Raw genomic sequence first — 226,258 nt, 5'->3', positions numbered from 1 at the left:
ACTCCGCCCTTATGGTGGATGTGTGTTTTAACAACTCTCTGAGGCAGAGCTTATTAGTGTGATAAAGGAGTAAATAATGAATAATTTAGAACCAAGAAGATTCAATGCTTGAAGTGAGACTATTTAACTTTTGCCTCGCCTTGTTCCGAATCCAGATAGAGAGGATAAATGCTAATGTTGGCCTTTCAAAACATCCAACTATGTGTATTGTCTAAATATGGGGGGGAGGAATTGGAGAAGGAGAAGCTTTATTTTTTAACTCTGTATCGCAAAGTGCATTGCCCTGAGAACATGGTGGGACTTATGATGCCTTATTCTAATATCAGAGTACAGTGATCTCAGTTCCTTCCCCAGGGACTGATTCGGTCTTTGGGACCACATGGTTTCTGAGATGAAGTTGTTGGTCTCATCTTTCCTCTCCTATACGTAAAACTTTCCCTCTCACCCCCTCTGACTTCTTTCCAGATTTTTCCTTTATTTTTGGCTTTCTGCAGCTTGAATTTGAAATACCCAGGTGTAGGGGTATTTTTTGTTTGTTTTCCTGTTTGATGCTCTCCGAGTTTCCTGGATCTGTGATTTGACATTAATTTAGGGAAATTTGTTGTCATTGTTGCTTCTAATATTTCTTTTCGCTTTCTGATATTCCCATTGTACCTATGTAACACCTTTTCAGTTCAGTTCACTTAGTCATGTCTGACTCTTTGTGACCCCATGGACTGCAGCACACCAGGCCTCCCTGTCCATCACCCATTCCCGGAGCTTACTCAAACTCATGTCCATCGAGTCAGTGATGCCATCCAACCATCTCATCCTCTGTCGTCCCCTTCTCCTCCTGCCTTCAATCTTTCCCAGCATCAGGGTCTTTTATGGAGTAGGAAATGGCAACCCACTCCAGTATTCTTGCCTGGAAAGTCCCATGAACAGAGGAGCCTGGCAGGCTACAGTCCATGGGGTTGCAAAGAGTCAGACACGACTGAGCACGCACACACCACCACCTTTTATGGTTGTCTCACAACTCTTGTCTATTCTGTTTTGCTTTTTTTTTTTTTCCAGTTTTTTGTTTCTCTTTGCTTTTCCCTTTTGAAATTTTCTATTAACATGTCCATAAACTTAGATTCCTTCCTCAACTGTGTCCAGTCTGCTGATAAGCTCATCAAAAGCATTCTTCATTTCTGTGACAGTGTTTTTGGTTTCTAGCATTTCTTTTTGGTTCTTTCTTAGAATTTCTGTCTCTCTGCAGACATTGCCCTTCTGTTCTTGTTGTCTATGTTTTCCATTAGAGCTCTTTGCATATTAATCATATTTATTTTACATTCCTGGTCTGATAATTCCAACAACATTCCTGCCATCTCTGGATCTGTTTCTGATGCTTGCTCTGTTAATTCAAATTGTGTTTTGCGCCTCTTAGTATACCTTACAATTCTTTCTTGAAGGGTAAACTCAATGTCCTAGGCAAAAAGAACTGCAGTAAACAGGCCTTTAATTACGTGGTGGTCGGTAGTTAGATGTGGGGGAAGGGAAAATGTTTTATAGTTTTATGATTAGGTCTCAGTCTTTTAGTGAGCCTATGCCACTGGGCTGTGAACTTCAGAAGTGTTTCTCTTGCTGTTTTTTCTTTTCTCCCCTTTATTAGAACAAGCTAGTTGGGTATTTACCCACCTGCAGTGTAAGGCTAGAATCAGCTGGGACTGCAAATTCCCCGCCCCCTCCCAGGTGAGTTAGGTTCTGATAAAACCCGAGCAGGTTAGGCCCTGGAGAAGTAGTTTTCCTGAGGGCAGACTTTGTTACAAAGACAGAACGTACTAGCAGGTTTCGGGATGGTTCCTCTTCCTCTCCTTCTGTTGGAAGCACAATAAGGTGTTTTTTTTTTTCTCAGAACTCCACTGTGAAAATCTGGTAGGGCTCCTAGAGGCAAAATTCACAGAGTGTGGGCCCCTCTGGAGTGTTCAGTTTTCGGATTTGCTTACTCTGAGGCTCCAACAGACCTTCAATTGCAGTTCAGCTTTCCCCGACTCTGGCCCAGTTTCCTGAGGAGGTTTCTATGTGCGGGTTTCTGCTCAAGGTAAGTTGTGATTTTCTGTATCCGTCTCTCTCTAGTTTGGGGGCCAGTGGTTTGGCCTGTGACCACAGTTCACCGAATTTAAGAGGAGCTGTTGATTTTTCAGTTGTTGGGCTTTTTGTTGTTGTTATGATGGAGAACCGACTTTCAAGCTCCTTTCATGCCAGACCAGACACTGGACTCCTTTTCCTATGGAGAAAATGATGCCTTAGTGATATTTTCTGATCCAGTGTAGAGTTTAGTGAAAATGTCTACATTCTGGTCACTGTTACTATTATACTACCTCTTTTTTAAAAAAACAAAAAACAACTTATTTGGCTGTGCTGGATCTTAGTTGCGGCCTTGAGGGTTTTTAGTTGTGGTATGTGGGATCTAGTTCCCTGACTAGGGAGAGAACCCAGGCCCCCTGCATTGGAAGCGTGGAGTCTTAACCCCTGCGCTGCCAGGGAGGTTGCCTCCCTCCGATTCTTAATCTTTCCTGGCTACAGTTATTGCTTCCCCAAATACTTTTTAGCTGTTAAAATCTAGTTCTTTCATCCCTGGATTTCTATCAATTCCACTCTCTGGCTTGGAGTGCAAACAGCTAGTACTACCCGTGCATGCCAGTTGTGTCAACATTTAAAAAAGGATGCACTCTTTACATGATTGTTTCTAATATTCTGCTTGCAAATCCTGCTTTGTAAGTTGAATTGGTGGCAGATGCACTTTACGCTGATGGCTTCAGGGAAGTGTTTACAGAGAATGTTGGGTTGTAAATGATGCCCCAAAGCTAGATTTACAGACTTATTTTCTCCAAACATGGTACCTTACACCTGGGTAGAAGCTCACCTGTATTTTGTATCCACCCACATTACCTAGAAAATGACTTGCCTTTGTATTAGAATCTCTGGCTCTATTTCTGTTTAATTGGTCTATATGGGTCCTGATATCAGTATTTCTAAAAATTCCTCGAGCAATTCTACCATGCACTAGGGTTGAAGTCCACTGGTGTGTAGCAAGTGTCAGCAAACCTTTACAGAACTGGGCAGTAAGTATTTGGGGCCTTGAAGATCAAATAGTCTCTGCTATAACTACTCAACTCTTGATGTAGGAAGAGTCATAGGCAAGTGGGCCTGGCTGGGTTCCAATAATTTTATTTCTAGCCACTAAAATTCTAATTCATATAGCTTTCATGTGTCATGAAATATATATATATTTTTTACTTATTAAAAATGTAAAAATCAGTCTGTCTCACAGGATGTACCATAACAGGTTGCAAGTAGAATTTGGCCTGGGGGCTGTAGTTTATTTTCTTACAGATTGATTTGGTTCCACAAAAGAAAACGTTTCCTTAACTACATCACTGATAAAGTCTTCAATGAGTCCTAGCATTGACTACTTATTTTAAGTAAGTCTACCTAAACACATTTATTGTTTGCTTATTTTGGGCTGTGCTGGGTCTTGGCTTTTCTCTACTTGTGGCGAGTGGGGGCTACTCCCTAGTTGTGATGCATGGTAATCTCACTGTGGTGGCGTCTCTTGTGGAGGCTCCGTTGTTGTGGAGCTCGGCCTCTGGGTTACTCAGGCTTCAGGAGCTGCCGCACGTGGGCTCAATAGTTGGCACTCAGTCTCAGTTGCCCTGCAGCATGTGAGATCTTCCCAGACCAGGGATTGAGTCTGTGTCTCCTACATTAGCAGGCTGATTCTTTACCACTGAGCCACCAGGGAAACCCTATCAGAATATTGTTAAACATGACAATGCATTTCCATATTGGCTTTTGAAATGGCAGTATTTGGGATGCATTTGTCTACAAATACCAAGCGTGGCTTAAATGGTTAAGTAGTCGGAAAGGTATTCTCTCATGAAAATATAGACATTTTCAGGGTTATTAGGCAGCATGACAATCATCAACCCAGGTATTGTCCATCTTTCTACTCTACTATCTTCAGTACTAGTCCTGGCCAATGTCTTGCTCCTGGTTGCAAGGAATAGCCCTAGGCACTGCATGCAGACATGTAACATCCAGCTGAAAGGAAGAGTGTTTCCTTCCATGCATTTATTTTGAATGTGAGGCAGTCTTTTTTAGGGCAAGCCTCTCCTCCTGTGTACATCTCCCCCATCAGCCCCAAAGACCAAATCAGTCCCTGGCAAAGGAATTGAGATCACCATGATTAACTCTCATTGTGCATTCCCTGGTGTGGGCAGGGGGAAGGGAAATCTGTCTGCCTCTCACAGGTGGTCCCAGGATTTCAGAACCAAATCCGGGTTCTGTTAGCAAGGGAAGAAAAAGAAATGGCAGTTGGGAAATCAACAGTCTCACAGAAAACTAGATTCCTAGGATTAAATAAAGAAGGTTGTCTGCTGAGCTTCTCACTGCCATTTGTTTATTTACTTCCCTTAAAGACCATTAGAGAATTGTTCAGTACAATTTTCCTAAAATAAATTGTATTGATTTTTCACTCAGATTATATTTTGCTTCAGTCTTGAAAGAAATTGCTATGATTTCTATCAGATTACATTTGAAAAGTAATGCATTGTACTTTGTTATTTTTCTATAACTCTACCATGTTGTGTATCTAGTATAAAAATGTTCATGTCAAAAATTTTGAAGAGTCATCATTTTTTGTTCATTTTGAACCATCAGAAGGTTGTTTAGTTTATACTGTGAAAACACAAAAAAGTTTTACCCCTGAAATTATAGCACTAAATACAAATTTAAGGACCTTGTGTGGCACCTTGCCACCCCCATGGGTATCCTGATACAGCCCCCAAGTGTAAATGACCGACCTCTTCCTCCCCATTTGAAAATCAGAGGGAGATTTGTATCCATTCCAAATTCAGCTATGTCCATCTTATTTTGAGCCCTGACCCTCAGTCTGGAGTGGGCACTGAAATTCCACATTTGCAGTTTTCTTGGGAGATCAGCTGGCACTGGGGAAGATGCTCTGATCCGAGGCAGAGAGGCCAGGCTTCTGGTCCCAGCTCTGCCTCTTAGGAGGTGTTTAACCTCTCTCAGCTCTAGTTTTGACATCTGCAAAGCAAGAGCTTGAACAGTGTGATTTATAAGACCCTGTTAGAGCTTATCTGTGTTTCTCTTTAAGATTTTGACCTTGTACACATTGCTACGTTTAAAATGGATAACCAACAAAGACCTACTGTATAGCAAAAATAAAAAATAAAACAACGCTGCAATGCTATATGAGGTAAAAAAAGATTTGACCTTTCCTTTCCAATGTTAAACTGATTTCTACTCTTATTACTGCTTCTTGACGAACATATGTTGTCACCAGGTCCCCCCAAGATAGTGTGTGGGAACAACCACTTTTTGTCCTGCCATGGCACAGTTGGACAGCCCATGATATTCTAGTGTGAGACATTCCCACATAACCAAGCCAAATCCTTACAGTCCAGGAAGCAAGTCAGAAGGCAAACAAGAGCAACACTACTCAGGAGAGAATTTTGTAGCACTTTCTTTTTTTTAGCTAAAACGCTTGCAAATGTCAGTTCTTTCCTCATTAATATTGAAATATACTTGACCATTATTTACAACAGCCTTGAAAATGTGCTGGGTCCACTGACCCCTGCAGCTCTAGAGCTGTTTTTTCTCTCTTTCTAGAACTCTCCAAGCCTCTTCACACAGAAGTGAAACAATGAGGCCCTGGACAACTTGTGTAGAAAGAAAAGTTTTATTTGGTGGTCAAAGCAGTTATCTTTGGCTTATCAACATTTTCCTGTTTTCTTTCTCTACAGAGTTAGTTCTTATGTTCCCTAGTAATTCTTTTTTCCCTTTAACTCATACAGAACTGTTTGTTTTTCTCAGGAGTATATGTTATAGAAGAGCCCAGTCATCTTTGGAACAACCTGGGGAAAGTTTCCCCTAAGGAACTTGAAAATGAGTTAACAAGATTGACGTTTGTCAAGCTCCATGCCCTTGCGCCCCAACCCATTCATCCCGGGGTCCACCATGACTGACAGCTTCTTAGGTCCAGAGGCCCTTGTCCCCCTGCCCAAGTGGGCTCTTGGAAGGGCGTAGGGCCATGTTCTGTGCGGTTTTCAGGAGAAGTTTACATTTGCTTATCCAGTCCAGGTGAACCCTGTCCACACTGAATGCCCGCATCCGGAGCCTGTTCCCCAGGGGCATCCTTGGTGGCCTCCTCATAGGAGGGCGGTGAACATGCGTCGGAGAGAAGGGCGGCCTCCGGGGGCAGTGGGGAGTAAGGGTAGGTCCGCTCGCTGCCCCAGGGTGAGCCGGGCAGGAAGTCGGTCACCTCCCCCGCAGGCGGCTGCTCCGGGAGGTCCAGGCCGGAAACCTGGCCCCGGGCCCGCGGGGCCTGACAGTGGCGATACAGGAAGAGCAGTAGAAAGGCCAGGAAGAGCAGGACGGTGGCTGGAAGAAGGATGAACAGGAAGGGCTCCACATCTTCCCGGGTGGAACTTCTCTTCTGGGTGCCCTGGAGTTGAGGAACCGGAATAAGGTTAGAAGACGGGGAAAGACGACCCCTGGAGTTCTAAGGTTGGCCTCTGTCTTCCTCTTGTATTCTACCATCATTTGGGCTTGCCTGATGCTCAGCTGCTGAAGAATCTGCCTGCAATGCAGGAGACCTCGGTTCGATTCCTGGGTCTGGAAGATCCCCTGGAGAAGGGAAAGGCTACCCACTCCAGTATTCTGGCCTGAAGAATTGCATGGACTGTGTGGTCCATGGGGTCCCAAAGAGTCGGACACAACTGAGCGACTTTCACTTTCACCATCATTTACTCACTCTAAAAATCACTCTAATCATTCATTGATGCCAATGATTAAAGTGTAGTTATAAAGTATGAATTCAGAATGTCAAAAGTACACGAGGATACCATACAATATTTCCACTGAAGTAAAAATATTAGAATAAGGTTTAGTTGGTAGGTCCATCACACATTCATTGAGTGAGAACTCTTACTATTTATGTACTTACTTTATTTAGAATTAGACCAATAATGTTTTATGCTGCACAAGGGTCATTTGGAACTTCTTTGATTCTGGAGTAAAATCTGACATTGTTACATGCTCCTATGGCATATAAATAACATTTGAAATCTGATTGGATAGCCAATGCTTATGATGATTGAGATTGTGAAACTCCTTCAATTTGTTTTTGCAATATTTGTAGGATAAATATAGAAATTTGGAACTCAAGAAAAAGAATTGCAGGTAAATTTTTAAGTAACCTAAAAGGTATTGATTTTATAATATCAGTTTATGAGAATAATGATGGTTCTTGATGGAGTAAATAATATAATAGGCACAGAATGATACTTCAACAGCAAGGTATGAAAAAAGAAGTCCTGTTCCAAATTGTGTAGACATCGCTTTACATAAAGCTGCTAAGAAATAAGTGTTAAAATGCTTCCCCATTCACAATGCATGTGAATGTTAGTATCTACTACTACAGAGGGAAAGAAAACAGTGTAAAACCTTATAATTGTGTCTAAAAAACAATATACTAAGATCTACTGATTTAAAATAAAACTTAACACTAGTAAAATTACGAGAGCTGGGTTTTTTGCCTTGATTTTGGTGGAAAGAACAAATGTTTTGCTGGTCTTGAAGTTTTAAGAGAATGACTTATCTAGTGGTTTCTTTTTGTTGTTGTTGTTATCTTTAATTCCTAAAGAATTTACAACTATGTATGTTATTTTGACTTGAAATTAGATGGTCTATTTAATATTTACACTGTTAGATATTTTGTTTTGGTAAGATATGAGTTATGATATTTTAGCTTAAAATCCTTACAATTTTTTAAGGTTTTCTTGAGCAGCAGAGCATCGTCTTTGGGCTTTGACAGCTGTGGTCTTGAATTCCAATATGAGCTTCTGATTCCTGTGTGACCATGGACTATTCACTTACCCCCTCTGATTCTAGTTTTTCTTCAGTATGAAATGAGAGTAAAATCATCTTTTCTGGAGGGTTGGCTTGAGAATATAATGAATCAATGAGCTATGAATTTGTTCTGTTTTCTCACACATAATCTAGTTTATCAGAACTCTTAAAACCTGTTATGATAAAACAAGGACTTTGATTATATAAGCTTTAAGAATAGATGAACTCAAAAATAAATTTACTACAATTATTAAAAAAAATCAAGTTGGACTGAAAAAGCAATTTAAACTGTTTATTTTCTCCCACTAGATAAATCATTTAAAATATTAAAGCTATTATCTCTTAATACTTAATCACTCTTCAACCTTGATAACCATGGACCATTTTGCATAATTGATTTTTCTTCTTTCTCCTTCAATAAATGTGGGTAATAATAGTTTCTAAACCATTGTGGGCATCAAATTTTAAACACTGTTATACACTCTAAGTTCCATATGCATTGAATATGAAGATACTTAATATTCTGTTTAAAAGTTTTTTATGTAATCCTCTTACTTTATACCACAAATGGTGTTAGTTGCAAAAATTTGAGAAAGATGCTACTGTCCCCTTCTGTAATCAATACTTCCATTGGGTGAGTTATCTTGTTCAGATATTGACACTTATACAGCAGATTAGGACAATTTCTTGAGATAAAGAACTCTTTTTTTTTTTCCCCTAATTAAGAGACCATGGAGCTCTAGAACAAATTTACAGTGGTATCTTTGTTTTTTAAATGATTCATAGTATATTGGTTCAAATTGTTTTGGATTTTTTTTTAATGCAGAAAGAATGTCTTTAGTCAAATATTCTAAATGGTTCATTACCCTCAAAGTGGCTTTTTAATATTTCTCAAGGACTTTGTAGTACAGGGATTACTTTAAAGAAAAAGGCAATAGAAAGTGTAGCTGCTGAAGGATATATCATATATGTATATAATTTATTTCTGTAAAAAGTGGTTTTAGAGAAATACCAATTTCACCCCTCAGATTTCTAGAAAACAAGAAAATAGGTTTCTTTTCCTCTTTCTTGTGGGACAGTGGTATCACTCACTTTCCTGTTGACCATAAATTAATTCTGAGTTTTTAGGTTGCTATAAATATTTTTCCTTAATGAATCCTCAGACTGGGACTCCTTTGGGGATTTCCCAGAGAAAGCAAAGCAGCTGCTGCATTTCTTAGAGGCAAAACTCCTTAACTCTTTGCTGCCCTTCCTGAAGTAAGATCCTTGGCTTCTTAGAAACAGTTGGAGGGCCAAAGGGAATATCTTTCATTCTTTCTTTCTTTTTTTTTTTTTTAAATGTAGACACTGCTTACTGAGCAAAAATGCAACCTTGTCATACCAAGGCAAGAATTTGCTGACTTCTGCCTTCAGGTGATCTTTAATATATTTGTTATCTCAGGTGTTCTTAGAATATTCTGTGACAAGTTTTACTTGAATTTATCATTGTCAAAAGAATCCAGCTTTCAAGTTACCTCCTTACACCAGGTCAGTCAGCAACTTCATATTTTTGTCACACCTGTAATGCAAAAGGTTGCCACTAAGTTTTCCTAACAATATAGGCGATGTTGGTTTTAAAGCTAACAAGGGTATTTTGGGGGAAGAAAGGGCATAAGTGGTAGGTACAGACCTGCAGCTGAGTTTCCAGAAGAGGGAGGCTGGGTTCGCTGGTTAGCCACCCGTAGGTTCCCCGGCCAGCGTGGCCAAACTTCCTCCAGCTGCTGCCCAGCAATGCCCGCATGCCTTCACCCGACTGCTGCCCTGGTCACCCTCCCGCCTCGCTGCCCAGACCTCAGCAGAGCTGCTGCTCTCGGCCCACATCCAGCGTGGGTGTGTTCGGCTGATGGCCCTTGGTAAATTTGTCCTCTGATGAGGATCAGCAAGGGAAAAGAAACCAACCAGAGAGACCTCTGAGGGCTGGGTTTAAATTCTGTGCCTCTGGGTTTGCTTCCGTGGCCTTCATCATATAAGCATGGCATCAGACACCAGACACGGAATAGATTTCAGACAGATGGTCTTTGCATTCATGTTATTACAGTGCCGCAAATGGTCTCAGTGAGTAAAGAGCTATTTATATTTGATGCAAATAAGACCCTCTCCCTTCCCTTACCACACCCCTCTCCAGAGATACAGCTGAGCAAGAAAAACTACCCAACCTGAATTTCCTTTAATTATTTCTGGATTCTGTGGTATGGAGAGAAGCGGGTATTTGGTAGAGAAGCAAGACTCATTAATTACATTTTGGTGAATTATTTAGATGAAAGATGCTAAATGATAAAATTGTACAGAAGCCAGAGAGACAATAGCTCAGATTGTTTGGATGGAATGTTTGCTGTTTGCAGTTTTTTTAAAAAAAGTCAAATTACCAGTACCTACACAGTCTTCCTTATGATTACCTTATGAACTTTATAAAATTATACCAAACAGTAAGAAATTTTCAATTTACACATTCACTGAGGTGACTTGGGGATGTTTAATTCTACATACATATTGAGAACTTAACATTTAAGACATGGCTGTTGGATTCTTCCTTTTAGTAAACTTTAGCTTCAAATGTTTACTCAGAATATTACAACTCAATATTGCAACTACAAATATTCCTATCCAGGCATCATTCAAGTGATTGTTATGATGCTGAAGTCATATTTTTAAGTGGGATATTAAGTGGGATTTTTTTTTTCTTAATTAAGATTCTTAACATTTGGCCCATGGTGGCCTATGGATAGGTTTGGCGGAGGGTGGTGAACCTTCTGAACTTTTAGATACATTTAATTTTTGTGGAAAGATCCATAGTTTTCATTGCATTTTCAAAGACAAGTGTCCTCCCCAATACACTTTGGCACTTTGTCAAACTTATTGGTGATAAGGGCTTTCACTAAGATCCCAGTACCTCAGTCAGTATCCTACTGTGGAACACCTTTGGCATTTCATGCTTTCCTTTCTTACTGTGGAATTAGTTGATTTTGTGCTTTTGGTTGACACGTTACCTTGTTCCATGAATGTATTCCTGTTTTAAGTCAATCCTGTATCCCCACATTGAAACGTGAGGAGCACCCTGGAGCATCTAGGGACCACTGCACTGCTTTACTTCTTTGCGTGTCAATGGCCTTGCCAATACTATGCCCTTGACCTCTTGTCCATCTTATCTACTTATTTAAAAACCTTCCTTTCTTGAGGAGGAGATTGGAAATCTGGACCAAACGCATTAAATGTAAATCTGTAATGTTGACCCTCCTCCAGCATTGAATGAATCAGACAAAACTACCTGCTTTTATGGCTACATTTTGGGGGGACCATGAGAAACAAATATGATTACATAAATAACATGTACTACATCAAAAGGTGATAAAGTCTATGGAGAAAAAGCAGAGGGAGCAGAGTAAATGCTGAAAGTGGGGAGGCATTTTAAAAGTAGGAAGTCAGTTAGGATCTCACAGCGTAAGTGATATTTGTGTAAAAAGCTGAAGGGTTCAAGGGACTGAGTCATGAAGATTTCAGAAGGAAGAGCGTTGCAGACAAAGGGAATAGCCATGCAAAGGCCCTGAGACAGTCACATGCATGCTAAGTTCTCAGAATGGCTGGTAGGTCAGCGTGGCTGGAGCAGTGGGCCGGGAAGAAAGTAGAAGATAGAAGAGAAGAGCGGGGAGGATACGTGGAAGGTAGAGCACAGAGTGCAGGGTTTATAGATCGTTTTAGGAACTTCAGCTTTTATTCTGAGTAAGATGGAGAAGCCGTGCAGTTTTGAGCAGAGGAGTGGCAAGATCTGACTTCCATTTTAAAAGGATCACTCAGGCCTCTGTGTGGGAAATTGATATAACAATTAAGGGCAAAAGCAGGGACTCTTGAGAGATAGCAGACCAGATTAGTATTATAGAAGTGAAGGTGGTGAGATTCTAGATATATTTTAGAGTCAGCAAGATTTGTTTGTTCTACCACTAAAGGTGGTAGAAGATTGAAAAATGATCAAGAAGAATTCTGATTTAGACATGAGTGATAGGAAGGATGACCATTGGAGGGGAAAGACTGGATAGGGCAGGTTGTGTTGCTTTTTAAGCAAGACAAGTAAAGATCAGGAGTTGAGTTTTGGGACATGGTAAGTTTGCAATATATGTGAGTTTGGGTATTTGGAGTTGAGGAGTGAGGACTGGACCACAGATAATAGTTAGAACCCATTGTCAGGGTTGTTGTTATTCAGTTGCTAAGTCATGTCCGACTCTTTGCAATCCCATGGGTTGCATCCCTGTCCTCCACTATCTCCTGGAGTTTGCTTGAACTCATGTCCATTGAGTTGGTGAAGCTATCTAACCACCTCCTCCTCTGCCGTCCCCCTTCTCCTTTTGCCTTCAATCTTTCCCAGCATCAGGGTCTAGCATAAAATTTTGTGAGATTTGAATAAAATCTGTACTTTAGTTAATAATAGTATATCACATGTAATTTCCTGTTTTTTCATACCATCATATTTCTTTATATTCTCAGAATTGGATTAGAAGTTTAGTGTTACTGCTAAAGTCTAGAAAATTTATTATCTTAGTGATTTTTAAAAATTTGAATGAGGTTTGAAACGTCTAATGAAATAATGTTATCTCTGGTGTGACTTCCAATTTATTAATATATGCTTAGCCTACAAGGCCAATAGCCTGAATTTGCTGTGACTGCTTACAGAAATGCTATAGTGTTTCACTCTAGAAAGTTATACCTGTGTAGATTTTAGCAATTAAAGTCTTTTTTATTTTTTAGGCCTCTAGAGTACATGATCTTTTTCTTTTTCTCTACACTATAAGACAGAACACTTCCTGTTTCAGTGGGCTTTTCACCAAGACTTTTCTGCTTAGGACTTGTATAGCTTGATATTAATTATAAACACTGACTATAATAATTCTGCAAGTTTGATTAGCTACCTCTGAAACTTCTCTAAGTGTTTTAGAACTGAGGAGAGAAGAGTTTTTCCATGTTGTACTTAATTCTTTTGCTTCTCTCCCTCTTTTTTAACATTGACTTGTTTTTACCCATTTCATTTGATCTGTTTTTTCTTAATTTCCTTAAACTCAGCATTGTCAATTTCCTATTTTTATTTTCAACAACTACCAAGATTTGTTGTTTTACTTCTGGTTTGTGGAATTTATGGGAGTTTGTGTTACATATTTCATCTTCTGAGCCAGTGATGGAGAAAAAGCCCTTGAAAACTCAAGATGAGGGAAGATTGAAATAAATGAGATATGCCTGTAAAATGGTAGGATTTTTTTTTTACATTTAATTTCTAAGCCAGTGAATACATTTGAATTTTAGCAAACTTGTCAGTGTACTTTCTCAAGATACAATTATAGGAATTAAATAAACTTATATTTGATTAGGATGACTGAAAAACTAATCAGCAGATGGCAGGCAGCAGAGTCCATGGAGGCCCTGGGGTTCAGCTAAGGGTCAGCAGATTTGGCCTTGGTTTTTGTTCAACTTTGGCCCTGATAATATGGAAGGAAAGACATAAACAGTTTGACTAAGTCCTTAGCAATATGGATTGAAAAAAAACAAAAACTGTCTGAGAATGATGTTTTAAAACCAACCAGGTATGACAATAAAAAAGAAATTATTGATACAAGTTTACTTTGGAAGAATATGAGCGCTTATGGGAAGGGAGGTTTGAGCAAAAGGTTTTAAAAAAACGTTATGAGGGAATAATATCAAACAGAACAAAGATCTCATGTGTTCAGTTTGAATTTTGACAGTTTTATTCACTCCTATAATCACCATGTGAAACAAGATATAAAACATTTCCATCATCCTAGAAATTTCCCTCCTTCTGTCAATTATTTAAAGTTTTCTATCTACAAAGTATTTTTTAACATTTCAATTCTCCAGGAAAATCAGGGAGCAGGATATATGAAATTTATAAGCTTACTGTGTTTTCTGGTTATGAATTTGAGTATTTTCAATCATTTGGCCTTTGGTTTTCTGAACCAGGAATCAAGAAAAACCTCGGCATGTTTAAAATAGAATAATGATCACAAATGTGTAGAAATCAAACTGATGAATCTAAAACAGGAACTAGTGGGTGGATTTCAGATTAAAATTTCTTATGTAATTTGTCTATCCATGGTTTATTTTTTAAAAAATTTTAATTTTATATTGGAATATAGCTGATGAACAATGTTATAATAGTTTCAGTTCAGTTCAGTCGCTCAGTCATGTCTGACTGTGACCCCATGCAGCATGCCAGGCCTCCCTGTCCCTCACCAACTCCTAGAGCTTGCTCAGACTCATAACCATCGAGTCAGTGATGCCATCCAACCACCTCATCCTCTTTCATCCCCTTCTCCTGCCTTCAGTCTTTCCCAGCATCAGGGTCTTTTCCAATGAATCAGTTCTTCACATCAGGTGGCCAAAGTATTGGAGCTTCAGTTTCAGCATCAGTCGTTCCAATGAACATTCAGGACTGATTTCCTTTAGGATGGACTGGTTAAATTTCCTTGCTGTCCAAGAAACTCAAGAGTCTTCTCCAACACCACAGTTCAAAAGCATCAATTCTTCGGTGCTCAGCTTTCTTTATAGTCCAACTCTCACATCCATACATGACTACTGGAGAAACCATAGCTTTGACCAGATGGACCTTTGTTGGCAAAGTAATGTCTCTGTTTTTTAATATGCTGTCTAGGTTGGTCATAGCTTTTCTTCTAAGGAGCAAGCGTCTTTTAAAATTTCATGGCTGCAGTTACTATCTGCAGTGATTTTGGAGCCCAGGAAAATAAAGGCTGTCATTGTTTCCACTGTTTCCCCATCTATTTGTCATGAAGTGATGGGATCAGTTGCCATGATCTTTGTTTTTTGAATGTTGAGTTTTAAGCCAGCTTTTTCACTCTCCTCTTTCACTTTCATCAGGAGGCTCTTTAGTTTCTTTTCATGTTCTGCCATAAGGGTGGTGTCACCTGCATATCTGAGGTTATTGGTATTTCTCCCGGCAATCTTGATTCGAGCTTGTGCTTCATCCAGCCTGGCATTTCACATGCTGATAATAGTTTCAGGTGAACAGCCATAGGACTCAGCCACACGTGTACATGTATCCATTCTCCCCCAAGCCCTCTTCCATCCAGGCTGCCACATAATATTGAGCAGAATTCCCTGTGCTATACAGTAGGTCCCTGTTGGTTCCATTTTAATTATAGCAGCGAGTGCATGCTGATCCCAAACTCCCTAACTATCCCTTCCTCCACCCTTCACCCTGGTATCTGTAAGTTCATTCTCCAAGTCTGTGAGTCTGATTCTGTTTTGTAATTAAGTTCATTTGTATCATTTCTTTTTAGATCCTGCACATAAAGTATGTCATATTTCTCCTTCTCTGTCCAACTTACTTTACTCAGTGTGACAATCTCTGCTGCTGCTGCTAAGTTGCTTCAGCCGTGTCCAACTCCATGTGACCCCATAGACGGCAGCCCACCAGGCTCCCCTGTCTCAGGGATTCTCCAGGCAAGAGCACTGGAGTGGGTTGCCATTTCCTTCTCCAATGTATGAAAGTGAAAAGTGAAAATGAATCTGCTCAGTCGAGTCTGACTCTTAGCGACCCCATGTACTGCAGCCTACCAGGCTCCTCCCATGGAATTTTCCAGGCAAGAGTACTGGAGTGGGGTGCCATTGCCTTCTCCCGTGACAATCTCTAGCTCCATCCATGTTACTTATGCATAGCTCTTTATTCACATATATAACAGAGAGAGTGGGTTAGATGGGATGGAAGAACCTCATGACTTATTTGATACTTAAACTGTCATTATTATCATCTATTTTTCTTACAGTAACTCTTATAAGAATTGTTACTAATTTTGTAGATTAGGAAGTTAAGGCTTGAATTAAACAATCTTGGGGAAAGGTTGTCCAAGGTTTTCCAAGAGGATACAATTCCTGGAGCCAGGTCTGAATGTACCAAATGCCTCATTTTTTGTGAAGCAAAGGAAGTTTAGATGACAGAAGACCGTCCCTCTTTTAACAGGTGTAGCAGTCTTATACTTGGTGCACAGTCCTAGAGATGGCAGATGTGTTATGACCATAAATAAAAAGCCTCATAGGAAAAATTAGAACTCATATTCTTTTTTTAGCATCACTTCTTTTTTGATACCTCCCTTGATTTCCCTCCATCACTGGATGCAGTCAACTACCACCTCCTCTGAACTGCTTCTGTACCACATGTTGGGTTGGCCAAAACTTTTGTTTGGGCTTTCCTGTAACATTTTGTGGAAAAATCCAAAAGAACGTTTTGGCCAACCCAATATATGCTTTCATTAGCTCACATGCTATATTTTGTGTTGAAACTATATGAAGGTCTTTCTTTACTTCACTAGTAGAAGACAAAGAATTATCTTTTAAGTTACATTCTTCTAAAGCTCAGTCAAATACTGACATCTTGTAGGCACTTGAATGCTTTGAGTAGAATAAAGTGCTGTTTTTTTTCATCTTATGGGGCTTCCCAGGTGGCTCAGTGGTAAAGAATCTGCCTGCCAAGGAGGGAGATGCTGGTCCGATCCCTGGGTTGGCCAGATCCCCTGGAGGAGGGCATGGCAACCCACTCCAATATTCTTGCCTGGAGAACCCTATGGACGGAGGAGCTGGGTGAGCTACAGTCCATAGGTCACAAAGAGTCGGACACGACTGAGCACGTGTGCATGCCCGTGTACACACACACACACACCCCTCTCAGTCTTTTAATTCCGTAGTGATAGGGGCAAGTCTACCTTGCTGTTCTTTTCTTTAGTTTTATTTTCATGTTACCCTGCCTGCCAGATTCTTGAGTATCCTGTTGCACATTGCTATAGGATAGAGCATTTGTTTTTTTTAAAATTCTTTTCTAAACTTTTAAATTGAAGTATAGTTGATTTACAATGTTGTGTTCATTTCTGCTATACAACAGAGTGACTCATTTTACACATACATACATTCTTTCTAACACATTTTTTCCATTATGGTTTATCACAGGATATTGAATGTACTTCCCCATGCTCTACAGTAGGACCTGTTGCTTATCCACTTTATGTGTAATAGTTGGCATCTGCTAACCCCACACTCCCAGTTCATCCCTCTTCCACCCCACATCCCCTTGGCAACCACAAGTTTGTTCTCTTTATCTGTGAGTCTGTTTATGTTTCATTGATAGGATCATTTGTTCCATATTTTAGATTCCATGTGTAAGTGGTACACTATTTCTGTTTATTTTTCTGGACTCACTTCACTTAGTATGGTAATCTCCAGATCCATTCATGTTGCTACAAATGGCATTGTTTTGATTTTTTCTAGTTGAGTAGTATTCCATTGTACGTATGTACCACATCTTCTTCATCCATTCATCTGTTGATGGACACTTAGGTGGGTTCCATGTCTTAGCGATTGTGAACAGTGCTGCTATGAACATAGGCGTGCATTTATCTTTTTGAATTACAGTTTTTTTTCTGGATATATGCACAGGAGTAGAATTGCTGGATCATATGGTAATTCTATTTTTAGTTTCCTGAGGAACCTCCATGCTGTTTTTTATAGCAGCTGCACCAACTTATATTCTCACCAACAGTGTAAGAAGCTTCCCTTTTCTCCACATCCTCTCCAGCATTTGCTATTTGTAGACTTATTAAATGATGGCCATTCTGACTGGTGTGAGATGGTACTTCACTGTAGTTTGAGTTTGCATTTCTCTTATAATAGTGAGATGTATTTAAGCCCAAGAATACTGGAGAGGGTAGCCTATCCCTCCTCCAGTGGATCTTCCTGACCCAGGAATCGAACTGGGGTTTCCTGCACTGCAGGTGGATTCTTTACCAGCTGAGCTATCAGGGGAGCCCATAATAATTAGTGATGCTTAGCATCTTTTCATGAGCTTTTTGGTCATCTGTGTGTTTTCTTTGGAGAGACATCTCTTTAGGTCTTCACCCATTTTTCAATTGGGTTGTTTGTTTTTCTGTTGTTGAGGATAGAGCATTTCTTAATCTTATTTGATCATGGGGCTTTTATCAGGGGTGGAAGGGCTGATTCAGATCTAGTTTTCCAATGAACTTTCCTTGAGAAATGCTGTTCTAGTTCAACAACGTCATTTCATAGGTGAGGAATCTGAAGCTATGTGACTTGTCCAGTATTTCACAAAGAATTAGCATTAGAATGAGGGGAAAATCCTTTATACCATAAATCCAGTGTGGTTTCTAACCCTGGAAAGTTCCATAAGTAGACTGTATGTGACATGTTTCACCATGAGACATATTTCTAAGAATGACTTGGGGCAGATATTTATGAAAAATATCTAAGATTTTACTTATATATTTTTTTGGAGAGATAATTTTTTTTGGAGGGGGTTGATGTTATAATAGGTATTGTGCTTGATTGGAGTATATGCTGTGTAGTTTCCCAATAATTAGGCTAGGTGATTTAGAAAGGTATTCATATACTCTAGGGTATTGCTGTTGAAATACAGAGGGGCAAGGCATTAATAAGTAAGTTCATGACCCATTTATCCAGATGAAAGCCTTTGAATTGAAATGTGCATTATTTAACAGAGCTATTTTTTGACATACAATTGGGATACTGGTAATTTAATTTGGGGACATCAGGTTTGAAATGCCAGCTTTAATCTGTGTTCTCATTTTAAGCCTCATGCCTTAAAAATAGTAATTGTAACTAAAAAGTTTGCTGAATCTATTTCTGTTTCTTACTTTTATATATTTTGCTTATACTTTGCACATATATTTAGTGCCCCAGCTAGTAGTTCTTCCTGCATGTAGGTAATTTTTTTTTTTTTTTACCATTTTTGATAAGCAGTTAGTATTGAATTGAAATTTGAAGCTCTTTCTCCCTCACTCACTGAATTACAGGATACTGGATTTAAGGGTCCTTAGTTCACTGCCTCAGATTTTGAAGTAACCACCAAGCACACGGTATAGATCTTTTACGACTTGGCAATATTTTTGTCAATATTTATTGAGCAAGCAATTGGGTATTTATCTATTAAATTCTAGGCTTTATGATGTGTACATATAAAACAGTCTCTGTCCAGAGAAACTTGTGACTGTGTGTGAGACAAGAAAATGATGAGTTAGAGGTCATTGTGAAGCAGTTGGGCATCTCTGTATCCAATGATGCAACTGGAATCCTGGAAGAGGACATCTAGACCAATAGGAATGTGAGGACCCGTCTTCTGGATTATATATGCAATCAGCTCTTTTATCATTCCTTCCAAACATTCACTACTCTCTTTAAACCCTATGCCAATTCCTCCTCTTTTCTCCTGGTCTCACTTTCTTCCCTCTGAAATAACTACTAAGCCAGACTCTGTCCATCTCACTTTTTTCAGTTTTTCTCCTCTTTTCTCATCCATCGTGGTGGGGGTTTGCTGTGGAAGAGCTGTTCTTTTTGTCCGAAGCAGGTTCTGTCTGCCCAGTTCCACCTCCACTCTATCGTCCAATCCAGCGTCTTCCCTCCTGGGATCCTGTTCTTTCTCCATCTCTCTCTCTCTCCTGCCGCCTTCTCTCACACCACAGGATACCACATCCACCCCACCCCTCATCCCTAGCACACAGTGACGAACCTCTCTTTCAAACGGTTTCCTCTCAGTCCATGAGCATTACATTATCTTCCATCTTGAAATAAAACAAAAACTTTGTTTCCTTGATCGTTGTCCTTTCTTGCGCTGCTTATCTCCACAATGTAAAATGGTCATTGTTCTGTCTTCCTCTCTCCACATGCTCTTCTCCCTGCAGTGTGGCTTCTGCCCTCACCTTTGCCCTGAGGTTGGTCTAATGAAAGTTATCACAACCTTCAAATCAGCTATGGACTACTTCCAGCCTTCATTTCACTGGATGTCCTTGCTGAAAACTCTGTTCTTGAAGTGCTCACCAACTTGACTTTGTAACATTCTATTCTCCACTAGTCAAACTGGTGGTTCACAGTCTTCTCTGTGAGCCCCCTCTTCTACAGGCTTGTTTTTGCCCAATTGATTGACCCCGATGGTAAGCCTTCTCCAAAAAATAAACTTTAAATATGAAGGTCCAAGTAGATTGGGTGGAAAAGAATAGAAAAGAATATATCATGTTATCATTAACCAAATGATTAATATCAATATATTGGTCAGATAAATTGATATCAACACAAGGAATATTAACAGGAGTCAATTTGTTAAGATGATATAACAAACTGAAATGTATGTACCTAATAACAGAGGTTTGCTATATGAAGCAAAACAGAAGAAATTAAAAGAAATAGACAAATGGACAATGGGAAATTTTGACATTCCTTTTCAGTACAATTGACTTAGTTAATATTTAGAGAACATTCCACCCAACAACAGTAGAATATGCGTTCTTTAGGTATATATAGAGCACATGACCATGTTATGGTCAATAAGACAAACCATATTTTTGGCCATAAAGTTCTCAATAAATTGAAAAGAGTTGAAATCATATTCTGTGGGATTTAAATTGGAAATCAATGGAACAATAACCAAATATTTAGAAGTTAAACAGGTCACTTTTCAGTAAAACAAGACTAAATAAAAAAATCGCAAGGTAAATTAAATATTTTGAACTGAATACCACCTTAAGAAACTTCAAAAGAAGTAGTAAATTAAACACAAAGTAAGCAGTAGGAAGAAAAATAGTAAATAGTGGAAATTTTAAAAATGGACATAGTTAGGGAAAATTGATTTAAAAGGTAATTAGTTGAAACTAATAAAACCAATTTACTTTTAACCAGACTGATCAAGAAACAAACAAAAGGCAAAATTACTAATTTCAGGAGTGATTGGAGTGTTACAATAGGTATTAAATAAGGAAATATGAACACTTTCAGGCCAGTAAATTTGACAACTTAAATGAAATTAATAAATTCCTACCAAAGCTCACTCAAGAAGAAATATATACCATGCAATCTAGCTATTACATTCCTAGGTATCTATGCAAGAGAAAAGAAAATTTATATACAAATGTTTATAGCAGCAGCACTATTCATGATAATCAAGAGGTTGAAACAACCCAAATGTCCATCAATGTCCATCAACTGATGAATGATAAACAAAATTTGATAAAACCATACTATGTATTGTTATTCAGTTATAAAAAATAAAGTACTGATACATGCTGTAATACAGATCAATCTTGAAAACATAATGATACATGAAAGAAACCTGTTATAAAAGATCACATGTCGGATGTATTTCATTATTTGAAATGTTCAAAACAGGCAATTCTAGAAAGAAAATAGGCTGCTTAGGGTAAGTGGAGGGCAATGACAGCTAAAGGTTATAGAGTGTCTTTTTGAAGTGATGAAATGCTTTGAAAGTTACTGTAGTGATAGTTATACCACTCTCTGAATCTAAAAAGTCCATTTAGATGGGTGAATGTTAGGGTATGTGAATCTCAATAAAACTATTATATAAAAGAAGAAAAAGATAACCTGAATAACCAATATTGCTTAAACTAAATTCGTAGTTTAAAACTTAACCCAAAAGAAAACCCCAGTTCCAGATGTATTCATTAGTGAATTCTACTAAGCATCTAAGGAAACCAAAACACCAATGCCAAATCTACAAAAACCCTTACAGAAAATGGAAGTGGAAGAAACACTTCATAATTCATTCTTTGTGCTATCACCCTGATAGCAAAATCAAAGGCATTAAAAAAAACTGCATACTAATTTGCTTATGAATATAGATGTAATGATCCTTTAAAAATTAGCAAATTATACAGTGGTATATGACAGAGGATGAGATGGTTGGATGGCATCACCGACTCAATGGACATGAGTTTGGGTAAGCTCTGGGAGTTGGTGATGGAGAGGGAGGCCTGGTGTGCTGCAGTCCATGGGGTCACAAAGAGTCGGACATGACTGAGTGAACTGAACTGAATTGACATGATAATAATACATTATGACTTACATGGACTGCATTTCCTCCCACCCCAAATTCATAGGTTGAAGCCCTAACCCCCCAATGTAACTAAAGTTGGAGATAAGGCTTTTAAAGAGATAACTAAGGTTAAATGAGGTCATAAAGGTGAGACTCTAATCTTATAGGACTGATATCCTATTAGTAGAGGGAGAGGTTACCAGAGATCTCTCTCTCTGCATATGTACAGAAGAAAGACCATGTGAGGACTCAGCAAGAAGGGCCACCTGCAAACCAGGAAGAGACATCTCACCAGAAACCAACCCCTCCACCACCTCGATCTTGAATTATAGACTCCAAAAAATGAGAAAATGAAATTCTGTTGTTCAACCATCCAATCTGTGGTATTTTGCTATGGCAGTCCTAGAAGACTAATACAATAACCAAATAGTTTCTCCCAGAAATGTAAGGTTGGATTAACATTAGAAAACTGACTAAAGAAAAGTCATATAACCTCAACAGATGCAGAAAAGCGATTTGACAATCTTCAAAAACAACTCAGCAAATTGGAAAGTAGAAAGTTTCAGCAAATTGGAAGTAGAAGAGAACTTTCTCAACCTGATAAAGAACAGCTAACATTATACTTAGAAGGAAAGCAGTCAGTCTTTTACCATTAAGGAAAGAAATGAGGCAAAGATGTTCATGCTCATCACTCCCATTTAATGTCTTCAGTTCAGTTCAGTCGCTCAGTCATGTCCGACTCTGTGACCCCATGAACTGCAGCACGCCAGGCCTCCCTATCCATCACCAACTCCTGGAGTCCACCCAAACCCATGTCCATTGTGTCAGTGAGGCCATCCAACCATCTCATCCTCTATTGTCCCCTTCTCCTCCTGCCCTCAATCTTTCCCAGCATCAGGGTCTTTTCAAATGAGTCAGCTTCGCACCAGGTGGCCATAGTATTGGAGTTTCAGCTTCAGCATCAGTCCTTCCAATGAACACCCAGGACTGATCTCCTTTAGGATGGACTGGTTGGATCTCCTTGCAGTCCACGGGACTCTCAAGAGTCTTCACCAACACCACAGTTCAAAAGCATCAGTTCTTTGGCGCTCAGCTTTCTTTATAGTCCAACTCTCACATCCATTCATGACTACTGGGAAAACCATAGCCTTGACTAGACGGACCTTGTTGACAAAGTAATGTCTCTGCTTTTTAATATGCTATCTAGGTTGGTCATAACTTTCCTTACAAGGAGTAAGCATCTTTTAATTTCATGGCTGCAATCACCATCTGTAGTGATTTTGGAGCCCAGAAAAATAAAGTCAGCCACTGTTTCCAGTGTTTCCCTATCTATTTGCCATGAAGTGATGGGGCCAGGTGCCATGATCTTAGTTTTCTGAATGTTGAGCTGTAAGCCAACTTTTTCACTCTCCTCTATCACTTTCATCAAGAGGCTCTTTAGTTCTCCTTCACTTTCTGCCAGAAGGGTGGTGTCATCTGCATATCTGAGGTTATTGATATTTCTCCCAGCAATCTTGATTCCAACTTGTGCTTCTTCCAGCCCAACGTTTCTCATGATGTTCTCTGCATAGAAGTTAAATAAGCAGGGTGACAATATACAGCCTTGACGTACTCCTTTTCCTATTTGGAACCAGTCTGTTGTTCCATGTCCAGTTCTAACTGTTGCTTCCTGACCTGCATACAGGTTTCTCAAGAGGCAGGTCAGGTGGTCTGGTATTCCCATCTCTTTCAGAATGTTCCACAGTTTATTGTGATCCACACAGTCAAAGGTTTTGGCACAGTCAATAAAGCAGAAATGGATGTTTTTCTGGAACTCTCTTGCTTTTTCAGTGATCCAGCGGATGTTGGCAATTTGATCTCTGGTTCGTCTGCCTTTTCTAAAACCAGCTTGAACATCTGGAAGTTCACGGTTCATGTATTGCTGAAGCCTGGCTTGGAGAATTTTGAGCATTACTTTATTAGTGTGTGAGATGAGTGCAATTGTGCGGTATTTAATTTAATTTAATGTCTTACTGGAAGCTAAATCCAGTACAGTAAGGCCGTAAAGGAATAAAAGTTGTGTAGACTGGCAGAGAGGAATAAAATTATTTTAATTCTCAGATGACAAGATTGTCCACACAGAATATGATACTATTCTTACTAGTAGAAATAGTGACTTAAGCAAGGTCACAGTATATAAAGCCAATATTAGCAATATTAGTTGTAATATTAGCCAATATTAGTTGTAATATTAGCAAAAGCTGTTGAAGATTGAAAAACAATACAGATAATAATATCATAAAAATAAAATACTTGTGGATACATTTACCAAAATATGTGCAAGAATTGTACACAAACTGCAAAATGTTGTGGAAAATTAAAGATAATTCAGAGTGATGCTATATTTGTGTAAAAGAACAGTAAGTATTCATAAGATGCCATTTATCCCCCAACTAATCTACAAATTCAATGTAATCTCAATTCATATTCCAGCAGATTTTTTGAGGAAATTGATAGGATTTTCTAAAATTTGTATGGAAATTGAAGTCTTCCAATAGCCAAAGCAATTTTGAGGGGATAAATTTTGGATAATTTACTCACAAGTCTTGCTTACTCTATAGTCTCTCTAAGACCTACTCTAAAAGTAGAGTAACTGTGTTGATGGGGTACAGTGTAAGTGTATAGATCACTTGAAAAAAAACTTGAAACAAACCCACAATATATGATTTAGTGATTTTTTTTTTTATTGAAATGGCACAAAGTAGAAAAATGATAATCTTTTCAACCAATAGTGCTGGAATATTTTGATAGCCATATGCAATAAAATAAAGTCAATGCTTGCTGCTGCTGCTGCTGCTAAGTCGCTTCAGTCGTGTCCGACTCTGTGTGAACCCATGGACAGCAGCCCACCAGGCTTCCCTGTCCCTGGGATTCTCCAGGCAAGAACACTGGAGTGGGTTGCCATTTCCTTCTCCAATGCATGAAAGTGAAAAGTGAAAGTGAAGTCGCTCAGTTGTGTCCGACTCTTAGCGACCCCATGGACTGCAGCCTACCAGGCTCCTCCATCCATGGAATTTTCCAGGCAAGAGTACTGGAGTGGGGTGCCATTGCCTTCTCTGAAAGTCAATGCTTACTTTATACTATAAAGAAGAACTTGATAACTGAAAATGGATCACTGACTTAAACTAAATAAGAGTGACAACAACAGAAAAACCTACTAGATGAAAACACAGGACAAATTTTTAAATTTTTTTTTTTTTTTTTGCTGTGAAGGAACTGGTTTATTTAACTGTATCAGTGTCATGGAAATTTATGGACATGCAAACTGTACAAACAGAGGACTGCCTATACACTACTTCTTTACATTGACCCAGACAGGCTTGAAGAGCTGACTGCTGAGTAATAAACAGTCCATCTAAATTTACATCAAATAACTTAAGGTACCCAAAAGGCAGTGTTAGTGCACTGAGTACATATGCGTCAATTGGCAAAACCAACTTTAACATGTATCTTAGAATTACAAAACTTTAGAAATACAGAAAGGGTCACAAGCGGACACCACAAATTATCCAGCATGTTTGTTATGAATTATTTCTCCTCCTTCGATTTCAATTTGCTCATACAGCCACTTTCGATCACAGCGGCATTCGACACCACATTTGGTAGACCCGCAGGAAGGACAGGCATAGAAGCAGCCCAAGCAGTCTTCATCAAGGCAGTCACAGAGGTCCATTCCGCTGAAAATCAGGAGGCCCTGGCTATCGTAGACCTTACTCTTAGCCGGGATCACTTGTCTGTCTGAACCAGCTGTTGCATTTTTGGTAAGCCTTCTTTTTTCTCTTTTACCAGTTTAAATTTGTTTTTAATTGGAGGATAATTGCTTTACAATGTTGTGTTGGTTTCTGTCATACAACAACATGAAATTAATGATAAGTATCCCCTCCTTCTTCAGCCTCACTCCCACTCGCTACCCCTCGGACGAATTTCTTTATAGACTTAAGTTAGGCAAAGATTTCTTTGAGATATAAAAATCATGACCTACCAAAACTTAAAACTTTTATCAAAATTAAAACTTTTGCTTTTCAAACTTAACTGTTAAGAAAATGAAAAGACAAGACAGTGATTTACAAAACCTATGTCTGATAAAACTGAACATTCAGAAAACTAAGATCATGGCATCTGATCCCGTCACCTCATGGGAAATAGATGGGAAGACAGTGGAAACAGTGTCAGACTTTATTTTTTTGGGCTCCAAAATCACTGCGGATGGTGACTGCAGCCATGAAATTAAAAGATGCTTACTCCTTGGAAGGAAAGTTATGACCAACCTAGATAGCATACTAAAAAGCCGAGACATTACTTTGCCAACAAAGGTCCATCTGGTCAAGGCTATGGTTTTTCCAGTGGTCATGTATGGATGTGAGAGTTGGACTGTGAAGAAAGCTGAGCGCCAAAAAATTGATGCTTTTGAACTGTGGTGTTGAAGAAGTCCCTTGGACAGCAAGGAGATCCAACCAGTCCATCCTAAAGGAGATCAGTCCTGGGTGTTCATTGGAAGGACTGATGCTGAAGCTGAAAATCCAATACTTTGACCACCTCATGTGAAGAGTTGACTCATTGGAAAAGACCCTGATGCTGGGAGGGACTGGGGGCAGGAGGAGAAGGGGATGACAGAGGATGAGATGGCTGGATGGCATCACCAACTTGATGGGCATGAGTTTGAGTAATCTCCGGGAGTTGGTGACGGACAGGGAGGCCTGGCGTGCTGCGATTCATGGGGTCGCAAAGAGTTGGACACGACTGAGCGACTGAACTGACTGAACTGAACTGACTGATGTCTGATAAAGGACTGTATCCATAATACAAAAGAACACTTACAACACAGTAAGAAGATAAATAATTTTTAAGTGAGTAAAACAAACATGACTTCACCAAAATAGAGGTAAAAGTGGAAAATAGGCACATGAAAGGATCTTCCACATCATAGGCAATAGGGAAATGCAAATTAGAACTACAATAAGCTGTCACTACATATCTCCCTAGAATGGATAAGATTAACAAGATTTTAATCTTCCTAACAATACAAATGTTGACACACATTCAGAGCAACTAGAGCTCTCATACTAGCTACTAGGCATGCAGAACAGTATCACCACTTTGGGGGAAAAATAAGCTTTACATGTTTTTAAAAAAGTAAAATCTACATATACCTTAAGAGCCAGCAATGCCGCTAATACTAGGCATTTGTCCAAGCAATATGAAAACATGTTCACACAAAGACATTTGTCTGAATGCTGGGATAGAAAATGGAATAAACACAGAAGAGAAAGATGACTACAATGTGTGAAACAAAGTGGATCAACAGTTTAAAAGGACAGGATTGATAAGAAGCAGAACAGTGGTGTGGAAGCAGATGGTGGGGAGTCTAGAGTTGTCCTGAACTTCTTCCCACCTGACTTTTAGAAACATGGCATTATCAAAGAAAAACTATAAGGGAGTTTGTCTAGAAAAGAACTGGCATGGAAAATGAGTTTAATGATAAGAGAGCAATTATAGATCAGTACCATAACTGGATCAGAGCAATATAAGTACAACTTTAGAAGATAACTGGCTTAATTCATTCAAGCAGCTATAACAAAATACCATATGCTGGTTGGCCAACCCTAATTTTTTTTTTATTGCTCACAGCTCCAAATAACAGATTTGAAAGACAAGACCAGAAGGATAACCTACACTGGAATTTGGGCCATTACATGATGAGCTCAGTTCAGTTCAGTTCAGTCGCTCAGTCGTGTCCGACTCGTTGCGACCCCATGAATCACAGCACGCCAGGCCTCCCTGTCCATCACAAACTCCCAGAGTTTACTCAAACTCATGCCCATCGAGTCGGTGATGCCATCCAGCCATCTCATCCTCTGTCATCCCCTCTCCTCCTGCCCCCAGTCCCTCCCAGCATCAGGGTCTTTTCCAATGAGTCAACTCTTCACATGAGGTGGCCAAAGTATTGGATTTTCAGCTTCAGCATCAGTCCTTCCAATGAACACCCAGGACTGATCTCCTTTAGGATGGACTGGTTGGATCTCCTTGCAGCCCAAGGGACTCTCAAGAGTCTTCTCCAACACCACAGTTCAAAAGCATCAATTTTTGGCGCTCAGCTTTCTTCACAGTCCAACTCTCACATCCATACATGACCACTGGAAAAACCATAGCCTTGACCAGACAGACCTTTGTTGGCAAAGTAATGTCTCTGCTTTTTAGTATGCTATCTAGGTTGGTCATAACTTTCCTTCCAAGGAGTAAGTGTCTTTTAATTTCATGGCTGTAGTCACCATCCACAGTGATTTTGGAGCCCCCCAAAATAAAGTCTGACACTGTTTCTAGTGTCTCCCCATTTATTTCCCGTGAGGTGATAGGACCAGATGCTATGATCTTAGTTTTCTGAATGTTAAGCTTTAAGCCAAGTTTTCCACTCTCCTCTTTCACTTTTATCAAGAGGCTTTTCAGTTCCTCTTCACTCTCATGATGAGCTCTGCCCATAGTAAATGACCCTTTCTGTAGATCTCTGCTTATGTGTGTGTGTGTGATAAAAGTTTTATTTATTTACAATACAGTATGTCCTTTTAAAAAATATTTTTAATTTTGTATTGGGGTACAGTTGATTTACAATGTTGTGTTAGTTTCAGGTGTATAGCAAAATGATTCACTTACACATAATACCTATTTGTTTTCATATTCTTTTCCCAAATAGGTTATTATAGAATGTTGAGTAGATTTCTCTGTGCTCTACAATAGTTTGATGTTGATTTTCTATTTTATATATAGTAGTGTGTATATGTTAATCCCAAAATTTAATTTACCACCACTACCACTCCTGCCCCCCACGCACCACCTTTCCACTTTGGTAACCAGAATTTACTTTCAGAGTCTATGAGTCTGTTTGTATTTTCTAAATAAGTTCATTTTCAACATTTTTTAAAGGTTCTGAATATAAGCAACATCATTTGATATTTATCTTTGTCTGATTTACTTCACTTAGTGTGATAATCTCTAGGCCCATCCATGTTGCTGCAAACAGCATTGTTTCTTTCTATGGCTCAGTAATATTCCATTCCACATCTTCTTTATCCATTCATCTGTCAGTGAACACTTATGTTTTTTTCAAATGTTGTTTACAGTACATAGTGTCACTGCAAACACTGGGGTGCATGTATCATTTCAAATTAGAGTTTTCTCTGGATATATGCCCATGAGTGGGACTGCAGGATCATATGATAACTGTATGTTTAGTTTTTTAAGGAAACTCCATACTGTTCTCCATAGTGACTGTACCAATTTACATTCCCACCAACAGTGTAGGAGGGTTCCCTTTTCTCCACACCCTCTGCAGCACTTATTATTTGTAGACTTCTTGATGTTAGTTGTTCTGACCACTGTGAGGTGATACCTTGTAGTTTTGATTTGCATTTCTCAAATAATTAGCAATGTTGAGCACCTTCTCGTGGGCCTTTAGTCTATCTGTATATCTTTTTTGGAGAAATGTCTTTTTAGATCTTCCCATTTTTTTATTTTTTTTAATTGAGCCGTATGAGTTGCTTTTATATTTAGAAGATTAATTCCTTGTTAATTGCATTGTTTGCAAACATTTTTTCCCATTCTGTGGGTTGTCTTTTCATTTTGTTTAAGGTTTCTCTGCTGTGCAAAAGCTTTTAAGTGTAATTCAGTCCCATTTTTTTAATTTACATTTTATTTTCATTACTCTAAGAGATGGATCCAAAAAGATATTTCTGCAGTTTATGTCAGAGAGTGTTCTGCCTGTGTTTTCCTCTAGGAGTTTACAGGACACAGTTTTATATTTTGGAGAGGAAATGGCAACCCACTCCAGTATTCTTGCCTGGAAAATCCCGTGGACAGAGGAGCCTGGCAGCTGCAGTCCATAGGATCACGCAGAATTGGACATGACTGAAGTGACTAAGCAGTCTTATATTTAGGTTTTTAATCCATTTTGAGTTTATTTTTATGTATCATGTTAGAAAATATTATGATTTTATTCTTTTATATGTCATTGTCCAGTTTGCCCAGCATCACTTATTGAAGAGACTTTTTTTTTCTTCTTACCATCTTTTTTGTGGACTAATTGACCACTGATGTATGGGTTTATTTCTGGGCTTTCTATCCTCTTCCACTGTTCTGTTTTTGCACCAGTGCCAAAATGTTTTGGTGACTGTAGCTTTGTAGTATAGCCTGAAGTCAGGGAGCCTGATTCCCCCAACTCCAGTTTTCTTTCTCAAGATTAGTTTGGCTATTCAGGATCTTTTGTGTTTCCATACAAATTTTAAATGTTTTTGTTCTAGTTCTGTGAAAAATGTCTTTGGTAATTCGATAGAAATTGCATTGAATCTGTAGATTGCCTTGGGTGGCATAGTCAGTTTGACACTATTGATTCTTCCAATCCAAGAACACAATATATGTTTCCATTTGTTTATGTCATCTTCAATTTGTTTCATCAGCATTATATAGTTTTAGGAGTACAGGCTTTTTGCATCCTTAAGTAGGTTTATTTCTGGTTATTTTATTCTTTTTGATGCAATGATAAATGGGATTGTTTCTTTAATTTTTCTTTCTGACCTTTTGTTAGTGTATAGAAATGCAACAATGCATTAATGTATAAAATATGTTAATTTGTTCCTGCAACTTTATCAAATTCATTTAATTAGTTAGTAGTGTCTTTAAAAGTTTATATGTGTAGTATCATGTCATCTGCAAACAGTGATAGTTTTACTTCTATTCCAATTTGGATTCATTTTATTTCTTTTTCTTCTGTAATTGTTATGGCTAGGAATTCCAAAACTATGTTGAATAAAAGTGGTGAGAATAGACATCCTTGTCTAATTCCTGATCTTAGAGGTAATACTTTTAGCTTTTCACTGCTGAGAATGATGTTAGCTATGGCCTTTATTATGTTGCGGTAGCTTCCCTCTATGCCCAGAATCCCCAACCTCCAGGCCACAGACTGGTACCTTTTGTCAGATCAGTGGCTGCATTAGTTTAGAAATAAAGTCCACAATAAATGTAATGCACTTAAATCATCCTGAAACCATCCTCCCTCCCTGGTCCATGGAAAAATTGTTTCCCACAAAATGAGTACCTGGTGCTAAAAAGGTTGGGGACCACTGCTCTATACCCATTTTCTAGAGAGTTTTTAAAAATCATAAATAGATATCGAATTTTATCAAAAGTTTTTCTGCAACTGTTGAGATGATCATATGGTTTTTATTCTTCAATTGCTTGATGTGATGTATCACATTGATTGATTTGTGGATACTGAAAAATCTTTGGATCCCTGGAATAAATTCCACTTGATTATGGTGTATAATTTTTTTAATGTCTTGTTGGATTTAGTTTGCTAGTATTTTGTTGAGGATTTTTGTGTCCATATTCATCAGTGATAGTGGTCCATACTTTTCTTTTTTGTGGTCTCTTTGGTTATGGTATCAGGATGATGGTGGCCTCATAGGATAAGTTTAAGAGTGTTCCTCCCTCTGCAATTTTTTGGAACAGTTTCAGAAGGATAGGTGTTAAATCTTCTCTAAATATTTGACAGAATTTGCCTCTGAAGTCATCGTTCTGGACTTTGTTGGGAGTTTTTAAATCACATTTTCAATTTCAGTACTTGTGATTGGTCTATTCATATTTTCTGTTTCTTCCTGGTTCAGTTTTGGGAGATTGTATCTTTCTAAGTTTTGTTCATTTCTTCTAGGTTGTCTATTTCACTGGCATATAATTGCTCATAGTAATCTATAATAGTCCTTTGTATTTTTGTGGTGTCAGTTGTAACTTTTTTACTTCAAATTTTATTGATTTGGGCCCTCTCCCTTTTTTTCTTGATGACTCTGACTAAAGGTTTATCAATTTTGTTTATTTTTTCAAAGAAACCAGCTTTTAGTGTCATTAATATTTTCTATTGCTTTTTAGTTTCTGTTTCACTTATTTTTACTGATTTTTATTATTTATTTCCTCCTACTAACTTTATGTTTTGTTTTTTCTTTTTTCTCTTGTTACTTTAGGCCTAAGGTGAGGTTATTTGAGAGTTTTCTTCTTTCCTGAGGTAAGGTTGTATTGCTATCAATTTCTCTTTTTCGAACTATTTTCTGTATCCCATAGGCTTTGGATCACTGTGTTCTGGTTTTCACTTGTCTCTAGGAATATTCTGATTTCCTCTTTGATTTCTTCAGTGATCTGTTGGTTGTTTAGTAGTGTATTGTTTAGCCTCCATATGTTTGTGTTTTTTGCAGTTTTTCCCTTGTGGTTGATTTCTAATCTTACAGCATTGTGATTAGAAAAAATGCCTGATGCAATTTCGATTTTCTTAAATTTACTGAGGCTTGCTCCAGCATGCGATGTTTCCTGGAGAATGTTCCTTATTGAGAAGAATATGTATTCTGCTGTTTTTGGATGGAATGATCTGTTTTTTCTGGTCCAATGTTTCATTTAAGGCCTGTGTTTCCTTATTGATTTTCCTGTCTGGATGATCTGTCCACTGATGTAAGTAGGGTGTTAAAAGTCTCCCACTATATTGCATTACTGTTGATTTCTCCTTTTATAGCTGTTAGTATTTGCCTTATATATTGAGGTGCTCCTATGTTGGGTGTCTATATATTTACATTGCTATATCTTCTTATTGAATTATCCTTTGATTATTATGTAGTGTCCTTTGTCTCTTGTAACAGTCTTTAAAGTCTACTTTGTCTTATATGTCTTATTGCTGCTGCAGCTTTTGATTTTCATCTGCATGGAATACCTTTTTCTATTCCTTCACGTTCAGTCTGTATGTGTCTCTAGATTTGAAGCGGGTCTCTTGTAGACAGCATCTATATGGGTTCTGTTTTTGTATCCATTCAGCCAGTTTGTCTTTTAGTTGGAGCATTTGTTTACATTTGAGGTAATTATAATATGTATTCTCTTATTGTCATTTTGTTAATTGTTCTGCATTTGTTTTAGTGGATCTTTTATCTTCCTTTCCTCTCTTGTTCTCTTGTCAGTTGATGACTCATATTTAGTGTTGTGTCTGGATTCCTTTTTCTTTTTTTCTATTACAGATTTTTGGTTTGCAGCTACTATGTGGTTTTGATATAGCAGTCTCTACGTATACACAATCATTTTAAGTTGCTGGTCTCTTGTTTTTAAATGCATTTCAAATGTCCTTCATTCGTACTCTCCTCCTCTCGTGATTACTCATTTAGATATCAAATTTGTGTGTTGATGATTCCCAACATTTACTGTATGTCTACCTTTACCAGTGAGCTTTCCCGTTTTGTAATTTTCTTGTTTCTCGTTGTGGCCTTTTCTTTCCCACCTAGAGAAGTTCCTTTAGCATTTGTTGTAAAGCTGGTTTGATGCTGCTGAATTCTCTTAGCTTTGCTTGTCTGTAAAGCTGTTGATATCTCTCCTGAATCTGAATGAGAGCCTTGCTGGACAGAGTAATTTTGGTTGTAAGTTCTTCCCTTTAATCACCTTAGATATATTATGTCACTCCCTTCTGACCTGCAGTTGAAAGAGTTTTTAACAAACTGCTCCATTACTGACTGTTCTGAGACAAGCTCAAGTATTTCAGTTACTTACCACTTTCCGTTAAGCCTATGGGACACAGTTTCATAGCAGGCTTTTTAGCCCTGTGGGACATGGTTTCAGTTATTACAGAGTTAGCTAGATCACATATTTCTTGGGAAAATATTGGGTTGACCAAAAAGTTTGTTTGGGTTTTTCCATAAGATGTAATGGAAAAACCTGAATGAACTTTTTGGCCAGCCCAATATTTTATTTACATGTGATTTATATATCACTTGCTTACAAGAAGGTTTTCAAGGTTGCTCATAAATAAAAACAATACAAAACTAGAGAGCAGGGTGATGAGTGCTACCAGAGGATAAGAGTGAAACGATTCTTTCCACATGGCTGGAAGAGTTGAACTTTGAATCAGACCTGGGCTTGGATTCCATTTTCTTAGCTTGGCAGCCTTAGGAAAGTTACCTCAGTACATTTTTCTTGCCGTAACATGACATGAATTGAATGTACTTTGTTGAGTTATTGTAAAGAGTAAATAAATTGAGCTAAGATATGCAGTAAGTAACATGGGGCCAGTTAGGTTGTTATTCCTTTGCTCCTCAACACTGTTCTCCATATAAGCCTGAATTTAGCTCTGAGTTTCCTGAAAGTTAAAGTAAAAACTAGAGCAAGCAATTGCCTACTTTTTGAAAAGTCAATAGTTAGTATAAGATCAAATAATTATTATCAAAGACTCTGGTTTTCAATTCTGGAAAAACAGGCCTTGTGGTTCCTTATATAAGAAAACAAACGAGTAATGTAATGGGCACCTGCTATTAATATAGATTTATGAAGGACAAGCTTGGCGATTTCTCATATCGACCCTCTTTAAAAGCTGTGGGTATAACATTAAATCTTAATTCAGTGGAGGCATTTCTAGAGGAAGCTGAGATAATTTGGTCTAAATACACTGCTTCTCAGCAGCATAGCCTAATGCAGGAATAAAATTAGAAATTCTATAAGTTGTGGATATTTAAAATGACCTTTATGTTTGTCTGGAATATTACCTCTCTCAAATCATCCTTTTGCAAGTGCTAGATTGTTGGGTTGAATACAACCATCAGTTGAATTTTGTGCTGCTTATTTTTGTAGCAGATGGATTTATTTGGTATTTTTCATGGTCATAGGGGCTTCCTTGGTAGTTCAGATGGTCAAGAATCTGCCTGCAATGCAAAAGACTCAGGTTCAATCCCTGGGGAAGAGCCCCTGGAGTAGGAAATGGCAACCCACTCCAGTGTTCTTACCTAGAGAATTGCATGGACAGAGGCGCCTGGTGGGCTACAGTCTATGGGTCACAAAGGGTCAGACATGACGGAGCCACTAACACTTTCACTTTTCATGATTGTGACACCAGGCTGTCTCTCATCCTGAGGACTACTGTAACACAATTATTTTGAGAATACAGATTTTTTAAAAAGGTCTGACGTTTAAGTTTGTGGGTGATTTCAACAGATTGAGATTGGAGATGCTGCACTGGAAAGGGGTTTATCCAGGTTGTTAATTTCATTTTCACCCCAGGGCATCATGTTGTGATGGAGAGAGCATGGCTTTGTGGTCAGACTGATTTGGGTTTGATTCTGGCTCTGTCAGTTGCTAGTCATGTGACCTTCAGCAACTTATGCTCCCTTCCACTTTCTGGAGCCTTAACTTTCCACCTGTAAAATGTGACCTGAGACACTTACCTTGCAGTGTTTTGGTGAGAATAAGAGGAAATATTGCAAGTACATTGTCTAGTACAGTCTGAGTATTGAGATAGTGAGGATATGGTTTTGGGAGCTTGATTAGATTCCCTACCATCTCATGCTCCATTTAAGCAGGAAATAGTCTATCAGAAATTTAAACATGGAACAGCAGACTCCCATTCCTCTGGAAAGTTCTGTCCTCTTGGTCTCACCTTTCTTAAGCAGCTTACTTCAGTGGTGTATAAATTCATTTTTAAAATGAAAATAAGGAAAAAATATAATGAAGAAACGATTAGTCAACACTGGTTGCTTCAGTATTGATGTCATAGGTGAAGTTCTCCTAGATTTATTTCATAGTCCATTGACTAATAGCATGAGATTGTGATGATAAATGAGTTTGATCATTTATCTCTCAGGTTTTCCTAGTAAAGTTATTGCCAGAATTAGGTACTGAATATCTTACAATGACTATTAGCCTAGTAATTAGTGGTCAAATTGTTTCCAAACCTGTAATGTTTGGTATATTCACTTATAGGGAGCTGAATCTGGATAAGAATTTAAAATTCAATCTTTTGATTAACACTTTACCCATGTCATCTTTAAACATTGTTAGCTCTATTTTTATTTTTGAAATATTCCTAATTCAAAGCAGTTTTAAAAATTTACATCAGACTAGTATTTTTTTAGTTTATTTACTTATTCATTTATTTTTTATTTTTTTAGTTTAAAGGGTCAATCCTGACATTAAAGCACTGAATTTTTCTACTGTTAAATTCTTTTTTCTTACAGAACTTTAAAACCCAGACCAAGTGAAATTTTTAAAAAAATGTGTGAAATTCATGGCTATGTACAGAGTTATATTTTTAGTAAACTTTTGAGCAGGGAGATACTTTGGAGTAGGAACAAAATCTGAGTACTGTTCCTCATTTGAATCTCTCCAAAGCAGGAGCATTTGTGAGACTTTACAGGAGCTGCCTTGCCATCAGAATTTTGGTTAGGAAACTGAGTTGTTCGTATTTTAATGGATGTTGGCAATCACTTCAGGAGCTGTGTCACATGGAGATGAGAGAATGAAACTCCAAGGTAATTTGCTTGCAAACACCCTGTGTTGGTCTGGCACTGGGAGTTAGGACTTCTGATTCCCTGGTGATCACAACAGAATATAAGGTGACCTGAGAGGAAATGCACATGCCCCAAACAGCTTGATGAGTTTACCCTAGATTTATAGCCATCCTTCCTTACAATCACCCTAGAACAGAATTTCTGTTACTGACACTGTGCCACAGATTCCTTTGCTGTTTGAGGAGGTCTGTAAATCTCTTTTCAGAGTAATTTTTAGTGTTTTAAATATCTTTAAACACATAGAGTAGAATATTTTATTACAAATGAAACCAATGTATCTATCAAAATACTCAACTTTTGAAACAGTACTGTGTACAAATTCTTTCCCATTAACACATTAAATGACAAGATTTAGCAGTGGTTCTGATAGTGACTCAAGTGCTTCCCAAATATGAAAATTTTGAGGGATTTGCAATAGGAAAAGATCTGTGATTTTGTGGTAACAAGTCGCTTGGCCTGCCATCATCACAGGTTTGCTGCCTACATTTCAAAATAATGACATGTTAAATTTCAGAAGTCAGTAAAAATAAGGCTATATTTTTCTCTTTCTTGTTTGTGAATTGCTTAATTATATGCATACCCAAGTAACGGATCTCTGCTGTAAAGTAGAGTTACCTGGGGGTTTAAATTCTTGAACAACTGCAACCCATTTCTGGGCCTCTATCTACACAATTTCTTTGAGGGACCAAGCTTACAGTCTTTTAATTTTAGGACATACTATACATCAGATATACAACTAGATTCTTAGAATAAGACCAAACATAGGATAATTTTTTAAGAGTGATCCCATAGGCTATCAATCTTTTTGAAAGCTTGTCAATATGTAGATTCCTGAGCCCCATGCCATTCTTACTGTGAGAATTCCTGAGGTAAACCTCGACACCTGCAAGTTCAACAGTCAATCAAATGATTCTTATGTACATTACAACTGGAGACTGTCCATGGTAGCTGAGCTAGTTCAGGGTGGAAGTAGGTGGGGTCGTAGGTGAGGGGAGGCATGCTTTTGATGGAGACTGAGCCACTCAGTAAGCTTTTGTCCAGTTATGTTCTTTATGAAGGCTTCCCTTGTGGCTCAGATGGTAAAGTGTCTGCCTACAATGCGGGAGACCCGGGTTCGATCCCTGGGTGAAGATCCTCTGGAGAAGGAAATGGCAACCCACTCCAGTACTCTTGCCTGGAAAATCCCATGGATGGAGGAGTGTGGTAGGCTACAGTCTATGGGGTTGCAAAGAGTCGGAAACGACTGAGCAACTTCACTTTATGAAGATTATATAGAGGAATAATTTACAGTTCTAAAATTGAATTTATGTGATCTACGTGGTTTTGTTTGAGCACTCTGAACATCTCTGGTGGGTATGCGGTTTGATTCTAAACGTGATTTTGCCCCTCCTACTGTCTTGATGGGGCTTCTCCTTTGCCTTTGGTCGTGGGGTATCTTTTTTTGGTGGGATTCAACATTTTCCTGTCGATGGTTGTTCAGCAGTGAGTTGTAATTTTGGAGTTCTCATAGGAGAAGATGAGTGTACATCCTTCTACTCTGCCGTCTTGAGGGAACACACACTAGCAAAGTGATGTTCAAAATTCTCCAAGGCAGGCTTCAGCAGTACATGAACCATGAACTTCCAGATGTTCAAGCTGGATTTAGAAGAGGCAGAGGAACCAGAGATCGAATTGCCAACATCTGCTGGATCATCAAAAAAGCGAGAGAATTCCAGAAAAACATCTACTTCAGCTTTATTGACTACGCCAAAGCCTTTGACTGTGTGGATCACAACAAACTGTGGAAAATTCTTAAAGAGATGGAATACCAGACCACCTCACCTGCCTCCTGAGAAATTTGTATGCAGGTCAAAAAGCAACAGTTAGAACTGGACATGGAACAACAGACTGGTTCCAAATCAGGAAAGGAGTACATCAAGGCTATATATTGTCACCCTGCTTATTTAACTTACATGCAGAGTACCTCACGAGAAATGCTGGGCTGGATGAAGCACAAGTTGGAATCAAGATTGCTGGGGGAAATATCAATAACCTCATATACGCAGATGATACCACACTTATGGCAGAAAGCAAAGAACTAAAGAGCCTCTTGTTGAAAGTGAAAGAGGAGAGTGAAAAAGTTGGCTTAAAACTCAACATTCAGACATGGCATCCAGTCCCATCACTTCATGGCAAATAGATGGGGAAACAATGGAAACAGTGAGAGACTTTATTTTTGGGGGACTCCAAAATCACTGCAGATGGTGACTGCATCCATGAAATTAAAAGATGCTTGCTCCTTGGAAGAAAAGCTATGACCAACCTAGACAGCATATTAAAAAGCCAGAGACATTACTTTGCCAGCAAAGGTCTATCTGGTCAAAGCCATGGTTTTTCCAGTGGTCATGTATGGATGTGAGAGTTGGACTATAAAGAAAGCTGAGCACCAAAGAATTGATGCTTTTGAACTGTGGTGTTGGAGAAGACTCTTGAGAGTCCCTTGGACTGCAAGGAGATCCAACCAGTCCATCCTAAAGGAAATCAGTCCTGAATATTCATTGGAAGGACTTATGCTGAAGCTGAAACTCCAATATTTAGGCCGCCTGATATGAAGAACTGACTCATTGGAAAAGACCCCGATGCTGGGAAAGATTGAAGACAGGAGGAGAAGCAGGTGACAGAGGATGAGATGGTTGGATGGTATCACTGACTCAATGGAAATGAATCTGAGCAAGCTCTGGGAGTTGGTGAAGGACAAGGAAGCCTGGCATGCTGCAGTCCATGGGGTCGCAAAGAGTTGGACATGACTGAGCAACTGAACTGAACTGATAGTCCTCATGGGCTTCCCTGGCGGCTCAGTGATAAAGAATCTGCCTGCAATGCAGGAAAGCCAGGTTAGATCCCTGGATCAGGAAGATGCCCTGGAAAAGGGAATGGCCGCTCACTCCAGTATTCTTGCTTCAAGAATTCCATGGACAGAGAAACCCCGTGGACTTTGTAGAGTTGGACATGACTGAGTAACTATGAGTTATAAAAAAAAATTCACATAAAGTGGGGGATGTCTTCCTGGTTAGCTAAAATATAAAGTGGGACTAAAGCAGCCATTGGCAGAAGGGAGGTGAGATGCCCAAGTATACCCATAAGCAAGTAGAAGGGAGGCTATGGAATCAGGTGGAGGATACATTTGGTTTACATGCAGCATCTGAGGCCCTCAGATGGGAGGAACTGAGCTCTGCTCTGTCATAAACAGCTCATACATCCCAGGGGAGAGAATTTGGGGCCTTAGAGGAAGAGGACCTGATGAGCCAGCCCTTGCTTCCTAAGTGGGCAGCAACCTTTCTGATACTGCCAAGGGCTAACGACATTGGACTTGGAGAGCTTTTCAAGCACCAACTCTCTGGGCATTTCCTTGGAAATGAATTTGCATTAGTAGGACTATCTCTGCCTACCCCCACCCACTGCTGATTCCAATTGCCTTGTAAACCCAACCAGATCATGATTTTAGGTAATTCACTACAAAAGCTGATGTAAATCTCGGTCCACAAGTTCATGTATCAAATTTCAATTTTAGTTTTTTATTTTTCTTGTAACTTAAAAAAATGTACTGAGCCTCATTCTGCCAGGATGGCTGATCACTCTGCTACTTCTATACCATCTTTCTGCTGCTCTGGGCCACACATGGGGTTTGGGACTTTTTCTCCATGCTATCTGGCCTGACTGCAGCCAAGGAATGCCTTGCAGGCCTGCCTTTTCTTATAGCTTGGCCAATGCAGAGGCCCTCCCTGACCTGCAGCCTGTCTGCTGCTAAACCCCTTCTTCCTCTTTCTTCTAGCCCAGGGAATTCAGCTCTAGTCAAAGAGGAAGGAATTCTTTTCCCTCATGGTTTTCCCTTAGAGAATTTGTCTACCCTCTTCCTTTCCATGACACCCTTCCCTCACAACCCAAATGAAATGTCATCTCTCCCTTCCTCCTCCTCCAAGAATCTCACAGGCAGTTTGGTCATTCAGCCCCATCATTGCCTCGCCCTCCCCTGAAACACTGACCTCTGAACCAACTATCTACTTGAATAGATTCTGAACAGATGTCAGCTATGCCCAGTTTCCCAAGAAATCTATTTCTAAATAACTTTGATATGAGACATTTGTAATGATATATTTCTTCTACTTAGAAAATAAATCTATGTAGGGTTTGAGAAGAATGCTATTTTTATAATTCATTGTTACATTAGAAAATCCATTAGTATTTACTGATTCGATAGCCATCTCAGGAGCTGATTAAAACAAACCTTAGACTATTAAACTGTTAACTCCAGTATATCCAATAGTATCTGTTCCTTTATAATTGGTAAATTAACTTCAATACCTACTTTTTCAAGTTGAGTTATACTGGAGGCTTCTGTATTACAATATTTAACATCTAATTTATTTTCTTTAAGATTATTCTCTGCTGGAGAGAACGGCAAAAGGATGTTGTTTTACTTCGTTATGTCATTTGCACTAGTTACAAGAATAGCTCAATATAGCAAATAATGTATTGGTAAAACCATATTAAAATCAATTAAAGTTTCCTCAGTGTGTATGCCCAGAAGTGGGATTGCTGGGTCATGTAAATCCATGGCTGATTCATGTCAATGTATGACAAAAACCACTACAATGTTGTAAAGTAATTAGCCTCCAACTAATAAAAATAAATGAAAAAAAATCAATTAAAGTTTAATATTTGAATTCTCTGCTCTAAACTGTTATAAATCTGATCTCTTCATGTTGAAATAGTACTTTTTTGTGATTTAGAAAATGCTCTAAATTTCTCTGGAATTTAATTATGCCAGTACCATCTCTGAGTTTGGATGAGATCATTAAATTGGATAGTTTGTTTCTCTGACAACCAAACATTTTGTGCAACCAGATTAAGTTAGCAGGGCAGACTCAGGGCACAAATGATTGGATGTTGTAACTAGGAATCTTGAAATATGGTAAAAACAAAGTAGAGATAAAAGGCATGTTTAGAGTGCTCTTCCAAAGGCTTGAGAGAATAGGAATGTTGGTCAATATTTAAAAGGCACAATATTGCATTAGACTTCAATTTTATTTTCACTTCTGTACTGAATCTATCTTTAGGCTGGATGGGAAAGTGAATTTTCTGATGAGTGAAATGAAATATTTATCAAAGTTAAATCATAACAGAAGTTTTGATTATAAGCCACATAGTTGAAGCATATCCAGTCTCTAAAGAAATACATATAGATTTATGCACATATTGTATTTATTGCTGGATATTAATAACAGAAAAATTGGTTTTGACCTCGAATTTATTTCTAAAATGTTCAGTTAAAGGGATCTGCGTATGAGCTGCTGACCTCATTTAAGACTGGCACAAGACATTAAGTCTTCTGTGTTGTAGTACACTCATGGATGTGAATGTCAAGAATATGTACACACTAGATCTCAAGTATAAAATCATCTTGCAAAATAGTGGGGTTAGTTATGAAACGGGTTATTCTCTAACACATAATAGTTAGCATTTATTAGGCATTAGCATTTATAAAGCACTGCAACACTGGAGTTTTTATCTTGAAACAGCCTGTTGAGATTTATATTCCTTTTATGGAGTAGGAACCTTGAGCTCTGTACAAAAGTGTTGTCTGGTCTTCCTACTCCCAGGAAGGGGCAAAGCTTAGCATGTGACCTCAGCTTTTCTGGCTGAGTCCCAGGAGCTGCTCTATGCTGCCGCAGCTCTCTATGAACATGGCTGGTCCCTTGTTGGTGTTGTCCTTATGTAAAGTATGTTACTGTCTATTTTAGTTTTATTTTGTTCATACAATGGAAGGGACTGAGTACAACTGAGTTTACCAGAGTGTGTGACAGAATGATAGAATCATGACTTAATAAGGTCATATACACAGATTCCATCCATTTTGTATGGCTTTGATCCCTCTAGTGGCCAAATTGCTGTTTTCTACAATTTGGGTATGATGATTCCTAGACTTATGCTCTTAATAGGCTTTTGAAAGAGTCATTTTAAAAACTGCAATCCAATAAGATAATGAAGTTAAAAGTGGCTATTAAAAGTTAAAAAGGAAAAAAAAAAAAAGTTAAAAAGGCCTTGTTCTTTTTAATATTATATTTTAATGATGATATCCTATTAATTTAGGGATTTGGTTGTTTATGAACAAACAAGGTAGCATTCATTTAGTTTTTTAAAATAAACTACATCAATATCTACTCATTTGAATTTGATATCCATTCTCAGGAAAATAAGCATCAAAATAACATTGCAAAATAAGCCCTCATTGTTAAAAAGGAACCAATGGTGTATATGAAGTACATATAGACAGTATTATATATAACTACATACTCTATTATATATAGTATTGTATATTATATATAATACTATGTTATATACATTTTTTTTCTTCAGATGTATTTTCTAGGTGTTCACCAAATTATCAACAGTGACTATCTCCAAATTATAGTTGGAGGGGAGAGTTTCTTCAGAATAATCAAACACCAAAGAAAGGAACCTAGTTCATTTAGCAGAATTCTGTAAACAGGATATTTACATAGATTGTTTTGATATATTTATTCGGTGAAAAACATGGTTTCACATACCAGATTTTTTAATGCATCTGAGTCTTTATTCTACAACACAAGCAACATAAATACAGTATCTTTTAAAATATTTTCTCTTTAGAATTTTCATTTTCACCTCAGATAAAATGTACACAAAATACACTTGCAAGCTTGCTTACAGGAACCTGTTAAACAACAGACAGATTATATCAAATCAAATAGTTATACCAACATATAAAGGACAGTAGTTTTCATTTTTTAAAAAATAAATGTGACCAACTGACTGAATAAGAAGGCAAAACAAAAGCTGTACTTCCTTGACAAGTCCTTTGGGGTAAACAAAATGCTTCAAGGCTCCTGGTGCAGGGGATTGCAAAGATGAGTTTTGCATTCTATGGATAAAATGGTATACTGACTCAAATCATTATGGCTATACCAAGCTTCAGTAATTTATAATTTTCAAAGAAAACAAGTCTAGTCTTTGGCATAATACAAGAAAGAATAAAAGGACCCTTACCACCCATTGGCTTTACATTTAAGAGTGGGAAATGGTAGTAGGGGAACCGATTATAACATAATTTATCTAAGTCTATTCCTCTTAGAACAGCAGGAAAATCATCTCTCGGCACGATTAGGGCAAGAAACTTCTTATTATTGGCTCTCCCCTCCCACTAAAAACAAGTCAAGAAACAAAACCAGACAAAACCAGCCTTCCCCTCTGGGCACTTGTTCCCGCCCCGATCATGCCATGCCTGGGAATTCTACCACATGGTTTCAAAGTGAAACCCAAAATACCAAAAGCGTTAACCTTTGTCCAATTTTACCTATTTTGTGGGAAACCAATTTTTATTAGAGTGAACTTCTTCCAACAAAAATCGGATGAAAGACGTCAGAGGGAGGGACAGAGTTGCCTGCGCTTGATCATGAGGCAGCCATGGCGGCCACTGGCGGCTGGTGGAGTCAGGGCCATGCACTTCTGATGTGAAGAGAAAATAATGCTTCACATGTTAGTTCAAAAGACTGGCCTTTAGATTCCTCCCTCCCCTTTTTGGCACCAGTTGGTAAGACAAAAATTATTTCTAGAGATTAACTTTTAAAATTTAATTCAATATCAGTTATTATTAAAATAACTAAATGCACACATAATTTCCAAAAATTATCATGGGAAATGCAACTGCAATAGGAAAGCTTCAAATTATTTCCATCTACCGAGGCAAAAACTTCAATCCTCGACAACATTGACACTGATACGCTTTCTCATCTAATTCTAGTAAATATAGTCATTATTTTCCTCTTATATAACAGTTTAAATAATGTCAGGATACTTAAAAAGAAGTCTTTAAAGAAACTTACTGAACCAATAAAAATTATGTGTAATTAATATGTTTATAAAAGGGAGATTATTTTAAGGTACTTAATTTTTTTTCTTATTTTTTTTTAATAGAAAAAGAATTTCCAAAGTGAATAAAGAGTTAGGAGATAAACTAAGGCCCCATTTATATGTAACATGATTAAGATTTCACTGTACTCCCAAAACATACTGATGCACTTGGACATTTTTCTCATCATTTGGAAGATGAGATAATAGATATGGTCTCGATTGGGTAGATATGTGCACGAACATAACATATTTACCATAAAGTCCTTAAAACAGGTACATATGCTACTCAGAAGGGAGTTGGTTCAGTTTGCAAATTCCCATGAAGCCATTTGGTAGACTCTTTACAGATACATAGGAAATTAAAATATTAATTTACACCAGACAGTTAAGTGAAAGATGAAGGCACACCAAGTAGTATGATACCATCTTGATGTGCTGATATTCTGGTGACTGATGAGGGATATAAAACTACTGGCAAGGGAGCAACGACTCAAACATTTCTAGAGCCAGGAGCCAAGGTTATGATGGAATCAGCATGGAAACATCTCATCAAAACTGTGTGGACAGAAGAAATTAAAACACTACATACTTTAAAATCACCTTCAGTACAAGTCAAAAAGTCAACATGATACAAAAGGTTGTCCATAGAGTTAATGTTTCTAAATACAAAGACGAGAAGCTCACACTGATCTCACTGTTCCATAGAATGTATACATTCATTGTCTTCTAGCTTGTAAAAATCCATTGTTGGCATGATAAACCTGGAAACTGGGAAGATTGAACAGGAATGCTGTAGAGAATCCAAGTTGTCTGCCCAAGGGGAAGTTCAGTTTTTCTCTAGTGCTTGATATGTCAGGCTGATCTTAAAGGGAGTAGTTAGAAACTTTTTCCAGGCATTGGTTCTCAAAGTGTGGTCCCCAGGTCAGCAGCACTGGCGTCAACTGGAAACTGTTAGAAAATCAATGCAAAATGCAAATCCGTAGGCCTACTGAATTGGCTACTCTGGGCATGGGCCCAGGAATCTGTGTCTTAACCCTCCAGGTGATTCTGATGTGTGCTAAAGTTTGACAACTACTGTTGTAAAGTCATAAGATACTAGACAACCACTGCTTGAACCTTTAGGACAGGAATTAATAGTATAAGTAACTCCTGGTAGTTAAAAACGGCTGGAATGACCAGAGTTGGATGGAATTCAGCAGAAGCTGACTGCAGTTTTATCAGTAAGATATGGCCAGCTAGTCTCTCCTTTCTGGACCCCGGCCCCACCCAACCCCCACTTTGCATTATTATACAAAGATAGAGGGGAAAGGTTTTGTATGGTGCGAGTGGTGTGTTTTTCTTCAGTTAATAAGTAGTGCCCCTCTTTACAAGGAAATTAGGCATTGTTCTCAAGTAAGTTTCTCTTACATTATCCCAGGGGATGAATTTTTTTTTTTTGTCTATCTTCCCTGAAGTAATCATTGTATTTTGGAAATCTAGATGGTGTTTTAATCAAAAATCTTGATTAAGTTATTAGTTACTTCCACATAAAACACATATATTACAATATAGCCAGAGGAAAGGGATCTCACAGAAAGACAGAGACAAAGTTTTCTAGATTGCTCTACTCGTGAACAAGGAGAACACATTTTTGTTTTTTGGATGAGGCATAATTATAAATGAGTTCTTTACCCAGTTTCATACATCTAACCACATAATAAGCTCATATATCCAATTAAAAAGTGCTTAAAAATAGTCGTTTGCTTTTTAAGGCCACACTAAATTTCCCTAAATGGTACCCAAGCAGATGTAAATTCTGTCATCCACTTAATGCAATATGTTGGGTTTTCCTTTTGCCTGTTTCCTTATCTACGAAGCAAGTAGAATATTTAGGTGTTACAGTGTATGTTACTATGGATAGTGACCTGATGCCCACAGTACCTGAATCTTTAAGCTATGGTGTCTGACTAGTTGTTTCCTCCTCAGAGAACGCGCATTTTGAAAAATGGTCATTTTTTGTGCATATTCCCAAAGTTTGACGATGACCTACCGTTTAGTCCCACATACTTCCTGGGAAGTAGAGAGGCACTGTGGCTACAGGGCACTTTATTCGGAGTGATTAAATGGTAACTGAAAAAGGTCAACAGATCCTTTCATTCCAGACACAGACTGTCATGCTTTTCTGTATAACATCTGGCCATGGACAATATTATTCCATCATTTCCACCTAATTTGGTGAGTTTTTAAAATTTCCACTGAGGATCTGTTTTAAAAGTTTAGATTTGGTTTCTTTATATTATATATGACCTTACTATGCCTAAACACTATTTTATTCTTTTTTAAATTCTATTTGAAAAATCTCTATAACATTGTAGATAGGGACATCAGTGAAGTATCTTCACCTTATTTTAACTGGTTAATTTCCTGAAACACTGAAGTGTTTGTGGCACGTAGACATGGTGTTGTAGAGAGACCTTGGCCTTTGAATTCAGAAACATCTCTTTTGCAACCAACTTTACCCTTTATGAGTTATCTTGGACAAGTTTTCTGAACCTCTCTGGGTTTGCATCCTCACCTGAAAAAAGGAGGACAACAATACTGATTTCACAGTGTTATTGTGGGAGTTAAATATGGTAATCTAGGTTAAGGTCCACAGTCTCAGAAGTACTCAGTGATGTCTCCCCAACCCCTGCTGTTGGTAACCTCTTGCTACTATTATCAATTCCAAACAAAGGTCTTCATGTGCTTAGTCTGATGGGACTGATGACATGAATGCATTTTTCTTTCTGAGAAAACTTTCCTACATGAGCAATACTGTGATGTATTTGGGGAAGTCAAAAGTGTCTATTAACATAATTGCATTACCTTCTTATAGTTAAGGCTATGTGATTTTCTCAGCTGACTTTGTATAAGCCCTCTCCTTAGAACAATAAGAACGATAGCAAAGCCTAGTGATCACTGTACCAAGAAGTTTCAATTTAAAGGTACTATGGAATTATGTTAACATTTTGTCATGTTGGATTTAGTCTGAGCTGATATATGTTAATATCTGCGTCGGTCAGTCAAATAGCCTCAAAGTGGTAAAAAGGTGTCCTAGTTTTGTATTGATGGAGAAGGCAGAAAAATAATCATAAGGGGAGAGATGACAGGAGGGTGTAAAGAGGTAGCCTAAGCATCTGTAAAAGCTGATCAGGGGATGTACAAAGTAGGAGAGATGCCGTGAGCAATTTATTGGCCCTCCCTCAAATCTCCCACGGCAAGGAGAAATCTGTTGTAGAGTGTGGTGTAACTGGCTGGGCTGTTCAGTCAGGAATTCTTTTGCACTTGAGTTTTACAAGTGCTTCTTCATTTTGGAAAAGATGAACACTTTTCTTCACTGAGTGAAGTCGCTCAATCGTGTCTGACTCTTTGCGACCCCATGGACTGTAGCCTACCAGGCTTCTCCATCCATGGGATTTTCCAGGCAGGAATACTGGAGTGGGTTACCATTTCCTTCTCCAGGAGATCTTCCCGACCCAGAGATTGAACCCGGGTCTCCTGCATTGTAGGAAGACGCTTTACCATCTGAGCCACCAGGGAAGTCCCTTCATTTTGGAAAAGATGAACACTTTACTGAAATATTATAAAAAGAATAAATCTCAACCATAGGGTAACACACTTTTGGCAGTAAATACAGGCAATTAAAAGCAAGGTGCAAAATTTATTCTGCTTAGATCTGAAAATATATGGTAATAGCTACTGAAACTACAAAGGCTTTTCTTGACCTTGGTCTTTCAGAGACCATGGGAGAGGATGAAAGAGATGGGGAAAGGCAGAAACACCAGGAAGAGGGATGGACTGAGGGGGCACTCTGGGGAGAGACCACTCAACTACGGGTTTTTAATTATCTCTTTTTCTTCTCCACCCCTGTGAAGATTTGAGTGACTTCACTATGACCTGAAGTACTATTCTTTGGAGATTATTTGCATCAAGCAATGTCCTTTTTGAAAACTGCTGATACCTCTGAAAAGCATTACTGTGGCTTAGCTAACTTTCCAGCTGAAATCTGACATGGATGTGGTGCACAGTGCATGCTGGGAATGGAGATGGGCTGAAGACCACTGTAGGCCTAGGGGTGGTCTAGAGAAAAGATGATGCGAAGGGACTGAGACCCTCTGACAAAATTGTAGGTAGAGAATGGATGTACATTCTCGCATCTTTTATTCTTGGGACCTGTAATTAAGCTGGTACTAGAGCAGAGTTTGAACATAGTGTGGGGTAAACTTGTTTTCATAACTGTGCCATGGATCCCGTGATAGAGAATAAATTCTGATTTCTAAGCAGTTAACAACTTCTAGGACATGACATTCATAAATTGAGACTGGCTTCCTTAGAACTTTTATATTTTATAAAAAGTGCTAGGTATAAATGTTTTGTAATTAATTTGCTAATACTCTGCTTTGCTGAAGCTCCTCTCTCACTCCCATAGCTTGTGGAATACTCACAGGTTCACCGGGAAATGAACCTTAGCTAAGCTATAAAAAGAAACAAAACAACCATGGTGTATGGCTTTTGTTTAAAAAAAAAAAAAAAAGTACCCATCTTTGAATTCCACTTAAAAAATACACAAAGTCAAAAGTACAGAACACCACTCACTGCTATCCCAACAAGTCATTGCCTGTTAAGATCAAATTGTTCATCTGTCACTAAACCTGCATTATTGTCTAATGAGCAAAAACTGAAGGCAAGGAGTGTTTTGTGGAACTGGAAACATATCTTCTGAATTCTGTGGTGATCTCTAGATGGCATAGCGAATGATAAGGTTTTCTACTTCAGAATGCCTAAATAAATCAGGGAGCCCTGTCTTCCTCTTAACCTGTATAGAGTTATATATTCCCATGGAAGACAAAGTTTAAAATACTAGCACTGAATAAAGCTGTCGGTTTTAAATCCTTACTTCCATACTGGAGAACTAATGCTTTAGGGATGAGATGTTCAGTTTTCAATAATTATTAGGAGCTGGGAAAATTATGACATATATCTTAGCAACTAACTCTTTAGAATGTGTATGAGTGGGCTTGATTGAGGAATTGCAATCACTTGTATAATTTAATATTAAATATACTATAAATAATAAGACAAAGATTCCAAACTTTTAATTTAGTGATAATTAGGAAAATAAATATCCACTTAAAATAATGGCCTGAGTAAAAAGGTCTCAAACAGATGGCCAATCTATTTGCCAGAGAGGAGAAATATTTTAAATTGAAAAACTTTATTTTCTAAACTTCATTCTATGACCTTTTCTCCTGTAATTTTGTTATTTTGAGACTATAGCATATATGAATGCCACTATAATTTTATATGATTGTTGTCTAATATTTTCAGACTTTAAATGGTTTCATCATCTTTTTCCCCACCCCTTCCAACTGTCCCCCTACCCCATACTTCCTGCCCCCTTCCCTGAGAAGTCTGCTTACTGGATGGAGAATTCTTGAGTTCCTTTCTTCCAAACATGTTGATATAAAACGAGTTGTTTTGTTTTCTTAAAAACCAAATGTTAGACCTTATATTCAGATTATTGTGGAGCATAGAAATGTCTGTGCAACAAGGAACTAAGGCACCATTTTTGCTTTCCCTTTTCATTTCTTGCCTTGGGAGCAAAAGCAAAGACTAGTGGGACCGTTAGGGTGGCCGGTCAAGTCATTTGGCACTGTATCAGCCAATACCACTGGGTACTATGCATCGAAGGTTTCCATGCCACAGACTTAAAACCCTGCCAGGAAAGAACTTTCTTCCTTTAGAAGCAGGGACATGAAGGCACAACAGTACCTTACATGAAGTTGGCAAATACCAACCAGAAAACCTTGACAACTTAGGAACAATTTTGAAATATTCTGGAATATTTTACAGAGAAAGTGAATCTTCCCTTTCTTGATTCAGACACCCAAGAATACATTTTTTCCAACTGTTTCTTCCCTGCCGAACTCATAATCATAATACAGTTCTTCCTCCAATTAATCATGTCTGATACGAGATGTCTGCATGTACATCAGCTTGCCTTACCACCAGATATTTCTTTAGCTATTGCATTTTTAAAAATAATGGATCAATGTAGTGTTTTCATAGGAGTGGTCCTTGAAAGTGACCCATCTGGGGATAACAGTACAGGCAAATGCATTGGGAAATAAGATTTAGAAATGTGTCAAGGAATGTAGACTCTTCAGAAATGCTCTGCAAAATTAGAGTATCACTCGTGTCATCCATGTATAACCTTAATATCCGGATTAGCCCCAGTGCTGATTAGTTAGGGACGGACTGGGTGTTCTCTGAGACACTGGGGCTGGTGGTGGGGAAAATGCTATCAGTTGGGTTGGCAGACATACTCTAAACCCTCCTAGTGTTTGTCCTTGAGCCTGGAAGGTGGATCTTCTACATAATGATGTCATAGACACGGCCCACTCTACCAAGCCATTCTCTCACAGCCTGGCGAACTCTGATGTCAGTCACGTGGCAGGTGAGCTGGCTGATGCAGGGAAACACTGCTGGCTGGAGGGCTGTGAAGGTCTGGTCTGGGAGGATCTGAATCTGATTGAGGACTGTTAGCACCATGTTGGTCCACGCCTAAGAGAAATGAATTAAAGAAAGTGAGCAGTTTTCTCCAGTGGTTTCATTTGTACACTTGCATGTGGCTAATCTGTGAATGAGTTTTCTCAGGCTTCCAGCTTCAGTAAGTTAGTCTTCACTTTAATGTGCTTATGATAAAATGTCAGCTTAAGTTAATATAGATAAAGGGTAGCAGAGACTCATTTAACATTAGGGATATCTTATTTTCAGTTTTTACAAAGTACAAAATTCTTATTCTTCAGATGTTTAAAAAATCTCTTGCCTTCTCATAATGAGTTTGATTGGCCACAAGACACTTAATCGATAGCTTCTATAATACCTAGAAAACTTGGAAGAGGTCTTCCCTGGTAGCTCAGATGGTAAAGAATTTGCCTGCAGTGCAGGAGACCCAGGTTTGACCCCTGAGTTGGGAATATTTTTTGGAGAAGGGAATGGCAACCCACTCCAGTATTCTGGCCAGGAGAATTCCATGGACAGAGGAGACTGGTGGGCTACAGTCCATGGGGTTGCAAAGAATCAGACAGGACTAAGTGATTAACACTTTCACTTTTTGCCTTAATTTAGGATAACTTCTAAAATTATGGGGCTTCCACAATGGCTCAGCAGATAAAGAATCCCCCTACACAGGAGACACAGGAAATGCGGGTTCAATCCCTGGGTCAGGAAGGTCCCCTGGAGAAAGAAATTGGCAACCCACTCCAGCATTCTTGCCCATGGACAGAGAAGCCTGGTGGGCTACAGTCCAAAATGTCACAGAGTCAGACACGACTAAGCGTGCAGGCATAGCATAGCATCTAACATTATAAGCAAATCTCCAAGACATGAAAAAGCAACTAAGATTTATTTGTCAAAAATGTCATCTGTTAAAGAATAACCTTACATCTCAATCTGGATACTTTTTCAAATCTAGTTTAAGATAATTTTTGTGGATTCTGAATTATGAAGTTTAGTTCTATGTCCAAAATACGTGAGTGCAAACAAGTAGCTTGCAAGATGCATACTAATTTCAAATTTATGTTCATTGTAAGAAAACACTCCTGTATAGGCTTACAGAATCCTGCCCAATTGCTCCTAACTTACTGTGCCTGCAACATAAACCTACAATTTAAGATAAACATCCAGATTATTTCTAAAGGGCCCTCGATAAGTCTAGATCCTTCTATTTCTCTTTTCCCATCTCCTCTTTTCTTAAACTGATCAAAATGGTGCCACTATTCTTTACTTCTCAAGCTCATTTTTGGGATATACCATAGAATTACAATTTTTAAATATATAAAGGAATAGAAACACTCTGAAGAACGAGAATTTTGTGCTCAGGATGGGCTAGAAAAACAATTCATTGGAATAACCACATAATATGCACTTTGCCTTTTCCATTATATAATTTTTCATAACTAGAGAATTGCTTCAGTGCTAACTTCAAAGGAGAAACTCAGGACTCGATGCCAGTTAAAGTCCATTCATTTTCTAAGCTTTGGAGTCATCTTATTTACACGGGGGCGGATGTCCTAATTCTCGATAGTATCTGTTATAACCCATAAAAAGAATTTCTGAAATTATCTGAGAATAAGATTTCAGTTTCATAAGGATATACTGGAGGCTCAGGACGTGTCTGAGTGCTCCCTGAGGGGGGACAGGTGGATCCCTGGTACCTAGCCACCTTCCTGCATGGCCGGGCGCAGCCCTTTGCATCCTCCGGTGAGCGGGGACCCACCTGGATCTGGGCTTCCGCGTCCCTTGCGGAGACACTCCGCGAGCTGCCGGTGGAGCCGGAGCGGGGCCTCTTCTCCTGGCGCAGCAGCTCCGGGCCGGCGCTGAAGGAGTGCCGCATCTGGCCCTGGTCCATCAGGTGCTGGGGCCGCTGGAGCAGCGGGGAGCCTTGGCCCCTGGCGCCCAGCGCCTCTCCCTTCTTCTCCACCTTGCCCTCTTTGGGGAAGACGGGCAGGTTGTGCTGCTGTTTCCTCTTCTTGTACTCGGTCATCAGCTTCGAGATGGTCTTGTCGGCCGCCATGGTGTAGATTTTGTTGCCCGCGTTCTCCCACCACTCCTTCTTGCGGCTGGGGTCCTTCTTCTCCACCTTGGGGCTCGGGGGCAGCAGCAGCAGCTCCCCGCTGGTCCCCCTCAGGCTCAGCGGCTCGCCCGCGTGATCCCGGGTCTGACTGCGGTCGTCCTCGGAAGGCGTGTCTTTCCCCGAGAAGCCCCCGGCGGACGGGGTGGAGGACTCGGACTGGAAGGAGGGGAGGATGAAGAAAGGGTCGCTCTTGAAGAGCGGGGCCTCCTCCATACAGTTCTCCAGGTCCAGGTGCATCTGGATGTAGTTGTTACACAGCTCCATGCACAGCTTGTGAAGCCGCTTGACCAGCCACACCCAGTCGGCGTTGCTGACGGGCTGCACGCTGAGCGAGGGCATCCGCGCCCTCCACTGCCGCTTCTCTTTGCCTCTCGGGGGGCTCACCTGGGCGGTCTCCTCAAAAATGTCTTCATCTTCTGATGAACACTGCTGGGACGAGTCTGTGCTCCTCTCGTCGTCCTCAAAAAGGACCGCCTTCACCTGCTCAGCCGTGATGGTTTCTTGGTTGCTGAGGACGGCACAGACCAGCGCGTGGAAATAAATGTTGAAACTCATGGCGGACTGGCGGTAGAGGTTGGCAGCGCCCCCGATGCCAGACACTTTCTTCAGCAGGCACTTCAGCCCCGGGCTGGTGTCAAACTCTCTGGCCGTCCTGTAGGAATCCAGCAGGAGGTCGAAGATGACGGCCAGGTTCTGCATGGAGATGTACCTGAGGAAGCCAGCCAGCTTGGCTTCTGGCCCTTGGATCTTCTCCTCCCCAGGAGAGGGGCCTTTGACAAACTCTTCTAATAAGATATCATATAAGTTCTGGAGTAACACTTGATGGGATAGTAAACTCACCACAATTTCCCTGAAAGAAACACTTCAAATGAAAGAAAGAAAAAAAAAAAAAGGCATTGGTTAACAGCCTGCTGCCTCATATGAGTTACCGTAAAGCAAAACCAGAATGACTAGACAAAGTTATAAACTACTTGTATTTTAATGTCTTTCTTCAAAAAGGACACATTTTTTGGACGACATTACAGGATGACAGCTTTAATCATAAATAATGGAATTCCTGACCCCCCCCCCCAAAAAAAAATCTAGGAGCTATAGAATTAATGTTATGATACTGAGTTAACAATTGTCAGCAAGCCTTGGGAAACAGAGCAATTTTATGAAAACTTTTTAACATAGGCACAATTACAGTATGTAACCTGTTTTCTTTTGTAGTTGTTAGTAGTAAATAAATCAAGAAAACGACAATTTCTGTTGAGTTATATTAATTTCAGGCTTCCCAGGTGGTGCCAGTGGTAAAGAATCTGCCTGCCAATTCAGGAGATGCAAGAGACGTGGGTTTGATCCCTGGGTCCAGAAGATCCCCTGAAGGAGGAAATGGCAACTCACTCTAGTATTCTTGCCCGAAAAATTCCATAGACAGGTGGGCTACAGTACATGGGGTTGCAAAGAGTTGGACATGACTGAGCAACTAGGTGCACAGATACATACTAATTTTAATTGGCCTTTAGCCTACCCTTTGGCATTTTTCCTTAAACCTAAGGCTTTTATTATTTTTAAAGTATTGGCTGAGGAATTTTTAATAAATAGAAAAATTATAGTTAACATTATGCTTGGGCCTTTGAGTTCACTACTTTTCCTCAGTTTCACTTCTTCCTGCCTATCTATGAATGAAGTCTTTATTTCACTAAGATATGCTTAAGAGCTAACAACCTCTATTATCCTACATATGTAGGGAATTCCAAGAAGTAGCTAATTGCAAGATTCCACAGTATTCTTTTCTCCAAAAGCATAATTTTATTTTGTTCAGGGATAGCCTCTGAAAGTAAAGTCAGAATGTGATAGTGTATTGTATAGCTCCTATGTTGGGTGCATATATATTTACAATTGTTAGATCTTTTTCATTGACCTGCTGATATTATGTAGTATCCTTGTCTCTTGTAATAGTCTTTATTTTAAAGTCTTTTTTGTTTGATATGAGTATTGCTACCCCAGCTTTGACTTGCATCTGCATGGAATACTTTGTTCTATCCCTTCACTTTCTGTGTGTGTCTCTAGATCTAAAATGGGTCTCCTGTAGACAGCATGTATACAAGCCTTGTTTTTGTATCCATTCAACTAGACTATGTCTTTTGGCTGGAACATTTAATCCTTTTACATTTAAGGTAATTATATGTATGTTCTTGGGCTTCCCAGTGGCTCAGTGGTAAAGAATCCTCCTGTGATACAGGAGACGTGGGTTTGATCCCTGGGTTGGGGAGATCCCCTGGAGGAGGGCATGGCAACCCACTCCAGTATTCTCACCTGTCGAATCCTATGGACAGAGGAGCCTGGCAGGCTACAGTCCATGGGGTCACACAGAGTCGGACATGACTGAAGTGACTTAGCACTCACGCACGTGTGTATGTTCTTATTGCCATTTGGTTAATTGTTTCGGATTTCTTTTTGTAGATCCTTTTTCTTCCTCTTTTCTCCTCTGGTGATTTGATCACTAAATTTAGTATTGTGTTTGGATTCCTTTTACTTTTTTTGTGTGTGTATCTATTATAGATTCTCAGTTTGTAGTTATCATGAGGTTTTGATACTGTAACAGTCTATACATACATAGGATTGCTTTAAATTGCTGGGTTGTTTTTTAATGTTAGTTAATTTACTTCTACGTTGGGTCTTTCTCGAGTTTCAGTGATTTTTTGGCTTCTCTTGTTGCACAGCACAGGATCTAGGTGGGCAGATTTAGCTGTGGAACATGAGTCCAGTATCTCCACGGCATGTGGCATCTTCCCACATCAGGGATTGAACCCGTGTCCCCTGCACTGGCAGGCGGATTCATCAGGGAAGTCCCTGCTGGTGTTTTAATTCTGAATGCATTTCCAGTTATCGTGCATTTGTGCTCTCCTGTTCTCGGGACTGCTGACTTTGATATCATATTTGTGTGTGGATGATTTCCTACCTTTATTGCATGTTTGCCTTTACCAGTGAGCTTTTCCATTCGTAATTTTCTTAATTCTAGTTGTGGCCTTTTCTGCCTACAGAAGTTCCTTCAACATTTGCTGCTAAGCTGGCGTCTTCCTCAAGGGCTCACACCAGTGAGTACTCCCCCAGAATGACTGACAGAAGTGTGCACATCCCCGCCGTGAGCCACACCTGCCCCCTCGACCGCCTCCACAGGAGAGGCTCCAATACTAGCAGGTAAGTCTGGCCCTCTCTCCTATATGAGGTCATTGCTTTTTTTCTCTGGTTGCTGTGCACTTGAGGCCCCGTGTGCGCCCTCCGAGTGGAGTTTCTGTTTTCCTCAGTCTGGTGGAATTCCTGCGATCAAATCCCACTTGTCTTCAAGGCCAGATTTTCTGGGGGCTCATCAGCTCATCTTCCTGTTGCCAGACCCCCAGGCTGGGGAGTCTCAGTTCTGGGGCTCAGAACTTTTACTCCTGTGGGAGAACTTCTATGGTATAACTGGTTTCCATTCCGGCTTCCGGGTCGCCCACCTGGTGTGTATGGGATTTGACTTTATCATGATTGTGCCCCTCCTACTGTCTTCTTGTGGCTTATTTGTCTTTGCACACAGGGTATCTTTCTTGGCAGGTTCCAGTGTTTTTTTGGTCCATGGTTGTTCAGCAGTTAGTTGTGATTTGGGTTTCTGGAGGAAGAGGTGAGCTGACGTCCTTCTACTCTGCCATCTTTAAACCCAGAGTTTTAGAATCTTATTGAAATTGGTTTGTAGGCACCAAACCAGTTTTCCAGGACTAAAAATGTTCATACTTTAGATGCATATGTATAAAAGCTTTATTTCTTCCAGTGTGTGATAGAAGAGATCCAAACATTGAAAAGGTTTAACTTTAGAGGTATTATAGGCTAACATTTTCAAAGAAAGAAATTGATAATTTAATTTGCAGCATTCTAAAGCAAACCTAGAGGAGAAAGCATTCGCTCAGAACAGGCTAATTCCTTCCTTGCATCAGTTTCTGTCAGCAATGACGTGGGACTTGTTTGTGGGCCTTGGATGTGCACTTGGGGGAAGTGGGAGAGAGAGAATACTCTCTAGACATCTGACCAGATCTCCTGGTTGAAAAAGCAGATGCAACTCACCAGTCATGACAACTTCCTAATCAGGGCAAAGACCTGATAAGGTGACATTACAAGTGAATACTCAAATACTTGGTGATTCAGCCCCTTTTGTTTGGTTGGAATCCTGTACTAAGAAAATATTTTAATCTATCAATGTGGCTTTGGGTTTATGGTTTCTCCTTCTTTTCATTGCACTTAGAATTTCATGGAACTAGCTTAGATCATGTTGCAAACTAATTCTCATAACTGGATAAAGACTCATTATCCAGTTATTACATAACTGGATTATATAATATTACAACTCATTATAACCATTATTATAACTCATTCATGCTATAAATCTGTTCATATTTTTTGCTTTATTCTTTTTAAAGTTTTATTGGAATACAGTTGATTTACAATGTTGTGTTGGTTTCAGGTGTATAGCCAAGTGCATCAGTTACACATATCTAAAAAAGAGTGGATTTAAGTATTCTTTTTCCACATAGGTCATTAGAGTATTGAGTACAGTTGTGCTATACAGTAGTTCCTTATCAATGATTATTTCACATACTGTAGTGCATATATGTTAATAACAATCTCCCCATTTATCCCTCCCCACCGGGAACCCTAAGTTTGTTTTCTACATCTGTGACTCTTCCTGTTTTGTAAATAAGTTCCTCTGTGCCATTTTTTTTAGACCATGAATTTAAAAATTACTTTTATAACTAGCAGGAAAAATATTTTAACTAGCAAAGAAGAAAAAAAACCCTCCCATACATTCTTGAAAGGCTGATTTTGCCCTTTGCATAGTGGTATCTCAGAGACAACATTGTACTTTCAGCAAAAACGGAATAAGTTCAAAGAACTCACAAATCACTTAAGCAACTTTTTTTGTGGTAAAATGTATATAACCTAAAGTTACTATTTTAACTATTTTTAAAAGTTCAATTCATGGGCATTAAGTACACACACAATGTTGTGTAATCATCACCACTATCTATATCATCTTTCATCATCCCAAACAAACTCTGAACCAATTAAAAAATAATTCCCCAATCCCTCCCAACTTCCCCGCCACAGAAGTAACTTTTGGTAAGTCATGTGAGGTTATCAGGAGACCTGAATATGTACTCTTCTGAAGCAGCAGCTGTGAAAGACACCAGTTTGGTCTAGTGCTTCAGGCCCGCAACTCCAGGACCCTAAGAAGGGAAATCCTGTCACTTATCCGGCCTCCCCACTGCCCCATAAATCTTCAAGGGCCAAGGATATGGTGAGAGAAACACTCAAAGAAAGAAAAACCAGGTTAGTCCTGAGTGTAGGCACCCGGAGGAAACAGTCTCCAGGAGCAATGGCTCTGACACTTCAGCCTGGACTCCTGAAGTAAGACGCATACCCAGGCAGTGTGTGTGTGAGACTTCTGAAGGTATAAGCAGCCTAGCTCAGGAGAATATTGCCTATTACCTGAGAAATGCAAAGCCCTTTACCAGCAAATGCCTAAAGAGAGAGTTGATCAAAGCCATGTCAAAGCATCCTGTCAACCAAGGTATTTCCTTTGATGCTTTATGATATAAATTTCTAACTGAACATGTTAAAAAGGACAGAGAATCCCCCTTAGGTTTAAGCCACATAATGCATCAATAAGAAAGCAATGGGGAAGAAGCAGTAATACTGAAGAGATCAAACTTTCAGAAAAGTATTGAAACCGTGAAATAACTCTTTATAGATCTGCAAGTCTTCATCATCATCTATGCTGACAGGAGACAAGACAGATCTGGAGCAAACAAAAATCAACAGGTAATTTTTCTCCAGCACACCCTTTATGACAGGAACCTTGAGACAGGGTAATCTGGAGTGAACTGCTTAACAAGTGGCTGACTTAAAACATGCTAATGTCAGTAGCAGAGATAAACAGATTCACAGTTAAAAGTACATCATAAAGCTCAAATTAAGATCTTGGGGCTTATTTAAATGTCATGGGGTTGTCAATGTCAAAATGACTTAAAAATGAAATCCAAATTTCTCTTAAATGTTACAATCTGGTTTTAGTTCATCTATTTTTTTTCCCTCCCATGGGTGATTTCGATGTGGACCTCTTAGGAGGCACCTAACCATCAGATACACAAACTTTTCTTACATCTAACTCATTGTTTACTACCTTCTATGCTAAGAATTGCCCCTGTGAGTGAGTCCAGTCCAACAATGCAAAATATTCAAAGAATTTTAGAGAATGTTTTCAGGCATAGTGGTCTCTACTGAAGAAGTTAATACGCTTTTCCTGTTTTGCTGAAATTTCATTGAGGGGGTGATTGTCTATTAAATCTTAACCTGTTAAAGCCTTTAAACCAATAACGCAGTAATATTAGGTGATCCTGTTTTTTTCTATGTTTTATTTATAATGTGAATTCAGCTTATTCCTTTCCCTCCTTTTTCTCCTACTTTTACTTCAAAAATTATATTAGCAGGAATAATTGGCTGAGGGGCTAGGAAATATAAAGAAAGAAGTAAAATTTAAAAGTAGATCAGAGCCTAAAGATGTGGAAAGGAGTACACAGCCTCGGTACGTTGAACAGTGACCTGCAGTGGAGGGAAGCAGGCGTAGAACTGGGCGAAGCACATGGGACACTGGTAAACTTCTACGTCTGAAGTTCAGTGGCAGGTTCATTAGTTATCTCACTTTTTATTCATGGTCTATAACTTACGAACCTTCCACATAGTCTTTTGTATGTACCATACATACTTGCCTAAAAAATCAGTACCTAGAAAATTTTACCCAAATTAGGTGTTTAATCAAACTGCTGAATTAACTGCTGTAACTTCTGAAAAAATCACACTCTTTCTGTAAAATGGGAAAGGACACAGGTACTGCACTTGGCTAGACCTGGCTTTGATTTTGGGTTTCCTGCTCTGCAGTCTTCCTGAATGTTTCCTCATGCACAGAAGTTTAAAAATGGAAACTTTGTCACTGGCTTCATCCTGAACTCTAGGAACAATGGTTTTTAGGCAGGATGACAGTATTTAAAAAGGCAAGTTTCTTGTGGCACACACAGATCTTTCTCTATCCTGACAACTGTACTGCTCATGAGAAATATTTCTCATTGAAATAGTATGGATCAGGTCTCAAATTACTTTTTCAAAAAGGATTATTAAAAAAAAAAAAAAAACCAGCCACAAAAAGCAGGGGGAAAAAAAGGATTATAATATGTATGATGCTATAGATACACTGAGTTGTATCCTTTCCAAATTCATAGAAGTCCTAACATCACAGAATATGTACCTGGAAAAAGGATCTTTAAAGAAGCAATTAAGTTAAACTGAGGGCATTAGGATGGACCCTAATCCAAACGACTGGCGTCCTTATAGAAAGAGGAAATCTGGACATAGATACAGAGGAGAGACCACAGGAAGGCACAGGGAGCAGGCATTCATCTAGAAGTCAAGGAGGGAGGCCTCCAAAGAGTCCAGCACCGCCGACACCTTGATCTTGAACTTCCAGCCTCCAGAACTGTGAGAAATTAAATTTCTATTGTTTAAGCCACCCAGTACTTTGTTATGGCAGTCCTAGCAAGCTAATACATGTGAAATGTGGGAAATTAACAGTTTTGTATGAAAACCTTTGCTAAGTGATTCCACAGTTGTTTTCAGCATTCTCGGCTGAAGACTGAATTACAATGAATAAGAGCTGGGAATAAATGAACTTTCCTGTTTGTACATGCTCTCCCTGTGGAAGTTTAGCTGCTTACCTTTTCTTGGCATGTCCATTTGGCTTTTCATCAGGAGGCAGTTCAATAATGAGCTGACAGGACTGAGCATGATCGAAGTTGTTTGGAGTCTTTGGTGAGCACTGGGTATCCAGCATAAATACCTGCACAGGTAGACAAAGGTACAATTCAGAGGGCCACCATCCTTGACCTGCCTCTACCAGGGATCAGCTGGGTGGATGACCCTCGACCAGAGGCGTCCTCTTTCTACTAATTTTCTCACCTCTAAAATGAGGTCAGTGATGGTTTCCTACTTGGTATGTTTGTTGAATTAAATGAATTAATAAGTGTGTTAACACATGCAGAGAACTAGAAGGGTAAATATTCAATAAATGTTACCTGCTGGCACTAATAGTAATAACAATTCTGCTTCTACCACATGACAAACCATTACATTCCAAACAGCAAGGACTGACATTTAATATTACTTAAGAGTAAATAGAGAGGGGCTATGTTTGCGAGAGATCTTCTGGTTTAGCTGTCTGTTTGGTACACCTATCCTATGCAGGAATGGGAAATTAATTGGGACCTCTCCTTTCAGGACAGTGATGTGGCCATGTTACTCTATTAGACACTGGGAGAAGTGACTTAGAAAATAGTGACCACTGCTTGGATTCTGATCTAAATGAATTCATTTGATGTTATTTAATCCACTTTCATGACTTACCTTTGAAAATGAGTGTTTTTAAAGAACTTTCTCTTTCCAAATTTTGTTGGTGGTGGTTTAGTCGCTAAGTCGTGTCCGACTCTTGCGACCCCATGGACTGTAGCCAGCCAGGCTCCTCTGTCCATGGGATTTTCCAGACAAGAATACTAGAGTGGGTTGCCATTTCCTTCTCCAGGGAATCTTCTGGACCCAGGAATTGAACCTGGGTCTCCTGCATTGCAGGCAGATTCTTTACCAACTGAGCAATGAGGGAAGCCCCAAATTTTGTTTAATTGAATGTTGGGTTTGAAGAGTGAATATGGGAGGAAGGTTTATGACTGAAGAAGAAAGAAATATTAGGAAGTGAAAGATTCACTAGCTGTTCTTCTCCATTAATAGTCTATTTCAGAACAGGATTCCATTTTCTCGTGATGTGGTAGGATGTGGTTGAAAAGACCATTGGAGGCACATAGGAAAATTCCTCATCTAGCCAGCCGGGATGGTTTCCTACTTGAAGAAGCCACCCCTCTGGAGGCCCTTCCCTTATGGTTCCTGGTCAGACTCACTGCTGAGGGGAGGGATGTGCTCAGCAGATGAAAGAGAAGCTGAAGGTGGGAGGTTCTTGTCCCACGCTCTGAGGAGAGACTTTTCAGACAAGAGACTTCGCCTCTGACAATGTGAACATGACTGAGTTCTTCACACTGATGGATAACCCAGGATGCCCTGACTATCAGTGTGATGAGGGGAGATTCTCTTAAGAAGTTAAATAGATTTTGTAGAGAAAGGGAACTTTTGAAGATAAACCCCAACTCACTTCATTTTCCCAGTGCATATACATTTATAAAAACTGCTTAATATTTTAAACACGTGTATATGTAAATTATCTCCTGCATAGGAAAACACAATTCAAATATGTCTGTTACTAATTCATGATAGAATTTAGCCAATCAATAGTGGTTTGGAATTTAGTCCATTTTTGTTCTTCTGCTATTATGAATAGAACTGATGAAAGCCCCATGCAGGGTTTCTTAGAGGCAGATTGACAGGTCACTTTAATTTTTGAGTGCATATCTGTGGCCCATGATAAAGCTGTTGTAAGGTCTTCTGTGACTCATTGACCCAACAAACATTTAATAAGTGCCTTCTATCTGCCCTGCTCTAGGACTGCCAAGAAAAATATACAGACTGTTCTCTGCTCCTGGCTTGGCTTACAACCAATATTTATGAGTTCTGCCATGTGTCAGGAAGAAAAAGTCACTGGTACATGGTGATTCCTGCATGGACAGGTACATTTTAATTTTACTGAGTTGTTCACATTTACAAGTTGCTTAATAAATTTGAGTTGAATGTTAAGCTCTATGCTCTTTATGGGAGATACAGGAAAAAACAAACAAGTTTGCCATCCTAACTTAAGCACTCACAGTCGAGGATCAACAACACTATTGCAGTAAATATTTATAAGCAGGGCAAGCAAATTATATATGGAGTGCAGTGTCCAGGTGGAAAAGGACCCCATGTGATCAGGACGCTGGAGGATGTAACAAGCTAGAGATGGTGAGGGGACCTGAATGCTGTTGACTGGGTTCGAGTTGTTTCCAGTAAAGATCAGCCCTGGTCAGAGGTCAGAGCCAGGAGGCTTATGTCCCCAAGGGAAAGAGAGGCAGTGTGGTGATGCACAGCCTTCAGGAAGGCCCTCCAACAATATCGCAAGCTTCCTGAGGCCCTGAGATCTAAAGCCCCCGGCCTTACCTGTTGAGCCATGGCTCGGATGCGCCAGTACTCGGCCTCGGCACTCGGGGAGGAGGACGGGGCGGCCACCCTCACCTGGCAGCCTTCCCCGCTGAAGCTCTCGGTGCCGCTGTGGAAGCAGCCCAGCAGGTCCTAGGGAGCAACACAGCGGTCATTTGCTGGGTGCGCACGGCTCCCGGCCCTGCCGTGGATCCGACACGGTCGCAGAGTCGGGGACGAGGTACTGACGTGGCTACCTTGTTCTCACCCGGCGAGACCGCCTCCTAGGAGGCAGGCGCCCTGCCCTCGCCTCTGAGCGCTTACCTTCACCGGCTTGAGCGTGGCCGAGAAGGCATCCTGCAGGGCGCAGCAGGCCAGCCTCCACATCTCCTCCGTGAACACGGGGCCCGCTGTCACCAGGACGTACCTGCCGGGAGGACGAGTCTTGCATTCAGACATTTTACTGTCACGAAAGGTAGGCCCTGCCCAGCGAGTACCTAGATGAAGTCTACAGTTTCCCTATAAGACTTGCTATCTTTTGTCATTGTGTTTTGGGCTCTCTGCCAATCTGGTATGCCATTGTCCTAACACTATTTCCTAACCCACTGGATATAAAAATGGACCCCCCATTACAAACAGGCCAATGTTTAAACTTTAGGTTTGTGTGCAAAGACTATATGTATATTCTATACTGATTTTCCCATTCTAGCTCGATTTTTCCACTACTCTACATATAGCAAGATAAACCCCCCTTGTCACTTGTAATTCTTTTCCTCTGCTTACAAAGTCACCACCGATCAGAAGCTCACTCACCTAGGGAGCTCTGACCAAGTATTATTACCACAAAAAGCTCCTGCCCTGCTCCCTAAGGGTAGGGACCTTGGTCACATCACTTTCTGGGCAGTAGAGCACCCTGTTTAATGACTTCCACAATGTATATTTGCTGATTGAAAGAAATGAAGAATTAGTAGCATAGTCATTTTTATTTATAAAAAGTAGATTGCTACCACAAAAGAATTTAATTTCCCTGGACGTCATGATAAAACCTGTAGAGAGTCAGGAAACCTTTTTCTCACCTGATACAGGAGCAGCCCACTCGGGAGATGGTTTCCGTGGGCTTGGCTACACATGCTACCAGCAGCTCGAAGAGGTCCTTCAGCATGGTGTTGATCATGCTCTCATACCTGATGTCTACAGGGAAATCACAGTGAGACTGCGCTCAATGGGAGGGCAAAGGAAGGGGCCGAATGGCAAAAGAGGGAAGGCAGAGCATGAACAACATAGAAATGTCAAGAAAAGAGAACAACGAGAAAAATGGCCATAACAACCAAAATAAAACACCCATTACAACACAGATTTTCTTGGATTTTATCTAGTTTTGGCTTGTTCCATCCATTTCTAGTTATATCAAGATGAAATGCATGAGGCTGACTTTTCAATGTATATAATTCATCTACTTAAGCAGAATAGAACATATATTATTATATGCTGCTGCTAAGTCGCTTCAGTCGTGTCCAACTCTGTGCGACCCCATAGACGGCAGCCCACCAGGCTCCCCCGTCCCTGGGATTCTCCAGGCAAGAACACTGGAGTGGGTTGCCATTTCCTTCTCCTAATGCATGCAAGTGAAAAGTGAAAGTGAAGTCACTCAGTCCTGTCTGACTCTTTGAGACCCCATGGACTGCAGCCTACCAGGCTCCTCCGTCCATGGGATTTTCCAGGCAAGAGTACTGGAGTGGGTTGCCATTGCCTTCTCCGATACTATTATATAGATTGAATACTAAGTAGTAAAAAATGTTAATTCTTAAAGGGAAAGATAAAATGAACATTCCTTACTGTTGCTAGTTGAATTATTACTATATTTAATTAAATGCTCTTAGTAAACAAAACATCTTGTATTAACTACCACTTCTTGAACCTTTTCAGTTTGGCTTCAGTCTGCATACTGTCCCCAGAATAAAGAAAATAAGACCTTCCAAAATCACATTCTGTTTTCCACAAAGTCTTTGCGATGCAACACAACCAATTCTCGGTAGAATCTGCAAGGATCCTGATCTGGGCAAAGCCCTGACCGGGACAGAAACACTGCCCCCTAGCGATGTGGTTAGTGGCTGCATGTGTTTCTCTTTCCTCAGCTGTGTTTTGTGCTTAGCAGAGACCCCATTTCTTACCTTTGCTTTCTGACCCTCCCTTGGGGTCAAGTTCTCCTGAGTTTCTCTAACCTTACCTCTTCCTTTATACTTCTGTACAACACCTTTCCCCTATAACCTCTAGGGCTAGCAGCGAGATTTCTCCTTTTCCCACATTTCCAGATCTTTCCACGGCAAGAATCACGAACAACAGTCTGTATTTCACAAATATTATTCCATTGGCATCACAGCTGACATATTTCTCCTGCCTCTAACTCCCTCTCCACCCCACACTTCCAAATCTTTTCCAAAGCGCCACTGATATTAAGACCTCTCTCTTCACTCCTTATCTGTTATGTAACTTCCTGCCCATAATTTGAGCCTTTCCTAAAACCGGGCCTCCTCAGATGCAACACATAATGGGATACATCCCTCCCTTACCCCCAGGCTATACAGATATTTAAATTTCTTACATATCAGTACTTGAACGTGCCTTCCCTCTCCTAATGCATAGATATCCTAGACCTTATTAGGTGTTTTATCTTTTGCGTGCGTGCTAAGTTGTGTCCAACTCTTTGTCACCCCATGGACGGTAGCCTGCTTGGCTCCTCTGTCCGAGGAGGACAGGCAAGAATACTGGAGTGGGTTGCCATGCCCTCCTCCAGGGGATCTTCCCAACCCAGGGGTCAAACCTGTGTCTCATGTCTCCTGCGTTAGGTAGGCAGGTTCTTTACTGCTAGTGCCACCTTTTATTCACACATGCATTTTAAGAATTGTTTGATAATTTTCTAGAGGACACATGGGTACCACTTCTTTTTGACAAGCTCCTGTTAGAAGGCTGGCAATGACCATGTAATTCTATCTTAATAATTTCCAGGACAAAAATCACACACTGGTCTTTACTAGACACTGTTAGACAACAATGCTGTCTACTAAACAGTGACTCAGTATGAGCTGTTCTGGTACCACAGATACCTGAGTGGATAAAGCTCTGAATGTGCTCCACCACCAGCTCACAGGACAGACCGATGGCATGCTTGAAGTTAGCCGAGGCCACGTCCCAGTAAGAATGGTCTTTATGGCTACGGCGAAGCCAAAGAGACATCACAGGAAGGAGAAGGTGAACAACTGCATAGATGCCAAACCCTGGTCCTGAAAAAGAAAAGCCAGTGTCAGAATTGTGAGCTTAGCACCTCTCCTGCAATAAAAGGGAAGCTCTCTGCCATCTCTTGGTCCTGCCTATCTCTCTCTTGAAGTAGCTCTCCATTGTCTGAGAAGGATCAGGGAAAAGGAATTGACCACTGACTGGGGAATGAATATATGGTCTTCAGTGACATTTTTCTTTTTTGTTTCTGCATGATTTTAATTACACAAGGAATACACAAATATACTCACTACAAATTCAAGTAATGCTGATGAAGCTAAAGCATCACTTGATCAATTCCTTAGTCCCCAGGCATAAACATAGAATACACACATGCATATGGTTTGTACCCTTTAAACTGTAAATACATATGTTTATATGAAAAGAGGAATATAGTTTTTACTTTTTATAAATGGGATATTGTAAACCTTGGTTTGTATGATTATTTTGCCCTTAACAGTATATGTTAGAGATTATTCTTTGTCAGCAAATTTAGATATTCTTCATTTTGTTACTACATTCTGTTCCAAGTTATTCAAACTGTATATGCATCAGTTTACTTATCCATTCCCTTACTAATGGACTTTTAAGAGGTTTCTATATTTTGCTTTATGAACAAAGCCATAATAAGAGTCTTTGTGGAAATGTTGATAGATTTTTAAAATTCTGATTACAAAAGCAAGGTATGCTTTTTGTCATAAACACAGAAAACACATGAGAATACAAAGGAGAAGAAAATAATATTTTGATGTGTTTCCTTCTAGTACTTTTTGAATGTACGTATGTTTGGGTATCTGTATTTATGAATGTGTCACATAAAGTTGAGATTGTGCTTACACACTATATATATTTTAACATAGTGCCTTATAAATAATTATTCATGTCATTAAATACTATTCACAAATATGCATTTTAATGCTTATAGAATATTACGTGCTTTTATCATAATTTACTTAACCCATTTATGTTCATAATTATTTTGGTATTCAAGATGCTTCAGCAATTTTCATTATATATAGATTTTTCTTTAATACTATTAATTTCCTTTAATAGATTTCTAGAAGTAGAATTATTGGGCTACTTCAGCCACACTTAGAAGAAAATGGTACTGGCCAATAAAATATATTTCAAAATAATGGCATATAATTCATTCTATAAAATATCTGTTTATTCTTAGATAGAAAATCTTTAACTTTTTAATGCATAGGAGTATTCATAATGATTTTCCTAAAAACAATTCTGATATAAATTTTGTTATGGATCTTAAAATAGTATCAATTATCAGGTCATCATCAATTTATGTTGAATACAAAGCTCCTCCTATTACTATGGAACTAAACTGGTGGTTTCATTTGTGGTTCTATTGGTGAAAACTAAAATCTCTATAAAAGATTTCTTTGATCTTGGGAAAATTTGGCTGATTCAGTGCGCATGCTAGCCCTAACTAACTCATTACAAGAAATAAATTCCCAAGGGCCACTTTTCCCCTGTACTATCAGGGTAATCTACTAGATGTCTTTCCCTAAATCTAATCATCGATTCCCCTTATACAATTAAGATATTGCTATCTTTATATAATATATACATCTGAGTGGCTGGTTCACATCAGTGGTGTATCTGGTGAGCCTTACTGACGCCCTGGGGCTAAGAGCAGGTGTGACCCGGCCAAAGAGGAAGGCTGGAACCATGGAACAGAGCAAAGTTAGCTGCTTCAAGGGAACACTGATACCAGAGCTGTGGCTTGAATATTGTGGGGGTTCAACACATTCAACTAACTGGCCGCCACCTATTATTTATTAATGGCCTGGTGGCAAACCCATAAACAGTACGAAGACATGTCTTAAAAGTCACTTTGTTGCAGCCATTAAAAATATATGTATTGAGCATCTGTTATGCTGTCTAGCGTTACAGCAGTGAAATAGACACAGAAATACCTTCCTGGAAAAAGTTATACATATAAAAACGCCCCGAAAAGACAGACATAGAAATACTTACCAGGTGTTTTGGTAACATCTCTCAACAGCTCAAAGAGCAAATCCAAAGTAGGGGGTTGGTGCTGACGTGGACAGTTGGATACAGCTGCTGTGAGCTGCTCCAAGAGGATGATCCAGACTTCTATCAGACCTGGAAGCCAAAAGCAGACCTCTGTGAAATTCAGTCGAACAATACAGAATCATCACAAGATCACAGTGAACAATGTTTGTAAAAGGCTTCTGTAAACTGCCAAGCTATAGGGATGTAAGCCGTCACCTTGTAAGGCAGCCTTCAGTGCCTATGAATATGGACAAATTGATTTCCTACTCTGACAAAGTCAAAGGAAAAGAAATACTGTTCACATTTCTTCCTTATTCCCCTTCAGGAAGAAGGTGATGTGGCATGTAAATTCTGCTAAATGAAATAATTATATTTGTTGGGAGTTGATGATACAAGTGATGCATCTGTTTAGTTGCATCACCTTAATCCTTTAAAAATTTATTATAGATATATGTATAAACCAAAAGTTGTCATTTTAACATGTGCAATTCAGTGGTATTACTGCAACCATCATTACCATTAATTTCCAAAACTTTTTCATTACTTCAGTAACTGGTAACAGTAACTCTGCATTTTCCCCCTCACTCCAGCCCCTGGTAACCTGTGTCTGGCTTATTTTACTTAAGATAATGTATCCAAGGCACACCCATGTTGTAGCATGCACTATAATCTCATAACTTTTTAATGGATGAATTGTATTCCACTGAATGTATACACCACATTTTGTTTGTCAAGGTACAAAAGTATCTAAAGTAGACTATACAAAACAGCTCATTCTACATTTTGTTTTAATACTTCTAATTGTTCAGCAAAAGAAAACTGTGAGAAGTCGCAGTTTTTAAATATTCCCACTAAAAAAACTACTTCCCTAATTTTGAATATCCCTGTTAATAGGAGGCAGAAACAAAGTCATGGGCAATAAGTATAAAAAAACTAGGTGATAAAAAATTCTCATGAACCTCAAAATATAAGCAGGGGTGGACAAACTAATTAATAGGATATGCAGAGGACAGAAAAACATGTTAAACATCACTATGAGGGGTGCAACCAATAAAATCCAAGAGGAAAACTCTACAGGACAAAAACCTCACTCCTTCAACAAATAAACTTGAAGAGGAAGATCTATAGATTGAGAGGGATTTAAGAGATGGAGCAAACATGTAATGTAGAGCTCACGTGAATTATGAAAGTTAACTGATATATATAAGAAAACTGGCAAATTGGTTGGGTGATGGGTATAAGAAGGTTCCTTATACCATCCTGTCTAGTTTTATATGTGTTTGAAATTTCCATAGGAAAATGGAAAAGCAGTTATTTGCTTTCAGAAACAAGAGAAAGAATATCTAAACATACCAATGATAAGGAGTAATTTTTAACACCAACTTAAAGCTTTTATTCTTTTCTCTGATATGTTACATATATAATTTTAAAGCCCTTAATGAATTTACACTGTAGGAAACCTTAGATTGGTGCTTGGCTAAACTTGATCTATTTTCTTGGGTGGGCTGCCTAGGAAGAAAAAAGATTAGCAATTCGCAAAAATGGGAAGGGAATGCTCACTGTTCCTTGTACAAACCGTTTACAACTGTTTTAAAGACTGTATTATAGACAAGCGACATAAGCTTTTAATTTTCTGGGTTGGAGGTTTAAGATGCTAAGTAAAAAGTCTTACCTAATCATTGAAGTGAAACCTCTATCAGGCAACACCTAGCCAATTTCCAATATCTACTTGTTCTCTACATTAGATATTTATTTGTTTCTATAATTTTCCTAACAACTAGTCTGAAATTGTAAGGTTTCACTGTTAATGATCCCTATGCAAAACTGGAAAATTTCTGGACATCCCCATAAATGAATTTGTATCTGGAAAAATAAAACAGAAGAATTAAAAACAAAAAGTAAATTAAAAAAATCTTTCCCAAAAAGTCCTTTTACAAGGGTTTGATATGCCCAGATATTAGATGCCTAGAAGGATATCATTTCCATTTTTAGGTCTAGAAACAGGACAGAGTAATCTGGATTAGAAGATAGCAAAAATGAACATGAGTGAACCAATCTGAAAATTATCATTACTAGTTTGAACTGGAATTCATAAGAAACTACACAGGAACTAATTTGAAACATTCTTTAAACTTATTCTTTTAATGAGTCTTCAGCTTCACCCAGTCACAAACCGATTCTCTCTTCCGTAATGGCTTCATTTCCTCAGTCTCTAACCAAATAGTCCTACAGGAAGTAATTATATAATGACTGTGTTTATAGGTATTAAAGACAATTACCAGGCATTTTAAGTACCAATGCACCAAATGCAACCACAACCTAATTTGCTAAATTCAAGAGAATTTGGAGTTAGAAACTTTATTCAGTGGAATCTGTAAATTGACACTGGTTTTAGATGGAGGTATTCATCTAAAAGGGGGGCTTCCCTGATGGCTCAGACAGTAAAGAATCTGCCTGCAATGCAGGAGACCTGGGTTCAATCCCTGGAGAAGGGGATGGCATCCCACTGCAGTATTCTTGCCTGGAGAATCCCATGGACAGAGGAGCCTGGTGGGCTCCAGTCCATGGGATTACAAAGGGTCAGACATGACTGAGCAACTAATACACACACACACACACACATATCCATCTAAAAAGGATGGGTTTGAGACCTTGATTGTGAAATGTTTTTGAACAGTCCATGGAAACTTTAGGTAGGCTTGTCCTGTTAGAATTATAAATAATAACAATGTAAGTGGATGGTCATTTATGATCTGTGAGCTACTGAATTCTTGACTTCAGCTTTTGGAAATACACACATATAGCAAAGAACCCAGTTTAGCTCAGTCAATTAACTTACCAGTGTCATCATCAAAGTCAGATAAGACCGACTCAATTCCATCCTCACTGCTTGCAGACTGCTCCTGAAGTCTTCGGGGCAAGCTAGCAAGTCGCCCACTAAGGAATATCGGCTTCAAGGGCATCTTGTAGATTTTGGCCAACAACTACATAAAAAAAATATCAAGCTGCAATTATATACTGGAAAAAGCTGCACTCTATTAAATCACAACAAAACTATATACAGGTAAGAAAAGGTGGAGAGAAAAGCAGAAAAGCTCCCAGTCTAGGACAGTTTTAAACTTGGTTGTGATTTGAAAGCATAAGGCAGCTCACAAGAGACACTGATCCTGTGAAGCAGATAAAATAAGAGTCAATGGTAACAAAAAGCTAGAAGAAGATTCTGTGGATACCTTTTCAGTATCTCAATGGCATAGGAGTCTTATAGACTCCTATAAACCTATGAAGGGAATCATGAAACACGTTAAGCATTTTTGCCTGTGGGTGAGTTGTTCTATGGGGAGCACTCAGAAGAGAGTCTGTAGGCAAATGAGCTATCAGACTCTTACTCCCCTTCTCCCGACAACATCAAAGAAATACGGGGCCCCTGAGGATGGAGGAATCTGAGGGGAGGGTGGGCAAGATGAAGGCATGAGAAGCAGAGCTAATGGCTGCCCTGGGCTCTTCACTCCTGTCTCACTGCTATCGTCCTGACTCCCCGGCTGTCACCGGGACAAACTCACAAGAAACCCTGTACTTCACAAATTACAATTGTGCCTGGACTACTTTAGAAATTAGGGAAACAGCTGTGAGCGAGACAGACAGAGACCCAGCCGTGTGTGTCTTACAGACATACTCCTTTCACAAATAATAATATTTCTGACAGAAAGGTTATAGGAAAAATTTAGACAGGGGGCTCTGAGAAAGGCTGACCAGATGGGTGGGGGATGTAGGCAGGAAGTAGGTAGATACTTAAGCCCTGGTCTCTCTGAGGAGGTGATGTCTCAGATGAGATTGGACGATAAGGAGCGTTGTCCATACAGAGATCCGAGGAGAGAAAATTCCAGGCAGGGGGAACAGCAATGGCCCCGAGCACCAACAAGTCAGGAATGTCTGAGGGCGAGAAAGGGAGCGTGGCGGAGCACAGTGAGAGAGAGGGAAGGAGCTGAGGGCGTAGGGGAGTGAGGTCAGGTCACGGGCCTTATGGAAGCATATGGAGGAGGAAGTCAGAGCGGGGCATCCTTTCTAAAGACCTGGGGCTTAATGCTGTCAACCCCATCGCCAAGGGAGGGGTTACAGACAGACAAGAGGAGGCCGGGGGACACGCCTGAGGAGACAAGAGACGAGCTATGGAGAGAGGGTGTCGCTGAAGCCTTGAGGAGGAAGGGCTTTGGGGAAGGAGCATCGGATTGTTCCGCTGGCGTGTGACACGGGTAAGAACTGGACTTGGCACAAGGGAGGTCACTGTTCACACTGGCAAGTGATGTTTCACTGGGTCTCTTTACTAGATCCTGACTGCCTACCAGCCTCTTACGTTCTTTATGTCTCTCTTCACTGTGTGCAGCCTACTGTCCAGGTTTCGGTCTCATCAGGAAGATTTCCCAAGATGTCTTAGCCTGACAGAGAGAGATGACGGTAGTCCTTTCATCGGGTATAAATGAGAAATTTCAGAGACCTCAAAACCCAGTTGTGTGTTCTAGTATATTCTCATGACTTTCTTTCTCTCCTTTGTAGAAGTTGTGGGGATCAAAACTTATACTCCAAATGTAAGCCCCACTCTCCTCAGAGACAGCAGAAAGTACTGTTCCTGGGCTTCACAAAGACACCTGTGCATATTTTGTGAGCATCTTCAGAGGCAGGTTCGGGGGTCTGGGTACCTGAGAACAGCGCCGGAGGTAGTCCAGGGCGGGGAGGCACAGGTCTGGGGACGCGGCTCCGGGCCCTGGGACACAGTCTCCAATCTCCTTACAGTCCACCTCCCCTGGGGGCAGCGGGGAGAGACAGAAACAAATAGTGTTCATCCCCTCCTAACAGAAGACCTACTTAGTCACTCGGCATTTGCTCACCAGAGGCCTACTAAAACAGAAAAGAAAAAGTACTCTACATTACACAACCCTGAGAAAAGCCCTTTCAGTCAAATTACCCCCTACACGTGTACACGTTAAATACCGCTGGGGGTCAAATAGTACACATCATACCTTGCTGAAATTATTCTCTTCTGTAACTCCTCTTTTCACTAGTCAGTTCAGTTCAGTTGCTCAGTCATGTCTGACTCTTTGTGACCCCATGGACTGCAGCATGCCAGGCCTCCCTGTCCATCACCAACTCCCAGAGCTTACTCAAACTCATGTCCATTGAGTCAGTGATGCCATCCAACCATCTCATCCTCTGTTGTCCCCTTCTCCTCCTGCCCTCAATCGTTCCCAGCATCGGGGTCTTTTCAAATTCCATATCCTGCCACAGTCCTTTCAGTGGCTGGAGGGTTTGTGTGTGCCTTGGCACACTGTAACTGTAATTCACCTTCCTGGGCCTGCTGCTGATGCTCTGACTTCTGAAGCTTTGATGACAGAGGATGATCCTGGAGACCAGCCATGTGCTGGGCTGGGATGAAGCACTAGGCCCTGCTCCCTCTAGAGAAGGACCTCGTTTGCTGCCAGCGCTCAGCACTAAACCGTGATCATAAATGAAGACCGGGAGGATTCGAAACATCTGCAGCTTGGAGGTGGCGACTACATAACTGAACTGAAATGATATATTTTTTGTGTATATATCTCGAAATGGAACAGATCTGTAGAGGACATCTAGATACTCTATAGGTAAATAAGTAGTTCAGAATTACCATTTTTCTTCTTGCATGATGAATCTATTCCTACACTTTTTAATAAAATCACTCCACAGTACCATAACTGTTTCTAATTGTCTACAATTGTAGTAACTAGCACCCTCCCTGTGGGTAAACAGACAATTACTAGGCATTAGCTGAAGTTTAAAAGATAAAGAGGCATGTTTCTCAAAAAAGAAGAGAAAACCATTTCTTATGTTTTAGATCAGGGATTGGCAAACTTCTTTTATATATAAATATTTTAGGCTTTGCAGATCACACTGTCTTTGCTGCAACTTCTCAACTCTGTCATTGGAGCACAAAACAGCCACGGACAAACCACCATGGCTGTGTTTCAATAAAGTTTTATTGATTAAAAACTCTGAGTGGATGGGATTGGCCCGTGGGCCATAGTTTGCTAACTCCTAGCTAGAGTAACATACCTTACGTATAAAAACACAGAGCAGTTCAAATGCATGTTCAAATAACCAAGTGGGAATTAAAAATAAATTCATTTCTTGACATGTACACACTGCTACCCTTAAAATGGAAAACCAACAAGGACCTACTATATAGCACATGGACTTCTGTTCAATGTTATGTGGCAGCCTGGATGGGAGGGGAGTTTGGGGGAGAAGGGATACACGTATGTATATGGCTGAGTCCCTTTGCTGTTCACCTCCAACTACCAGAACATTGTTTATTAATTGGCTATGCCCCAATAAGGGGTTCCCAAGTGGCTCAGTGGGTAAGGAATCTGCCTGCAGTGCAGGAGACGCGGGCTCGATCCCAGGGTCAGGAAGATCCCCTGGAAGAGGTCATGGCAACCTGCTCCAGTGTTCTTGCCTGGAGAATCCCACGGGCAGAGCTGGACATGACTGAAGCGACCGAGCAGGTATACCCCAATGGGAAATAACAAGTAAAAAAACACCCCCCCCCAAAAAAACCCCAAAATGAATAAATCCATTTCCTATCTTGTTAACCACAGCGAATGTTCCAAAGATTTTTTTTATGCAGGCTTCTGTGTTACATATCAAAGTCTGTGCCCCCTGGAGATGGGCAGGACACAGCCAGTGTGGCTTTACTGGGGCCTCAGAAGGCTGAATGGCATCATCAGCTCGATGGATGTGAATTTGAGTACACTCCGGGAAATGATGAAGGACAGGGGAGACTGGAGTGCTGCATTCCAGGGGGCCGCAAAGAGTCGGACACATTGAGTGCCTGAACAACAGGTGTCCTGCTGACCCTAAGCCACAGACAAATAACTGCCTCATAATTCACAGAAAAATTAGGACCTTTTGGTTTTAAATATCCTCAGCTGCACACTGACAATTCTGCAGCTCTACTTTCAGGCCCCAACTCCCTCCTCAAGAGAAGATCTCAAAATTCTGACCTCTCCACTTGAATATTTCATAGAAACTTAACGTGTACAAATGTCCAAAGACAGTATTCATGACTTCCCCCTCTCCTCCGCTCCTTTGGGATATCCGGATTCTGAGTAACGTTAGTTCTGACAGAGAGTTTGAGGAGGGGGAGTCAGCCCGAGTTCCTCCTCTTTTCCGGCCCCACATCACAGCAGTCCGAGCCCTGTGGATCCCACCTCTCCAATGTCCTGAATTCCGTGTTCTCTGCTCGCTCCCAAACTACTGCACACTGGTCTCTGCCTGCAGCCTCTTACCCTCACCCACAGGAACACGTGCCTGCCGGAGTTCAGTTTCTAAGCCTTCTCCGCACATTCTCAGTCCCCTCACGTGGCATGCAGGGCCCATTCCAACTCATCACCCAGGATCCCTCCTCTGTGGGTACCTGCAATGTACCCAGCTTTTAGAAAAGTAAGCCTACAGCTCACTCCACCAAGTTCAAAGGTCACTTCTCCCATGAAGCCTGCATGGGGTCTACGACCAGCACCCCGTCTCAGCAGCTCGCTTATCTCAGCTTAAATCACTTAAAAACAAACAAACAAACAAAACAACAACAACAAAAAACTAGCATCTATGAAAGTATTCTTACTACTGAACTGTGGCTATTGATTTATGTGTCTGCTTCCCAGAAGAGGCAGCAAACCTCTCACAGGCAGGAAGCACGTTTTATTCACTGTGCCAGTGTGGCAGGCCCTGGATTGTTCACTGAACAACAGAATGCCAATACTCTGTTTTGTAGTGTTGCACGCGTGCGTGTGTTCGTGCACGTGTGTGCTCAGTCGTGTCTGACTCTTTGCAACCCCAGGAACTGCAGCCTGCCAGGCTCCTCTGTTCATGGGATTTCCCAGGCAAGCATACTGAAGTGGGTTGCCATTTCCTCCTCCAGGGGATCTTTCTGACCCAGGGATGGAACCCACATCTCCTGCATTACCACTGATAATGATTCTTAAATGAAATGTAAGACTGTGGAGCACTAGAAAATATTTTAGTCTCTGCCCCAGTTCCTGGCACAGAGCTCCTAAAACCCTAATTTCCCAAATGATAAAGATCCTAGGAGCATCTTTTGTTCTGATACTTGATCTTTGACTCCAGCTCCTGATGCTGAACTCCCAAACCCCTTGGAATTTCCTGGGTGACAGGATTTTTGTTCCTGTGAGGCAAAGCTTGGTGAGCTCCTAGATGGGGGCTGGTTACCACAAAGACCATGGGGAAAGAGAGGAGTTGGAAATTGAGTTAATGATTGATCATGCCCACATGATGATGCCTCCATAAAAAAGTCCCCAAAGTATGGGGTTCAGAGAGCCTCAGCATTGGTCAACACATCTATATGCTGGGAGGAGGGTGTACCCCAACTCCATGGGGGCAGAAGCTCCTGAGCTTGGGACTCTTCTTGACTTCACCTTGTATTTTCTCTTCACCTGACTGTTCATCTGTATCATTTATCATATGCATTATTATATAATAAACTGGTGAATGTATTTCCCTCTCTTCTGTGAGCTGCTCTAACAAATCATCAAATCCAAGGGGCGGGGGATCATGGGAACTTCTGAGTTGTAGCCAAGATGGACAGAGTTGTGAGTAACTTGGGGACCCACTACTTGCAACTGTCAGTTTAAATGGGGGGCGGGGGGTGCAGTCACACAGGACTGAGCCCTTAACCTGTGCTAACTCTGGTTAGTGTCAGAATTGAATTGACCAGTAGGGAACCTGGCTGGTGTCACAGAGGACTGCTTGTTGTGGGAACAAACCCCAGGCACATCTGGTATCAGAACTCTGGTGAGTGAGATAGTACTTGACAGAGTAAAGGAGAAGCATAGGAGGAGGAGTTTTCTTCTAAGTAAGCACTGGATTTTTTTTTTTTTACTATCTAATGCAGAGATTACCTCATGCTTTAAGGTGTTCTTATGATTAAGATACTAAACTATTTGGTTTCTGTTTAATGTAGGACAGAGTTTGAAAGGAGGATGAGATGGTTGGATGGCATTACCCATTCAACGGACATGAACTTGGGCAAACTCTGGGAGATGGTGAGGGACAGGGAGGCCTGGCGTGCTGCAGTCCATGGGGTCACAAAGAGTCGGACACAACTTAGCAAATGAACAACAAAAGAGTTTAAAAAGAGTAAAATCTTACTCTGTTCAAAGAAATCCTCCTCTGAAGCCCAGAATGTGATAAGTGAGGGGCATTCATGCTCCCTCAGTTCAGCCCTTTACTTCCCAGAGAAAAACAGAATGTGTATATAAGAACATAATGTAACAAGGATTGTCTACGGATCAGACCTATGGCCTCCAGCCTTTTTCTTGAAACTTGCATTTTATTCCTGCTCCAAAATAAGGGGAACATGGATGCAATCACCTAGCTTCTCCATGTCCTATTTTCTTTTGCAAAGAAATTGTCAGTTATTTTGCAAGAATACAAAATAATTTTTTTTTGTTGTTGTTCAGTCACTAAGTCGTGTCCAACTCTTTGCAATCCCATGAACTGTAGCATGCCAGGCTTCCCTGTCCTTCACTATCTCCTGAGCTTGCTCAAATTCATGTCCATTGAATTGGTGATACCATCCAATCATGCTCAGTCAGTTCTTTGCATCAGGTGGCCAAACTACTGGAGCTTCAGCTTCAGCATTAGTCCTTCCAATGAATATACAGGGTTGATATCCTTTATATTTTTATAAGGATTGACCTTATATTTTCTTTATTTAAAAGGTTCTCAAGGCTCCATATCTAAGAGCTCTCCAGGGTGAAAGTCTCAAAACTTGAAGTTTCTTCTAAATTTTGCATTTAACTAACTGCCACTCCCTTTCACTTTCACTGCAGATAAAACTGAGCTATTCCAACAGTAGGTCATGCTCTATCAGCTCATCACTCAGTGGTATACGACTCTTTGCGACCCCATGGACTGCAGCACGCCAGGCTTCCCTGTCCATCACCAACTCCCGGAACTTGCTCGGACTCATGTCCATGGAGTCGGTGATGCCATCCAACCATCTCATCCTCTGTCATCCCCTTCTCCTCCTGCCTTCAATCTTTCCCAGCATTGGGGTCTTTTCCAATGAGCACTCTACTGTGTTAAAGTATTTCCAAATTAAGCCTAAAAATCAGGTAGGTATTTCCTGAAACACACGAAATCTCAAGGAAGGGTGACTCCTACACTTTCAAATTACATTTTGTAATCAATATAGTCTGGGGGAAGGCATCTTAACTTTTGCTTAAGAGCTGGGAGTTCAAACTGTAATTAGGCTCATTAATTATGTGACACTAAGGACAGCAGTTTCCTGCATAAAAGCAATTACTAAACATAATATTGAACATTTTAAGATTCAAAAAAAGAAGTTGGAGTAAAATAATATATGAAGACACACTTCATTATAAAATTATTCCATGAACACAGTGAAAAATATCAACCCTGGACAGAATCCAAGCTGTGTTTAAGTAAGCTTTGTGCTCTGTGCTCCCGAGCACGCAGCATAGCGCCGTCTGCTTCTCTCCCGGGATGCCTTCAAGCCAACACATACAGAGCCACACGGATAAGGGTCTTCAGCTGTCAGGAGGCGGGAAGGGGGGGCTCCACTTACCCAGTCCTTTGACAAACTTCATAAGGCACATGATGTAACTAGTGGCTGCATTAGCAAAGACCTGGATGTTGTCGGTATTGAGAAAAGCTTCAAATACATCAAACACTGGAGCCTGGCCTTTTCCTGAAGGAGGAAGGTTATAGAGTTTTAAGAAAGTTAGGTGTCTACCGTTCAGGTTGCCCATACTCCCAGCACCTTCCAAAGAGCATTAAAAAAATATATATCTATTGGATCAAAGCCCAGGTCTTTTGACTGGATAACTGGCTTGCCTCCTGTGTTGTCCTTCTCAGCTTTGCCTGCAGGGGGAGCTGTAGGACGGCTATGAGGAGAGCTTAGTAGACAGATGAGGGCAAAGCTGGCTGAACGCAGGGCTGAGCAATGTGTAGGTCTACACAGGGCCATTAAACATGTGGTCCTTTGGAATTCTGCACACAATCATAGATATGGGAAGGTTTAAATAACCCTCTGATGGCACACACTAACTTACTCATACCTGTGCTGAAAAGAGCTAACATAGAAGGCTCAGAAACTGCTATCCTCAGAAAGGCCTGCCTCAAGGGTTGGCCCTTGGCTGGTCTGGGAACCTGGCTCACGGAATAGTCCGTTAATTGGATGGTTTACTCTGCCTGGATGGTTGGCGCAAAGAACACAGTTTGATCTGAACACCTCCCCTCCCCCTTCCCCGAGAAGTATGGATTTTGGAAGTGTGGATTTTGGCAGAGAGTACCTAAGTGACCAGCCCTTAGCTGGGTCTCTAATGGGCTTCCCTGGGTAGAAAGGCTCACACACTGCCCCTGGTCATATAAACTGCTGCATTTTCCACACTGGAGGTGAAGTGCTCCATGGGATCCTCCAGGGAGGGGGTGAGCTCAGGGAGGCCTGCGCACAGAGTCTGTTTTCCCCTTAGGATCTGGCTTGTCCTTACCATGTCACTGTAATAAACCTCGGCCACGAGCCATTAATAAGTCTGAGCTATGTAATAAATCCTGGCATAACTACATGCTGAGTCCCATGAGTCCTTCTGCTGGGTCTCTAAGTGCAAGGTTAGTCTTGGAGGCCCCTGACCCAACATCCCTGGTCACCGGGCCTGCTGTATGGCTGGCTGCCCGTCTATTTCCAGCCAGACCCCATCTCCCTAATTCGAATTCCCTGTTATTTGGATTTTTTCTGCTTCTTCCCAGATAGTGGATAACATTTTTTCCTTTTGGTTTTATGAATGAACTCAACACAGACATGTGTAAGTGAAATGAGCTAAGTCTCTCAGCCTTCAGCCTCCTCTGTCACTGAGAGCAGGGCCTGGAAACGCTCAAGGTTCTCGACCTGCTGGCAGAACTCAGAACTTGTGCTCCTGCTACACCATTTCCTGCTGATAAAACAGCGGAACGCCAGTCTTCCCTGTTCTCCAACTTCTTTTGAGAGCATGAAGCTTGACATGAAGAGCTATTGCCCCACAGCCAAAATCAGCACTCCCATTCAACACAGAACTGGAAGCCCTAGCCGGAGCAATCAGGCAAGAGGAGAAATAGAATGCATCCAAATCGGAAAGTAGCATGGCCTCTTTTTGATGATGATATGATCTTATGTATGCAAAGTCTTCAAGATTCCACCAAAAGACATAGAACTACAGTCATTAGACTGTAGAACTAACACACCAGTTTCAGGATGCAAAATCAGCGTGCAGCCTTACCCATGGAGTAGTCGCCCACAAGGTACTCCTTCACCTCAGACTTGTTCCCACTGTGCACCGTCTCCAGGGCGCTGAACAAGGGCCTCCACCCCGACTGGATTTGGGTGGAACACACTTCAACCAGCTCCCCGATGGACGTGACAACCTGCAGAGGCAAAGGGGGTGGCCTGTTTCCTTCCAAGAAGCAGGCGAGTTTCTGGGAAGATGGATGTGCTTCCCGGCTCCCTATTTCTGGGTTAATTTTAGTGCAAGAAAAAAAAATCAAAACCTAGACAAACTCACTCAAAAGTCTTCTAAATAAGCAACCATACTGCATTAATTTGCATTTTACTAAGTGCCACTAAGCAACTTTTCACATGCTATTTGTAAATATTTTGCCGTTTTTGAAGTTAGGTTTTTATCTTTTCATTACTGTCTTTAAATCATTGGGTTCTTCATGCATTCTAAATGCATTCCAAGACACATGGTTTGCAAATTCTTTTTCATAGCTTTGGGCTTGCCTTTTTATTTTTAAACGGTCTTTTAAAAAAAATTTCATTTATTTTTTGGCTGTGCTGGGTCTTTACTATTGTGCATGGGCTTTCTCTAGTTGTGGTGTGGGGGCTTCTCACTGCAGTGGCTTCTCTTTTTGCAGAACGTGGGCTTCAGTAGCGTGGCATGTGGGCTCAGGAGTTGTGGTTTCTGGGCTCTAGAGGACAGGCTCCATAGTTGTGGCGAATAGGCCAAGCGGTTGCACATGGGATCCTCCAGGGCCAGAGATCGAACACATGCACCTCAAATTGGCAGGCAGACTCCTCACCACTGAGCTACCAGGGAAGCCCCTAAATGGTGTCTTTTGAAGAACAAAAGTTTTACATTTTATTAAGTCCAAATCATCAATTTTTCTTTTTACAGATACTGTTGTGTCATTTCTAAGGAATCTCTGCCTAACCCAAGGTGGTCCCCTATGCTTTCTGTGGAAGCTTTTATAGGCTTTGCACTTATTTAAGCCTATGACCCATTTTGAGTTATTTTTTATTGCATATGTTCAAGCACCATTTGCTAAAGGAATATCCTCTCTATTGAATTACAATGACATCTTTGTTAAAAATTGACCATAGACGTGAGAATTTATTTCTATACTTTCTATTCAGTTCCCCTGATCAATAATTCTATCCTTACACCAATATTCCATGGTGTAGATTCCTTAAGTTTTGAAATTGGGTAGTGTAAATTCTCCAAATTCGCTGTTCTTTTTCAAATGTGTTTTCTCTATTCTAGATCCTTTGAACTTGTGTATAAACTTGAGAAACATCTTCCCAATTTCTTCAAAAAAGTCTGCTGAGATTTTGATAGGAATTGCACTGAATCTATATATCAACTTGGGGAAATCTGCCATTTAAAAACACCATCTTTCAATCCATGAATGTAGCATCTCTCATAATTTGTTTGAATATTCTTTTTTTTTTCTCAGCAATATTTTGTAGCTTTCAGCATACAGGTATTTAACATCTTTTGCTAAATTCCTAAATATTTTGTTTTTGATGCTCTTGTAAAGGGAATTGTTTGCAATTTCAATTTTTGATAACTTACATCTTGGATATGGGAATGCAAGTGACTTTAATGTGTTGTTTTTATAGTCAGTAACCTAGCTAAACTCACTATTAATTCTAGTAATTTAAAAAATAAATCCCTCTAGCTGCCATCTCGTGTCCCCTTGTGTGTGTGCCTAACCTCAGCTGGTCTGCCCGAGACCACCCGAGTGCCAACCCTATTCCCCCACGCAGCCCCATTTCCGCTCCAACAAGATAAAAGAAACTATCATGAACCAGGAGAAACTCACCAAACTGCAGGCACAAGGGCACATTGGTGGGAAAGGAACTGCTCGCAGAAAGAAGGTGGTTCATAGAGCAGCCACAACAGATGACAAAAAACTTCAGTTCTCTTTAAAGAAGTTAGGGGTAAACAATATCTCTGGTATTGAAGAGGTGAATATGTTCACAAATCAAGGAACAGTGATCAACTTTAACAACCCTAAAGTTCAGGCATCTTTGGCAGCAAACACTTTCACCATTACAGGCCACGCTGAGACAAAGCAACTGACAGAACTGCTCCCCAGCATCTTACACCAGCTTGATGCTGACAGTCTGACCGCTTTAAGAAGATTGGCTGAAGCTCTGCCCAAACACTCCATGGATTGTTTGGCAAGCACCACTTGCCACTGGAGAGGAGAAGGATGATGAAGTTCCAGATCTTGTGGAGAATTTTGATGAGGCTTCCAAGAATGAAGCAAACTGAATTGAGTTAACTTCTGAAGAAGATAAATCTTGAAGAAGTTACTGGGAGCTGCTATTTTATATTTTGACTGCTTTTTAAAATTTTGTTTATGGATCTGATAAAATCTAGATCTCTAATATTTTTAAGCCTAAGCCCCTGGACACTGCAGCTCTTTTCAGTTTTTGCTTATATACAATTCATTCTTTGCAGCTAATGAAGCTGAAGAAGCCTAAGAATAAAGTTTGAGACAAAGATAACTAAAATTCAAAAAAAATTAAAAAAAAACAAATTCCTTAGGATGTTCTATATATAAGACCATGTTGTCTATGAACTAAGATAATTTTGTTTTTCCAAAACTTGATGGTATTAATTTTTTGGTACAGTGAGTAAAATTTATAATGTTGAACAGAATTGGTAAAGGTGGAAATGTTTGCTTTCTTCCCAATTATTGGGAAAAAGTATTCAGTTAAGCATTGTGTGAAGTTTGATATTCGATTTTCAAATACTCGCTTTCATCCAGTTAGTGAACTCCTTTCTGTTCCTCATTTCTTGAAAGTTTTTTTATTTAAAATGAGTGATGGATTTTGTAAAATGTTTTCTCTGTGTCTATTAAGATGACCATAGGATTGTAATCCTTTACTCTACTAAAAAGATACATGACTGATTTTTGAGCTATTAAACCAATCTTGCACTGATTCTTTCTTCTACCATCTCAAATCTTGCTGGTAAGCCTATTTAGTGGATTTTTCATTTGTTGTCGTCAACCCTAGAATTTGTATTCTTTCTGTTTCCATTTCTCTATGTAGATTCTCTATTTTTCAGACATTGTCATCTTTGAACATAATGCTTTGAACATACTTATAGCAGCTGCTTCAAAGTCTCTGTCCCCTAATTCAACAACCCAAGCCAGAGCCAGGATACAGTGAACAGAGCCCTCTCCCCACCACATGCATGTGCTGAACTTCTTTGGCTAAATATTCCGTAATTTCTACCATGAAGGCATCACTGGTAAGGGTCACCACCTCTTCTAGATCCTGTGTCTGTCTGTCTCCCCACCTCCAAATCAGAGTTTTGGATCTAAATAATCCTGGTTTGAGCTTAATACAACATCTGGTCTCACTCCAAGGCAGTTTCTATTGCCCGCCCCTCCCCCCACCCCTGAGCATAGATCATTGTTTCTTATTTGGGTATCTCATATTTTTTTTTGCTGAACATTGGACATTTTAGATAATATAGCAATGCTGGATTCTGATTTATTCTTGAGGTTTTTTTTTTTTCAATGCTAAATTGCTCGGACATATACTGTAGACCCTATCTCTGCTCTTCCCGTGGTATAAGGCACCACAGTATCTCTACTAAATTTCTTTATTTTTATTTTTCAGCCTGACTTCCTATTGCTGTCTTCAAGTCTGCATAGGTGAGTCATCAGCTGATGAAGTAGGCAGAGATTTCGCTCAAATACTTTGAGCCTTTAAGGAGACTGCCCTCTGTCAACCAGCTGGGGAGAATATTCAAAGTTCAGCCAGTTCATAACTCTCTCTGGTGTTTTGCTTTCTGATGGGATCTAGACAGTCCATCCTATATATGTCCATATTTCAGTCAGCTAGAGATGCATCAGGAATTTACCTTGTCCTTCTATGAAATCTCTGGTTTCCTGAACCTCACGTTATATTTGTTACTGGTTCACCATTGCAACCTTAGGCCAGCAACACTGTAGTATTATATTGCTCATTTCCTACCAAATCTATATTTTCTAGTGGACAAACCAGTAGTCTTGTTCAAACCAAGTCTGGCTCTTAAGCAGAAAGGCTAATTTTCCCAGTCAGCCTACACTGGTCAAATTACTATTCTTATGAATAGCTTGTAAGTGATAACTTCCACCTTCAATAAGAAGGTCACAGGCTCCCACTGTCCTTAACCAAAGTTCTGGCAAGAACTATTTTTCAGCATAAACGCTACTCAATTTGTCATCTGCCTGTGGTCAATTTCAAGAGCCCTGCAATGGATGCTTTTGACAATTTTTTCGTTTTGTAGACTAAATTTTTATGGAGAGGATTTGCTAACTTCTTTATGCCACCAAAGCCAAAATCTCTCCTGTTCTAAATGATTGTTTAAAATTTTAATAAACACAGTTATTTTAAAGTCAGTCTCTGACAACAACAATATCTGGATCCCTGGTGGGGAGCTGGGGAGGGTGTATGTGTCTATTTTGATTGTTTGCTTTTCTTTCTGTATTCATGACGTATTATTTCCTAACGAGTCAGTTATTTTTGACTGAAGGCAGACATTTAGCTTTACCTGATGATCAGTTCGCTCATGGCCAATCCAGTCTCAGAGCCTGCTTCTCTGGCTTCCCACCGTTACTTAGTTTTGAGCATCTTAGCATTCCTTACTTTCTTGCCTGTGTGTCAGTGTTTTTAAAATAAAAAGCTTAACCCTTATTTAACATTTTTAGTAGATTGCAAGGACAGAGGATCTGTATTCCTAGATCATCATAAGAAAGATACGAAGTCTCTAGTTTCTTTACCATTTGTCTTTCCGTAGAGGGCAGGACAGTGGTTGAGTCCAGTGTGGATATGAGAGTATAGACTAGTATAGCCACGGTGCCTGGTTCAAATCTAAGCTCCACCCATCACTAATCACATATCCTTAGCTAAGCTGCTTAACCTCTTCTGGCCCCAGATTTCAGTGGGCTCGCAGCACTGGAAAGATTGAATCTGCAGTACTGGAAAGATGGAATCCGCAGCGCTCACACAACAGTCCTGCCGGCGCACCCAGTGAGGGCCTGCGCTATGATGGTTACACACTCACCTGGTCTTGGACGTCCTCGTCGCACAACTCCAGCTGCATGATACGCTCGAACGGTCGGAAGAGAGCTTCGTTAAAGTGGAAATGAGGTGGCTCGTTCCAGTCCGTGAGCACCTCCGTCAGTATATCATGGATGAAGGAGACTGCCTTCTGAGACACATGTCTTTCCTTATGGCAGGCAGCCTGCAAAATTCACGGGAGAGTCCAACACCCTCAGGACCTCAGGCAACTAAGAACCTGGTTCCTGAAGGTTTTCCTAACCCACCTTCCTGGAGGGAGGTGGAAGCAGCAGCTCTGCTAAAGTGAAAGATTTCAAGGATAAGCCTCAGTGAACAGCACACTAAACTGCATTTTAAATATTTTAACCAACTGATCAGACACATCTTCAGTTTCACTTTGAAGTTTCTAGAAAAATAAGAGTTTCTAATAACCCGGCTTCCCTGGTGGCTCAGACCATAAAGAGTCTGCCTGCAAAGCAGGAGACTGGGGGGTTCAATCCCTGGGAAGATCCCCTGGAGGAGAGCATGGCACCCCACCCCAGTATTCTTGCCTGGAGAGTCCCATGGAGAGAGGAGCATGGCGGGTTACAGTCCATAGGGTTGCAAAGAGTCAGGCATGACTGAGCAACTAACACACACACAGTACAATAATTTCTTCTTTTTGTTTTTCTCAGTAATGTGACATTTTTTTGGCGTAGTGTAGAACACGCTGACTAAATACACTGGAACCTTGTCTGGAAACTGCCCATGGTATCCTTGCTAGCTGTGCTTCAAACATATGAAGATCTGATGAGTCCTTTGTCCCTTGGGGATGTGGGGTGACTGCACCAATAATGGATTAATTGACTCACATCATTGTATCTGTGTCCTTTAGTAGTCCTCTCCCACACAGACCCTGGACTTGGACGTGTGACTTGCTTTGTTTATATAATATTTGATATTATATAAACTTTGCTTACATAATATTTGATAGCAACCATTAAATAAGTAAAGGACTGAATAAGTAATTCTGATTTGGGATTTGCCTTCTTGCTTTCCTTTAGAATCCTAAGAATTCCATGTGAACAAGCCAGGGCTAGTCGGCTAGAGGAGAGACCAGATGAGCTATGGTATAGCTCTACCAGATTAAGTGCTAAAAGGCTATACGGACCAGTTACCACTGTCAAACAGGGCAACAATTTTCCCATCAACTTAGACGTAGCCAGTCATCATGTATTGAGATATTTAGGTGGAGTTACCATATAGTTTATCATATAAACTGCTTTCCTTTGGAAAGTCAAAGAGGTCCTAGGAGTGTTAATTCAGCTGAGAAAACCAGGATGTATGGTTCCCCTATGTAGAGGGAATATATTTAGCTATTAGAAAAGGGAGTCTGGCAGGAACAAAAGACATTGTTATGTTTGCGTACAAAAAAGAAGTGCCACTTGATAATATACACGTTTTGATGCTGCTCTCTCAGATCATCCCACCCTCGCCTTCTCCCATAGAGTCCAAAAGTCTGTTCTATACATCTGTGTCTCTTTTTCTGTCTTGCATATAGGGTTAGGTTGGATGCATGAGACAAGTTCTTGGACTGGTGCACTGGGATGACCCAGAGGGATGGGATGGGAAGGGAGGTGGGTTCAGGATGGGGAACACATGTAAATCCATGGCTGATTCATGTCAATGTATGGCAAAAACCACTACAATATTGTAAAGTAATTAGCCTCCAACTAATAAAAACAAATGGAAAAAAAAAAAAAAAAAGAAGTGCCAGACTCAGGCTGGTAGCAGACCATGAGGAATCAGAAACTGGCTGTGTGAGGTGCCCAGCTAAGTCACGTGAGTATAAAGAAGGGTCAGGGCGAGACCAGGGCAGTGCCAGCCTTAGGGTGATAGGAGCCATAAGGTGTCATCAGAGAACGATGATGCTTGTGACCAGGCGATGTGGCCACAGGGCCCTTGTCCCCACCCTGCCTGGAGTCCCCGGGCCTCCCCCTTCCAGGGCGCTCACCTCCACCAGGTGTGGGGCCACGAGGCTCCAGCAGCGCATCACGTGGAGCAGGGGCCTCGCTCTGCTCCGCACGATCCTTAGCATGGCGTCCCCGAGGCGGAACAGGTGCAGGGCACTTTTGCGGTCTTGGGTGGACTTCACTTCTCCTACAAGAAGGCAAGACCATAAAAGCCATCAATCCCAAACTCAGAAATAGTTTGACCTGTCCAAGCATGGCTAGAGGATGAAAATCAAAGAGTCACACTTGATAAGTAGGATTGTTAGATGCGAATTTGTGACGATAGGAAAGGAGCCCGGATTCAAGAATGAACAGGAGTTCGGTCAACAAGATCAGAGTCCACCCATCTGCTCACTACAGCATCCCTAGTGCGTGCTGTGACAAGCGTGAACAATGCTTGTGAGAAGGAGGAATGATATCAATAGAAAGGTTAGGGCATCGGCTGCCCAGGCCCAAATCCTGGCTCCATCATTTAACAGCTGAGTTATGATGGACCGCAAGTTTACCTTTCTAATTCACCGTTTCTCATTGTAAAAGTGGGATAACAGTGCCTTCTCCTTAAAGTTACTTCAAGGATGAAATACGATCAATACTCAAAAGTACTCAGCACAGGCCTGGCACAGACTACCTGCCCTCCACTCTTAGCAACAGTGGCTGCAGTTATTGTCCCGTCGTTCACAGCCACGTCCACTTTTTGTCCTTAACATTAACAGCACCTCTGAAACCCTTGCCACGCAGGTCAGGCCCCTTTGCCACCCAGTAACACGTGATCTAACCTGCTTTGTCCTGCTTCTGTACAATCCTTGCTTGCTCTGATTTCTAGCTACTACTCTGCCACCTTAGTCTTCACTCTTCTTGCTCATGTCCTGCTCCTCCCACAATGCCCACAAAATGCTGATCACAATCAGCCTCTACCAACCAGAATGTGCCTTTCTAATTAGCCTGGCCATATCATGCAAACTTCAAAATGACAGTAACAAAAATCACTGACATTTACTGAGTGTTTACCCTGCATGAGACATTGTGTTGGTTCTGTGTGTCTTTAATTACTTTTATTTTACTGAAGCATAGTTACTTTACAATGCGTTAGTTTCTACTGTACAGCAAGGTAATTTGGGTATACATATATACATACATATGTATACTTTTAAAATATTATTTTCCAATAGTTTATCACAGGATATTGAATATAGTTCCCTATGCTCTACAATAGGACTTTGTTGTTTATCTTATATTTAATAGTTTGCATCTGCTAACCCCAAACTCCCAGTCCATCTCTCCTGCACCTCTCTTCCCCCTTGGCAACCATAAATCTGTTCTCTGTGATCACTTTAATTTTAAAAGCAAACCTTAAGAAGTAAATGCAACTATTGCTACAAAGAAATTAGAAAACTGAGGATCAGAAAGGGGAACTGACTTGCCTAAATTGACAGCTGGTAAGTGGTTAAGGCAGTGTTTTAACTTGGATCTGATTGATTTGAAAGTCAACGCTTCCTTGCCCCTCACAGCTCTTTTTTTTTTTTGTAAGCTCAGAGTCTGCTGATTTCTCCATGCAAAATACTTTGAAGGTTGCCCCTGGGCTCAGAGATTCTCTGGCAGTTGGCTGGGTCTGGAAAGTTGGCTTTATATAGCTAAGGTTTTAAAGTCTATTAAAAAACTCACAGGAAAGCACTGTGGTTCTCAAATTAGAATCTGCAGTAAGAGTCAAAATTCCTAATGGTGGAAGGGACCTCAGAGGCTGTGCCCTTCAACCTGCCACCACCAGTGTGATCCTGGCCCACGGCTCTGCCTCTGCCTGAATTTCTGGGAACAAGGTACTCACTGTTAACAGCACAACTGTCGATGGACAGGTGCGTTTGTAAGCAAAACCCGCCACTCACTTGGGACCCACTCATGGGCGATTCGATACAGCGCTACCCACTCTCCCCCATGTTGGCCTGCAAGAGGGTGTTCACCTGGTGTCATCCATGAAGACTGTGATTCTGTTGTTATTTAGCCGCTAAGTCATGTCCTAATTCTCTGCGACCCAATGGACTGTAGCCCACCAGGCGCCTCTGTCCATGGGATTTCCCAGGCAAGAAAACGGGTGGGTTGCCATTTCCTACTCCAAGGGGTCTTCCTGACTCAGAGATTGAAACTGCATCTCCTGCATGGCACATGGAGTCTTTACCACTGAGCCAGCCACCCGGGAAGCCCAGTGATTCTGACCCACCATTAAAGGGTCATGCCCCAGGGGCAGTTCTTCTAAGAGCGGCCTGAGGCTTCTGTTGAGTGTTCCATTTTTCTCTCCCAGGCCTTTCTAGAATTTGAAGCTGCTTCTGCAAGTTGGCTGGACTAAGGCAGGTGTGGGCTTTGTGATACGGAGAAAAGTTTCTACCTGCATGTGAAGCTATCTACACCCTGAGTGACCACACCATTTCTACATCACGAGCAAAACTTAGCAGAACCACCAGTGGCAATACCTGCAACTGTGACGGCAGCAACATTTCCATTCACAAAGGATAATAACCAACCCCCTACCAGCACCGCCCACACGGATCATGTCTCGACTCTAAGTGACAAATCTGCACTTGAACTTGGGCAGGGTGACCGTGTGTGAAAGGAATGGGGGGTTCAAGTCTTCAGGCAGGCCGTTGGCATCAGAGATCTGGGCTGTCTGCCGCTAGCTTCATGGCACAGTTTCTGCAGGGAAAGAATTACCTGGCATTGCCAGCGAGTAATCAACTGTTTCTGTAACAGAATGGAAAAGCTGGGACTGCGATGCTTTCTTCAGCTGGTAAAGAAAACCTCCCAGAGCCATGAGGTTCAGCTTATCAGTAGCATCTTCAAAGAGCCTGGATGAAACACACACAAAAAGACTTGTTACTTAGAAACAATTCAGCAAAGTCTTTATGCAGAATGATTATGGTAATTTTCTTAAATGTGATTAATGAAAATGTTGTGTAAACACTATAAAGAAATGTATGGTATTGTTATATCTATTATTACTGAGTACAAGTCTGCTCTACTTACAAGATTTTAATCTGAGGGGCACAGACCATCCTAAAAAAAAAAAATCTTTGTCACCCCATGGCATAACTCAGCTGAGATGAGCACTCATTAAATGTTTGGCAAGAAATTGAAAGATGGCAAAGCATCACTCACAGAGGCCCAACAACTGGGAATGGAATCCTAACAATTAACTTCGATTTCATAAACTATACTAAAGAAAATCCCAGTAAATTAATCAAGGCTTTTGTTGGGCTTCAACTGATGAGTGTAATGTTGGACTTGGCCTGGAGGAGGGTTCAGAAGCAGGGTCAACTTGATCTGTACGCCCCCTGGGGCAGGAAATGACCTTCTTACTCATACCCAGAGCCTTGGACATGGTAACGCTCAAGCATCTACTGCAATAATGAATATTCCCTAACGTGATGGACCTTGTAGTTTCTTGTTTTCCACTCTGTTGGGCACAGACATTTCTAGAAGGAGTTAGGGAGAAGGAGGGGAATGCAGGTAGCAGGGCTCACAGGAGGATCAGAGGCTCACTGGACCTCAGAATGATGGACCAAACACCGGTTTATGTGGCACTTAAGGAATGAGGCGAGTCAGCCTCCCTCTGCTCTGGGGTCAACCCGATGCCCGACCTCCAAATCCATGATGACACCAGACGGCCAAGCAGCCCTGTGGGGTGCCATGTGCTGTGAAAGGGTGAGTGTCTCCAATAGAAGCTGAGTAACAAGGCCCTGAAGAGGTGACATGAGGCACACAGATGGGAATCAGTGGATTAATCATTTGTAAATTATTGAAACAAATACATCTTTATTGTGGTCTGTAATTTCAATACCGTTTGGTTTCTAGATCTTAGTTATTTCTTTTTCTTCTTTCCTAGTGGGAAGAATATTAGATCCCACCTGACACCTGTATACCACTTTCCAGATTCCAAAACACTGTCAAAGCCACCCTAATGGTTAAACAGGAAAAAGGGATTATTGTTCTGAGTTAGTGGATGAAGAAACTGAGTCTCAGTGCAACTATTTACACAGACACGACTTTCCCGTTGGATGATATCAAAGCCAGGAGCGGATTCAGGTTTTCTAAACCCAGCCAGCAATGCTCTTCCTACATCTCTCTGTTTCCATGGGAACCGCACCGCACCTGTACTGGGTGGTCTGGGGCAGAACTACCAAGTATGGGGAGTAAAGTGGGGTGGTCTCCAGGTGAAGGTGACCAAAGCACTGTCCACATCAAGAAGGGCCACTAAACAGCTGGAATGACTGTGATTTCTCTCTCTTCACCCGAACGTGGTTGCTGGGCATCAATTTAGAATAGATCATACTCTTGGGTGTAGGATTTTAAAATATTACCATCAAAAAATAGTGAATGTTTACTATTTGCCAAGCTCTGTTCTAACTGCTTCAAACTTATTAATTTAACCTTATGGCTACCCTATGAGTTACTTTATGACTCTATTTTTGCTATGAGAAATCAGGGCCCAGGGAGAGGAAGCTGCCTGTGGACACGGAATAAGTGCAGAGCCTTTGCCCTGGATAGCCTGCCCTCCACTCAAAAGCCTCCAGCCATTGTTACTAGACAAGAGAGACAGAGGCGGGCTTGAAAAAAATGACAAGAGGCTTCCGTGACCGGCTAACAAATCAAGTTGTCCTGGGAATGATTTTGTGAGCAGAAGAGAAGGATATGGTGTGGTCAGCAGGGGAAGGGTGCTCTGTGGGGCAGGGAGAAGGGAAGGGGAGGGGGAGGGGAGCAGGAGAGGGGAAGGGGGGAGGGGAAGGGGGGAGGGGAAGGGAAGGGAAGGGAGGGGAGGGGCCTTTCATTCCCCCACCGCCCTGGGTGTGTTGGGAATGGCACGCACCTGTCAGCCTGCGTGGAGAGCGTGAGCACCACCTTGGCGGCACTGCTGCCCGTCATGAGGCTGCCCCCACGGAAGTCAGAGGCCCGGCCTCGGCTGCCTTCTCGGACGAGCTCCTGGATGGAGAGCGGCTGAATGACGGGGGCCGCGCTCAGGGAGCTCTCCTGCTCCAGGCTCTGCTCCTGGGGCGAGCCCTCACTCTCCGGGTCCCCAAGGAGTCCGCCTCTGGGGGCCTTCTGGGGCTGGCTGATGGTCAGTGGGGGCTGAGAGGTGCCGTCGCTGAAGTGGGTGTGTTCCAAGGTGCCCACGTACTCACACACCCTGCAGAGAGTCACACATAAGCAGCTGCTGAGTTGCAGCCTGCCAGGCCAGCATGGTCAACCCCACAAGGAGATACAGAGGAGCTGGGCCAGCCTCACGGCCCTCCTGAATCCTTCCCGCTCCAGTGAAGGCCGCGTCCCTCCCCACTCCCCACTCCCTCTCTCCTCACTATATACATTTATTTTGAGTTGGACCAGACAGCCTGGAGGTGGAGGTGGAGGTGGGAGTAGGGGGGATTCCTCGCGGAAAGTACGGGAACAAAACTCTGTTCATCTCAGTCTGTCCTGTCCAGATACTGGCTTATCAGGACTTGGGCTATTTGAACACATTTTCCCAAAGGGTCCTCTTCCTTCTCTGTCTTGTGCTCTAGTCAGGATTTGGGAAACATCTCCTTTCTCTGAGATCCCAGAATGAATATGCATACGGTGGACTGGCTCTCTGGCCACAGTGGACCCTCATTTCAGGGATTCCACCCAGCTTTGTCCCACTGGGTCCTGACAGCTCCATGTAACCCCCACTGGGGTGGAGTAGTCACCTGATAACAGTCAACTCAGAGAAAAGACACAACATGGTACAATCTTCAGCTTCCAAACAAACTGTTCCCTGCTAGGACTTGGGACTGGAGATCCCTCATCCCAGGATAAGTCCAGCTACTAGGAAAGACTACTTTGGATAATCTACTCTGATGTTCCATAATTGGGCCATTTTTTTGATCCAAATAAATCGTTCAGGTTTGCAATTTAAATCTTTTCCCTGTTTGCTTGTGAGAGCAATGGAGAACATCAGGTCACCAGCCCCCACAGTAGAACCCACTCTGCTCCAGACCGACTCGTCCTGGCCCTTTCACATGCTCCTCTCCACAAAAGCCTCCTGTGGGCTTTTCAACCCTAGAAGGATCTTCAAAAGTCGACCAAACTCACTCAAGGCTGGATTTGCTTTGAGGACAATAAACAGAACCTAGGTTAGGCCACTGCCCTGGGCAAGATCAGGATGCCTGAGTCCAGCTGTGGGGCCGTCATCCTGCTACCGGGCGCCCCTCCACTGCTCGGCCAGAACTGAGCTTGGAGATGGCTGGGATGTGCCGAGGAGAAGGGTAAGAAGGCGGGCCGCCGCCCTGTGCCTGCTGCTGGGGGACGGCGGTCCTTCCTTTGCCGCAGGTCTGGCTGATTGCCAGTGCTGGGGGAGGAAGGATTTTCTTCTTGGTTGTGGGAAGACTGTAGCGCTCTTCCTTTATTTTACAGGTGTTGTGGGAAGTTCTTTTTATTTCGATACTACAAAGCTAAGAGCCAAATTTTTGGCCAATTTTGGCACTGAATTTTTTTGTCTAGCTAAATCAAAAGTTGTACTTATTACATATCCATGTAGGTTGTAAATCCATGGCTGATTCATGTCAGCTAAATCAAAAGTTGTACTTATTACATATCCATGTAGGTTGTAAATCCATGGCTGATTCATGTCAATGTATGACAAAAACCACTACAATATTGTAAAGTAATTACAATATTTTTTTGTCTAGCTAAATCAAAAGTTGTACTTATTACATATCCATGTAGGTTGTAAATCCATGGCTTTGTCTAGCTAAATCAAAAGTTGTACTTACTACATATCCATGTAGGTTGTAAATCCATGGCTGATTCATGTCAATGTATGACAAAAACCACTACAATATTGTAAAGTAATTAGCCTCCAACTAATAAAAATAAATGAAAAAAAAAAAGTCCTTTCAATAAAGAGATTACTAAACATACAGGAATTTTATGTTACTGACACATGACCAACTTTTAGATATGCCTTATTCACCTAACTTATGTGGTCTTTTACCAGACTCTATTTAAGAATCAGTTTTTCTTCCCTGGGATAACATATCTGCCTCTCAGACAATGTCAAGTGATAATTCACTGTTTTCTAAATTCAGTTCTGTCACTCTGTTCTTCAATATATACATTCAGTTGGGCCCTTATTCTCTCTTCTCTTTTTAATCTCTCATTTAGGGTTTATCCAAACTCTGTGACTTACTGTAATCTATAGGGGCTTTCCTGGTGGCTTAGTGGTAAAGAACCCACCTGCCAATGCAAGGGATATGGGTTTGATCCTTGGGTCAGGAAGATCCCCTGGAGGAAGGCATGGCAACCACTCCAGTATCCTTGCCTGGGAAATCCCATGGACAGAGCAGCCTGGTGGGCCACAGACCATGGGGTTGCAAGGAGCGGAACATGACTTAGTGTCTGAGCACCATGGAAGTGCTGGCAGGCACAGAGTCTACTCCTTCCGCGCAGCGCCCCCTTCCCCACCCTCATGGCAGGCAGGTGCCAGGCCTGCAGGGCGGGGATCCCATCGCGCACCTGAACACATGTGGCCAGCAGTCGGGGTTGTGGCTGCCCATCTCCAGGCCGACACTGAGGATGGCGTCCATGCACAGGACGTGGGCTGTGTGCAGCCACACCCCCTGCAGCTTCCCGATCTGCTCCAGTTTCTGCTCCACTTTTAGTTTCACTGCATCAGAAAGACATTCATTACAGTCCAGTCCAAGTAAGGCAGACAGAAGGGGAGGGAGAATGGAGGAAAAGGAAAGAACTCGTGCTTGTGCAAGGGCAACAGGAAATCGGAGATGTCACTAGAGGTCACTGGCAGTGAAATCTTCAATGACATGTCCCCGAGGCTCATCACGCAAACTACCCATTCCACAGGCCCACAGACACTGGTGATATCAGCTCTGCGGTTTCAGAAGCGGATGGAGTCAAGGATTCAAGCTGGGATCTGGGTCAGTCACAGCAGCGAGGATGGGCTTTGAGTGCCAATCCCAGCTAAAGCCGTCTGTGCCCAGACCCATCCTCTGCCCTTGTGTACTCATACTGAAAATAAGAAAGAATTCCTGGCAGTCAGCAAGTCCTCTCTGAGGTCTATTTATTGTTAGGTGTTCACAATGATGATCATCTAAAACAACATGCATGTACACTCTGAGTACCATGATGATTGCTTTATAACTGAAAATGCACACATTTTACTCCCAGAGTTTACAGTTATACTTGTGATCTTCAAATAATACTTTAAAAACTGTAGATAATGCATGAGAAAGGATGTAGAAGGTGACCGAAAAGGTCAATTATGCACAATGCCAAGGAAGGGACAAATGAAAGCATCCTCCTCGAACCAAGGTGTCCAGTTACTAGAAGATGGGTCTAGTGGGATAACCGAGTCCAGAACCCAGAAACACAGCACGCTCACGTCAGAGGAAGCCAAACCATGCTCCTACTGTAAGGGGCAAACTGATTTTCAGTAAAGTATCATTTGTCTCCTGGATGTGATACTGATTTAATTTTTTGTCTATAATTCAAACATTAGCTCTGGTTTAATAGTTTTTGAAGATCTTTAAGTGGTTTTATGTAACTTATAGTTGTACATTTTAAGTGCAAGTGTGATACCCTTTTGCTGTTAACAGTGGGGATGTGTGAGAGTTGGTCTGCTTTCACATGGGTCTCTATTACTCAAGTTCGAGGAACACCAACCTAACCTGTATTTTCTCAGCTAAAAATATGCCAACTCTTTCTGTGACTACTTATTTTCTGTACCTGATACACCGTTAGCTTAAGTCAGATCAAGTTCCCAATTTTTCCTTCTTTGCTGCCTGCCATTCATCTTCCATTGCTATGAGAAAGGCTATTCTCTTATCTAGATAACCATCTGCTTCATTGATGAGCTGATTTTATCAAGTTAAAAATCAACTCTTTCCTGAGTTCACAAAGCTCCGGTTTTCTCCAACAAGAGCAAAGTCTTCCTGAGCCTCCTCTTGGGATTCTTCCATCAGTGTGATCCCCGCTTCAGAACACAGGCTCTTCTGTCCTCCCCCTGTAGCCTGAGGGGTCCTCAAATGTGCACCCTAGGAAGTTCCGAAGTCAGTGGTCAGAGAACGCCAGAGGTGTTTAGAGCTGAGTCGGGGGGCCTCTGACTAGCAGTCACATGCACTTTCTTAGTCACCAGGGGCCAGTATATCTCTTATCTTCATAGCAATCTACTGAGTGTCTGGAGGATCAGCCCATAAAACAGACCCAAGTCTGTGGTCAGGCAGGGCCTCGTCATCAGTGGTGTATACAATGCACCGTGTGTCACATGTGCAACAGGGTGGAGTGTGTCTGCTTGTGTGTGCAGACCTCACAGAGGTCCCGGGTGGACTCTGGCCCTTCTGTCCCTACCTTGTGCTATGGCATCAGTGGGTTCCTGGGTTTCCTTCTCCTCTTTCTCCTCCTGGACACAGGAGGCAGCTGCCATCTGGGCGAGGGCTGAAGCGCAGTTGGCTGCAACTCCTTTAGAGAAAACAAACAAATCACCCTTTAACTGACTTTATTCTCTAGCCGTTCATCTGGCAAATCTACTTCTAAAAGACTTGTCCACCAGGGTCACTCATAACGCATTCCTCAGGGACACCCCTCGGGCCACGGGTCAGGAATACTCCACCTGCCATACCTAGAGCGCAACTCAGCCGCGCGGCTTTCCGCAGCCCATCAAGGCTCATGCAGATAGCATCGCGTTCTTTTTGGTTCTGTTCTTTGATGCCTTCAGCTCCCAAGATGAAGGCCAGCCCTTTGGAGCTGCCGGCCATTCGGCCCGTCAGAGGGGTTGATAAAGTGTCGATCAAGTTCTTCCAGCAGCCAATCAGAATATAGCGAGCAAACGCCACACCTAGAATGTGAAGGGGCGTGAGTTACCTTCCGGAGACAAAAATGACCTGGTGATGAATGGCATGGGATTCTCTGGCCATCCCATTAGCATTACTGAGGGGTATGCAATTTTACTACAGGAAATACAATGGAATGGATATCAGATTGTGTTTCAGTTTATGCTTATAAATAATGAATGTGGCGTCAGCAGCTGGGTGATGCCAGTAACTTCTATCAGGTATTTTCCTGCCAAGACCAAAATCTTAATTCATTTATGTTAGCATAAAAAGCTGCAGCATAATAACTTAATAGATGATAACACACACAATGGATGCATATTCATAAACCCAAGACCCAAGTCACTACCTGCCACCGTGGAGTCATCAATTCTCCTGCCCTGGGTGAAAGGAGACTCCATCGAAGCTGAGGCCATCAGCTGCCCTCCAATTGCACTGCTCTCTAAGCCGTCGATATCTGTCAGGAAAAAGGGCAAGGTGTTTCCCCCCCTTTTTAAAGAACACTCTAGTCAAAAACAAATAGCTATCACAATATTCATTTCCCCCCAATGAATAGCCATGAGATCCATTATGTACCAAGTATATAACCACCTTTTATCAGAATGTTAAAAATTTTTGTTTTATCCATTCAGTACAGTTTTCTTTCATTGCTAGAGCTTTCTTCTGTTAGGCTGATGCATATGCATATTTTTTCTTTGAAAAAATAAATTCTGCTATCTCTGTTATTAGAAAATCTATTGATTTAGAATATTCTGACCTTCGAATACTCCCTTTTATTCCAAACCAAGGCATTATTCCCACATTTTATTTGTACCAGGTTACTCCAACATGGATCTTTCAGTACTTCCTCATAAGAATTAACAGGAGGATAAGTCTCTTTGGTAAGATTATCATATAACCTGATTGGAAAGCACCCACCACAAGGGAAGCCCAAGAATACTGGAGTGGATAGCCTATCCCTTCTCCAGCAGATCTTCCCTACCTAGGAATCGAACCAGGGCCTCCTGTATTGCGGGCGGAGTCTTTACCAACTGCGCTATCAGGGAAGGCCTTGGAAAGCACAGTACCTTACTAATAACACTGTACCATTTTCAAAGTGTTTTCACTTAACTTTTTTATTAGATCTTCCCAACAACTCCAAGTAGGCAGGCAGGGTAGGTATTATTTTTCCTATTGATATTTCACAGAGGAGGAAATAAGATTTCAAAGTAATTAAATTGCCCAAGGTTATGAGGCTGGCAAAGGAAGAAATCGGACTTAGTATTCACATTCTTCATACAGTGTTATGTGTAAGTTATATCTCAGTAAAACTGGGTGGCGGGAAGGCAGTGAGAAATTTCTGACCACTACAGTAGGAACAGACTAGTTTCACTGAATTAATTTGACTGATGGGCAATGGTCTAAGGACACCCTATAAACTGCCATGTAACACAGTTTTGTCTCCTGTGTGCTAGGTAATGAACTGATGAATTCAAGTAACACAAAGCTTATCCAAGTGCTAAAATCCCCAGTTGTACAGAACACTCTGACATGACATGACATACGGGATGGCCGCAGGTAGTAGAGCGCTGATCACCAGATCGCAGCTATTGCTTTTCCTTGCACAAAAGGAAAAGACCAGATGGACGTTTGTAAGCTCTAGGTTAACTGCTGCAAATTCACTTGTCTCTTCATACTTGAAATTTGTTACAAAAAATCACAGAAACTAAATCTGTAGAATTCTTATGAAAAGCTTCTGATTTTCTATCACTAAGCTAAAGCTAGATAACTTTTCTATGGATGAAGCAATTGAACTTATTGTTTCATTATAAAAGAGACAGCTGATTAACAGTGATGACCAATAAAAATGGCTCCTGTGAATAGCCTGGTATTTGTTCATTTTTACTTCTACTAAATGACTCCTTGTACTAAGGTTCAAGGAAGAAATTCAGAGATTAATTTTGGCAGAAAGGATGGTATTTGAAAATTAACACTGGCAGGTTTAGGATCCTCACCTAAATTCCAAGGCACTTAGAAGCTCTGGGCAGGACTGTAATCTCAGTCTGAAGGGAGTTTGTGCAGTCAGATGGAAAACAAGCATTGCTTATAGGCAGACTGATTAAATGTCTCATAAATGTCTTCATAAATATGAATTCCTATTTTTAAAATTGATGTAAATATTATCACAATTAATAAAATAAATAGACTCTGTGTAGGGCCGCACTCTACTTATCCTGTCAGCAGAAGCCATGAGATGATCACTCAGATCAGGAACCAGTCTAGGAACTCACATCAAATACAGGACGAGCCTGGAGATCTAATTTATTAAGGTTCCTGATAACCAGTCCAAACTTTTGAGCAACCCCTGATCTTGACCTGACATTGTGGTTATACCATGTAAAGCCATGAACGGCTGCTTTTGCCAAAATGTTGCCTTATGACCACATCCCATACTGCTTCCAAAAATTTCTAATAGATATTAAAACTCTGGATGCTAAAGACACAGATTCTGGGCAACTATCTTGCATTCTTTATCTAATATTTTTGTAACTTTTAATTTCAAATTTCAGAAGTTACAAGAATAGTACAAGGAACTCTCCTTGAGTGAGTGCTGTATTAAGTGTGAGACATTATTAATATATGTGTGTATTATTGATATGTGACATCACACACACATATATATCATAGATCCACCAGTTACATTCACCTTGCCCCATTTATTCCACAATTCTGTGTATGTATCTGTATTGTGTATATACATATATATATATTCTTAACAAATTTAGAATAAGTGGAAACATCCAGTCCTTTTACCCATAAATACAGTATCACTTAAGTTAAGAAGTTGATAAAATGTTATTTTGTAGTTCAAATCCATATTCAACTTTAATCAACTGCCCCTTCATGGTTTTTAAGAAAAATTGATTGGAATATAGTTGATTTACAATGCTGTGTTAGTTTCTGCTATAGAGCAAAGTCAATCAGTTATACATATAGCCACTCTTTTTTAGATTCTTTTCCCATATATGCCATTACAGAGTATTGAGTAGAGTTCCCTGTGCTATACACAAGGTCCTTATTAGTTACCTATTTTATATATAGTAGTGTGTACACATCAATCCAATCTTCCAATTTATCTCTTCCTGCATTATTTTTAACTCTGGTACAGCTGGGAAGGTAAGGGAGGACCTCTGATACGGACAAGAAATGGGGATGAAGCCAAGTTTAAAATCAATCATTTTACATTGCTGGCAAATTCTCAGGAGCACTGAATGATACAGGGTATCTATTATGAAAGTTTCCAGGAATAATTCTGGGCTTTGCGCCCAGACAGTACTTCATATCCCCAGCAAAGGTCTATGGTTTGATCCCAATGGACATGGATGCTAAGTAATTCATAATCTAGGTTTCCCTGGTGGTTCAGATGGTAAAGAATCTGCCTGCAATGTGGGAGACCTGGGTTTGATCCCTGGGTAGGGAAGATACCCTGGAGAAGGGAATGGCGACCCGCTCCAGTATTCTGGCCTGGAGAATTCCACGGACGGAGAAGTCTGGCAGGCTACAGACCATGGGGTCGCTAAGAGCTGGACACGACTGAAGGGACTTTCACTTTTAATTCCTAATCTAATGGGGCACAGTGAGCCTGCACAGTCCCACACGGAAGAAGGACAGAAGCTGTTGTGAGGTGAATTCATAACACTTCCCAGGAACAGTCACCAGTGGCCAGGGAGGCTTTGTGGGTGCTGCTTCAAAACCTGAGCCCTCCCACCCCCGAGCGCCATGGAGTCCTGCAAGCAGCCACTGACCCGTCAGCATGGTGATGAGGGGGAGGCTGTTATCCTCAGGGCTGCCCCAGTAGCCGGCTTCTCCGAGCATGTTTCTGTCGAGAACCTGGTGGTAAAGTTCCTCAATCCAGGCCTGGGAGAAGACCATCAGCACCCCACTGGTCTGGACCTGCTTCATGAACTCTTTCTGCAGAGAAGATCACAGCATAAAACGACCAAATACGACCCCCTGCAAACAACAGGCTCCCACGTCCCTGGAGTCATTGCTTACAGGAAAAATGAGACTCTGCTGATTGGGCTCAGGAGGTGGCGAGGGAAGCGGAAACTGCGGTGGAAAGGTCACAGACTTCATGAAGGTCCTTTCGCTTGCCTGATCCTTTTAAGGAACCTACAGCAGGAGTGGGCTTCCCTGATGGCTCAGTGGGGAAGAATCCTCCTGCCAATGCAGGAGATGTGGGTTCAGTCCCTGAGTGGGGAAGATCCCCTGGAGAAGGAAATGGCTACCTGCTTCCAGTATTCTTGCCTGGGGAAATCCCATGGACAGAGGAGCCTGGTGGGCTACAGGTCATGGGATCGCAAAGAGTAGGACACGACTGAGTGACTAAACAGCAACAGAAGCAGCAGAGATACTGCACTTGATATTTTTACTCTCTGATGTGTGGGAGGATTAGAAACTGCAGAGAGATGTTTCAAAGCACCTCCTTCTCACCACCCGTCAGCACCAGAGGTGGCCTGTCCTCCCTGAAGGACATACGGGTCTCAAGAGATACCTGACTGACACTCATATATATATATATAGCCACCACTCACCCTCAGAAGTGTACAATCTATCCATCATTTATCAGACAAACGATCCCTTTAGGCAGCTTCATGGCTCCAGGCTCTCAAACTGGTACTAGGGTCCACTCTGGAGGGGCCTGCTCACGCCAGGGAGCCAACCATGAAAGAGGCCCTCCTATCACTATCATCGCCTTGCAGAGGGGCTTTGTTATCAGCATCAGCCAGCTTGGCTCTGGGTCTGAGTACGTCTCAGTACATTTCGGAGCCCGGTGAAGGGTTTTTGTAAACAGCACACCTTCATTTTCTGCAAAGGGGACCATTCTCAGCACTTTGCCTGTGCTTACTTAACAAGCTGATCACGTTTTTGAATGTGTCTTATACACGCGTGTTTAATGCCACCCAATGGAGTTACAGGCCACTGGCAGGCAGCCAGTGCCAGGGACACAGTCTTCGCCCCTGGAACCAAGTGGTCATCTCTGTGGTCCACTGCTGTGTGCAACCTGCACGAAGGCTCCTGTGGATGCTGAGTGCCCGCGCTCCACAGCCCTCGGGCACAGCCGAGCCAGCCCTCTCTGGCCCGCGGCGGTGGCTGCCAGCCCAGAGGCTGCCGCTGGCCCTCGGCAGGCCTGGGCGGGGGAGACGCACACTCACCATGGTGCTGGGCGCCAGGGCGGGCCGCTTGCGGTAGTAGTCGCCGTGGGACAGCTTCAGGTTGAGCAGCAGAGCGCAGTGCGCCGCCGAGTACAGGCTGTCCGCGTTCATCAGCATCTGCAGGCCCAGGCTGCTGCTCCCGTCAAACCCGGGTGAGTGCATCATGCCTACGGGAGGAAACCCAGAGACCTCACACAGCACGCTGGGCAGACACTGCTGACCGCCCCGTGGACCGCCGACCAGTCCCAGGCATGGGGACGTCTCGGGGGACAGCAGCCAGCGGGGAACAGCGTCAGGGCAGGTGTGCGCCCCAGCCTGATGGGGAAGAGCACGCACTCCAGAGTGACCCTACTCGGGAAAACCTTGTTGGTTACTCCCCAGGAGCTTTGGCAAAATCACTTAAACCCTTCTTTATCTAGAGATGGGCAAAATAACTGATCACCTCTATCTACTGCTCAAACTTCCCTGCTGGCTCAGACGGTAAAGCTAGTGTCTACAATGTGGGAGACCCGGGTTCGATCCCTGGGTTGGGAAGATCCCCTGGAGAAGGAAATGGCAATCCACTCCAGTACCACTGCCTGGAAAATCCCATGGACAGAGAAGCCTGGTAGGCTACAGTCCATGGGGTCACAAAGAGTTGGACACGACTGAGCAACTTCACTTTCACTTCTCAAACTCTCCAAATCACAATACTAAAAAAACCCAACATTCCCCCCGCCTCCTCTTACTCCCCTCAGTCATCCCTAACTGTCTGCTGTTCCTTGACCTCACCAAGCCTGGACACGCCTCAAGGCATTCACATTTCTGTCCCCTCCACACCTACCCCACAGTGCTCTCCCAAGATCTCTGGATGACTTGCTGCCTCCTTCATTCTTTCAGGGCTCTGCTCAAGCGCTAGCTTGTCACAGATATTCTCCACTAATTCCATCTAAAATAGCATCTGGCCCACTACCCTCATCCTCTGCAATATTCCTCCTCACCAGGCATTTTTATTCATTGCCCTAATGGCATTTATTAATAGATTTTTGCTTACTGTCTGCTATTACTACTATTACATAAGACCTATGAGAGGGAGGGATTTTATCAGTTCTTTTCACTAGATAACACCAGTGCCTAGAACAGAGTCTAATACATAGTAGATTCTTTAAAATTATTTGCCGAATGAATGAAAGTGAATAAACAAGTCCACCTTGGCAACTAGATGCAAAACATTTAAGATGCTTAGTGCAGTAACTCATAAGCACAAACTTTTCTAAAAGTGGGCTTCCCTGGTGGCTCAGACGGTAAAGAATCCACCTGCAATGTGGGAGACTTGGATTCAATCCCTGGGTTGGAGAGATCCCCTGGCGAAGAGAATGGCTACCCACTCCAGTGTTCTTGCCTGGAGAATTCCATGGACAGGAGAGGCTGGCAGGCTACAGTCCGTGGGTCTCAAAGAATCGGACACAACTGAGTGACTTTCATTTCACTTCACTTCTTTCTAAAAGTAATAATGTTCCTCAAAAGCTAAACACATAATTACCATATGACCTAGCAATTCAGCACTCTTAGGGGTATACCAGAAGAACTGAAAACAGGAATTTGAACACATATCTATATGTTAATATTCACTGCAGCAACTAACACAAATAATAATGTAATATATTAGAAAAACCCCTTTGAATTAGGCACTTGAAAAGGGTGCATTGCATAGTATGTGAATTGTATCTCAATAAGAGCTGTTAACACAAGGGAGTCACAGATGTAAAGAACAGGCTTCTGGACTCAGTGGGAGGAGAGGGTGGGATGATTTGAGAGAACAGCATTGAAACATACATCACCATGTGTAAAATAGATAACCAGTGCAAGTTTGATGCATGAAGGAGGGGACCCAAAGCCGGTGCTCTGGGACAACCTAGAGGGATGGGCGGGGAGGGGGGGGCGTGGGAGAGGGATTTGAGATGGGGGGGCACGTGTGTTCCTACGTCCGACTCGTTGACATATGGCAAAAAACCATCACAATATTGTAAAGTAATTATCTCCAATTATAATAAATTAAAACATAAAAGCTATTAACAAATTAGGAAACAGTTTTGAATATATGTATAAAGAAATAAAAATAAATGGAAAAAAAAACCCAACAAATTTACCATGTGCTGGAAACACCAAAAAAAAAAAGAAATAGTTATTGGTTTCATCCAACTATTTTTTCAAAACATTCTTTTACATTTCATAGTATGCTTTTCATTTTGAAAGGTGCCTATATTTTGTTTTTGCTTTTTTTTTTTTTTTACAAATTGACTGGAAAAACAAAAACCAATGAAACCTCATGCTCTAAAAGATGGTCTCATTCAGCCAGAGAGAGCTGGTGTCAGAAAGAGCTTGGGGTGACAAAATGTACCCAAGTCCACTTCTCTTCATCAGATACCATGTTCACCCCAATCCTACATTTGCTCCTGCAAACACTGAGGATGGATTTAGGGATGTAGGTCAAACAGTCTATCCTAAATATGTGCATGCAAATGATGTGCACCCAGAGGTGATAAAAAGAGAAAGCAGCAAGGAAGAGAAGGGCCACTCCCAGGCTGGGCAGGGGTTGGAGGTCTGCTGCCTGGCAGCACCTGGAGGTTGGCAGGACCCTGGAGGAGGACAAAGGATACGCACAGGGCCTCCTGGCCTTGCCCGAGCATTCCAGGCCCCACATTGGCAGGGAGGTAGCAAAATCACAGGACCCCCAGAAAGCCTGTGGAGTGGTACAATGAGGGCTCACTGGTGACAAGCGAGGTGAGGGGCCTCTCTCTCCAGACCCTACACAAGCTCCTGCTTCTAGACTTACCCTGGCATGGGGCCCTGAGGGCTAGCAGAGATCAAACATCTAGCCAGCTAGGCATGTTGCAGGTCAGGAGTCAAATCTGTTTTAATTTAAAGACATACATATTTCTTGCACAGTTCAAATTCATACCAGTTATACTGGACTTCCCTGGTGGTTCAGCCAGTAAAGAATCTGCCTGCAACGTGGGAGACTTGGGTTTGATCCCTGGGTCGGGAAGATCCCCTGGAGAAAGGGATGGCTACCAGGAATTCTTGCCTGGAGAATTCCATGGACAGAGGACCCCAGTGGGCTATATAGTCCATGAGGTCACAAAGAGCTGGACATGACTGAGTGACTAACACTTTTACTTTCATTATCTGTATTACCTTTTCTGAAATTTGGCACTTGATAAATACTAGGTTGCTTGCAATAAGCTCACACTTGGTCACAGTGAGCCTCCAGATTCCAACCAAACACCACTGGTCTGAGGAACAGCAATCCCAAAGCTTGTGAGCATGCCCCTCTGCCAGTGGCTGGGGGAGGCCGGCTGTTGCTTTTTCACCCCCGAGGAGGCTGTATACAGATGCCATTTTCTTCTATGGAGGATCAGAGGCATTTTGGCAGCTGTCAGGGCTCACATTCAATACCAGCTTTCTATCAAAGATGGGCTTCTCTGGTAGCTCAGCTGGTAAAGAATCCGCCTGCAATGCAGGAGACCCCAGTTCGATTCCTGGGTTGGGAAGATCCAATGAAGAAGGGACAGGCTACCCACTCCAGTAGTCTATTAAAGATATTAATAGCTCAATGAAACCCAGGTTTGTCTGGATGTTTGCAAACTACCCCCCCAACCCTGCCCAAAAAAACTTTAATTTCTTTCAAAGAAAAAGGCCCTTGAATCATGTGGAATTAAGGAGACATTTTAACTGTATGTTTAAGTACTGGAGAACAGGGGGCCCTGAGAAACGCTAAGCGAGGCTTGCCTCAGCCAGGAGGGTGGACCCTGATAACCAGTCAGGGACAAATGTTTGATGGGAGTTTTGGGGAAAATAAGGTTTGAAGCTTTTGACACGGAAGGAAATAATGAGTAAAATATCTGGGTTATGACTCCAGGAGACTCTTTCTCCCCTTCTCCTGTTTTTGCTTTCCTAACTTTCTCTCGGTGAACAAAGGAAACCTGCCATTCCTCTGTCTCACAGGTACAGACGTTTCTCGTTCAATTCTCTCTCATCTTGGAGGGAGCGCTCTGCCTCAGGCCAGACGTGGACCCAGCCCAGTATCCAGCAGCTTCAGCTGACCCACAGCAACCGTCAGCGGGATCCACTGAACCACTAAATGCAGTACCTGACGAGAACCAGCTTACTGGCAGCAGGATCACAGAGTGATGAGTCTGTAATTCAGATATAGAGACCAATTCTTAATTGCTAAAAGTGCTGTGGAGGTCACCAGGATTAAAAAAAAAATAACCAACAACTTGGTTATAGACAATCACTACAAACTACATTGGCTTCATCATTACCATTTTTCTAGATTTCATATATATGCCTTAATATACAGTGTCTGTTTTTCTCTGATTTACTTCACTCTGTATAACAGGTTCTAGGTTCATCCATCAGAACAGACCTTGGACACAGCAGGGGAAGAAGAAGGTGGGATAAACTGAGACAGTAGCACTGAAACATATATATTACCTTACGTAAAATAGGTATCTAGTGGGAAGTTGCTATATAACACAGGAACTCAACTCAATACCCTGTGAAAACCCAGAGGGATGGGATGGGTTGAGCCGGGGGAGGTTTAAGAGGGAGGGGACATATATATACTTATGGCAGATTCACACTGTTTGTATGGCAGAAGCCAACATAATATTATAAAGCAATTATCCTCTAATTAAAAAAAATTTTTTTTAAAAACCTGCTATATTTAGAAACAACCAAAAGATTTTGAAGTCTCATTTCAATGTATTGAGTTCTACATGTAAAAATTAATGTCACAACATATTGGATCTGATGGGACATTTTACAGACCTAAAATGTGAGCAGTTTGCAACATTCATGGAGCTGCATTCTGGTCAAATAAAATTCACACAAGTGCTGTTTTGCACATGCTACAAATAAGTACTGATTTGAAAAACACAAAAACACAAATGTGAAGGTTTACTTCAAATTTTGTAAAAGACTTTGTTAGGATTATATTTCCCACTTCTCCTAGGTAAGGAGGTAGGGCTTTTAGAAGTCATGCTTTACCACTGTGACAACTCATTTAATCTGGAATTACTTGGTTGTTTTTCCGTTGCTCAGTTGTGTCCAACTCTTTGCGTCCCCATGGACTACTGCACACCAGGCTTCCCTGTCCTTTACCATCTCCCAGAGTTTGCCCAAACTCATGTCCATTGAATCGGTGATGCCATCCAACCATCTTATCTTTTGTCATCTCCTCCTCTTCCTGTCCTCAATCTTTCCCAGCATCAGGATCTTTTTCAATGAGTCAGCTCTTTGCATCAGGTAGACAGTTTTGAAACTTCAGTATCAATCCTTCCAATGAATATTCAGGATTGATTTCCTTTAGAATTGACTGGTTTGATCTCCTTGATGTCCAAGGGGCTCTCAAGAGTATTCTCCAGCACCACAGTTTGAAAGCATCAATTCTTCCACGCTCAGCCTTCTTTATGGTCCAATTCTTGCAATGGTACATGACTACTGAAAAACCGCGGCCTTGCCTATATAGACCTTTGCTGGCAAAGTGATGTCTCTGCTTTTTATTATGCTGTCTAGGTCTGTCATAGCTTTTCTTCCAAGGAGCAAGCGTCTTTTAATTACTAGGGGATGTTGTCTGTAAACACGAATTTATCTGAGAGCTAAATCTCACATTCTAAATGCTGAAACTTCTGCAGCTGTTATTTTGTATGGATAATTTTAATTTTACATAGAAGGGCCTAAACATAATTTTACCATTTCTTGATCACTCAAGGCCATCATCAGTGCAAGCAGGGGCAGTACTGTGATCTGATACGCAGCTGTTTTGGGGGATCACTGATGGGTGCCAGACCCTCTGCCTTGTCAGCAGGGACACCACGTTGGTTGGAGACGTTGCCAAGCTCCTCTTCGAAAGAATGCTTCCAGACGGGAAGAGGCACAGGTTCAGAGAGCCTACCAAACCCCTTCCAACTCAGGCTTTACTCCTCCAGCAGATAACTATTCACATCTTTAGGGATCAAAAAGCAAGTTCACCAATTTACAGTCAATAAATATTTACTGAGGATAAATCATGCATATCTTTGCATCCTTAGGACACAGCACAGTAAAGTTTCTCTATAAATGTTGACTGAAGAAGCATTTGTGTGTGTGGGTGCACATGTGTGTGTATGAGAGAAACAGAGATAAAGAGACAGAAGAAAGAGACACACGCAACACACACACACTAGGAATGTTCAATAAAAGAATGTAACATTTAATGATGGTGCACATAAGGTATTAGGGAGAAATACAATGTTTAAGAAGAGTATTTATACATTTTTCTAGTATTTCAATGACTAGAAACATTTTTAAAATGAAATGAAACATGATTTTGTGTGTGTGTGTGTGTATTCTTTCACACAAAATAAATATCCCAGCTATTTTTATATCTAACTCTTAAAAGAAAAATATTGAGAAAAATGTTGGGTAGTGTTAGAAATTGATATCTTATTGCCTTAACAAAAATGGCAATGCAGTTACGAACGCTGAGAAATTATATGCATCTCTTTCTAACCACTAGCTACATTAGAGAGTTACTGAGTAGTCCAGGATTAGAAGTGCTGTATCTCTGCTGGTGCTTTATGCTGTAACTCTGGATCACTCTCATATTAAAAAATGTTCTTCCTTAAATATACCTGGATCGATTTGACAAAGGACAATCGGATCGGCTTCTTAAGATACTTAAGCTCCCTCTTAACAATACAGCAGTTACTTCTACCAAGTTCCAAGAACTGGGCTAGAATTTTTTTGTATTTGTGTGTGATGTGTTATTTGTTAGAAGACCAAAGATGAGGTAGATGTGGTTGTAGCTTCCAAGGAGCTGAAAAGTCTAGAAAGGGAAGGCTAGATGCATGAACTCATATAACTATGATAAATATAGGAAGTGTCATGACAGACACATGTGCAAGGCTCAGTGGTGGAAGAGCAAGTGATGGTCTTGGCTTTTGACAGTTCTGTGTTGGTCCTCAGGGTCAGTCCTTTCTAGTTCTGAGCACAGGCCTGGGGAGGCCCATCCACTTCAATATTCTGTGGTCAAAAGATCCTTGAATTTCAGGGGAAGGCACAGTTGACCACCCTGAGGTCAGGCAATCATTTATTCATGCTATAAATTTTTTTGCACCCATTAACTGCTTTCTTTCTGTAGCACTATGGGATAATAGAAAATATATATATTGGTCTCTGCTCCCAGTTCCTGACACAGAGCTTCTAAAACTCTTATGATTTTCTAAGTGACAAGAACACTAGGAGTACCTCTTATTCTAATATGTGTCTTTGATCTCATTCATGACCCAGGGCTCCTAAAACTCTCACAAATTCCCAAGTAATAAGAACACTAAGAGCATCTCTTGTCCCAAAGAGGTGACTCTGGGTGGGCTCCTGGACCACTCCTTGATAGGAGCAAAGAATTTTTGGCTCCACTCCCACCGTGCCATCCTCAAGAGAGAGAAGAGGAGCTGGAAATGGAGTTAATAATTGATCACACCTAGATAAGGAAACCTCCATAAATCCCAGCAGTAAGGGGTTTGGGGAGATTCCAGGTTGGTGGACACATCCACACCAGGATGTGTCTTTGGGTGTCTTTAGGTTTCCACTCCAACTCTATGGGGACAGAAGCTCCTGAACTCGGGACCCTCTCAGTCCTCACTTTGTGTATCTCTTCATCTGGCCATTCATCGATATCCTTTATCAGATACTTTAGCAAACTGGTAAGCAAAAGTGAGTGTTTCCCTGAGTTCTGTGAGCTATTCTAACAAATTAAGTGCACCTAAGGAGGCGGTCATGAGAAGCTCTAATTTACAGCCAGTCGGGTTAGAAGCACAGGTGACAGCCTGCGCTTGCAGCTGGCATCTGTAGTGGGGGGTAGGTAGCATCAGAACTGAGTTATATTGTAAGAAACTCAGCTGCTGTCTGAGGTTTGCTTGTTGTTTGAGAGGAAAACTTTCACGCATTTGGTGACCAAGAGTCAGAAGTACAGTGCTGTGTGACTCATAAAAGAGGGCAGAAGCACTGTAGGAAGAACTGGGTTTTTCTCTACATGTGAAGGAAAGAGCTGCATGCTCCCTCTACAAATACCTTTCAAGAAAATGACCTAAATTGATTATTTCCCGTGTTAAATGCTGCTTCCCTGTATTCTCTACCTCCTTTCTCCACCAAAATCCTAGGTGATGATTTCCAGCCCTTCAGCAAAACTAGTATAACTCTTTGGTATACTGGCCAAGACAGCCCACGACACTCCTGTTTGAACACGGTCTGGGTCACAAAGTTGACATTCAGCAGACAGAAGGGGCTGAGATTGGAGAATGCGACGCTGCCACAGAACACTGGAGCATCCCACACCGTGGGGAGTTCAGGGGAATTCAGGATGTAGTCGTAGGACAGCCTGCATCTGCTCCAAGACCTCATCTGAAATAATTTACATGTCAACAAACCAGAAGTGCAACCCTCTATGATTTTAAGATATCAAAGTGTAGAAGCACAGGAAGAATTCAGTGTTTTGAGAATCACAGACTGCCATTTGTTTCCGTCAGCAGCAGCTTTCTAGCAGGCACCTACCTCTTACCCTCTGCACACACACATTTATGCACCTCTCGGTGTATTCCAGCCATCGGCTGCTGCACAATTGGAACAAACCACCACCGGTCAGTCCTTGGCTCTCTTTAAGAAACCCAAAGATTCATCAAGATGCTCTGAGCACTTCAAACTCCATGCATGCTGGTAACTGCCCGTTAAACAAAATGCTCTGAATATTCTAGTGGACTGCGTAGCAAAAAAATGAATTACAAACCTGAGCAGAAGGTAGAGACAAAGTTCTGGAGGGCTGAGTCCACCTCTTCCACGCTGGGCAGGGCCAGGAGGCGCGGCAGGAGACCCTCCAGCGACTGCACGAACAGCCGGGCGCTGTGCTGGTCGGCCTCCTGGTTCTTCAGCAGCTTGAGGGACAGAGCCGCGGTCCGCAGGGACCTGTGGCCCAGGCAGTCCCGGGGGGTCTGCTCCTCATCAGCTAGAGAACAGTTGTCGGATCCAATGTCCGACACGTCCGACCTCCCGGAGTCCTTTTCAGCTGCCATGGAGTACTGGTCGCAGGAGTCGAACTCTGTCCGAGAGAGGTCTTGGTCGTCCACGCTGAAGTTGCTCTCACTGTATCTGGATCCGTAGGACCTCATCCTGCAGTCCACCGACAGGAAGTTGGTTATATCGGGGTAGGCAACCGTGTGGCTCCTTTGAACCACGTCTGGCTGGTCCACGGCTTCCGGTTCTGACACTTTACTCAGAGTCTCCTTGCCCTCCTGGACGGCCGGCGACTTGAGGCCATTCTTGGGGTTTTCCGAGTGGTCCTCGGGTGTGGTCTGACCCAACTCTGCCTCCAAGGTGGTCTGGCCCGTGTCCGTGGTAACGCTGATGCTGATGTCAGGGCTCCGCTCATTCCCCAACTCCCAGGGTGTGTGTTCCGAGGACAGGACGCGCCGCTGCCAGCGGAAGTCGGCCTCGTTGATCTCCATGGAGTCGCGGCTGGACTCGGCCCCGTCCTTCAGCTCCTCCAGGCGCAGCAGCAGCAGCTGGACCTGACTTTCGCTCAAGCCCCTGCCCTGGCTGAGCTCTTCCAAGGTCCCCAGCAAGGTGCAGACGCAGGACACGGCGGCGTAGCAGGCCTCGATGCCGCCCTTGACGCACGCCTCGGTCATGCCGTCCATGATGCTGAAAGTGTTCAAAGGAGCAGAGGGCATCAGTACAGGAAACACGGAAAAATGCTACAAAATGAACAAGAATTGTTAGACAAGTGAACACTTAGGTATTGAAAAGAGATACTCTTGATTCACATGAAATCAAATGATCTGGGCAAAAAGAATAAAATGAACAATAAAGGAAACAAATGGGCTCAGGCTGGAAAGTGGCCCACTTTGAACCACACTCTTTAGGCTGCCTCGTTTATTTAGGTACAAATAAAGATTTTGATGCAAAATTTATAATCTTCACAAGGACAGACATAGAATAATCTCACTTTTGTAACATGTTCAGTTTCCAAACAGAAAACATTTATAATGCCTCTAGGATAGTACGGACCTTCCTTTATTCAAGAAATGTATTTCTGAAGAGATGCATGTGACTACAACTATTACAAATCAGATAATATTCCTTTTCCAAGAGGGACTCTATGGAAAGGAATCATATAGCTGTAACACATTGTCAAAAAGTTTTTCCCCAAAATAAGCCCAATGAAGAATTTCTGTACAATTTGTACACTGGCTTTTCTCTAAGTCAATATGAAAATATGGAAAGTTATATGAGTACAATAAACTGAGATAAGACTTCTCCTCTGGCTTGCAGGTACATTACCACATAGTCATATCTCATATAATAGATTCATATAATTTCAGGAACTTAGAAACAACGTTAAGAATATTCAGAGAAGCAGTTTTCACCAAGCAATAAAGATCCAAAAGGAGAATATATCATACAGTTTGAGAAGATCCAGATGAGACTTTCTTTTTGAAATTGATCTTTTTCTCAATTCGGGTTCAGTGGAGCTGGGTCCTGCCAAATCACAGAGACGCTTTGGGCTCCCGAGTAGCTTTAAGCATAAGGGGAAAAAAATAACAGGAAAGTGAATATCATAAAAAAGCACAAGAACTGTGAGATCAAATAAACATACACATTCTCTCTTGAGTGATATGGTCTAAGGAGAAAACACAATTTGAAATTCAACTCTTAATAAATCTGACTTTAGTGTTCTCCTTGACTTGGAATACCCACTGGGTCCCCAGCTCCCCAGTTCAGGACCAGCTTAGACAAAGAATATCCCTTGAGGGAGTGCTTCAAAGTTTTTTATCACAGAACTAGAAAGCACCTATGCCTGTGTTCTTTAGTAAGACTGGCCTATAATTTAACTTTTCTATCCTCTCCCTGACTTATTTTGCTATGAAACTGACTAGCTTCAAAAACTGAATTAAGAAATATACCTTTCTATTACCTGGGAAAGTTCATATATTATTAGAACTACCTGTTCTTTCAATGTTGGTATAACTTGTTTCTCAAGCTGTGTGGGGCCACTAATTTCTTCTGAATGGAAATATTTTAACTACTGATTCAATTTCTTTAAAGATGGTAAGACTACTTAGGTCCTCAATTTCTCTTTCAATCAATTTTTTTAAAAAGTTGCATTATTTCCTAGGGACTTATCTATTTTATCTAAGTTTTCAAATTTAATGGCCAAGAGTTGCCTTAATACCTTTGTTAATTTCTTTAACGTTTGTAACATCTATGGTCATATGCCCTTTTAAAAATTCTTATTTCTGTTTTTACCTATTTTAGAATTTTGAATTCTTTTTGCAAGTTATTTGATTTTGTTAGTCTTTTCAGAGTCCTGGCATGTTTTCCTTTATTGGTTCACTATATTGTGTTTGCTTTTAATCACATTACTTAATGCAAAAGGGCAAAGTGGTTATCTGAGGAGGCCTTACAAATAGCTGAGAAAAGAAGAAAAATGAAAAGTAAAGGAGAAAGGGAAAGATATACCCAACCAAATGCAGAATTCCAGAGAATAGCAAGGAGAGACAAGAAAGGCTTCTTAAGTGAATAATGCAAAGAAATAGAAGAAAACAATAGAATGGGGAAGACTAGCGATCTCTTCAAGAAAACTGGAGACACCAAGGGAACATTTCATGCAAGATGGTCACAATAAAGGACAGAAATGGCAGAGACCTAACAGAAGCAGAAAAGATTAGGAAGAGGTGGCAAGAATACACAGAAGAACTCTACAAAAATGTCTTAATGACCTGAATAACCACAATGATGTGGTCACTCACCTAGAGCCAGACATCCTGGAATGTGAAGTCAAGTGGGCCTTATGAAGCATTACTATGAACAAAGCTAGTGGAGGTGATGGAATTCCAGCTGAGCTATTTAAAATCCTAAAAGCTATGGTTCCTAAAATCCTGAGCTATGAAAGTGCTGCACTCAGTATGCTAAAATTTGGAAAACTCAGCAGTGGCCACAGGACTGGAAAAAGGTCAGTTTTCATTACAATCCCAAAGAAAGGCAATGTGAAAGAATGTTCAAACTACCATACAATTGTGCTCATTTCACATGCTAGCAATGTCATGCTCAAAATCCTTCAAGCTAGGCTTCAACGGTATGTGAATTGAGAAATTCCAGATGTACAAGCTGGATTTAGAAAAGGCAGAGGAACCAAAGATCAAATAGCCAACATCCATTGGATCACAGAAAAAACAAGGGAATTCCAGAAAAACATCTACTGTTGTTTCATTGACCATGCTAAAGCCTTTGACTGTGTGGATCACAACAAACTGGAAAATTCTTAAAGAGATGGGAATAACAAACCAGCTTACCTGTCTCTTGAGAAACCTGTATGCAGGTCAAGAAGCAGTAGTTAGAACCAGACATGGAACAACAGACTGGTTCAAAATTGGGAAAGGAGTGTGTCAACACTGTATATTATCATCCTGCTTATTTAACTTATATGCAGAGTACACAATGCAAAATGCTGGGCTGGATGAATCACAAGCTGGAATCAAGACTGTCAGGAGAAATATCAACAACCTCAGATATGCAGATAAAACCACTCTAATGGCAGAAAGTGAAGAGGAATTAAAGAACCTCTAGATCAAGGTGAAAGAGTAGACTGAAAAAGCTGGCTTAAAACTCAACACTCAGAAAACCAAGGTCATGGCATGTAGTCCCATCACTTCATGGCAAATAGGGAAAAAGTGGAAACAGTGACAGATTTTATTTTCTTGGGCTCCAAAATCACTGTGGACAGTGACTGTAGCCATGAAATTAAAGGATGCTTGCTCCTTGGAAGAAAAGCCATGTCAAACCTAGACAGCATATTAAAAAGCAGAGACATCACTTTGCTGGCAAAGGTCCATATAGTCAAAGCTATAGTTTTCCCAGTGGTCATATACGGATGTGAGAGTTGGACCATAAAGAAGGCTGAGTGCTGAAGAATTGATGCTTTCGAACTGTGGTGCTGGAGAAGACTTTTGGGAGTCCCGTGGACAGCAAGGAGGTCAAACCAGTCAATCCTAAAGGCAATCAACCCTGAATATTCATTAGAAGGACTGATGCTGAAGCTCCAATACTTTGTCCACCTGATGCAAAGAGCCAACTCATTGGAAAAGATTCTGATGCTGGGAAAGATTTAGGGCAAGAGGAGAAGGGGACAACAGAAAGGTGAGATGATTGGATGGGATCATCGACTCAATGGACATGCGTTTGAGCAAGCTGTAAGATAGTGAAGGATATATGTACTGCAGTTCTTGGGATGGCAAAGAGTTGGACAGGACTTAGCAACTGAACAACAATCCTTGTCTTCCTTTTGACTTTTTAAAAAATTCAGCTCTTCTTTTCCAAACTACCTAAGTTGGAGAATTAGAACATTAATTTTAGACTTTCTATTTTCTGAGGTAAGTCATTGAAGCCATAAATATCCTTTCACGCACTGTTTTGGCTATATCTCACAAGTTCTCATGCATAGGATTTTCATAATTTTTTGGTTCAAACTAAGTTTTGTTTCTATATGGTAGACATCTGTACAGAAAATTTCAATTTGAGGCTAATAAAGATTGATTAATCAAGTACATTGAAGCAGACATCCTACTATTATTTTCATTATTTTCAAAATGACTTATATTTGCAAGATAAAGTATATTAAGTAGAAAAATTTACATGTTTTTCTTCTTCAAAATTCCTTTCTTCTGCCAGAAATTGGGAACTTGTCTCTTGGAGGCACAAACATGAAGCTTCTACTTTTTTCTGACATTAAGAAAGGAGCAATATTACCAGAGATCAAGGGAGTTTCTCTTTCTCTCTCTCCATCTGTCTGCCTGCCAGACCTGCAGCCAAGTGAAGTAGCTATGCCTCTGAGCGAGCCTCTAGCTGTCCCATCTCTTGTTAGAAGCATAAGTGCCTTTCAGGGGCACAAGAGTGGGAAATCTGACTCTCTCTTGGGATCCCATTACATTCCTAATCCAACTTTACCAGGAATAAATCAGATGACATATTTGAATTCTCACATTAATCTTGTGTTTATTTCTCAGGTGCTTCGGAGTCTGCAGGGAAGGGAAATAGAGTTTTGGAGAACTCTCAACAAATACTTAAAGAAAAGCGAGACTTGTTTAATTTCAGCTTCCTCTGGTGAGAATGAGGAATTGGTGTCAGTGGCTAGGGTGTCACAGGTCTGATAAAGACTAGCGCTTCCTTCTAAAGCTGAAACGTGGGAGAGAGCAAAGGAAGCAAGGTGTTCTTTTTGGCTATGAAATGTTTTGGGCGGGGGGAGTAGAAGCAAAAAAAGAAAATGTCTTTTGAAAAACAAAATGTCCTGTATGCCTTTGATTAATAAGCACAGAGCACATATGGCAGGAAGACAAATTAGAGAGAGAACAGCAAATAACATGCCAGGCGTTCACGATCCAAAGAGTAAGCAAACATCCTGGGTGCCCAGTGGCTTCCTTTGTACGCGTGAGCCCTGCACATTTTGGTATCTAGGTTACCAGCCTTCCCAAATTACTGGTGTTGCCACAGTTAAGTGGAGGCGATGCTCGTGAGAACAACCTGGCCCACGTGAGTGTGTTGTGCTCTGCGGGGCGGCATGGCCTGGACACGCTACCCTGGTGTCAATTCCAGCCTCACTTAGCAAAGTGACCGTGGGGAGCTAGCAAATCCATGCGGAGGGGAACACAGGACTAATTTCCTTTGCTGTTATAGAAAGTGCATTGAGACCTACACACCTCGTAGGCAAAGTGTTTACTTAGCATTCAGTTGTCAAGTGTCAATAACTCCAGTGACTGTCATCTCTGTGTACCTGCTTTTTGCATGCTCGGTCACTTAGTCACGTCTGACTCTTTGCCACCCCATGGATGGGAGCCCACCAGGCTCCTCTGTCCATGGGATTTTATAGGTGAGAATATTGGTGTGGGTTGCCATTTTCTTCCCCAGGGGATCTTCCCAACCTAAGGGATCTAACCCTCGTCTCTTGCATCTCCTGCATTGGCAGGCAGATTGTTTATTGCTCACATCACCTGCGAAGTTATGAGGGGGAAAGAAAGGATGCTGTGGCTTCAAAACACCCTCTGCAGATATTCTGTCTTCAGGTCAGAATATCGAACACTTAAATACCAAAATGTATTGAACACTTATTCTTCTTCAAGGACTGTAGTGTTAGATACCAGAGGAAACACACAAAAACAATGTGTACAATACCATGTTTAGGGAGACAAGACGCTTGTTCCACATTGTATTGTGAAGCAGTCAGTGTGATGAGACATTACAAGCAATTGCTAAATGGTGGAACAGGATTTAGAGACGAGCGAAATCACCGGTCTGAGGAAGCAGAGCCATAAAGGAGAAGGATTTTGACAGAGAGGCAATTGTAATTAGAACATCTGGGTTTATGTTTTAGTCATATTGCTCACAAGGACTTTGAGCAAGTAAACCTCTCCTCATGAAGCCTCAGTATCCCTATCTGGAAAACGGGGTGCAAAATTATCTCCCTAAAGAAGTCTATAAATAAGCTAATGTGAAGTGCCCAGCAGTGTCTGTCTAGCTTATTGGGATCCACCACTTTACTGTGTTAAGTGAAAGTGGCCAGTGGGCATAGGGCAGGGGGAGCTGGAACAGAAGCAGGGAAGTAGGAACTGAATAAAGCGGGATGGAAATGAGGGTGCATCCTGGCAAGTGATGGGAAATGCGAATGATGATGGAAGGGTCTCGAAAGGGCAGAGTATTTTAGACTTGATGGGAGAGGCAACATGCGCCACCGGAGAGTGGAAAAATTAACAGTGGCCATTTACGAATACAGTGAAATGTGCTAGTCACTCAGTCATGGCTAGCTCTTTGCGACCCCACGGACGGTACTCTGCCGGGCTCCTTTGTCCATGGAATTCTCCAGGCAAGAATACTGGAATGGATAGTCATTCCCTTCTCCAGGGAATCTTCCTGACCCAGGGATCAAACCAGAGTCTCCCGCATTGCAGGTAGATTCTTTACCATCTGAGTCACCTGGGAAGCCCATCCAGGAAAATAAAAGGGAGAAAAAAACAGGCAGGAGGCAAGGAGACCAACTTGAAGGATTTACTGCTTCAGGCAGGAGGTGATGAGGACCTGCTATTTTTAGCTCTCTGTATGTTTTTCTATCCTTATGCTGTTGTTCAGTTGCTAAGTTGTGTCTGATTCGTTGCGACCCCATGGACTGAAGCCCTCCAGGCTCCCCTGTCCATGGAATTCTCCAGGCAAGAATTCTAGAGTTGGCTGCCATGCGTTTCTCCGGAGGATCTTCCTGATCTAGGGATCGAACCCGGGTCTCCTGCAGTGCAGGCAGATTCTTTACCATCTGAGCCATGAGGGAAGCTCACGAGTGCACACATATTTGTTTATCACTTTAAATACTCACAAAGTACTTATACAAACTTCATGGCATTGTGAACTGGCAACCTTTGGAATACTGTCACTATGTACAGATAATAAACTGCTAGGTTCAGAGTTAAATGATTTAGCTATGGTATCTAGCTGATGAGTGGCAGAGAGGGGATTCAAACCTTGACTCAGACCCAAGTTCATGGAAGGGGTAGCTGAAGCAGTGCCAGCGAAAGAACTGCTGGAATCATCTGCATTGTAATATGAAAGTCCAGTCCAGTGATAAGTGTGTGTAGGGAAAGACCAGGGGCTTGGGTTCAGATGGAGATTTGTACCCTTTCTCTTTTTTAAAAAAGTTAATTTTATTTTTTTTGTTTATTTGGTTGCATAGGGTCTTAGTTGTAGCATGTGGGCTCATCATTGCCCCTTGGGATGTGGGATCTTAGTTCTCCAACCAGGAATGGAACCCACATCCCCTTATTGGAAGGCAGAATCTTAACCACTGGACCACCAGGGAAGTGCCCACCTTTTCCTCTTTCTTTTGACCCTGGGCAAATCATTTGACCCCTTGAAGTAGTTTCTTTGTAGGAGGGAAAATTCCTTTTTCCTGGCTTCATGTTTCTATGAGCAGGAACACCCAGTAGAATAACATTCTTCCCAGTGGTTGCTCTGACTGGTGAAGTCAGAAGAAAGAGATGAGCATGCGTGGTGGCCCCTTCCACTCTCCTCTTCCTTTCAAAGAAAGTCCACCCTGTTCCTCCAGACGACAAGCTTCACAGGGGCGAGGGCAGGTTCCTAGGGGACGGTTGTTTGGGTGGTGGCCCCTGGTAGCTCAGTCCGTAAAGAATCTGCCTGCAATGCAGGAGACCTGGGTTCAATCCCTGGGTTGGGAAGATCTCTTAGAGAAGGAAATGGCTACCCACTCCAGTATTCTTGCCTGGGAAATCCCAAGGACAGCTACAGCCCAAGGGGTCACAAGAGTTGGACACGACTTAGTGACTAAACCACCAAATGCTTCCAGTCTCACTGGCCTCCTCCAAAGCTGTATTGTGTTCATCACCCGAGTGGTGATCGGATATCAAAGCTGACCCTTGGATCTCCCTTGCCTGAGGCTCTGTTAGGGAAAACATTCTTCACTGGTATATAACCTCACAAAGTTATTATGAATATTAAAGATAATATATGTTAAATATTGGCATAAAGAAAAAATGGTCATTACTACTGTGGGTCCATAAATTTTCTTAATTAGCAATTAAACGTGGATTGCTCCTTCATTTCTGGAAACACTGGGTCAGAATTTCCATTATTGATTACAGTCAAATCTCATGAAAACAACATCAGCAAGCTGTTCAAATTAAGCTTTTTAAAAACTGATGAGTAGCCAATACTGCTCAAGGTAATTTTGTTACACTGATTTTTCTGGTGTCAGGTACCAAAACCCAGTGTGATTAAACCTTCATGGACAAGTTTACAGGTACAAAAAAGTTGATCACTTTTCTTTTCGGTTGAGAAGCAGAGGAATTCTTGGAGTATCATCAAAATAACTCCAATTCCTCCTCAAAATCATGAAGTGGCTCACTGGGACATATATCCTAAGTTGGACACCCTTTGTCTCATGACATGTGGGAGAAATAGGGCATAAGAAGGAGCGGGGAACAGGGTCCCTTTTAGAAATCAGAAATCAGTAAAGCTCATTTTTGGACAATGTACAACCTGAGTATAAAATCATTTTGAAATCTAATTTTGGCAAAAGTGAATAAACACATACATCTGCACAGACAGTACCTTAGGGAGCAAACTCAAAGTTCAGCCTGGGTTCCAGTCAGATGCATGTGGCTCCAATTATCCAACGGCTTTGCTGCAGTGAGCATTTATCAACGCCCCCTTAGCCCAACTCCCAGCACATGCCCACCCAGCCCCAGTGCTAAACCAACTATTACTGGATACTGCGTAGAAGCAACTAAGCTCCAGCAGATGATTGGCAAACACTTGCTAAGTACTTCCCGTGTGCAAGATGTGGCGCTCAGCCCCCACAACAAGGCTGGGGGCCTCCTTCCCGGCCTCCCTACCTCCTTCATGATCTTGATGGCCTCCACGCGGTGCTGGGGAGGCGGGTAGAGCAGCACGCGGTGGTAGAGGGACTGCAGCACGGGCTTCATGGAGTCCACCGGCCCCACCAGCCGCACCAGCTCAGCCGCGATGTAGTAGATGGTGCGGGCCACCGGCCCGCTCAGCGCGGGCGCCGTGGAGGAGCAGCCCGAGCCCCGGCCGTGGTCGGAAACCCCAGGAGACGCAGAGTCTGCCTCGATGCTGGTACTCAGGCTGCTGCTGTGTGCAGAGGTGATGGTTTTATCGTGAATCGGATTCCCCAGGATCACGATGAGAGCGGGGCAAAGGTTCTTCCTGAGAGGAGACGAGAGGAAAGATCAGTTTCCCTTCCAGCCAGATGATAAAACATGAACACGACCCTGAGGGTAAACACCAGGTGCCCCAAAAATGACAAGTAAGAGCTGGGCTCTTTACTGCCCCCCTTTCTGTCTACCTCCTGCCCCAGCATGTCCTGTCTTTCCATCACTCCTGGGGACAGCAACAGAATACTTTTCTTCATAATTCAAGCTGGGGTTAACTATATAAACTATCATGAGAAGTATCAGAAAGCATCTTCTATGAAGAAAATGGATTCAAAGTGCTCAATGGCTTAGTGATCAAGTTTCATTTTACTATAAAAAATGAAATTACTTATATTTCTCATTTGAGAAGTTAATTTAAAATTCTGACACATATCACACTGATACACAGCACTCGACTTTCTCCCTGTCAGATTAGCCTAGAAACTGGGAGCAACTTGCTGGCTGCCTGAGGGCCCTGTCATTTGTGTGAATCTCTGACTGTGATTTAGAGACTAGTGTGCAGGTTGAGAAGAAGGTTGAGTTATGGTGAAGGTGAACTATCTCCCTTCTGCAATTCACTGGTGACTTTATACGACTTAGAACATAGGCTTTCATGACCCTATGATGTAAATAAAATGGCAGGTGGGCCTTGGGCAGCACAGTTGGTTAAAATAATTATCCCTTACTCTCTGTAGCTTGGTCTGGTGCATATAAGCAAAGCGGCCTCCATACTTTCCCTCTAAGACATTTACACAGAAATGGAACAACAAGAGAGGCACAGATGCCGTGGGAAGAGACCCACAGACCCAGCTGGACGGAGCGAGCCCCCGGGCCAAGCGCAGAGCCAGGGTGGGCATGCAGACGGGTACTCACCAGATGAGGTCTGTGAAGCCGCGGTGCAGCTGCATGGAGGAGGAGGAGCTGCTGAGCACAGACAGGATGCACTCCAGGTAGAGCAGCTGCAGCTGCTGGCTGTCGCTGCGGGGGAGCAGGACCAACACACAAGCACATCCGAAGCAGAGGGGAGATTAAAGAGGTGACGTGTGGGAAACACTTGGGAAAATGTTAGGCATCACAGAGTGTTAATTTGGGGGGGAGGTTGGTAATGCCATGGGTTGCCTTCTGCTCCCCCCACTTCCATTTCACACTTTGAGGTCCTAATCCCTGGTACCTCAAACATGGTCTTATTTGGAGGTGGGGTCTTTACACAGGCAACCAAGTTAAAGCAAACCCATGAGGGTAGATCCTAACTCAACAGGATTGGTATCCTATGGTTTTTCCAGTAGTCATGTATGGATGTGAGAACTGGACCATAAAGAAGGCTGAAAGTGTAAGTCACTCAGTCGTGTTTGACCCCATGGACTGTAGCCCACCAGTTCTTCTGTCCATGGGATTCTCCAAGCAGGAATACTGGAGTGGGTGGCCATTTCCTTCTCCAGGGGATCCTCCCCATCCAGGTCTCGAAGCTGGGTCTCCTGCATTGCAGGCAGACTCTTTACCGACTGAGGCACCAGGGAAGTAGAAAGAAGGCTGAGTGCCAAAGAATTGATCCTTTCAAACTGTGGTGCTGGAGAAGACTCTTCAGAATCCCCTGGACAGCAAGATCAAACTAGTCAATCCTAAAGGAAATCAACCCTGAATATTCATTGGAAGGACTGATGCTGAAGCTCTAATTCTTTGGCCACCTGATGCAAAGAGCCAATTCATTGGGAAAGACCCTGATGCTGGGAAAGATTGATGGCAGGAGGAGAAGGGGACGACAGACGATGAGATGGTTGGATGGCATCATTGACTCAATGGACGTGAGTTTGAACAAACTGTGGGAGATGGTGAGGGACAGGGAAGCCTGGAGTGCTGCAGTTCATGGGATCTTGAAGAGCTGGACATGACTGAGGAACTAAACAACCATCTTCTTAAAATAGGGAAATTCGGACACAGAAATACATATGGAGGGAAGACAATGTGAAGAGACAAGGGGAGTAGACGAGGAATGAAGCTTCCCAGCGCTGAGAAGAAACCAATCCCACTGACATTCTGATCTCCAGCCTCCAGAACCATGAGACAATGTGTTTCTGTTATTAAAGCCACTTTTTGTGATACAAAGTTTGTGATACTTTGTTTTGGCAGCCCCAGCAAACCAATTAGGATGATTTTTCTGTAATAAACTTGACTTTTTAGAAGTTTTGATTTATATAAAAATGTAGCATCATATGGAACATGACCATATTTTACCCACCCCATATGTGGTTTATCCTATTAGTAATATCCTACCATTAAAGAACAAATTAACAGTTACCACTAAAGAACAAATACTGATATATTGACTTACATCTACCGTTTACTCCAGAAATACTAAATTTTAATACATTTAATTGTCTAAATTCTTCAAGACACTATGTACCATGATATCTTTTAGATGGTTAATACTTTACTAACTTGCATTTGGCTTTTCTTCTTTATTTTTTTTTTTGAAAGCACCAGTGTTTTTCAATGGACAAATTATTTTTCTCATAGTTATTACTATAGAGTTCTTCATTAGAACCAGAAATTTTTAAAAAGCATATAACTTTACGAGGTGCACACTTTTATATCTGGACTAAATTTTCTACCTAATCCACTAGAAAGTTAAAATCCAAGTGGGTTGTCTTTCTGACCAATCATTTGACTGATTATTAAGAAAAATAATTAAATGCCCTATTAAAAAAAGTCTTATCTTTCAAACCATCAGTTGACCATCACAAAACTAAAATAACTATAGACAATAAAAAGTCTCAACTTCTGAAATCACTGGAAATAAAGCCAGAGAAAAGTTACAAGCAGTCAAGTTTCCCACGAGTACCTATCAGCAAAGCGTGCTGCAGCAAAACAGCAACCCCAAGGCATCGGACTCAACGACAGAGAGAGCTCATTGCCAAGGAAACTGGCCCGGAATCTCCTTGGAGACTGAAGGCGGCAGCTTCTCTGTGGCTGCTGCAGTCTGGCACAAGAAGTACTTGTGGCCTGCATGAGTCACGTCATTAGAGGCACATCTTCCACGCAGGCCCTTCACTAGATACACAGATGTGCGTGCACAGGGTGGACATTTCATATTTGTCTGACAATGGGAGAATCTGTGGAATTCACAGGGCAGAAAGAAGCCTGGAAACCAGCCAAGACTGTCAACACACAACAGGGAACACTGGCCCGCTCAGGAGGCCTGCGAGTCACTCTGCCTGGCCTTTCGTTGGAGCAGGTTGAGTATCTACTGGTCTCACTCCTTGCTTGTCTCTGGATTTCCTCCAGGCTCAAGATCCACAGAGAACAGCTCTTGCAGGTGACAGGGGTCCATGAAGAAGCAGCAGGGCGGGCCTGGCAAGGTTACTGTGAAGGCCACCTGGCACCACAGCCTCAGTCTCTGGAGTTCTTAAAATTGGTTTTGTTTTGAGCTGTTTTGACTTTTCCTCCCTTAGGAACAGATTCAAATTTAGTTAGAAAAAGGAAGGGGGAGAGTTAATTGCACAGGAGTGGAATGGAAATAGAATGTGCAATATGAAGGTCACCCTTGCCTCACTGATTGCTCTCTGACATTCTGTTCTGGGAAGACAGGGAAGTGGGAGAAGGTGTGGGAGACCAACAAGCATAGAGTGAAGAAATATATTCCTAAGCCCAGTGATTCTCCCCTAAAGTCTTGGATTTAAACAGCACTGTCTAACTCAACCTGCATAAGAGTGCTCTATTAATACCGCATCTCCAAGGCATGTGAGTTAACCTGTGTGCCTGAAAGCATTTTCTGAATACTCCCAGGAGACTGAACATATCATGAGTATATGCCCCTATAGAGCTAAAGCCCCAGGAAGTATACAAGCACTGATTTTGGAAATGGATATTGAGAGAGGAAGTAATGACCTGCCTCTTGAGAAACCTGTATGCAGGTCTGGAAGCAACAGTTAGAACTGGACATGGAATAACAGACTGGTTCCAAATAGGAAAAGGAGTACGTCAAGGCTGTATATTGTCACCTTGCTTATTTAACTTATATGCAGAGTACATCATAAGAAATGTTGGGCGGAGGAAGCACAAGCTGGAATCAAGATTGCCGGGAGAAATATCAATAACCTCAGATATGCAGATGACCACCCTTATCACAGAAAGTGAAGAAGAACTAAAGAGCCTCTTGATGAAAGTGAAAGAGGAGAGTGAAAAAGTTGGCTTAAAGCTCCACATTCAGAAAACTAAGATCATGGCATCCAGTCTCATCACTTCATCGGAAATAGATGGGGAAACAGTGGAAACAGTGGCTGACTATGTTTCTGGGCTCCAAAATCGCTGCAGATGGTGACTGCAGCCATGAAATTAAAAGACACTTACTCCTTGGAAGGAAAGTTATGACCAACCTAGACAGCATATTAAAAAGCACAGACATTACTTTGTCAACAAAGGTCCATTTAGTCAAGGCTACGATTTTTCCAGTGTCATGTATGGATGTGAGAGCTGGACTATAAAGAAAGCTGAGCGCCAAAGAACTGATGCTTTTGAACTGTGGTGTTGGAGAAGACTCTTGAGAGTCCCTTGGACTGCAAGGAGATCCAACCAGTCCATCCTAAAGGAGATTAATCCTGGGAGTTCATTGGAAGGACTGATGTTGAAGTTGAAACTCCAATACTTTGGCCACCTGATGCGAAGAGCTGACTCATTTGAAAAAACCCTGATGCTGGGAAAGATTGAGGGCAGGAGGAGAAGGGGATGACAGAGGATGAGATGGTTGGATGGCATCCCTGACTCAATGGACACGGGTCTGAGTGGACTCCAGGAGTTTGTGATGGACAGGGAGGCCTGGGGTGCTGCGATTCATGGGGTCGCAAAGAGTCAGACACGACTGAGCAACTGAACTGAACTGAATGGAATGACCATAGAAGCTGAAGCTGAAACTCCAGTACTTTGGCCACCTCATGCGAAGAACTGACTCATTGGAAAAGACCCTGATGTTGGGAAGGATTGAAGGCAGGGGGAGAAGGGGACGACAGAAGATGAGATGGTTGGATGGCATCACTGACTCGATGGACATGAGTTTGAGTAAGCTCCAGGAGTTGGTGATGGACAGAAGCCTGGCGTACTGCAGTCCATGGGGTTGCAAAGAGTCAGACACGACTGAGTGACTGAACTGAACTGAATGACCACAGCGTGATTTCAGACGAAGAACCTATTTAGAAGTTAGAAGAGGTGTCAAGATTAGCCAATAGAAAATAAAAGGACTTAAACCAATAAAATCAGAAGAAACTACACAGATGTGAAAACCTAACTAAGAAAATGAATAGAACCACCAGAGTGCAGCAGCCAAGGGCATGGTGTCATCTGATCGGGTGGTCTAAAGGTCTCCCAGTGAAGCCGCACTAAACCTGCTACACCTCAGCTTCTATAGCAACAGAACCCCTGTCGCAGGGCAGTGCAATAACGATGGGAAAGACCGTAACCAAACTAGTCTCTAGAGGCAGAATCATAATAAGGAAATTGCTTTGAAGAACCAAGCAAAACTATGAGAATCCTATTAAAAAAAAAAAATCATTAAGCTCTATAACAATATGCCTAAAGCCACCTTTGATCCAATATTCAATAAGAAATCCCAGAAAACCATATGTGCGTCACATGAGTTATTTTCTTCCATTGAAAGCCTATCATTTAGTTACCTGATTCAGACATGTTTCCATTTTTCAGTGACTGATAGAAATGTATGACCTTTAGTTTCTAATACACGTATGTGAACATTGGTGATGTTTGTGCAATATATTTTTCTAATAATCTACAGTCCAAATTTCTAATGTAAGAAACTCCTTAGCACTGATAATTCTGAAAGCAAACAAGCTTTTTAGAGCTAATGTTTATCAAATATTTATTATGTGCTGTGCAGCAAAAAAGATTCCACTTACACTAGTACTTCCTAGAAGATAGTGATCTGAATATCTTTAATAATAATTACACAATAAGCATTACTTAGGACTGTTTAAGGTAAACTAGGTCATATGGTTGTCCTACAGGGAGGGGTCCCTGTAGGTGACATTAGAGCCATTCAGGTTTTAAAGAACATGAACTGAACCCCAGATGCCAGGCAGATCCTTACTGGGCTTTGCTAGAAGCTCATTCCAGACCAACAAACAATGGTATCATTTATAGACCCATAGATTCATTCTCACTTATCTTGATGACGATTTTTAAATTTATTAATGGCATAATTACCTTGAGCGTAGCACTTAAAATTCTTAGATTTTTCCCTTAGCAAACTACTCAGGGAAAAAAGCTTAACTTCTTTGTTTTCCCTTGGCAGCTCAGTAATGAACATAGCTTTTATATTTTCAAAGTTTTGGTGGTCTTTGGTTTATTTCCTGACAATGCCAAGACCTGAGCGGGGGTGGGCTGAGAAGAATCCTTGACAGCTGGCAATAGCCAGCTGTGTGTTCCCCTGGGAAACATCAACATTTGCACAGAATGTTAATATCAGACGAGGACTCTCTAAGATGGTGATGGAACAAGATGAAAGCAATCTATAATCACATCTGAACAGAAATTTTAAAAAAATCTGTACAATTACAAAAATGATCAAATATCACCCTCCCCTGTAAGCGACCCTTGCTGATTTTCCAGTGACAACTCTAGCTCCCATCTAGCCCTCTTGTATAGATGACGACAACTGGGTTGGCCAGAAAGTTCATATGGGTTTTCCTGTAAGATTTTATGGAAAAACCCAAGGGAGCTTTTTGGCCAACTCAACAGGATGTTCAATGCTAGAACTGCCCCTCGCTTTCTGACAGTACCCAGTTCTTGAATAGAACATCCAAGTCCTTTAATCCACCTGATATTACCCAACTCAGGTACAAATCCTATAACAATTCCTAACACCCACCCTTTTACTGGATGCCCCATCATTCCTCATAGGGTACAGGCTCCCTTGCTATAGCAAGTTAATAAACCTAATTCTGTTTCTTCTGATCTTGGTGGGCACTGACAATCTTTTAGGTTAATTTTCTAGCTTAATCCATACAAAAACCCTAGAATATTTTCTATTACTAATATTACATATTACTATTATGATTGTAATGCAAATTAACAATATATTGAACCATGTTATAATCATTAAGTATATTAATATTAAAATTATATTACTAATATAACATTACAATATTATGGTATACTTCAATATTATTATTAGGCATATTATTAATATAAAATAATATGATAACTAATTATAGGATATATAAGCTTAGGGTGGTTGAGATCTTTGATCAAAGTCAAGAGCTAGTAAGGGGCAAAACATGGGTTTTTAATTCCAGTAATCCAACAAAACTGGAGAAGGAAATGGCAACCCACTCCAGCGTTCTTGCCTGGAAAATTCCATGGACAGAGGAGCCTGGTGGGCTGCAGTCCATGGGGTCACAGAGTCGGACACGACTGAGTGACTAACACACAATCCAACAAAAATAATGCAGTTGAACCAATAGTAAATAGTAATACTATTGAACCAATAGTAAATAAACTGTGATTTATCATAGTATTAGTCACTCAGTTGTGTCAGACTCTTTGCAACCCCATGGACTGCAGCACGTCTGGTTTCCCTGTCCTTCACTATCTCCTGGAGTTTGCTCAAACTCCTGTTCATTGAGTAGGTGATGCCATCCAACCATCTCATCCTCTGTTACTCCCTTCTCCTGCCTTCACTCTTTCCCAGCATCAGGGTCTTTTCCAATGAGTCAGTTCCTCGCATCAGGTGGCCAAAGTGTTGGAGCTTCAGCATCAGTCCTTCCAATGAATATTCAGGTTGATTTCCTTTAGAATTGATTGGTTGGATCTCCTTGCAGTCCAGGGGACTCTCAAGAGTCTCTATAATGGGACTGTTTCTCCCAGTTCATGACAATACATAAAATTCTACAGTAAAACATTCTGAATTATCAAATGTCTAGTTTTCATTAAACAATAATGTGTCTTTTCCATTTCAAAGGGCACTTCAGAATCCTACTGTGTTGCAGTTAACTATATGTGTATCTGGTAGAGGTCTTCATCTCACCTTAGCAAATCTGGCCTTTTTATGACTTGGCTTTACTACAGATGCATAAGTTATCAACTTACTGCCTGGAGAGCTGGGGCAATGAACATCACAGATAACCTAATACCACTGATTAAACTGGCATGCAAATAAGTGACAAGTATATAAAAGGCAGAATAACACAGTCTTTTAAAAGATAAGTGCGTGAGCTCACAGGCTCAGGAGATGTCAGAAAAAAGTAGAAAATGACCACCCAGGCCAATCCTGCCATTTAGCAGAGGAGAAAGGCACAGTAGTTTGATAAGAAAGCTCATTTAAAGTCTTACACCTGGGACGAGCCAGGTTAGGACTAGCCCTCACATCAACTAGCTCTTAGCCAACATTCTCTCCACTAACCTCCATTAGAAAATTGCATCCTTCAGTAATGTTTGACCAGGTGGGCTTGCCCATGATCACTGAATACACTTCTCAGGAATGACAGTGAATTTACCAATGGTGGGGGTGGGACAGAGGGGAACCACTGTCCCTATACCCTGCAACTCTAAGTGATGCTGTGGGCAAAAGGTCCTTCAGAAATAGGCCCTGAGCAGACCAGAGCACCAGTGCTGAAGGCACTTACTTGATGGCGGCTTGGAGCTTCTCACACAGAACGGTAAGCACGGAGACGAGGTCATCACAGAGGGACTCTACTGTTGACCCTTCAAACAGAGGAGGGGACAGGCCTCAGACATCAGCGGCAGAGCACTACAGGCTTCCTCAACACTCCTTCCCATCCTCTGCTTTTGATACTTTCAGGACTGAAAAGATGATTTTCAAGATGCTGAGCCTTTCTCAGGCCCCCAAAAGTATCAGAGAGAAGAATTAAATATCATCATTCCTCAAGACACTCAAAAGATAATCCAGGAAGGAAATACGAGACTATTAATTATAAGTAAGGTTCATTCACACTTAATGAAAAAAGATTTGGTTAATTTAGGAAACAACACAACTGATAACAATTTTCTCAATATTTTGGCCAGCAGACTATACATGTATCCCTTATTCTGGTATCTTGAATTTCTGGGTCTTCTGAGCAGACTTGAGTTCTATCCCAGAGAGATAAACTACAGTGGCATGAAGGAAAGATGGGCTTTTCAAACTCAGAAACTAGGGAAAGGGGCAAAATAAGTTAGTTACCATCTCCACCTATTTCAGCTATGTCCAGCATCCTCAGGGTAATCGGCCTTTGTTGTTAAAGGAGCGACAGTCAGTGTCAGAGAAAATAATTTTCCCTCCAGACACATTCATGTCCAGAATCTAGCAACAAAAATCCCACGGAACTGTACTAGAAAAAGGCTGAAATTCAGAATCTGTGCAAGTACTGGTCCACAGCTTGTTGACTGCATGAGCTTGGATAAGCTTCAGTTTTGCTTCAATTAAGCTTAAGTTTTGTCTTTGGCAAGCAGGGTTAAATAATAACAGTCTCAGAACTGCTAGGCCAAGGGACAAGTGGAAGCATCTGCTTTTTTAAAATAAAAACCTGTGGAGATCTATACAAATGTGGCCAAGTATTTGAGGAATGTATAAATGCAAGAATGAATGACCATGAGGTCCAAGAAGAGGGAGAAAAAAATGCCAGAAGTGTAAGAAGAAAAATAAAAATAAAACTGAAAGATGGCAGGGAAATGAGAAACGGCTGATCCTCAGAATTTAGGATCTTAAATCCAAAAAAAAAAAAATTGAGAAATGATAAAGTGCAATGATAAAAGACAGTTTAAAATAAATGAAACCCATAAGGAAACCCGAAATTTAATTTTAAGTAAATTTCAAATGAGTCCATCAATTTTTTACTGATACAATATTTAAATATGCATCCTTAACCAAGAGAACTTTCATTTCTTTTTTCATTTATAAAATCATCCTACATTAAAGTGAAAACATTGTGGGAACTGCAATAATCAAGAGATGAAAAATCGTGGCTCATACCACTGAGAGCTTCAAAAGGTGAAGAGACGCTGCAGCACTTGTAGCCCAAGAATACAAGGAAATGTGACAAAAACACACTCAAGCAATGCTTTAGAAAATGATCTAAAGCAGTTATTTTCTTTCATTTCTTCTTTTTCTCCTAATTGTGGCTGTTTAGCTACTTCTTTCTCTTCCTTACATTCTCTCTCTTTCCTTTTCTCTCTACCCTACCCCTTCCTTCCTATTATTAACTGGCAAAAACATCAAAGTAAAATTTTTTTTTTATCATTAAAAAAAATATTTATTTGACTGCACCAGGTCTTAGATGTGGCCCTTGGGATCTTCAATGCAGTATGTGAACTCTGTGGCATGTGGGATCTAGTTCCCTGACAGGGACTGAACCCAGGCCCCCCGTATTGGGACTGTAGGGTCTTAGCTACTGGACCACTATGGAAGTACCCTCAACATTTTAAAAATTACTGAATAAAACCCCAGATAAAACTGATATTTTGGTTTTTCAATCAGATGATTTGAATTCTTTATCTCTTTTACAGAAAACATTACCATCAAAAATTTTTAAGGAAGCAAAGTGCTTGTCTATTATAGTGGACATTTTTTCCTTTCCTATGAGTCAGAATGAAAGTTCCTTACCTTGATTTCATTTGCTACTTAAACCTGGCTGTCTGTCCTTCCCTGTGAGATGACTTGTTTTTCATAACAAAACTTCATAAACATCCTCCAGGTGTAAGAGCACTTGATGCCAGTCAAGTTTCTCCCATTTTGTATTCCAGTTCTCATTTTAACAGTTAATGAACCTGACTTCATGAAGAATAAAGTAACTACAGAAACCAGCCTCCAAGAGGAAGGTGTGTGAAGAGCTAATTTCCCTGGCACAGTTGGAGCAGGAACAGGTATGGCTGGCAGAGGATGTAGGAGCAGAAGGAAACGACGGCTGATTAAAGGTAAGCAGAGCCAAGGAGAAGGGGAGGCTAACCCAAGAGCTTTTCCTCAGCGTTACCTCCGCATACTGAGCACACAGTAGGTGTTCTTATACCCACTTTTTCAACTGAAAGTGCAAAAATCAAATCCCATACCTTGACTCCTGAATTCCTGGGGGACATCCGGGTTTTCAATTATCTAGTAAGGGAGACACACACAGGACAGTTAGGAGATTCAGGCAAGAAAAATCCTGACTGTTCAACGACGGAAAGCTCTAGGAAGCAAAATGTCATCTGAGTGTTCTGGGTTCTGCTAAATTACCTAGGTGCACCTTCCAGCTCTCGATAGCATCTCACTACTCATGGCACCTAGGAAAAGGCTATGATGTCTGGGACTAAGTGATTATCAGTTTCAAAAGTAACTCAGCCAAGAGTCCACAACTCCCTGGAAGTTTAAGCCCTATGGTGCACTGGATCATTCTAGACTGTTGTAGAGCTATGACTGTGGGCAGTACCTGCCTAAACACGTGAGTTCTCTTTGCACAAAGAACAATTTGTCCCAAAGTCACAAACAGCACTCTGAGTGGCAGCTAGTGAATACAGATTCTTAGTCATAAGGAGGATCAGGTTTCTGGACTTTGATGTACAGGTCCACGATGGCTGCTGGTCAGAAGCACCAGGTTCCTATTTGAGGGGGGAGGGTATTAACTTTCAGTTGTCTGACCAGACAGACCACTCCAGGTCACCACCAGGTAGATCTGGGAGTATCAGGATAGAGGCAGAACCCTGAGGGAAGGGAGAAGAGGAAGGAAAAGATATTTACTAATAGTAAGACTTACTTCACATTGTAGGGATAATTCAGTGACTACTGAGTTGAGAGCAATAAGGCGGCCCTTCAGTCTCCCTACATCTTAGCACTGGGAGATAATAAGAAGGCATTTTCATGCCAGTTAACTACCAGATATACATTATTGCCACAGTGCTGATCTTTTTAAAGCTTGTTACAGGCACATATTTCTACTAGTCTCTGTTCATAAATTTGGAAGCTCAGCAGCTTCCACAGAATTTTGGGGAAGTGCGATGTTAATGCCGACAGCTCATCACATGGCTAAATATTAAGGCCAGAACAACATTTTTTGTAGGAAATCAATCTGAATCACTTTTATGGAGAGGAGAACTATTATCTCCTACTCCCCAGATATTTACATATGGCATTTTTTCTTTTTAAAATGCTTAGCAATAATTTAACAATGGCTTTTGTCATTGAAATAATTCAGTAACAACGCTTGATAGTAAACTCAGGGTTTCTAAGGATACAAAACAAAATCAAACTGAGTAATCTGCCCTGGGCATAGGGATGGGGAGGGGCTAGACATTAAGTTGATGATACACTTCATGCTAAGCTTTTGGCATTCTAGATTTATTTTCATTCCACTGTCTTTAAGTCTTTCTAATTCTGAGATGGCCTGTGATGTGTTTCCAGTGATGGGTCATGCTAAGCACTATACACATCTTCTCCAAGTAATGCTAGTGTCCCACGGGAGGACATGCAGCCTCACCATTCCTAGGGACCACTCCCCTGTAATAGCTTTTTAAAATAACCATTCTTAGGTAGTAAAACTTATGTCTCCCTCTACTAGACTTCAAACGTACTTCAAATGTTAGCATCCTGAGAATCATGTTTTTCTGGGACACAAAAACATCTCCAGGGACCTACTGAGTAATAGAAAGGAAATTAACAGGAAACACTAATTTTCTATCTAATTTGGGATCTTGCCCCCGGATAGGGTGAGTCCAGATGGTCAGTGACAAGCAGGCCCAGAAGGCTGATTAGCTACATCATACACAGGATACAGGCACACAGCCTTCCAGTTTTATCAGACCTCTGCAACTATACCTGTCATCTTACCTGTCACTCTAACAGAAGAGCAAGATGAGCTAGAAATCGGTCTTTTTACTTAAAACCTAAAATTCTCCTACTTAAAAATTTCAAAGTATGATTAAATAAACTAATATAATTGAAATCACTTTGAGATGACAAAGTGTCATTTTAATGCTTCATCTTAAAACATCATTGTTATAGTATTTCCCAACACATTGCCATCTAGCAAGGATGGAACGTGATTGGATACTAATATAAGGACTCTCAACATTTTAGGTTTGTTTCCATTAAAAATACTTTTTTCTTTTAATACTTTCTACTTACAGACTTGAATTTCTTTTAAACTAATATTTCTACAGCATCATATTCAAAACCCTAGTATAAACAAAATAATTTTTAACAAAGAGAAAGCTAATGTAATAAAAATATCTCAAGTTTAAACAATTTTTTAATAGAAATTTATGCTTTAGATATAGCAAACAAAAAAATCAGTTGTTTTTTTTTTTTCAGATTAGAGTTTTATTTTTTTAAACACTGGCTGCCAGATCACATGTTAATAACTTGGACTTGGACTCAGGAAGGAGACCAGGGCATTTGTTCTGGCTCCTTCACTGATAAGCTCATTAACTTTAGATTTCAATTTCACCTCTCTGGGCTTCATCTTCCCCTCTTGTTTTTCTGAGGAATAAAATAATTTGACCAGATAATCTCTAATGTTTCACTCAACTCCATAATTTTCTAAAAATTAGAAAATAACTGAAGTTAAAAGTCAGAAATAGTTGAAGTTAAACATGAACTCTTCATTTCTATAAAATTAATTTCTGAGATATTCCAGATTGCCGCTGGAGATATCCTATTCTAAAATAATAACAAGTGTTCATTCAGAATACTTTTTGCAGATTTTAAAAAATTTTAATCTCAATTATTAGAGACAGACTTTTTCTAAAAAAAAAAAAAAAAAAAACCACCAGTTTTGAAGAGGAATCATCTCCTCATTAACATTCCCAGAAGATAATATATACAAGAAGCCGATTACATTTACATTTTTTCCCAGGAATGCTCATTTTAAACAATCTGCTCAAGTTAAGAGCAAAAAGCTCAAGTGGGCTCTGATGACAAGAGAGAAGATAAATTCAGCTTCTTCACTGCCACAGTCTTTTATTTCACAAAGAGAAACATGTACCCCAAGTCTCAAGGTGCGTAATTAACTGCCAGTAATTTTTCTTAATTTTGAATTTACTCCAGTGCTTGTTAATACATCACAATATTTTTATATAAAATTGTTCAATCTGCGATGTTTAGAACACTACTTTAAAAGAAAAGTGAGGTTTAAAATAATGACTTAACACGATGACCGAAACCACAAGGAAAAAAAAAACCTCTCTTTAAACTTTGGAGGGAAACAGGCAAAAACATATTTAAAGAGTTTAATTTATATAAATGAAAGTTCAAGTGGACTAAGCCAGCCCTTCCTAATGTTTCAGTAGGAAGCAGCCCTGGTGGGGGAGGGGCAGGCACAGAGGATGTGGGACACTGGTCATGCGATGACAGAGTCACTGGCAAGTCCGGGGTGCACGTGTGGGATCCGAGAGGCTCACCGTATTCTCCTGCCTTTGCCGTAGCTGTAAAGTCAGGTCACTCAGCATTTGGCTGAGAGTTGCCCGCACCGCGGTGTTTATGCTACGCTGGTGACAGCTACACATGTATGTTTCAATGCACACCTGGTGAGGAAAGAAGACAGCAACATACACGCTCTGTAGATACCAGTTCATCACCAACATGCTCTGGAAGTAGTCGGAGGGGATGTTAAATTCCTCTTACGTAGAAAGTCAGCCTGATTTAGGGCTTGTTATCAATGAGTACTGTTAAATATTTTAAATCCCTGGGAATTTGTTTTTAATCATAGAGGAAAAGTAATCTTTCTCTAAAGACAATCACTCTTCGAAGCTTCCCATTCTGAGCATCACAGAAGAATGCAAATCAGGAATTTTTAGATATGCCAAACAGTTCTATCCAAAACAAACTCAGGTGGCTGGAAATTAGTCAGGAAAAGTTCTCCCCGTGGCGAAATAGGAACAGAATTTATTAACTCCTGAGTTGGGGAAAAGGGTTAATGAATCCCTTTCTCCTCTATGAACAAGGTTGACCTTGGATTAACTCTCTGTGCTCTTTTGGAAATCTGATAAAGGTGGGACACGTCAGCTGTGTTACTAGGCAGCATGACTTAGGGTAAAAATGTCCCCCCAATTACTAGCTGCATCTGAATTTAGAAAACTGTGAACAAACTATAAAAACCTGCTGAGAAGTTTCCTTGGGAAGCTCTTGTCACTGATTCTGTATACCCACTGAGGGAACTCTACCAGCTCAGCTCATGGAGCTGTTACAGAATATTGGTTCCTAAACAGTTGAAACCTGGGGCTCCAAAGCCAAGGTGACCCTGCACCCACAGAGACGGCTCTTATCTTTTTGCTCCTAAGCTGACATTTGAGAGCCACAGACTGGCCTCTGGACTGCAGCAAGGACTCCTGTGAAAGATAAATGCCTGCCGGTGCCCTGTCTCTGTTCCCTGTCCTAGATTCTGCTAAGCAAACATAAAGCCAGTTGTGATCCACCAGGGTCTTGCAAGTCTGAATGTCTAGTTGAACATTAGGCAACTCCCTGAAGGCTGCAGCATGGAGAAGTCCCAATTTGGGGGGGAAAAATCCCTCATTTGATGGTAACGATGTTAAATGGCACGGCTTTTCAGATTTTATTGCCTCTAATTCTTTTAGAAGCTATAGGAATGGGCATTGACAATAAATGCATGCTTTAAAAATTTTCCCACTTTTTCCTCTCCATAACGTATGTCATCCTTTTCATTTCCCAAGCATATTTAGTCCCACAAAAAGGAAAAAGGGGGGGCTTCCTTGGTGGCTCAGTAGTAAAGAATCTGCCTGCCAATGCAGGCAGACACGGGTTCAATTCCTGATCTGGGAAGATCCCACATGCTGCAGAGCAGCTACGCCTGTGTACCAAAACTATTAAGCTGGTGCTCTAGAGCCTGGACCTGCAACTAATGAAGCCAGAGCACCCTAGAGCTCAGGCTCCATAACAACAGAAACCATTGCAGTGAGAAGCCTGTGCACCACAACTAGAGAAAAGCCTGAGCCGCAACAAAGACCCAGCACAGCCAAAATTAAAGTTTAAAAAAAAGAAAAAAAGGAGGGGGGATTTAATATACCTCGATTATTTTTCTAGGAGTAACTTCAAGTCTACAATGAAAATAACAGGGTTCTCACCCAAAGTGAAAGTGAAGTTGCTCAGTTGTGTCCGACTCTTGGCGACCCCATGGACTACAGCCTACCAGGCTCCTCTGTCCACGGGATTCTCCAGGCAAGAATACTAGAGTGGGTTGCCATTTCCTCCTCCAGGGATGGCAAGTTTAATTTGATGACTGATAGCTGAGATGGGAGAGAAACTCAATGTGAACCTTTGCTGCTGCTACTGCTTAAGCTGGACCTTTCTGTTAGGTCTCATTATTAACAATCTTTTTGTAAAATTAACTAGGTAAGAGTACATATTTCCTAGCAGTTTAATTTACCTTCTACTGAATGCTTAATATTCCAAATGAGCCGTGAAAACTCAAAAATGTATTTGGAAGTTGGCTTAGATTAAGTTAAAAAATAAGAGCAAGTTCCAAAACATATATTTGTCAAGTTACCATTTTAGGGTATATTAGTTTCAAACTCTTTTTCTCAAACAATCATGGATTATAATGTACCTGAAAATAGAATTTATATGTACTTAGAAAAAAAGTGTTTTAATCTTGAAAGACTTTTACTTTTGCATGTGATGAAATAGTTTAAAAATTGTGAAAATACATCTGAGTGTGATATTTCACTATGATGAAACCAAATCCTCCACAGTGTAATTAGGCACACTCATATTATTTATACCTTAAGATCTAACAGTTTTCTTTAAATCTTATACTCTCTCAAGAAGTCTTTATAACTGTTGATCTTTAAGCTCTCTAAGCTTTGACATTATAAATTTAAGGGGGAATTTTAAGCTTAGAAGCATTAAAGATGAGATTAACTATCTGGAGAGCTGAACTATGCACTCAATATAAACATGATTTTCCTGAATATGGAGAGCCATTTATAGCCTTCTTTAAAAAACTATCAGTCCCTTTAGACTCAAGAAAGAACGCATGCATGAAGAATGGGCTCTGAAGAAACACAAACAGTGCTGTCAATGAATTTCATAAATATATTTCTATGACTTTTTAATGTTACCACCATTTTTAATGTTTAGGTGTTGTTATTACACATACAAAATGGGACATGACTTACTACAAGAGGCATTTTATAAAGGGAAAGGTAGGCATGTTTAATCTGCTTTGAAAAAAGATTAATCTAAGGAGCTCATTCTACTAATGTTGTGAATATAAATACTGAATATGACAAAGGGTATCCTTTTAAACTTAAAAATGATCATGTAACTGATAATATCACTTTCTTCAGGTACTCAGAAAGAGATGCTTTATCAGCTATCCTGGCATCCTTTAAAGAAAAGTTTCTTAAACTTGTTGTATTAATAATAAATTGGTAAATCAGTAAGGTCTGCAGAATTAGGTTTTCCATAATAAACCTGACCACTGTAATTCAAGGCCAGTGATTTTTCATTTTGTGAATGTCTTTCTTCCCCTACCTCAGGACAGGGCTAAAATGAGCACATTGAATCAGAGAAGCTCAGAGAACACCATGTCCAAAATCAGGCTGAGTTTCTGGGAAGGGACACATCAATTTCTTTTCATATCTCCAATATCAGTTCTATCTCCCCACGCCCTTTGCTTTTGTGGTGCAGAACTGACACTTCAGAAGCCTCAGTTCTGCACCTCGATCAGAGGCTCAAAGGGCAAGTCAAATACCTTGGGAGAAGCCACCAGCCCTGGACTGTCAGGGAAGGCGCGAAGACACAGGGCAGTGAGGAGTGTCGTAAGGGACATTTTGATCATTTCATGCATTTGTGGACATCCAGCTTTATGGCATGCGAAACACAACTGAGGGGGAAAACACACATCGTTAATGATGCAAAACAGACCCCAAAGCAGAAGGAAAAAGAACAAGGAAACACAAGTCTGCAAGCCATACATAAGCAATGCAAATTTTAGATTATCAAGTCAGTAGACTGATAAATAACAGTACTAGGTTACAGCCACGGTGGAATCACTATTATTAAACATGAAGCAGCATGGTGGAATGTACCAGATAGTCACTACACATTCACCAAAGGGATGATACATGTAAAGAAGCTGCCACAGTAGAAGTTTGCTTAGCTTTACAAAGTGCATATGATCTTCACTTCATTGAACTGTGCTTTTACCTTCTCTTTCCTATCTGAATGGGGTTAGCAGCATAGCTTTGTTAAAACAGTGCATGGTACTGACTGTTAGTTAAGAGCAGAGCTGGTATGTTTCTGATTGGAAAATTTTTATGGAGATGACAATTTATGGTAACTAAAAGATAGGATCAGAAATTAAGCTACAAAAAAGCACAAATGTCTCTTATGTGAATGTTTGCTGATCACAGTAGGATCAACAGAAATTTTGATTATTACTATAAGTCTAAACTCTACATTGCATCATGGTAACAGCAGTAACAGGTACGGGTATGTGACAGGAGGCACCTCATCAAATGCAAGCACACAGGCATATGCACATACATACACACAGACAGAGCAAACTGGAGTTGCTTTATTATCATTAAGAAATAGCTATGTAAGTAAATCTAGTCTCATGCTTAGGTAGGGAAAGTTGCTGGTTTTCCTTTTGGATCTCAACTTACAAGGAAATTCTTAAAGTGCCCAGGGTTATAAAAAAAACTGACTATGACTTTGTTTTTCCTCCTTCGTGTTCTTCTTGGTTTCAGCTGGCACATTAAAATAGCTTAGGACACCGTAACCCATCAATTCCTGCCCCTTTTTGGGCAAAGCCTTCTGCTTCATCTACAGAAGGTCTACCAAACTCTAACCTCTGTCCAGTGAACCAACCCAAAATGAAGCAGAGGGGACCCCTGCATTGGTCCATGTGTCTTCTAGCTCTGGATAAGTTGTTCAAGAGCCACGCAAGTCAGAGGTTAAAGAAAGTGCTGAATTTCTTGCAAAGGACTAGTTTGCTCAAAGCCCATCTCTGGCAGTAAGTAACCAAAGAACAGACACCCCACAGGAGTCAAACCAGAGTCAGCAGAGAGACTGGCCCATGAGGAAGGAAGGAGTTTCTGGAAGGAAAAGTGGAGAAGCTCCTTAGAATGGGGTTTCCTCACTCCAGTAGCCTCAGCTGGTTTAAAGCAATGGGCCAGCTCCCTTGGTTAATTTTTTTGCCAGGAGGTGGGGCTACCCCTCCCAGTCCTAAAGGGAACATGACAAATAAGATGCTTCCAAGATAAAAAGTACACAGGTGACCTGGTCCATTTTCCTGGATTGTATCTGGAGACCTTCAGCTCCTAAATTGTAAAATATCTTATTTGAGGTATGGCTCAGAAATAATGCTATCACTGTGTAGGGTTAAAAGAAAAGAATCACTAAAATCACTGAATATTTAATGAGAAGTCAGCCCAATTAAAAAAATTCTTTAGTGATACCTAGAACCATTATATCAGAACCTTTGGCAGCAGGTCTTGATTTTCAGTGTTTTTTAAGTTCCCTGGGGGTAACAAGTGGAACTGTGTTAAACTTCCTATCCTCTGACGGTAATCAAATGCTCATAAAAGATAAACTGAGTAACAATGTGTAAAGATACCCAAACAAGTGGCATATGCCTAATGATCACTTTAACCTACGGTCACAAAAAAAGTAAAATGCATCAGTACTTCTGCTTCACATGTAAAACCACCATACAGCCATTCTCTAAATGCCTTGGTAAAGCGGATAAGAATCTCAATAATTTCAGTTGGTTCCTACATTAATATGGCAAGATTTCACTAACATTTCTAAGACTGAGGTTATCTAGGAGGCAATATAGCATAGTGATTAATGGCACATATTTGAAATATAAGAGCCTAGATTTGAATATCTAAAATTTTTTCAATACTGTTTTCTAGTTATGAACAAATCAACATAAAACAAGTCCAGACGGCTGTGGAAGGAGCTGTGCTGCTGACCTGCTTACAAAGAAAGCATGTCGACAGTGGAGTAGCTGCAACAATCAGACTTCAGCCCAGAGAACCCTTCCTCCCACCCACCTTAGGGTCTTCCTGACCTAAAGTCACTGGACAAGCAAACTGACCTCCCTTTCTTTGGGATTCTTTATATAGTTGGGTTATGGTAAAGATCAAAAGAAGATGTGTGGGAAATACTACTTATTGACATGCCCTAGGAACGCAACCATCAGTAGTTACAATTATTAACTACTGTTTTGGAATTAAGGGATGGAGGATGGATGGAATGAAAATGGGAGATTCCTGAAAGTAAAATCTTAAAGAGAAAAAAAAAAGAAAAGGTCTTTGAGAAAGACTTTGCTTGAGCTTGATAATATGCTATAGGATCAAAGACTAGGAGTTTTCCATGACTAAGATCAAACCAGCAAATAAATATTTACAAATGAGGCTTTCTCATATAGAAAAATCCCACAGAGCAGCCTTTACCAGGCATGAGAATATGCTCCAATCTTACCAATGAAACAATAATCTCATTAACCATCTTCAATTCAGCTTCACAGAGCTTCAGGCTATGGCATCACCTCTTCCCTTAACCCTAAGGCCCTGGCGATTTTTACTCTGACAGTTTTTCCTATATTAAGGTAACTTAATCAGAACACTCAACATGTCTGCTAACTTGAACATAATAGTAAGAGAAATAATAACAGTCTTGCTTTCATCCAATAAAAGAATTTTGTATCCATATGGAGTTTTAGTAATGATCATTCATGAAATTAAACAGAAAACACGTTGGTTGTTTCATAGCTGTCCAATTCTAAATTCGTTTCATATTTCTTATTTCTCCGGCATCACAGAACACCCTATTCTGAAAAACTGTCATCACTGCCATTTAATTAAGCAAGTTAAAGTTAGACACACAAATGAAGGCTGCCCTCTTATTTACATTTTCAGCGCTTAATGATCCTTTTATAGTTTCAGCAGTACCTTAGGAAAACAGCATCATTTTTCATACTTAAGTACACATTTCATTTCCTGATCAACAGGTTCCAGGGTAAGCAATGTTCCTGAGTAAACAGTCAGTGCAGACCAGAGTAAGAAAAAAGAATGTGTGAATTCTTCCCCCAATATTTCCACAGGTGATTTAAATGATTTATTTTAAGGTGTTTTTATAAATTGTTTCCCTAGCTATATCTAAAGTGACAATAGGAGAAAAGATTTTTTTAAGTGAAAGACTTATTTTTATATGAAATTCAACTACAATCAAGAAAGTTTCCAAGAGCTAAGTGGCAGTTTTAGGCTGAAATGTCCTGCTTTAAAAATAGAGATGCAGATTTTTCAAAGGCTAAATTAGCAGGTGGAAAGCATGTGAGAACCCACAAAATCACTGGGCCTCACTATGTCTACAGAATACCATTATTTTGGGGGCAGTCTCCTTTGTAGTTCATTCTTCTTGTAGATGAAAAATTATTTCTTAGGCATTTCCATGGTGAAACAACAAAGGACTGTAAGCTATTTTGCCAATTTGAGAAAATACACAACAAAGGCAAAGTAAGAAAAATACTTATTCCTAACAGGTGTATCTGAAGTAAACAATGATTTCAAATAATTCTACTACTATCCTTTCTTAAATTACACAAGCATCATTCACTTAATAATCTACAATCTGTCACTACTGAGCCATAAACTTGAGAAATGGAATATTTCCTGCCTTCAGGGAACAAGGATGTCATAGTCACTGGCAACTGCAGCCACCACGGATGATGCCCTGGTGAACCCTGGGGTATTCTCTCGAACACCTGCCATTTCACAGCCATCAAACTGCAGCCACTCCCCGCGGTGAGCCCTAAGGAAACTCAGGATGTGGAAACACAGGATACTGGCCCCAGACAGGTGAGGCACTTATCAAATGAAAGAATTCAGTGAGCCCAGACTCTAGCATCTTCACATACCTAGAAGAGCTCTAAATTCCTTAACTTGACGTATCTGGTTTCTTTAAATTAACAACAATCTTCTGATGTTCCCGACTACCTGCCCTTTGTTGCAAACTCCTATATATCTGAGCCCCTCCCCTCACCTCCTCAGAGCAATTTCCCACAGCTATCTGAGATTTTGTGTCCCAGGCTACAGTCCTCATTTTGCCCCAAATAATACTTAACTCCCAACTCTCACATTGTGCACATTTTTTTTTCAACAAGCTTATATTTATAAGTTGTTCTTAGGCTTTTCATATAAATAGATCTATTCCATATTTGTCTTATGCCAGATTATATAAGTATGGATTGGGGTAGGAGGCATATTTTTACAAGTTAACAGTGGGCCTTATTGGTGAAAACATACACTCAGAAGGAACAGTGGCAGATTAAATCATTAAAAGCATTTAAGAAATATGCTTGATGTATATCAAGCAATGACAAATGGGAGGGAGACAGGGTTTAGCAGAACCTGAAGAAAGACAAGGGAAATTAGAAGAATCAAAATCCTGCACTTACAAGGTGGCCACCATTAAGAGGATGTTATCGCTGGTGGGAGTCCCTGCTTCATGGGGGTGGCTCGATTCTCCATGGCAGAGAGGTATGACAGCTCTCACCTAGGTCTCAGCAGGACACTATCTTTAGATCTCATTTTAATGAGACTATACCAATATTCACTTATGGCAGTGATTCTCAAAGTTTAACACGCTTATGAATCACATGGGATATCTTATTACAAGGCAGATTCTTATTCAGAGGTCTGTGTTGGGGTTCAAGGATCTGCATTTCTAATAAGCTCCCAGGCATCTGCCAAGTTGATCACACTCGAGGTTGCAGAGCCTCACAACTCCTTTCAATATGGTTTTACATCACGGCTTGTTGGAGAGAACAGTAACTATCAGAGCAGTGATTCTCAACTTGACTTCTACAGCAGAATCAGCCAGTGAAAGTGAAAAAAGTGCAAATGTTAGTCACTCAGTCGTTTCTGACTCTTTGCAACCCCATGGAGCCTGCCAGGCTCCTCTGTCCATGGGATTCTCCAGGCAAGAATAGTGAAGTGGGTTGCCATTCCCTTCCCAGGGATCAACCAGGGGCTTCACAAAATTTATACACCCAGGTCCCTTCAAGATCAAAACACTCAGAATTCCTAAGGTGACCCTAGGCATCTTATTTTCACTAATACTTCCCAGGTGATTCAAATATGTAGGCTTTGAGGAAAACCACCAACATAAAAGTAGGGCCTCCAATGTTATGTAACTGAAAGTAGCCCATACATAAGAGAATTCATTTTGGGAGGGTAAAGAGAAGTCAAAATTTAATCAAGTAACTACTGAAAATAACCAGCCTTGTTTAGGAACCTATGCAACCTTGTGGAAGCCTGTCTCTTGTTCTGATGTTCAGTCATCGTTTGTAGTGAACTTAGGCACAGTATTCCCTTCATAAAAAGATCTATTTTAAAGATAAAAGGCAAGATCAACGCTGTGTCTGCAGAGTGCTCACCCCAGGAATGGTCTGGATGAAGGGAGAGGCAGCCCCTTGGAGGATTACCACCAATTTCCATGAGGCAAGCGTTAAGGGTCCCTGTAAGTGGCTCTTCCATGACTGGACTATATATAGGGTGTGTGGGTGTGTGTGGGTGTGGGGGTGTGTGTGTGTATGGGGGTGTGTGTGTGTGTGTATATAGGGTGTGTGTGTGTGTGTGTGTGTGTGTGTGTGTGTATAGGGGTGTGTGTGTGTGTGTGTGTGTGTGTGTGTGTGTGTAGGGTGTAGAGACTGAAAGCTCAGTCTTGCTTCCTGGTCCTATCACTTCCTATTCCACTCACTGCTCTCTAATTAGTGGTCACACATTGCCCAATAAAATAGAGACTAATAAAGTAAAGGCTGAAAACTTCTTCCCAAGGAAAGAACCATTCTGACTGGCCAGAGATAGCTTTCCTCATCAACTCCAGGAGGTCTGTCTAGTAATAAAGAAAATCAGGCTCAGTGCTAGGTCCTGAACATGAATTCCCTAAATTGATTTTTTAGTGTCATTACTATTGTCCTCATTTTACTGATAAGGAAACTGAAGCTCAGAACCATTAAATAAGCTGCCCAAAGTCACATAGGTAGCAGCTGTAGAGCTGAATCTGAACCCAAGTAATCTGACTCTCTGCCCTGCCGGACTATGTAATACTGTCTCTATATCTTTCTAGACTCAAGCGTCACTATATTTCTCTGTTCCTGTCAGATCCACATGGGATTAGACAGTCTTCTATGGGCACTTTCTTCTTTCTTGCTTTGTGGCTTGGAAAGTCGGTGGATCTCTCTCTGTGCCAGCTGCCTTATCTGTAAAACATGGATAATCAATAGCTCCTGCTTCACAGTACTGTTGTGCAGTTTATATGATTTAATACAGAGAAAATTCTTAGAATGGTGCCTCGCAGAGAGTAAGCACTAAATATGTATTAAAGGCAGCCATGTGACACTTTGAGTATAAGCACTTGTCTCCCTTTATCTTTGGCTATACTGGGTCTTCACTGCTGTCTGGGCTTTCTCTAGTTGCGGCAAGCGGGGGTTACCCCGTAGTTGCAGTGCACGGGCTTTCTCACTGCACTGGCTTCTTCTCTTGTTGCAGAGCATGCTCTAGGGCATTCAGGATTCAGTAGCTGTGGCATGTGGGCTCCGTGGTTGTGGCTCTCAGGCTCTAGAGCAGAGGCTCAATAGTTGTGGGCTTAACTGCTCTGTAGCACATGGGATCTTCCCGGACCTGGGATCGAACCTGTGTCTCCTGCACTGGCAGGCGGACTCTTTGCTCCTGAGCCACCAGGGAAGCCCCCTATAGTTATCTCTTGTCACTACAAGCGATGTTATGTTTTCAAGCCTCCTCAGAATGATCAGTTCTGAGAGGGAATGGCCACAGCAAGCAGTGAACCCAGAACTCTTAGCTAATACCTGAGGGAAGTATACTGAGTCGCAGCCAAGTCTGATGGATAAAAGATCCACTGTTCTCGGCAGGAAAACAGTTTCCAGGGTGTTTCCATTATGGGCTTTTGATCGGGGCTGCCGGATTAAGTGAGGCCCTGGCACTGGCACCTGCCTGCTTGAGATGCTCCTGGATGACTGCCTCTCTCGGCAGACTGGCGTGCAGACGTCCTCCCCCAGGGGCTGGCCAGCTGCAAGAGCTGGAGTCTTACTCCCCTGAACTGGGTGTCCACGCCGGGTCCAGGCTAACGCAGAGGAGCTATTCTGCACGCTGCCATTTATCAAAAGCACTTTGAAGTGGTGATGACTATGGTCCTTACAAAGCAGTCTCCATCCCCCTGATGATGCTGGACCATCTGCCCTGTGTCCAGTCACCAGACAGGAGTTGGGCGTCGAAGCTAGGCCTGGGGGAACCTGTAGTCTCAGCTGTTGAGGTTCAGCATGGGCAGGGAGGCAGTAGGACCTTCTGGTGGGTCTGTAGCTGAGGCACAGCCTAAAAACATCCTCTGGAATCCTGCATGCTGTCAAGGGAGGGCCCCCACTATCAAATACCGGATGAAAAGGTTCTTTTTATGATTCCTTACCAAGTCCTTCCTTCAGAGAAATACAGTCCCAAGCCCCCATCCTGAACTAGAAGTCAAAGCTAGCACTGGAAGTAAGGCATTTTTCTGCAAAGGTCTGACCCCTGCTTTGGGACCTTCAAGCTGATGTTCTGCTGGAAACTCTTCCAACTGGGGTATCTCAGTAGGCTGCCGGTAGGAGAAGAAGGTGGAGGAAGTCAGCTTGCTACCGGGGTCTCAGGCAGCTAGCCCCGTCGATGACCCATCCCTTTAGGGTCCTGGCCAGATCACCATTATTTAGCGGAAGCCTGGATGTCATCAATCTGCTGTTCCAGAAAAGCAGGAGCTAACCTTAACCCAGTGTTTACTACGTGGTCGCCTGCACTGAAAGCTTTTTACATGGGTTCTAGTTTTCTTGTCTAACTGGCACAACCACACACTGAGATAGCGAGACAGGTGCCGTTAGCGTTGCTTTTACACAGAGAACACACACAAACCCAGGGAGGTATCCAAGGCAACCCTGCTGGGAGGCAGGAGAGCCAGGATTTATACCCAAACATAGCGAGTCTCTGGAGCCCACGCTCTCACACCACACTCAATGCCTTTATCTGTATATTGCTCTTGGGTTGAGATTTTTAAATTATTTTTTCTTTACAGGTTCTTATAGAGACCACCCTGTGTGTATGTGTGTGTTTGAGACCACTGTGTTTTGATGTTTCATTCTATCTAGAAAGGCCTGCTGAGTCTCTAGTCTGGCTTCCGGATCCCCACTGAGAACACCCTTGACGTGGGCGGCCCATAGCAGTGTGAATCTGCTGTTTGGGAATTGTTGGGCTGGCCAAAAAGTTCATTTGGTCAGTGAATCCGTTGTTCAATAAAGTTCTTGTTGAACATGAAAACTGTGTCCTTTATTTTTACGTAAACCCCAATGAACTTTTTGACCACAACGAGAAACATAACAAATCCTTTCAGATTCTCATTCAAAAACCCTGTGAGGGTGATAAAGGCACCCTCCCTCTCAAAGGGAGCCTGAGAACCCCTGGCGGCCTGCCCAGTCCTGAAGGTCCTACAACAGCCTGTCTTCCTTCCCCACCTCCCTCCTCGGCAGCGGAAGGGCTGGGCAGTGAGTGATACACTGCATTTCCTGTCTTGTCCTTCATACAGCAAAGAACCAACAAGCATCCCGCACTCCAATCCTGGTTCTTGCTCTGATCAAACACTACATTTGTCATTTTAAAAGCAAACCAGCGTGGGGTATCTAAAATAGTTACACTCCTAGAAACAGAGAGTAGAACTGCGATTGCTGGGGGGCCAGGGGGAAGGGGAGATGGACAGTTACTCCTCTATGTGTATAAAGGTTCAGTTATGCACAATGAGCAAGTTCTAGAGCAACTTCTATACAACAAGCAAGTTCTATACAACACTGCATTGTGGTTAATGTTACTGAGTTGTACACCTCAAAGTGTGTTAAGATCTCATGTTAACGGTTCTTACCACAGCTATTTTAAAAAAAAAAAACCCAAACCTACAAATGATAAGATCACTCCCTGGGTATCTCTTAAAATTCAACTAAAAATACTGACAGCTATTCTATTTATTTAGTTATATAGAGTGAAACAAATATGCTAATGAAAAATATTCTTTCTACCTACGTAAATACACATTTGAGAACTGATTTATATTATAGTGAGGGGTCAGCTCTCTACTTTTCTTTCGACTGACATGTAAAATGTTCTACCTGCTCAAAAATAATTTTCTCAATTTCAGTCAATGCCACACAATACCACTAAAGATCACGCATCAGCCATAAATCCTACTCATGATAATGTTCACTATGTATGAGGAGGGATATATTAATTAGCATGATTGTGGCAATTATTCCACAATGTATATGCATATAGAAACATTGAACATTTTGCAGATTATACCTCAATGATGAGAAAAAGAGGGAAAAAAGAAAACATGTCCAAAGTGCTAAGCGTCTACCTGGTACACTCAGTAAATGATAATCATTACAGTTTAAAAAAACACCCATGACTGCTGAGAGCTAGGTTTTCTTTTTCTGCATAATTTCAGAATTCAGAATATCATTGGCTCATTGAGGTCTGCATGTGTACTCTTGTCAAAACATATAAATCCTGAAGATATCCTTTTCAAGAGGTGGAAGGAAATTTATTTTAAGCACGCCTTTGGAATGATGCTGTGTCCAAAAGCCAAAGTCATGAGCCAGACATTCAGGAAGCCAAGCTCTCTGTTGGACACGCTCTTGGTCTTGGGAGTGCTGAAGGTACACATCCCTCTAGGCTGCATACAGACAGAAAAGAGAAGGTTCCCCAACGATCGTTATAAAATGCGTTCATCAGAGTTTAGGAGACAGGGATGCAGTTGAATCAATAAACACCATCCCTAAATCTCATGCTTGTTTTTTTAAAACCGATTTTTTAAAAAGATCAAATCCCCTTCAATTAATCTTAGGAGAAATAGTGAGTGTAATACCTAGGTATAGCAGCATCAGGAGAACCAGTACTGTTATTTCCACGGTTAAAGCCTCAAGTCAAGCAAACCAGAGCATGCAGAGCACTGACGGAGTGGCCCACATAGCCTGCTTCCCACAGATCAACTCCTTAGTGAAAATTTCCCGCAGTAATGATCAATCAGAGAAGGGCTCACCCCACTGCTGCAGCTCAGCTCCACCCCCTCACTTCTCCCGGGTGGGGGTAAAGCAGCTGGGAGCAGACAGCACAAACAAGCATCTCGAGGGTCGAGGGGAGTGAGGACTTACCTCCGCGATCTTCAGCACTGCACTACCATTCAGATCAAAGGTTGGAGTGTAGGTGATGCAGAGTAAAACCTTTAACAGCCGCGAAGGAGGGGAGGAAGAAAAAGATAAGGGGTTAGAATTCTAAACTTCCATTTCACATGCCGCGTACGCAGTCTTGTTTTATGACTTTTTTGCTCTTTGTTTTATTTCATATGTTTGTTTCTATTCCACTCACTGCTCTCTAATTAGTGGTCACACACTGCCCAATAAAATAGAGACTAATAAAAGGCTGAAAACTTCTCCCCAAGGAAAGAACCATTCTGACTGGCCAGAGATGGCTTTCCTCATCAACTCCAGGAGGTCTGTCTAGTAATAAAGAAAATCAGGCTCAGTGCTAGGTCCTGAACATGAATTCCCTAAATTGATTTTCTAGTGTCATTACTATTGTCCTCATTTTACTGGTAAGGAAACTGAAGCTCAGAACCATTAAATAAGCTGCCCAAAATCACATAGGCACCAGCTGTAGAGCTGAATCTGAACCCAAGTAATCTGACTGCATGCCCTGCCTGACTATGTAATACTGTCTCTATATCTTTCTAGACTCAAGCATCACTATATTTTTCTGTTCCCATCACCTTCTCCGATCCACATGGGATTAGACAGTCTTCTATGGGCACTTTCTTCTTTCTTGCTTTGCCTCCCTCAGAACACTACCCGGGGCTTATTTATTAGTTCCCCTATTCTCCAAGTTACATAGACAATGAGTTGATGACATTTACAAGATCTTTAAGGACCATTAAAAATTCCACTTTCTACTTGTAGAGCTATTAGGGACTAGATCAATAAAAGCTCAGGGCATTTTAAGAACTGCTTCTAATTGTGTAGATAAGAGGCTAGCCCCTCCCCTGTCCATTTGGCTTCTGATGGTACGCATTATCTCACTGGTGGTCCCAGACAAGAAATTGCTGGTGTCTGCTCCTCTGTCCCCAAACCCTACAGCCATGTGTGGTCTGCAGCTTGGCTAGTCAGTGGCAGCCTCAGAGGACGTTTCTCATCTGGTTCTCCCTAACTCATGAAAGAGCAACGAAGCCTGGCATATTTGCCTAGATCAGGACACACTGCTCGTCAGCACATCAAGAAGCACAACTGTCCCATGGAACAAAGAACCTCTCCTAATCTCTCAGTCTTAGTTACTAGCCAGGCCAGCCCCAGGAACAGTCACACCTTGAGAGAAAGCAAATAGGTATATAATTAAAGAAGGAAAAAGGGAATTCTTGCCAATTTTAGTCACAAGGTTAGATAGCTTCACTGTGGGTCTGCTCCTCCATCTTTTGCTCCTTAAGGCACCTGATAGCTGAGAGTCAACTCCAGATAAAAAGCATCTGAAAGCCACACTGGCTGAGAAAGAGGCATTGTGGGAAATACTACCCCGTGGCCTCATGGGAAAAGGCTTTCTTTTGTGTGATGACCATCTTTTGGGGGTCGGGGTCTGGTATGCAAGAGGGGATGAAAGCTGAGGACAGCAATGCCACGAGGTCCTAATTTGGCCCGGGGAGAGGCCATGTCTTCTAGCGTCTCTGTACGTGACGGCACCTCCGCCTGACGCCCTCCTGTCCTCCACTCCTCCCACGCTTGTTCCTCACGTGGGTCATCTGGGGGCTTCTTTGCAGTCTCTGCTCAAATGTCACCCCCTCAGGCATGTGGCCCCCCCGAACACACTCTCTGCAATGGCCTCTCACGCACCTCCTTGTTTCACTTGCTTCAGAGCAAGCACGAGTTTCATAAATTACTGGTTATAATCTTTCCATCAGACTCTAACATCCACTGGGTATCTGAAAGGTCCTCAAGGCTTTCTCATATGAGGCTTTCTTACTATGATTTCTTGCTGCCTTGAATGGCTTCTCTTTCTCGAGATATTTCTTTTTTCTATGCCATGTTTCATGGCGGGTAAGTAGGGGGTATGAGAGAGTGCCTGGTGGAAGTGGTGGTATGGGGAGTAAATTGGCCCATCTGGGCTCTTGGCTTTTTAACTATTTACAATGGAATATTACTTAGACATAAAAAGAATGAAATAATGACATCTGCAACATGGATGAACCTACAGACCGTCATATTGAGTGAAGTAAGTCAGAGAAAGATAAATATTATATGATATCACTTATATGTAGAATCTAAAGAAATGGTAGAAATGAATCTATTTACAAAACAGAAGCTGAATCACAGATGTTGAAAATAAATTTGTGGTTACTGAGGGGAGAGAGGGGGGAGGGATATATTGGGAGACTGGGACTGACATATATATATACACACTACTATATATAGAATAGATAATTTATTTAATAAGGACCAACCGAATAGCACAGGGAACTCTATTCAATATCCTGTAATGACTTATATGGGAACAGAATCTAAAAAATAGTGGATGTGGAAGTATAACTGGCTCACTGTGTGGTACAACACTGTAAATCACTATATTCCAATAAAAAAATTAATTAAGAAACAAAAAATAATGTTATTCATAGGACCAACAATCAACTTCCTGCCTTCCATTGCTCTGTGCATTCAGACAAGGTGCACAAGGGTAGATCTGGAAAGAAGTTTTCAAAAACCAACCCAGTTTTCTGTGAGCAGGAGCTGCTTTTTACAACAGTGGCTGGAGGAAGGGGGAGCAGAGTCTATGGTTAGGTCTTCAGGAAGGTCACTGAGTTGGCATATTTGCTAATCAAGCTGATCAGGTGAACAAGGAGACTTGACTCTCTGCCACAGAGAAGCCAGCAAGCGCAGAGGGAGGCCCTTTGAGACAGTCTGAAGGAAGCTGAGGACCCCTGCACCCAGTCAAGGCTGATCCTGTTCAAACGATCTTTGCAAAAAGGCTCTTCACACCTAATGTCTGGCCACTAAAAACCAAAGACTCACCGAATTCTATGCAAAAACTAAAAACAAGAAAAACAATGAAAGTGAAGCACATTAATGAAGCTGGCTCCTTAAGCTCATGCAGCCTGCTTTGCTGGAAGCAGAGCAGGTTTTAACTCCAGGGCTGATGGTGCCCCTGACCCCCCATGACATATTACATTACAAGACATGTAAAGAGTTCCAGTGTCTAGCAAGGATGAGGCAGCAGACAGAAGTGACTTGTTGAAAATGATACATGGAGAAACCCAATGCCTGCAAGCACTAATTCACTGGATTCAAACACAGACCGGGTGTAGGAAATTTAGGGCAACAGCAAATTAATTTAAACTGTCTGCCTTCCACCGCATAATGAAAGGGTAAGTAGTTTAGATTCACATTCTGAGCACGTTGGCCTCAAGGCAAACAGGAGCACCTAAATATTGAGGGCAATTCCGTTAAAAATACATCCCTCACAGGGTCATTAAAGCATATTGACTACATTATCACTGAACAGCAGGAACTTGAGTGATAGGCGGTGTCTTGCAATCTAGCTTGCTGGTACTGCCTCCATAAAGAAGCCAAGGGGATGTGGAAAGCAGGCGGGGGGGAAAACCTTCCATAAAAAGGGAAAGATCCTTACAAAGGCTAATAAAAATCCCAATAATTAAAAAACAATAATTGAATGGCTACTATGTACAAGAAACAATTCTTCAAATAAAAACGTTCATAGAAACACTGGAGAAAAAAGACTAGACTGGAAAGGAGAATGAGAAGCTGATTTATTGCAAGCCCTCGGCACGAGTGATAAGAATCTGGAAATGTAGCCACATGAGGAACAGAGAGAGAAGTGGACTGGTAATGATGACAAGTACAAGATCACAGGTATGTGCCTCTGATCAGGAAAACCCTGGATTAATTCTCTCCCAAGGGCACCTTATCATCAAGATTAAAGTTTTTCCATCAGGCTCATACTGCCTTGTGATTGTAATCATAACAGAGCAGGGGCTGGGATGTCAGGGTTAAAACATAAGTGTTTCAGTAACATGATTGTGGCATGTGATTTAATATTTAATTGCTGTGACTTTGCCTATGTCTTCTAGCTCTTTATCTTTAAAATTCCCATCCTACCTCATAAGAATATTTAGAGGAAAAATTAATTAAATGACTTTTTTTTAAAGAGTACATTGAATATATGTATCTCCAGGATGTTTTCTCATAGAGATTAATAAACAAGTCTCCATTTGATGGAATTCATGGCAGCCATTTCAATGTAAATTACATACCATTTTAAGTAAAAAAAAAAAAAATCGATCATCCACATTCAAAATCATAAATCTTTCCTACTATATATCACTGCCCCCATTCCTACAGTCCAAAGCCCTCATTGTGTGATCCAGCTCCACTTCCTCTCTCCTTAGTGTTTTCTTTCAGGTCCCAAATCAATTCAAGGAATATTCGCCAAGGTTCTAATTGCTGTGGGGTCACAATACAAAGCAAGCACCATTTTTACCATAAAAAAAAAAAAACTCACAACCTACTGGGCAAATGAATGCGTGTACAACTATACTTAATGGCTGACTTAGTAAGTGCTACTGCAACCATGAGCTATATAATAGTTTTGAAGGTTAGAAGACATCTCAGCTTTGGAGAACAGAATCACAGATGAGATACTGTGAGCAAAGCACTGATACAGGAGAGAAAAGGGAGGGACAGATGTACCAAGCAAAGGAAATGGTGAGAATAAAGGAATGAGGTGTGAAGACAGAGGCTGGAGATGATGCTAAAAGGTTAGCAGGAACCTTATTACACATCAACTTAAATGCCCCTTTTAAGTGTTTTGCACATATTATTTTAGTGCTGATCAGGACAACAAATCATAACTAAAACTAGATGTACTGAGGGAAACTGGAAATCGGGGTGATAAGCAGACAATATGACACAGATGAAGTAAAGACAGATCCTAGTCATTCCAAACGCAATGAATTGGCTGGAGTGCATTTGATGAAGGAATGCAGGGAATTCACAAAAAGAAGGCAACGGTCACTCATACATGACAATCTGGGTGCCATCCAACCACTGTTCTGCCCACTGACTCTCTTCTGATTCTAGTCAATCTGGTTGAAATCTCTCATATTCCCCTATATTTCATAAAGCTTTATATACTAATGAAGTAACATGCTTTAGAGAAGATAAACCTTGTTCAAGAATCCATCACATAAAACATTACAGGTGTGATCATCCCAGAATGGGTAGAAAGCACAAAAGGCTTATTCCATAGCATTTATCTGGAGAAGTTTAGATACACCACTTAAAATCTGCATGCCCTCTGCATCTCCCACTAATACAAGCTCCTTAGTAGTGAGGTCTGACTTTCTGATGCCCACCATGTTTATAGCACCATGTAGGGCTCTGGGAGGTGTGGGGAGTTCCAGTCTATGCTCAATCCCTCCTGCGCATTGTCCACAGGAGTAATCAGCCTCACGGAGTTTCAGCGGGACTTGCATCTGTGTACCTACTCATTACTGTAAAATGTGTTGAGAGTGTGATAAGACAGCTTGGCGGCACAGAAGGAAATTGTTCTGAGAATCCAAACGTCAGATCCAGGTGGTGTGACTGGCAAAATCCAGGCGGTGTGACTGTGACAGCTTGTGCAACCACATAGCTAATAATATTAGAGTCTCAGATGACCTGGTTAGGGCAATGAGAATTTAGGGAGCCCCCATTCAGGATGTCCAGCTATTTGGCAGGACCCCAGGCAGGACAGGGAGAAAATCACCTCTACAAACTAGAGGGCATCTCTGATGAGACTTATAGAACACCTGTCACTCTCTGCTCTGAGAAACGATTTTTCTTTTTTTGCATTCAACATAGTAAGGGGTAACATGTACCATTTCTGGGTCCAAGAGCTCATTGCTGTTAAAGTTGTATATGAGTACTCTACAGGACCATTTCCAGGGGATGCAGGAGTAAAGAAATGATTCTTAAAGTTACTGGATAGCAACTGCATGCCACTTCACCTCTACCTTGGGCTGCCATTCTTTCATCACATAAATACTCACTGAGGTTGATGAATGGTTAGAGACAGCATTAGGTGTTGGGTGCATAGGAGTAAATTTAAAAAAGATATCTTGATGATCCCTGAGCTCCATAAAGCTAACATCTGGTTCTGAAGACAGTAACAAAATAAGGGATTACAATAAATTGTGAGGAGTTGTTATGACTGGGAAAATACACTGTATTGTGAAAAGCATTATCAGGATCTAACAATATAGTACACTTGTAATGCTATACTCATCTTTAATGGAACTATAAATTTAACATGTTGTAATCAACAACCTCAGATACGCAGAAGATACCACCCTAATGGCAGAAAGCGAAGAGAAACTAAAGAGCCTCTTGAAGAAGAAGAAAGAGGATAGTGAAAAAGCTGGCTTAAAACTCAACACTCAAAAACTAAGATCATGGCCTCCAGTCCCATCACTTCATGGCAAACAGATGGGAAGCAAATGGAAATAGTGGCAGATTTTATTTTCTTGGGCTCCAAAATCACTGCTGACAGTGACTGCAGCCATGAAATTAAAAGACACTTGCTCCTTGGAAGAAAAGCTATGACAAATCTAGACAATGTATTAAAAAGCAGAGACATCACTTTGCTGACAAAGGTCAGAATAGTCAAAACTATAGTTTTTCCAGTAGTCGTGTATGGTTGTGAGAGCTGGACCATAAAGAAGGCTGGGTACTGAAGAACTGATGCTTATGAACTGTGGTGTTGGAGAAGACTCTTGAGAGTCCCTTGGACAGCAAGGAGACCCAACCAGTCCATCCTAAAGGAGATCAGTCCTGAATATTCATTGGAAGGACTGATGCTGAAGCTCCAGTACTTTGGCCACCTGATATGAAGAGCTGACTCATTGGAAAGGACTCTGATGCTGGGAAAGATTGAGGGCAAAAGGAGAAGAAAGCAACAGAGGATGAGATGGTTGGTTGGATAGCATCATCGACTCAATGGACATGTGTTTGAGCAAACTCCAGGAGACAGTAAAGGACAGGTAAGCCTGGCATCCCGCAGTCCATGAGGTTGCAAAGAATCGGACATGACTTAGCAACTGAACAACAACAACGCATATAATTAAGGAATGAAAAACAGGGAGGAAGACAAGGAGACCATTGAGAAGTGAGTTTGTTTGGGAGAGTCAACCTACTAAGGCACACCAGAACAGGGAGGCATGCTGAGTGAACAAGGGATGTTCTTTCCCTCTTTCTTAAGCCATTAAAATACACATAAGTGCTTAATTTATACATATATACTCTGAGGTGATGGTAGTTTCACTTTTCCAAATATCAGATGTTATTTATAAGTCAAACCAAGTAACCTACTGTAGCTCAAAAAAGTAACTCAGAATTTGAGTGCAGCCCACAGAGGCCTTATCCTTCCCTCGCTTGGAGAGAACTCTGGAAACCCTTGATGCCAGGCACATTTCAAACCCCAGCTCTGGTTCTGGCTGAAAATTTAGCTGTATTACTTAATGTACATTGCCTTCTGGACTCTCATGTATATTGGCTTGAAAATTCATACACTTAAACATATTTGCATAATTCCTTTTCTTGAGAAACAGCCCAGTTCTTTTTTTTTTTTTCTTTACTCTGTCAAATTCAGCAAAAACAAAGGTGGAAAATTCAGTGACAAGGACAGGAATACTGACATCAAATGCCTTTCTCTTGGGTGCAGGGCTTGTCAACCTCCTAGGAATGTAGCCTGATGAGTATGAACTGCTTAGAAGTGTACCCCAGCCATGAATAGAAACAGATTTTTTTCCCTCACAGTCCATGTACAAACAACAAAACAGGCTCAGTCTTCTGCAGACAGCAGAAGGCAGAATACACATCTTTAGAGTGAGCGGGGTCAGGTGCCACAAAAGTCAACAGAGAATTTTAGAGGACATCTTCTTATCATCTAAATTTAAAATGTGGATGCCAAAGATACACATTTTCTTTTCGTATCTTGATCAAAGTTGCTCAACCTCAGCACTATTGACATTTTGGGACTGTCCTGTGGCTGTTTAGCAGCATCACTGGCCCTCACTCTCCAGATGGCAGTGACTCTCTCTTCCCTAATTGTGACACCAAAAATGTCTCCAGACATGGTCAAATATCCCCTAGGAGACAAAATGCTTCCCTGTTGGGAACCACTCTTAAGTCACTGATACCCATGCCTTGTGGATGCAACTGAGAAATCCTACATCACTCTGCTCCAAAAGCCTCAGATCTAGAATGCAGAACTTTCAGAGAGGACCTAGGGTGAGCCACTAAGCCTTCTCTGGGCTTCAGAGATCCTGGATTGAAGAGAACAATGGAGGAGTTGAGCCATGACCCCAGTCTTTTTTTTTTTTCCCCACTTTTCTAAGCATTTTATCTTTATATCTATCTATCTATCTATCTATATAAATAATTGAAGTGTGGTTGACTTACAATGCTTCAGGTTCACAGCAATCCCAATCTTTATTTTGATCCAAAGACAATGAATCAAATTATTTTAGTGTGTGGAAATTCTACCACTTACAACTTAAATTGATTTTTTGGGTTGGCCAAAAAGTTCATTTGGGTTTTTCTGCACCATCTTATGGAAAATCCTGAATGAACATTTTGGCCAACCCTTTAGGCTGAGATGGCAAGTAATTACAGAAATCACTTTCTGGCTCAATTTACCCCAATTCTGGCAAACAGCTATTCTAAGAGGTTTTGTCTCTTTTTAGTCAACGGATTTTTCTAGAGCTCATGACTTCCCAGTTTGGAAAACACTGCAAATTACTAATTGGTTTATGATCAGTCTTGAGTTCTTTTTGGTCTTTATTTGTTGCCACAAGTTTAATATTCATTATATACATCAGATGGGCCCTTTGCACCTAATTCTAGGACATACTATACCAGTGATATCCATATGTAAATATTAAATTATGATGAACTTAGCTAATTTGCTTGAACAAATAATCAAACCATTCTTATTCTTATCTTCTCTTCTAAACTCTCTTCCTTGGCAAACAATAACTCTTAGCTTGCTCCTTGGAAGGAAAGCTATGACAAACCTAGACAGTGTATTAGAAAGCAGAGACATCACTTTGATGTCAAAGGTCCATATAGTCAAAGTTATGGTTTTTCCAGTAGTCATGTATGGATGTGAGAGTTGGACCATAAACAAAGCTGAGCATGAAAGAATTGATGCTTTCAAACTGTGTTGCTGGAGAAGATTCTTGAGAGTCCTTTCGTCAGCAAGGAGAGATCAAAGCAGTCAATGCTAAAGGAGATCAACCCTGAATATTCACTGGAAGGATAGCTGCTGACCTTCAATACTTTGGCTACCTGATGCAAAGAGCTGACTCACTGGAAAAGACCCTGAGGCTGGGAAAGACTGAAGACAAAAGAAGTAGAGGGCAGCAGAGGATGAGATAGGTAGACAGTATCACTGACTCAAAGGACATGAATTTGAGCAAACTCCGGGAGATAGTTAAGGACAGGGAAGCCTGGAGTGCCCTGGGTTGCAAAGAGTCAGACACAACTTAGCAACTGAACAATAACAGAAGTCTCACAAATGTATTTTTAGAGCCAAGATTCTCCCAAGTTTCAAACCTTAACTTCAGCTTGTAAACATCAGCAATGAATACATGCAATTTCATGAAAATCACATCAAGCACACTAAGCCTCTAATATGGTAAACAGCTAACACTTCTTCCTGCTCTGAAATTCTTAATTATGCAACCATTAAAATTATCTGTGAGGGGATAAATATAACCATGTGGGAAATGCTTATAATCTAAAGTGAAAAGCAAGAAATAAAATCCTACATACACAATGAACATAACTGTAAACATATAAATAGATATGATTAGAAGTGAATATATGAAAGTCAGTCACAGTGATGAGATCTACATTGAATGTTTTTTATTTTGGAAAGCCTGTAAGGTGAAACTCCTTGTATTTATTCTTTTAAAATATTACAATTCTTTGATATCTGACAATATGAACTCACCATCTCTTTCCCAAGTTAACTCCTTAAAACCTATCATTTGGCCAGAAACTTGGCTCCCGGTTTTGTAATCATCTTGAATTTTCCCCTTTTCACCAACTCACCAGCTACACCAGTGATAGTCACCAGGTACTATACCACCTCACTAGCGCCTCTGACTTGGCTCTGCCTCTTCTCTGAGCATCCTGCAAAACCCCTTCCTGTTCCCCCCACCTTCAATATCTAACACCTCTGAACATGTCAATCTCCTGCTTACTCTGAATACTCTCCCACCTCTATAGACGATCAGCTGCTTACTCTAACCAGACCTTCTAGAATCTGCTTCCACCGCCTTTTCAAACTCATCCACCGCTATTCCTCACTAATCCGTTTCCACCCTGTGTTTTTCCATCTCCATGACTTTCTTTTCAAGAATGCCTACTCTCCTAATATAACTGATAGGAATTCCAAGCACCTTTCAAAGTCCAAATCAAGGAGTATCTCTTCCTTGAAATGCTGATCTGTTCAGCTGAATATGGGTTCTCATTCTGAATTTTCCTGTTGAACTTTTCTTCTGCTGTAACACACACATGGAATTCTCCAGGCAAGAATAGTGGAGTGGGTTGCCATTTCCTACTCCAGGGGCTCTTCCCGACCCAGGAATCAAACCTGGGTCTCCCACACTGCAGGCAGATTCTTTACTGTCTGAGCCAAAAGGGGAGCCGATATAACACACATAGCTATCTTGAATTATGGCAACTGTGTACATCTTTATCTTTTTTTAAATTAGATTTATAAATTCTTGTCTTGGTTTTGCTCTTAATTCTATAAGGTTTTATATACTGTTGGTAATGAAAATATATTCACAGTGAAATAAATTAAAAAATCCAATGAACTATTTTTTCTAGTTTAACTGTAACAAATTTATTTTGACCTAATTCCAAAGCTAGATTTTTAAGAAGTGAACTTCATGACTGTGTTTCAGATAACACATTTACACCTCCTTTTCTCTTTTCCTCTAGGAGTCTCCACAGAAAGGGTGCCTCATCTCAGATCATCTGCCCATATACACATGAGGTGTTAGATAATTTTATATTCAAGGCTTACAGACAAAACCAATCAAGCCCCAAGACAGAGTTTATAAAGGGCTAAAGACTACTTGATTCTCTATATGTTAAATGTTGAATAATTTATAAAATTCTTCTACAACATCCAAATCATATAAACTCTGCCTACTAAGATGAAACAAGCATATGAACTCTGCCTTGGAGCACAAAGCAAGAACTCATTGTCACAGATAAATGGTGGGGTGTTTTCTGTAGACTGTCGGGTCAGGGTTACTGGTTAGGACCCTAAATATATCTAGATAGATAACTGATGTATAGTAATTTACAAAATTATTTTAAGTAAGAAGTTCCAGTTCAATAATAATAAATATGATAAAGTTCTCTTTTAGGAATCAAAAATATATACGGTTCCTTTCCTTATTCTCTTCTTTTCCTTTACTATAGAAGAAAATTACTCTACTATAGACTATATAGGAGAGGGCTAAGAGGAAGAACAGAGATAAGAATAAATGTATAAAGCAATGCTATTCCTAAAGTTTTGGTTCAGAATTTGAGTGAGTTCAGAGGTGTTCATCTTATCATGCTACACACATTCTTTTCCAGTAACTGTAACAACAATAAAAGCTAATACTGACCCCATGCCATGCACTGGGTATTCCAGGAACTTCTTTTATATTAACTCATTTAAGACTCACTATAACATCATCATCATCATATTCAATACACTGCTATTATGTGCATTTTATAGATCAGAAAATTGAGGCACAGATAAATTGCCCGCCCAAGGTCACCAGGCATTCAAGCTCAAGAAGCTATGTTCTTACCACTCTGCTACCAGGTATTTTGAAAAGAGGTAACAAGAAGTTTAAAAACAATAGCGTCCAATGATTGTTTCATAGGACAGTTACACCAGGCCATTCTGTCACTCTCAGACACACCTGACCACTTACAGATTCCTCAGTGAATTCCTAGCTACTCTAAGAGATTTCTAATCTCATTATATTTCACTCTTTTTCAGAAGTCATATTACTCACACTGGCCTTGCAGTTAAGCACAGGTTGCAAAGTTTTCTTCTCCACCTATTCAAAACTAGACATCCAAAAGCCAGATCAACTCCCAGCCTTGTTACAAAGCCTTTCCAGAAAAACACAAATGGTTGAAAAAGCAATCCTGCTACCAACAACTGTTTAAGCCCAGACAAGTAACTGAACACTCCAGCTTCAATTTTCCTATAAAAAGAAGGATCAGATGATGTATGAGGTTGAAAGTGAAAGTGGCTCAGACATGTCTGACTCTTTGCAACCCTATGGACTATACTATACAGTCCATGGAATTCTCCAGGCCAGAGTACTGGAGTGGGTAGCCTTTCCCTTCTCCAGAGGATCTTTCCAACCCAGGGATTGAACCCAGGTCTCCCACACTGCAGATGCATGCTTTACCAGCGGAGCCATAAGAGAAGCTTTGATTCTAAAGTGTGAATCCATGTTGATCGTTCTCACCTTTGAACTCAGATTATTATTTATCACAGCTTTAGCTTCTTTGTCATTTATCCCGGTGGGCCACTGAAAACTACCACATGTGTTTCCCTCTCTCCATTAGTCAATAACTAAATCAGCAAGCCATTAGTAAGCCGCGTGCCAGATGCTCTGTGAGGCACCAAAGTGATAAAAACAATACTAACAGTATGTAATTCGTTTTTACTTACTAACTAGTGAGTTTCCACTATGCCTGAGTCAAGAGTTTAGGACTAACTAGTTGGAGAAATCACAACACAGTTTCCTTGAATACACCATGACAGGTAGTCCTCAGCCTTAGCTAACCTCACACCTCTCTGAATGCATCATCGCCCCCTCCCTCTGAGGAAAGTGTGATGAAGAAAGCAGGAGGTGGTGGACGGGAGGATGCACCAGCTGCCTCTAACTGGGGGACAGAAGCCAGACTGATTCTCACGTGATAAGTGATGGTAGCGGACTGCCAGTTCTCTCTCAACACGATCCCCATGTTTTTCAAGAATAGCATTCTGGGCACATGGCTGCCCAAAATAAAGACTACACTTTCCAGGCTTCTTACAACTGCTGCCGTATGACCAAGTCCTGGCCGATGGGACAGAAGCAGAGGTGACCGGCATCACCTTCCTCCTGCCGGTTGTCTGGAGCGTGGACATTCTGGCCGGAAATGGGGAGCCCTTGTGGACCACAGGCTGGAGACACATAATCCAAGATACAAGAATCTCTGAAAATGGGGTTCAGCCAATACTGACCTAAGCTAATGCAAAAGAAAAATAAATCCCTGCCTTGTTTCAGCTGAAATGAATCCTAACAAATACAGTCTTCCTTTGTTCCTTCCCTTTTTCCAACCCTATCCTTCTCACCTACCTGATCTTATGCTTTAGATCTTACTTGTTTGAAATGTCATTTTTTAAATAAATTATTTATTTACTTATTTATTTGGTTCCTTCAGGTCTTAGCTATGGCATGTGGGATCTTCACTGTGTCATCTTTTGCTTCCAGAGCTTAGATGCTCCAAGGCATGTAGAATCTTAGTTCTCTGACAAGGGATTGAATCTGCATCCCCTGAATTGAGAGGCAGATTCTTAACCAGTGGACTGCCAGGGAAGTCCCTTAAATGTCATTTCTTAATGACCACCTACCTTCTCTGTCCTCTTCACCTGCATTCCAGCAGGCCTTACAATAAATACACTTTTCTAAATTTGTCTTTCCTTATATTTATCACAATTTATGTGTATTTATCTATTTCTTTGGTTTCTATCTCCATCACCAGCATTCACACAAAGATTCTTTGTTTCTTTACTGTGGGATCTTCCATGCCTGGCAAGCGCCTGACAGTGAAAATGAAAGTCGCTCAGTCGTGTCCGACTCTTTGCGACCCCATGGACTATACAGTCCATGGAATTCTCCAGGCCAGAATACTGGAGTGGGTAGCCGTCCCCTTCTCCAGGTGATCTTCCCAACCCAGGGATCGAACTCAGGTCTCCCACACTGCAGGCAGATTCTTTACGAGCTGAGCCACAAGGGAAGCCCAAAAATACTGGAGTGGGTAGCCTATCCCTTCTCCAGGGGGTCTTCCTGACCCAGAAACCAACCGGGGTCTCCTGCATTGCAGGCAAATTCTTTACCAACTGAGCTATGAGGGAAGCCAAGTGCCTGACAAGAGGCATCTGTGGAAAAAATGGCTGAAAATGTGGGGGAGGTCCCCACTGCCTATTCTAGAAAATCCGCAGTAAATACTGCAAGTCTCTGCATTTACACCTGCTTTACCAAAAATCACGGGGAAAACTTTATAAATACTTAGCAGAGCGACTCTCAAACTTGAAGGGCATGGCACTTGAAAATGGTGGTGCCTGCTTTAAAAAAAAAAAGAGAAATTCATAGATAAAGTGAAAATATCTTCATCTAAACAAATAATGCATAAAGTATTTAATGGAAAATCACACATATTTTCAATGTTTGCTTCTGACTTTTTCACATATTTTTATTGCCTGTTTAACGTAGTCATGCCAAAGGGTAAGGAAGCATGGGAGGAAAACAGTTTTCTCTATACACGTACAAAGGCAAGAGAGTACCAACATTTGATTTTAGCAGCAGGAAGAGAGAGGGCTACTTGAGAACATTTAGTTCACAGAATCACATGTTTTAAACACTTCCTTGCATTAAGTGCAGAAATACTATGTAAGTCTATAGCTAACCTCCAGTAATGGTACATTCTAAACATACCAAACACCAGATTTTTTTATTCATCCTAGAAACTGATGCAGATCTTCTAAAGTGTCTTGGTAATTTTAGATTAAGAAGGAATTTCTCCTCGCTTATGAGAAGTCAGGACAATTCAACCATTTCACTCTCAAACTTTACTAATGATCACTCCTTCCATAAAGCACTCTAGAAGACCAAATGCCCAGAATTAGGGCTATCAAAACTAACCATTTGGGTAAACAGCCCAAATACAAGACTCTGTTATTAAAGTATTCTTGAGAGGAGATTTAGAAATGGTCCTTCTATTTGGCCTCTTTCTTACTCTCAAACCAAGGTGCTCAGTGCCATGGTGCTACCCAGTAAGACCAGAGTTCTAAATGGAGATCCTGACACATGTCCACCAGCCCTACAGAAAGTGAGGGCCTCCTCCACAAGTCTCTCACCTTTACATTTTCTGTAGAGGTCTGGTTGGCTTTTGTTATAAAATATAATATATCAATGATAAATGATACTCTCTCTCCATTCCCCCAACTCTATGACCACACATACTGAGTCATGAGCTAATTTGATGGGAAAGAGACTTTGATTCTTCCTTTGTATTTGAATCTAACTCACAGAACTAGTGAGGGAATACATGATCATGGAAGGACACAGAAAACACGGGACTTCGAGCCGCTCTGAGCTTTGCCCCTTATTAGCCTGTAATTTACCTTTTCTGTTCAATCATCTATAAAATGGGAACAGTACTGGGAATCATCTGTCTTTCAGGATAAACTCAGAAGACAAGGTAACCCACTGTTCAAGAGCCCACGTTTGGCCCCAGGCTGAATTATAATTTGAAAATCGGTCCTGCCATTTCACTAGATGTGTGATCCTAGCGTGAATGTATTCATCAGAGTGTCTAATGCATAATAAATGTTAACAAATTGGCCCCTGTCATTTCTCCTTTGAAAATGTAAAGCATTTCGGCATATTCAATTATATTATCTAAAGATGCACATAAGACATCTAATGACAGAATGTTCATCCAATGCTTGCTCAGTATCCAGCCTCACATCCTTTCTTACTGACAAAGCCGGCCTGCCCTCCCCAGATAGGCAGCTCGCATCTCTAACATGCTGAGAGACACAGAAGGCTGGCCACAGTTCCCTCCAGTCACTGAAGACTCAGCCAGCTGTGTCAGTTAATAACCTCACTAAAGATTATCCATCAGAAAGTAGGGGGGGGAAAGTCCTAATTGCTCTAGTCAGAGATGTCATTAGTTATGTACCTGGCTCCTATGAAGTCTGCATGGCATTTATGGAAATAGCACACACCACAGGAAAAATGTTACCAAGGCAAACAAGTATTTAACCTAAATGTTAACTGGCTCCCTGCCATCTACTAATCCACTTCAAAGGTAATGTATCTTCAGAGAAACCCTCTTCCTGATTATCTGCAGGTCTGACACTCTATGTGCTCAGTGATAAAATTTTTATTTGGATTCCACGGCGATTTCAATAAATAAACGTTGTCTTTTCTCCCCCTCCTGTTAGATAGTATAACCATGTATTCAATAGAACAGTTCCTAAACCAAGTGATCTAACGTCATCCCTATTAAATTTGTCAGAAGCAAGCATCATTGATATTTCTGAATCCTCCAACTGAAAGTCTAGAGCCTTCTTTCTTAATGAGAACATTACCATCATAATCTTGGGTTTCATTATTAGCTGCTTCCTGTTTTATCTCACGGAAGTTTCTAAAAGAGGGAACCATATTATTTTCTCCCCAGGAATTTAATACAATTGCTGCACACTTCTAAGAATGTGACATGATTCAATTTCTCATGTTTATAAACACTAGCAGATAGCAATATGTGAGTAAAATGTATGATACAGTTTCCTGAAAAACAGGATTTACGATTTGTCATAAAAATGTACTGTGCCATGTTTGGAAAGAAATAAAAACTGCATGGTGCGGCTTTATCTGTCCTGAATGGTAAGCTCAGACCATTATTTGAAAAGGTCTACCATATCACATTTTAAAAGATTGTCCTACAATATATTTCTGTAATATGACTAGAGAATTTTTATAAGAAATATCTAGTTTAGATCATTGACTGTCAGAATGAGTTATGCAGAAACACCAAGAATAAGTTAATATATCCTCCATATGTAATGGAATTCAGTCATTCCCTCTGAGGACTCATCCAATTCATATTTCTCTCTATTTCTGTCTCTACTTTGGGAAGAAAAAGTGGTAAAAGCATTTTCATGTGGTAATGATATTAGCAAAACAAGTCCTTGTGTTAAAGTTTTTACTTTGGTCATGACAAGCATTACAGAATTACAAGAGAAGGGTGCTCACATTTAAGGATGACTGAAGTTGGTATAGAAATTCCTCATGCATGGAGAAAGGGTATAAAACTTATTTCTAAGCCCCAAATGCTATTGTTTGTATATGTCTTTATACCCAAACAAGTAATTCAAATCTCAGGAATCAGAAATGGTCATGGAACCCTCACCTGTGGGCTCTCAAAGTCAGACCACCTTCTCCAAAGTTTCATTTGATGCTAAAAAATTAGCTTGAAATATTTTTCCCAATTCTAATGTTTAAGTTTTTAAAACAGCTCAGCTGGCAAAGAATACACCTGCAATTCAGGAGATCCCAGTTCGATCCCTGGGTCAGGAAGATCCCCTGGAGAAGGGATAGGCTACCCACTCCAGTATTTTTGGGTTTCTCTGGTGGCTCAGCTGGTAAAGAATCCGCCTGCAGTGTGGGAGACCGGAGTTCAGTTCCTGGGTTGGGAAGATCCCCTGAAGAAGGGAACGCTACCCACGCCAGTATTCTGGCCTGGAGAATTCCATGGACAGAGGAGCCTGGCAGGCTGCAGTCCATGGGGTCGCAAAGAGTTGAACACAGCTGAGCAACTTTCACTTTCACAAAGTTTCTAAAAACAAAAGCATGTACCAAAGGCTCTCTTCTTTTAAAAGTTTCGGAAACCTAATTGTGAAGAGTCGCAACCCAGATGATTGGTTTCCTCTTTTCTGACAATGTCTGATCTATTTCCAGACATTACTACAAGTACCACTGTCTAGTATGGTGTCATTAGAAAGTCCATAAAGACTGGCTTTCCAGGGTTTCCAGCAGAGCTAACATGTGTCAACTCCTGTCTTCAGCAAGGCTGGCAGAAGGTACCACTGGGCTGGAATTAGAAAGCAAGTATGTTTTCAAAACAGGTGTTTCTGTTGACATAACCATTAAACATCCTGCTCCTCCATAGTTCCTAGAAGAATAGGTACTTTCTCATTTTGATTTTTAATGCAAATTCCTATATTCCATGAAAAGCTATACTCCTGGGAGAATTTCCAGAGTAATAAGAAATCTGCGAGGTGTGTCTCTTAGTGTGACATCAACGCTCAACCTTCAGTATTTGGAGATCTTTTAGTGGAAGAAGGATAAAGAGACAACTTGAAAGTTGTAAAAGTGATGGACGTGGCTGCTGACCTTGCCTCTCTCAGTGGTGGCACAGAGGTAGCAGAGAAGTCAAACAAATCTAGAGATGGTTACTCTTGGGCTCCTAGGAAGGCACAGCGGCCCGACGTATGTCAAAGGATAAGGCAAAACCAGACATTCCAGAATCAAAGAGAGTTAAAGACAATGAGATCTTAAAGATTGGGTAGCTCAGACATTCTCAATGTTTACTGTGTATAAGAATATTCCACTGAAATGATGACTCGGCAGCAGTAGGTAGTGGTGACTGAAGTAGTAAGAATAGAAGAAGTAACAAAGAGTACTTCTAAAGAACTTGCTTTGGGCCAGATACTATGCTAAGTTCCTTATCACTAACAACTATCACTTATTTAATCCTCAAAATGGTCCTATTAGGTAGGGGCTACTATTTCCCCCTGATAGAGGTGATGTGGAGGTGAAGGTGATGGAATTCCAGTTGAGCTATTTCAAATCCTAAAAGATGATGCTGTGAAAGCGCTGCACTCAATATGCCAGCAAATTTGGGAAACTCAGCAGTGGTCACAGGACTGGAAAAGGTCAGTTTTCATTCCAATACCAAAGAAAGGCAATGCCAAAGAATGTTCCAAGTACTACACAATCGCACTCATCTCACATGCTACCGAAGTAATGCTCAAAACTCTCCAAACCATGCTTCAACAGTATGTGAACCATGAACTTCCAGATGTTCAAGCTGGATTTAGAAAAGGCAGAGGAACCAGATATCAAATTGCCAACATCCGCTGGATCATCGAAAAAGCAAGAGAGTTCCAGAAAAACATCTACTTCTGCTTTATTGATTATGCCAAAGCCTTTGACTGTGTGGATCACAACAAACTGTGGAAAATTCTTCAAGTGATGGGAATACCTGACCACCTAACCTGCCTCCTGAGAAATCTGTACGCAGGTCAAGAAGCAACAGTTAGAACTGGACATGGAAAAACAGACTGGTTCCAAATCGGGAAAGGAGTACGTCAAGGCTGTATATTGTCACCCTGCTTATTTAACTTCTATGAAGAGTATATCATGCGAAATGCTGGGCTGCATGAAGCAGAAGCTGGAATCAAGACTGCTGGGAGAAATATCAGTAACCTCAGATACAGAGATGACACCACCCTTATAGAAGAAAGTGAAGAGGAACTAAAGAGCCTCTTGATGAAAGTGAAAGGAAAGTGAAAAAGATGGCTTAAAACTCAACATTCAAAAAACGAAGATCATGGTAACTGGTCCTATCACTTCATGGCAAATAGATGGGGAAACAATGGAAACAATGATAGACTTTATTTTGGGGGGCTCCAAAATCACTGCAAATGGTGACTGCAGCTATGAAATTAAAAGACGCTTGCTCCTTGGAAGAAAAGCTATGACCAACCTAGACAGCATGTTAAAAAAGTAGAGACATTATTTTGCTGACAAAGGTCCGTCTAGTCAAACCTATGGTTTTTCCAGTAGCCATGTATGGATGTGAGAGTTGAACTATAAAGAAAGCTCAGTGCTGAAGAATTGATGCTTTTGAACTGTGGTGTTGGAGAAGACTCTTGAGAGTCCCTTGGACTGCAAGGAGATCCAACCAGTCCATCCTAAAGGAGATCAGCCCTGGGTGTTCATTGGAAGGACTGATGCTGAAGCTGAAACTCCAACACTTTGGCCACCTGATGCAAAGAACTGACTCATTAGAAAAGATCCTGATGCTGGGAAAAATTGAAGGCGGGAGGAGAAGGGGATGACAGAGGACAAGATGGTTGGATGCCATCACCAACTCGATGGACATGAGTTTGAGAAGTTCCGGGAGTTGGTGATGGACAGGGAAGCCTGGCGTGCTGCAGTCCTTGGGGTTGCAGAGTCGGACATGACTGAATGACTGAATTAAACTATTTACCTCATTCTCCATATGAGGAGACCAAAGCACAGAGTGGTTCAGGAATCTGTTCAAGGAAGTCCAACTAGAATGCCCAGACAGGCTGGCTTCAAAGTCTGAACTCTTAATCACTATACTAAATTAACCACCAATAGGGCACCCTCCTCTAGCGAGGAAACGGACAGATGTTGTGTCCAGCTCATGGGTTCCAGCTGTACTACTCTGACAAGGTGCTATTCTAGGCTAGAGATTTCCATCCTTTTCTGCCCAACTCACTGTTCACTTATGGGATACAACACACCCCTGAGTCTGTATAAGAGGCTCCCAATTATGGTGGCTCTCAAAGGAGGGGAAAAAGGGAAAAGGGGGGAGAGAGATGCCATCCCCCAAAGGGAGACGGTAATTAGAATGAGGGAGATAAGGTTCACAGAATGTGAGGATGCAAATAAAGATGTGATTCTTATATGGCTTCAAAGGATGAGCTTCCTTTCCTTAAATTGACTATTGTACTTAGCATTAATATATGTCATTAGGTCTTTGCTTTGTTTTAACATACAGAGGCAGGGAGAATGCCCAGAATGATCAGGTCTACCCCAAGCTGGAACTACTCCTGTACATTTTCTCAAAAGGTCATAAATCTATTTAACAATATTTGATATGCAGGACCAGGCCAAAAATCTTACAGATTTATTGAAATCTATAAACCAAGTAAAGCTTTTTACTTAGTTGTCATTTCTGTTCCACAATCAAGGTTATTCTGGGGGACCACAAGCAAGGATAATAATCATATAGTCCACAAGTGGTGGTCAAGCGACCACCACATAGAGGCATCTTTAAGATAACAATGAGGGTCAGCAATTCGTTTCCACCACAGTGACGCAAGCTGAGAGTGCGTCAAACCCACCTTCATCACTTCCACCTGCAGATCTTCGTGGAGGGAAGGCGTCACTTTCACAGCGTTCAGGATCTGATTGAGCAGCTGCTTCTCATCAGAGTCCGTTTCCATGGATACAAACCTCTCTTCCGCCAGGAGCTTCTGTAAAGAGGCACCAGACAGTGATCACAGGCAGGCTTTCCCCCGCTGCCTTATTCTGCTGTAGCCTAGTACGTCCTACGGATAACGTTTCTTACTTGGGAGGCATGTAGCTGGAGGCCATTAGGAAGGAGTTTCTGCTCTGTGCCATTAAAAAGAAAAATGCATCATGCCTTTGGAAAATGGTTTTTGGCAAAGGCTTTATCCTGCTATTAGATAATTTACTGTAAATTTTATGAAGTGAAATTCTAATGTGGTGGCCAAATTAGTCTTTTGGTGGGTGGGGAAGGAGGATGAATGCGCCAAGGGGAATCCAGCTTCTCACAACAGGCACGTTCGCACACACCCTTTCTGAATGAAGCTTTGTCACAGGAGAGGAGGTTTTATACACAGGTTGATCGGTCACATTTGTACTTCCTAATGTGAGCTATCATTTACCCAGGAATTATTCACGAATCTACAAATCTTAATATATTTTCATCAGAAAATCAATCCCACAAAAACCGAAACAAGAAGACAGTCATTTTCATGAGGTTTCCCAGAAGGCATTACATCTCACAGGACAGCTCTCCTCTACTTGAAAACAACTCATTTTTCATAAAATCCTTTATGAATTGAACCAAACCCTCCTTGCCTACAATTTGTATGCCCTAGTTATACCTGCAGCCACACAGATTAAGTTTCTAAAATACCCGATCAGCGATGAACTCCACCTAAATCTCTTCTTCTCCACACTAAATCTCCTTGGGTGCCATCAAATGTTCTCCACATAACATGGTTTCAGACACTTTCCTCCTCAACTGGCGTCCAGTGAATGCAACACTTCAAGGGTGGTCTGATAGCAAGGAGCAGGAGCACCCAAAGGGGCATGCTAAGGTAAACATATGGACCCTGGGTGATGAGGACATATCAATGTAGCCTTATCTTTGTTTTTTTTTTTAAGTATCGTTCCGGGAGTGATGATGGGTGAGGCTATGCATGTGTAGGGGGAGGGAGTATGTGGGAAACCTCTGCACCCTCCTTTCAATTTTTCTGTCACTCTAACACTGCTCTAAAATAGCCTTTTAAAAATAATAACAATAAAAAAGATGGCAAGAGGGAAAGAAATGCAGTCTTTGGTGGCCATTGCTCTCTTATTTCAAACCTGGAATTGTTTACCTCTAGAATTCTAGTTGTATGAGACAATTAAATGTGTTTACTGCTTAAAATCAAACCAAAAAACCAACAAACAAAAACCAGTAATACAGAAGCTTAATCACACTCTCAGATCAAATTAGCTTAGTTGTAAGTCACAGCACATTTTACGCTGACTCACTCAGAAACCTCATTCTCAAGGGCTGCAATTAAGCTGTTCTTCCCCAATCTGTCCTGGGGCAATTGATTTTTGAGACCCCAGAGTAGGATGGATTTTATATTTATCCCTGTTAAATTTGCCCTTGTCGGATGCAGCATGGGGTTGCAACCATGAAGAATTTTTGGAATTCTGATTCATCCAGGGTAATGACTCCCTCTTTTGGCTGAATGCCACTGCAGATCCAGAAAACACATATTTCAAACCTTCTTATGACTCCCTGAATTCATCTCTACAGCTATACCTCATCTTATTGCACTAAGCTTTATTGCCCTTCACAAGTATCATGTTTCTTTACAAATTGAAGGGTTGTGGCAACTGTGTGTCAGTTAAGTCTATTGGCACCATTTTTCCAATAGTATTTACTCACATAGTGTCTCATTTTGGTAATTCTTGCAATATTTCAAACTTTTTTATTTTTACTCTATTTGTTACAATGACCTGCAATCAGTGTTCTTTGATGTTACTACTATAGCTGGCTGAAGGCTCAGATGATGTTAGCATTTTCTTTTATCAAGAAAGTATTTTTTAGTTAAGGTATGTACTTTTTTTAGACATAATGCTACTGCACATTTAAGAGATTACAGTATGGTATAAACATAACTTTTATATGCACTGGGAAAATGCAAAATCCATGTGGCTCAGTCTACTGTAATATCTGCTTTATTACGGTGATTGGGGACTGAACCCACAAGATCTCTGAAGTGTCCACTCAAAAGAATTTTTTGACTATGCAGGGCAGCCCACAGTTAGTTCATATACAAAACCCTGTTTTTACTTAAAGTAATAAAGACTAGAAAACTCTTTAAAAAAAAAAAAGCCTTAGAAGTTAACGGGAGGGCTTCCCTGATAGCTCAGTTGGTAAAAAATCCACCTGCAATGCAGGAGACCCCAGTTTGATTCCTGGGTCAGAAAGATCCACTGGAGAAGGGATAGGGTACCCTCTCCAATATTCTTGGGATTCCCTTGTGGCTCAGCTAGTGAAAAATCTGCCTACAGTGTGAGAGACCTGGGTTAGATCCCTGGGTTGGGAAGATCCCTTGGAGAAGGGAAAGGCTACCCACTCCAGTATTCTGGCCCAGAGAATTCAATAGACTGTATAGTCCATGGGGTGGCAAAGAGTCAGACACAACTGAGCGAATTTCACTTGTTAATGGGAGGTCACAAGGGGTGCTGAGAGGAAGATGCCCAGCTCCCCATGTCAGTGAAGTTCCCATGAAAACATGAGACTGTGACTTACAGAGTTTGAGGGTTAAAAAATAAAAAACCTAAATGGAAAATCTATGTAATACTAGAGAAAAGAGAACATAAGTGGCAGGTTGAAACAAACTTCTATTCATTTTTACAGTCACTTTGGAGAAAAGCAAAGAGTTTTTAATAACTGTTTAATTTTTTTAATGTTTTAAAACTCCTACTGTCACTGCATATTGAAATATATATTCTCTATTCCGCTAAGGGAAAAACAGTCATAATTTTCTTATTCTTTCATATTTATTGACACTGAAAACGTATTAGAGACCTCTCTAAACTTAAAGAGCAAACTATGAAACAGTAATGTGAAAAGACATCCAACAATGCTACCAATCCATGGCCATGCTGGAAGAATCCCCAGCAGGCTTGAACTCCACAGTGCTTGTCACTCAGCCACCAAACCACTTAAGAAGTCAGGGTTTATCTGTACCATTTTTCTAGATTCTACATATATGCATTGATATATGATGTTTGCTTTTCTCTTTCTGACTGACTTCACTCTGTATGACAGACTCTCGGTTCATCCACATCTCTATGAATGATCCCATTTTGTTCCTTTTAGTAGCTGAATAATTCTATTGTGTATGAACCACATCCTTATCCATGTGTAAAAGAGCCAGTGGGAAGCTGCTGTGACGCCCAGGAAGCTCAACTCAGTGCTCTGTGATGACCCAGAGGGGTGGAATGAGGGGTTGGGGTGGAGGGTGGTCCAAGAGGGAGGGGATATATGTATACCTATGACTGATTTACTTCGTTGTAAGCAGAAACTAACACAACACATAAAGCAATTTATTCCAATTTTTAAAATCCTTTTAAAAAAGTCCATGTATTTATGCAGCCAACAACTTTGCACCTTTAGAATTAGACCTATTACATACGGTGCAAAACAGAATGAACAAATGTCCAGGGAAGGAAGTGTATTTGCGCAACTTGACCTTTCTGATTAGACCAAATTTCTTTTTTCTTCCCAATCTCGTTCTGGAAACAAAACATTCGCCAACTTAACCGTAGACTAGAAAACAAACCAGAATCTTTCCAGCTTACCATCACTGCTCATGACACAGAACCAGAGATGTTGGATGTATATAAGATTTGAGCTGGTACAGAACTTGAGGTGTCTCTCTTGGAGTCCCTTACTCTCCTAAAAGTTAGGTGTCATAAAAAATATTTCATCACTATGTGGGCTTAGCTGAGTCTCCAAGAGGTAGTGTCTGACCATATATGCTCAGCAAGATAACGCTGCGCACAGAGAATTGCTGGTAAAGAAAAGAAAATCGTTATTCTCTATGGTTATTACACAGTTCAATCAATTTCTGTCAGGGCCTTGAAACAGCTACAATTTAGAATGGTAACGATTTCCTCTTTCAATGCCACGGTGGTCTGTCCATTTCTCTCATCCTGTTGGGGTAAGAACAGGATGTATTGTATACGGTACCTGTATCCCTGCCAAGGCATGTTGAGCCAGTTTCACATTCTTGGATTCCAAAGCCAACTGGAGGGGCAGCAAGCATTTCTCCCTGGCAACACATAAAAATGGACCATATGTGAGCTCAGCAAGGCTGGCAGCCAAAGGATGCAAGCCTACGTACACCCACCCCCAAACGCCACCGAACATATACACCGAACTGTGACCAGTAATCAAACTGCACCTGGAGTGAAAAAAACAGCAAAAATGCTGTGCAGAAACCATAGCGTACCAGCAGCTCGCCTTCTTCAGATAGCTATAGAGAGAACACACACAAGGATTCTCAAACAATTGTTTTGGTGAACTAGTTATCATATGGTAAGTTCCTTACCAGGCCATGAACATGCCTTGCTCTTTCCCAAAGTAATGTAATTAACTGTATTCAGTACACCTGGGGTGTGTAACCCTAGAGAGCACTGTTTATACAGATTTCTATGCCTTTGCTCAGACCTCTCCCCCACCTAGCAAGTGAGGGCACCATCACCTGGACTAGTCTGCCTCATCAATATAAATTGAAATTTGATACACTTGTCAATTTCTCCCCAATTCGCAGTGTTCTTTAATCAGCTAAAGCTTTTTAAAAATTTTATGTATTTATTTCTGTCTGTGCTGGGTCTTCATTGCTGCACGGGCTTTTCTCTTGTTGAAGCAAGTGGAGGCTACTCTCTAGCTGTGGTGTGCAGGCTTCTCATTGCGGTGGCTTCTCCTATTGCAAAGGACAGGCTCTAGGTGAGTGGGCTTCAGTAGTTGCGGCACGTGGGCTCCGTAGTCGCAGCTCCCAGGCTCCAGAGCACGGCTCAACAGTTGTGGAGCACAGGCCTCGTTGTCCTACAGCATGTGGGATCCTCCTGGACCAAGGATCAAACCCACATCGACACTGGCAGGCAGATTCTTTACCAATGAACCATCAGGGAAGCCCTACCTATAATTTTTGAATTAGTTCTTTAGTCTCCATCAGGGTGACCTAAATTTTGTGATGGGGCTTAATAAACATGCTTCCAAGACAGAAATACAATCAAACCATCAACAGCTTGGACCCATGAGAAGTACCTGACATCAAGTGAAAGACAAAAAGAAAAAAAGGTTGAGAGCTACTTGCATATTTTGAAGCTTAAGAAAAAAAATAAGTGGGCACTAAAATATATCAGGAATAAACCAAGAGGACTACAAAGAGAAACGTATTTTTCTGTAAGAAGCATTCACTCTAAATAATTAAACAGACCACGAATTTTAATCAACCCATTATTTCCCCACAGAGTTAACGCTGGCACAACAAATGAAATGTTACTTAATTTTACCAGGCTCCTCCACCCTCACTTAAATCAGAGCAGCCTCATTTTGTCTCTCTTATATTTTCAGCATAAACTGAAAGATTCATTGACTTTAGAGACTGTGAAAGCCACAGGGTAAGATTACACGATTTCGTCTTTAGGGGAAAAAGTGTCACTGATGTAGAACACGGTGAAACAGAAAGTTAATTATAGCTCCGATTCCTTCCTGTCCACCCTGCAGTTTTTCCGTGGAATCCTCCATCAGCAGCTCCATGACAGATGGAGACAGACCCAGACACTCCCCCTAATGCTGGCCACAAAGAACAATACCAGGCTATCAGAAAGAACATTTTGCCTTCCTGATCCTTCTCACTGTCCCCTTACTAACCCAAAGTGACAGTACCCCATTTCATAAGACAGTTGATTCACAGTATAACCATTTTTCATTAGTACATCCTTTGACAGGTGGATAAATTACCCAACGGGGTCACTTCCAGTTGGGTGGCTATAATTTTCTGTTATCATGATCTTCAGCTTGTCTTGGTTATAAGGCAAGCATTGCTATGCAGTCAAGTGAAAGCAGGAATAGCTAATTTTCCCAATTTTATTTCTGTTGTTTAATCATAACCAGTTTATAAGCTTGGAAAAATTAATTGGAAGTGTGGAAATCAAGTGAGAATTAGTAATAATGGGCTCACTGTGCTCATGCTCAATCATGTCCGACTCTTGCAACCCCATGGATGGTAGCATCCCAGGCTTCTCTGTCCGTGGAATTTCCCAGGCAAGAAGACTGGAGTGGGTTGCCATTTTCTACTGCAGGGGATCTTCACGCCACAGGGATCAAACCCATGTCTCTTGTGTTTCCTGCACTAGCAGGCAGATTCTTCACCACTGTGTGACCTGGGAAGCCCCGAATAATGGGCTGATTGAGTATCAACAGAAGAACTATAGAAGTTCATCTGTAAATCCTTGAAACAATCAAATTTCCACCAGGATTAACTGACTGTGAAAGAATTTTGTCTCAAATTTTTGCAGTCAGATCTGCCAATGAGGGCATGGTAGCTGTGGGCAGACAAGGAGGCCCGAAACTCCTATAGTCTCATAGCCTGGAGCAGGGACAGTCTCTGTTGAGTGGCTGTGTGCTGAAAATGCACAAATATTACATATTTCTCACCAAGGGATCAAACAAGAGTGGATGCCACATTCAGCAGTAACAAGGATCTTCCTAGAATGCTGAAACCCCTGCGCTCTGGGGAGCAGTAGTGTGTTTGCAGATAAACTGCAGCATGCCCATCCTGCTCTGCCATCAACAGTATTAGTCCTTGAAATCTCATCACACTCCCTTACCTACTTGTAAACTCACACAATTTATACTGCAAATTGGAACTAGACTACTGATAAACGCCAGCACTGCCAGGTCCCACCAGGATTCCTGGGAACCACTGAACTGTTCCCCAAGCCAGTCACGGGCACCAGGAAGAACTGGGGGATGTAACTGGTTCGGCTAGGATTTGGCCTTATTGCAACATATCATCATTTAGTGGAAAAACTATGGGCTGTGGAATCACACAGATCTGGACTGAAACCTTAACAATTCTAAAGTTGTGCAATCTCAGTCAAGACACTTAACTGTTAATCTTAGCTTCACAATCCATAGAAAAAGCATCTTAAGACCAACCCTGCAGGGTTAAAAAGTACAGAAAATGTCTATCAGGGGTTGGAGAACTTTTTATGGAAAAAGAGGCTGATAAAAATTACATCAAGCGTCAAAGACTGTATGATCTCTGTGCTAGGTACTCAACTCTGCTATAGCCCAAAGCTGTCATAGACAACATGTTGAAAAATGAGCACGGCTACATTCCAAAAACAGGCAACAGACCAGATTTGGTCTGCTGGTTAGTTTGCCCAGCCCTGACATAGACAAAGGCCCAGCAGAGACCATGATTTAAAGCACGGGATAACAAGATCCAATCTTGTAGTATCCAGAATATGGATACTACAAGACTTTTGCATAGGACATGGAGCATGGGTCTTGGAAGGGTCTAAGCAAGGCCAATTCTAGCACCAAGATTTCTCTTAGAATATTATGTAATTAACCTCCAACTAATAAAAATAATTGGGGGAAAAAAAAAAAAGAAAATCAGTGCTTTAAGGAAGTAGACAGAGTTCATCTGGGTACCAAACCAAGGCACTCCATCCATCCAGTTATCCATCCAACCAGCACTTGAGAGTCTGCTATGTGCAAGGCACTGTCATGAAAAGACCCGACAAGGAACAAGATAGAACAGATACTTGCTTTCATTTTATTCATAGAAGGAAGAAGAATAAAAATTACTTACTGTTATTAAATCTACCAGTCACTTCAACCTTAAAATGGGCATTCTTATCCTTGTTTTATATTTGAGAAAATGAGTTTCAGAGAGATTTCATAGCCTGCCCAAGGTTACACAGCTAAATCTATTGGAAACAATCCAAATAGAAATCCATCTCACTCCCAAGACCAAGTTTCTTCCAACATCCTTGGGTGTCAAAAGATGAGAGCAAAGCTAGAATAGTTCTGTTTCTTGATCTTTTCCCAGTCATGAACACAAAAAGATCCTCTTCCTAGAAAAGTATATGAATCATTTCAGGGGATTCATAGTTCTCCCCCCTCCCCTGGCTTTGCTGGTGGCTCAGTGGTAAAGAATCCACCTGCAATGCAGGAGGTAAGAGTTAGATCCCTGGTCGGGAAGATCCCCTGGAAAAGAACATGGCAACCCACTCTAGTATTCTTGCCTGGGGAGTACCATGGACAGAGGAGCCTGGTGGACTATAGTCCATACATAGGGTCACAGAGAGTCGGACATGACTGAAGTGACGGCACGTATACAGGTCCCCCCAAACTCTAACTCCACGTTGATCCCAAGTTAAGAGTTTCAGCTTTCAGGACAAAGGACCTTCCCAACAAGGCAGAAACTTCTCTGTGTCAGAGGAGAGGCCGGGTTCCCTGGCTGGGCTCAGGCCCAGCAGGATGAAAAGCTTTGAAGTGATGTTACACTCAGCCCTGAAACAGAGAGGGTGGGTGTGTGTGTGGGGGGGTGTGTGTGTCGGTATGGGTGTGGGTGGATGTGGGTGGGTGTGTTGGTGTGTGTGTTGGTGGATGGGTGTGTGCTGAGGGGGTTAACAAATCTCCTCAAGATTCATGGCCTCTTAGCCCCAGCAATCCCCTAGATTAGTATCAAGAGCCAGGGAACGAACACATGTGGGGCACAGCTGATTACATGGCTTGCTCTCTGGTATCATAAAAATCCTTCTGCCTTAATTTTTTAAAGTGATTTTAATAAAAGAATAACAGGCTTGTTAATTGAGTCTCAGGATGAAATGTAAAATGAAGATGCAATGTGGCACACACCTGGGCCCCTTTGCACAGACTGTTTTGGAATAAATCGCCTTTTGATCCTTCTAGATGCTGCCTCATTGGGGAACAGGCACACCAAAACCAACATTCAGTTACACGAAGTGATTATTCTTTATGCATGGGCACGTGCAAGTTCACTCTTGCCTAATTGAATAAAGACGGTGGCCCCAGGTTTCATGCCCTGGCATGTCATTATTTCTTGAAGAAGAATAATTAACAGCTCTGCACACGCACAAGGAAGACATCATCCTGTGACAATGTCTGGTCGTGGCCAGGAAACTAAGCCTATTTCTTTAACTGTGTTGTCATGGTTCACAGACCAGCTTTAGTGGGCCAAGATAACAATGGACAAAGGGAAATTAAAATAGGTGAATGGGGGAAAGTTAGATTTATCAAATATTACCTTTTAATATAAGCACAAAAATGAACTTCATGTAACACCAAATGCATCTGTGAATTTTAGGTTGACTCTTTTTTGATCCACTGCCTGCGATGGAGCAAAAAGATACCTTAGATTTCTGACGTCTGCTGAGGCTCTATAATTCTAGGATTCTATGATCAAAGCCATTTATTCAATAACTGTCTGGATTCCTTCACATATAACCACAGCCCTGATGGAACGTCAGTGACCTGTAAATCCCAAGTACCTTTTCATATGATCATACTGACTATCTTATTATGAAGAGATTTAATTGTCAACAAAACAAACTAAAGGCGGTTAGATTACCTGTCCAAGGTCACATGTTTGTAAATGACAGGGCTGTGATTTAAATATTTTTTAAACAGGTTTTTTTCTTCAACTTTTTATTTTGTATCGGGGGTATAACTAATTAAGTGTTGTGATGGTTTCAGGGGGACAGCAAAGGGACTCAGCGGTACACACACATGTATCCATCCTCCCCCAAACTCCCTTCTCATCCAGGCTGCACATGACATTGAACAGAATTCCCTGTGCTATAAGTAGGTTCTTTTTGGTCATCCATTTTAAATACAACAGAGTGTACATGTCCATCCAACTCCCTAACATCCCTTCCTCTCATCCCTTCTCACCAGCAACCATAAGTTTGTTCTCTAAGACTGTGAGTCTCTTTGTTTTATAAGTTCATTTGAATCATTCCTTATTAGGTTCCACATATAAGGGATGCCATACGCTATTTCTTCTTCTCTGACTTATTAGAGCTGTGATTTAAATTTAGACCATCTGTCTTCAAAACCCCTGTTCTTTGGCCTCTGCCAGCAGACAACTCCCCATCGCCTGTGGTGTATGCCACACTACTCAAGATCACACAAAGAGCGATCCAGATGCCCACCAGAATGGGGACAGGTATTGAGTAAATAAATTATCTTACTGTGCAGGTTATTCATGGAACAATGCGTTGCATTTGATGGTTGGAATGCAGTTATGAAAAGGTACACACAGTTTGGATGAACAGGATACATCCGGTTTTGGATCTAGCTGCTGGGTTCAATGACAGCCATCACTTTTCCTAGTTTGAGTACAGAAGGTTTTCAGCCCCCTGTTGTGACATTCGAGATGTTATTATTTGTGTTTATGAATACTGGCGCTTTCAACAGTTTGCATCAACATTGATGAATTTTCATTGACTAAGCTTTTGCCAGAGCCAATTCATGGAGCCAATTGGAACTGAACTGATTCCTTGATTTTTTTTCTGCAGTGCAGTTAAATTGTTTCTCTTTTATTTCTATTTTCACTCTTAGTTTAATGAAATTATCTTTACCAGTAACCTCTATATTGAACAACAATGATTAGACTCCTCCTTCAGGAACTGTTCTAGATCTGAGGGATACAACTGTGAACAACATAAAATTCCACTTCTGCAGGATTTTGAGATGCCTTGGCAAGCCTACTGCAATTATTAAGTAGAACATAGGAAACTGCTATTTTCTGTATGTTGTGAAGGGTTGACTATGCATAATTTTACATGATACACTGTTAAAAAGAATCCTAAATAGATCATCAACAAGGTTCTATTGTATAGCACAGGGAACTCAATATCTTGTAATAACCTATAAGGGAAAAGCATCTGAAAAAGAATATATATATGTATACCTGAATCATTTTGCTGTTCACTTGAAACTAATACAACATTGTAAATCAACTATATTTCAATAAAACTTTTTAGAAAATCCTAAATAATACAGTTATGTTCATGTCTTTGTGCTCAGTTGCTCAGTCGTCTCTGACACTTCGTGACCCTGTGGACTGTAGCCCGCCAGGCTCCTCCATCCACAGAATTTTCCAGGCATGAATGCTAGAGTGGGTTGCCATTCCCCCTCCAGAGGATCTTCCTCTCCTGCACTGGCAGGCAGATTCTTTACCACTGTGCCACCTGGGAAGCCCACGGTTGTGCCCCTACTTTCTCCCCAAATATACCTTTATTATATTTCATTATAATAGGCCTATAAGTACATTACAAAATCCAAACAATCCAGAGAGACACAGCTGTGAAAATCAATTAGGGAGCTACCTAAGAAAGAGCTGGGCTGAATGCTGATGATGGGTATGTCCAGACAGTGGCATGGAGGAGCTTTCATTTTCTTTGTGTTAATTTTAATATAATAACTGTAGAGTAGATGGATATAATCCAAAGAAAATGTTTTTAAAAATTTTATTGAAGTATAGTTGCTTTACAGTGTTGTGTTAATTCTGATATACAGCAAAGTGAATCAGATACATGCATACATACATCCCCCTTTTTTGGATTTCCTTCCCATTTAGGTCATGTCAGAGCACAGCGTTCCCTGTGCTACAGTAGGTTCTCGTTATTTATCTATTTTATACACAGTATTGTATATATGTCAGTCCCAATCTCCCAATTCATCCTGCTGCTGCTGCTGAGTACTGTCAGTCGTGTCTGACTCTGTGTGACCCCATGGACTGTAGCCCACCAGGCTCCTCTGTCCATAAAATCCTCCAGACATGAATACTAGAGCGGGTTCCCATGCCCTCCTCCAGGGATCTTCCCAACCCTGGGATCGAACCCGGGCCTACTGCATTGCAGGCAGATCTTTATCATCTGAGCCTTCAGGGAAGCCCCCAATTTACTCTACCCTTACTTAAAAGCTTTTGCACAGCAAAGGAAATCATAAACGAGATGAAAAGATAACCCTCAGAACTAGAGAAAATATTTGCAAAAGAAGCAGCTGACCAGGGCTTAATCTCCAAAATATACAAACAGTCTCATGCAGCTCAACATCAAAAAAACAATCCAATAAAAAATTGGATGGAAGACCTAAATAGACATTTCTCTAAAGAAGACATACAGATGGTTAAGAGGCACATGAAAAGATACTCAACATCATTAACTATTGGAGAAATTCAAAACTACAATGAGGTATTACCTCACACTAGTCAGAACGGTCATCAATAAATCTGAAGAAAATATTTACAAAGCCACAAAGTCACTAAGCTCCTCACACAAATGGATATCACAGTATTTCCTTCTCCTGTTCAGCTCAAAAAGGTGAGTGAATTTGCACATACACAGAGAAAATATTAAATATGGAACTCATTTCCTTCCTGGCACTTATATCTACAGTCCAAATGTTTTTAGCAATTACACCTACTGCTCTTGTTCATGAAGCAAAACTCCATTTACCTGATGGGCATTACTATGCTAATAGGTTTGCTTTTGTAATGAGAGGACAACTGCAGACGGTGAAGTAGGTTATCAATCACCTGAAAATTTTTAAATACCATCTAGATTTTTATCCTTGCTATTTGATGTCTAATTTAAAAAATAAGCTGAAAAGGAATAGAAAGCAACATAAAGACAAAAACATTTTGTAATACTATTGTGATAGGGAAGTGGGTTTACCTTTTTCATTTTAAAGTTTTCATCTAATATTCTTGCAATATTTTAAAAATATAAAACACAATAGGTCAAGAAGATGTAAATTTTTCATTTTGAAAAAAATTTCCGTATGACTTAAAGACATATGTTATATATAACACTGTGTCAGTTTAATGCCTACAACAAAATGATTTGATACATGTATATGTCACAAAATAACTACCACAATAAGTTTAGTTAACAAGAATCACCTCACATAGTTAAAATTCTTCCTTCCTTGAAGATCTATTCTCTTAGTAACCTTCAAATACATTATACAGTATTGTTACAGTCACCATGCTGTACATTATATCCCCACAGCTTATTTTTTGAAAAAAATTAAATGTGGATAGGTATTTTCACCTGCAATCTTCTACCAAAAGATACAAGTTCTGTGCAATCAAGAGGGGAAACACTGAAGTGTATGAGATGTCCAGCACAAAGTCTTGTATCCAATGGAATGGGAATACCACTTGATTTGGTCTTTTTTTTTTTCCTAACTGGACTTGTTTATCTTTATAAGCTCAACCAGTCTTTAAATGGACTTATTGTTAACACTTCTTAGGCATTTTCCATTTATTTATTTGTTTATTCATTCATCCAGTAAAAAAAACAAAAAACAAACCAAGTGGAATTCCCATTCCACTGGATACAAGACTTTGTGCTAGACACAGCATACTGGCTTTTTTTCTTTGAACTGAGTGTTCTGTCACTTTCAACTATAGGATTCCCAACTAATATAAGGGAGGCTGGCAGTAAATGTCAGAATTGTGCCAAACACCAGGCTCAGGGCTCAGGCACACAATCTCATTTAAGCCGCTCACCACCCCAAGGAGGAGAAATGAACATTATCGACATTTACTGATGAGGGAGGTGGAGGGGAGAGAGGAGCTCTCACTCTTGAACGAGGACTACAGCGGCAACGGACCCCTGCCCTCAAACTCTTTGGCAGCATGTGAGGTGAATGGTCACCATCTAACTCTCAAACCTTGCACATTTCACACACGGCAAGACTGTGAAGCACGCTTCTCAAGGAAACTCCCTTCCTTCTGTCCATGGTCAATCCATCCTTATACTTCCTCACATTCTCTCCCGCATCGATCATTCACACGTGAAATTTTACATCTTTCCACTTATAAATCCTTCCTCACCTCCATCAATACACTTCTCAGTTCCTCATATAATCACTGTCTGTGGCACCATGGAAAAGATTTTACTCTTTATTCTAACATCTAAAGCAATCTGTAAAAGTATCTCAAGAATTTAAAAATAGTAGTATGCTTTAGGGGGATGAGAGGGTGGGACGAATTGGGACAGGAACATTGACATATATACCCTACCATGTGTTAAGTGAAGTGAGTGAAAATCGCTCAGTCGTGTCCGACTCTTTGCAACCCCGAGGACTGCAGCCCACCAGGCTCCTCTGTCCGTGGAATTCTCCAGGCAAGAATACTGGAGTGGGTTGCCGTTTCCTTCTCCAACCATGTGTAAAATAGAGAGCTAATGGGAAGCCACTGAATGGCACAGGGACCTCAGCTTAGAGCTCTGTGAGGACGTCTAGAGCTCGGAGAAGGGGATGGTGGGAGGCAGGCTCAAGAGGGAAGAGATGTATGTATACCCACGGCTGATTTACGATGTTGTATAGCAGAAACTAACACTGTGTTGTAAAGCAACTATCCTCCGATTAAAAAAAACACATTAAAAAATATATTAGCATGCTTTGACCTAGGATTTTCTATTTCTATTAACCTTTTGTAAAGAAATCAGAGATCTAGCAAAAACTCAGGTGCAAAGATTTATCTGTAGTTTTATTTATAAAGTAAATAAGCCTAAATAAATTCTGGTATATCTCTGAAATGGAGTAACTTAAAATATCTTGAAAAGTTTTTCTTAACCCAGGAAGATGCTTTGAAAATGTCAAAGAAATTAAAAATGAGAATACAATGGAGAAAATATATCATACCATGGTCCTACACTTGAATTAAAACATACACACATACAAGTGAGTGGAGGAGAGAGGCTGGGAAGAAATTGCTCAAAACTTCTCTAGAATTTGACTCTGTCTTTTGGGAACATGGATGGTTTTGGCTTTATTATTTATATGTTTCAACATTTTAAAAATCTTTCAATAATAAACTACCTTTAGAAATAGAGAGGAAGTGAAGCTAGCCCTCTTCTACCCGTGCATAAATGCTCACTCCCTTCTCCTCAAAGCTTTGCCCTAGAATCCTGGAAGGCCACGTTTCCAGAAACAGCTTTGATCCAATCCTTCCTGACCTTCCTCTGGGCTAATTGCATCTCTTCTATTAAGTCACTACTCTTCCCACTTTATCAAAAGCAGACAATATTCCTGGAATAGTTCCCCTTTCCCCGAAGACATTTCCTTAGCATTTTTCAAACACTTACTGAATTCCTTCTTTTCCCCCAAATCTTCTGGACTGAAAATAGGCTTGCTTATGACCCTAAAGCATAGTTACCATAGTCACATGGATCTAAACTCAGTCTGCCTAAATTAATCTTGCTTCTTTCTGTGGCATGTTTTCTTATAATCAAGCTTACAGTGTAAATATGCTAACAGAATGAAACATACCCTAGGGGAATTGCTCTGCACTGCCCTGTTACATGGAACCATGTGTATTTCATTAATTAATGATTCTTTTTTTTCAAGATGAAAATGCTCTGACAGGCAATCCAGAGGCAAGACTCTGCCCAGAATCTCCATCATGGAGGGGCAAGTAGGGAGAAACCACCATAACAAGCAAGATTTCTAACCCGAACACTCAAATCTTAGGGAAGAAGAGAAAATGAGCTAGACAAGATATACCATATTATCATTATGAGCTGATAATTTATGCAAATGTGTAATTACCTCTTGAAAAACAGTAAGCTTGTGGCATAAACATCATTCAGAAACATATACATTTTTTTAAAAAGGTAACTTAAAAAACAAAACTAATCACTTTGAGACAGAACTGTGCTCTCTCTAGATTCTATTCAGAACTTACTAGCCTATTAAAGCTCACAAATAACACATGTATACATTTATCATAATAACCTCCCAACATGTAAATGTTGTGACAGCAAAATGGTGGGATTAAATGTAAAGTTATATTTTTCTGTGAGATAGAAATTTCCAGTTATGATGTCAAAATGCCTGTAAAACCAGTCTATCAGCAAATCAACACAACTGCCAGAACTAAAATTTGTATTCCTCACTGGCTAATAATTTTTGGGAAGTAAGATTTTTTAGTAATAAAAAGATTTTAATATTTATGTAGCCTATAGGCATCCAGGTTCTGTATGAAGTGTTAAGCGTGTAATGATGACTGAGAGTTCCTGCTAATGAACTCTTACTGAACCAAGAACTCTCACGGAGAGCTAACACAGGTACAAGGCAACATGCACTTGTATTAAGGTATACACAATTACAGAAGTACAACAGGCCAGGAGAGATCCTACCCAGAAAAATTCAAGTGTCTTCACGGACAAGGTGATACTCATTTGGTCCTGAAATGGAGGGGACAGTATGGGACTTGGTTAGCCAAGTGAGGAAAAGGACATACCCAGCTGAGACTGTGAGTACAAAGGCAGAGTGGATTTATGGAACAGCCCAAGTACAATTATGACCCAAGGAGTCATGGCGGGAAGACCGGTGAGAAATGAGTTTGACAAAGTAGATCTGAGCTAGGTGTTAAAGGATCTTGCATGCAACACCAGAGAGACTGGTCTTGGCCAACTGAAAATGAGAGTAATAAAAGATTTTTAATCAAGAGAATAATGTGATATTAGACATTTTCCATACAAATGGAACTGGCTACAATGTAGAAAATGGGTAAAAAGTACAAACATCATAGAATAAAAATTTTGGAGGCAAACTAATCTGGGTCAGGCTCTGCCAACTACAACCTGTGCACTAAGTATTTAACCTCTTCAATTTTCATTTTATTCATCTAGAAATACAGAAGTAATATAACATACATTGAGAATTATGATGATTAGAGAAGAAGCTATTAATACATTAGAAACATTCCTGATTGCCCAGGGCCAGCCTAACCTTCTCAGCACTTCTCAAGGCCCCTGGCCCAACCCCCTTCTCTTCCACTCTGGGCTCTGTCCTGCCCCAAGAGAGGTCTCATGGGCACAGGTATGGACATCCCAGGCTGCAGGCAAATCTCAGACCACAAACAGCTACCCTGTGGCCAGCCTCAAGCCCAGAGATGCACATTCTTGTGGGTGCCTTGCCCAAGACAGAGCTGGCGAAAGGGCCCACATGCCATTTTCGGAAGGAAGCTCAGCATAATCTAAGTAGGGGACTCTGAAGTCACCAGTACCCAGAGCAAGAGCTGAGGGTGCAGGGTGGGCTCTGGGTGGGAAGACTCCCTTAGGCCTGAGGAGGAGGAGAATGGGGCCTCTAAACCATGAGCTCAGAGCAGGGTCCCACCTCACCCAGGGCTTAGGGTGGTAAGATATGCCTGGCCTGTTGTACACTTACCAAATGGTTGTTGTCATGGTGCTTTTACTATTGTCATACTTTAGTTGTCATTATTTACTGGCAGCAGGAAGGCCTGGGAGAAGAACTATACTCTACTGTGGCCCTAGGGCTGAAAATACAATGCGGTTCAGCCTGTGTTCACAAATGGACAGGAAGAAACAGAACCTCGAGGTGGCACGGGAGAGGAGTAGAGAGGCCCTACTAGAAGAAGGGCTTTGAGGAAGGAAGTGGGAAGGATAATAACCACAGTTTTGTATATATGTTCTGAGTTCAAGATTCTTTTGGGCATCCAGGTACTAACAAAGAGAAAACTGGATGTACTCATCTGGAGCTCAGGAAAAATTTAGACATGAGCCATCTAAAAGGGGTTGAAACCTTGGAAATGGGTGAAACTTCCAAGGAAAAGTTAAAGATGTAAAACAGAAGGACAGAGCTGAGAAAAATCCTTCCAGTCAGTTTGTGGAGAGAAAAAAATGATGCCAGCAAAGGCAAAGTCAAAGAAAGCTGTTAAGGTTAAGAAGATGACAGGAAGAAGACTGTCCTTCAAGAAATGTCCATACAACGCTGACATCCAGCAGTCCCTGAGTGTCCACTCTGTGCCAGGTATTATGGCTTGGCATATATGCATGATCTCATTTAATTCAGTACTTATAACTGAATGTGTAAGTACTGTGATAGACAATTATTTCCATATCATCAATGAGCTAACAGGCTCAGAGACAGTAAGTAAACTGTCCCATGTCACCTAACTATTACAAATATTAGGTGCTGTTAGAAGCTTAACTCTACTGGTAAAAGTTAGGAAAAAAACTAGAACACTTTGTTCACTGCTGTGGAGAAGAAGGTATGGAAGAGAAGTGATGAGCCCATCCATTGGCTGTGAACTAGGAACTTGTTCATTATGTTACCTTGTTTAACCCTCATGAGAAATGGGGCAGTGGACATTATCAAGTCCATTTTATAGTTCAAGACTTGGAGGCTCCCAGAGTCAAGTATCCATGAACAGAGCTGGTAAATGAATAAGTCCAGACTCAAATGTAAGGACTATTGACACAAAAACCTATACTCCTTCCATAGCAACATGTTGCTTCTCCATCATTAGGGAACAGGAACTAAAAGGGGAAAGGCATCTACAACATGGAAGCAAACACAGACATTCCTGGAAATTAACAAAGTAATAAAAAATATTAATCACCTAGCTTTCTTGTATTCTCCCCTAAAACAACCTGGCACATGAAAGCCAGGGCAATAAAAACCACTTCTCTCAGGACAAGTACGATTAAGAATTGTTTCTGTCTGAACAGAGATGAGTTTTGGCAAGGATGTGGAGAAAAGGGAACCCTCTGCACTGTTGGTGGTAATAAATAATTGGTGTGGCCATGATGGAAAACAGTAGGGAGTTTCCTCAAAAAATTAAATATAGAATTACCATATGGTCCAGAAATTCTATGTCTGGGTACATATTCAAATGAAATCAGTATCTAATAAAATCAGTATCTAAAAGAAATATCCACATTCACATGTGGATTGCTGCATTAGTCACAATAGCAAAGTTATGGAAACAACCTAAGTATTCATCAACAAATGAACAGATACAAAAAAGGTGATATCTAACTAACTACAGATAGAACCACACACAATGAAATATTATTCAGCCATAAAAAGGGAGAAATCCTGCCATTTGCTACAACATGGATGAACCTACAGAACATTGTGCTAAATGAAATAAGCCAGAGGTGAAAAGATAAATACTGCACTACCTCACTTATATGTGTAATCTAAAAAAGTCAAACTTATAGAAAGAGAGAGTTAAAAAGGTAGTTGCCAAAGGCTGGACGGTAGGGAAATAAGGAAATGTTGGTTAAAGAGTACAAATTTTCAATTATGAGATGGATTAGTTCTGGGGAGCCAATGAACAGCTTGGTGACTACAGTCAGTAATATTGTACTATATACCTGAAATCTGTATCCATGAATTTTGCTTAGAAAGAAGATCCTAATTCTCACCACACACACACACAAACTATGTGAGGTGTTAGATGTGTTAATTAACTTGATGATGGTAATCATTTCACAATGTATACATATATCAAATCAATACACCTTAAATATATACAATCTTACTTGTCAATTACACCTCAACAAAGCTGAAAGGGAAATGACATATTTTTATAGCTTGACGTTACAGTCTCTGTGCCCTGTTAAAAACTCTGCGGTTTTCTCCACAGGCACTGAAAGTCACTTTCAGTCTTCCACATACAGAGAGAACTCCCTTTAAACAATTCAGTCAGACAGAGAACAGTGATGTTAAATTTTATTTTCCCATAAACAGCAACTTCTTCCTGCAGTAATATATTTGTGGTATTTTGAAGACTGAATATCCCAATAGATTCTACACTGCAAGCACTTTCTAAAAATAGCTCTTGGGTGAGAGCCAAAAAGGTTAGTTTGGTTCCTTACTAGCTGCCTGCTTTAAGCACATTATGCACTCTATCCTTCCCCTCTCCAAGCCTGTACAGTTGGCTGAATAAGACCTACATTAATCTGCCCCACCTGATGTGAAAACCAGATTGTTCCTTGCGAATAAGTTTATTTTTAAAGGATGAGCTTGTGATGGGCATTACAGTGCCAATTTGAAAGTTTCAGTTTTCAAATTTTGGGAAGTTACCTTTCAACCTGTTTCAAACTTCTTTAATCCTGATTACTCTATAGGCAGCTGTATTTACACGAGCCACGGGCTGCTTTATTCTACTCAAGGTAATATCAAATTTACTCTGTAACTGCATGACCTTACTAAATGCAACATGCACTGGAAGAAAAAGAAATGCCCAGTATTTGTTTACACACTGAAGGGAAGAAACAGTCGCAGACTGTCTTCATGGTATCTTAAAAACCAAAAGACAGTAAACCAAGTCAGTAAGGGCTGCCTGACAACAATCCCGGTCCTCGGCCTGGGGATGGGACTGCAGAGAACTGAGCCATGAAAAAACCAGAAGGACTGTCCAGATCCTGCTCGTGGGCGTTAACACAAGTCTTCCTGGTGTTACTATTCTTGGCAGGCATATCCAACAGAGGTCACAAAGAACAAACGCAACACAGTCATTCCCAACAGGCTTGGCTGTAAATGCCCTAAATTCAACTACAGACTTAGTGAGTTTGCAAAAATACACATGCCACAAAACCAGCTTGAAGACAAGCAGAGGTCCTCAAGGCTGACAAAGATGTTCATATGGCAGAAAAGGAAATTTGTCAATGAATTTATCAAGTATTCACATATTTTAAACACTGCAATTATGATTCTGCTATAATTACTATTTTTACCCGTAAAATCACATTCTATAGACTCTTCTAGCTAAAGAAAAGAATCTCTCCTTTTCCAAGGTAACGAAAGGAACCCCACTCAGAAAACTGAGAGTAACTGACTTGACCGTGTAAACACTCTTCCGGCTGCACAAGATGCCCCGTTACTAAGGGTGACTTTGGCCCACTGCCCACATCATGATGTTTTCCCCAGCCTACTGGAAGGCACCATGGCTCTCTAAGTCCCTGCCTGAGGAGGCAGGAACATGCTGGACAGGAACAAAATGACCAGAAACCCCGGTGCTGAAAGACAGGGTCAAGTTAACTCAGGAAATAAATTTTCAGGCTCAAGTTTATGGGCCCTTACTCATTGCCACACTCACAGTGGGTAGCTGTCCTCTCTCCCTGGGGACAAAGAAGGACCGGATGTCCCTACGTGGGCTGAGCTCCACTCAGTCATCCCCAGAACCATCTTTTGCTGGAGTGTCCAGGCAGCCAGACCTGCCCAGCTGAAAGTTCAGGATTCCGAGCAGGGAGACCCCTGCTCTGGTGGAAGAGAGAGAAGGTCATAGGGAAGATCACAGAACTGTGGCAGACAATGGAGTCTGGTAAAAGAACTCTGGCGCAACCTGGAGGTTTAGGATTTCATTTTGGCCAACAAACATAGGGTAGAATCCTGGCCATGTTGCTGAGCTCTCTGGGAAACATCGCTTCGATTCCCAAGACACCAGGGAGGTTCTGCCCTTCCCAGCCTTCTCGATGAGACAGATGAACTGAGGAGAAGATATGAAAAGGACTTTCTTTGCCCCCGCTTCCCTGTACCATGAGGGATCTTAATTCCCTGACCAGGTATCAAACCTGTGCCCCCTGCAGTGGAAGCAAGCACAGAGTCCTAACCACTGGACCACCAGGGAAGTCCCTGAAAGGGTTTTAAATCAAACACTTTATAGAAGTATCAAGGAGGCATAGTGTTAAGAGCAGTACACTTGAAGAAAACTTCTTTAGTCCTGACGCAAACACCTGAGTTCTTTTTAAGTCGCAACTGTTTTATCTACATGGTAGGGATATCTCTATCACCTCTTCAAATTCTAACAGCCTCTACTTTGAAATGTGTGGTTAGCTGTGTAGGCAGCCTTCTCCTCAGCAACTAGATTCCAAATTTGCTTTGGCTGATAGTGTCAGGCAGTTCAGTCAGTCAGTCGTGTCTGACTCTTTGAGACCCCATGGACTGCAGCACATCAGGCTTCCCTGTCCATCATCAACTCCCAGAGCTTGCTCAAACTCACGTCTATCAAGTCGGTGATACCATCCAACCGTCTCATTCTCTGTTGCCCACTTCTCCTCTTGCCTTCAATCTTTCCCAGCATCAGGGTCTTTTCCAATGAGTTATTTGCATCAGGTGGCCAAAGTATTGGAGCTTCAGCTTCAGCATCAGTACTTCCAATGAATATTCAGGACTGATTTCCTTTAGGACTGACTGGTTTGATCTCCATGCAGTCCAAGGGACTCTCAAGAGTCTTCTCCAACACCACAGTTCAAAAGCAACAATTCTACCCCTGATAGTGGCTGATAGTATGGTCAGCCCCAAATGGCAGATTAAGATTAGTCTAAACTTTTCCCAAGAATCCTGTTTCCTACTTTTTCAGCCTCCCTTGTGGCTCTGAAAAACCTTTTGCTTTCCTGATATAAAGGACTAAATCTGTTTAGCTGGCATTGCCCTTCTGCTTTCAGTCTTTTTGCCTGCTATTTTGGAAGAGAATGTGATGACTGGAACAGCAACATCCTTTTTGTGGTATGAAAAGCCAACTAACTATAATGAAAGACTAACAGAATCTTGGATATACCAGTGCCAAAGGCCTATCTCCAGACTAGGTATTCTATGAGGAAAATGAGCCCCATCTCATTTAAATCACTGTTAGGCTTTCCATTATTTATCACTGAATGCACTTATAAACCATACACTCTGATAAAACTTATCCCTAGAGAAGAGCCAATATTTAAGTAATCTCATATGTGCCTTCTGCCTTAACACATTGACCAAAGGTGAAAGGGGAAATGAAGGAATCGATAGGGACAATTCATTCCTATCCTAACACATCTAAATGACAGGTATCCAGCAAATATGCAAAGATGTAGAATATACTAGTTAAAAGAACAATTTTCAAGTCAGATCTGTATTTGAACTGCTACTGTATATAGCTATGTGTGTGTGTGAAAGTTGTACAGTTGTGTCCAACTCTTTGTGACCCCATGGACTGTAGCCTACCAGGCTCCTCTGTCCATGGGATTATCCAGGCAAGAATACTGAAGCAGGTTGCCATTCCCTTCTCCAAGGGATCTTCCCAACCCAGGGATCGAGCCTAGGTCTCCTGCATTTCAGGCGGGTTCTCTACCAGCTGAGCCACCAGGAAGCCCATATTAGCTATATAACTTCAAGCAAGTGGTTTTTATCACTCCTATCTGTTTTATCATTAAAATATAGGTTATATTAGAACCTATAATAGTTATTATAAAATTTAATAAAGACAATGTATAAAGTCACTAGTACAAAAAAAAAAAAAAAAAAAAAGTCACTAGTACAATTCTCAGCATAGATTAAGGCTCCAAAATTGGTAGCCTTCAGTATTGTAGGGGCAAGCACATTATATATATACCAGGACCCCTGAGTATAAAGACAATGGAATTTAGGGTCTAGCTTGTGAAACACATAAGTAAATCAGTTATTTCTGCTGGTAGGACAAGGCTATGATATCTACCTGTGTACCCACGGTGTAGGAGAGAAGCTTGGCCCCATCTCCCAGCACCCACATCTTTAAACCCCAAAGTTGTTTCAGCTCTCCTATTCCACCAGTTACCAAACACTCAATTTAGATTTCAACTTGACCTGCAGAAGAAATAAAAAGGACAAGAAAATGGCCAAACAGCAGCCAGAAAAGAGGGAAAAGATCCCACTAATAGATCTTTAGGTTTGTTAACAACTATCATGTTCACCTGGGCTATCCTTCTACCCTGGGGTCCCTAAGGGTTAGAGGGATTCCTTTAGGAGAGTATATTGGGGAGGGTGCTTTCAGGTGCAAGTGACAGGAGATCCAACTTCCCTAAGAAGCTTAAACAAGAAGGCAGGCTGGCTCCAGGATGAGATAAGTCCAAGCTCTTATGGCACAACCAAGAGCCCAGGTTCTTTCCATCTTCCTGCTAATCCACCCTGGATGTGTCAGCATTATCCCCTGGCTGGCTCCCCTCATAGAGGCAAAGCAGCTGTAGTTGCTACAAGCAACACACAAATGTGACAAGTTTCAGAGGAAGACAACTTCAACCTTCACAGGACTGAGAGAGCATCTCTCATACTCCCTTTTGACACATGGGGTACAGGGCAAGCCCATGGCCAGATAAGCCAGTCCAGGCCATAAGGGGGAAGCCTCCTCTGAAGCACAGGGCTTGGGGCTACTTGTTATCAACCTGCTCTTAATGATAAGGGCAAGTTCCGGGGATTTCTCTGGTGGTATAGTGGATGAGGGGGCTTCCCCGGGTGTTTCATGGTAAAGAATTTGCCTGCAATGCAGGAGACACGGGTTCCATCCTTGAGTTGGGAAGATTCCTTGGAGGAGGGCATGGCAACCCACTCCTGTATTCTGGCCTGGACAATTCCATGGACAGAGGAGCCTGGAGGGCTACAGTCCATGGGGTCGCAAAGAGTCAGACACAACGGAAGTGACTGAGCACAGCAGAACACAACATAGTGGGTGAGAGTCCGCCTCCCGATGCAGGCGACACGGGTTCGATCCCTAGTCCGGGAAGGTCCCACAGGCAGTGAGGTGGCTGACCCTGTGCACCCAAACTGCTGAGCCCGCGGGCCTAGAGAAGCCATGGCAAGGAGAAGCCTGAGCACCATAAGGAGAGAGTAGCCCTGGCTCCCCGCAGCTAGAGAAAGCCCACGCACAAAAACGAAGATCCAGCACAACCAAAAAGAAATCTTTTCTTAAAAAGTTAAAAAAGGCAGTTCCTGATACCCAATGAGACCTGTTGGGGGTAGAGGATGGTTAGGCAAACAAAGGTTTCTGTTCCACAGAAAAATAATGGTTCTGGTTCCCTATTCCAAATGCCAATTTATTTTAAAGAATATTTGTAAGGGCCACAGTGACATTTTCCAGATCTTGCCAATTCAGGCTTTGTTTATAATTCCCAAAGATCAATTAGGCCTCTTTGTATTCTTGGAAATTGGAAATAACACTTACTTAAATCCAGATTCTTATCTGCTTCTTTGTTCCCAGAGCTTTGTTCTCCAATCTAACAATCACACTTTGAAACTCAGCACCGGAAATAAAACAACTCTCAATCATGCTACCAAAACACCGTCAGCCTATTTTATCAAAGGGAAGTTTCACTTATGATTTTTTGTCCATTCTGCAAAATACTGTCTTATTTGATATCTCATGGAAACTTTAGAAGACGCCAGTAAGGAGGACATTGTTCACAGGATTATGATGGGGCAATTTCCATGGCTAGTGGTTCTAAAAATTCCCAGTCATAGTTTCACAGGCCTGTGAGGCAGGATAACAAAGAGCCACCTCCCGCCAAAGCTTATCCGCATGTTGCTGTGCTGGCTCTGGGGGCCAAGGCAAGGCCCTGAGAAGGCAGGGTGGAGAGCAACTCCTGTTCTCAGAAAAGAGGAAGAATTGGTTGATTCCAGAGAATCAGTGACTTAAGATTCTGGCTTCGAACATGCGGAGAAATGGTTCTCAAAATATAGCCTAGACTCCTGAGACCTTGTCAAAGGTCCATAAGGTCAAAACTTTTCACTCTCAATCTCTTAGGAGTATAGAGTAGAGTTTATCAAAAAAGAATAATGCACAATTGTTCAAAAAAGTGATTAAAATACCCCTCCTGTTTTAAATCACTTACCTGTATAGGCTGGATTTGCTTTATCTACGGCAACCAAAGCAACAGACTGTAACAAATTGAATGGAGAAGCAGAGCTGAGAATCCAGCTGTTTTCTATTAAACCAGACAGTAAAGAGATGGGCAAAAATGCAAATCTCTCCTACATTTGTTTTGAGAGCAATTTTTTTCATGAAGGCCTTCCCTGGTGGCTCAGGGGTAAATGTAGGAGACTAAGGACTCGGGTTTGATACCTGGGTTGCGAAGATCCTCTGGAGTAGGAAATGGTAACCCACTCCAGTATTCTGGCCTGGGAAATCCCATGGACAGAGGAGCCTGGTGGGCTACAGTCCATGGGGTTGCAAAGAGTTGGACATGACTTAGTGACTAAACAACAACTACTTTTCATTAAGGAAAAAAAAAGTCTTTATAGGGGACATGCAATGGGCTTATTTATTTTTAAATTTATGTTTTAATGTCTAATATGGTAAATACATGACTGAGTGACTAACACTTCACATTTCACGTGGTAAATACAATCCAAAAGATCTTAAGAAGTTTTCTGGGGTCCTCCGTTTTTAAAAGTGTCAAAGGTCTTGAGACCAAAATGTCTGAGAACTGCTGCATTGAAGTAACGAACCAACTGAAATCAAGGAGGACTCTGTGGGGCTCCTCAGCACGGAAGCCTCCCTGCCACTCATTTCTGGTTTGTAGGGAACAGACTCCAGCCTCCGCAGCCTTCCAGGAGTTCCAAAGGGCAGACTCAAACAGTTGCTAATCTGGGAAGGGAAGGGAGGCAGAGACATGGGAGCTATAGCCAAGATACAATAATGCAGGCTTGGGGCAGGGTCCTGGTTCCCCTCAAGGGATACACCTAACACGATGTTTGCACTCTCCACAGAACTAAGAGTCAACAAATGAAAGGGGTTAGCGTTCTTGCCAGAGAAGACAGCCTGATGCCACAGTGAAGGAACCGGAGAAGCTTACAGAGAGAAAACCAAGGCCAGATCAGAGGAACCAGAGAAGCTGATGAGGAGACGACCATTTGAGACCTGATTAAAGGAGTACAGACCCTGCAGATACACTGATATTATCAGTGTATAAAGTTAAAGTGAAAGTGAAGTCGCTCAGTCGTGTCCGACTCTTTGAGACTCCATGGACTGTAGCCCACCAGGCTCCTCTGCCCATGGGATTTTCCAGGCACGAATACTCAAAACTCCTCACAAATCCTCTCGGGTTGGGATGTACAGTTTTTGAAGGGCACGAGCCCATTGTCTCTCCCTTTGCCTGGCAAAGCCATGAAACTATTCTTTTCTATCAACACTTCACCCAAAATTCTGTCTCCCAGATTTGAGTCAGCACCAGCGCACAGAGGCAGCGTTTTCAGCAGAATAAAGAAAATGTGATTAGCGGGGTCTGCACCCAAATCCAATGGGAGAGTCCCCACCACCACCGAGCAACTCTCTGACATCAGCGAGGGATCCTACAGTTCAACTCCAAACACTGTCTACCCAGAGACAGCATCAAATTCCAGTCAATCCCACAGGACTCACTCCTCTACACCAGCTTCAGATGGCAATCACCAGTCTAGGTTGTCACTTGTGCTTCTGTTGGACCTGGCACAAATTGGACATTCCAAGCACACCCGCTTTAGGTTGGATTAACTTGCTAGGGCAGCTCTGAGAACTCAGAGAAGCATCTTACTCACTAGATTACCGGTTTATTATATAAGGAGATAACTCGGGAACAGCCAGACGGAAGAAACGCAGAGGGCAAGGTGTGTGGGAAGGAGCTTCCCTGCTCTCTCCAACGTGCTCCACTGTCTGCAAAACCTCCATGAGGAGGCTCTCTAAATTCTGGAAGCTTCCTGATGCAGGCATGAGCCATTAAATCACTGGCCCTAGGCTACTGAATGGAATCTCCAACCTCTCTCCCCTCCGCAGAGGTTGGAAGTGGGGGCTGAGAGCCTCAATACTCACTCCCCGGGCACCCAGCCCTCCCCTGAAGGGCTTTTTTGTTTTGTTTTCATTTATTTTTATTAGTTGGAGGCTAATTACTTTATAATATTGTAGTGGTTTTTGCCATACATTGACATGAATCAGCCATGGATTTACATGTGTTCCCCATCCTGAACCCCCCTCCCACCTCCCTCCCCATCCCATCCCTCTGGGTCATCCCAGTGCACCAGGCCTCAGCACTTGTTTCACGCATCCAACCTGGACTGGCGATCTGTTTCACACTTGATAATATACATGTTTCGATGCTATTCTCTCAGATCATCCCACCCTTGCCTTCTCCCATCGAGTCCAAAAGTCTGTTCCATACATCTGTGTCTCTTTTTCTGTCTTGCATATAGGGTTATCATTACCATCTTTCTAAATTCCATATATATGCATTATGGGTGCTATCCAAAAGTCTACAAGCAACAAACGCTGGAGAGGGTGTGGAGAAAAGGGAACCCTCTTACACTGTTGGTGGGAATGCAAACTAGTACAGCCTCTATGGAGAACAGTGTGGAGATATCTTAAAAAACTGGAAATAGAACTGCCATATGACCCAGAAATCCCACTCCTGGGCATACACACCGAGGAAACCAGATCTGAAAGAGACACGTGCACCCCAATGTTCATCGCAGCACTGTTTATAATAGCCAGGACATGGCAGTAACCTAGATGCCCACCAGCAGATGAATGGATAAGAAAGCCATGGTACATATACACAATGGAATATTACTCAGCCATTAAAAAGAATACATTTGAATCAGTTCTAATGAGATGGATGAAACTGGAGCCCATTATACAGAGTGAAGTAAGCCAGAAAGATAAACACCAATACAGCATACTAACGCATATATATAAAAGGCACTCATTAACCTCATTAACAGAACAAAATCACCTGTATGGCTCTTGTCAGGAAATTCCAAGAGTTTTAGGCACTCTGGCGCCAGAATGGGATGAAGAACAAATACCGTTGACCTTGAACACTTTAGGGACTAGGGATGGCAACCACCCGTACAGCAGAAAATCCAAGCATAACTCTACAGGCGGTTTCTGCAGTCCTGGTTCTGTATCCATGGATTCAGCCAACCTCATGTGCTCCTATAGTATGCATGAAGTGAAAAAAGTCTGTGTGTAAGAGGAGCCTCGGAGCTTCCCTGGTGGTCTAGTGGTTGAGAGTCTGCCTGCCAATGCAGGGAACAAGGATCCTATCCCTGGTCCAGGAAGAACCCACATGTTGAGAAGCAACCAAGCCCATGCACCAACTACTGCGCCAGCACGCCTTGAGCCTGTGCTCCGCTGAGAGGCCACCACAATGAGAAGCCTGCGCAACAGAACGAAGATTAGCCCCTGATTGCTGCAACTAGAGAAAGCCCGTGCGCAGCAATGAAGACCCAGTGCATGCACAAATAAATAAATCTTTAAAAAATAGGAGGCTAGCAGTTCAAACTTATATTGTTCAAGAGCCAACTGTATGTGTGTGTGCATATATATAATATATAAATCACAAAATCACAGTGATTTGCATATACAGACACAATGAAAAATTAGTCAGCTACAAAAAAAAAGGAAATCCTGCCACTTCCAATAGCATGAATGAGCCTTGAGGACATTATGCTAAGTGAAAGAAGTCAGGAGAAGATGCATGAACTTACCTACACATGGAATGTAAAACAACTGAACACATAAAAATGGAGTGGTGGTTGGTGGTTACCACAGATATGGGGTGTGGGGATGGACGAAAGAGGTCAAAGGGTACAAAATTCCAGTTAGAAGATGAATAAGTTCCGGTCATCTAACGTACAAAATGGTGACTCTGTTTAACAATAATGTATTCTATAGCTGAAAATTGCTAGGAGAGTTCTCACCACGCACACACAAACGATGTGAGCTGATGAATATGTTAACCAACCTTACTGTGGTAATCATCTCACAATATGTGCTTAAATCATCATACACATTGTATACCTTAAATTCACACAACATTTTATCTCAATAAAGTTGATATATGTGTGTGTGTGTGTGATACAGAGGGTCCTGAGACAAGCCCCATGGGAACAGCTGCTCTCCTGCTAGGATGCTGAAGAGATATGAAAGATGAAGGCGGTAAAACAGAGGCTCTTCCCTGCAAGGAGGCGGGAGGCAGGTGTGCTGGGCCCTTGCTGGGGAAACCCAGCCCACACCTGTGGCCTGCGATGGGGTCTCCCCAAATCTCTGTCCTCCACATCTACAGCTCAGTCCACGATCACGGGGGGAATCAGAGACACCTACTTCCGTCAGGGTCCATCCTTCCATATCCTCCTCCACTCTACAAGCTGACAGGCACAATGACTAGCTCAGGGTCCCAGCGGTCCTACGTGGGAGAACCAGAACTCGCACCCAGGACCTAATGTACCATGATGCTTCCTTCCCCTCAACAAACAGCGGGCTCTTAGAGGAGAGTTCCTGTTTTGTTTCCCACTGTGTTCCCAGCACATAGAATGTTGCTTGCTTGGCCCTGGCTCCAAACCCAGGGTACCCATCCTTCCCTAACCCACGGCCTCTCCCCAGAGCCAAGATCTCCCTTGAACTCTTCCTACTACCAATCAGGGTTCCTGGTGCCGCCAATAGAGGTGTGGACATTCAAGACCCGGAGATGAAAGGCAATCAGTGGGAACAAATATTTATAAAGGCGTCCATTGTACTGAACACTCCTGCACACACACCTTAAACTAACAATCGCTTTCTTTCTTAATCAAATATCCTACTGACTTTAATTACAGCTGTATTTTTACCACCTCTGAAACACATGAATGCTCTCCTCCCCCTTTTAAGCAAATGTCACGTTATTGTCCTTATCGTCCACCTTCAGCTTTATTTCAGAGACGAGATGGAGTGAAAGTCTAATAGGGTCAGCCCTCCACGGCCGAACTTGGGCGGCCTCTGTGCTCAGGCCCCTCCCTCTGCCTGCTCCCCCATGACCCTTGGGCCAGTTTCTCAGCTTCTCTATCAACCTTTCTGAAATGAGCACACAAAACCCCTTTTGTTTTCAAAGGACTTTCCTCCCAGCTGGTAAATACAGAAAAAGGAAATGGGGCTTACAAAGCAAAGGAAGCAACGGGCCAAATTTTAAAAATCTTTGAGATGCAACAGTTCTCTGGATATCATTAACTTAAAAATGAGCCGAGGTCTGCTCCCACTCTAAATACAACCTGTTCTAGAAATATTCCTTTAGTTTAGGCCATACACTGAGCCCTACCATAAGTCTTCCCTTGGCAATTCTGCAGGTTTGCTCATCTTGTATACACGTGCTAAGTCGCTTCAGTCACGTCTCTTTGTGAGTCATGTCTCTCAGACTCTTTGCGACCCTATGAACTATAGCCCACCAGTCTCCTCTGTCCATGGGATTCTCCAGGCAAGAATACTGGAGTGGGATGCCATGCCCTCCTCCAGGGGATCTTCCCAACCCAGAGATGGAACCCTCATCTCCTGCATTGGCAGGCGTATTCTTAACTGCTGAGCCACCAGAGAAGCCCTTGCTCATCTCACTCATCTTAACCATCCCTACAGAAAGCATCTTAAAAAATAAATAAATTTAAAAAACAGAAAGTATCTTAGTTGCTAGACTCTTCCCTCTGTCACATGAGCCAAAACTTGGAGATGTGAGGGTTCCTTTTTCAATCACATAATTACCCAGGCTTCCCAGTGGGTATTCACATCAATCCCAGACTAGTGTCTCTTTCATCTTAACTCTCTTTTTGCCTTACAGAGAGGAAAAGTCAATTTCGATCATTTTCTGGCAAAGTCACATCTACACATTTATCTCAAAAGCTCTAATAATTTATGGCTTGCCCCTTAGTCTCTATACAAAGATACTCCCTCTTTAAAAGCTCCAGCTCCTTGGAAATTGCACTTAAAGTTGTTTTCAATATAAAGTGACCTCATTGATATCCCTACATTAGTAAGTTGTATTCACGGATGTGGGTGCATGCTAAGTCGCTTCAGCTGTGTCCTACTCTTTGTGACCCCCATACACACTATAGCCCACCAGGCTCCTCTGTCCCTGGGATTCTCCAGGCAGGAATACTAGAGTGGATTGCCATGCCTGCCTCCAAGGGATTGTCCCGACCCAGGGATTGAACCCACTTCTCTCCTGTCTCCTGCATTGGCAGGCAAGTTCTTTACCACTAGCGCCACCTGGGAAGTCCCATTCATGGGATGAGCAGTAGCTAACTATAGCCCATTTCCCAAGAGTTCTTTTCAATCATGGTGCTTCATCAAATAACTTATTGCATGAAAGTTAGTTTTATATATCTCAGTATTTCACATAAATTACAAATCAGAAAACATGAACTTCTGTGTTGTCCATGATGGGAGAGGTAATACTCTGTAATGTGTTAAGAATGTGCACTTTGACTCTAACAACTCTGACTCTGTCCCAGCCTGGCTCAAGGAGTCTTTCCAAGTCTCAGGACTTCCCCTATCTCACAAGAGAAAAGGCAGGATGGAGACCAGCATGCTTAATACCTAAGAGACCTGGGCACATAATAAAGGTTGAAAAATGTCAACATAGGTTCTAGCATCCTAAATTTAGTTGAGAACGTGTGAATCACAAGCAATTAAGCATGCCAAGAGGCATCATATTAACAGAGTACTGAGTTATAAAATCAGTAATGGAAGATCTCCTGTGTGAAATTTATTAGACTGGAAAAACATATATCAGTGCACTGTGTAATTACATAACCCTACTGAGTTAAGTCCAACTACACACAAATAGGTGGTACAATACAAATAGGAAATTTTTAATAAAGATATCCAAAGAAACTAAACAGGATTCTAGTCTTTGCGCCATTCCCAGTAGAAAGGTTTTGGAGAGTGAGATATACAAACACCTCACGAGCCATTTACGTCACTGAATCAACAAGCTCCAGGCCCTCCTGATCTCTCAGAATCCATTTTTTTTAACTCATCAGTACAAACAATTTCTCAACAGCATACTCTGAAGTTAAAGCAGGAAATTTGGACCAAAATTGCCTGTAAGACACAATTATGAAAAAGCAAGCACAGAACAACCCACACAGCAAAAATCCTACCTTCATTCCGCTCAAAAGGAATGAAAACTGAAGAAAGAAAAATTTATGGTTGGACTGTCACACGTTTTCTTTGTTTTCTTCTAACACTTCCCTTTAGAGCCAAGCGCCATAAAATAAAGGCATCAACCACCTGTTATAATGGAAGGATGAGTGGCCATGGCTGGTTTTGCTCACATCTCAAAATATCACTCAAGCCCAACAACCCCTACCATCCCAGCTTGGGTAGGTTATGCACTTCTCTAACTGACCACATCATTTAAAGTGCTTTGAGGTCCAGGGCTATTAACAAGAAGAAGCTTTGTAATTAAAAGTTAATCGTAGGTCTTCCTTATCAAAGAACATGAAAATCATTACAATTGACTTTATAGGCTGGCATATACACAGAAGGAGGTGCTCATAAGTTAGGAACAGTATATAGTATTGTCATTTAGACTATGTTAAAAGGTGATGAGAATACTCTTTGTTTCCATAGCAGTAGGGAAAGGAATAAAAGGAGAAAAAAGACTAGATCTTTGGGGCACCTTGATTTCTAATACAGATTTCCGCATCCCCAGCACTCACTTACAGGCTAATTATTGGCTATTCCACATGCTACTTTCTCCCTGCCAACTGGTTTTTGTGGCCAACACAGAAATGTCATTCTGCTCACCTGTTTAGAGGCAAGCTGGATCCCAGGGAGCTGGAACAGTTCAGGTTGACTCCATGGCAAGTCCTTTTTCACTTAAATGATTCCCACTGACCCAAGGCAAGACTGATGGCTCCCTCCATATATCCTTTCACGGCTGGGAGGGATAAAGACTTCGCTGAGACTGAAAGTGAGCCAGGCTTAGAATAACTGAAGTATCTTAAGCATCCTATTCTTTTTTTTTTCTGGTGCCGAACCAGCAAAAAATCAGGAGAGTCAAAACTTACATGTGTGTGCCTCTGCAAAGAGAAGTCAGCCATAGTATGGAGGAAAACCAGAAATCACCAAGAGGAGACCTCAAGATGAATTCAAATCCAGAAGAAGCACAGATACCTACAATTTACCTGGACTAATGCAGAGGCCTCATCAGAAGCACCTGTCCTGCATTTATGCGAACATCCTCTGTTCAGTTAGCACGAGCTGAAGACAAGACCTGGAAATCCTACACTGGCAGCCCCTGATTCTGCCTCTTGACAGTGGGAGGTAGCAAGGGGAGCCCAGCACTTCTCCATGTCCTCAGAAAGGCAGAAACAATGATGAGATTGAAACTGCCTGTCAAAACCCACTGATCCATTTGAAATCACACACAGTCCTTCCCAGTTGATATGGAGACATTTATTTCTTCAATTAAAAAACAAACAAAAAACTTGCACAACCTGTAGAAGTTGCTGAAGGGTTCAAAGCACAGATCTAAAGCCCTAAAATAGATAAAAGCAACAGAAAAGCAATTAAAGCCTTACAAAGAATAAGAAGCTATTACAGATGGTTCTTTCCAAACAAGAATGCTAATGAGCGTGTTCCCACCCTCCATGAAAGATCAGTAGGTCCCTAAATCAAAACAAGGAGGAACCTGTCAGCATCTGGGCTGAAAGAAGTGTCTGGACCAGGCAGGCAAATGAAGCCTCTAGAGCAGGGGTCCCCCACCTCTGGGATCTAATGCCTGATGATTTGAGGTGCAGCTGATGCAGTAATAATAGAATAAAGTGCACAATAAATGTAATGCAGTTGAATCATCCTGAAACCATCCCCCCTCCCCATCCATGGAAAAACTGTCTTTCATGAAACTGGCTCCTGGTGCCGAAAAGGCTGGGGGCCACTGCTCTCCAGGGCTGGGCAGAGGCTCAGCAGGGTGTGGATGGGAGGGAGTGGGGGACACATGTAAGGACAAATGGAAGTAGGACTGTTAAAGAGTCTTTCTGGGAACTGCAACTGGCAGGAGAAAAGCAATTAGGCTGAGGTTGGCTCTGAGGAATCATGGAAAAGGTAAGCAAAATGGTAGCTGGGTCATGGCTGGAGTGATGTCTGGGATTGTTCCCAAAAGGCACTGAGAAATGCCAATAGGAGGTTTGCTGCCAATGGCTGCCTTTTAACGAGATTGCTCCAGGATTCCCTTGATGGTTTTATCTCATCTGGACCAGTCCTGTTGTAAGTTACCTGGGCTCAGAGAAAGGGAAAATCCTGGACTGGAGAGGGATGCAGGTGAAGACTCTTTATTTCTTTAGAACAGAAATTTGACTCCAAGTCAAATTCACACTGGGGGTGGTTGAGTTCAGGCAGGCAGAGTGCCTCATCCAGGTGGGCCAAGGACTCTTCATGGGAACCTAATGAGTGCTGAACCCCTTGTATATTCAGTGACCTTTGATACAGACCATTAATCAGGGTCATGTATTAATAACTACCACAAACCCTCAACCTCAATCAAATAAGAAACGTTAGACTAGCCAGGGCTTTGATTGAGAAGAGAGTAAGAGGTTTAAGACTATACTAGCTGAGGTCAATGGAGAGGGTTTCTGGATTTCTGGTCTACTCTTTGGGACTCCCCCTTTCAGCCAATGAGATATTTGAGATTCTACTGCCGAAGCACAGATTCTTCCAAATACTATGGCACAGATTCTTCCAAATACCAGGTTTTCCAAGAACCTAGGAGATGACATAGGTTCACTGAGATGCACAATGCAGAGTCTGGAGAAAAGGGCACTGAACTAGGAGGTAAAATGATGAAAAATTTATGTATATGAACTCCTTGAAAAAAGGGTCTCAAACAGATCCCCTAAACAATTACCAACCTGACTAATAAATGCCATGACAAATTCACGACAGAAACAGTGAAGGCACAAAGGAAAGAAGGATCACTTTCACTAACCATAGCTCAGTCTTCAAGGCTAAGTAGTAAGAGGAAGTGAGGAATACTGCATAAGACACACAGTGAACAATTTTGATGAAAAAAAAGCAGCTCAGAAAACACGTCTCTAGTGTTTCAGTGTCCCATATAAAGGGGAGCATTAGATTGCTAACCATAGACCTCTAGACCTGCTGTCTTGGTCCTGGCATGCAAAAGGAAGAGGACTCGTAACAAGCATGCTCTATTTCAGTGTATGAGATAGCTCCCAGAGGAGGCGGGGCAGAGACTGGAAAATGCCCTCAGTAAAACCCGAATTTCACACCCTCTTGCATGTGTACATGACTAATCTTGGTCACAGGAAGAGCTTGTTTCTGTGATGGTCAGATGCCAGCAGAGGGACTGACCACTTCCAGCCAAGACTCAGAGGCAGAAGGACACTATAGGAGTCCATTGGAAAGGGAGGACGTTCCTCAGAAACTTGCCAGCAGGTCAAGAAAGATCTAGAAGAGCCACTGACTGCAAATAACAATGGTACTGAATGGTCCACAGAAATGGCATAAGTCCTTTTCCTTTTAACACATAGGGTTAGAAAAAATATAAGTTCTTCAATATTTCAGAGAGAAAAACATCAGACAGATCTAGGTATCATCATAACCAAGCCATCACAAAGACAGTGGGCAGGAAAAGGAAAGACCAATATATCAACTTGCAACAAGTTAAACATCACAGAAGTTGTGGCCCCTCCAGGTGGCTGGTGATAGCCTCACAAAACACAGACACCAGCCCTGAATATTCATAACAAAAACCAGAGCAGCCCTGAAAATTCCATAACTGATCAAGTTACTTTGGTTATATTACTTGATTCCCAAACCATGGCGGGAAAAGCAAACGATGCAGGGGGTGAGAGAAAGTAGAAAAAAGGGAAGAGAAAATGTTTAATATTGTTAACTATTAATAGTTCTTTTTTTTTTCATTTATTTTTATTAGTTGGAGGCTAATTACTTTACAATATTGTAGTGGTTTTTGCCATACATTGACATGAATCAGCCATGGATTTACATGTATTCCCCATCCCAATCCCCCCTCCCACCTCCCTATTAACAGTTCTTGATCAATAGCTTCCAAGTCTCATTTCTTACTTGGCTGAAAAACCAGCAACTAACAACGATGGAGTCAGTAACTACTGGACGTCACTTGACTTGGGCAGAGAGATTTTATCAAGTCTGTCAACTCTGAGGGAACATCCTGAGCTGCCTTTTGCCAGAAAAACAAGAAGGCTGAGGAGAAGGTAACCCCAGCCTGAGGAAGGCTTCTTCCTTGAGCATGGGCACACCGCCACTGCCCACCGATTCACAGGTTTTATTCAACCCTGCAAAGACATGTAAGGCCCAGGTTTAATCAGAGAGAAAAGAGGACTCTCATGGTGGTTAAGAATCCAATCTTCAACGTAGGGGATGTGGGTTGAATCCCTGGGTCGGGAAACTGAGATCCCACCTGCCACGTGGCAACTAAGCCCACTTTCTCTACAGCCCATTCACCACAACTATTTAACCTCAAGCCACAACAAAAAGCCTGGGCAACAACAACAAAAAAAAACTTAAAAAAAAAAAAAGGCGTGAGGGTTCAGGCTCCTCGAGGAGGAAGATAAGGATGCTTAAATCTCACCCCCGAGATCAAAAAGCAAGACTACGGGCAGGAAGGTGGAAAGATGTTCGCGTGACTATCGACTAACAAATTCAGGAGCTACTCCACAGGGCGAGTTCCCTGGCCCTTCCCCCATCCCTGACGCTGAACCTCACTGCGTTCCCCACGTGAATCCCCATCTTGGTTGCTAAGGCTGTTCACTGTATCAACAATAAGACTGGGCCTTTGTTCAGTGAACGAGCCCGGGGCAGAAAGAAGCAAAGCCTCTGGCCCCTCCATTCCATCTAAAGCCTTTTTTCATAGGTTTCTCCCATACCGTGCCCTACGCATGACCAAATCCAGTCACCAGAGTCACTAAAATCATTCACGTGACTTGTGGACTTCCATTTGCACAAGAAGTACTCAGAGCAATCAATGGTAAAAGAAAAAAAATTTTTTTAAAAAAAGATAATACAACCTTAGTTCTTTCAAGGTTTCAATTTTCTTCTGGTTTGAATTACCATTACTAATGTACACAATTGATCAGAACAGTATTAGTAATTATCTATCAGAATGCTAACATATTTAACTTGAAAGACAATCAATGGCAAAAGGAAAAATAAGAAAAAAAGCACGGCAGAAAGTATTTGATACTTAATTTAGTCCTGATGGCTCATTCCAAAACCTGAAACAACAAAACATTTTTGCAAACAACCATTCCTAGGTGATTACATAACAGAAATGGAAACTGAATCTGAATACAAAACCAGAAGAATGCCAAGAAATAGTTTATGAATCTGGTTTCTTTCTCATATACTAAATATAACTGAAGAAAAAAATCATTAAAATAGAAGTATAACTGAAGAAAAAATAACAAATCTAAATTCTTACTTATAAGCAGACAAGAAATTACAGCACCTAAATTAAAAAAAATTTTTTTAATTTATTGTGCTCAAGCAATAGAGAGATACCATGTTAAACACAGTACTGGACAGAGTAAGTGCACTGTGGGTTTAAAAATGCCTGGAAGAAGAATCAAAGGATTAAAGGAAAACTGATTTACCACAGAGGGGGAAAGTCCATTATGGTGTTTATTTCCCTGTTATCAAAGGCTCAAGCAGATTCATTAATTCAATAGCTCGTTTTCGTTTGATTATGGCTTATTCACATAGGCTAAAACAGGCTTTGAAAGGCTCTCAACTATTACGAGTGATAGTCAAACTGAAACCTTCTGATAGGCATAAAATTCCATAGTCAATTTATACTTGCTGCCTCACAAGTGTTTTTTCCCCAGCTACATTTGTTTTCAGTCTCCTCTTGGAGAACATAAAACCTCTGAGAGCAATGCTTGCACCTGCTCTGTCTCATTCACACAGCTCAGTTCTCTGTACGAGGATGCTTGATAGACTTTGCTGCACATCTGGAATGCACAAACACATTCCTCTGTATACAGGATGATATCACCAGCTCTCTATCATTCAGACGAACACTCCGAGTTATATTCTAATATTGGTGAAGACAGGTAAACACACACACACATATATATGTATTCATCTACGGTTCCTCATCTGGCATCCTTCCCATCAATTTTGTGACTACCTCCTACAGTCGTATCCTCATTCATCAGAGGGCAGACAGAAGAAGCAAGAACTACAATCCCACAGACTCCAGAAAGAAAACAACAATCGCAGAAAGCTAACCAAAATGATCACATGGATCACAGCCTTGTGTAACTCAGTGAAGCTCGAAGTCATGATGTGCAGGTCCACACAGGGCAGACAGGTCACAGTGGAGGGTTCTGACAAAACGTGGTCCACTGGGGAAGGGAATGGCTCACCACTCCAGCACCACTCTTGCTGTGAGAACCCCATGAACAGTATGAAAAGGCAAAAAAATATGACATCGGAAGATGAGTCCCCCAGGTCAGTGAGTGTTCAATATGCTACTTGGGAACAGTGGAGAAACAGTTCCAGAAAGAATAAAGAAGCTGGGCCAAAGCTGGAAACAACACTCAGTTGTGGATGTGCCTGTTGATGATTTTTTTTTTCTTTCTGGAAGTCAACCCTGAATATTCATTGGAAGGATTGATGCTGAAACTGAAGCTCCAATACTTTGGCTACTTGATCTGAAGATGTGACTCACTGGAAAAGACCCTGATGCTGGGAAAGACTGAGGGCAGGAGGAGAAGGGGACGACAGAGGATGAGATGGTTGGATGGCATCACCAACTCAATGGACATGAATCTGAGCAAACCCTGGGGGATAGTGAAGGACAGGGAAGCCTGGTGTGCTGCCGTCCATGGGGTTGCAAAGTCAGAAATGACTTAGCAACTGAGCAACAACCTGTGGTCATACAAGATGGCCAGCTGGCCCTGGGCTCAATATCATGGACAAGTGTAATGCTCAGTGGCTAAGCAGGGGACCAAACACAGCCCATTAACACTGTATTTTCTCCAGCTCATTTGGTTCCACATACACCAAGAGGTAGAAAATGCCAGTTGTCTTTTGATGCCCACTGTACCAGGAGCCTCTTCTGGTATCACTGTCACTTTCTTCCTTCTAACACTGAAGGCAAACCTTTTACCACAGATCCATAACCAAAGAAAGTTGCACTGTAGCTTCAATAACCCCTTGGATAGAGAAAGAACCTTTACAGCAGTGTCATCAAACATTTTTGCAAATTTTAAATACTATTTTTCACACATTTTAAGTTGACATTTAAATTTCTCAACCATAATTTTAATTCAGTGCAAAGGCTGTAATTCTGGCATATTGGAATTAGTACAATTTTAATTAAAACATATCACTCACTTAAAGGTATCCAATAAAATCCAAATACCACACCAATTTGCAAACCATCTTCACCTATCAAAAAATATATGAACAAACTCCTCTTTGCAAAAAGGCTGCACTGTTATCTCCTTGAACTTGTATTTCCATTTTACTCCCCACACAGAATTTTCTCTCAATCTAATACATTTAACACCTGATTTTATGAATTATCCTATTATATTTCCCTGCAACAAAAATGTATATAAAGTGATTCTTAAAAATTTCCTCTGGCTGTAAGGCTTAAAAGTGTTCCATTTTCTTCTTTGAGCTATCATTACTAATGCACACAACTGATCCAAACAACATTAATAATTACTTATAAGAATGTTAATATAGTTAACATGGAAATTAAAAATTTATTGGAAGTGTATCCCTAAAGAAATGTACAGGATTTGTCTCTTTCTTCTCAACTAGTTCATATACTGATGAGTGAATACTCTCTACTGTTATAATACAATGAAACTGAATTATTATATTATAATAATAATATAATATAAATTCCATACCTTTCTTTCCCACTTTTAAAGATGCAAGCACTAAGAAACCTTGTTTATATAAGTAAGAAAGGAATGAAGGAGATTCATCAAAAAAATCTTTTTTCTTTGTTATAACCAGATTAGGTCCTCTTCCAATTTCACTGAAAGCCAAGAAATGAAAACTAACCTGCAAAAAGATGTGTGCCTTGGTCATTATATTCATCCCCTTTACCAACACAGACATTAATATTTTCATAGTTCTCTGTTGGTGGGAAGAGGGTTTTGCATCCCAGGACAATACACTAGGGTCAGAGTCAGGATGGGGTGGGAGACAGCTCTGCTGTCCTTTGTCAAGAGGGAGAAGGGTGACTGTAAGAGGTGAAATGGAAAAAGAGACACAGCAAAATCAATTCTGAAGCAAATAATTTTAAGACAGGTTAACTATAGAAACTGGGAACCAGGAAATCATCTCCCTTCAACCATCTATGCTTTTGTACCTCCTGGAGAATTTTTACATTCCTTTGTGTGCATGCATACCCCAGCTGGAATACCCCTCCTCTGGGTAAGAATGTTGCTGCCAGACATTCTATCTATTTAGAAGAAAAGTATACTTGGTTTGATTAACGCATGAATTCCCTTATAGGAATTGACTAACACACAAATGTATCAACCTGTAGCAGGCACTACAGTAGAAGTAATACATTTTCTAAATAGACAGAAGCATAATTCTTTTTTCAATTTACTTGAAAAGAGAGAAAATACATAATAAATCATAAGTATTCTGACAATACAGAAACTATACTCAAAAGACTTAGTTTTTAATAATTGCAAAGAAAAATCTAGAAACAATCCAAATGTTTAATAAAATTACTAAATAATTTTATGCTGCAACAGACATATAGTAAAAGAAAATGCAATATTTCAAGAACATATATGGACATTAGAAAACGTTCTTCTATAGTGTTGACCAAAAAAAACCAAGCAGGAAACAAACATGTAAATAAAGCCTCATATTAATTTGTAAAAATATGTATGTGTGTTGGGGGGAAGTCTGTTAAGAGAATCTGTTAAACTGCTTTCACTGGTTATTCTAGGTTGGTGTAATTACGGGCAACTTTTGTATGCTCTTTCCAAATTTCCACAAAAGGCATGTATTTCTCTCACAATGATGGAGATGGGGGAGCAGGAAGAGTTGAGGAACTGGGGAAATAGACTTACGGTCTCAGGGCTACTGCAGGTGGCCACAGAGTTTGTGAGATGGTGTCCACCCGAGGGGCCAGAGAGAGCTTAAACCCACCCCACGCGGGGCAGGACTGCTTCCCCCCAAAGTGAAAGGCATTCTGTCGTGTCTGATTCTCTGTGACCCCATGGACTATACAGTCCACAAAATTCTCCAGGCCAGAATACTGGAGTTAGTAGCCGTTCCCTTCTCCCGCGCATCTTCCCAACCCAGGGATCAAACCCAGGCCTCCCGTAAGGCAGGAGGATTCTTCACCAGCTGAGCCACTAGAGAAGCCCAAAGTGGGCACCATTTCCTAACTCACGGTGGGAGGCTAATCCACAGTCTCCACGTCCACAGTCCACATCCTCACTTAGGTTTTGGTCATTTCTCTCCGTGACCAATTGTATCCTTTCATCCAAGACTTCCACAGCTGGTTCCTTTGGAATACAGATTTCACTGACACTAAGACACTCATGAAATACTCAGTTCACAGATGCAGAAAGGTCAACAGTCAGCAACTAAAATCCTGTTAGCCAAAGAGGTTATCTGGACCCTTCAGGAAAACATGGTGGGCCATTTTTACTTCTGTGATATTCTACAACTCCAGTCTCCTTACCTCAGCAAGTGTGGAGGGATCTTGACAATGGTATCCACACCATCGAGGGTTTCTGCAAAAGGAAAATTACAAAGTCAAAAATAAGTATGTGAGGACTAGGAATCTAAACTGTACATAAATCTCACTTTTAGTTTCTCCACCCTCCCCCCCATCCCCGGAAATTCCTATAATTATAAATTAGTCAATTGTCAACTATCTGCATGCAAATCATCCACACTTAAAAATCCTTTGCCTTTTCTAGCTCACAAGACTTCCTCTCAGAGCTTAAAAATTAGGACGCATTTCCCTTAGAGACAGAGTCAATTCCTAACCTGAAACAGAATGCCAATGTGATCTATTTACAACTGACTAAAAATGCTATATTCTTGCAATAACAATAGAGAAAGGAGAGCTATTTCCTTGAAAATACTGTTTTAATACCTTTAAATAATAACTTATACTTGAGAGACTTTCATGTTCACAAAGCACTTTATGTAACAGCTCATCTCACATTTATGACACAGCAGGTGAAACTCTTCAAAAATCACACAGTATTGAAGAATACTGATTGGAAGGCTCACATCTCATTAATCTCACCTGAATGGTCAACACTTAACCACTGCTATGGCTATTCACACTCTTGCTGTCTCCAATTATAGTGATAATGAAACATTCACTATTCTCTTTCAAAATAAAAGCTGTTCTAGTTCAATAGATTTAACAATCCTGCACCCAATTCCAATGTGTGTTTGTGGGATTGAAGGGTGGTAGGGAAGATGGGTCCCTCAATAAGCAATTCTCTGACACCAGCTGAGTGTCATACAATTTAACTTAATTCTGACACTATCTACCTGGAGAGAACATAAGACCCCACAGGCTGGGCTCAGTCCTACAAGCCTGTAACACCCACTCCCCCCGCAACCTTCCCACCCCGCCACCTCCCCACCTTCAGATGCCAACCTCAAGTCCTGGTTGTCACCTGCGCTTCTGACCGACTGGCTATAAATTAAAGTTTCCAAAAACCCCCTCCTTGGGTTTAATTAACTTGCTAGAATGACTCACAGAATTCACAGGAACTTTTACTTACTAGATTACTGGTATGTTACAGAAGGATATAATTCAGGAACAACCCAGTGGAAGAGATACACATGGCAAGGTATGGGGAAAGGGCAAAGAGATTCCATGGTTTCTGGGTGTGAACCAGGAAGCTTGCCAAACTCCATCCCTTTAGGTTTTATGGAGGCTTCATTATACAGGTACAACTCATCAGCCCCTGATGTTTGATCTTCAGCTCCTCTCCCCTCCGTAGAGGTCAGGGGGAGTGGGACTGAAGAGGATGGTTTTGGCAACCAGCCCCCATCCTTAGATGTGGTCCAAAATTACTTCATTAACATAAAGAATGACATTTTTAGCTCTCTTCCTTTTGGGAAATTCCAAGGATTTTAGAAGCTCTGAGCCAGAAACAGGGACCAAGACCAAATATATATTTCTTATCATAAATCACAACATCACACGCTCCAACTTGTCTCCAGTTTTTCTGTTCAGACTCTTGCCTCCTCTCTTCACTGTTCTAGAGTCAACAAGCCCTGTCAGTCTAAATTACTTTTACCGGGGAAGGAGAAACATCTCTTTCCACATGGCTAAGAGATCAGAGGGAACAGTGTGCACCAAATGTATCCCTGAGACTCTGGAGTAAGAACAGAAACCATGATGATAGGATCTGGGACTGTTGTGGTCCATGGGGCACAGCAGCAGGTTTGAGGAAGCGAGTAAAATAGAAAGATGGTTGGACGAGTTCAGTGGTGCAGGGGCCACAAGACAAGGTAGGAAGTAGAAGGACTGAGGTCAGTTCCTGAGATGAGACAGGATCATAAAACAAAGCCCTGAGATGCAGGTATGGGGGCGGCTCCAAGGTCAGGCAGGTGAGTCTGGCCCAGCAGTCGGCAGGGCACAGCCAATATCCAGGATAACTTGATGCTGCTTCCCAAGAAGAGGATCTGACAGCAAATGACCAAACCGCTGCAGTTTTCCTCATCAGACAGAGGAGTTTATATTTAACTCAAGCTGTGCAACAGTGCCCAACCCTGCAAGTGCCAACAGAGAGTCAGAGGAAAGGGAAAAGAGAAAGTCACAGAGCAGCCATAATGAGCCCACCCCGTTGCAGAAGACAAGAGGGTAGGAAGTTGCATTGGAGGGAGAAGGGGGCTAGTGGCAGAGCAAGGGGAAGCCCAGGGATCTAAATATGGGTATCACATTCTCAGAAACTGAACTGAAGCTGCGGCTCTTAAAGTGTTCAACTCCAGGCGGGCTGGGAATTAAGAGAAGAGGGTTCATGGCTAATTCTTGTGAAACACAATCTTTTAGGTGGGGGAGGAGCTGAAGCTTCCCAGGTGGCTCAGTGATAAAGAACCTGCCCACCAATGCAGAAGCCACAGGAGACGTGGGTTCAATCCCTGGGTTGGGAAGATCCTCTGGAGAAGGAAACGGCAACCCACTCCAGTATTCTTGCCTGGGAAGTTCCATGGATAGAGGAGCCTGGCAAGCTACAGTCCATGGGGTTGCAAAGAGTTGGACACGACTAAGCAGGCACCCACTATGGGAGCTGAAACTGCAAAGGAGACAGAAAAACTCAAGAGGCAGGATCAAAACCGGCGGGGTGAGGGTACGAGGCCAAGGTCAAGTAGATGCCCATAGTGGCCAAGAGAACCTGTAAGAGGGATGTGAGAACGGTCTGCTACACTCTGAGGTCTGAGTACCTTATTCTTCAATAGAAGGAAGGACAGAAGAGAAAGACTGGAGTGAGCTGAAGAGTGAGCAGGAAGTGAGGATGTGGACACAAGCACTACACCCACATTTTAAGTCGTTTGGCTGTGAAGGTAGCAGAACCTGAGGTTGGAAGGAAAGGTGGATGGAAAGAGACAAAAGGAGGATGGTTACACAGACCATCCTTCTTCCTTAACTTGTTGTTCCAACTTCTGATTTTCTTTCTCTTCTCCATTTTCTAAATCAATTCAACAGGAGCCCCTGGTATATGCAAAACAATGCAAGTTTCTAAAAGACGCGTGATCCAGTTCTATTGATCTGCCCTTCTATTCCATCCTTGCCATTCCCAGTGCCCACACCTCCAGGACTGCCAGTCCTTGAAGGAGAATCTTCTCTCAGGCCCTCCACACAGTGGCCCAGTCCCTTTTTCTTTTTCTATTCCTTCGTCAGACCACTTCCTCACTGACAAGAAAAGTATATAACCTGGATAGCTCAAAATAGAGAAAAAACACATACATAGTCCTTGCCAGTTACTATGTAGCCATTAAAAAAACTGGTTTTCAGAAACCAATTTTCAGAAAATGCTGAAGTTAAAATAAAAAATAACTAACAATCCACTATATGTGGTAAAAAAAAAAACAAACCCTTTGCAGGAGGGAAATACTCCAAAATATGATTAGTGACCATATGGGTGATGAGATTATTTTCTTTATAGTGTTTGACTATTTTTCAGTATTCTAAAATGAGCATATATAACTTTTGTAACTAGAAAACAAGATTAAGATCACTTAAAACCCAAACAAGTCAGTAACATGTTGATTTATTTACGTATTGAACATGTGTCTCTCATATTGCAGGTGCAGAAGCCACAAACAAGGCTAAGTGATAGTCCCTATGCTAAGGAAGCTCACGTCTACACTGCGGACACGTGTTGCTTTGGCCGATCACCATCCACTCACCTGCCTCTCAAGCTGCAAACTCTAATTTTGTTTTGAGGAAGCCATCTTTGGCTGACTCTGGGATTTCAGTGGGCCTTGTAGGCAGCTAGCCTGTTTCATTCCTTAGCTAGAGGACTGGATCAGGGATACACACTCAACCCATCAACGCCAAGGACTGGGCAGGAGTGACTGTCAGAGCTCCACTCCCTTTGGATGAGCCCATGATTGGCCAAGTGGGAAGTGACCCCCTTCTCCTGTAATGGCCTAAATGTGGAGATGCACTCTCTCTCTCCTAGAGAGTTTTAGTGGGAGATGCCTCCTCTCCCCTGGTATGATCTAATTGTCTTTCTCCTATAACAGTCCAAGCGGGAGATGACCTCTTTCTTCTGATAAGGACTAAGCGTGAAGATGACCCCCTCTCCCACGGTAGCTTTCATAAGAATGACTCTCCCCTGGGGTGGTCTAAATGTCATGGTGATCCCTCTTGCTTATAATGGCCCAAGTGTAAGATGACTACTTTCTCTTGAGATGCTCTAAGTACGGAAATGACCCCTTTCTCCCATGATGGTCTAAGTGGGGGACGAGCCCTCTTTCCTGAGATGGTCTAAGTGTGCTGACTGATGAACTCAAAGCTTTGGAGACTCATGTTGAGTGTGTTTGTCATCCCAAAAGAGCAGAGTAAGATCCTTTTAACAGTACCTAATCCCTGAACCAAACTCAACCCACAGCTAGCCTTCCAAGGGCTGTTTAGTTCATAGAGTGAAAACATTCTATTTTGCTTTAAGTCTGCTTGAATTTTTTCTTTTTGTCTCCTGAATCCAATATATTTCTCAAACATCCTGCCCCCAAAGGAGTAGCTGCGGGCATAACCAACTATAATCCCCAAAAGCAGGTGCTCTAAGAGGATCCTAAACGCAGAGCTAAGAGCCCAGAGGAGCAACCTATTCACTTGCAGAGCTCTGGGCAGCCTTTGTATGTGAGCTGAGCCTTGGGAGTCTGGGCAGGTAAGCCGTGGCAGAAGGACTAGCATTTGCCCAAGCAGAGGAACATGCAACACACAGCGTGTACAAGAAAGTATATGGCTTACTGGGGACCGATGAACCCCTGCCGTGAGGGCGCCAGGAAAGAAGGCTGGGGCTGGATTCCAAAGAGCATTCGAAGGAATTCACACTTTAAAAAAACAGTATGGGGATTGAGGAGTGAAAAGTATTTTATAGCCAAAAAAAACCCAAAAAGATGGAACAGTGGAAAATGGACTGGAGTGGGAAAGAAGAACAGGAAGCCATACCTTCATGTCTGTTTCTGCAGCATTCTCCCTCCAACATACCCTCTCCTAACAAGCTAATTACAGGGAGGAAGCATTTTATTCATTTTTCTCTCCCCACCGCTCAGTACAGAGGAGGTCTTAATAAATCATTGCTACACAAGCAAAGAAAAGCAGAAACCCACGGCTTACCCATTCTTCAAGTCCAATTGACTTCAAAAGCCCACCAACTCATACCAGTCCCCCTACCCCCCACCCCTGACCTCACATTCACTCCCTCTTCTTTGATCGGTTTTCCTGGTTTACTCCTTCCAACCACTGTTAGTTAACTGTTTCATGCACTCCCATCTCTTGCTGAGAATGGCCCCTGGGAAAAGAATCCCATTTACTCTTCCCATCAGGCTGAACTCCAGGCTCTGCTCACATTATCTAGCTGCCTCAGCTCTGGGCTTTTTCTTCAAGGACCTAAACTAGGTAACATTGCACTTTAACTTAACAAGATGCAGAGTATCAAAATCCAAATATTAAAGATGCTACATTCCTCTCCTCCCCCATGTTATCTAAATCTGCTTAACTTACAGCAAAATAATAACAAGTACAGGTAAGAACCTGTCTAGAGTGCAGTCAGGACCTGCTAGATTATGTTACCCGGACATCTGGGACCCTTCATTTGAAGCCTTTGAGAATCTATCCCATCACCTGACTGAATGACAATGGCAATGCAAAAACAGTACTGTGGCTTTAAGAGCCTTGCTGTTCACTTATGTATCTGGTCCATTTTCTTCCCCCTCTAACAGTAAACAAATGGTCAAGTTCTGATTCTGCCTACAAGATAAACTTCCTAGACAACATTCTAGAAAATTTTGTGATGACAGACAGGTTAAAAAAAAAAAGAGCGATGGTCTGTGCACACACACTCAAACATATGTGAATTCAGATCTTCTAAATATTAACCGAGATACGTAGAGCACCAACAGAATTCTCCATTTAGTAGAAAACCTGCTAACGGCCCTTCCCAGGCTGTGCCACAGCAGAGTGTCATGACAAACACTAATGGCTTTTTGGTTTACGGAGAAAGGGATTCAATTTTCTGTTTTGACTGGTTGGCAACTGAGGAATCACATGCAGGCTTGGGGAAGGCCAGGGGCCCACAGAGCTGCCCTGGTTTCTTCTTGGCCTTTCCTTTTCTCCCTCCTCAAGCATCACTATTACCCCAAGTATGCTCCTGAACCCCCTGAATTCCCATCCAGACAATTTTGATTGCCCACATTCTTGCCTAATTGGAATGTCTTGCCGTTTTCTCCAAGGTTGAGTTCGACAATCCGAGTCTGACAAGAAACACAAATTTGCTACCTGGAACTTATTTCAGTGCTTGCAGAGTTCACAAATCTAAAATCAAATCTGTCTGAAGGGCAGACAACAATAGAATTGTAGAGGTAACACCATCCCACCTGCGTGTTATTTTTCATTTACAATAACCATGAAAGCTAATACTTAACAAGCTGGCCTCTATCAGGAAAATCAAACAAGCTGTTCCTTCCTGGTTACACTGGCCAAGGTACTTGAGACCGCGGCTGACGGTTCAACTTCCCTCTAGCCCACAGGCGTTTTGGAATCAGGCCGGTGTTTTCCGACCGGCTTGTGATCCGAACTCGGAGATGGGTGACCGTCGTCCGCCGTGCAGGGGACTTGAAGAAAGGGGCCGTCAGGAGGGGACACGGCGGTTCCCCATTAAGGTTTAGGAGAAGATAAAGAGACCAGAAGGTAGGCGGATGGATGTACACGCCCGAATCCAAATTCGCACATCACCCATCAATTCTCCGAGGCAACTCTCGCAATTGCGCGAAAAAGCATCGGTCATAGCTGCTCAGCTCCCCCTCACCACCCCGCAGAGGGGCCATCACAGCCCTCCCCGGCGCGGCCCTCCGGCGGCGGCGAACCGGCCCCGCCGGCAGGTGCCGGGCGCCCCGCTCGGCGCGCTTACCCAGGGCCCAGGTGCAGCTCTCTTTGATGGCTTTGTACTTGCTCCCGGACGCCTCCTTCTGCAGCTTCCTTAGGATCTCTTCCATCTTGACCTCTGCCGCGGGCCAGCCGCCGACAGCTAGGGGAGCGCGCGCGCGAGGCCCGGCGGGGACGCCGCCGCCACCGCAGCCCGGCCCTGGGCGCCTGGGCGGCCGCTGCGCTCGCCCCGCTCCGGCCCGGCGCGGCGGCTGATGAATCACGCCCGCTCCATGCCGCCGCCGCGTCAGGCCCGGAGCCCCGCCCGCCGCCCCGCCCGCGGGTCAGGAGCGCCCCGCGCGCCGCGACGGAGACAGCGGGCTGCGGAGCGGAGGCCGACACCGGGGCGGACCCCGGGGCACGGAGGCTCGCCGAAAGCCGGTGGCGGACGTCCTGGGCTGGCTCGCCGGCCGGGCGTTGGCCGGGTTCGGCCCTAGGGAGCGTCTGGCGGCGGCGGACAGCGGGCGGGGAGGAGCCTCGTCGTTGCCCCCGCCCCGCCGTCCCGGGCGGGCGGAGTTGGGGCTGTTCGGCTCCGGCTCCGGGTCCAGGAGCCCCCCACCTCCGGCGCCTGGTGGTGTCGCGCCGCCCGCGGCATCCCGCGGTCCAGGCTCACTAGTGCCGGGCCGCCCTCGGAGCCAGGCTCGGGCGCTACCTGTGAACAGACTGTGACTCTGCCCAACCATGTATTCCACACCATCTCACGTGTGCGTGTGTGTGATAATAGGATTAACATCCCTATTATACACAGGAGGAAGCCAGGTGTGAACCAGGGCTGTGTGTGTGTGATGGAAGGATTAACATCCCGTTATAACAGGAGGGAACCAGGCCCAGAGAGGTTTAAGGTACTTCCCAAACCAACAGAATTTGGACTCTTGAATCCAAAACCCTTTTTAAAAATGTCTCTTCCTTCCCTTTCCAACCCTCTGTTGACCTGAATTGTTATCCTTTGAAGAAAATAAAAAGGGTGGGGTGGTGGTGCACCGGGACCATGCAGCAGAGAGCTAGCCAACTTAGGTGTGGGGATGGGAGAGGGTGGACAGAGAAAGCTTTGGCAGTGAAGAACCTTCGGGCAGAACTCGGGAGCGGACAGGGGCTGCCGGATGGGGAAAGGCAGCCTGAGGCAGAGTCTCAGGCCTTAGGAGAGTGCTTCAGTCACTTCAAGTCCTTTACTGATGGAGGCCCTAGGATGGATGTTGGAGGAAAAAGGGAGGGGAAAGCAGGAGTCTTATTTGGAGTCTCCCCCGCCTCCCACCCTTGTGAAAGCTGTGATTGGGAACTCGGGATTCTGGGCGTTTTTGTTTTTCTTTAGAAATTCGGCTGTAGTGGTACTGAGGAAGTTAAATTGCAGAGGAGTAGACTGGCAGCTGGGAAAAAAAGTCAGAAGATTCTTCAGTGATCTAGAAATAAGTTAAGCCAAGGGTAGATGGAAAGGAATAGAGGAAAATATAGCAAGAGATTCTTTGAATTGAAGCAGTAGGATTTACTGACTGATTGGGATGGTAATATAAGGGATGACTTCCAGGTTTCTTACTTGGGAAAATTGGAGGGTAATGGTCCCATCCTGTAAGTTAAAGGAGAAAGGAAGAGAAAGGTTTGGAATCCAGGGAGTATGAGTTCAGTTATGAACAAGTTCAGTTTGAAATGGCAATTAGGATATCCATAGGGTGTTTGGGGCCTCCCTTGTGGCTCAGCTGATAAAGAGTCCACCTGCAATGCGGGAGACCTGGGTTCCATCCCTGAGTTGGGAAGTTCCCCCTGGAGAAGGGAAAGGCTACCCACTCCAGTATTCTGGCCTGGAGAATTCCATGTATAGTCCATGGAATCACAAACAGTCAGACATGACTGAGTGACTTTCATTCACTCATAGGGTGTTTTACTTATGGGTAGGAACTAAGGATAGGACTCTGTGATAGAAAAGAGGATTTGAAGCCACCAAGTAGGGAGAATTGCTGATGCCTCGGGTTTGACAAAGGTTACTGGGAGGGAGTAGGTAAAATGGAAAGAGCACAATGCCAGAAGGGAGCTGGGGGACCTCTTACCCTCAGATGATGGACAGAGGCGCATGTGCCCACAGAGGAGACTGAAAAGGCGTAATTAGAAACCTGTGGTTCAGGAGGGCAGCGAGGAAACAGAGTGTCATGGGAGGGTGTCCAACAGGTGGGAGGGAGGTGTTCAGACTGCTCCTTAAGCCCATTTGGTAGTGAGGAGGCAAAACTTGCGAAGTCCTAGACCCCTAGGGACTCTCCACTCATCCACTCACCTCATAATGCCATTATTTGAAGAAAGGTTTCCAGTGCTAAGAAAAAATTTAAAAACATTGTAGTCAATATAATTATGTAAGACTATATTTTTAACTATTTGGAAATCGTATATATACTATACACACACATATGTGCATATATCACAGTTTTATACCATATAGAAAAGTAGATTACAAATGTGTTAAGGAGTTAAGTTTAAGAACTGATCCATAAAAGGTTTAGAAGAAAATGTAAGTGAATATACTTATCTTAATGCATTCAAATTATTTTTAATAGAGCAGCTAAGGAATAAACTGGCAAAAGGGAAAGGTAAACAGATTTGACTATTTCAGTATGTAGAAGCTTTATGTTAAAAGGTCCACACAAAGCATAAAAAGCAAATGACACTCTGAGGAGCAGACTGAAGAGAAAAGATAGTAACATCTTTTAATTTTATGTAGTTATGTTTTTTACTTTTTTTAAAGATTATTCACTATTTTTATAATTAAAAACAAACTCAATTATACACTAGGAAAATAATATTTCAGAGATAAAATGATTTAAAATATCTTTGTATAAAAGCTTTTGGGGCTTCCCAGGTGATCTCAGTGGTAAAGAATCTGCCTGCCAGTGCTCGCTTCGGCAGCACATATACTAAAATTGGAACGATACAGAGAAGATTAGCATGGCCCCTGCGCAAGGATGACACGCAAATTCGTGAAGCGTTCCATATTTTTAAAAGCAAAAAAGAAAAAAAAAAAAAAGAATCTGCCTGCCAATGCAGGAGACACATGAGATGCGGGTTCAATGCCTGGGTGGGGAAGATCCCCTGCAAAAGGAAATGGCAACCCACTCTAGTATTCTTGCCTGGGAAATCCCATGGACAGAGGAACCTGGCAGGCTACAATCCATGGAGTTGCAAAAGAGTCAGACTCGATGCAGTGACTAAACAACAACAACAATAAAAGCTTTTACAAAGTATTAAAAAAAAAAATACCAGATGCACACTTTAAAACAATAGGTGATAATATGAAGTCAGTTCACAGAGGAATAAATACAAATGACTTACAATTCAAGCGAGCACCGACCTTTAAATGAAAGTTAATTTTTGTTTTAATAAAATTAGCTGAGAGATTTTACATACAGTTGCCTGGTGTTAGTAAGGAGCTGGCCAATGAGGTCCTCTCATGTTATGGGTGCTGGTGGAAGGTGCCTTGGTACCCATTCCTGAAGGGGTTCTGGATAGAGCAGAGAGATGGCTCCAGCCCAGAAATCCCACTTTTAGGAATTCATCCTAAGCAAGTGATTAGGGAAGTGAATAAAGGTTTTTTGTTTGTTTTTTTAAAAAAGGATTTTATGTGTCATTCAGTTACTTTTAAAAACTGAAAACTAGAGTGAGGCCCGGCCGAGGGGTCGGCCTCCGTCCGGAGTCTTCGGCTGGCTCCCCTCTCAGTTAGTGCCTTCCGCTGGGCGGGGAGGAGCGGTCGTCTGGAGGGGTTGTCAGGCCCGAGCCGTGTCGACTCACGGGCCAGCTCGGGCGGAGGAGGGTGGCGAGGAGGAAAAGGGGGCATAGGACTCCTCAGCTCGGCCTGCGGCACGGCGCCAGGTCGCGAGGGGGAAGGTGGAAACCAGAGGTGGTGGGCCTGTCACTCAAGTGGCTGGGGCTGCGTTCCATCCGCATGCAGGAGGAATTAGGATGAATATGACTCAAGCCCGAGTTCTGGTGGCTGGAGTGGTGGGTCTGGTGGTGGTCCTCCTCTACGCCTCCATCCACAAGATCGAGGAAGGACACCTGGCCGTGTACTACAGGGGAGGAGCTTTACTAACTAGCCCCAGTGGACCGGGCTATCATATCATGTTGCCTTTCATTACTACCTTCAGATCTGTGCAGACAACACTACAAACTGATGAAGTTAAAAATGTGCCTTGTGGAACAAGTGGTGGGGTCATGCTCTATATTGACCGAATAGAAGTGGTTAATATGTTGGCCCCTTGTGCAGTGTTGGATATCGTGAGGAACTACACTGCAGATTATGACAAGACCTTAATCTTCAATAAAATCCACCATGAACTGAACCAGTTTTGCAGTGCCCATACACTTCAAGAAGTTTACATTGAATTGTTTGATCAAATAGACGAAAACCTCAAGCAAGCTCTGCAGAAAGATTTAAACGTCATGGCCCCAGGCCTCACCATACAGGCTGTGCGTGTTACAAAACCCAAAATCCCAGAAGCCATAAGAAGAAATTTTGAGTTAATGGAGGCTGAGAAGACGAAACTTCTTATAGCTGCACAGAGACAAAAGGTTGTGGAGAAAGAAGCTGAGACAGAGAGGAAAAAGGCTGTTATAGAAGCAGAGAAGATTGCACAAGTGGCAAAAATTCGGTTTCAGCAGAAGGTGATGGAGAAAGAAACCGAAAAGCGCATTTCTGAAATTGAAGATGCTGCATTCCTGGCCCGAGAGAAGGCGAAAGCAGATGCTGAGTATTATGCCGCACACAAATATGCCACCTCAAACAAGCACAAATTGACCCCGGAATATCTGGAGCTCAAAAGGTACCAGGCCATTGCTTCTAACAGTAAGATCTACTTTGGCAACAGCATCCCTAGCATGTTCGTGGACTCTTCTTGTGCTTTGAAATATTCAGATGTTAGGACTGGAAGAAAAGGTTCTCTCCCCTCTAAGGAGGCTCTTGAACCCTCTGGAGAGAGTCCTGTCCAAAACAAGGAGAATACAGGTTGATGCAACAGATGGAAATGTTCTCCAGTATCAAGATGTGGCCCAAGGGGTTAAATGGGAACAATGGTTATACAACTCTTCAGATTTACGGAGAACTCACGCTCTGTTCTGCCTCTCCTGTGGTCGTCCTGGTTTATCAGCTGATTGCAGGATAGAACTTGCTGTCTGCACCCAGATGGTCTTTTCAGCCGCAGTTTTATCAACTATCCTGAATGTGTTCCTTTCTTAACTGGTACTCATGAATGAGAGAAAGTCTGATGCTAAGATACTGCCTGCACTGGAATGTTAAACACTAGATATATAATAAGCTGTGTTTTTCTAAGCTGAGATCTATTGAATAATGTTTACATTGGTCCCTGTGGAAATGTGTGTTCAGCCATTCAAGAGATTGGAGGCCAGAGAGAAGATGGCCAGAATGTGGTAAGTGTAATGAAGACTGATTGCTTCGGGACCCAGGCCCTCTCTTTGGGGTCCAGTCCTGGCATTCATCCCTGTGATTAGCATCTAGTCCACAAAAGTTCTTCAGGAAATGATCTTCCACTTGAGCAACCATTTACTTGATAAGATTCTCACCTGTTTGATTTCCTGTAGTCAAGATGGTGGGCTGCTGGGACGTGCACCATGCCACCCAATCAGAGATTCTTCAGAGAGATTCCTAATCATTAGTTTATTGCTTTAGTAAGCTCAGAGATAGAGCTTGGTTTGAAGTTTGGGGTGAGATGAAACCTTTGCTTTGAACCAAAGCTCAGGGGGACATGCATTCTCCATTAGGTGATGGATGTCTGTGTCACTGCCTCAGGCCATGTGTGACAAGTTGCCTGGTTTTTTAGCCACAGACAACTCCTTATATGTCAGCTCTCAGCTCTGACCAAGAGTGGAACAAAGACTTTAACCAGAAATAGGAGCAGTATCCAGCTTCTAGCTGTTCACTGCACAGTATTGTATCATAACTGCAGGAAGTTTTTATTTTTAAAACTGGATTTGGGGTGCTTTCGTTTGCCCCAGTACCTCTGCCGAAAGGTCAAATCCTGGGGCTGCCATGGTTACTAGCCCACAGATTCTCCTTCTGAAATTGTTCAGGAGTCCACATAGGGTGAAACAAGGAGTAACCTAGAAAGCATCCTTGGTCATCTTTTTCTCCGTCCCCCCTGGCCCAGAGATGCTAAAATCGAACTTGTTCCCCAGCTTTTACCTCACCTAGGAGATCAGGGTTATTCCAGTGACTTCCTAGGCAGCCAGTGGATTTTAATTTCCATGGGAGGCTGGTAAAAGTTAGCCTGTGGCTATGGGAGATCTATTTTCATCTGGACCTTTTTTACCTTAAGTTTCCTGAATCAGTGAGCCCTGTAATTAGGCCAGAATTTATGCAGTTTTAAGACACCTTTTATGTACGCTACATTCAAGCCAGACAGAAAACTCATGGGACCACTTCCAGAAACGTTTAAGCTAACTATCAGTCTCATGACAGCCTGTGGGTTGTGCCAAACACTTAATATGGGAAAGGAATCCCAGATTCAGGGTCTTTTCCCTAGGCCTTATCCTATAAAGGCATTCGTAATATGAAAAGGATTTTTGTTTTTGCTCATTTAATTATATACATTCTCTTTATGAATGAATTTTGCATTCTCTAGCCCTCTTTAAAAGGTCTTTGGAACTATATAATAAACTGTCATATATGTTGCTGCATATAAATAATGATTGTTGTGGGAAGTCTGGATCATTGACCTTTGTGCTTTCATTCCTAGAGATGTTTCCTATTCCTATGAGCTAAAAGCTGT

At 41.7% G+C, this 226,258-nt stretch overlaps 3 protein-coding genes, 1 long non-coding RNA gene, 1 other non-coding gene and 1 pseudogene across 9 annotated transcripts in view; 4 read left to right on the top strand and 2 right to left on the bottom strand.

Moving 5' to 3' along the window:
• Positions 1–1,799: 1,799 nt before the first annotated feature.
• Positions 1,800–68,345, top strand: LOC122433954. Its single transcript, XR_006267212.1, has 4 exons — positions 1,800–2,062; positions 55,792–55,948; positions 62,373–62,496; positions 68,235–68,345. It is a non-coding gene; the product is annotated as an uncharacterized LOC122433954 (long non-coding RNA).
• Positions 5,729–9,769, bottom strand: SMIM28 (small integral membrane protein 28). Its single transcript, XM_043457057.1, has 2 exons — positions 9,566–9,769; positions 5,729–6,490 (listed from the first exon to the last, which is right to left on the bottom strand). The coding sequence occupies exons 1-2, from the start codon at positions 9,674–9,676 to the stop codon at positions 6,104–6,106; spliced, it is 498 nt and encodes a 165-aa protein (XP_043312992.1). The 5' UTR covers positions 9,677–9,769; the 3' UTR covers positions 5,729–6,103.
• On the bottom strand, positions 42,717–219,697 carry ARFGEF3 (ARFGEF family member 3). 5 transcript variants are annotated; one of them, XM_043457044.1, is made up of 35 exons: positions 219,487–219,697; positions 212,559–212,610; positions 174,694–174,775; positions 170,528–170,659; positions 149,626–149,694; positions 139,126–139,257; positions 135,815–135,937; positions 132,491–132,533; positions 130,072–130,150; positions 122,315–122,419; positions 121,121–121,454; positions 113,138–113,250; positions 111,466–112,376; positions 102,657–102,823; positions 101,247–101,412; positions 97,811–97,918; positions 97,251–97,466; positions 96,980–97,090; positions 95,132–95,282; positions 92,472–92,789; positions 90,320–90,453; positions 87,622–87,767; positions 85,633–85,812; positions 80,566–80,710; positions 78,879–79,001; positions 72,940–73,043; positions 71,085–71,229; positions 68,207–68,335; positions 66,043–66,219; positions 64,015–64,129; positions 63,263–63,365; positions 62,960–63,091; positions 60,547–60,668; positions 52,406–53,624; positions 42,717–50,688 (listed from the first exon to the last, which is right to left on the bottom strand). In XM_043457044.1, the coding sequence occupies exons 1-35, from the start codon at positions 219,569–219,571 to the stop codon at positions 50,497–50,499; spliced, it is 6,663 nt and encodes a 2,220-aa protein (XP_043312979.1). In that variant the 5' UTR covers positions 219,572–219,697; the 3' UTR covers positions 42,717–50,496. The 5 variants fall into 5 exon arrangements, with proteins under 5 accessions (XP_043312979.1, XP_043312980.1, XP_043312981.1 ...); XM_043457045.1 differs by lacking the exon at positions 122,315–122,419; XM_043457046.1 differs by lacking the exon at positions 135,815–135,937.
• LOC122433953 lies at positions 82,475–83,078 on the top strand (annotated as a pseudogene).
• A 2,673-nt stretch (positions 219,698–222,370) lies between the features above and the next one.
• LOC122434232 lies at positions 222,371–222,477 on the top strand. Its single transcript, XR_006267306.1, has one exon. It is a non-coding gene; the product is annotated as a U6 spliceosomal RNA (small nuclear RNA).
• A 662-nt stretch (positions 222,478–223,139) lies between these two features.
• LOC122433949 (erlin-1-like) overlaps positions 223,140–226,258 on the top strand; it is a 3,381-nt gene continuing 262 nt past the window's right edge. Inside the window, exon 1 of the mRNA XM_043457055.1 lies at positions 223,140–226,258. This exon is cut by the window's right edge and continues 262 nt beyond it. Within this exon, the coding sequence (XP_043312990.1) occupies positions 223,437–224,483 (1,047 nt within the window). The 5' untranslated portion in view covers positions 223,140–223,436 and the 3' untranslated portion in view covers positions 224,484–226,258.

This window comes from Cervus canadensis, chromosome 33, assembly GCF_019320065.1.
Source record: "Cervus canadensis isolate Bull #8, Minnesota chromosome 33, ASM1932006v1, whole genome shotgun sequence".
NCBI classification, from domain to species: Eukaryota; Metazoa; Chordata; class Mammalia; order Artiodactyla; family Cervidae; genus Cervus; species Cervus canadensis.
Note: the sequence above shows the minus strand (reverse complement) of the source record. Positions and strands in the feature narration are given on the sequence as shown.

Excerpts from the sequence above, each read along its gene's own strand:
- SMIM28 (XM_043457057.1), bottom strand. The coding sequence starts at position 9,676 with ATGCGGGCATTGCTGGGCAGCAGCTGGAGGAAGTTTGGCCACGCTGGC. Across the intron at positions 6,491-9,565 it reads TTCTGGAAACTCAGCTGCAG|GGCACCCAGAAGAGAAGTTC; the intron begins GTCTGTACCTAC and ends CCTCAACTCCAG.
- ARFGEF3 (XM_043457044.1), bottom strand. The coding sequence starts at position 219,571 with ATGGAAGAGATCCTAAGGAAGCTGCAGAAGGAGGCGTCCGGGAGCAAG. Across the intron at positions 135,938-139,125 it reads GGCTGGTGGCTTCTCCCAAG|GTGTGCATTGAAACATACAT; the intron begins GTATTTGACTTG and ends TTTCCTCACCAG. Across the intron at positions 85,813-87,621 it reads TGGCCCCACACCTGGTGGAG|GCTGCCTGCCATAAGGAAAG; the intron begins GTGAGCGCCCTG and ends TGAATTTTGCAG.